A 288358-nucleotide genomic window follows, 5' to 3' on the forward strand; every position below is an offset into this window, starting at 1 on the left:
GTTCAGGAGGTAGTGTCCACTGGGCTAGTTCACCCCCATCATACTGAAGTGCTGTTTAGTGAATAACCTCTAGTTTCATAAGAATGGCCATGACTTAGAAAGTGTCTGTGGTCAAGGAGAGTGTCTTTCAGTGGGCAATACTTGATTAGTCCTCTGTGTGTAGACTCATCCAGGGAAGAGATAATTGCTGACTTTTCAGCTTTAATTTTATAAATTAACTTTTTATGTTTGCCGGATAGGTAAAGGTAAAGGTAAAGGCCATCCCGTTGATCATCGATTTGCTTGAGCGGGCCCAAGTCACGTCTCCATTGAAGACTTTGTTGTTACTGTGTTTGGCATACGAATACTCTCGGTAGCTTGCCGGGCTCTCCGGAGGGGCGGAGGAATCAAACTCGGGTCGGCCATGTTGGCCGCATGTAAGGCGAACACCCTACCGCTGTGCTATCGCTCCAGCTCCAATATTAACTGATTTTTATTTTTGAGGCGATATGCTTCTCTTTTTCCCCATTTTCTTTCTTTCTTTTTGTTTTTTGTTTTTTATACAACCCAGCCAGTGATTCTCAGGGGATATTCCTCCCTTTGCTCTCAGGAATCACTTCTAGTAGTGCTTGGTCAGCTGTATGCAAGGCAAGTGCCCTACCTGCTGTAACTATTACTCTGGCCCTAGTGTATCCTAAATCCACATCACAGATGAGTGGTGTATGAGTGGTTTGAATGAATGACTAAAAATATAGAATAGATTAACAACCTCATTAATTAAAGATCATTACTGAATAGTGGTGAGGATGACCACAAAAATAGATATTTGAAAAGATGGATGAGTATGCCATGAGAAATAAGATAGTCTGATAAATCATTCATTAAACCTTCTAGTTTTTCCTCAGTTGCCAAATCAAATTTTCAAAGAAAATTTATTTGATTTTAAAGTGACATATTAATTGTTGGCCCCAAATCATCCTGACTGGTGAAGAGCATGAGCTCTCCTTGGTGACATGTGTACTACCCAGAGTACAATACCAGCAAGGTCAGTGTGTGTGATATGGCCAACTAGCCACTGTCTTCTGTCCCAAAGTGGCTTCTTCAGGTCCTGGGCTTTTTCACTCAGTCTCCTGAGGATTTGAACTCTGGGCTGAGACAGTCGGTGGTCCTGATTTCTCATTAGGGTCATAGGATCCAGGCTGTGAATGAACATGAGTAGAAACCCACTGGGCTGGGCTCTAAGGAATACTAGAGTTCAGAATCCTAACTACAATATGCAGAATATGTCACCTGTTTACAGTGGAGTCTGGCTTATGGTCTCTAGGAAGAGCTGGAGTTGCTCTAGAGGATATCAAGCAGGTGGGGTCCAGGTGTCTCTGGTTTCAGGACCCCATTAAACTCTCTGTGTACTTGTTCTTGCATGTGTGCTTGTGTGTGTGTGTGTGTGTGTGTGTGTGTGCATGCGCGCGCACGCACACACACACACACACACATACACACACACATTCCATCCTGCCTGCTTGCCTTCCACACCCTCACATCCTCCAGGGCATCCCCACAGGACTGACTGAAACCAATGGCTTCAACCTGACGTTCAGATGAAACAGGAGGACAGATGGGAAAGTTTGTTGAAAGAGGATCATTGGCAGTGACAGGCAAAGGAGGTGGCCTTTCCTCGATGCTGAGGGAGTTAGGGGAGAAGGAGAAGAAGGCATTGTGCTGCATGGAGGAAGAAGCAAGTTCAGATTCAATGTAGGTGAACATTTTCAAGAAGTGGCGCTGGGCACTGACCTCCTTCCAGGTAGAAGCAAGTCGGGGAGGTCAAGAGTCAGGAAGGAGAATTCAATAAATAAATTTAAAAATACACAAAAGGTGGGGCTGGAGTGATAGCACAGCAGGTAAGGCATTTGTCTTGCACGCAGCTGACCTGGGTTCGATTCAATCATACCCAGGTCAGCCAGCATATCCCATATGTTCCCCCGAGCATTGCCAGGAGTAATACCTGAGTGCATGAGGCCAGGAGTAATCCCTGAGAGTCGCTGGGTGTGACCCAGAAAGAAAAAAAAAATACACAACAGGGAGAGGGGTGTAAAATGAAGCCTGCTCTGGGGGGAAAAATAAATCCTTGTTTCCTATTTATTTCAAACTCTTTGGTTCTGACCTACAGCTCAGACTTTTGGAAGATGAAATCAGTCTAACTAAGTGGTTGCTTTCCTTACCTGCCTGCTGCGTCATTCCTGAGGGGAAATAAGGACAAGACCAACCCCAGTTCAGACAAGAAGCTGGAAGAAGGGAAAATACAGGAATAAAAATTGTGTAGAAATTACTCACCGAATTTTAGACCAGACACACCGGTCAAAAGCCATGAAGCATGAGATCAGAGCAGTGCAGAAGAGGATTGCTGGAGCAAAGAGGCCCCCTTGGCTTCTTAAACTCCTAGAAGGAACAGAGCTGTCTTACAATTTCTCCAGCTCATACATGCTGTCCGCCTTCACGCTGATCCAGGGGACCCCTGTCGGGGGCGTCAGTTTTCCTGATGGTCAAAGTGTACACTAAACTTGGTTGCAACGACCTCACACAGTGACAGGGAATCAAGTATAATCTCATAGTCTTACATGAAAAAGAAACTGAAAACTGCATAAAGCCACTCTGTACCCAAAATTTCTCCAGTCTGTTGTCACTGCCAATTACTGAAGCCAGTATGGAGACGGGATTGCTCTGTAATTCTCCTGTGGATATATTTAGGTCACTCTTGCTTTGTAACTCTCCCTGGGACTTTGGAATACAGTATCCTACTAATTTTAAACATGCATAGCCCCAGCTGACAAACAAGTTGTGTTCCAAAAGTAGATTTGCAAGTTGTTTCCTTGGCTCTCAGAATTCAGTTTCACACAAAAGCCTTGAGAAAACAAATACAATGGTACTAGAAGAGCCAAACTAGCAGAAAACAATACTGTAACGATGTGGAAATAAAGCCAAATGAACAAACAAACAAAAAATTTTATATTAAAGTCGACCAAGTCATAGCATTTTCGCTAGCTTAAGTCCAGGTACTTTGAAAAGAGAATGCTGCTGTTTCTCCCATCTTGAAGCCTTGCTCTAGACGTAAAACAAGCATAAGGGGAGGAATATGGAAAATGACGATGGACTCTGGCAAGTGAGAATCATGCGCCCATAGTTCTCTAGGACTTCCAGAAGCCAGCATACTCCACCTTCTCTGTCCACTGGCCACTCCCAGGTTTTTCCTATTTCTCCATCTGCCTCCTCCAGCTCCCATCAGATGAAAGTTGCATACAGAGTAAAGGTACGTGGAAAGGAAGGGTTGACATTTCTTTTTTTTTAACTTTATTTAAAAAATTTCTTTTTGTCATTTCTGCTTCTAAGTTTACTAAAACCATTAAACCACTGAAAAGGAAAGTGCTACGTTCTCCATTGTTAGTCAGCCTCGTGTGAAATGGTTAGGTGAGTTTTGTCTGCACCAGGTCTGGACTGAGAGAACAAATGGGTCTATTCTAATTTGTTTCTTTGTGGAGGTAGGGGAGTGGGGTAGAGGCAGGTGTGAAGAGCATTCCCAGCTACTTCCAGCAATTCTTGGGAGAATACGTGGTGGCAAAGATGAATTGGGGGCACCTGAATGCAGAGTGTTCCTGTCTTTTGAGGAGGATCCATTCTACACACCAGTCTCCATGTCTAGCATGAGGTTCCCCATTAAGGACTGCGGACCACATAATCAGAATAAGCTACATATATGTGAAGCCCCCAAACAATAATGTAAGCCTCCATTCAAAACTGTTGAGACTTTCAAACCAGTGACAGCAGCGCTTTCAGAGAAACATGGGGCATTGGTGCATGGACCCTGCACAGAGCTCTCTCTCTCTCTCTCTCTCCCCCTTTCCCTACAATCAGTGGTACTCAGGGCTTACTCCTGGCTCTGCGTTCAGGGGTCACTCTGGGCTATGCTCAGGAGACCATATGGTGGTCGGCCGAGAAGAAAGCAAGTGCTCTTCCCTCTCTACAATGTCTCTAGCCCCATGATCACATACTCTTGGAGTCAACATGAGCATGAGCGTGGTACTAACATCCTTCACCCTCCTGGGTCATGTCCCAACCATGTCCAGATTTCCCAAGTGACCTCTTTCCACTGATTGGATTGTGCAAAGAACCTTTTAGAAGATTCTGACCCCCAAATACTGCCTTTGACACCGAAGCCCAAAATCAGTTGCGCTAAACTGAGAGTGCTCTCATTCAGGCAATGTTTATGGTCAACCGCTCATTAAGACCCTATATAAAACTTCCCCCGTTGATTCGAAAATAGGAATAGGTATATTCTTTGACCAAGTCAGCAAGCTCATGGCTGCAGGGGTCACTCCAGATCCTTCCTCTTTCAACATCTGCTTTACGCATGAATCTTCACACCACTTCAGCATGCAAGCTGCATGACTGCTGCTTCTGGCCTTAGGATCTGTAGCCAACATTAAATCCCAGCATGATACTTAATTTTATCTCCGCTTGGGTCATGGGGAGCCTAGATATTTAATCAGCTTATTCTGGGTTTGTTTGTGGGGGTGTTTTTGGATGAGACTAATATTTGAATCAGCAGGCTAAGTAAAGCAAATGACTCTCCCCAGTGAAAGGGTGGGATTAGAGGGATCATCATATCAATTGAAAGCCTGAAAATAGCAAAAAAAATGACCCTCCCCTGACTAAGGAAAAATATACCTCCTGTCTGACTGCCTTGAACCAGGGCATCAGCTCTCTCCTGCTTTTGGACTCACTTTGAAACATTGACTCTTCTGGGTCTATAGCTTGCTTTCGGACAGGAATTTATAGCTTTGTCTCTCATAGGTTCAGCTTGCTGACTACAGCTCTTGAGACTTCTCAGCCCATCACTTATAATAATAACCTGGCATACCTATTTATTTAGCTTTATAAAATAAATGTCTATTGTTATGTGTCACTAGAATATTCTATTAGATTTATGTCTTGGGCATTTATTAAAAAGTATAGTAGGGTGAATAGTCCTAAGGACAATGAGCAGTGTAAACCCTTTCCAGTCAAAGGCCACCAAAGCCGCGCCTGTAGTTGACCCAGTTTCATTTATTACCCAAGGAGAATATATATTTTGTCTCAGTAAGAGGTTGTTAACAAGAATTTGAGCTTTGGAGTGATTGGGGGGAATCCCAGAGAGAAGGAACTTGCCCTGGGTTTCATAAAAGGCTGGAGGCCAAAAGACAATTCTGCCATTGGGTATCCCAACACTACTTGTCAGTAAAGAGGATTAACTAGAGCATGGACATAACTAAAGAAGCAGTAGTCACTCATATTAGCCAAAAGAGGGAAGTGTTTGGAATTTTGTGGGTGGCACAGCGACTTTATTTTTATCTGTCCTTAGATAAAATTATAAAGTGAACTTGTTTTGCCTCACTTTATGATGGTCTGATCTAATGGTGATATTATGTGAAATTGTTTATTTCCCCTACCCCATGTTTTTAGTCATTTTAATTCCCTTATTATCCCCTCTCCCTGCCACTCCCTACCCCTGATCTGCTTCTCCACTCAGAAGAGAGTCAGAAACATAAGCAGTATGCTGGATGGGCTGGGTCTCCCTGTGTCAACTGAAGGGGCATTGGGACCTTCTGAGAGGGATGGTTACAACATACTTTACCTTGTCTCTTATTATTGTCACTATCTGAAATCTTTCTACACCATGTTAACCAAATGAAACCAAGTGCCATATTGAGTGCTTTAAAAATATTTATCAATCTAATACATACAATAATGTAGGAGGTAAGTTTAATATATGTTTTCCTTCATTGTACAAAAAAGCAGCAATAACAAAAAAATGACACTTCAAAAGAAATACCATTGACAATCCCCCCCACACACACACACACACAAACTCACATGCAGACTGAAAAGTCTCTCCTATACTTGATTATGTGGCATGATGTTGCATCTCTATATTATGGCAAAGTCCTAGTCTGTATGTCATTTTCAGAGTAAATTATTGCTTAACCTTGGAGAAAAGTCCTATATTGTTTCCTATTGCCTAGAAGATCTAAGTCTAAATTGCTACAACTAAACCAAATTCAATCTGATCCACTCCTAACTGAGCTCTCTGGCATGCTTTCACTGACCCCCAAATTCACATATGTGGTACTTCCTCAAGCTGCACGATTTCCCTATTTCAGTCTCTATTCATTTCAGCTCCATGTTTTTTTTCTCAGCTCATATCTGATTTCCCTGTGCTTGTCTTCCTGACAAATATCCCATACCATTTCATATTGCTTATGTATATTTTTATAGCAGGGAGGGCATTTGCCTTGCACGCAGCCAACCCAAGTTTGATTTCTCCACCCCTCTTGGAGAGCCCAGCAAGCTACCGAGAATATTCTGCCCACATGGCAAAGCCTGGCAAGCTACCTGTGTTGTATTCGATATGCCACAAATAGTAACAAGTCTCACAATGAAGACGTTACTGGTTCCTGCTCAAGCAAATCGTTGAACAACGGAAGGACAGTGCTACAGTGCTACAGTGCTATCCCTATTCCAGTGAGACCTATGGCAAATAGATTATAACATGCACGTGTTAGTTTCACCCATACATATTTCTGTGTAATGTGACTTGACTTTGCCCCTTCTGTGTACACGGACAATCTATGATAGTCTATGTCTGTGAAGTCTATGTTTCACTCCTTGAAATTGAGTTTGAATCTAAATATGAATTTTAAAAAAGAGTTTTGTCTCTTTGGCCATTGGCACACTAGAAGACTCTGCGACCGTTATTTAAGAATTTTGGAGGAGCCATTAAGTTTTGCAAAACAAGGAGCCTCCAGCCGACCAATCTAAGATGATTTTTCCTAGAACAACCCTGCCAAGTGCCAGGTGTTAATGAAGATATACAAGGCCATCCCAGATAATTCATGGAGCTATGAACAAAATAGAAAATTTTTTATATTCCAGTACATTTAGGGTGGTTTTTCATAACTACCTGATATCAGAATCTAAACTCCATCAGGTGCTGAGTGTGACTTGTTGATCAAATTGATACTGGGGTCTGAGTGCTTGGGTCTGAAGGACCTAGTCTTCATAGAGGAGGTACACTTGGGATTACATGAGAGCATTTGCCTGAGTCTTAAAATCTGAATTAAATTTACTGGGTTTTTTAATTGTTCATGTCACTTACATGAATCTGTGAATAGATCAGGAAATTCTCTTCTTTTACAGAACAACTTATTTATGCACTGGTTTAGCCAACAGTAGTACGGTCCTGCTGGTTTTCCATTGAGATGGAACCTTGCATTCAGACAGGTAGCGAGTGAAGAGCCGAGCCAGTGTATTGATGAGTACTGACGGCAGGTTCTTCAGGTGTTCAGGTCTGACCTTGTCTGGGCCGGGTGCTGTTTGCTTCTTTACTGACGAAATGGCGTGTCGGATTTCGGAAGGGAGAACGTTGGGAGCGACATACCCATCCTGTGGAATTTGGTATGTCGGCAAGTGGACATGGCTATCGAAGAGATTTGAGTAGAAGTCATGGATAATCTTCTCCATTGCCGTTCTGGAGGATGTGATGGATCCATCAGGACGTCGGAGGGCAGTCATCTTGGTCTTATAGTTGGCGAAGGACAGGCGGGCGTTACGAATACTTTTCCCGGCTTCTGCCGCATCTACCAGTACTTCTGCTCTTCTCTCTTTGAGGTCTTCCTTGATCGCATCTCTGCACTGCTTTGCAAGCTCGGACGTTAGCTTGCGGTTGCCTGAGGCATGCGCCAAACCACGCTGGCGAATTAGCTCAAGAGTTTTCGAAGATAGGCGACTTTTTGTGGCTATCTCTCTCTTGGCGTTCCTCGCACATTCATGGAGGTGCTGAACCAGTCGATCGTATTCCTCGTCAATGTTGTCAACAATGGCATCTTCCCATGTTGCCGCAATAGTACCAAAGAGTTCCCAGTTGGTGGTCGTTCTGGGAGTTCTCTTTTTGAACTTTGCAGCCCTTTCTCCCCGCTCTGTGAAGTAGAATTTTGCACGAAGGAGACGGTGGTCCGATCCCGTTCGAAATTTTGGGACAACAGCGACATCAGTCAGGCAAAACCGTCGATTGAATATGATGTGGTCTATTTCGTTGTGGAATCGTCCACCGGGAGACTCCCATGTCCATCGTTTAGATTCTGCCTTCTGGAACTGTGAGTTACCATGAATGGTCTTGGTCGACATGATGAACTCAGACAGTCTCTCACCCTGTTCGTTCCATTCTAGGCCATGGGTTCCGATGTGAAGTTCTTCAGCTGATCTTCTCGGTCCTATCTTGGCATTAAAATCACCCACAATGATCTTGTAGAAGGTGTGGTCTTCTTTATAGAATTTCTCTAGCTCCATGTAGAACTTCTCGATTTCTCTTTCATCATAATGAGATGTTGGTGCGTAGACAACGAAGATAGAAACTGCAGGCAGTGAGCCACATCTATTCAAATGTAAACGTCCGATTCGGGTTGTTAGGCATTCGAATGAATCAATGCTCTTGGCCAAGTTTGTGTTGATAAGGACACCGACGCCTCCAACACCTCTTTTATCGCATGTTCCGAGGAACAATTCTTCTCCAGTGTCGAAAACGGCATGGTGAGATTCGTGTCTTCTTGTCTCGGTCAGACCAATGATGTCGTACTTGATCATTCGCGCTTGTACCATCAGGTCCTCGATGGATGCATCTGATGCTAGCGTACGTGCATTGAAAGTACAGACGATCATTTTTGTCTTCCTTCGTTGTGGCAGCCTAGGTCGGCCTTGAGATTTTGTCGGCCTCTCCTTTCTCATCCTTCTCAGTGCTGCCATGTCGGTGAAGCCTTCAGGGTCAGGTGAATGAGACCAGTTGTAGTTACTGGTTTTGGCATATCGAATACACAGCGGATAGCTTGCCAGGCTCTTCCGTGCGGGCGGAATACTCTCGGTAGCTTGCCAGTCTTTCCGAGAGGTATAGAGGCTTTTGGGGTGACCTCTAATCACCCTTGTAGGTGTTACCATATTTGAACCCTATCAAATATGGTACGACAATTCCAGAAGATGGGTATTTAGTGTCTTATGATGGTCGCGCGGCCGCAAGCGGCCGCGCGGGTCCGGAAAGCGTCCTGGAGTGTGGCGACGGCTGGGTAGTGGAAGTAGTGTCGAGAGTGGAAGTCTGCCAGTGGGGTATTTATCTGGGTAGGGTGGGTCTCCTGTGCACAATTCGATCCCTGGGTGGTTGATGGAAGCAGACAGGGCAGGGTAGGGTGGGGCTCCTGATTAGAATCCCTTTGTCACCTGTGGTGGTGGTGGGAGCAAGCAGAGAAGCTCTGTCCCTGGGTCCGCCGAGCCTGGAGTCCAAGGTCTCAGAGAGTTCCGCTTACCTTGTTCTGTGGGTCTTCAGTTGTGCGTGGGTCTCGGCCGGAGCTGCCGCGCGGGTCCGGAAAGCGTCCTGGAGTGTGGCGACGGCTGGGTAGTGGAAGTAGTGTCGAGAGTGGAAGTCTGCCAGTGGGGTATTTATCTGGGTAGGGTGGGTCTCCTGTGCACAATTCGATCCCTGGGTGGTTGATGGAAGCAGACAGGGCAGGGTAGGGTGGGGCTCCTGATTAGAATCCCTTTGTCACCTGTGGTGGTGGTGGGAGCAAGCAGAGAAGCTCTGTCCCTGGGTCCGCCGAGCCTGGAGTCCAAGGTCTCAGAGAGTTCCGCTTACCTTGTTCTGTGGGTCTTCAGTTGTGCGTGGGTCTCGGCCGGAGCTGCCGCGCGGGTCCGGAAAGCGTCCTGGAGTGTGGCGACGGCTGGGTAGTGGAAGTAGTGTCTACTACTGTTCAAGAAGGGAGACATCCATGACATTGGCAACTATCGCCCGATCTGCCTATTGTCTGTCATCTACAAGTTGTTCACTCGAGTCATCCTGAATAGGATTGGCAGAACACTAGATGAAGGACAACCATGTGAGCAAGCAGGGTTCCGCAAAGGATTCAGCACCATCGACCATATCCACACGATAACCAAACTCATTGAGGTTTCTCGGGAGTTCAAGATGCCGCTCTGCTTAACGTTCATTGATTTAAAGAAGGCCTTTGATTCTGTTGAGACGGAAGCGGTCATTGAAGCCCTAGCCAATCAGGGCATTCAAGCCCAATACATCAGGATCCTCCGTGAGCTGTATTGCGGATTCACTACCAGGATCTCGCCATTCTACAAAGAAGTGATCGTTGATGTCAAGAGAGGGGTGCGGCAGGGTGATACCATTTCACCAAAACTCTTCAGTGCCACCCTCGAGAACATCATGCGACGACTGGAATGGGAAGGAATGGGAGTGAAGATAGATGGTCGGCAACTACACCACCTCCGCTTTGCTGATGACATTGTTTTAATAACACCAAACATCAGCCAAGCGGCACAAATGCTGGCCGACTTTGACCGTGAGTGTGGAAAGGTAGGACTCCAGCTGAATCTTACGAAGACAATGTTTATGAGAAACAGCCTTGTTCCTGACGCCCCATTCGCTCTCAATGGAACGACCATCTCCGAATGCAACAGCTATGTGTACCTAGGTCGAGAGGTCAACATGACAAATGACCTGGCACCCGAGCTGCGCAGGAGGAAGAGAGCGGCTTGGAACGCCTTCAAGAACGTCGAAGAAATAGCTATTTTAGAGGACGAAGAACCTCCGGCTCCGGGCACATCTCTTTGATTCCACTGTTCTTCCTGCATTAACATATGCCTCAGAGACCTGGGCCCTACGCAAACAAGATGAGAACGCCATTCAGGTCTCCCAAAGAAGAATAGAAAGAGCTATGCTTGGAATATCACGTTTCACTCAAATGAGAGAACGAATCCGGAGTTCTGACATCCGTCGACGATCAAGGATCAGGGACGCTGTCTCATTTGCCAAGGTGTCGAAAATCAGATGGGCTGGTCACGTCATGAGATTTAAAGACGACCGTTGGACTAGAGCTGTTACTGATTGGATTCCACGGGATGTCAAGAGACCGCGTGGCCGCCCACCTACCAGATGGTCAGACTTCTTTGTCAAGGTCATGAACGATCGGTTTGAGGCCCTCCATGTTCCCGGAGCGAAGAGATGCCATTGGGCTACACTAGCACGCGACAGGGACAAATGGAGACGTTACTGGCGCCCGCTCGAGCAAATCGACGACTAACGGGAAGTTAAGTGACTTAAGTGATTAAGTGGTTTAGCCAACAAGTGGTAAATTCAGCAGATAAAAGTGGCTGGAAACTACCCTTTCCATTACTGAACATTTACTAAACATTTACTATGTGCCTAGTACTGGTGTGCAAGGGATTAAGGAGTAAGGTAATGAAAAACCCTGATCTCAGTTCTCAAAGGACTTGATGTCTAGAGAAAGAACAAGCTTCAGAATACAAGTTTGATTAGCTCCTGGCTTACATTCATCAAGAGAAAGTTTGGCTAGAGGGATCTTTGGTGCCAAGATACATGTTCTAAGTTTCATTCCCCTGAACAAACAATGCATCATTATTTATTCTCATCCACTTATAGAAATATATAGGTAATTTTTTTGAGGCTGTATATTTTCATTCTTAACCATATTGAACTTTTCTTTTTTTTTTTCTTCTTTTTTTCTTTTTGGGTCACACCCGGCAATGCACAGGGGTTACTCCTGGCTCTTCACTCAGGAATTACTCCTGGTGATGCTCAGGATACCATGTGGGATGCTGGGAATTGAACCTGGATCGGCCATGTGCAAGACAGACACCCTACTCGTTGTGCTATCGTTCCAGCCCCCCATATTGAACTTTTTTTTTTTAACACAACAAGACTAACAGTCTCTTTGAAGGTGGGGGGAGGGGGTGGGGGGAGGTTAAATCATACCAGGCTGTACTTAGGCACTACTCCCAGCTCTGTACTCAGGGTTGCTCCCAGCAGTGGTTTAAGGGGCCATGCATGCTTGGGATTGAATACAGGCCTCACTCATTCGTAGTAGCACTCAGCCCTTTGATTTATGGCACTAGCCCCCAAACTTCCTCATGTTATAATCCTCATCTAATTCCTTCACAGGCAACAAAACTGTGAAGCCAGGCCCGGATGCCACATACTCCAATGTCAAAAACTCCTAAGTGTACAGCTGAAGAACAAATCAGTTCTCAAACAAATGTGAGGCTGGGGAGATGGATTGAAGGACTGGAGTATATACTTTGCTTGCTGGAGGAGGTTCAATTCTGGACCCTCTTTATCCTCCAGCGCTGCTGGAAGTGGCTCCCAATCAACATACTGAAAGGGCCCCAAGCACTGCCCAACCCCCAGAAACTCCACCCCCCCCCCTTCCTTGCCAAATAAAAAGAAAGCAATGATGTCCTCCATCACTTCAGGGACATCCTGCTCATTGTAGGACCTTATAGCATGGTGGCTCTCTGGATGGATTATTGTAATATAGTCACTGATCACTAGGTATTCAGTGCTTATAATGTGCTAATACCTTTAAACACTTTATCCCTTTTGATCTGTTCAGCAGCCCAGGGAGAGAGGAAGAGCTATTCTTTCTTCTTCTTTTTTTAGATAAGAAAAGCCCTCAGGAGTTAAGTAACCTGTCCAAGGTCACAGAGATAATAAATAGCAAACCTGAAACTTGAACACAAATGTTTTCGTTTTTCTTTTTCCGAAAGGTGACACCACTTTAGACGGAGCCTGACAATAGCAACTTAAGAATATTGTTTGGTCTCCTTGCTTGGCCTTTCACTTCAGGACTTATAGCCAGGCAGCGTTTTGGATAATAGCTGGTCATAGTCTATTCTAGCACTTTGAGGACAGAAGTGCTTTGTCCACATCCTTTTATTTCTTGTTTGGCTTAAAACAAAATAAACAGGGGAGAAACTGACCTGTTTCCTGCAGGCAGCTTCTCAGGAGAACCTTCCAGAAATGGCAGCTTGCACTTGGCTCACATTAGTCAAACTCCAGGCTGCAAGTGACTAGTGAGGAGAATCCTAGAGATTTGCTGACTTCCCTGACCCAGTGCCTGGCAGCAGTAACACTGCTTGTGTGGTAAGGAGACAGAGAAGAATTCAACTGCCAGTCTGATAACCAACTTTTACTATTTAAAGTTAGAGGGAAAAAAACATTTTAATGAAGAGAAAACCCTGGAGATATCTCTCCCAGCCTAGACTGCCCCCCTGCCCCTGTGCCCCTTATCTTTCTCCTCTCTTTCTTGAGTTATTTTTCTCCCCTTCCATGCAGCCTAATGAATCCTTCTTTCTCTTCGCACCTCCCCCTTCACTCCTTTGCTTCTGGTAGGTCCAACCTAAAGTAATTTCCTTGTATTTCAGATCAGTTTTCCTGTGTTGCCATGGCAATGCACAGCTGCTAAGGAATTCCAGCAGTCACTTCTCCCCTATAATTTTAACAGGAAATCTGCATTGTACGGCTTGTCCTTCCCTACTTGCCAGTTGAACAAAGTGGTACCCCCAGATGTTCTAAAGTCTTAACACGTTTTTTGTGTTGTTGTCTTGTTTTTTGTTTGTGGGTCACACCCGGCAGTGCTTAGGGGTAACTCCTGACTCAGTGCTCAGGAATCACTCCTGGAACCATATGGGATGCCAGGGATTGAACGTGGGTCAAGTGCATGCAAGGCAAGCGCTGTACTTACTGTAGTATCTCCCTGGTCCCTTGACATGTTTCTAAGCATCTCTCTCTTATACTGTTTTGTACATGTGAATATTTTTAGATATGTCATTCCAAATAGATGAGTACAATTTTATTCATGAAATATTTCTGACTTAATGAAAATTGCCAAGCTGACTTTGTACTTCCATAGAAGTCTTGACACAAGTTTAAGCGTGAATACTGAACAGGAAAGTGGCTCAGGTGGGACCGTTGGTATCTGAGAAGGAAGGCTGGAGCAAACCCAAGCCAACCCATCCCTAACAGGTTAGGGACAAGCTAAGGTGAAAACTGCAGCCACAAAAAAAAAAACACTCAGAACTCTGCATCCCTTCCAAGCTCTTGCTGAGCAGGTCACAAATCTGGCACAGAGAAAAGACCATGCCCTTTGAAATCAGGCAGAATAGAGTGTTATTCGCCATCTGTTGTTGACCTAGCTTTGCTGGATAAGCTTGGACAGCTTCCTTACTCTTTCTGAACTTCAGGACTCTATCTTTCAAAGTTCTGGGAGAAAGAAATATGCTAATGCATTGATAGAGCTTAAAGTAGTTTTAGCACACTCAACAAGAAGTAGCTATCTTTGTTACAGTAGTATAAAGATGACAGAAAAATAAACTCGAAGACAGGTCAGTTGAAATTACTTACTCTAAACTTCAAAGAAAATAAAAAAATATTAAAGAAAATAAAATAAAAACTAAATTAACAAACCAAAAAGTACAGTGACTCAACAAACAATATACAATACAGAATTGTGTGTTTTCAAAAGGCAGGCAGTGCTCTTTCTTGCCGCCTGCGTTTGGTAGTCTCAGGCCACTTTCCCCACCCCGGGTAGGCCATTGGCGATAGGTGACAAAGGAAGGAACGAGGGCCAGCCTGGTAGGCATCAATTGTAGTTTATTACAATCTCCACTCCCCTTCTGTTTCTCTCTCTCGAGCCTGAGCCCCCTTTTCATTCTCCTTCTTGCTCCCCTCTCACTCTCCTTCTGGCCTCTGGATCTGACTCTGCCCCCTCCAATCTTACAGTCCTAGTTTATATAGCAATCACGTAGGGTGGTGACACAAAGGTGGGTTGAACTTAACAAATCACCAAAGAGGGGTAAAACCACTCCTTCAAGAGATTGTCAAGGATAAAAATCTCATCTAAAGAGATTACTCCAGGGGGAAAGGGTGTTGTCCCGCTCGCCTGCTCCTCTCTGGAAAGAAAGATGACGGCCGCACGGGAGCCTTGTGGACAGCAGGTTTGAGCAGGGGGCGGGGGGCAGCAGGGGCCTCATGGGAAGGGGGGCATTCTGGGCCGTCCTTCACGCCCGACCGAGGTCACCAGCTGCCCCCCACGAGCGGCTCTCCGGCACGGCCACGACTCCAGAGCACAGAAACCAATCTCTTAACTATCTAACTTTTAATAGAAATACTTCCAGGGTTAATAAGTGAAACAGCAGAAATCCAAAACCGCGCGGCCGCTATTGCGGCCGTGCGACATCATTTTATTCTTAAACCAAGCTGTAGAAAGCTAATCATTTCACAACACTGTTTCAGCATATCTGATTGGGGGGGGGGTCGTAAACTCTAAACAATAATTGTGTATCTTCTGTCGAAACAATGTATCTAGTCAAAGTAGATAGCGTATTAACTAGAACTCATCTGCCTCACAGGAATTGGGAGGGGTGGGAGGTGGGGTTCTATTGGGGTTCACGGTTAAAAATAAGTACTGGTAAAGGGAAATGTGTTTGATACTTACATGACTGAGACCTAAACCCGAAAGCTCTGTAACTTTTCCCACAGTGATTCAATAAAGAAATAAACAAAAAAAAATAAATAAAGAGATTACTCCAGATTACTAGGAGATCTGCTCAAGGGTGGGATCCCAACAAGGGTGTGTTCTTTCCTCAGCTAGTAAGTAATCCACTTAAATAGTTGTAGTAAATCTACTTCTAATATTTCTTGCAATGTCATTCTGTATGAGCACAGTAAGAGATAGAAACTTACAGTTTGGTTCTTTCTGAGGACATCTCACTATATATTCCAGACTGCAGTCCTCAGGCCAGTTTAGTCTTCCTAACCCCAGCAGGGTCCTAGTCTCATCGTTACTTTTGGACCATGGCAGCATTTGTCCATGGTCATGCCCTCAACTTATAGTTGAGTATCGTTGCGCTTTGGCCTGGCTCATTTTGATTCCAGGGTAGCTCACAACTTGGCCTCGGTCCATTCAGTCCCTAGTCGGGACCCTACTTTTGGGGTGCTAGGAACTAAAGGGAACTGAGTTGAGAAAGCAGATGCCCAGGAGTAAATATTATTCGTAGTCAATTAACTCCCAAGTTACAAAGCATGCTGTCTTCCTGTGTCCATACGGAAAGGACATTGCTTTAAGGTAAACAATGTAAAAGATGGAGAAAAGCAATATTTAACTTACAATTCAAGTTCAATGTTCTAAAAGGATCTGATTTTACAAAATCTGATTAGGGGAAAAGATGATTAACTGACTGGGGAGGAGTGCACAGAGAAGAGTTTACAGATAAACAGAGGAATGGGAATGACTGGAGAGCACTGTGATGGTGTAACCCGATAAACTTAAGCTCCCTGTGGCAAGGGAAAAGGACAAACCAATGTTATCCTACACAGAATAATATGCAATAATATCTAAATAGGAAATAGAAAAAGATAAGGTAAGAGATATGCCATTTCATATGAGTGAGAATTTTATATATAAATGGAATGGAGACATTTATATATAAACGAATGGAGTCGTTACTGGCACCCGCTCGAGCAAATCGATGAGCAACAAGATGACAAGTGATATAAGTGATATATATGTGTGTGTATATATATATATGTACATACATATATATATATATATATAGAGAGAGAGAGAGATCAGAAAAAGTCAGTGTTGATGGAGATGCAGTGAAAAAGAAATCTTTTATTCATTGCTGGTGGGTCATATCATCTAGTTCAGTAGCAGTTAGGGAAAAACAGTAAGGAGCTTTTTCAGAATGATCTCTCTCCTATCATCAAATATAAAGAAATGTAGTACGGAAATAACAAGTTTCTAAAGACCACAGAACTGGAGAACTGGACTTCAGAAGGAGGCTTAACATAGTAGAGACCCAGGAAGAGAAAGTAGAATAGCACCATCGTGGAGGGAAATGGACACTGATAGAGGATGTGGTGCTAGAATGTTTCATGCAGGAAAACCTACCATTAACAGTATTGTAAACCATGGCACCTAAAATAAGTAAATATTTAAAAATAAAAATAAATATTTTATCTCCTTTTTTAAGTTGATCACTTGATCACTTGACTTCCCATTAATCGTCGATTTGCTTGAGCGGGCGCCAGTAACGTCTCCATTTGTCCCTGTCATGTGCTAGTGTAGCCCAATGGTGTTTGTTCGTTCTAGGAACACGAAGAGTCTCAAACCAATCGTTCATGATCTTGATGAAGAAATCTGATCATCTAGTAGATGGGCGGTCACGCGGTCTTTTGACATCTCATGGAATCCATTAATTTTTAAGTTGAAAATAATTAAAATTAGAACTCTCATATGACCCAGAAATTCTACTCTTTGGCATCGAGCCCAAGAACACAAAAACATTTATTCAGAAAAAAAAATACTCCTGTGTTCATTATTATGTTATTTATAATAGCTAGGGTACAGAAACAACCCCCAAAGTCCAATGGCAGATGTCCAATGACAGATGACTAGATAAATAAGTTGTGCTATGCATAATCAATAGAATATTACTAAGCTATGAGGAAACATTTTTATTTTGCCTTTTGCTATAACTTGGATGGAACTGGAGAGTATCATGTTAAGGGAAAGAAGTCAGAGAAAGAATACTGGATCATTCACTTATATGTGGTATGTAAAGAGACAAAGGGACAGACAATGCCCAATGAGAAGAAACCGTTGGACTTTGTAGAACTGAGCTTACCACGTGGTGGAGGAGGGGTCTTGGGGAGCAGGGAAGAAAGAGGTGGGCTAGTAGTGTCATAAGGACTGTGGTGGAGGAGCAGTAAATTTGTATACAAAAAATATAAACATTTATACCATTGTAATCATGTTACCACAACTTTTTTTTTTACGATCAAGCTATTAAATGTAAAATAAATGGTACAATCATAATATTACTATTTTGCAACCTCTGGTGATACAATGGCTGATACAATGGCTTTAAGCATGATTGTCAGTAGCTGCCCAAACAAATAATATATAAAAAGCCAGTGGATCTGTGCTGGAGAAGTAGTAAAGGGTTTAGGTGCTTGCCTTGCATGCTATCCTCAGTTACCACTGCAGGATAGTACCACAAACACTGTTGATTGTGGTCCAATCACCTCCCCCACACCAAATTAAAGCCACTGGGGGAACCATTATGAATTAATTATTGTTTTTTTTATGAATTTTTAAAATGTACACATGAGGTTTTTAGATCAAAGCCAGATTTCGTTTTAATACTCACTGCAAAATCAACAGCCAAACAAATATTGTAGATGTGAGAGCAGATGGGAAAATACCCTACCCAGATTCAATTTCACTCAGCAGGTGAGATACAGAGAACTATGGATTTCCTTTGTTTACACACACACATACACACACACACACACACACACACAAACACACACCTCTGCCTTTTGAAAAGATCCTTACACTAAGCCTTTGGTATGAAAATAAATCACAGAAAGGATAGATAAACCCACAGTCTCCAGTTTTAAAGTTCTTCAAAGCCTGGACCTCTTGCTCTCAGATTTAAGGCATTTCTTTGGAATGCTCTCAACCATGTGATCAGTCATAAATTGCCTTATCACAAAAAAAAAAGTGCCTAGGTCCAGAAAGATAGTACAGCAGGTAGAGAACTTGCAGACAGTCAACCCGGGTTCAATGCCTGGCATCCCATATGGTCCCCAAGCACCACTGGGAGTAACTCCTGAGTAGAGAGTCAGGAGTAATCTCTGAGCATTGCCGGGTGTGTTCCCCCCCCCCCTTAGCCCCCCATCTAAAGAAAAATCAGTTCTCAGATAAAAAAACAAATTTCTGTAAAATTTGCTAACAAAGTTCTAATTGTTAGATTATGATAAATCTCCAAATCTCATTAATCTTACATCATACATACACACAAAACTACCCAGTTAACTAGATATGATATGTTTTGGGTTGTGATTGTAATGGTATTCACAGTACCATCTCAGAATACTTCTACCAAATAATTAACATGATTCTAATCGGACTTCTAGACCCAACAAACACTTTATAAGAAATGAGCTGACTTCATCACAATCACAATCACAACCATCCTGTTATTCGTCGATTGCCTTGAGCAGGCCCCAGTAACGTCTCTTCGTCCTAGCCCTGAGATTTTTTTTTTTTAAAGTGCCACATTCAAGGCTCTTTCAGAGTTAGGAGAATGAGACCCTTCTTTATTACTGGTATTTGGCATATTGGGTACGCCACGGGGAGTTTGCCAGACTCTGCCGTGTGGGCAGGTTACATTCAGTAGCCTGCCGGTTTGTCTAAAGTAGGAATGAGATGATAAGATGTCTCTGTGCTGTTCTCTTCCGGGAGCTGGGTTTTATAGTCTCTGAATCTTGGCGGCTGATGGGATTACACGGCGCCAGGGGGCCAGTTGGTGGGTGTGACCCCCGCCTACTGGAATTTGGAGGATCTGGGTGGAGGATGCTCAGCCCCGATACGAGTAGGCTTGGAGATCTCGGCCCTGGAACCCACGTGGCTTTGTCCCTGTGCCAGTACCTTCATGTGTGCGGAGAGTGGTCTCAGCATGGTGGTGGCTGGTCCTGGAAGTCTTCAGCTGCCGGAGCCCTGGTTGGGGCAGGGAGGAAAACTCAACCTGCTCTCCTCCAAGGGGCCCTGGTGAGGACAGCCAGGCGCGGGGGCAGGAGACTCTGCGCTGTTCTCTTCCGGGAGCTGACTTCATAACCTGGTAAATTATACAGGATAAGTGATTTGGTTTCTAAATCACTTTAGTAAAGCAAAAAGGAGGAAAAATTTAGAAATGAAAAGACTTAAAAGGCTTGTCAACTAGTTGTAGATATCATTTGTTTGAATTCAAACATAAATAGTAGGGAGAAGAAATATTTATAATCAGAATTTGAACATTGACTGAATATTGGAGGATATTAGTGAAATATCATTAATCTTGTTAATTTTATCTTGTCATACACACACCCCTTGTTAATTTTAAAAAGATAATGATATATGGGGTGGGTTTCTGTTTATTTTTGTTTTGGTGCTCAAAGCTTACTCCTGACTCTGAGCTCTGAGCTCAGAGGTCATTCTTCAGGCACCAGGTGGTGCCTGAGATAGAGCCGAGGTCAGTTGGGAGCAAGGCAAACACCCAGCCTGCTGTAATATCTGGCCCCTACTGCTACACTATTTTTATTAAAGTTCTCTGCATGCTGAAAGTAAGTAAAGGAACAAACATGATAACCTCTCAGTATCTATATTGCAAACCATAAAGCCCAAAAGAAGAGAGAGAGAGACAGAGACAGAGACAGAGACAGAGACAGAGACAGGGACAAAGAGAGAGACAGAGAGATACAGAGACAGAGTGAGAGAGAGAGAGAGAGAGAGAAGGAAAGTGTCTGCTCTAAAGACAGGCTAGGGGTGTGGGGGTGGGGGAAACGTACATGGGGCGTTGGAACATTGTATGACTGAAACCCAATCATTAACAGCTTTGAAAATGTGTATCTCATGGTGAATCAATTTAATAAATAAATAAGTAAATGATAAATAAAATAAACTTCTCCTAGGTGTATATTTGGAAATATTTATGGATGAAATAATGTCAAAACTGAGACTTGTTTGGGGGTATGGTGCCGCCAGCAGGTCAATTTGTACCTGTGAGGTGAGTGCATCAGCAGCCTGATGGCGCCTTCAGACTTCCAGATACCCCAAAATTGCTGCTGTGCCTTTGGACAGACCTCAACAACTTGGTGCAAAGTTTACCAAGAAAGTAAAGGCCAAAAGTTAGGTATGTGGGAAACACACCCACAAAACACCTCCCGCTCAGCTATATAATTGGAGGCGTGGCCTCTCTGGCTCCTGATCGAATGGCTTAACAGCCATGATCCCAGGGACTCAGAAACAAATTTCAAAACCCAGTGGCTTTTGGCAGAAATGCATCTGGACCCCGCAGTAGGTTACTGTTGCCGGGCCACCCCAGGGGTGAAAGGATGTTGTCCCTCCACCTGCTTCCCCCTGGCGGCTCAGTGGCCATCATCCTCCAGAGGCCACTGGACAGTCAGGTTTGGGCCCACAGTAAGGAAACTTCTTGGGCCTCACGGGATGGGGGTGGAGCCGGTTCTGACCTCCCCGTCCCAGCGAGACCCCAAGACATCGCCCACAAACGGCCTCTCTGGCTTCTGATCAAGCTGCTTAACAGCCATGATCCCAGAGACTCAGGAGCAAATTTCAGAACCCAGCAGGTTTTGGCAGAAATCCCTTCAGATTTAAGTGTTAAAATTTCGAAATTTCAAAATCACGCGGACACTACTGCTGCCATACAACATCATATGTTACTCATAGCCAGCAACAGAAAACAAATTGTCTACTGTTGCCTTTTCAGCAGATCTGAGTGTTGGGGTAAAATCTCAAATAATAATGGTGGATCTGTTGTCAAAATATTGAATGTGATCAAAGTAGAGAGTAATGTGGAAATCACCTGTCCCACAGGTAGGGGGAGGGTGTGGGGTGGGGGTATACTGGGGCTGTTGGGGGTGGAGAATGGTGAAGGTACGGGTATTTCATTGACCAAGACTTAGACCCAAAAGCTTTGTAACTGCTCTCATGGTGATTCAATAAATAAAATTATCTCCTGTCACTGTCCTCCCATTGTTCATCGATTTGCTTGAGCGGGCTCAGTAATGTCTCCATTGGAGACTTTGTTGTTACTGTGTTTGGCATATCAAATACACCACGGGTAGCTTGCCAGGCTCTGCCATGTGGACGATACACTCTCGGTAGCTTGCCGGGCTCTGGAGAGGGGCGGAGGAATAGAACTCGGGTTGGCCATGTTGGCTGCATGCAAGGCAAACGCCCTACCTCTGTGCTATTGCTCCAGTCCAAATAAAATTATAAAAAATGAAAAAAAAAAAGTAAGGTGGAGTCCATGTACAATTCAATCAGCTAATCAGTGACTGAATAAATAGCAGTACTCCTACATAAAAAACAAAACAAAACAAAACTGAGACTTGTTTTAAAATAATGGGTGGGAATTCAAAGGAATTAAGGAGGTAGAAAAGAAAGAATGAATATTGGTAATAAGTTGATAATGGCTGAAAATCTTGAAGTTTTTAATACTCTTCTTTCCATTTTTATTATGAGGAGGATTTTTATAATATAAATGTTTTTGAACCTTTTCATTTTCAGTCAACTTCCTAGAGAATAGAACCTTGTATCCTCTTTCTATATTAATTTTCCTCTTGTAGCCGTAATAAACGATCACACACTGGAGAGCTAAAAACAACAGACATGTATTATTTCACAGTTCTGGGGCTCCAGGATCAAAGTGTTGGAATACTTGTTTCTAAAGTCCATTCAGGAAGTGTTGGGAACCAGACTCCAGAATTCTGGAGTCCTGAAATGGAGTGCTGCCCCTGAACAGATCTCCCCAGAATTTTCCCTGAAGGAAGCACTTTACTTCTTGTTCAACTAAACCCATGTTTATATTTCTGCTTACTAAACCTGTTTATATCTCTATTTGACCAACACTCTCAGATATGTAAAAGTCTAATCCACTAAAGTATGTTTGTAGTTCTGATATTTTTCAGTTCAAATCAATAAATACTGTAAACTAAGGATAGTCAGGGCCCGCTCTCCACAAGGCTGTTAACCCCTTGTCCCTGTGCTTTTTCTCTCTCATTTCTGTCTCTTTTCTTAATCCTCTCTGTGCCACTGCTTCAGGCCTGTTCACCCAGGGCTGGTCTCTCCTTGGCAGGATGTATTTCAGGCCTCTCCTTGACTTGTAGATGGCGTTCCTTGGTGTCTTTATGTCTTCCCCAGTTAGGGTTGATATTCAAGTCTTTCTTTCCTTTTGTTGATTTTTGGACCACACCCACCTGGCTGTGCTCAGGGCTTTCTGGACTTTCTCTTGGCTCTGTACTCAGGAATCACGCCTGGTGGGGGTGAGGGGTTTATATGGGATGCCAGGAATCAAACTCTCCTGGTCAGCAAGTATCACTCTGGCCTGCCCTATAAATCTCTCTGTCTCTCTCTCTCTCTCTTTTTTTTTTTTTTTTTAATTTTTGTGTCACACCTGGCGATGCACAGGGGTTACTCCTGGCTCTGCGCTCAAGAGTTACTCCTGGTGGTGCTCAGGGTGAACATATGGGATCCTGGGAATCAAACCGGCAAGGCAAACACCCTACCCTACCCGCTGTGCTATCTCTCCAGCCCAAAAGTCTCTCTTTTCTTATAATGATAGCATTTATATTGGATCCGCCCCTCTCGGAGAGCCCGGCAAGCTACCGAGAGTATTCGATATGCCAGACACAGTAACAACAAAGTCTCCAATGGAGACGTTACTGGGCCCGCTCGAGCAAATCGACGATCAACGGGAGGGCCTTTACCTTACCTTATATTGGATCACAGCCCACCCTAATTGTCTCATTTAAGTGATTTCCTCTGCTCTCCTATCTCCTGTGGGCGCATTCTGAGGTACTGGAAGTTAGACTTCAGTTCCATGAATTCTGTCCAGAACACTAACGTGATGCAAGCACTTAGTACAATACCTGAAACTGTCTAGACAACTGTTTACTCAATGAATCCATGGCCTTTAGAGACTGCAGTTGGGTGGCAAGACTCTACTGCCTTCATCCTTTACTCTCTGTAGTATTTTCTCCTTGCTGTAGTTTTATTTGATGGAGCTTCTTTCCATTTAGCCTGTAGGTCAGAGCTCTGGCTGTGGGGGAGAAGTTGGTAGGAAACAGTGCAGGGCAGGAAATCATAGAGTTGTGTTTCATGGTCACTGCAGGTATGCCTGGCCGTCACACTCTCTGATTTTTAGGAGTGTGATTTTAGTAAGAATCAAAGCCATCAGAGAAGACTGATGCATCGCCTCAGGAAGGGTCCAGTGAGGCCTGGCGTGAGGAAACTCCTGCCTTCCTCTCTGTGATTTCTCCATCCACAAAGACCTACTGAACCTCACACTGATGAATACAAAGAACACATTCTGTGAGTGGTGAGTGGGAGATACAAGTTATTGTTCATAGACAGGCATTTTCCTGAAACGCTTAAAGTCAATAAGACCTTTTAAAAACAGCTTTACACATTAATAACTACAATGAATCAAGAACATATCTGTAAATTTTTAAAAGTCAAATAAAATCCTTTTGGTATTTAGCACTTTTAGCTACTTCACTCTAGAATCACTTGTCACTTTGATTTTTGCTTGTGATAGAACAGAATAAGAGAAAATTAACCAATTCAAAGTTATTGAGTATGTGAGCTTGTAAAATGATGTTTTTAGTTCTTGGGGCTGGAGCTATAGTACAACAGGTAGGGTGTTTGCTACCTGTTGTAGGCAGACCCAGGTTTGATTCCCAGCATCCCATATGGTCCCCGGAGCACTGCCAGGAGTAATTCCTAAATGCAGAGCCAGGAGTAACCCCTGAGCACTGCCGGGTATGACCCAAAAAGCAACAAAATAAAATAAAACTATGTTTTAAGTTTTTTGGGGGCCTGAGCAATAGTGCAGCGGGTAGGGAGTTTGCCTTGCATACAGTAGATCTGAGTTATAATCTCTGGCATCCCATATAGTCCTCTGTACTCCTCTCTGAGTACAGAGCCAGGAATAACCCCTGAGCATTGCTGGATGTGATCCAAAAAAGAAAAAAAAGAAGAGAAAAAAAGAACTGCTTTAAGTTTTAAAATTAGGCAATTACAGTAATGTTAAAGCATATAGGATAAATGCTATTTTTCCAAGCCATTTCTTTTTTTCTTTTCCTTTGAAATTTGATTGATAGCATACCAGCAGGGCATTTGCCTTGCACACGGCCAGCCTGGCCAAGCCGGGTTTGATTCCTCCACCCCGCCCGGAGAGCCCGGCAAGCTACCAAGAGTATCTCACCCGCACGGCAAAGCCCGTCAAGCTACCCATGGCATATTCAATATGCCAAACACAGTAACAACAAGTCTCACGATGGAGATGTTACTGGGCCCGCTCAAGCAAATCGATGAACAATGGGAGAACAGTGCTACAGTGCTTGAAATTTGTGACTTAAATTTTTAAAAGACATTTAAACTTTGGGGGCCAGAGTGATGATAATACAGCAAGTAGGGACTTGCCTTGCACACAGCCAGCACAGCTTCAGTGTCCAGCATCCCATAGACTGGGTACCCTGAGCCTGGCGGAGTGATTCCTAAACACAGAGCCAGGAGAAAGCCCTGAGGACTGCCAGGTGTGACCCTCCCAAACAAACAAATATAAATAGATATTTTTAAAAGCCATTTAGGAGTTCAACTTTATTTGTGGTTAATTGTAGGATGACACTGTTTTGTCCTTCCTGCATAGCCTCAGGTAGTTTAGGTTTATTGGGTTGCTCCCATCACAGTGCTCCCATTCCTCTGTGTTTATTTGTAACTTTCTTTGTGCTCTGTTGACTTGTAATTATTGTTTTTCTCTTCTCCCTGAGTCCTTTGCATAGTTTATTCAGAGCAATGTCCTTTTTGTATGGACACAAGAAAACATGCTTTTGTAATGTGACTCTCAGTAATAATTCCTTCCTCTGCATCTGTACTCTCACCTAAGCCTCAGGTGCCCTTTCTTCCTAGCGCCCCCAAAAGCAGGGTCCCAATGAGGGACTGGATGGAACCAGGGCAAGCTCTAAGTTATGTGCTACCCTGGCATCGAGATGGGCCTGGCTAAAGCGCCATAATGCTTAACTATAAGTTAAGAGCCTGGTCATGAACAAGTACAGTCATGATCCAAAAGTCACTTGATCACTTGACTTCCCGTTAATCGGCGATTTGCTCGAGCAGGCACCAGTAACGTCTCCATTTCTCCTTGTCGCGTGCTAGTGTAGCCCAATGGCGTCTGTTTTTACTAGGAACACGAAGAGCTTCAAACTGATCGTTCATGATCTTGATGAAGAAGTATGACCATCTGGTAGGTGGGCAGGCCACGCGGTCTTTTGACATCTGGTGGAATCCAGTCTACCGGTAACGGCTCTAGTCCAGCGGTCGTCTCTAAATCTCATTATGTGACCAGCCCATCTGATTTTTGACACTTTGGCAAACGAGACAGCGTCCCCGATTCTTGACCGTTTACGGAGGTGGTCAGAACTCTGGATTCTTTCTCTCATTTGAGTGAAACATGATACTCCAAGCATAGCTCTTTCAATTCCTCTTTGGGAAACCCGAATAGCGTTCTCATCCTGTTTTTGTAGGGCCCAGGTCTCTGAGGCCTATGTTAATGCAGGAAGAACAGTGGAATCAAAGAGATGTGCCTGGAGCTGGAGGTTCTTCGTCCTCTTAGCTATTTCTTTGACGCTCTTGAAGGCGTTCCAAGCCGCTCTCTTCCTCCTGTGCAGCTCGGGTGCCAGGTCATTTGTCATGTTGACCTCTCGACCTAGGTACACATAACTGTTGCATTCAGAGATGGTTGTTCCATTTAGAGCGAATGGAGCATCAGGAACAAGGCTGTTTCTCATAAACATTGTCTTTGTAAGATTCAGCTGGAGTCCGACCTTTCCACACTCATGGTTGAAGTCGGCCAGCATTTGTGCCGCTTGGCTGATGTTTGGTGTTATTAAAGCAATGTCATCAGCAAAGCAGAGGTGGTGTAGTTGCCGACCATCTATCTTTACTCCCATTTCTTCCCATTCCAGTCGTCGCATGATGTTCTCGAGGGTGGCACTGAAGAGTTCCAGTGAAATGGTATCACTCTGCCGAACCCCTCTCTTGACATCGATGATTACTTTGTAGAATGGTGAGATCCTGGTAGTGAATCCTTAATACAGCTCACGGAGGATCCTGATGTATTGAGTTTGAATGCCCTGATTGGCTAGGACTTCAATGACCGCTCCCATCTCAACAGAATCAAAGGCCTTCTTTAAATCAATGAATGCTCGCATGGTTGTCCTTCATCTAGTGGTCTGCCACTCCTATTCAGGATGACTTGCGTGAGCAACTTGTAGATGACAGACAACAGGTAGATAAGGCGATAGTTGCCAATGTCGTGGATGTCTCCCTTCTTGTACAGTAGTACAGTCCTGCTGGTTTTGCATTGGGACAGAACCTTGCATTCAGACAGGTAGCATGTGAAGAGCCAAGCCAGCGTATTGATGAGTACTGACGGTAGGTTCTTCAGGTGTTTAGGTCTGACCTTGTCTGGGCTGGGTGCTGTTCACTTCTTTACCCACAAAATGACGTGTCGGATTTCGGAAGGGAGAACATTGGGAACGACATATCCATCCTGTGGAATTTGGTATATGGGCAAGTGGACGTGGCTATTAAAGAGATCTGAGTAGATTCATTGATAATCTTCTCCATTGCCCTTCTGGAAGATGTGATAGATCCATCAGGATGTCGGAGGGCAGTCATCTTAGTCTTGTAGTTGGCGAAGGACAGGCGGGCGTTATGAATGTTTCTCCCGGCTTCTGCCGCATCTACCAGTACTTCTGCTCTTCTCTCTTTGAGGTCTTCCTTGATCGCATCTCTGCACTGCTTTGCGAGCTTGGACGTTTGCTTGCGGTTGCCTGAGGCATGCACCAAACCACGTTGGCGAATAAGCTCAAGAGTTTTCGAAGACAGGCGGGGTTTTTTTTTTTTTTTGTGGCTATCTCTCTCTTGGTGTTCCTCGCACAATCATGGAGGAATTAAACCAGTCGATCGTATTCCTTGTCAATGTTGTCAACAACGGCATCTTCCCATGTTGCCGCAATCATGCCGAAGAGCTCCCAGTTGGTGGTCGTTCTGGGAGTTCTCTTCTTAAACTTTGCAGCCCTTTCTTCCCACTCTGTGAAGTAGAATTTTGCACGAAGGAGACGGTGGTCCTATCCCGTTTGGAATTTTGGGACAACAGCGACATCGGTCAGGCAAAACCGTCGATTGAATATGATGTGGTCTATTTCGTTGTTGAATCGTCCACCGGGAGACTCCCATGTCCAACATTTAGATTTGGCCTTCTGGAACTATGAGTTACCATGATCATCTTGGTCGACATGATGAATTCAGAGAGTCGAAAGCGGCGTGATGAGTTTGATCCAAAAGTAATAACTAGATTTGGACCCTGCTAGGGTTACATATGTAGCACTGTCCTCCCATTGTTCATCGATTTGCTCGAGCGGGCACCAGTAATGTCTCCATTGTGAGACATGTTACTGTTTTTGGCATATCAAATACATCATGGGTAGCTTGCCAGGCTTTGCAGTGCAGATGAGATACTCTCGGTAGCTTGCCAGGCTCTCCGAGAGGGGCAGAGGAATCGAACACGGGTTGGCCGAGGGCAAGGCAAATGCCCTAACCAGTGTGCTATGGCTCCAGCCCCCTGCTAGGGTTAGGAATGATTAATCTTGCTTGAGTAGTAGTCTGAGTCTGTGGCAAGACATTCCCAGGAGAGCTGCCCTACAAGCCTCAATGTTATCTCTTACTGTGTCTATACAAAAATAGCTAGTATTGATATGTCATGGTTATTGGACTGAGGAAAAGAGAAAAACACCTTAAGGGGTATTTTGCCCTTGGGCAGTCAGGAAGGGCTTTGAGAATATCCTAGGTGGTGTTCCCTTTGAACTTGGTGGGCCCTCAGGAAGGGCTTTCTTATGTTGATTTGGCTACCTGACTGGGGGCAGTGTCAGCCTGGAGAAATAAGGGAGTTTGAGACAAGAGAGCTGGAGAAAGGAGAGAGAAAGCAAGGCAGCATGATGGGCTGCAGAGAGGCTAGCAACTGGGAAAGAGAGAGAATAATGTAGAAGAATACAAAAACTAGCACGTGGAGAGAGAGTGAGAGAGAGAGAGAAAGAGAGAGAGAGAGAGCGCACCGAGGCTGCGAGCTGGCTCAGAGAGATGATCCGGAGAGACAGAAGGAGACAGGAATGAGGAGCAGTGTGAGACCAGAATAGGAGGCTCAGAGAGACTGGGGCAGGCACGTGGGGAGAGGCAGAGGAGAGACAGGAGTGAAGGAAGAGAGGATTGGAATAAACTGCAACGAAGACCAACCAGCCTGGCTCTTGCGTCTTCCTTCATCTGCCCTTGGCCAACAGATGTCCTGATCCAGGCCACACACAGCGGCTCAAGAGCACCGAATGCGGGGGGGTGAGACAGAGCCGTCCAGAGAGCCCGCAAACACACAACCTTCAACGTGCATAGTTTTTACAGTTAATTACAAAAGTAATTCGCGTTCATGAAAAAAAAAATTGAAAACACACAAAAAAAAAATAAAGAAAAAAATTAATCCTACCCTCAAAGTGGTCCACCATTAACCTTTCTCTGCACATTTTCTCTCATTTGTTAAATGCTTATTAAGGTAATGTGATTATTCTCTATATAGCACTTACTTCCAATTTAGCATCATATCAACTCTTTCCTTAAGTCTTTAGAATTCCTTTCACATTCTTGATTTCATTTGCTTTTTCACTAATCTGTTTGTTCTATTCAAAGAGTGCAAATTTTTGTGTGTGCAGGCTGGTGTTGAACTTTGACATGTATATACACCTGATAAACACCTTTAAAATTTATCTGTAAAACATTTTCTGCACATAGGAAGACTTTGACCCTGACTGACAAGTGACTTGAAACAGTGACTGACAAGTGCTTGAAACAATTGCATCCACACTGATTTGAGGATTTTTAAGTCAGGCAGCTCTCCACTGCCTGCTGCACTGCTGTGTACAGGACTTGGTGAGGTCATCTAAGATATAAACCTAGAAGCATATGCATGCATGAAGTGAATGTTTCGTTTCAAAGAGCAGGCTCTATTAAACAGCTGAGACTATTTATTAGTTTGTTTTTAATGTATTGAATCACAGTGAGATAAATTGAGTTACAAAGTTGTTCATGATTGGGTATCAGTCACACAATCTTCCAAGACATATCCCTTCACCAGTACATTTCTCTCTCTCTCTCTCTCTCTCTCTCTCTCTCTCTCTCTCTCTCTCTCTCTCGTTCTAACTCTTGCTCTCACTCTCACTCTTCCTTTGGGCTTTATGATTTGCAATACAGGTACTAAAAGGTTATGGTGTATATCCCTTTACCTACTTTCAACTTTCAGTTCTTGTGAGACAATTCTTGTATCCTTGGGCCTTGAGTGACAGTAAGCACAGCATGGGTGAAATCCAGGAGGGAAAAGCATAGTACAGCAGAACGCCACCTTTGATCTCCAACCACCCAAGTTAACTTTGAAATGAATTGTACAGCTCGTGTGCATAGGACACATTCTGGAACTCAGGCAAGTTATACTACTTCACCTGAATAAACAAAGAGTCATAACATTCCTTCCTCATTTCCCCTTCCTCAAAAGCTGAGTCCCTTTTTAAAGGGGATGCTTATGTTTCTGAATTCACATTTTCTCTGCCAAAAGAATGATTTAATATTATTTTGTTATCCCTGGGAGAAGAAGTAACATTCTCAGACACTTTGAAAGAAATCATGTGCTCTCCAGGAAGACACAAAGTTAGGAAGTGTTCAATTGTGAGGAAATACATCTAGATAAATTCTGACTGACTCACTATGTTGTTACTAGAAGGAAAAGGTTAACTCTGTGGTTAACTAGTAGAGAATAGAGAGAACATGAATAAGCAGTGTAGTGATAACAAAATATAACTGAATGAGAATCTATAACACCTTCTTTTAAATGTTTTTGTTTGTTTAGGGTCACACCAACGCTCAGGGGTTATTCCTGGCTCTATACTCAGGAATCATTCATGACAGTGTTTGGAGGACCCTATGGGATGCTGGGGATGGAACCCAGATAGGCCATGTGCTAGGCAAACATCTACCCACTGTACTACTGCCAGCCCCCCTAACACACCTTTTTGTGAAACCTATGTTATTATTATTTTTTTTTACAGCACCATAGTTTGAACCAAGAGTCTCACATATGTAAGTGCTCACCACTGAACTTAGTCTCCGATTCCTATAACACTTCCTTGAGAAAAAACAAAGGATAAAGGGTGGATGGATGTGAGCGGGGGGGGGGGGGGGGGAGTTAATAAATTATTAGAAGAAGACCGAAGGTCTGAAGAATCTAAATGGTGGTATTGCTATTTCCTGTAAGCTGTTCATGGGACTTTGCGAGAGGGAAATGATGTTGTACTAGATCAGACAAGGATGTGTGTCATTCTGATCTTTAATACACAGGACCAGAATGAGAAGTTCCGAAATAGGAAATGATTCTTTCTAGAATCACAGACGGGGAAGAACAGACTTGCTCAGAAACCAACTAAGCTAGAATTTTTGTTTGGTTGATTTTATGGTGCTGTGGATTGAACCCAGTGCCTCATACATACGGCATGTACTCTACCACTGAGCCACATCTTCATCCTGCTCAGGATTATTTTTAAGATACACTACATCAGGGTTTTATTTCTAATAAAAACATAAATACATATATAAAAATATGAATTCAAATATGATTCATAAGTCTCTCATGAAGAATAAATCTTAATACCAGAAAAATAAATAAGGTACTTTTATGAATGTGACAAAAGTTCTACCAGCATCTTCCAGGTTATGGGATTTCTGTTGTTGGCTTAGGTGTTGTAGTTGTTGTGGTGACAGATTAAAATCATGGCCTCACACACACAAAGCACGTGTTATACTCCTGAGCCACATTCTAGCTCCCTGTCAGGTTTTTATTTGTTTTTTGTTTTGGTGACACATCTGGCTGTGCTCAGGGATTACTCTTGGCTCAGTGTTCAGAAATCACTCCTGACAGTGCTCAGAGGGATATATGGGGCCCCAAGGATTGAACAAAGGTCAGCTATGTGAAGGCAATCCTCCTAACCACTATTCTATCTCTTCAGATCCTCCCATACGTGTTCTTTTTTATTAAAATACAAAATATAAAGGAGGATGAGGCGGGAGTGAGGGTTGGGGAAAGATATGGCATGGAAACAAGAAATAGAGGACAGGAGGATTCCTGTGATTTTTATGAGGACTGTAGCTGAGAAAATTCTGATAGCCTTTTGTTACCCATGATCAAGAAGACAAATTCACAGTTTAAGCAAATAAAACTCATATGATAAACTTCAAAAGTAGAATATTATTGAAGAGCTTACTTTATTTATTTATTTTTGGTTTTTGGGTCACACCCATCGATGCACAGGGGCTACTCCTGGCTCATGCACTCAGGAATTACTCCTGGCAGTACTTGGGGGACCATATGGGTTGCTGGGAATTGAACCCAGGTCGGCCGCATGCAAGGCAAACACCCTACCCACTGTGCTATGGCTCCAGCCCCTGAAGAGCTTACTTTAATTCAAAAGAGATATATATTTAAGTCAAAAGATATATATATATGTGCGTATATATATATATATATACTGGTAACTTAGCAAGAAAATGATCAGGAACCTTATGAGATGAATAGATATTTATCAATCACAAGTAATGAGCTAGCAATTATTCTAGATGTTCCAATTTAAGGAGCTTATAATCTACAGTCTCTTCTTATTATTTTTAACCATTTTTTTATTGATTGAGATATTGTAATTTGCAATATTGTTAATTGTAGGATAACACTGTTCTGTCCTTCCTGCATAGTCTCAGGAATAGTTGATAGTTGATAGTTTATTGATAGTTTATTGGACTGAGGAAAAGAGGAAAACAATATTTACAAGTCAACAGAGCACAAAGAAAGAAGTTACAAATAAACACAGAAAAATGGGAGCACTGTGATGAGAGCAACCCAATAAACCTAAACTACCTGAGGCTATGCAGTAAGAACAGAACAGTGTTATATTACAGTTAATGATTGTTCATCATGTACATAATTCTAACACCACATTCAGCACCAATGTCTCTTACTCCCTCCCCCAGCCACAACATCCCTCCCTTGCAAATATCCCGCCTTCACACACACACACACACACACACACACACACACACACACACACATACACACTCAATTTTGTGGATCAGTTCTCTGATTGTGTTGCCATTGGACTTTTAGTGCTACTTTGCTGTGTATCTTTAATGAGAGAGATCATTCTATATCTATTCATTTCCTTCTGTATTGCTCAGCATGATATCCTCTAATTTCATTAATCTTGAAGCAATTTGCATGATTTTAGTTTTTTTCTTAGAGCCAGGAGCGATAGCACAGCGGTAGGGCGTTCGCCTTACAAGCGGCCAACATGGCCGACCCGAGTTCGATTCCTCCACCCCTCTTGGAGAGCCCGGCAAGCTACCGAGAGTATTCGATATGCCAGACACAGTAACAACAAAGTCTCCAATGGAGACGTTACTGGGCCCGCTCGAGCAAATCGACGATCAATGGGAGGGCCGTTACCTTACCTTTACCTTAGAGCCACATAATATTCCATTGTATGTGTGTATAAATAGATATACACAATAAATGTACTATATATACTTTTGTGTATATATATCTATTCATCCATAATTGGGTATTAGTGTTGTTTCCATCACTTGATCACTTGACATCCCATTACTCATTGATTTGCTCGAGTGGGCGCCAGTAATGTCTCATTTGTCCCTGTTGTGTGCTAGTGTAGCCCAATGACATCTGCTCGCTCCAGGATCACGAAGAGCCTCAAATCACTCGTTCAGGGTCTTTATGAAGAAGTCTGACCATCTCATAGGCGGGTGGTCATGCGATCTTTTGATGTCCCATGGAATCCAGTCAGTAATGGCTCTAGTCCAGCGGTCATCTCCAAATCTCACTACATGTCCAGCCCATCTGATTTTCAATGCCTTGGCAAATGAGACAGCGTCCCTGATTCTCGATCATCGACAGAGGTTGGGACTTCAGATTCCTTCTCTCACTTAAGTGAAGGATGATACTCCAAACATAGCTTTTTCAATTCCTCTTTGGGAGACCCGAATAGTGTTTTCATCCTGTTTTCGTAGGGCCCAGGTCTCTGAGGCATATGTTAATGCAGGAAGAACTGTGGAATCAAAGAGATGTGCTCAGAGCCGGAGGTTCTTCGTCCTCTTAGCTATTTCTTTGATGCTCTTGAAGGCGTTCCAGCTACTCTTGAAGACGTTCCAAGCCTCCTGCGCAACTCATGTGCCAGGTCATTCATCATGTTGAGTTCTCGACCTAGGTACACATAACTGCTACACTCGGAGATGTTCATTCAGTTGAGAGCGAATGGAACATCGGGAACGAGTCTGTTTCTCATAAACATTGTCTTCATGAGATTCAGCTGCAGTCTGACATTTCCACACTCACGGTCAAAGTCGGCCAGCATTTGTGCCACTTGGCTGATGTTTGGTGTTACTAGAACGATGTCATCAGCAAAGCGGAGGTGGTGCAGTTGCTGACTGTCTATCTTCATTCCCATTCCTTCCTATTCCAGTCGTCCATGACGTTCTCGAGGGTGGCACTGAAGAGTTTCGGTGAAATGATATCGCCCTACCGAACCCCTCTCTTGACATGGATGATCACTTCTTTGTAGAATGGTGAGATCCTGGTAGTGAATCCATAATACAGCCACAGAGAATCCTGATGTATTGAGTTTGAATGCCCTGTTTGGCTAGGGCTTCAATAACTGCTTCAGTCTCAATAGAATCAAAGGCCTTCTTTAAATCAATGAACGTTAGACAGAGTGGCATCTTGAACTCCCGAGAAACCTCAATGGGCTTGTTTATCGTGTGGACATGGTCGATCATGCTGAATCCTTTGTGGAACCCAGCTTGCTCTCATGGTTGTCCTTCATCTAAGTGTTCTGCCAATCCTATGCAGGATGACTCGAGTGAACAGCTTGTAGACAATGGACAACAGGCAGATGGGGCGATAGTTGCCAATGTCATGGATGTCTCCCTTCTTGTACAGTAGAATGGTCCTGCTGTTTTTCCATTGGGACGGAACCTTGCATTCAGACAGGTAGTGTGTGAAGACCCGAGCTGGTGTATTGATGAGTACCGACAGCAGATTCTTCAGGTGTTCGGGTCTGACCTTGTCTGGGCCGGGTGCTGTTCGCTTCTTTACCCACGAAATGGTGTGTTGGATTTCAGAAGGGAGAATGTTGGGAACAGCATATCCATCCTGCGGAATTTGGTGTGTGGGCAGGTGGATGTGGCTATCGAAGAGATCCAAGTAGAAGTAATGGATAATCTTCTCCATTGTGCTTCTGGAAGATGTGATAGATCCATCAGCATGTTGGAGGGCAGTCATCTTGTAGTTGGCGAAGGACAGGCGGGCGTTGCGAATGCTTTTCCCAGCTTCTGCCGCATCTGCTCTTCTCTCTTTAAGGTCTTCCTTTATTGCTTCTCTGCACTGCCTTGTGAGCTCAGACATTTGCTTGTGGTTGCCTGAGGCTCGTGCCCAGCCACATTAGCGAATGAACTTGAGAGTTTTTGAAGACAAGCGTCTTTTTGTGGCTTTCTCTCCCTCAGCATTCCTCGCACAATCATGGAAGTGCTGAACCAGTCGACAGTATTCTTCATCAATGTTGTCAACGACAGCATCTTCCCATGTTGCCGCAATAGTGCCAAAGAACTCCCAGTTGGTGGTAGTTTTGGGAGTATTCTTCTTAAACTTTGCAGCCCTTTCTCCCCGCTCTGTGAAGTAGAATTTTGCATGAAGGAGACAGTGATTCGATCCCGTTTGGAATTTTGTGACAACAGTGACATTGGCCAGGCAAAACCGTCAATTGAATATGATGTGGGCAATTTCATTGTAGAACTGTCCACCGGGAGACTCTTATGTCCAACATTTAGATTCAGCCTTCTGGAACTGTGAGTTACCATGGATGGTCTTGGTCGACATGATGAACTCAGACAGTTTCTCACTCTGTTCCATTCTAGGCCATGGGTCCCGATGTGGAGTTCTTCGGCTGATCTTCTCGATCCAATCTTGGCATTAAAATCACTGACAATGATCTTGTAGAAGATGTGGTCTTCTTTATAGAACTTTTCCAGCTCCATGTAGAACTTCTCAATTTCTTCTTCATCATAATTGGATGTTGGTGCATAGACAACGAAGATAGAAACTGCTGGCAGTGAGCCACATCTATTCAAGTGTAATCGTCCAATTCGAGTTGTTAGGCATTTGAGTGAATCAATGCTCATGGCCAAGTTCGTGTTGACAAGGACATGGACAGCTCTGATGCCTCTTTTGTCACATGTTCCGAGGAACAGTTCTTCTCCAGTGTCAAAAATGACATGATGTGATTGATGCCTTCTCGTCTCAGTCAGACCAATGATGTCGTATTTAATCTTCTGCACTTGCACCATTAGGTCCTCAATGGATGCTTCCAATGCCAGCGCACATGCATTGAAAGTATAGACAGTCATTTAGTCCTTCTTTGTTTTGGCAGCCTAGTTTGGCCCTGAGATTTATCAGCTTCTCCTTTCTCATCCTTCTTAATGCTGCTATATTGGAAGTTCTTTCAGGGTCAGGGGAATGAGACCCATTGTATTTACTGTTTTTGACATATCGAATACACCATGGATAGCTTGCCAGACTCTGCCGTGCGAGCAGGATACTTTTGGTAGCTTACTTACCTCTACTACCCAGCCACTGCCATGCTTCAGGCCGCTTTCCAAACTGCACGGCCACTTCGCAGCTGCGCGACACATCATAAGACACTTAATACCCATTTTTCATTATTATCGCACCATATTTGGTGGGGTTCAAATATAGTTTAAACCATGGGAATGGTTTCCATATCTTGGCTATTATATAATAGGTGCTGTGATGAGCATAGGTGTGCAAATATCCTTTCTTTGAGTTTTTGGGAATAGATGTCAAGTGGTACACTGGGTCATATGGGAGCTCTACTCCTATTTTTTTTGAGAGATCTTCACATTGCTTTTCATAGAAGTTAAACTGGACTGCATTTCCACCAACAGTGAATGAGAGTTCCTTCCTCACCACAACCCCACCAACACTATTTCCAGACTTTTTGATATGTGCCATTCAAAGTGAGATGATATCTCAATGTTGTTTTGACTTACATTTCCCTCAGGATGAGTGATGAGGAGCAGTTTCTCATATGCCTCTTGGCTACCCATATGTCTTATTTGGGCAAGTGTTCATCTCCTCTTCCCATTTTTGGATGGATTCATTGGATTTTTATAATCTATAATCTAAAATTGTATTTCCAGCTTAGCACTGTAGCACTGTTCTCCCATTGTTCATCAATTTGCTTGAGCAGGCACCAGTAACATCTCACAACAAATTGTGAGACTTGTTGTTACTGTTTTTGGCATATCGAATACACCACGGGTAGCATGCCAGACTTTGCCATGATTAATGTTGTATAAATAATTTCAAATATACTATTGAGCAACAATAGCAAGAATGTTATTTTCTAAAGCACTGAGCGTTATTCAGTCTTTTTTTTAAAACACTACCCACTGGGTCTTTTCTGCACCCAACCTGGTTCACCACTTATCAATGGTCCCTGGAGCCCAGCCAGGAGTGGCCCCTGAACACAGAGCTAGAAGTAAGTCACGACACTACTGGGTGTGGCCCCAAAACCAAAAATAAAAAAATTAAAACTCACCCACTAAATATGAGACAGGAGTAGAATCAAGAATATCATCCCTAAGGTTTGAAAGGTATGTGGAATGGTATGCGGAAGAATAGAGCCTGAAAGAAGATTGTTTTTCCTCCTTAAGTAACACTATTTACATACCCCAAAGCATAACAGTCACAAATAGACAGCTCCATTAATGTTTACAAATGAAACACCACTTCACATAACCAGCTACAAGATCAAAACAACTACCAGCATCTAAGAAGCCTTGTGATTCCTTCCTATCAATACACACTCTGAATTCCACCTTAGCGAGTTCCTGACTTCTGACATTCTGCCTTTTGCCAAAATCAGCACACTTTTTTTTCTTTATTTTCTTCTTTTATTTTCTTCTTCTTCTTTTTTATTTTTGGGTCATACCTGGCAGTGCTCAGGTATGCACTCAGAAATTACTCCTGGCAGTGCTAGGGAGACCATCTGCGATGCCAGAAATGCAAGGCACCCTACCTTTATACTATTGGTCCTGTCCCAGAGTACACTTTCTTAAAAGCACTTGGCTTATGTACAAACCGCACATATTGAGAGTGTCAAATTAAGCACCACCAGTCAAAATACTGAACTTTTGTTTTCCCTAAACTTTTTTCTCCTATCCTTTTATAATCATCCTCCTCTGACCCCTTGTCCCAAGGTGATCGCAGCTGTTATCTATTTATATGTTAGTCTTCATGCTCTAGAATTTTACACAAAAGGAATCATACAATTAAAGGCATGGCACACTGGGTTTTCCCTTGATCAGAGCACTATTTATATGATTTGATGTACAAGGATTCACTTCACTGTATTGATGAGTAGCATCTTACAGTATGGATAGAGTACAATTTGCTTATCCGTTTGCTTGCTAACAGGCATTTACCTTGGTAATATGCTTTAGTTATTATAATTAAAGTTGATATGAACATCCACAGTTAAAGTTTTGTATAAATATAACTATAAACTTCCATTTCTCTGGAGCATATGAGTAGAACCTCTCAGTAATATGGTAGGTATGTGTTTAATATTTTATTTTGCTTAATTGTTTTCACTTTGTTTTGGTTTGGGGCCAATACCAGTGGTACATAGGGCTTAATCCTGGCTATATGATCAGGGTTTACTCTTGCTGAGTTCAGAGGACCATAATGGGTGATTGTGATCAAACCCAGGTCAATTACATGCAAGGCTAGCACCTTAACCATTGTTTGACTTTTTAAAGATAATCTCTTCCAACTCTCTTCCAAAAGGATATTAGAATTTATACCCTCAACAGTAATGTGTGCTCTAGGGGTAAAGGCAGCTCAGATAGAGAAGGGAGCACCAAATAAAGGTGTTGGGAAGATCCACCCAGGATGGGAGATGCATGTTGAAAGTAGACTATAGACTGAACATGATTGCCACTCAATTCCTCTTTTGCAGACCACAGCACCCAAAAGGAGAGAGAGAACAAAAGGGAGTGCCCTGCCACAGATGCAGGGTGGGACAGGGGGGTTGGGGGGGGTGGGAGGGATTCTGGGATAAGTGGTAGTGGAGAATGGGCACTGGTGGAGGGATGGGTATTCGATCATTGTATAACTGAAACCCAAGCACAGAAATTTGTAAGTCTACAACTGTACCTCATGGTGTTTCACTGATAAAAATTTAAAAACAAGACAAAACAAAACAAAACAAAACAGTAATATGTGACTGGTCAGTAATACAACATCCTCACTGTTACTAGTCATTTTCAGTCTTTCTGAAGTCTTAGTCATTCTAATGGCTTTGTGGTGGAATCACATTGTGGGTTTGACTTCCATTTTCTACCTTCCTAGTGATGTTAAACATCAATTTTTATGCTTCTTGACCATGTTCAGATATTTATCTGTGATGCAAAGATCAACAAAATAGATTCAAATAAATGTTCAGAGCCAAGATAAGGGAGAGTGGAATATAGATTCAGTATTGATAGATAATAAGGACATTGGAGAATATCTAAGGTTTATTTTGCCTTACAACTCTAAGTAAAAGCAAAAATTCTTCAGCTAACTGGAGGAAAAGCAAATGTACAAATAGATGAAATAGCAGCTCTTTAAATGAACTGGGGAGAGAGGAAAAACTTAGTGGTCTGCTAATAACTATTCCCATTTCCTTTCTTTAGAACCCCTATCAAATTTTAGCTAGACACTTTGGGACCTGTCTCCTTATTTGGCCAGGACTCAGGGGTTACTGGGATTCAGGACTTTCCTTGTATACACTGGACAGGATCTGGGTAAAGGGATGACTAAGTCACCCTAGAGAGATCCTTATTTGTCCACATGAAAATGATTATTTCCCTTTCATGTTATGGAGCTATGACTAAATAAATAAAAGCAAAATGTCATATTAACTTTCTGAGATATTTAAATTAAAGAAAAAAGCTTCTCTTGTTCTTCCTTCCTGTTTGCCTTCTCACTAGACAAAAGAAGAAGTGAGAGCAGGACCAGACAGTCATCACACATTGTGAGACAGAAGCTGCCTCCTAAGAATGCCAGTGTGCTGAGACTGAAGAGATGGAAGACCAGAGAGATAATACAGTGCCTAGGGTGCTTGCCTTGCACACAGCCAACAATAGTTAGATCCACAGCATTATACATGTCCCCTGAGCCCTGACAGGAGTGATTCCTGAGTGCAACAGAGTCAGGAGTAAGCCTGAGCACCTCTGAGTGTGCCCCCCAACCCGAAAAGAAGAGCCTGAGGAGAGAGTACAGCAGGTAAGGCACTTTGCTTGCACATAGCTGGCCCAGGTTCCATCCCCAGCAATACATATAGTACCCTGAGCCATGTCAGGAGTGATCCCTAAGAAGTAGAAGTAAGACTTGAGTGTAGCTAGGTGGAGCCCAGGAAAAACAAAAACAAACAAACAAAAATGTTATAGGAGGGGCCAGGGAGATAGTCAAGTGGTAGGGTAAATGCCTTATGTATAAGAGGCTCCCGAATTGGATCCTTAGGATTGTCTCCCACTTCAACCCTCTCCCCATCCAGCACCAAACCATCGGGATACAATGCAGATGCGGGATGGGGGTTGGGGGGTAAGGTATTTTTGTTTCTTGCCAAACATGTCTTGAATCCCAACTATCATGTATGATCCCTGAGCACTGCCCAGGGTCAATCCTGAGCAGAGTCAAAAATAGACCCTGAGCACCACTGGCACAGCCCCCAAACCGAAAACTAAGCCAAAGAAAAAGCCAAAACAACTAAGGTTGTTGAAATATTTTCATTTGTCTAAGAATTTAATCTTTGACCTACAAAAGAGAATAGCACAGCGGTAGGGCGTTTGCCTTGCATGCAGCCAACATGGTTGACCCGAGTTCGATTCCTCTGCCCCTCTCAGAGAGCCCAGAAAGCTACCGAGAGTATCTCGCCTGCACAGCAGAGCCTGGCAAGCTCCCCGTGACGTATTCGATATGCCAAACACAGTAACAACAAAGTCTCCAATGGAGACGTTACTGGGCCCGCTCGAGCAAAACAATGATCAACGGGAGGGCCTTTTTTACTTTTACAAAAGAGAAAATTAAGGTCTATGTACCCTAATATATAAGAAGAGTTTGGTGTCAATTCTGGGTATTTTTTTGTGGGGTTCACTTGACTTCCTGTTAATCATTGATATGCTCAAGCGGGTGCCAGTAACGTCTCCATTTGTCCCTGTCACATGCTAGTGTAGCTCAATGATGTCTGTTCATTCTAGGAACACAAAGAGCCTCAAACCGATCATTCAGGATCTTGATAAAGAAGTCTGACCATCTGATAGGTGGGCTGCCACATGGTATTTTGACGTCCCGTGGAATCCAGTCGGTAACAGCTCTACTCCAGTGGTCGTCTCTAAATCTCATTACGTGCCCAGCCCATCTGATTTTTGACACTTTGGCAAATGAGACAGCGTCCCTGATTCTTGATCGTCAACGGAGGTGGTCAGAACTCTGGATTCTTTCTCTCATTTGAGTGAAACATGATACTCCAAGCATAGCTCTTTCAATTCCTCTTTGGGAGACCAATAGCGTTCTCATCCTGTTTGCATAGGTTCCAGGTCTCTCAGGCGTATGTTAATACAGGAAGAACAGTGGAATCAAAGAGATGTGCCCAGAGCCGGAGGTTCTTCGTCCTCTTAGCTATTTCTTCAATACTCTTGAAGGCATTCCAAGCAGCTCTCTTCCTCCTGCGCAACTCAGGTGCCAGGTCATTCATCATGCTGACTTCTCGACCTAGGTACACATAACTGTTGCATTAGGAGATGGTTGTTCTGTTGAGAGCGAGTGGAGCATCAGGAATGAGGCTGTTTCTCATAAACATTGTCTTTGTGAGATTCAGCTGGAGTCCTACCTTTCCACACTCACGGTCGAAGTCAGCCAGCATTTGTGCTGCTTGGCTAATGTTTGGTGTTATTAGAACGATGTTATCAGCAAAGCGGAGGTGGTGCAGTTGCCGGCCATCTATCTTCACTCCCATTCCTTCCCATTCCAGTCATCGCATGATGTTCTCGAAGGTGGCACTGAAGAGCTTCGGTGAAATGGTATCACCCTGCCGAACCCCTCTCTTGACATAGATGATCACTTCTTTGTAGAATGGTGAGATCCTGGTAGTGAATCTGTAATACAGCTCACGGAGGATCCTGATGTATTGAGTTTGAATGCCCTGATTGGCTAGGGCTTCAATGACCACTTTCGTCTCAACAGAATCAAAGGCCTTCTTTAAATTAATGAACGTTAGACAGAGTGGCATCTTGAACTCCTGAGAAACCTCAATGAGCTTGGTTATTGTGTGAATATGATTGATGATGCTAAATCCTTTGTGGAACCTGGCTTGCTCACATGGTTGTCCTTCATCTAGTGTTCTGCCAATCCTATTCAGGATGACTCGAGTGAACAACTTGTAGATGACAGACAACAGGTAGATAAGGCGATAGTTGCCAATGTCGTGGATGTCTCCCTTCTTGTACAGTAGTACAGTCCTGCTGGTTTTCCATTGGGACGGAACCTTGTATTCAGACAGGTAGCGTGTGAAGAGCCAAGCCAGCGTATTGATGAGTACCGACGGCAGGTTCTTCAGGTGTTCAGGTCTGACCTTGTCTGGGCCGGGTGCTGTTAGTTTCTTTACTGACAAAATGGCGTGTCGGATTTCAGAAGGGAGAACATTGGGAACGACATATCCAACCTGTGGAATTTGGTATGTTGGCAGGTGGACATGGCTATTGAAGAGATCTGAGTAGAAGTCATGGATAATCTTCTCCATTGCCCTTCTGGAAGATGTAATAGATCATCAGGACGTTGGAGGGCAGTCATCTTGGTCTTGTAGTTGGTGAAGGACAGGCGGGTGTTACGAATGCTTTTCCCGGCTTCTGCCACATCTACCAGCACTTCTGCTCTTCTCTCTTTGAGGTCTTCCTTGATCGCATCTCTGCACTGCTTTGCGAGCTTGGACATTTGCTTGTGGTTGCCTGAGGCATGCACCAAATCACGTTAGTGAATAAGCTCAAGAGTTTTCGAAGACAGGCATTTTTTTGTGGCTATCTCTCTCTTGGTGTTCCTCGCACAATCATGGAGGTGCTGAACCAGTCTATCATATTCCTTGTCAGTGTTGTCAACAATGGCATCTTCCCATGTTGCCGCAGTAGTGCCAAAGAGCTCCCAGTTGGTGGTCGTTCTGGGAGTTCTCTTCTTAAACTTTGCAGCCCTTTCTCCCTGCTCTGTGAAGTAGAATTTTGCATGAAGGAGACGGTGGTCCTATCCCGTTTGGAATTTTTGGGACAACAGCGACATCAGTCAGGCAAAACCATTGATTGAATATGATGTGGTCTATTTTGTTGTGGAACTGTCAACTGGGAGACTCCTATGTCCGCTGGGGGACTCCCATGTACCATGTGGGGTTCACACCCAGAAATATTCATGGGTTATCCCTGACTCTGCAGTCCTGATTGTGCTGGGGGACCATATGGGATGCTGGGGATTCAACCTGGGTTGGCCATGTGCAAGGCAAATGTCCTACCCACTGTGGTATTACCATTAGTATTACTCTGGCCCAATCCTGGGTTATTTTTTAGGGTGAACTTATAAAGAGATGTCAGTGACTTAATGAAAAAGGCAACTGAGATTTCTAGGCATGAAAATAGAGGTACCCAAACTCACGTCTGGTTCAACTTGTCTTGGTTCCCTTTTCTCAAATGAGTTGCTCTACTGGTAGGTCAGCAAAATGTGTACTTTCCACAGGGCTGTTAGCAAGAACATACATGACTTCCTCACAGGGTTGTTTGGGCATGAGTACACTAAGCAGATTAATACTTGATTGAACAGTCATACCCAGAAGGCATTGAGTAATGAGTCAACATTTGCTTGGAAGGAAATTTCCAAAGGTAAGCTTTGTTCTAGCTTTTTATCTGTGATTTGGGTGAATGGATAGTATTAATCAATGAAAGTATTTATCAAATTGACAACAGATAATGGGGAAAAGTAAATACTGATGGAGTCAGAACCAGGTCTAAATGTGCTTGCTGTCTATAATGGCAGGATAAACCTAAAAATGGACTGTTAAGTATGTGCTCATGCACTCAGATTTTTTAAAACTACCCAATAAAATAAGAAATGGGGGATATATGAATTAGCACAGCCATGTACTGCATAATGACTCCTTGGTCAATAAGAGACCACACATGTAATTGGTCCCTTGGCCCTTAAGGCTTAGTGACAGCATAGTCATCCTCAAGCCGTAGAATTTTAGGCTGGCAGCAGCCTCATATATCTAGTATTTACCACATCTTTTGACAGCATCTTTTCTTCTTCAATCTTGATTTAATATATTTTGTTTATCATGACCCTTAGCGATGGTGATTGCTCACCAGCCAGTCATGTCCCCTCCCATCACAGCTCGGATCTTGAAGAACAGGAAGAAAGTGACAAAGCTGTTTAAGGAGTTGCTTCATTGAAAGCAGCGAGACTTATAAACATTCTAAGAAGGCTTTGCATGTGAATGACCTGGGTTCCATCCCTGTAGTGCCTTGTCCTCCAAGGTCATTGTTCAACTCAGTAGCAACTGAGCTTAGTAGGGTGTGATCCCCAAACTAAAAAAAAAGAATCATTTTCAGGCCAGGGATATGACTCAGTGGAAGAGCACTTGTTTTCTATGTGTGAGCCTCTGTGTTTGATCCCTAATACCACACACACACACCAAACACCTTCGTTTGCCATTATGTAATGTGAGAGTGAGTATTGGCTTTGCGCTCAGGAAGCACTCCTGGCAGGGCTCAGGGAAACATGCGGTGCTGGAAATCAAACCTGGGTGGACTATGTGCAAGGCAAGTGCCCTACCCACCACACTCCCACTCTGGCCCCAGGGCGGTGAGTCTTTGTGTGCTGATGTAAAGGCAGATAAAAGTTTTTGGAAAACTCTAAATATGCTGATTGTGAAAGAAAATTGATTGCCCGAGCAAATCTTTAAATGCTTGAAACCTCTATATTTTGGAAACAGAAGCCCAAAAAGATTCTTTTTTTACCCTCAGAAGAAAACAAATCAATGCCAGGTTTCAAGGCTGATAAGGACAGGATAGCACTCTTGTTTGTGGGCAATGTTGCAGGCTACAAATGAAAACCCTTTGTGATCTGACACAAAGGGAACCCTAATACCTTCAGAATACCAATAAGCACACACTGCCAGTGTATTATAAAGCAGGAAGAGGTCATGGATGATTCAGCTTCTCTTCCAAGAGGCCCTCTTGAGCCACTTTGCCAGCAAAATAGAGAAGTACTGTTTGGAAAAGAATATGTCTTTCAAGCTTATTGTTGATAATGCTCTCAGAGATTCTTCTTTTATCAGTAATTTCCATTCCAGTATCAAAGTGCTATTTCTTCCTCCAGACTCCACCTCTTGATTCAACCAATAGAGCAAGAAATAATCACTTATGAGAGCTATCAGCTGGACGGGGGTGGAGGGATCTCTGTCCAGACTATTGTTACTACCTGAGGAAAACGCTAAGGAGATACTTGTGCAATTCTGGATCATTCACAATGTCTATCTGTGACTATATCAAGACATCAAGATCACAAACCTTGCCTGGGCATGGGGTGATGTCACCAAGGAGTGGATGGATGACATCTGGAAGAAAATACTCAGAAGATTTGTCCAAGACTTCAAAGGATTTTCCAAGGATATAGAGGTTGAAAAAAATCAACAAGGCTGTGCTTGGGAAGGCACACAGCTTAAACCTGGGTGTGGAGGACAATACATGGAGGAGTTTCAGGAGGTGGCCCCTGGGGACTAACTGACTAATGAGGAGTTGTTGGAACTGGCACAGGGACACCCCAGTGAAGAAAAGAGAAAACTGCAGGGAAAGTAAAGCTATGATGAAGGATTTAACAGAAACTTTTACAAACCTCAATAAAAAGGTAAAGGTAAAGGCCCTCCCGTTGATCATCGATTTGCTCGAGCGGGCCCAGTAACGTCTCCATTGGAGACTTTGTTGTTACTGTGTCTGGCATATCGAATACTCTCGGTAGCTTGCCGGGCTCTCCGAGAGGGGCGGAGGAATCGAACTCGGGTCGGCCATAGTTGGCCGCTTGTAAGGCGAACGCCCTACCCGCTGTGCTATCGCTCCTCAATAAACTCTGAAAAAGTTTGGAAACTTTTTCAAGGTCCAAAGGTTGTCATTAAGAGAAATGGTCATGGTACATGTTGTACAAGCAACTATGTTTTCTCTGATGTGATGAGAAAAGGAAACGCTCAGCAGAACACATTGGTCATATTTCTGAACACCTCCTCAAGAAGCACATCAGGTAGGCTCTTCGGAAATTATTCTAGAGGAAAGAATTGTTACGTTCTGCCACCATAGCTACATGCAAATTACTGTGTCAGAGACCCTTTGATGAGAAAATTTGGGGAGGTGGAAGACTGTGAGATTCAGAATCCACACCAGAGGCTAATTCGTGTGCTTGTGCTTTTTTTTTCTACAAAAATATGTGTGTTTTTCTTCCTTCTGGATAGGGCCCACACCCAGCAGAGTTTGGGGGACTTAGGGCACCCTTGGTAATGCTCAGCCCGGATGTGCAGGCCTGATGGTTTTATGAATGCTCAGCCTGGCACTAAAGGACTGCTCAGCCTCAGTAGACCCCAGGGCTACACCTAGCGGTGCTCAGGGCCATGGGGCTAGGGATTAAAATTGGTCTCACACATATCAGGCATGTGTTCTACCACTTGAGGTAGGTCCCTAGATCCTGTCCTTCACTTTTTATTTTATTTGTTTATTTATTTATTTATTGCTTTTTGGGTAACACCCAGCGATACTCAGGGGTTATTCTTGACTTTGCACTCAGGCATTACTCCTGGTGGTGCTCAGGGATGCCGGGAGTTGAACCCAGGCCAGCCGCTTGTAAGGCAAATGCCTACCTGCTGTACTATTGCTCCGGCCCCTGTCCTCCACTTTTTAACAAAAAGTTTTAAAAGTAAATAGCTAAAATTTTTTTTATTAAAAATTTTTTTATAGTGAGACATCATGAGGTACAGTTGCAGACTTACACATTTTTGTGCTTGGGTTTCAATTATACAATGATCAAATACCCATCCCTCCACCAGTGCCCATTTCCTACCACCACGGATCCCAGTATCCCTCCCAACCCCCATAGCCCCCATCCCACCCTGTCTCTGTGGCAGGGCATTCCCCTCTGTTCTCTCTCTCCTTTTGGGTGTTGTGGTTTGCAAAAGAAACATTGAGTGGCAATCATGTTTGGTCTATAGTCTACTTTCAGCATGCTTCTCCCATCCTGGGAGGATCCTGCCAACACCTTTATTTGGTGTTCCCCTCTTTATCTGAGCTCCCTTTTCCCCTAGTATGTGTGGTTGACTAGTCATGGAGTAAAATTCCTGGTACTAATCTCCGCCATTCTTGGGTGTTAGTTTCCTATTTTGTTACTTTATGTTCCCCAGATGAATGCAATCTTTCTATGTCTATCCCTTTTTTTCTGAGTCCTTTCTCTTAACATGATACTTTCCATGTAGTACCACTTGTATGTAAATTTTGTGACTTCATCTTTTCTAAAAGCTACATAGTACTCCTTTGTGTAGATGTACCAAAGTTTCTTTAACCAGTCATCTGTTCTCGGGCACTCAGGTTTTTTCCAGATTCTGGCTATTGTAAAGAGTGCTGCAATAAATAGGCAATTGCAGATGTCACTTCGACTATATATTTTTTCCTCCCTGGGATATATTCCCAGGAGTGGTATTGCTGGATCAAATGGGAGCTCAATTTTTAATTTTTTGAGAATCATCCATACTGTTTTCCAAAAGGGCTGAACCAGTCGGCATTCTCACCAACAGTGAAGGAGTGTCCCTTTCTCACCACATCCGCGCCAGCACCGGTTGCTTTTGTTCTTGTGGATATGGGCCTGTCTCTGTGGTGTGAAGTGATATCTCATTGTGGTTTTGATCTGCATCTCCCTGATGATTAATGATGTGGAACATTTTCTCATGTACCTTTTAGCCATTCGGATTTCTTCTTTGTGAAAGTTTCTATTCATTTCATCTCCCCATTTTTTGATGGGGTTGAATGCTTTCTTTTTGTGGAGTTGAACCAGTACTTTGTATATCCTTGAAATTAACCCCTTATCAGATGTGTAGTTGGCGAATATCCTTTCCCATTCTGTAGACTGTCTTTGTATTTTGGTCACTGTTTCTTTTGAGGTGCAGAAGCTTCTTAGTTTAAGATAGTCCCATTTGTATATCTCTGTTTTCACTTGCTTGGCCAGCGGTGTGACATCTTTGAAGACACTATTAGCTTCTATGTCATGCAGGGTTTTGCCAACTTTTTCCTCAATGTACCTTATAGATTTTGGTCTGATGTTGAGGTCTTTAATCCACTTAGATCTTACTTTTGTACATGGAGTTAGGCAGAGATCTGAGCCCATTTTTTTGCATGTAGCCGTCCAGTTTTGCCAGCATAATTTGTTAAAGAGGCTTTCCCTGCTCCACTTCACTTTTCTTGCCCCCTCATCAAAGATTAGATGCTCATATAATAGCTAAATTTTTTTAATAAAATAAAGAAGAAAGCACTTAAGAACAAGGATAGAAAAAATATTTTTAAACAGGTGTACAATATGTATTTGAAGCTAAGAATTATTACAAAAGTCAAAAAACTTTTAAAATTTAAAGGTTTTGAGATAGGAGAGATTATCAGTGGGTAGAGTGCTTGCTTTGCATGTAGTCAGCCTGTCTCAATCCCCCACATATATCTCCCTGAGCCTCATCAGTAATGATCCCTGAGCACAGAGCCAGGTATTGGTACAGAACCCAGGAGTGATCCCTGAGCACAGAGCCAGACGTTGGCACAGAGTGCCATCAGATGTGCCCTCAAGATAAAAACAAAAATATCAAAAGCATATAAAGCAATAAAGAAAGATAAAATTAATTCATGATTGAGGAAATAAATATATTTTATATATCTAACATCACTCATGTGCTCTGTTTGAAAGGCTACCAAGTGCTTGGTCTTGTCTTGGATCTTCATTCACTCAGTCACTGAGTCACTCATTCATAACCACCTCACTCAGAGAAACTCCCAGTCCTGCATTCCCTGTTCTTGGTAAGTACCTTAAGTAGTGAGTTACCATTTTTTTGGTCATTTATATCCTATTTTTACTGTACCTTTTCTAGGTATGCTGATACACATAAACATCATCATAACCATTGCCTCTAGTATTTGGCAAAGTGTGATGCTGTATGTATATAGGTGGGCAGCCTAGAGGAATGTATTAATCTCTCTATCGTATGTGTGCAGTGTGCTTATGTCATCTAGGTCTGTGCAATTATACTCTATGACATTTGCATGGAGACAAAAATCACCTAATGACACAGTTCTCAGAACAGAAAGATACCTGTCATTAAGCAATGCATGAAAGCATCAGGTTTGGAGAAGAATTTAGTGTTTTAGATGATGGCTCAGAGTGAATCAGCAGGACAGAAGCAGCAATTCTGGTTGACTTCAGGCACTGTATCACACTGAGTGACAGTGTCCGCCATTAAGGAGCATGGTTCTATCAGCCATGTTCAACATGGCACCTTTCATGCCATGATGTGAAAAAGAATAATTCAGCTAGAAGGAGTCTACAAGAAGCCTGAAACTGACCTCAGATGTTGGGGAACTCTCCTATAGCACTTCAGCCAGAGATGCTCCCTCCCTCAGCTTCTTGAATGTCCTGCTTCTCTCTTTTATCTAACAATCTGTCTATTCCTGACCTTCAGCTTCGTATCTTATCCTTGTTCCCTTTTTGGTTCTTCCTGCTGGGGGGGAACTTCTTGTTATATAGAAAAAAGTACATACAATGAAATATTTTGCAACAACATGGAATAAAGTACTGAGCCAACATGCTAAACATGAAAAATATTGAACTTCACACAATAAAGCTAATTTGATTATATTTAAAAAAATGGGCTAAGAGAAAAATGGCCAGTGATACAAATGGACACTCCATTGAAGGAATCCACTAGTAAGAATATTCATAAGAGATAATCTACAGAGGCAGAAATTAGTTTAGCAATTTCCAGTGGTGGGAGGAGAGGAAATGGAAAAGGACAGCTAATGGGTATGGAGATTCTTTGTGTGTGATAACAACATTCTGGAAATGACAGTGCTGGTTATATGCACAAATCTCTGACCTAAAATGTACTGAATTTTGTTCACGTTGTGAGACTGATGTGCTACTTACTGCACTAACAAGGGATGTTATAGTCTGTGCATTATAAAGGGGTGAACATTTTTGTATATTAATTAGATCATGATGATCTTGTTATATGATTTAAGGTAAGAGTCATGGAGGAGAATGAGAATAGCCGATTTATGTGTAATCAGAGTTCTAGAGGAAAAGGTAAAACAGGAGAAAGTCATATCAGAAGAGATAATCACTAAATATTTTCCAGGACTGATAAATGATACCAGTTGTCAAAAGCAGAACAAATTCTAAGAAGAGTTGATAAAAGAGATAAATCCACACCTAGAAATTAGAACCAATCCACAGATACATCAAATCTTTTAAAAGTGTCCTGGTGGAATACACTCAGCAACAAAAAAGGAGAAAATAGTAACACATTTAACAGCCTAAATAGATTTCAAGATTCCATTTTATGCCAAACAGTCACTGCATTAGTGTCACAGCAAAATATTATAGAGCAGTTGACTCAAATGACAGAAATGTGTTTTTCTAGCAATTTGGAATTTAGAAGTCTCATATTAAGGTCCATCAAGATTGATTACTTGTCAGGCTTATCCTTGCATCTTGCACCTGGCTGCCTTGTCTCCTCACTGATTCCTTGCATGGGACAGAAAGAGTGAGCGCAAGAGGGAAATTCCCAGTCATCTCTTCTTAGGAGGACAATAATCCCATCAGATTAGGACCAATCACTGTTACTTCACTTGAATTTAATCCTTGACTAAGGGCCCTATCTGCATATACAGTCCATTGGCCTTTATGCTTTATTTTAATTTTTAAACTTTGTTGCAGGGATTGGGGTGACACAGTGTTTGGAGACTACTCTTGGCTCAGTGCTCAGAGGAAGTTCTTGATCCTCAGGGTAGAAAGGAGAGCCTGTTATGCCAGATTGAACTAGGGATGGCTGCAGTGCAAGGCAAATGCCTTAACCCTGTAATCTCCAGCTCAGTATTTCAGGTTGGGATAATGAGAGGATTTGTCTGCATGAAAATAATTTCATTTATAGAAAATTTTCCAAAATTGAAAAAAAAAAAGGTGTATATGGAGAACAAAATAGTGGCTGCCAGAAGTTAGGGATGGCAGGGGACATGGGTATGGCCATAAGGAAAAATATCTGTCACAATGAAATAGTTTTGAGTCTTAAAACTAGTGGTGCTTATAGAAACCTACAAACTCCTTGTGGCATAGGACTATGCATGCACCTTGTGGCAATAATTTCTTGGTTTTGATGTTCTACAGTTATGTTAGAGGTAGCTGTTGGGGAAACAAAAGGTAGGGTTTAAAAAGGCCTCCCTGGGAACCCAAGAGATAGTGCATGGGATAAGGCCTTTGTTTACATTGCATTAGACTCTGCTCAAGGTATTGCATTTTGTACTCCAAACACTAACCGCCAAGAGTGATCCCTGAGCACAGAGCCAGGAGTAATCCTTGAGCTCCATGGAGTGTGGCCCCTTAAAACAAAACACATCAGACCAATCCCCAAACAAACAGAAGAACAAGCAAACAAATGAAAAACCCACAAGAGAAAAGATGGGTATTAATGATCAGACAGTTTCCTCTAATCTGAAACTCTTATTTTATCTCGTTTTCCCATGTGATGTTCAAACTGTTTCTTTCTCTCCAGGCTAGAAGATTCACACCCCCACCCTCCCACCGCCACCATTCAGCCATGTATCAGAAGGAAAACTCTTGAGTTCTTTCTGACTTAACATCTCATCTTTGAAGTGAGTAGTCAGGCACGCATACCTAAGAGTGTGATTTATATTAGTGTCAGCATGTAGGTGTATATACACATGCACTGCTAAGACTCCAACCCTCTCTGATTTGAGATTTGTCTTCCAGTCCTTTGTCTGAGAAGATACATAGGGAAAACTCCCAGGGAGAAATTTTAATGTCCTATCTCATCTAATTTAGTCAACAATAGTTAGTTGTCTGAGTCATAGCAGATATGCAGAGAGAGATAAATATTGCAGGATCTTTAGTTTATGGCAACGCCTTTTGAAGGTGGGGTGACTTTGAACTGCTTGGCAAGAGCTGTTCTTTTGCAATAGAGAGCCTCACATTTTTATGATCAAGTTCTATTAAAAAAAAAAAAACCTCAATTTCCTAAAGGCTCTCTGGGACTGGGAGTGGCAGAGCCAGCCTTACCTGCTCCCAGAGACTCAAAGGGTGGAATATGAGAGTTCCATTTTAAACCAGTATCTTCAGAAAATCCTGAATTATGCTAAAGATTTAAAAAATCATATTTCAGATTTTAGTATGTGCCCATGTTTCTATATATCAGTTTCTCTTAAAATCATCCTTGATTATTTATTTCTCTCTCTCTTCTTTTTTTTTTTTTTTTTTTTTTGCTTTTTGGGTCACACCCGGACTGGAGCAATAGCACAGCGGGTAGGACGTTTGCCTTGCAAGCGGCCAGCATGGCCAACCTGAGTTCGATTCTTCCGCCCCTTTCGGAGAGCCTGGCAAGCTACCAAGGGTATCTTGCCCGCACGGCAAAGCCTGGCAAGCTACCCGTGACGTATTCGATATGCCAAACACAGTAACAATTGTCACAATGGAGATGTTACTGGGCCCGCTCGAGTGAATCGATGAACAATGGGAGGACAGTGACCAGTGACCATGGGTCACAACCCAGAGACGCTCAGGGGTCACTCCTGGCTCTGCACTAAGGAATTACTCCTGACGGTGCTTGGGAGACCATATGAGATGCCAGGGATCGAACCCAGGTCTGCCACGTGCAAGGCAAACGCCCTACCCGCTGTGCTATTACTCCAGCCCCTTATTTTTCTCTTTATTTGTTGTTCACATATTTGGTTATGGCGCCTGAGCAATTCATTATATGCCTGAGCAGGTTCACACACTTATGCGGTATTTGGCACACTTGGCTTGCATGCTTACTGGGGATTTCACATTATATTTTAATTTGATTGGAGGGGGGAATCTCATCACATCTATGGTGCTTGGGAGCTACTCCCTGTTCTGTACTTGTGGGTTAATCCCAGTGGTGCTTTTGGATCCATGTTATGTCAAGGAACTTATCGGGGTTGACCACATGCAAGACAAGCACCTTAACCCCATACTTTCTCTCTGACCGGAACTAGGATGACTCAGGTGCTTTTCACATTTTTGTTGTATTTGTAGTGGAGGTGATGGAATCCAGAATCAGACAAGCAAGGCAAGTGTTCTATGATTGTGCTATACCCCTGGCCCTGGTTAGACACTTTGACTGTGGTATTCAATCTTAGTTGCAGTGTATCAGGGATTACATACTTCGATGTGGTGTTAGAGATCATAAATGGCAGAACCACCAAGGCTGCACATAAAATGTGGGGTGGTTCAAGGGATCAAATTTCCTGGCTCATGTTTCCAATATAGGTGCACCACCAATGAACCATATCCCTTTTTTTCCTTGAGTTCCTTGCATCTTGACTTTTATGAGAAATACAGAGATGGTAGGAACATGTGGAAATGGTAGTCTCACTTCATTCATTACTTTTTTGATGACCAATTTGGGTCTTTATAATCATGTCATTTATTCTCATCCGCTTTGGAGTGAGTTCATGTGAATTCACTTATAATGATGGGAGAGGTCTGGCATCACAGTATCAGAGATCAAGGAGTGTATCCACAGACAAGTACAAAAGTGACCTAAACCAAATGAAGCATAATGAATAGGCTGATTATATCTTGACTTTTAAAACATTCATACTGGAGCTACGCACATTTAGTAAAGGGTTTCATTTTCTTTTCTGTAAATCCAACTATATTTTGGATTTTGTATATGACAGTTTGTATGCAACCAGAGCATTCAAAGTGCTTTTTGTTGGGATTTTTTTTTTTAACCAACTCATATACGAAGCATAAAAGTCACTGGCCAGGGAGATTTCTCAATAGGCGTCTTGGGAGTGATTCCCAGCATTAGGTGATACTCTGAGTATCACTGGAAGCCACTCCAGGTACAGAGCCAGGTGTAGCTCCTGAGCACTGATGAATGTGGCCCAAAACTAGAAAAGCAAAATAGAGTTTTTGAGTATAGTTATAAAAATAGAAGGCAACTGTTATTATTTGAGTTGTCACTGTCACTGTCACTGTCCTCCCATTGTTCATCAATTTGCTTCAGCGGGCCCAGTAACATTGTGAGACTTGTTGTTACTGTGTTTGGCATATCGAATATGTCACAGGTAGCTTGCCAGGCTTTGCTGAGCAGGCGAGATACTTTCAGTAGCTTGCTGGGCTCTCCGAGAGGGGCGGAGGAATTGAACTACGGTGGGCAGGGTCGGCCGTGTGCAAGGCAAAATGCCCTACCCATTGTGCTATTGCTCCAGCCCATTATTTGAATTATGAGATGGAAAGAAAAGGGCATGAAGGTGTAATATAGGCTGTATGTTACAATGTACGTATCCTCATTTTTTATGATGTAGTCTTGTGAGGTTTTCTCAAAATATAATGGTCAAGAAAGTGCTTTCTGCTTACAAGCGAGTTGGAGCCCTGGTGCCACTGGAGGCACCTGGTGTGACCTGGATAGCTTTTGATGCCGTAATTTCCAGCTAGGGAAGCCTCACAACTACAAGGGTGCAACAGTGCTGAGTACTAGTGCAAGCACCATGTTTAAAGGAGAGCAACCATGACCCAGCACACAGCTTGCCCAAGTGCGCAAGTTCCATAGCTTGATGAGTGACACAACTAAATGTGCAAGCACCACAACCATGCATGTTTGAAACCTCCACAGTAACAATAACAGAGGGAAGGGTGGGGTGGGGAGTAACTTCTTTAAAAAGCACTTTCTCAAAGCAATTTAAAGTTACTAGTCAGCGGAACTACTTTGTTGATGTGTATTTGTAATGCAACTACATTACAAACATTGAGATGCGGAGGTAGACAGAGTTAAGGAGCCCACTCTATCTTTGATAAGTGGGAATCAATAAGCACTTGTGCATGTTAACTTGAATAATTGTTGCTAATGCTTTGCTTTAGTTCTGTGATGGATTGTACACGTATTCTTTTTGTCATATGACTTCTGTCATGCCTCCTGGTAGAGTATACATTGTGTCTGGAAATTCATGATTATTCCATTGACTTTGTGCTTATCCATGTGAATTAGTTTGTTTTGGTTTTTCCTGAGCTGAACCTGACAGTTCTCAGGGACTATTCCTGTCTCTGTGCTCAGGGGTCACTCCTGGGAGTGTGTGGGAATATACAGTGCCTGGAGTTATTCATGTGAATTATTTTGAACAATGAACTGTGGGCAGTAGTGACAATAGCTAGATCTGAAGTATTGTGTGTTTTGTTTGCTTATATGCAGCTATGACTTTGCCTTGGGACTAGCACACCCCCAAATAATGGCTGTTCTTTATCCTATGTTCCAAACTCAGAGGTCACATAAAACCAAGCTTCATTAAGTACAGCATAGAGTACATTGCAGCATAAATTAACAAATGCTGTCTATAGTTGGTGAATCAAGAATTGGAACTGTAAGTATATTAGAGTTTGGGGCATTACCTACAAAGGAGAGCCAAGGTCAAACAGAATCAGTTAAATGTTATTATTGGGGGGATATTATTGAGGGAGATTTTAAACTTTTGTTTCACAACCTCTTGTTCTATTTAAACTACTATGATATGCATCTATCACTGTTTTTTTTAAGGTAGAAATGTTTCCAGCATTGCTGTAGTGTCTTGGAACCATTCTCAGCAATGTTTTGTCAGGCAGTGTAGGCTAATGGTTCAGTTATTGGACCCAGAAATGCAGCATGCTCAGGATAACTGCGCTAGGGGCTGCCAAGGCTATATCTAGCAATGTTCTGGAGGTCATGCAGTACCAGGGATCAAATTCAGGGCCTGGGGCATTAAAGGCATGCATTCTATCTCCTTGAGCTATCTCCCTGGCCCCTGCTTGTGTAACTTTTAGATGAAAATGCACAAATTCCTGTGTATGGTATCTAGGAGGTGATATGAGCCTTAAATACATACAAAGTTATATTAGCAATATTGACAAAGCCACTCATTTGTGCTGAAAAAAAAATATGATAGTTGTTGAACTTATAAGAATTCAAAAAACAAATAACCAGACCAACTAGACTGAAACAATAATAGAAGGTTCAGAAAACTTTGTTAAAGCAGACACCTTAGGGACAAGATAAAGGAATGTAGACAAGGAAGAAAATAGTAGAACACATGTGGAGTGGAGGAGTGGGGATGGAGCAATAAGATTGGTGCTGTGACTGGAGCAGAGAATTCTTTTTTTTTAATAATTTATTTCTTTATTGAATCACTGTGGGAAAAGTTACAGAGCTTTCGGGTTTAGGTCTCAGTCATGTAAATATCAAAAACATTTCCCTTTACCAATACTTATTTTTAACCGTGAACCCCAATAGAACCCCACCTCCCACCCCTCCCAATTCCTGTGAGGCAGTTGAGTTCTAGTTAATACTCTGTCTACTTTGACTAGATACATTGTTTCGATAGAAGATGCACAACTATTGTATAGAATTTATGACCCCCCCCCCAATCAGACATGCTGAAACAGTGTTGTGAAATGATTTGCTTTCTACAGCTGGGTTTAAGAATAAAATGATGTCTGCTATTTTACTTTTTAACCCTGGAAGTATTTCTATTAAAAGTTAGATAGTTAAGAGATTGGTTTCTGTGCTCTGGAGTCGTGGCTGTGCTGGAGAGCCGCTCGTGGGGGGCATGGAGCAGAGAATTCTTAAGCTGTGCTTTGTATACCTGGGATAGGTGGGATTGGGAGAAGGACTTGGAATGCTGATTAATGTATGTGGACAGAAAGTGGCTTCCTGAACTAGGTGATTCAGAATCCAATCCATCAGGGCTGTAGAGGATGGAATGCACTGAACAGAGACAGAATCCTTAGGGCTGGTAGAAACTATTTTAAGGGCCATTTGGGTGTGTGGTCTGGCACATGTCAAGCTATTGCTATTAGGCGTGTCTTTTCACTTACCGCATCCTTTGGTCCTAAATTTACGGAAGGAATACCTGGTTCCCTTGTTAGAAATACATAGATCATTATTTAGTAGAATGATTCCTGCCCTGTGATACTGGGGTAAAAAAGAAGACAAGAAAATGTATTTGACAAACCCCTGAAAGTCACTCTTGCTTGAACCCCCGCCCCCCAGTGCTACTTAATGCATTTTTCATGGAGTCTTCCTAAATGCCATCTAATAATGTCACAGAGTTATACGTATTCGCAGTTAAAATTGTTGGTCATGTTAGTCCACATTTCCTCTTTTGAACCCCTTTTCTCTTGCATTTCTCTTCAAGTTTATGCTATTTGACTTACTTTGAAGTAACAACTTCCCAAATCAATTTTAACAGAATTTTCCTCTGACTCCTATTTTTTTCTCTTTTTTTCCCCTTTGAAAATAGAAATACTTATTGGGAAGTCAAAGGGAACAGGAACTCCCCAACCCAGGAGAAATTTAGTATAGGACTAAGTACTTGCTTTTCTTAAAAACAAAAGACAAAACCAACAAACCTATCATTTTTCCCTTTTAAGTAAAGAGCAATTAGTTTTTACTTATTTTAAAATGCATCAATTACTTGTCTGACTTTTATTTTAAGTTCCATTTCTGCCCAATATAATTGGCTGTGTTTCCAGATGGTGTATCCTGAGCCCTAACAGTGCAAGACCTGTTCTACTTGCATTAGTTGAGGCTGGTCCTTTTGTCTCAAAACCTGCTGATTTTAGACTCCACGGAGTCTCTGACCATATTTCCCCATTTTTTTATATGATGAATATTATGGCCCACTTAATTTTCTAGAGTATCTATGCAGTCTCAGAGAAAGAGTCAGGGTTTTCGGTCCATTCCAACTCACTGGTTAGCATAAACAAAAGCAACCTGCCCTTTGTTCTTTGATAGGAATAGTCATTTATAGGAATAGTCTACAGTTTACTGTAATTTATATGGAAACATGTTATTCTTAACTCTGTTTCCAGACCCAGATGGAGTAGTGTTATACTTCCTACTAAGAATAGGATAAATTCTGGTCATTGTATGTAAAACAAACATGAGAAGACTGGAAGGTGGGGAGAGGGTAGTGACTATGGACCTTGAGATCTGACTGGACATGAGAAATGAACAGGGCAATAAGCAATGAGTGTCTTGAATGGGTTTTGCTTGTTTGTTTGTTTCCTTCCCACCCACCCCACCAACCTGTACCCCACCTGTGCCCCGCTCCTCTCCCTCCTATCTTGAATTGAGTGTTGTAGAGACTAAAGACCTGAGAAATAATATGGGAATGTGTGTGAGTATGTGTCTATGTGTGTACTCCAAGAAGTTTTCTTCTCTTTAGCCAATGAGCCAGCCAGCAAAGAAGAACTGTAGATAACTTTTATATGGTGACTGCCCTATTCTAGTATAGCACTGCATAAAAAAAGAGGACCTCATCCCTGTCTCAGACAGCAAAAGCTGGATAGAGAGCTTAGATTTCTGCACCTGTGGTAATAAGGCCCACCTCATGAATCCCGCAATCCCTTCTGGAGTAGTATCACTGAGGACAAGTAGAAAACCAGGACCTTCTTCGTGACCCAGTTAATAGAATGATTAGAACAGAGAAAAAGGACCCAACTATAAGTAAATAAGCAAAGGCAAAGTTTAAAAAAAAAGTAACCATATGTACTCTGAAAAACCAAATGGGCCATAATATTTATCATATGCTAAAAAAGTCTGTTCACATTTTTATCCCATGTTTTGGGATACAAAATTATAAAAATGAATAATACATAGTGACTTCAGGGTAAGGTTAGAGATAGTGGGGTGGCAGAAGGGTGTGACTATAAAGTCATAGGATAAGGGTGACATTTTTGGTAACTGAAGAGTTCGGTAACTTGATTATGCTGGTAGTTATAGGAATCAACACACAATACAATAGCACAGAACTATACACTTATCAATGTCCACTTCCTGTTTTGGTATACTATAGATATGCTTATAGTTTTTTTTTAATGAGTTATTGCTATAAAATGTAACCACTGAGGGAAACTAGGTGAAGACCATAAGCAAGCTCACTGCATAATTTTTACAGCTACCTTAGAATCTTTAATTTTTTTTCAAAATAAGTTCAAAAGTTATTTTCCAGTTTGGATTTTTCTGTTTATTGTCATAATCTATAAACAAGGGATTAAGAAATCATAATATGATAGCATTTACTTGTTCTGTCTAGTGACCACTTATTTCATGTGATCTGACTCCTATGTGGGCTTGCCTTTGACAGCCTTTCAGTGCCACCCTGTTCTTCCCCATTCTGTCAGGAGGTCTGACATACAATTACTCTATGTAATAGATCCCCTCTCGCTTCCTCTTTGCCAAGTGGTCAATTCTTCTTGGGCAGCCACTGTGATTTAGGTGATCTCCCATACCTCTCATTACAATGAATCCAAGCTAAGTGCCACTTTCTTGTTTTTTAGGTAGCCGGGAAGAAACACTGTAGTCTTTATTCACAAGTATTTTTATATTAACATTATACAAATAGCAGTTTAAAAATGGTCTTATAGAAACAATGCTCTGAGTTACTTATTCCCTTGGAGGAGTAGATGTCCCTTTGATATACTTAGGAGCTGTGGTGTGGAAATAGAAAGGCAAGAAACTATTTCTTGTGGGACAGTCCACTCTCTCAACTAATGACTCTTCTAGAGATTAAGTTCTTTTGTGGTAAGACCATAGAAATCATGGAAAATCCATAAAATTGTGAAAAAGTTATAAATCATACCATTGGTTATCCTGCAGGTACTGTTCCCTCCCAAGGGTACACATCTGGAGAAAGTCAGTGAGTTCAGGATATTGAGACAATGGAAGGCAAGAATAATCCTGATGTCAGTGTCCTTATGTTGAATACCCAATCAGTCCCTTACCCTCTTCTTTATTAGGCATCCAATTCTTTGCTGCTTTTAAACATGCTTACATTTTCCTACTTTCACACTTGATCACTTGACTTCCTGTTAATCATCGATTTGCTCGAGTGGGAGCCAGTAACGTCTCCATTTGTCCTTGTCACGTGCTAGTGTAGCCCAATGGTGTCTGTTTGTACTAGGAACACGAAGAGCCTCAAACCGATCATTCATGATCTTGATGAAGAAGTCTGACCATCTGGTAGGTGGGAGGCCACGTGGTCTTTTGATGTCCAGTGGAATTCAGTCGGCTATAGTCCAGCGGTCGTCTCCAAAATTCATTACGTGTCCAGCCCATCTGATTTTTGACGCCTTGGCAAACAAAACAGCGTCCCCTAATTCTTAATTGTCCATGGAAGTCAGAACTCTGGATTCTTTCTCTCATTTGAGTGAAACTTGATACTCCAAGCATAGCTCTTTCAATTCCTCTTTGGGAGACCCTGTTGGTCTCTGAGGCGTATGTTAATTCAGGAAGAACAATAGAATCAAAGAGATATACCTGGAGCCGGAGGTTCTTCATCCTCTTAGCTATTTCTTCAATGCTCTTGAAGGCGTTCCAAGCCGCTCTCTTCATCCTGTGCAACTCAGGTGCCAGGTCATTCATCATGTTGACTTCTCGACCTAGGTACACATAACTGTTGCATTTGGAGATGGTCATTCCGTTGAGAGCGAATGGAGCATCAGGAACGAGGCTGTTTCTCATAAACATTGTCTTTGTGAGATTCAGCTGGAGTCCGACCTTTCCACACTCACGGTCAAAGTCGGCCAGCATTTGTGCTGCTTGGCTAATGTTTGGTGTTATTACAACGATGTCATCAGCAAAGTGGAGGTGGTGTAGATGTCGACCATCTATCTTCACTCCCATTCCTTCCCATTCCAGTCGTCGCATGATGTTCTCGAGGGTGGCACTGAAGAGTTTCGGTGAAATGGTATCACCCTGCTGAACCCCTCTCTTGACATCGATGTTTACTTCTTTGTAGAATGGTGAGATCCTGGTAGTGAATCTGCAATACAGCTCACGGAGGATCCTGATGTATTGGGCTTGAATGCCCTGATTGGCTAGGGCTTCAATGGCCACTTCCGTCTCAACAGAATCAAAGGCCTTCTTTAAATCAATGAACACTAGACAGAGCGGCATCTTGAACTCCTGAGAAACCTTAATGAGCTTGGTTATCATGTGGATATGGTCCATAGTGCTGAATCCTTTTCCGAACCCAGCTTGCTCGCATGATTGTCCTTCATCTAGTGTTCTGCCAATCCTATTCAGGATGACTCGAGTGAACAACTTGTAGATGACAGACAATAGGCAGATTGGGCGATAGTTGCCAATGTCATGGATGTCTCCCTTCTTGTACAGTAGTACAGTCCTGCTGGTTTTCCATTGGGATGGAATCTTGCATTCAGACAGGTAGCGTGTGAAGAGCCGAGCCAGTGTAATGATGAGTTTTGACGGCAGGTGTTCAGGTCTGACCTTGTCTGGGCTGGGTGCTATTTGTTTCTTTACCGACGAAATGACGTGTCAGATTTCAGAAGAGAGAACATTGGGAATGACATATCCATTCTGTGGAATTTGGTATGTGGGCAGGTGGACATGGCTATCGAAGAGATCTGAATAGAAGTCACGGATAATCTTCTCCATTGCCCTTCTGGAAGATGTGATAGATCATCAGGACGTTGGAGGGCAGTCATTTTGGTCTTGTAGTTGGTGAAGGACAGGCGGGCATTACGAATGTTTTTCCTGGCTTCTCCCGCATCTACCAGCACTTCTGCTCTTCTCTCTTTGAGGTCTTCCTTGATCGCATCTCTGCATTGCTTTGTGAGCTCGGACTTCACTTGCAGTTGCCTGAGGCATGCACCAAACCACGTTGGCAAATAAGCTCAGGAGTTTTCAAAATCAGCGTTTCTTTGTGGCTATCTCTCTCTTGGCATTCCTTGCACAATCATGGAGGTGCTGAACCAGTCGATCATATTCCTCGTCAACATTGTCAGCAATGGCATCTTCCTATGTTGCAGCAATAGTGCCAAAGAGCTCCCAGTTGGTGGTCGTTCTGGGAGTTCTCTTTTTAAACTTTGCAGCCCTTTCTCCCCCCATCTGTGAAGTAGAATTTTGCACGAAGGAGACAGTGGTCCGATCCCGTTTGGAATTTTGGGACAATAGTGAGGTCAGGCAAAACCGTCGATTGAATATGATGTGGTCTATTTCGTTGTGGAACCGTCCACTGGGAGACTCTCATGTTCAACGTTCAGATTCAGACTTCTGGAACTGTGAGTTACCATGGATGGTCTTGGTCGACATGATGAACTCAGACAGTATATTCAATATGCCAAAAACCAGTAATTTCCTACTTTATTTCTAGTTATTATAGTAGGCAAATATTCCTTCCTTCCTAAACTTAGGAACAAGTGAGCAGGAAAGAAAGAAAGGAATACAGAGACTGGAGTGATAGTACAGCAGGTAGGGCATTTGCCTTGCACATGGCCAACCTTGGGTTCAATTCCCAGTATCCCAGATGGTCCCCCAAGCACCACCAAGAGTAATTCCTGAGTGTAGAGCCAGGAGTACCCTCTGAGCATTGCTGAATGTGACACAAAAAGCTAAAAGGAAAAAAAAAAAGGAATACATGTTCAAGAGAGAACAGTATCTTGAAAAAGCAAGCAAGCAAGCAAGCAATGAGACAGGGAGAACACAGGCTTAAAGGAGCAACCCGGTAAAGATAAGTGTCTGAATGAATAGGAATGCACAGGTCAGGGGTGTGAAAGAGTAAATGGTTATAAAATCAGTTGCTGGAAGTGCATTTTGCTACACTGTGCATTGCAAAAGCATGTAGTTATTTGATTAAAAAAAGTACTTTTTTGGGGGAGGTTGGGGTTATACCTATGCCTAGCTGTGCTTAGGAGTGTCTCCTCATGATACTTGAGGGACCATGTATTGCTTGGGGGAGCAATAAATATGTTTTTATGGCAGAGAATTTATTGCAACTATATAAGGTACTCAGGGCTACTAGATTTCACCCTCAAATGTTTTATTGAGGTAAAATTTGTATGCCATAAAATTCACTAGTTTGTGCCGGACCGATAGTACAGCGGTAGGGTGTTTGCCTCGCATACGGCCGACTTGGATTCAATCCCTGACATTCCATATGGGTTCCCCAAGCACTGCCAGGAGTGATTCCTAAGTGCAGAGCCAAGAGTAACCCCTGAGTATTGCCAGGTGTGATCCCAAAAAGCAAAAACAAAAACAAAAAAGCATAAAATAAAATTCTCTAGTTAAAAGAACACAATTTAGCGATCTGTCAGTTCTATGAAGTTGTGTGTCCACTAACGTAATCCAATTTTAGAGCATTTCCATCATGCCAGAGAAATCTCTTGATGGAATCTCTTGTGCAGTTATTCTCCTCCAGCATGGATTAGCTCTGTATGTTTGTCTTTTGTTTTAGTTGTTTCATATGTATGCTGTCATACATGTTCTTTTGCATCTGACTCCTTTCACTGGGGCTGGTGATTTTGAGGCTATGTTGAATCTTCTATGAACATTTTGTTGTTACTGCTAAACAGCAGTTCCACTGGATGCATGAAGGCCACATTTTGATCATCAGTTGCTAGTCATCTGGATAGTTTCAGCTTCTCCCATACTATGAACAATATGAATTTTTATGTACAACTTGCTATTTGGACAAGTTTTCATTTTTCTAGACTACATGCTCAGATTTTCTTGGTTCCTATGGTACTTTTCTGTATAACTTTTTAAGAAACTAGTGATTATTTTTCAAAGTCGCTGTACCATTTCCCACTCTCACTAGCATTGTATGTGATGTCTTCGTCTCCTAACCAAACTTTGTTATTGTTTTGCTTTTTTGGTGTGTGTCTGTGTGGGGGGTGATGTGATGGGGGTGGAAAATGGTGCTCAGGGATTCCCTGGAGGTCATTCCACCTGGGTAGGCAGGCCTGAAGGTTGGTAATTTACCAGAGATGCTAAACTGGTGCTTGGTAAAGGTGCGGGGCACCAAGACTACAGTAGGTGTTGCTCAGAGGATCATGTGGTTCCAGCAATTGAACTGGTGGTGATGAAAGGGACCTGTCTCTTTAAAATCAAAGCCAGTCTAGCAGGGATGAAACTAGAATTTGTAGTTCTGATTTGCATTTCCCAAGTGACTAATGAGGAGCTGCAGAGATAGTACAGTGGGTAGGGCATTTGCCTTGCATGTGGCCAACCTGGGTTCGATCCCCAGCATCCCATATGGTCCCTCCAGCACAGCTAAGAGTAATTCCTGAGTGCAGAGCCAGGAGCATTGCTGCCCCCCCCCAAACAAAAACAAAAACAAAAACAAAAACAAAAAAACCCCAAACCAAGTGACTAATGAATTGTGCATCTTTTCTACTAACATTGACTATTTTTTAAAGTATCTATTCATCTCTTTGCTCTTTTTAAACTGCATTTTAGCTGGGAACTGGTGGAAAGGGTTGAAGTGTAGGAGCCTTGGATTTGACCCCAGCAGTGCAGGGTCCAGTAGCAAGGTGGGAGTAGCTTCCGAGCATCCCTGGTTGTTGTGAACCATAATATCAGATTTTAATCCTATGTTGATGAGTTGTAGGGTTTTCATTATATCCTGAGTACACGTTCTTTAGTGGATATAAGATCTGCAAATACATTTACCCCAACTGCATTTAACAGCTTATTGTTTAAAAAAACTAAGTTGTGATACTTTCACGTTGCTTCAAGAGTTATAAATACCCTTTACAAAAGCAACGTCTAAATTTCAGTTTGCAATGCTTGGGTAATGTAGGTAAGTCCAAAGTTGATTAGTAAAATTCGAGGAAATTCTGGATAACACTTTTTGCTTGTAGCCTTTTGGTTCCTTTCGTGAACTTCTATAGAATATCCGTTTGTTTTTTGGGTAACAGCCAGCTGTGATCAGGACTTACTCCTGGCTCTGCGCTCAGGGATCATTCCTGGAGGGGCTTGGGGGTGATGGAATCTGGGTGGGCCGCGTGCAAGGCAAGCGCCTACCTGCTGTACTACTATTGCTCCCGCCCCTCCGACACTATTTTTTTTTTTTTTTAAGACACACGGTTACGCGGTGTTACAAACACGAGTCTCTTTAGCATCCGGGGTCTCGGCTGGCAGTCAAGTCAGACACATGTGGAATGATTTAAGTAAAAAATTAGAAAAGAGGACGGCTGGGTGTCGCTGGCGGGGGGACACTGCCGGGGTTGGGTGTTCCCCGGCCCGAGGGACCGTTGGTACCGGAATCAGGCCCAGGGGCGAGTGTCTCCCTGAGGGCAGCGCGGGAGTTCCCCTCTGGGCGCGCAGCGCAGGGGCCGGCTTCCCCCGCCTCAACAGTCCCAGCTCTCGAGGGGCCTGGGCGTTCGGTCCCCGAGGCCCCCCGCGCGTCTTCCGGCGGTGCGGGCCGGTGGGCTCCGCTCTCAGCGCGCACCCGGGGGCCCTAGGATCGCCCGCATCCCGGCCGTCGGGCGCGGGGGGCTCCGCCGGGCGGGACAAAGCGCTCCAGCAGCTCGGGGGCCCAGTCCGGGTTCCGATCCGCGGGACCGCCCGGCTCAGCTCGGTGAGGCCCCTTTTCCTTGTCCCTCGCAGCCCGCGGAGATCCTCGACGTGAAACGGCCCGAGCTGCGGCGACGGCGCCGCCGCCTCTTTGTCCGTCGTGGGCTTGAGCTTGAAGCCTCCTCCCGCCGCCGCCGCCGCCGCCGCCGCCGCCGCGGGGGCCCGACCGGACCGTGCGCGCCCGGGGCGGCGGGGAGCGGGAGGCGCGGCGAGGCCGCCGCCGGGGCTGCGGCGCGGCGGGGAGGTGGGCTCGGCGCCGCGGCGGGGGGCGGCGCATCCGGGTGAGCGCGCGGCGCCCCCGCCTCCCCCGCGCAGCCGCACGGCCGCCGCAGCCGCCGCCGCCGAGCACGCCGCGCGCTCCGAGCCCCGCGCCCGAGCGGCCTGCGCTGGCGGCCCTGCGGCTCCGGCCCGCCGCGCGGAGGCGGCCCCCACGGCGAGCGGCAGCAGCGGCGGCGGCATGCGGGGCCGCCCGGAGTAGCACGCCGAGCCCCCGAGGCCGGGCGCGGAGGCGGGGGCGGGCGCGGCGGAGGCGGGGCCCGCGCCGGGCCCGCCCGCCCGCCCGCCGGGGGAGCCGCCGGCAGTGGCCGAGGAGGCGGCGCGGCGGACGGCGGCCCCTGAGTAGCGCCCGCGCTGCGGCCCGCGGGACCGCGCCGCCACCGCCGGGGCCGGCGCCGACGAGCGCCCGCCCGCCCGCCCGCCGGCCGCCTCCGCCCGCCGCGCGCGCCGCTAGGTGAGTCTCCGCGCGCCCCCGGGCCGCGGCCGCTCGCGCGGGGCCGGAGCCGACCGAGGAGGCCCGGCCGGCGGCGGCCGCCCCTCGGCTCCCTTTGTGGCCGGCGCTGGCCGGGGCCGGGGCGCGGGCGCGCCGGGCGCGGGATCCGGGTCGTGGATTCCGGGGTTGCTGGGCACGCGGCGTCTCGGGGTTTGGCAACTGCGGCGAGCTGTGAGTTTCCGTCCTAGTTTGACATTGAGTTAGGACCGTTTTTTTTTCTTACTCTCTCCCCCCTCCCCTCCCCTCCTCGCCCCTGGAAGACGGAAGTTTGTTTTATTGACCAAAAATTTTCAGCTAAATATGGCTCCTGGGTTCTGCCCGGCGGGGTGGTACTCGGAGCTGCGGTGCCAGGCTGACCCCCGCGGGGCCGGCGCGCCGAGGGAGGGTGGGACAGGCGGGCAGCCCCCTCCCGGGGCCGATCGGGCCGCTTCCCACCCCGCTGCCCGTGGGCCAAGAGCACCCACCGGGTGAGCCAGGACCGGTCGGGAAGTAGCGGGCTTTAAGGGAATGTGGCAGCCCTTCCTGGAAGAATGAATGAATGAAATGGCACTTACTCATCCGTGGGCAATGCGATGCCCGTTTCAACATTTGCCAGGAACGGCGGTGGTTTGCACAGTCACTGCCGCCCTTACCTGGACAGCCTTGCTAAGAAGTGAGGGGTCTCCTTCTCTTCCAAACTTATGACCTTGGCCTCATTCTCTGAGCCACTTCCACATACATGCTTTGCCTTTTCTGGCAAGGGTGGACAGTAGGCAGAGCCGACTTTGGGATTGTCAACTGTTTGTGGAGAGCAGAGAATGTCACCTTAATCATCCCTTTATGCTAAGTACTTCATTTAAAGTACCTCCAGCTGAGAAGGACTAGAGGCAGGGGGTCCTGTCTTTATTTAGCTGTTGATATATACATCTTTCTAAGCCACAGAGCTAAGCGGCAGATCCGGGGTTCAAATTTAGAACTTATTGGGCCAGAATTTCCCACATCTGGGGATAGACGTGAAATGTCCGTTCTGGCAGCTACTGGACACATGTGGCTATGTAAAATTAATTTAAAACAGTTTGCCCTTGAGTTGCACGGGTCTTATTTCAGATGTTCGATTCCTGGCGACCAGTGGCTGAGGAACAGCACTTACCTAGACCATGGATTCATTCATTTATTTAATACTTAAACGTTTACCGACTGCCACGTCCCAGCCCACAACTGAATGAGTATCTGCTTTAAAAAGATCTCCAGGTGGTTTGTGTGCACATAGGCCTTATTGAAACACCAGTGATAACTGTGTTTAACGAATATTTTACTGGAGTGTTTGGTTGGCTTTTTAAGAAAGCCTTGTAAAACTGAAAAGTAGGCTATAAAACTCTTGGGAGCGCTCACTGTTGATGCATGTATGTGTGAAAGGTCTGGTTTCTCCGGTAGAGTATAAGCTTTATGAGAGCAGAACATGTCTTCCCTTTGCACCATATATCTCCAGCATTGTCACAGTGCCAGGTCAAGCAATAGGCATGTAACATGTGCTTGTTGAAGGTATGAATGAGCCTGCCAGAAGTCAAACTGGTGGTTAGTATCAAGCAGTTACCTACAGGGCAATTCTGACAGGGCAATTCAGACCACACCGGGTGAAACCCTGGAACCAGAGTCAAAATGAAAGCAGACCCCTGTGTAACTTTCATCTCTAAACCCTCACCTGACTCACTTCTAGTTCATTAGCATGCTCTATCTTGATGTTTTTTTGGAGGGGCATTGGGGAGTGTTTCCGAGCTATATGTGACCAGCTGGGCAGACAGTGCAAATGCTAGAACTCACAGATAGCTGAGCAACTTTGACCCAGCAGTGTTGCAGGTGTGTCTTTAGCTTTTTTATTGACATAAAGTAATGTTAATAAACTTAAGCATTTATTAGTGCCATATATGTGTTTAAATTCCACTTTATTTTGGATATTAGTAGTTTTCCCATTTAATAGGTTTTGTTTGTTCTGTCTTCTTAGACTTTATTAGATTCTCAGTCTTTTTTTTTTTCTAATTCATTACTTCCTGGGATACTGTCTCTGCTATTTCTGAAGGACGGCTTTCCGTAGAACAGGTCACCCAATTCTAGTAAAAAAGACTCTCATAGTCAGGAAAGTAACAGACAGCAGTAACCCTATTTAGGTTATTTGTTTGTTTATGTAATATACACATCTTTTATGCTTATGTAACAACATACAGCTTCAGTACTTTGTTTTTAGTAACAGATTTTTTTGGATGCAGTTCTTAATTGATTGAGATTCAGAAGAGTGTTACAACATAGCAATTGTGATTCACTGTTTTAACATACACTGAGCTTTTTTTTTTTTTTTAAATGATGGGCTAAAAGCTGGACTAAGGTGGAGGATCCAGGATAAAAGAGAGATTAGCTAAAAGTGGCAGTAGATCAGGGAGGAACCAAGCAAATGGGGTGACTGATAATGAAGAAGAATAGGGCAGCTGCATAGAACTAGACTGAATACTACTGTCAGCCTGTTTATTCAGTTACTGTTGAATGCCTGTGTGTGCCAGACCTAGGGCTGGATACTATGTATCCAGGTGGGATGAGATGGTAGAAATAGACAATATTAAATATGCAGGTAATTGCTTAATAATTACAACTTGATTTGAGTGCTATTAAAACGAAGTTGCTGGCGAGATGGGGTGTGTGGAGCTCCTGTTTGGATGGGTGGTGAGGAGGGCTTCTTGAACCTTCCATAGGTTGCCTTTCCTAGTCCGCCTGTTATTTTACTATACGCACATACACACTTAAGCACTCTGCCTATTTCTAGCTTAGTTGTCTGATTTCTTCTGAGATAGCCCCTCTCCACCTCCCACTTTAGAAAGTGCTGCTCTTGTTCAAGGATTTGCTCAGATCCTCTCTTTTTTAAAGTTTCTCATTGTTGATTTATGCTTTGGTCTGTCTCTCTACTTGAGTATATGATGTTTACAGACTATGTATCTGTGGTTTCACTTAGTCCTGTACAAAATCATCATCAATCCAGTGTTATTGGGGTTGATACATTAACACATTTTTTTCAAAAATTGATTGCGAGTCAGCGATTTACAATGCTATTAATGATGGTTTCTCATACATGTAATTCCAGTACCACACCTATCACCAATTCAGGATAGATCCATTCTGTAGTGTTGAGGTGATTAGAATTGCACTTGAAAGTCCATTATTTGAAAATTAAATCTTTAGTGACGTAATTATAGATACACCGCTATTTAGGAAGATTTCATGTACCCTTCAACCGTTGCTTCCAGTAGTCTCGTCTCATAAAACTACAATATCAGACACATACTATTGTATTGAATTTTGATGAAGTCAAAATATGAAATATTTCCATCACTGGTTTTTGTCATGTAGTCACACCCATTCCCCCTACCCATCTTCCCTTCTTCCTGAATCCCTGCCAGTCACTAAGACTGTTATTTTCTATAATTTTATTATTCTAAGAATTTTTTTATTTAAGGGTCTTGCTTTGGCAATGCATCTACTAAGAATTTTAATTCAGAAAAGGAAGTCTCTTGGAATTGAAATTTTTTCATTCAGTATGATTCTCTGGAGAGTCATCCAGATTGCTGTATCAGTAGTTTATTCCTTTTTATTACCAAATGGTATTATGTTTTATTCAATATATATTTTTATTTACTTTTGGCCCATGATTTTAGAAGAATATTGTTAGTTTCTAGTTGGAGGTTTTCCTGTTTTGTTTTTGATCTCAAGTTTGATTTTGTGATTTAGACCTTAGAAACTTGTTGAGGTCTCATTTGGTTCAAAATACAGTGTTTCTTGGCATATGTTTAGTGAGTACTGTCATAGACTGTATTTTGTACTGTGACTGTGTAGTGTTCTGTGGATGTTATATTCTGTTGACTGGTGATATGGTTGAGTTCTGTGTTCTTTCTTTCTGGATATTCTGTCAATATTTAGATAATTGGTATCTTCAATTGTATTTATGTTTTTGTCTGTTTCCTTTTAGTTTGGTTAAGTTGATGGCAAGCTTTATACTTTGGGATGAGGGAACCTCACCAACAGTGCTCTGGATCTCTGGTTCTGTGCTCAGGAGTCTCTTCTGGCAGTGCTGGGAGTCGTACCCAGGACTTCCGCTTGCAAAACATTTTCTTAACCCTTTGAGCCATGTCTTGAACCCCTTAGCTTTGTGTGTTTTGCTTATCTCTGAATACACCTTTAAGGTTACTGTGTGTGTGTGTGTGTGTGTGTGTGTGTGTGTGTTTTGTGACCTGACCCTTTTCACTTTATAGTAGGCCCTCAAAAAATGGCCTAGTGTTTAATAGAAATGTCATGTAATGTTTCAATGTTTGTTGAGTTTTTTTTATCATAATGAAATAACTTTGAACATCATGACAGTATTGAGGTCCTCCTTTGTGTCTTGTAGTTTTCTTTGCTCTGAAATCAACTTTATCTGATAGAAATATTGATACTATTTTTTCTTTTAATAGGGTTCTTTCAGTTGTTTAGATAATACTTTTTCCCCCATCCTTTTACTTTCACTTTGTTATACAGTGGGTCTTGTTTACTTCAAAGATACTTTGTTATAACACAGATAAGAAAAGAAAGATTAATTCTCAGCAAGGACAGTGTCCTGTTGGAGCTTGCATTAGCTTCACATGTTGACGTGGGTTTGCTTGAGTACTCCAGTTTCATCCCACATTCCAGAACATGCTGTTTGGCTTAACTGGTGTGTCCAAATTGTCCCATGTGAGTCCCAGTGAGGATGCTTGTGAATGTGCTCTGAGATGTAAGGGCTTCCTTCTGTTCAAAATTGGTTCCTGCACTAGGGTAGGTTGGTTGGAAAATAAATGATTACCAATTATTATTATTTGATGCTAGAAGTGCTTGAGATTATTAGGGATTTGGTAAATTTTTGTGTGTCAGAGTAGAAGCATCCTAAAGAAACCAATTTGCCTATGGTAAAATTGGTTTCTGTATACCTAGTTTTATTTGTTTGTAATGTCTGTGTTCATAGTGTACATGAAATAAGCTTCTTGCAGATAGTATATAGATAGTTGGGTTATATGAGTTTTTATTTTGATTTATAAAGCTTTTTATAATACTTTGGTCAGTGTTCTCTCTCTAGGGTGATTTTTTTTTTTCTTTTTGGGTCACACCCGGTGATGCACAGGGGTTACTCCTACCTAGCTCTGCATTCAGGAGTTACTCCTGGCGGTGCTCAGGGGACCATATGGGATGCTGGGAATCGAACCCGGGTCGGCCGCGTGCAAGGCAAAAGCCCTACCCGCTGTGCTATCTCCCCAGCCCCTAGGGTGATTTTTAAAAAACATTTCAAAGAAATATTTTTATGTTTTTGCTGTTGGAGCCATACCTGGCAGTGTTCAGGACTTACTCCTGGTTCTGTGCTTAGGGAATCACTCCTAATGGGCTTGGGGGAGCATATGGGGTGCTGGAGATCGAACCCAGGTGGTTGCCTACATGGTTCCCAGCGTCATATTTGTATATATATACGTCGTTCTTTTTTTTGGGGGGGGGCTTTTCAGGTCACTGGCAATGCACACAGGTTACTCCTGGCTTTGGACTGAGGAATTACTCCTGACAGTGCTCAGGGAACCCTGGGGGGTGCTGGGGACTGAATCTGGGTTGGCGGCATTGAAGGCAAATGCCCTACCCACTGTACTATAGGTCTGGCCCCATGCCTTTCTGTCTTTTCATTGAAGCACTTAGAATATTTACAGTTAGTGTAATTATTGTTGTAGTAAGGTTTAAGATTGCCATTTTTTTGTTTTTGGCCCCTTTCTATTGTTTTTACACCTTAGCTTCTTGTGGAAGTCCATTTTGATTTATTAATATTTAGTATATTTTTTGTATAGTTTCAATCAAAACCTTTGTATTGACTAATTTAAGTCTGGGGTAAGGAACCTTTTTTTAATCCCCCTGCTGAAGGTCATTTGGATATTCATAACTTCATTCATATGCCATACATACAGGGAGATGGACCTCAGATAGTGGTTGAGAAGCACACGTCTGACATGTACCAGAGTCAGACACAGGATTTCACAGGGCTTAAATGACTCGTGGGCCACATGTTTTCCACCCCTGCTGTGTTTTGTATTTTGTGATACATATATAACTTAGAGTCTGTTGGTGCCACTACCTGTTCAGATATAAACCTCCCATTAAATCTCTTCATCCGTCCCCATTTTAATACAGTTGTGGTTTTTTCCTTTATATAGTGTTTCAGGTTGTAGCTTTGCTTTCATAGTCAAACATAAATGAGAGAACTGGAGGAAAGAGACTTATTCTGGTTTTGCTCACTGTGCCCTCTCATGATGTCTTAAAATACTATTTTTTATTGTAACAACTTCTTCTGCCATTTGTTAGGATAGGTCTGCTCAATGACAAGTTCTTAGTTTTCCTATATTTGCAAATGTTGTGATTTCCTTTTTTGCTCCTGAAGGATGTTTACTTTGGGTATATATAGGAATCTGTGATGAACTTTTTTTCAGCACTGGGGAAAAAAGAATTTTCTGATGCCCATGGGTTCTGATGAGAAATTTATTGCCAAGCAGATTTTTTTTCTGTAGCTAGAATGACACTTTGTTTCTCATTGTTTCTTGAATATTTTTGTCTTACCTTTTTAGAAGTTCTAATCTGAAAGAATATCTTTTTTTTAAAAAATTTTAATAGTGAAACACCATGAGGTACAGTTGTAGACTTACAAATTTTTATGCTTGGATTTCAGTTATACAATGATCGAGTATCCATCCCTCCACCAGTGCCCATTTTCCACCACCATTGATCCCAGTATCCCTCCCACCCCCCAACCCCCCACCCCACCCTGCCTCTGTGGCAGGGTATTCCCTTTTGTTCTCTCTCTCCTTTTGGGTGCTGTGGTTTGCATTGAGTGGCAATCATGTTTGGTCTGTAGTCTACTTTCTGCATGCATCTCCCATCCTGGGAGGATCCTCCCAACACCTTTCTTTGGTGCTCCCTTCTCTCTCTGAGCTACCTTTTGCCCTAGCATGTGCAGCTGGCCTCCAAGCCATGGAGTGAACCTCCCGATACTTATCTCTGCTATTCTTGGGTTTTAGTCTCCTATTTTGTTACTTTATGTTCCCCAGATGATGCAATCTTTCGATATCTGTCCCTCTCTTTCTGACTCATTTAGATTAGCATGATACTTCTCATGTAGTACCACTTGTATGTAAATTTCATGACTTAATCTTTTCTAACAGCTACCTAGTACTCCCTTGTGTAGATGTACCAAAGTTTCTTTAACCAGTCATCTGTTCTTGGGCACTCAGGTTTCTGAAAGACATATCTTGCTGTGAATTATTTTGGGTTATCTTTTTAGTTTTGCTTCCGAAGCTGCCAGCTTATATATCTTACTGTGTTTGGGAAGTCTTCACTATTATTTCACTCTTTCCTTTTATTTTAAGACTTTCTACTTGATTCTTTTTTGTGGGGGTGGTGACTAGGCCAGAGAAGCAAGGGACTGGAGCAGCACTCAGGCCAGGGTCCCCTCTTGGCAATTCTTGTGTGGTAGAATTGAAACAAGATTTCCAGTGAAACCAGGTATACAGAAACCAGTTTTACTACAGGCAAATTAGTTTCTTCAGGCTCTTTTCTACTCAAACACACAAAAAAATTTACTAAATCTCTAAAGACCCCAAACTCAGTTAAAATTGGTGCTGGTCTTCTAATTCCTGTAGGTCAGTGGGAGGCCTGTGGATGTAAGTTGCTGGGTCCTCCAGGACTGTACCTGGCCATGTTCTGGGCACTGTATGGTGCTGGAAATTGAATTGGGGTTGGCCACATTATATACCCATTTCTGTGTTCCTGCTTACTTGAATCTTTCGTTATGGTCTCTGAGGGCTGGAGAGATTGAGTGGGTAGGTGATTACCTTTCATGCAGAGACCCTGTTTATCACACATAATGTCCCGTGTTAACTGCCAAGTATGGCCCATAGACAAAAACAAAAACAAAAACAAAATCTTTCAGGGCTGGAGCGATAGCACAGTGGGTAGGGCGTTTTCCTTGCACGCAACCAACCCTGGTTCGATTCCCAGCATCCCCTGTGGTCCCCTAGCACCTCCAGGAGTAGTTCCTGAGTGCAAAGTCAGGCGTGACCCCTGTGCATCGCTGGGTGTGACCCCCCCCCCAAAAAAAAAGATCTTTCATTATGGTCTCATAGGTCACTAAGACTTTTGATTTTTCTTTACTTCCCTTTCCTCAATTGTCCAGTTTGGGTAATTTCTCATGCTCCAACTTCTCATTTTTCTCCTCTGACCTTTATATTTTTCTGTTGATCTCAACTATTTTATTTCTGCCAGGTTATTTAGCGCTAAAGTTTTCATTTTTAAGAAATATATGTCTCTGCTGAGATGAAGAAATTAAAGAAAAACTTCGGCTGATGCGTAAATCTCACTTGAGATTATTTTTAAAAATTAAAATGAATTACCAATATATTTTTTTCATTTGTCTATTTTTGGGTCACACCTGGTGGTATTCAAGGCTTACTCCTGGCTCTTCTATCAGGGATAACTTCTGGTAGCGCTCAGGGGACCATAAGCAGTGCAAGGGATTGAACTTAGGTTGGCTGTGTGCCATACCTTACCTGCTGTACCATATCTTTGGCCATTCAACAATACTTTTAAGTTGAACCAATTCTGTCACGACTGCCTTATAATTATTCTTAGACAATTCTGGTATTTTTCATTTTGGTGTTGGTATTTCTTGATACCTTTTGCGATTTGAGTTCATTGTGGCTCTTAGTATGAGCCATGTTTTTTGATGAAAATCTGGGCATTTTCATTATGCTTTGAAATTATGATCTTGTTTTAGCTGACTCTTTGGTTGTCATTCCAGCAGTTGGTGATGTTTTGTTATTGCAGGAGGAATTAGAAGCCCAGCTTCTTTATTTGCTCTCTCTTGATCAGAGACTGGGTTGGAGTGATAGCACAGTGGTAGGGCATTTGCCTTGCATGCAGCTGGCCTGGCCGACCTAGGTTCGAGTCATCTTCCCCTCTCGGAGAGCCTGGCAAGCTATCAAGAGTATCTCGCCCGCACGGCAAAGCCCGGCAAGCTACCCGTACTCAATATGCCAAACACAGTAACAAGTGTCACAATGGAGACGTTATTGGGCCCGCTTGAGCAAATCATTGAACAACGGGGTGACAGTGATCAGAGACTAGAGTGCTCTAGAGTGCTTTCTTACTGCTGGCGGGAGTAGAGGTCTAGCTGGGTCAGGAAGATAGTGAAGAGCTTGCCTTGAGAATAACATATAAATGAAACTCTGGGCCACCTACTTGCCAGCTCAGTACCTCCCTACTCCACCCTACACCTCGGTGTGAGGTGTCTTTTTATAGCCTGGTCATTTGTGAAATCCAGGCACCTAATGTTTGCTGGCTTGTCTGGAACCACAGTTTTTCGTGGTGTTTGGAATAGACTTTCTTTTCCTCAGTTTTTGTGGCTTGTGGGCCAGAGATGTGGCTTGGGGGTAAAGCAGATACCCTGCATGCCTGAGAGCTGAGTTTGCTCGCCAGCCAGGGCTGTGGGGCAGTGGGAGGAGGTGTGGAGTTTTATGGCTTCCTAGGAGATCCTCTTTCTGATACTTGCGCCAGAAAGAGCAGACTTTTGTTGAGGCTTTTTGGTTTTGTTTCTGCCAACATTTCTCAGTTGCTGGCTTCTTCAGCTATAGGTCTGGCATAATTTAGGTAAAAATAAATCTCATGTATTATTCCTTTGACTTTGAGGTGTCTGGTATGCTGTCTTCTCTCCATACGTTAAATTTTGTTTTATTTGTATAGTCTACAATATTTTTATGTACTTGATGGGGCTATGGGAAAGTATATCTACTCCATTTTGACAACAGTAGATGTCCCTGAATGACTGGTTTTTAACATTTCTCCTTTTCATGGTTTGATATTTTCTAAAATTTGTGAAAAGAAAAATGAATTAAGTTTGCAACACATAACTTTTAAATTTCTGTCAAATTGCTTCAAGCTTTCTAAATGTTTTGGGAGAAGGGTTTGGGCTACACCTGGCAGTGCTCAAGGTTTACTCTTGTCAGTGCTCAGGGGACCATGTGTGGTCTCAGGGATCCAAAGGGGAATCAACTAATTGCAAGACAAGCCCCTTTTCTTCTGTACTATCTCTCCAGCCCTAAATTCTGCTCATAATAAGACTACAGGATTAATTTTAATTATCTTAAATGTCTTTGTGCAAGGGAAGTATTAGGACCATTGTAGTGAGGAAAGGCCTGAGAAGTGTGTGTGTGTGTGTGTGTGTGTGTGTGTGTGTGTGTGTATGTGTGTTTGTGTTTTGCTGGAGATCAAATCAAATCAATGACCTCATACATGCAAAGCAGGTGCTCCATCAACTTAGGGTTATACTAAATCTAAACAACTTTGTAATTGGGTATGAAAAATGGTGACAAAACGGTCTCTGATGTTACTTTTGGGTGTGCTAGGAGAAAGCGGAGGAAGAAAGGAGAGACTGAGAGTCTGAACATGGTTGGAAATCCTTTTGACAAGCATCCTTCATGGCATTGCAGGGTGTGGGTTATAGACACTCCTGGAGCGAAAGGAACTATGTGGCAAAACTTTTGACTGGGAATGTCCATGAGTAAAGAAACGAGGGGGTAACGTTGGCAACTTTTCAGTTGGTGTTTTTACTATTGTGACCTTTTACTTCAGAACTTGGATTGTTTGTAGACTGTTGACTACTGGAGATGTGATTACAGAACTCAAAATGGTAGGGCACATACCTTGCATATGTGAGATCCTGGGTTTGATTCCTGGCACTACAAATAAAACAACCAAGGAAAACAAAACACAATCATGAATATTTCTCAGTGTTCTTACGTGAATGCATCTAATGTTTACAACAACCCTCAAAAGCAAGTATTTTTATTTGCCCCTATTTGTCCCTATGAAGAAATGTGGCATGGTGAAGGTAAATGGTGAAATCTGCCTCTGTACCTGTTCTGTGCCTTTAGTGTGACAGGTTCTTCTAGAGTTTTGTCTTTTTGGCTTTTGGGTCACACCTAGGGGTTATTCCGGACTCTGCACTCAGGAATTACTCCTGGCCGTGCTCAGGGAACAACATGGGATGCTGGGAATTGAACGCAGGGCACCTGTGTGAAGGCAAATACCCTATCTGCTGTGCTGCTGCTCAACCCTTAGTTTTGTCTTAATCAGTAAACTACACCACTTTGGTAGAAGATCGTAGGCAAGGTTGGTACAGGATTTGAACACCACTCAGGAGAGTATGAATGTTATTTGGAAGAAAGTAAGCATTCATTAAAGAATTTTGATGAGTCTGATTCACATGATCAGAACTAGACTTTTATGTACATGGTGGTGCACGTTGCAATGCTCAGGGCTTAATCCTGGCTCTGCATTTAGGAATTACTCCCAACAGGACTCTGGAGACCATATGGAGTGCTGGGGATCAAACCTGTATTGGCCACGTGCAAGACAAAGTGGAGAATGTTTTAAAAGGCCTAAGGTAGCAAACAAAGCAATGTATTATTTCAGCTGAGTATGTCAGGTGTAGAGGTTGAATCAGATATTCTTCTTAATGGATAAAGGAAAGAATGAAGTCAGTTACTTGTCCTTTAAGTGAATGCCACCATTAATAGCAATTTTTTAAAAAAAGTCTAAACCAGGGTGACTTTGGTGATAGTTAATGAGTCTAGAGACATATCAAACTGTAGGTGTCAGAAAAGGACTCTGGATATGGTTAACTTCTAACATCATCCTTGAGGAGCTTGATCTTAGGAGAGGTCAGTCTGAAGGTACAAAATAGCATCATTAGCATTGAGATGATAAAAATAGGGAATGGGAGAGAGGGCTGAGCAATTTGAGGTTGAGGCTCAGAATTGGGACCTTAGAGGAAGAGTTCTTTCTATCTTAATTGAGCAAGTATATATTGACAATCTGCTGTATCTCAGATACTGTGAATACAAAATGCACATAACAACATGGTTCCTGTCCTTATTGACCACACAACCTAACAGAGCAGACGAAAATAGAGATAATTAGTTAAATGACATTCTGACTGGAATCCAGAGGTCAGAAAGTGGGGACAAAAGGATTTCAGGTAAAAAGAATGTTGTGTGCAGAGGCCAGGGAGCCGAAGAGAACTCAGTCCTCTTTAAGTAACTGCAAGATCAGTGTGGCTGAAAGTGTGGAGGGTAAATGGGGCGAGATGGCCGCAGAAAAGTCAGGAGGCGACAGATGCTACAGTAGAAAACTCAGCAGGCGAGAGATGCTACCGGACCTGAATTCTCAGTGTTGAAAGGTGTTGAATGGGAGAGTGCTGTTTCAGATTTTATATACATCACCCCACTGTACTGTAGGAAATGGATGTGATTTTGGTGAGAAGATAGGATGGGTTAAAGGAGGCCTGGATTAAAAAGTTGGTATTGTTTCTGTGTAACATCAGAATTGGTGTTCATAAGGCAGCTGCTCATGCCTTTTTTTTTAGAGCTTCTTTCTAGTCCTAGAATATCCTGTGTCATGTCGTTGCCAGTCTGTCCCGCTTTTATATATAAGAGTTCCTTATGCAGGGTTAGGGACCTTCTCTTATTGTGCTCATAAACATCAGAGCTGGCAGCTAAGAAGTGGTCAATAAATGTTGAATCATCTGTGAGTTTATCTCCATTATCGCCTGTGGTCAGGATTTTAGACTGAGTCTCTTTTCCTGCTTTTTTCTCTTTGGATTTGGAGGCCACACTTGGCTGTATCTTAATTAGGGTCTGTTCCTAACTCTGTGCAGGGTTTGCAAAGTGCAAAGCAAGCGATCTAAGCCTTCTATCATTGGCCTCATCTGAAAAAAAATTTTTTTGGATGGGGGCGGGGCACACTTGGCCGTGCTTAGGTTTTACTCCTGGCTCTGTACCCAGGGATTACTCCTGGCGGTACTTATGGGACTGTATGGGGTGCCAGGGGTTGAATCTCTGTTAACTGTGTGCAAGGTAAATGGTTTTCCCGTTGAACTATCTTTGTGGCCCCATCGGAGAGAAACTCTTAAGATATGAGGTGGTGTTGTAAGGGGAGGATAATATGGAATGTTTGAGGCCTCTATGACATTTAGCGTTGATTTCAGAGACCTCACTGTTGCAGGATCTCTGTGATCTCCTCAACAGAGTAAGCAAAGGGTCAAGTCCGGAAAGCCAAGGGAGGAGAGCATCCGAGGAGTGTGGGGCTCTGATGCCAACAGGCAGGAGTATGAAAAAGGCTCCTCTCTTCCTTGCTTTCTCTGCCCTATGTAGTTTCAGCAGAGTGGGGGGTGAGGAGTGCATGGCCATGATAAGTGTCAGTGGCCATTCCTTGAAGTATGGTGGAGAAGAGAACGAACATCGGAGGAGTTGCACCAATGACCTTTCAGTACAGGAAAGAGCAAAGCCTGTTATTTGCCAAAGTAGTGGGGTATGGCCCATGAGAACAAGGGATATAGGTGTAGAGCGATAGCACAGCAGTAGGGCGTTTGCCTTGCACGCAGCCAATATGGCCGACCCCAGTTCGATTCCTCCGCCCCTCTCGGAGAGCCCGGCAAGCTACCGAGAGTGTCTCGCCCGCATGGCAGAGCCTGGCAAGCTCCCTATGACGTATTCGATATGCCAGACACAGTAACAACAAAGTCTCCAATGAAGACGTTACTGGGCCCGCTCGAGCAAATCGACGATCAACGGGAGGGCCTTTACCTTACCTTTAGTATAGAGGTATAGCATAGATGCAGAGTCACTATAGAGGCGACGTTGTCAAGGAAGGGGACCCTGGTACTTTGGAAATGTCAAATGTCCTATTCATAGGGGTCAAACTGTAATTGGCAAATAGGATTTTCGTAATATGGTCATAGATTTTTTTTTCCTTTTTAAGTGAAATATCTTGATTTTTAAAAATTCTCAAGGAGCGATAGCACAGCGGGTAGGGCGTTCGCCTTACACGCGGCCAACATGGCCAACCCGAGTTCGATTCCTCCGCCCCTCTTGGAGAGCCCGGCAAGCTACCGAGAGTATTCGGTATGCCAGACACAGTAACAACAAAGTCTCCAATGGAGACGTTACTGGGCCCGCTCGAGCAAATCGACGATCAACGGGAGGGGCCTCAAGGAAAAAAATTTTTTTTTCCCAGTGTGGAAGAATAGGACAAAAATCCTCATTTCTGGACACAATTTGGCCTGACCGTTACCTTGGAAGTAAAGGGCTTTTTGGTGGGTGTGAAGAGAGGAGTATTTGTGGGATAAGACTTTCTAAATGATAGAAAAGTATATAACTAAGTGTACAAGTAGAGAGCATTATTTTTCTTGAAAAGGAGGGAAGGTCTGTAAAGAGGAACAGGAGAAATTTACTACCTTTCTGGTCCCAACCTGAGTTTTTTCCCCTAACATTATTTTCAAGTGGAGGTTATAGATATTTTTGTGGTGGTTGGAGCTCATAGATATTCTTGGTGCTTGGAGTTCATAGATACATCACTGGGTGCCAGGGATTGAACTCAGGCCTCCCTCATGTTCATTTGGCCTGTTGAAGTTTCTGAAGTGCCTCAAATGTATGTGTGTGTGTGTGTGTGTGTGTGTGTGTGTGTGTGTGTATGTATAAAGGAATATGCTAACTGAATTAGAGGGAAAATACTTAATGTTATTTACTTGTGGACATTTTTAAAAAGTTTAAATTTGGGGTGCATTTTGAGAAATGTAAGAAAGTAGGGAATTGTATTTTAGAAAGAGGGTACTATAGAGAGCATAGAAACAGTTTAGGGAGAATTTAGGAGGAAGTGGCACATGTAGTAGATTATGTCAAAAGAGAGAGGGACATGAAATCATTAGCTTGGGTTTATCTAAACCCTGAACTGGAAAATCTTTTCTCCAGAGAGTCAAAATGGGTGTAGAAAATAACAACTGGATTCAAATTGGGTGGTAAGTTGGAAATAGATGTAAAAGCATAGATGGGGGTTTAGTGATGTAAATCAGGGTAGTACAAATAGAATACCTGGGGGAAAAATTGCTGAGGATTTCAAATTTGAGGGGAGGTAGCTCAAAGGTTCAGAGCACATGCCTTACATTCATGAGACCATCACTGCATGACCTCCCACTTACCTCTGGGGAGGGCCCCACCTGCCTCCCACTCAAAACAGAACAGAACAAACCAAAACCGGAACCAAATCAGCCTTGCTTATATCAAATTACAAGTCAATAACCTAACATTGTTCGCTCTTTGTTAAATGCATATATATTTTGGGGAGACCAGGTGTGGTGATAGGGGTTTCCTGGAAGTGTTCAGGCGTCTCAAGAACCACTCCTGGTTTAGTGTTTGAACTCAGCTTTAGGGAGCTGCTAGGGCCAGCCCAGCAGGTGCTGGGGCCCACTAGGGCAGTTTTAGTGCTGGTATTGCTCAGGGGCCGTGTGTTACTAGGGTTAAAACTCATGCCTCACATGAGCCACTGACAGCTGAGCACTCTCTCCAGTACACCTCAGAATAATTCTGCCCTTAAATACTATTGTGCAATAATAGTTGGATTGTGAACTTGAATTTCCCATATGCTGAAGTGTGCTGAACTAAAGAAAAAAGATTTCGCCAGAGATGAAAAGATCCCCTGTTCTCTCTGAGTCCTTGCATTGCCCCAGTGAATCTAAGGTCATGCTCTTTAGTACACATCTTGTTGATTAGAGATCTCATTAAAAATACCCAAGAATTTTACCAAGCAGAAACTTTGAGCCATAAATAGATGCGTCTGTTTCTCCGATGCCACTTACTCCTCACTGTGCTTTTTCCATCATGGGCAGTCATTCACACAACATTCTGAAACAAAATCTTAGCCCATTGCTAATCACAATTTAGTCTTCTCTCTGTGCTTCCTAAGACATCTTTTCAAGACTTACCTGCTTTTTTTTTTAAGCAAGGAATGCTTCAATAAATTTGTGTGTTATTCTTGCACCGGGGCTATGCTAATCTCTGCATCGTTCCAATTTTAGTATATGTGCTGCTGAAGCGAGCGCTTACTTGCATTTCTTAAGCTCCGGCTGCCCCAATTCCAGTTGAGTTGCAGCACAGTGCTAGAATTAAGCCGGGAAGCATGTATTGGAAACCAAGGCATCTGGGGGTGGAAGAGGTGGTCAGAAAATAGAATCACAGGCATGATTTTTTTTTTTTGTATCATAGGTATCTTACTTGTATGTCAGACAACTAGAATTTTGTGTTTTGCTCAGTACAGTTTATACTTTTTCTGATCTCGGCCGTTTGCATGTTGTTTCTTTAATTGTCATAGTAAGCTTTTGTGATCTTACACTAAGAGTCAGAATCAGATGCAAATCCAGGTAGTCTGGTGCTGCTTTTCCTTGATGGTATTTAAAACATTAACATGAACTAATTAAGAATTTTTAAAAGAATTTGGGTTTTATTTAGAGTATTTGTGCATATACATATGTGCATATATGTAGATATAGATATAGATTTTTTTTTGGGGGGGTCACACCTGGCGATCAAGAATTATTCCTAGTTCTTCACTCAGGAATTAACTCCTGGCAGTGCTTGGGGACCAACGGGATGCTGGGGAGTGAACCCAGGTCAGCTGCATGTAAGGCAGATGCCCTACCTGCTGTATTATTACTCCGGCCCCGTTGGTGCATATTTTAAATCAGTGCCACATATCTTTACCTCCTCCTCCCTACCCAGTCACACCTGTGCACACACATACTATGATATGATTTATTCAAGAGTCAGAGAACTTAGCTTTCCTTCCAAGAATTTGGGGCCATAATTTAGGAATCACTGACTGTCCTTGTTCTGACCTGTGATTCTCGCCCTTCCATGACCCTCCCCCAGGCATGACCCTCTCTGAATGGGAAGTAGACTCTGAGTAGTCCCATCATGATAGCAGCACCCTCTTTGAGAGTGATTGATTTAGAAATAGGTATGTTAGGATTTTCATAGCCATAGGATCTCCTTTAGCTGTGCATTTATAATTTGTTTCACTTTGACTATTCAAAAATCAGTGGTTTTTGTTTTGTTGTTTTGGGGGTGTGTGTGGCGGTGTGGTGGTGGGGGAGAGTGTGGGAGGGGACTGCCTCCAAGCAGTGCTCTGGAGACCCAGGGATCCACTCATGGTGATACTTGGCTAACCAGACTAGTTGGTTCAGTGCTTGGGCATGGTGATGAAATGCTGCCCAGCCCAGCACTAGCTACACCAAGTATTGCTGAGGGGTGCTGCAGTGCCGGGGATTGAATTCAGGACTTTAAGACTATAAGGCATGCTTTTCCACCCTTTGAAATATCTTCTTGGTTCATTTTGTTTCATTTGTTTTAGTATCTTCGTATTGTTTCTCTTGTGTTCCTCTACTCCTTCCTAGTCCCCTCTGTTACACACAAATACATACTCTGTAGCATGTGTATATAGTCATGTTTTCGTATCACTGATTTTCAGTGTTTTGCCATCTTAAAAGAGTAGCTTTTAAGTGCTTACATTTGTTTTTCTTAGGAAGAGACTTTTCCAGCTAATTCAGTTTCTTGTCCTTTCAAGATTTCAGTTGTCCACATCTTTATTTAATACTCATGTTTTTGTCATCAAAAAGAGTTGAAAACAACTCTAGAACGGTGATCAAACAGTACGACTGTGTTTATATTAATAATTGTACAATGGACTGATGGTTCTCCACAAGGGCTCAAGGATACTGTGTTGCATAGCTCTGTGGGCAAGGATTACCTGGGCCATCTCAGAGGTCCTCTGGGCTCACACCTGCTGGTGCTTAAGGAACAATGTGGTCCTAGGGATCATTCTGTGGGTCATTGGACGTAGGGTCAACTGCATGCAAAGCATGTGCTTTAATCCTGTACTACCTCTGGCCCCTAGGAAAAAGTAAGATTTTCTTCTGGACATTTTTTATGTACCAGTCTTTGTTCATTGACTAACTTAATAATGGTGCTTTATTTAATCATATCCTCCTTTTTTATGATTATTATTTGTGCATTTGCCTCTTAAAAATTGGTCTTTGATTATTAATGTTAGAGCTTTAGAGACTACAAAATAGGCTTAGATGGGATTGTGTGCAAAAAACTTAAGTCATTTAAAGTGCTGTCAACTTATGCAGAATAAATTGGATAAAATGAGATTTTACAAAACAGTTGTTCCTGCAGCCCATTTCATGAGAAATTGCTAGTTTTCAGACTTATTTGAAATGTGTTCCTTTTGATTATTTGACATTGTTCCCATTGAACCTCTTCTCTGTGTGCTGTCACATTATGTATTAAATTATGTGAAGTAATGCTGCATGGATTATTTCATTTAGAACAGTTATGAACTCTGACTTTTGATTCTTGACTACCTTCACATTATATGTTAGGACCAATCAATATTTTCTTGTAAGATAATACTTTTTGTTTATTTTGGGGGTCATACCCCGCAGTGCTCAGGGTTTACTTCCAGCTCTACCTACACCCAGAGATCACTCCTGGCAGGTCTGGGGGGTGAAGGAGTGGACCATATATGGTGTCGGGGATCAAATGCAGGTTGTCTTGTGTGCAAGGCAAACACCCTACCTGTTGTATTAATTAACTCTCCATCCAAAGAGAATTATTTTTTAAAATGAAACTTGGAAATGTAGATCAGAAGCATTTGGAAGAGAGCAGTGATTATTTTTTATTTTGATTATAATTAGATTGCTTTTTTCTTAATAGTAATCCCTTTAAATCACTGCTTTGAAGACCACAACACCCAAAAGGAGAGAGAGAACACAGGGGATTGCCCTGCCACAGAGGCAGGGTGAGATGGGAGGGATGGGGGTGGGAGGGATACTATCCATGATGGTGGAAAATGGGCACTGGTGGAGGGATGGGTATTTGATCATTGTATAATCGAAACCCAAGCACAAAAAATTGTAAATCTACAACTGTACCTCATGGTGTTTCACTAAAAATAAAAAAAAATCACTGCTTTGAAAATATAGATTGTAATGACAACCCAAATTATACTTCACATATTTTTTTTTTTATGTAAGTAAAGCAAAGGGCTAGAGAGGTAGTATAGGGGTTAAGGTACTGGCTTTGCATGCAATCTACCCCAATTCGATTTCTTTTTCTTTTTTTTGGGGGGGGGGGTCACACCGGCAATGCATGGGGTTACTCCTGGCACTGCACTCAGGAATCAGGAATCACTCCTGGCAGTGCTCAGGGGACCATACGGGATGCTGGAAATCAAACTCGAGTCGGCTGCGTGCAAGGCAAACGACCTACCTGCTGTGCTATTACTCCAGCCCCTCAGTTCGATTTCTTGAACTGTATGGTCCACTGATCACTGGTAGGAGTGATATGAATTATCTTTAAGGTATTTTTGGTTATTTTCAATAGAGATAAAACCTAAATTTTTGTAGCAGAATCCTGTGTAAAATAGTAACATTGGATTTGTTGTTAAAATGAATCCTTAAAAATACGAAATAACACTAGTAAGTCTTAAAAAAGAAAAAAATGATTTTGGAAATCATTCTGACTTTATGAAATTGAGATTATTTCAGTTTTATGCTTTAAGGTCATCATTGGGTTTGGAACCATGGAGATACACTTTCACAGAATCACAGTAGTAGAAGTTCAAGGGATAGAACTAGTTCTGTGATTTGTGAGTTCATTGCAAAGTAAAAAACATGGTGTCCTTATTAATAGCTAAGAATTTCAAGACTGAAATAGAGTATTAAACAAATGTGAAACGTATTCCACGCACTCTAGGTTAAAAACCCCTGAAGTCTGCCGTGCTGGCAGTATGGGCCATTCATTTTATAATAAAGGATGTGTAAAATTTTCAGTCAGGTAGTTGCTGATAAATTAGGACTCTGTAGCAGAACTAAAATTTCAGCATTATAGTTTTAATGTTTTAACTCTATTGTACCTTCAAATTCGTAGACTTTTTTACACACTATAATTGAACTTACTATCAATTCTTCATAGTGGTAATAAAAATAATGGCAGAGGTAGTTTAAATAATCCCAAAGAATTTCATCTTGAATTATTTCCTAGTTCTCCATCCAACAAATTAATTTATTTTTCTTCAATCTTTGTCACAGTCTCTGTTCTACTACAAAATTTATTGACCTAGATTTAAATTTATTATTCCTATAAATTCATTGAGAGCTTTAGTGGCTTTTAAAGGACAGATAGATGAACAAGGAGACGCAGAGGCTCTTTCTGATTTGTAGTGCAGATACTAAGCTCTGTAGAGCTGAGAATGATGCCTCTGTAAGAGTGGCAGACACTTTGAAGAATTGGCTGGTTGCATGCTATTTGGAAGGTACTGCATATGCCCTACCATTAAAAGTGTGTGTGTGTGTGTGTGTGTGTGTGTGTGTGTGTGTGTGTGTGTGTTTTAACAAATTACATTGTTTTTGTTTTTTTGGTCACACCTGGTTGTGCTCAGGGCATATTCCTGGAAGGGCTCTGGGGACCATATGCAGTGCTGGGATTGAAACCAGATCTGCTATGTGCAAGACCTTATCTGCTGTTCAACCTTTCTGGCTCCTTGAAACTAATTTTAATATGATGAAATGAGAATAAAGAAGCAGAAAGTGACTTTGTATTAATATACAAATGGTTTTGACCTTTTTTTTTTTTGCTTTTTGGGTCTCACCCAACAATGCACAGGGGTTACTTCTAGCTGTGCACTCCGGTGCTCAGGGGATCATATGGGATGCTGCTAATCGAACCCGGGTCAGCTGTGTGCAAAGCAAACACCCTACCCGCTGTGCTATCTCTCCAGCTCCCAAATGGTTTTGATCTTTTTTTTTTCCTGCTTTTTGGGTCACACCTGGCGATGCAAAGGGGTTCCTCCTGGCTCTGCACTCAGGAGTTACTCCTGGCGGTGCTCAGGGGACCATATGGGATGCTGGGAATCGGACCCAGGTCGGCCGCGTGCAAGGCAAACGCCCTACCCGCTGTGCTATCTCTCCAGCCTCCCAAATGGTTTTGATCTTGAAGATCTCTTAAGATATTTCCTAAAAGCGTTTTGAGGAGACCTGTGTGTGTGTGTGGGGGGGAGGGACCCTGAATTGTGATTTTCATATCTATTGTAGGTAGATGGTTTTCAGCTTTAAATAGCAAGAGAACGTTTAAAATTTTTTCAAGCACCTTGTATAGAAGAGGTATGGTTGGAATTACTTGGGTTAAAGTACCTCAGAATTAAGAATTGAGGGGGGGAAAAGAGGAGATCCCTGCTCTTCTCTCTTTTTCAGTTAAACTGATGTAGTAATTGATACCTTCAATTAAATACCAGACAATCAATAAACTAATTGATACCTTCAAGGTGGCTATTGTGTATGAGAGGGAGGCAGATGAACATTTTGAGAATTTGCAACCCTGTACTGTGAAATAGCTTTCTGCATTTTATTTAATGACGTTTTAATATAGAATAGCTCACTATAATAGAACATTGAAATACAAGAATTAATATTTTAGTGAGGCTTTTCCTTTAAACACATGATCATTGGTTTTGCTTTCATTTAATATAAAAAAGGGATTTAATTGCAACTAGAGACCTTATTTCTAAGGTTTACTTCTCCCATTTAAAGAAAGAAAATATTGAAATTTGCAGCAGCTTTATAGAAATATTTGTCATTAAACATCATCTGACTGAGGTTTTTAAAAGACTTATCTTTGCACATTTGAGAATGTGTAAAATAGAATTCTGTCAAGGCTACATACATAAGCAGTCAGAATCAAGGGGGTGGAGGAAGTGTAATTCTTTGCCAAGTGTAGTAGGACTTTGTGTAGTCTGAAGAGTCGAGGAGAGTGGCAGCCGGTCTAGGGCTTAGACAGTACTCTAGCATCGTTACCACCAGCCCATTGTAGATGTTGTTGTGTTAGAATGTTATTTGTCTACTTCAGAAAAATTCTCAGGATGGTTTGTTTTGTTAATACTCTGAAGTGTGTGTGTGAGTGTCTGAGCCCTCCCACATCAGGCAGTGCTTAGACCTTACTCCTGGCTTTGTGCTCAAGGATCACTCCTGGTGATGCTCTGGGAACCATACCAATGTCCGCTTCATGGAAGACATTGCCTTAACCTCTGTAGTGTCCCTCCAACCCTACATTGAACTGTTTGTTGTTGGATTTTTTTTTTTTGGTCTTGAAAAAAAGGATCACAAGTTTCTTAAAAAGCTGCTAATTTTGCAAGTAAATTCTCTGTAAGTTTTGTAGGTTTTATCCTCCAGGAGTTTCTATTTTACAACATGAAAGCACCATGCTGAAACATGAGTTCATTATTATCTTGATTATTATGTTTGGGAAAAAGCATTAATTATGTACATGTATCGCGCCGGCGATAGCACAGCGGGTAGGGCGTCTGCCTTGCACGCAGCCAACATGGCCGACCCGAGTTCGATTCCTCCGCCCCTCTCGGAGAGCCCGGCAAGATAGTGAGAGTATTCGATATGCCAGACACAGTAACAACAAAGTCTCCAATGGAGACGTTACTGGGCCCGCTCGAGCAAATCGATGATCAACGGGAGGGCCTTTACTTTACTATGTACATGTAAATATATTGTGTGCATTTCCATATAGCGTATTTTTATAGCATATGAACTTGTTTTATTGTGTGCATTTTAAAAGAAGGGAAAATTGAGAGACAGAGGGAAAGCATTGAAAATAATTACAGGGCTGAAAAATGTCTTGAATTTGTAGGTGTAATTTAATAGCTCAACTTCATACTTGATTCTTATGAAAAGAAGAAAACTATTAATCTATTTATAACCAGAGTTATAAGTAGGGCATATCTTCATAAAATATAGAATGAGATATAATTAGATAAATTGCTTCTTAGTTAGGTTTAACATCCAAAAGAACTAATAGTAATATGAATTAATTATAATTATCTTTAGAAATTTGAAAGCTAAGCCTTCTTTACCATTTGCCTATTTTGATTTTGTAATACATCAATTAACATTTTTTGTTTTTATTTTTTGAATAGATATAATTTCCTAAGCAACATCTCAAATTACTAATATTGAAGGGTGTTGCTTTTTATTTGATGTGGAAGTAATCACTTGGTATTAACATGTCTGTAATCTGTTTTCTGTTGTACTTCATCGCAATTAAAAGGAAAACTCATAGTTTCTTATAATTTCATATTTAATAAAAACTAGTGCTATGTGTACATAAGTACTTTTTATTTATTGAGATTTAGTTCGGGCTGGAACGATAGCACAGCAGGTAGGGACGTCTGCCTTGCATGCAACCAGCATGGCCGACCCGAGTTCAATTCCTCCGCCCCTCTCGGAGAGCCTGGCAAGCTACCCGTGACGTATTCAATATGCCGAACACAGTAACAATGGTCACAATGGAGACGTTATTGGGCCCGCTCGAGCAAATTGATGAACAACGGGAGGACAGTGACTGTGAGATTTAGTTTACATTTAGCATTAATTTCCAGTACTGTCACAGCAGGTCTCATTAACATCCATTCTCACACAAAGAATTATACCTTTACTTTTTTTATGATCATATCCACTGGTACTCAGGACTTAATCTTGCCTCTGTGCTCAGGGATCAATCCTCGTGGGGTCCCAGGACGATATGGGATCCCAAGTGATTGAACTTGAGTCAGCCGCATGCAAGGCAAATGCATTGCAACCCACCTTACTGTTGCTCTGGCCCCACCTTTGTTAGTCTTTGTGATAAAGCTTTTAAGATCCCCTGACACGGCAACTTTCAAATATATATTATTAACTAAATAGTCATTAGACTATAATTACATCTCGAGCCTGATGTAATTATTTTATATTACAAATACTTATTTTATAACTGAAGATTATAACCTTTTAACTACCTTTATGCATTTTACTCATTCCCCATTTCTTGTCTGGTAAACCACCAATTTGTTCTCTTTGAGTTTTTTTTTTTTTTTTTAAATTCCACATCTAAGTAAGTTCAAACAGTTATTATCTTCCCTGACTTTCTTCCCTTATTGAAAGCATACTGCTCTCAAGATCCATTTATGTTTTCAGAAATGGCAATATTGCCTTTTTTAAAATTTAAAAAAATTTTGATTTTTGGCTTCTTTTAGGTCATACCAGACAATGCTCAGTGTTACTCCTGGCTCTGTTACTCTCCTCTCTGTTTTTCTTTTTAAATTAATTAAAAAAATTTTTTTTAGTGTTTCAATTTTTTTAGATGTATACCTTGCAGTGAAATTGTTCTATCATATGGTAGTTTTATTTTTAATCTTTGGGCAATACTTAATGTTTCAGTAATAGCTACCTTAAGATTGCAACTATTATCACCATCTTAATTCTTTGCTTTTCTTACCTATTCCTTCCATTCTTCTTACTGCCTTGTATATAATTCTGTCTGCTGATGTTTATTTTTTGCTATCTGCACCACTGTTTGCCCACAGAGTCTTTGACTACTAATCTTTGCTTAGTTTAATGATACATGCCAAGTGCTTAGAACAGAGTTTGACACTTACTTGTTAATGAATGCTACCTTTGACTTTTAGAAATAGATTTATTTTAAATGCGTAGTTGAGTTGACATGCAAGTAAGGTAATACCTCAAAGGTCAGAAGCATGAAATCTTGAATCTAAGAGGGAAGGCTTTTAATGATGCTCACTGCTCTGCTAAGAGTATAGATAACTGTTGATCCTTGTAAGCTATAGATTTTCAGAGGTAACCATGGAATACTATATAGAGGCCTGGATCAATCAAGGTGAGAAGATTAACAGACTTTGTTTAAAGCTAAAAATTTTCTGCAAGGGATTAATAAGTAATGTTGGGAAAAAAAATAATGAGAACCTTTTGGGACCAGACAGATAGTGCATTGGGTAAGGTGTTTGCCTTGCATGCATGACTGGCCCATATTCGATCTGGTACTGCATATGACTCCCTGAGACCACCAGGAGCAAGCTGGGGTAGCCCCAAACCAAAAAACAAACAAAAAATAATCACATTCTCAGATTGTAGGGGTTGCAGGAGAACAGTGAAGTGGGTAGAGTTAGGGATAAGGAGAGTTTTCTGTCTCTGCTTATCTTTTATACAAAGGTAAAATCGTCTCCCTGATAAACTGTAACTGCAGCAGGTTCACTCTCATTGGATTTGAGGCTTGAGCGCATAGTACCTGAATGGTGCAAAAAACACCCAAGCCAAGAATTTACTGAAAAGTGGTTTCAGGTGTTAGGTCTGGGAGCCAACACCAATATTCTTTGGAGGAGTATAGTACCAGATATCAGATAACTGACCCAAGTTAATTTTCTAGGAATATGAGCTCACAACTGAAAAAAAATTAGTAACACTTCAAATAAGCCACAATCACTTAATCAGCAGAACTAGGCATTGAGAAACTGCAGACATTCCACTTGTCAAATATAGAATATGGAGTAAATTTTGAATATATTAAGAGTATAAAAATATATCTAAGAAGCAAGGGGCAATGAAAAATAATCGGGCAAATTAAAACCAGCAATGTATAAAGAAATATTATATAAAGAAATATTGAACAAAGGATTTACTCTAAGAAGAATAACTAGGTTCTGAATTAGAAAATCTATTCGTGTAATTATCCACATGAATTATTTAAAGTTAAATGTCTCATTTTAAAAGCTAAAGAAAATATATTTATTAAAACTCACTACTTTATTAATGTACTCATACTAGACTTAAGGATAGGATAGAAATTTTATAACCTGAAGTTATGTATTAAAAAAAATACAGTGTTCATCATATTGCTAGGAAACCTTAAAGCAATCTTTTAAAAACCAGCAATAAACTAAGCATATCTTCTGTTACCTCATCTATCCAGTACAGCCCCAGAGCATTGACTCAGTCAGTAAAATAAGAAAATTTACAAGACTGTAGGGAATGAGCAGAATTGGCTCCTTAGAGGCTCTATGAATATATTCATAGAAAATTCAAGAGTCTGCAGATAATCTTTTAGGGTTTATATTAGTCAGCAAGTGTCAAAATCCAAGGTAAAATCGGTTCTGTTACTATAGAAGTAGCCACTCAAAATAGAAAATATAAAAATATTTCATAATTGTTTATAGATTATTACAATACCTGGAAATGAATACAAAAATAAGATATTTAAGATCTTTATATGAAAGGTATGTAAAATGTATTAAAAGACTTAAGTGAGACCTAAATAAATGTGGGGATCTATGGTGATCCATGAGGAAGACTGTCCTGTAAACTTATCAGTAAGCCAGTCACATAAACTCATTGTTATTTCTTTTTAAAACCCTTCTGGGCATGATTTTATTTTTGTGTAATCTGAGAAGTTGATTTCAATATATGTTTTTTTTTGGAAAGTGAAGGGTCGAGAGTAGTCAGGATATTTCTGGAATGTTTGTCCTACCAGATCTTAAGACCTAATGTAAGGCTTGGGAGATAGCTCAAAGGCATTCCTTCCCTAGGGTGTCCTATGTTAGATTCCTGGCATTGCCTGATCCCCTCAGCACCACCAAGAGGATTCTGGAGCACTGATCCAAGAGAAGCCTGTGAGCACCACTAATTGTAGCCCCAAAATAAAAACAACATAAGTTTATTATTTTTGTTTTGTTTTTCAGCCATACCCAATGTGTTGGATGCTACATACCTGTACTTGGGTATACCTTCCCTAGCTTTGATGAAAACCAAGCATTGTCAGGGATTGAACTTGGGCTTCCACAGTATAAAGCATGTGCTCCTGTCCCTTTGAGCTATCTCACTTGCCCAACATATTTTTTTTTCTTTTTTGGGTCACACCCAGCAATGCACAGGGGTCACTCCTGGTTCTGCACTCAGGAATTACTCCTGGCAGTGCTGAGGGACCATATGGGATGCTGGAAATCGAACCTTGAACCTGGGTTGTCCATGTGCAAGGCAAATGTCCTACCCACTGTACTATTGCTCCAGCCCTCAACATAAAATTTTATTAGTTGAGTCAATAGAGTGATTGGGCAAGGATAGACCAATAGGTAATGGAAGAAAATTGAGGCAAAACCCAGAACTGTATCTCCATGGAAATCTTATCTATGCAGAGCTACTTTTACAAAATCAAATGAGGAAATGGAACACCCTGCAAAGAAACACACTGCAAATGATGTTGGCATTGTTCTTTAACCACATAAGGGAAAAAAAAGTATATTGAGCCTCAAACATCATATAAAAAGCAGTTCTAGATGCATTAAAAACAGCTGTGAAAGGTGAAAGTTAAAACTTAAAGACTTCAGAATAGAGGGGGTGAGGCCAAGATAGTGGAGAAGTGAGCTTTTTGATATTATACGGGCTTCCCTCAAGTGGAAACCACACCAAAACACAGATCCAGAAGCCCTGTAGAGGAAGTGCATGGGAATACCCAGCAGCTAGCAACAGGAGGAACATGGAGCAGACAGCCCAGGCACTGTTGTTGCCCGGAGAGGCGCCAGACAGTACAGGACTGCACATGACTTGACTATAGTTCAATCTTCAGAGCACCGGTATTTGTGGCCCCCCGAACCCAGGCAGGAACAGCAACAGCGAAGCAGAACATTGCCCAGGGAAAGGAAATACCAGCCTTAAAAACAGTACCCTTACAAAACCTGACCAAGAGGCAAAACTTAAGCCAGGTAAGGTAGCCATGGCTGGCAGTTACGGAAGGCATACATCTGTGGCTACACAGAATAGTCATGGAAGAAATGTGCTGTCTTTCTAAGCCAACGGGCACAAAAGCCTCTCCCTCTCCTCCATTGCATTTCAGTGCAGGCCTTATCTCAGAGTCAGAAGGAGATTTTTTAAAAATTTAAAAAACGAATTTTTTTTTTGTATTGAATCATCTTGAGATACACTGTTACAAAGTTGTTCATGATTGGGTTTTTAGTCACACAATGTTCGAACACCCATTCCTTCACCAGTGTACATTTCCAACCGCCGATTATCACCTCTCCCTCAACTCTCCTTTACAGCCGGCATCTCTCTCTCTCTCCCCCTCTCTCTCTCTCTCTCTCTCTCTCTCTCTCTCTCTCTCTCTCCCCTCTCCCTCTCCTCCCCCCGCCCCCAGCATTATGCTTTGCAATACAGGATTCAAGGCCCTGAAAGATCATGCATGCCCTGTAATCCTTTACCTACTTTCAGCATTCAGTTCTTGTCCAGAGCAATCATTTCTAGCTATTATTGTCACAGTAGTCCCTTCTTTATCATAACTGCCCCCTGCCCCCCACACACTGTGGCAAGCTTCCAACTGTGGACCAGTGAAGGATTTTTTTGCAGAGTCTAATGACAGCAGGTTCTTTGTAGGCTTCTGCCCCTACTTAGAATCTGTTACAATGGCAGCCATGGTGGGACACTGGTAAATATGAAAGTGGGGAGGGACCACTGAACTCTGTCCTAATGGACATAGCTGATTCACTACATTTGTGACTATGAATGCCTAGCAACAGTTTAGAGCAGCACAAGCTTGATGCTATATAGTCTCTGTGTCAAATTAGCAACTGCAAACCCTTGATTGCCACCTTGTCTTCTACAAACTGGACACTTGGCCCTAAGCCCTCATAGCTCACCAGACACAGTGAAGAAGTGGAGGAACTCACCTATACTATGGACAAAGGCAGAAGCCCAGGAATGTCTCCAAACATACAAGAGCCTGATAACCTTCCTATAAAGACTTCAAAATGTAGTGATGGAAAGGAAATTGATAAGGAAATAAGAAGAGAACTCCTATAAGGAACAAGAAAATGTGAGAAAACTTCAATTAAATTTACCAAACTGAAGAACATAGGTGAACTAAAAAAATGCATAATAGGTGGGCTCAGGAACAGAATGATAGGGCCTAGGAATGAATTACTGAGCTTGAGAACAAGATATGACACCATCAACAAAGAACAGAAGGAATAGAAAAGATCTAAGAAAAATGATGAAAATATGAGCAGTCAGTGGGATAGATTCAAGAGGAGTAATTTGCAGACGTTCTGGAAGAGGAAAGAATAGGAAAGAATTACAACTTGAAATATAGCTAACAGCTTTCCCAATCTGAGGATCAGACCTTTGCTCAGTTCCAAGAAGCCTAGACAGTTCCAAACAAAATAAACCCAAGTAGAAGAACACTAAGACATATAATTAAAATGGCAAAGCCAAAGGTAGAGATAAAAATCCCAAAGAATAGTGAGATTAGAGAAGAATAGTACTTATGGGGGAATTCCTTATAAAACTCAAAGAAGATCTATCAGCCCTACAGGCCAGAGAAGAATGGATGACAAGCCAACATGTCGAATGAAATATTCAAATAAGAATACATTAACCAGGTTATCACTCAAATGTGTATACAGAGCTTTTCTGATAAACAACAGCTAAAATAGCTCATGGACACTAAACCAGCCCGGCAAGAAGCGCTGAATGGTTTTCTATAAAAGGTAAAGAAATCCTTCTTGGAGGAAGTAAGATAATAAAAACAAAATGTGGGAATGGAGGAGAGTAATAAAAGAACCTTGTATAATGAGCTAGAGGCTCACCTGCTTTGAACTTAAGAGGGAGTATAGACTCAATTTCAGAGGCAAACTACATCCTAATCTCAAGACAAATAGAGGCAAAAGGAACTTGACCCCTGGCTAAAAGGCAGCTATCAAAGTAAGAAGAGAATTAGGGCCAAAGAATCATTTACAATCACCCAGAATCCATATAAAAAGATGAGAAATTCCTTTATTTCAATAATTTCACTAAACCTTAATGGTCTGAATTCACAAGTCAAAAGGCAGAGAATTCCAGATGGAGCAGATTACAAAAGACATACCTCAACTGTCGTCATAAACGCAGACTCAAAGTGAAGAAGGGCTAGAAAGCAATCACATGGGCTGGGATGGCATTCTTATAGAAAGCAAAATAGACTTCAAATTTTAAAAGTTAGATAAGACAGAGATGGACATTATATAACTGTGTTTTCAAAAGTCCGGCGGTGCTCTTATCTCTCTCGCCGCCTGCATTTGGTGGTCTCATGCTGCTTCCCCCACCCCAGGGAGGTCAATGGTGATGAGCAGGCAAAGGAAGGAACGAGGGACAGGCTGGTCAATACCAATTGTAGTTTATTCCAATCTTCACTCCCCTTCTGCTTCTCTCCTCTCTCTCTTTTCATTTTTTATAATTTTATTTATTGAATCACCCTGAGAGCAGTTACAAAGCTTTTGGGTCTAAGTCTCGGTCATACAATGAAACACCCGTACCTTCACCAGTGCCCATTCTCTACCCCCAACAACCTCAGTATGCCCTCATCCTACACCCTCCCCCTACTTGTGGGGCAGATGAATTCCACATTACTCTCTCTCTACTTTGATCACATTCAATATTTTGACACCAGAGCCACCATTATTATTTGAGAGTTTACCTCAACACTCAGATCTGCTGAAAAGGCAACAAACAGTAGACAATTTGTTTTCTATTGCTGGTTATGAATAATATATGATGTCGCGTGGCTGCAGTAGAGGCCGCACAATTTTGAAATTCTGAAATTTTAACACAAATCTTGAGGGATTTCTGTCAAAACCTGCTGGGTTCTGAGATTTGCTCCTGAGTCTCTGGGATCATGGCCGTTAAGCAGCTTGATCAGGAGCCAGAGAGGCCATTCGTGGGCAATGACTTGGGGTCTCATTGGAGTGGGGAGGACAGGTCCGGCTCCAACCCCATCCCGTGAGGCCCAACATGTCTCGTCACTGCGGGTCCAAGCCTGACTGTCCAGTCTGGAGGATGGCGGCCACTGAGCCACCAAGGAGGAGCAGGCAGAGGGACAGCACCCTTTCCCCCCTGGGGTGGCCCGGCGACAGTAACCTACTGCGGGGTCAGGACACATTTCTGCCATGCTTCTCTCTCTTAAGCCTGAGCCCCTCCCACTTCTGATTCTGCCCTCTGGAGCCCGAGTCCCCTCTGAGCTTACAGTCTTAATTTATATAGCAGCCACATAAGGGTGGTGACACAAAGGTAGGTTGAACATTAACAAAAAGAGGTAAGACCACTCCTCCAGGATAAAATCTCATCTAAAGAGATTACTCCAGATTACTAGGAGATCTGTTCAAGGGTGGGATCCCAACAAGGGTGTGTTCTTTTCTCAGCTGGTAATCCACTTAAAAAGTTGTAGTAAATCTACTTCTTATATTTCTAGCAGTTTCATTCTATATGAGTACAGTAAGAGATACAAACGTAACAGTTTGGTTCTTCCTGAGGACATCTCACTATATTCTGCAGTCCTTCAGGCCAGGTTAGTCTTTCTAGCCCCAGCAGGGTCCTAGTCTCATCATTACTTACTTTTGGATCATGACAGCATTTGTCCATGATCATGCCCACAACTTATAGTTGAGTATTGTGGCACTTTGGCCTGGCCCATTTCGATGCCAGGGTGGCTCACAGCTTGCCCTGGGTCCATTCAGTCCCTAGTCGGGACTCTACTTTTGGGGTGCTAGGAACTAAAGGGAACTGAGTCGAGAAAGCAGATGCCCAGGAGTAAATATTATTTGGAGTCATTCAACTCCCAAATTACAAAGCATAATATTAACTGTCTTCCTGTGTCCATACAGAAAGGACTTTGCTTTAGGGTAAACTATTCAAAAGACATAAGGAGAGGAGAAAGGCAATATTAACTTATAATACAAGTTCAGTCTCCTAGAATGATCTGACCTTAAAAATTAACAGAATCTGATTAGAAGAATAAGCTGATTAACTGTTTGGGGAAGAGAGCATAGAGAAGTAGTTACAAATAAACGAAAGAATGGGAGTGACTCCTGAGCACTGGGATAGCTGTGACCCCGATAAACCTAAGCTACCTGAGGAAGGACAAAACAGTGTTGTCCTGCATATAACCAAGGGGTCAATACGTAAAGAAGATTTAACCCAATATATCTGCACCAGAGAAGTATCAAAGTATATGTATCAACTATTAAAAAGCCTGAAGAATTACTAATTACTAATTGGAGGAAATTTTAACACCTTCAGTCTTCATCCATAGAGAAGATAACCAACCAACCAACAACCAAACAAACAAACAAAAGAAGTAGGAAAGCATTGGTTTTAGTAAACATGTTCAGGGCTCTCAAAAGCAGAGTACAGCTTCTTCACAGTTCACATGGGATATTCCTCAGAATAGAACACATACTGGGAAACAAAACAAGTATCAATGTCACCACACTGTCCACACTGTCCTCCTGTTGTTCATCGATTTTGCTCGAGCGGGCCCAGTAACATCTCCATTTTGAGACTTGTTGTCACTGTATTTGGCATATTGAATAAGTCACGGGGAGCTTGCCAGGCTTTGCCGTGCGGACGAGATACTCTCAGTAGCTTGCCGGGCTCTCCGAGAGGGGCGGAGGAATTGAACCTTGCACGGCAGGGTTGGCTGCATGTAAGGCAAATGCCCTACCGCTGTGCTATCGCTCCAGCCTATCAATATCACCAAAACATAAAATAATATCAAGTGTTTTTTTTTCCTTTTTGGGTCACACCCAGCAATACACAGGGATCACTCCTGGCTCTGCACTCCGGAATTACTCCTGGCGGTGCTCGGGAGACCATATGGAATGTTGGGAATCAATCTGGGTCGGCCACGTGCACGCCCTACCCGTTGTGCTATTGCTCTAGCTCCTCAAGTGTCTTTTAAGACCACATTACTGTGATGTTATAAGCAAACCACAAATAGAAAGTTGGGAAAAACTCAAATACTTGGAGGTGGAAACAACATTACTGAGCGATCAGTGAGTGAAAGAGGAAATCAAAGAAGAAATAACAAGACTTTTTTGGAAACTAACGAGAATGAAGATGAACTATCAGAACACATGGGAAATAAAAAGCTGTTTTAAGAGGGAAGTTCATAGCTGTTCAGACGTTTATCAGAAAACAGGTCAAACAAAGAACCTAACATCACGTCTAAAAAAAACTAGAAAAAGAACAAAGAAATATAAGGAGGGGGAAATAATAAAAAAATTAGAGTGAAAACAATAACTAAACTTATAAGCTGTCACTGTCACTGTCCTCCCATTGTTCATTGATTTTCTCCAGTGGGCCCAGTATCGTCTCCATTGTGAGACTTGTTACTGTATTTGGCATATCGAATACGTCATGGGGAGCTTGCCAGGCTTTGCCGTGTGGGCAAGAGAATCTCGGTAGCTTGTCAGGCCCTCCGAAAGGGGCAGAGGAATTGAACCGGGTCTGAAATTAAATGGTATTGGGGAGAAAACTAGCTAAATTGCGGGGCTAGGGAATCCACAGAAGATGATATACTAAATTGCTGACTGGTTTGTGGAGAAAATGGTGTTTTACAGTATGCGGTACCTGTGATGAACCTCTGCTGTATGATTTATGACTGATGAATCTATTTCTACTATGCTAATAAATGAACAAAAGTTTGCTTTTTTTTCACATGAGTTAAATACATGATGGAAATAAAATTAGTATTTCAGATTATTTTCTTGGGCCAAAATCTAAATTTTACCCCCATCTCAAATTTCTGGTTTAAATGATCTGTTTAATGCATTTAAAAACTTTTCAGATGTCAAAAAGTCACTAATGTTATCTAGTAGTATCAGTTAAATGGTTCTTAAAGGAACCTTCCTAGTTGCGATTTTAGACAACTTAACATTTTTTCTGAGAATACTTTGTTCTTTGATGATGTGTTTCTTCCCTTTTCCCCAGCTGATCTGTTGTAGAGGATGAAAAAGAATGGCACCAAACTCTGGGAAATGTATTGAGAAAAGTAGGAAAAAGAATGACAACAGAATTTTCCATTTACTCTTGCTAATTGTTTTTTGTCTTTCTCACCCCACTAGCCCAGAGCTAAGACATGTTATGGTCTAATTTATTATCCAAACTGGCAGTGACTCTGTGGTGGCAATAGTATAGTAACTGTATTCTCAGAGTATGGTTAGCTAGTTTCTAGTGATTTATTATCCACTCTGCTTGACCACCTCATAAAATACACAGATTACCTTTGAATTTTGACTTTTGGCCAGCAGTCGTCTATGGTAACATTTGGTAATCTATTTAAAATTTAAATGAAATATTTTAAAAATCCTGTATAAATGTATAGTAGCTATGGATTGGAGCATGCACAAACCCATTTTTTTGCTGTCTTTATTTAAGGTTTTTTTTATTATTATTATTTTTTTTTTTGCTTTTTGGGTCACACCCAGCAATGCTCAGGGGTTACTCCTGGCTTTGAAATCAGGAATTACTCCTGGCGGTGCTTGGGGGACCATATGGGATGCCGAGGATCGAACCCAGGTCGACCGCGTGCAAGGCAAACACCCTACCGGCTGTGCTATCGCTCTGATCCCTGCTGTCTTTATTTTAACATTCACCCCTTCTGCACCCATTAGCATTTAGGTTTGATTGCATCTTAAGGAACCATGAGCCCTCACCCCTCAGTTCCCCACAAAGGTATACTTTAAAGAATTGCTTTGGATTTTGTCCTCTCAGGATATGGCTGTTAATATGATTAAGGACCTACTCCTTTTATCTTTCTGTTTTGTAATCCTTAGTTTATGGTTTTCTTTCGCAAAGTCATTTTATGGTTGTGAATTCTGGTTCTTCTAGCCTATCTTTTGTGTTTATATTCATGATCATCGTGGTGGTCGATTGCCTCGAGCAGGCACCAGTAACGTCTCCTTCGTCCTAGCCCTGAGATTTTAAAAAGTGCCATATTCAAGGTTCTTTGAGGGTTAGGAGAATGAGACCCATCATTGTTACTGGTATTTGGCATATTGGGTACACCATGGGGAGTTTGCCAGACTCTGCCGTGTGAGCAGGTTACATTCGGTAGCCTGCCAGGATGTCCAAAGTAAGAATGAGATAATAAGATGTTGCGCGGCCGTAAATGCGGCTGCGTGCTTCCGGGAGCTGCTGCGTTTTATAGTTTCTGGATCTTGGCCATTGATGGGATTACGTGGTGCCAGAGGGCCAATTGGTGGGTGTGACCCCTGCCTACTGGAAGATGGAGGATCTGGGTGGAGGATGCTCAGCCCTGATCTGAACAGGCTTGGAGATCTCAGCCTCGGGACCCGCATGCCTTTGTTCCTCTGCCGGTACCTTCATGCTTGTGGAGAGTGGTCTCAGCATGATTGTGGCTGGTTCTGGAGGTCTTCGGCTGCCGAAGCTCTGCTTGGGGCGGGGAGGGAACCTCAACCTGCTCCCCTCCAAGGGGCCCCAGCGAGGACAGCCAGGTGCCGGGGTAGCAGACTCTGCGCTGTTCTCTTCCGGGACCTGGGTTTTATAGTCTCTGGGTCTTGGCCGTTGATGGAATTACACGACACCAGGGAGTCAGTTGGTGGGTGTGACCCCTGCCTACTGGAAGAGTCTTGCTAAGAGAGGCAAGCTAAGAATATGCAAATTGACACCCATAATATAGCAGTTTGATTCATAAGAAGAAAGTAGATAATTGAAAGTAGATAAAGGTGAAGATTAATAGTTATTATAATCTGTTCACAATTTAGGTCTTTTTCATCCTGGCTCTGCACTCAGGAATTACTCCTGGTGGTGCTCGGGGGACCATATGGAAAGCTGGGAATCCAACCTGGGTTGGCTGCGTGCAAGGCAAACGCCCTAACTGCTGTGCTATCGCTATGCTCCAGCCCCTGCATCCATATTTTAATAGTTTTGTTTGTTTAGGATTTTTTGCTTTGTTTTGTTTTGGGGCCATACATAATTAGTGGTACTCAAGACTTAGTTCTGTGCTCAGGGGACCATATTGGATGCCAAGGATTGAACCCAAGTCTGCTGCATGTAAGGCAAGTGCCTTACCTGCTGAAATATTTATCTTACCCCCTAGTTCGATGAACAATGGGAGGACAGTTCATACAGTGCTTACCCCCTAGTTTAATATGTTACATAACTATGTATAAGGGAGACAGGCTTATATATCTGACATACTGTTTTATTTCCCAGCGATTAGTTTTTCTTTTATTGGTGCACACATTTCTTGCTTGGTTATAACTGCAAAAATAACATCTCTTTTGTATATTTTTCTCTTGTTGGACATTTAGGTTTACCTTTGCTCTTCTCTCCTTGAACATGTGTGCAAGAATGTACTTAAAAGTAAAATTTCAGAGTAATAGGATAGAGTTTCCTCAGCTTTGCTAGATAATTGCCAGATTGAGGTCCAAAATGCCTGTGTTAGATTACATTTGGAACAAAATCGTACGGAGGGCCTGTTTCTTAATTTCTTACTAACATTTACATTTTGCCAATCTGATCATTTTTTTCCAAGAATACTACTGAAGTAAAAGCATATTTTTATATGTTCATTGACTTTTATAATTAACCAATCCATACTATTTGGAAAAGTCAGTTTTTAAATGCTGATGGCTAGTATTGCATTATTTCAGTTGACGTTTTTTCCTAGTTGTTGGCTTATTACATAACCTTATTTGTAATACCTTTGGTTGTCTTTAAATTTTTGCTTTAGTAAAAATGACATTTTTAATTGTGCTTTTTGAGTATTATTTATGAAATTCTTTCCAGGAACAGGGAACTAGCTCCCTGGCTAAAATGCCTCCTTTGCAAGAGTGTGGCCATGCTTCTTGTGGTCCCTAGCACCTCTAGTGATCTCTGGCCAAACTGCAGGCCAGGTGTGTGCAGGCACCCCCAGCTAAAGGCTGTGAGCCCTGGAGAGCACCACCACTGATTTTAGGAAAGGTGTGAACAGTACCCTGTAGTCCCCCCATCAAGCGCATGTGTGAGCATCACTGAACATTAACTGGTGGAGTGCAGCCTCTGCTGGGCACTGTTCCTGAGCATGTATGCAGTGTGCTGAGGGTGCCAGCCATGAGTAAGGGTATGTGAGACCCCATAACATCAACAGGGGAAAGGGACAGAGACCAAAAAAGATTTTAAAGAAAAAAACATATTTGCTCTTAAAGTTTTCTTAATTACACCTCCCAAATGTGGAATCCTTTTGTGTGTGTGTGGTGGGAATTTACATTTTTCATTTGGATATTTATTAAATGTTCCACTCCATTGATTGGAAATGCTACTGCTGGTTTTCTAATATGAGGTTTGCATATTTGTGAGGATCTTACTGTGGAGTCCTTACCTGTTCTAGGGAGATCAAACCCAGGGCTTCATACATGCTAAGAATGTGGTCTGTCATTGAGCCACATCCATGACCCCTGTTTCATTGTTTTCTTTTTAAAAAATCAGCCTATTTATTGAACACTGTAACTTACAGTAACTTAATCACTGTAGCTTGGTGGGTCACTGTGGTTAGAACACTATGGTAGTTCCTTTACATTACATTGTGGCTTAAAATTACATTGAGGCTCTTGAGTTTGCTCTTTTAAATGGTTTGAGGATTGCTTTTAATGTAAATTAAAGCTATACTAATATTCTTACTAGAATTTTACTAAGTGTATATATAGAGAGGATTTGCTATAATTAACATTCCTTATGGGAGCATGGTCTTCCAATTTTTCATAATCTTTCTAAGCAATTTTCTAGTTATTGTTGGAAAAAAGGACTGCAATTGAATTTTGTGGGTTGATATTGTATCCAAAATCAAGCTAAAATTTCTATTTATTTTTCATTGGTTTCCCCCATTTTTTCTTCTTGTTTTGCTGATCTAAATAGAATTTTTAAGTACTTTTTTTTTTTAAAAGTACATTGTTGCTAGGAAGAAGTGGTAGAAAGCATGTTGACCTTTTTCATAATGTTTTTTGTTTCTTTGTTTTTGTTTTTAGTTTTGGGGTCACATCCAGTGGTGCTCAGGACTTACTTCTGACTGCTTAGGGATAATCCTGGCAGTGCTTAGGAGACTGGTGTGGTGGCTGGATCAGTCACATGCAAAGCAAGCACTAGAACCCTTTATACTATGTTTTTAAAATTTTTTTAATTGAATTAACAATGACATAACAAAATTGTTCATGATTTTTAGTCATAGAATGTTCCAAATCTGTCTCTTCAACAGTGCATATTTCCCACCACCAGTATCCCCAGTTTCCCTCCTATACTCCTTACCCCTCGCCACCCACGGCAGCCTGCCTCTGTGACAAACGCGTTTCTAGAGAGAAACCGTCTCTGTCTCTCCCCTCTGTACCGCCACTCTCTCCTCACTCCGCCACTGGATAGACTAAACTGCAAGCTGTCTCCCCTGCATTGTGCAATAGCTTGCATCTTACTCAATTTTTCCAGCCACTAGCTTTTGCTTTTCTTTGTGGCTTCTGGAAACTCTCTTGAAGGAAGGTATTTGGTAGTGTAGGGCTTATCCAAGAATCAGAGTTTATATATCAATCTGGGCGTTCTGTCTTTTGTAGACTCTTGCTCCTCTATTATATTTGCTCAGCAAGCTTCAGTCTTAATCCTTTAATTGGCTTTTTGCCAATATGATTATGAATTCATTCAATCGACAAGATTGAAACTTCCTTGAATTCAGTTACTCTTCACTATTTAAGCTGATATTTGCCCTCTGGCAGGCAGCTCCATCACTCAGTATAGATGTCCTCTTTCAAGTATTTGATGTCCTAGTTTCTGTCCTTTGGTTGCTTAACTACTTTCAATAGTTTTTTAAAAAGAAAGTCAGCCAGAGTTTATCATTGTTGATTTGTGAGAGGGTTAGTCCAGTGTAAGGTATTAGACATTTTTGTGTATGTGTGTATGTCTCCTCTGCTTTGTCTCTCTCTCTCTTCTCTCTTTTGAAACGGTTGTTACTCCTGGCGGTGCTCAGGGGACCATATGGGATGCTGGGAATCGAGCCCGGGTTGGCTGCATGCAAGGCAAACGCCCTACACGCTGTGCTATCTCTCCAGCCCCAATTAGGGTTCACTCTTGGCTTTGTTCATTCACTAGGTTTGGACTAATGTAGTATATGTATGTATATATAAAATATACACATAGATATACACATATATAGAAATAGATATATACACATATATCTGTTTGTGTATATATGTATATATCTATTTCTATATATATCTACTCCTACTCTAAAAATCCCCTTGTTCCCTGACCATTTATTCCACCTTTTGCAATCATTGACCTTTTTTTTTCTTCTATTTTTTGAGGCAGGAGGTTTGAGGAAATCCACTTGACTGTGCTCAGGTCTTACCTTATCTCTGTACTTGGGGATCAATCCTGGTGGGTATAGGGGGAACATGTGTGGTGCCAGTGATTGAATCCTGGTCAGCTGCATGCAAGGCAAGTGCCTTACCCACTGTACTGTCTCTCTGCTCTCCCTCCATCCTTTAAAAAAATTTGTTCTGTGGTTTTGCTTTTTCTAGAATGTCATTTAGTAGGGCATCCTATGTGTGTACCCCTTTCATTGGCTTTTTACTAGTAATAAGCATTTAATGTTTCGCAAACTCTTTTTGATTTCCTGATAGCTCATTTCTTTTTAACACTGAATAATAAATATTCACTATCTGAATAGGCTATAGTTTATCACCTCACCCACTGATGGACATACTAGTGCCTGCAGCTTTTGGCAATAAATATTTGTGTGCCTGTTTTTATGAGGACAGGTGTTTTTAGCTTCCTTGGGTAAATACCACTGAGTGTTATTGCTGGTGGTATGTGAAAATATATTTAGTTTTGTAAGAAACTGCCAGACTGTCTTCCAAAGTATTGGAGATGTGGCTCTGTTCTAAAGCCCATGACTCATATTGATGAAGCCCTAAGCTCAGTCAGAGCTCTGGAAAAACAAGCGGGCAAGCAAACAGAAACCCCAAAGAGCTAACATTTTATATTCCCACCAGCAATGTTTGATAGTAACTTTTTGGTGTCCTCAGTGAGATGTGTAGTATCTTATTGTTTTAATTTGTATTTCCCTAAGGATTTATTGTAGATGATGTAAAATGTCTCTATATATGCTTGTCATCTGCATATCTTTGGTGAAATTGCTTTCACTTTAACTTCTTTTCATCTTTATGTTCTTCTTATGTCTCATAAGTAGCATATAGTTTTGTTTTAAACAAGCCAATCTGACAGCTTAACGAAATACATTTTATTCATTTTAATTCCTTCTATATTTGGATTCATTTCTACCATTTCATATTGTGCCGTCTATATTTGTGAGGTTCATAGATTGTTGAATGTTTTATTGCTTTTTCCAACTTTAGTTTTTGTTACATATTCTATTTTGTTTAATTTGTTATGACCTTTAAATTTTCAAGTATCCTTGATCCTTAAACTAAAATTTGATGCCAGCGAGGTAATGCAATGGGCTGGAATGCATGCGTCACATTCAGGAGGTCCAGATTCAGTCTCTGGCACCACACCTTTCCCCAGGCATTGCATGGAGCAGCTCCAAGCAGCAGGCCCCCAAATCAAATACCACCATGTTGATCCTCCAATAAAAAACAAACTCATTTCATCACTCTTATCCCTTCTTATTTGGCATTGTTTTTCTATTTTTATAATCAAATAAATTGGATGCTTCTCTCTCTCTCTCTCTCTCTCTCTCTCTCTCTCTCTCTCTCTCTCTCTCTCTCTTTGTGGGTTGGGGGTGTGGGCCACACCTAGGCATACTCAGGGTTTATTCCTGGCTCTGTGTTCAGGCATCCCTCCTAGCAGTGTTCAGGGAACCATATGGGGTCTGATGAATTGAATCTGAGTCTGCCACTTGCAAGGCAAGCAAGCACCCTACCTGCTGTACTATCACTCCTATTCCTGTGTCAGGTTCTTTTATCAAGTGCTTGACACTACAACCAATGATGTAGTAATACTGTCAAATAAAATTTAAGACTTTGTGCATATGAAACTATAATTTGTTAATATAATTAATCAACTAATATCATGGTATCACGGTCCTCCCATTGTTCATCGATTTGCTCGAGCGGGCCCAGTAACGTCTCTGTCATGAGACTTGTTGTTACCGTGTTTGGCATATCGAATACGTCATGGGGAGCTTGCCAGGCTCTGCCGTGCGGGCGAGATACTCTCGGTAGCTTGCTGGGCTCTCCGAGAGGGGCAGAGAAATCGAAAAATCGAACTCGGGTCGGCCATGTTGGCCGCTTGTAAGGCAAACGCCCTACCACTGTGCTATCGCTCTAGCCCATCAACTAATATATTTGCTATAAATTAGTATTTGGTACCCCAGATAAAGCAAAGCATTAGGAAAGGATAACAAATGGTATTGAAGGGCTGGGGATGTAGCTTTTTGGTACATCCTTGTATGTGTGAAACCCCAAAAAAAAAGATGATGGATGAAAAAGCTTTCTAAGAGCTTAGGATATTGAGTAGAATGAAACTGTATATAGGTAGTTAGTTAGCATACTATAGTTACTAAATTAACAAATGATATCATTGAAATTAAGCCAGACTGTTCGATTTGGGGGTTGAGAGATAAGACTACTTGCAGGGAGCTGGGAGTAAAGACTACTGGTATAGAAGGTGAAAAGGGGAAGCAGAGAAGTGATACGAAGGAAACCAGGCAATTTTATGTAATTAAAGGTTAAGGTGCAAAAATGTGTAACAAAACTTTGTAAACCTTGGGGGCTTCATGTCCAGAATAATGTAACATGGACCCCTGACCTTGAGAACATTTCAGCTGAAACATTTACATCCCCAGAACTGCTCCTTAGAATCCCTGGGTTTTTCCCATTCTTGATAGTCAAAATATAGTCCCCAGTTTTTGAGTTAAAGGAAAAAAGAAACCCTGAAACTCTGACACAATATTTTGGTATAATGATTTGGCATTTATATTAGAGATAAAAGTAGAAACATGGGAATGAATTAATGAGTTCCCCTGACCATTGCCCTCAAAGCCCTTAGTTTGTGATGATACAGGATCCTCCTATTCTGAAGTTACCCCATTAAGCCATTTCTCCCAGCTTTTCTCTTTGCTGCCTGCAGACATTTTCATTTTCTTACTTTGTCTCACACTATTTTGTTGACTTGAAATAAATTTTTGTCTTTTCCAAACTCAAGTTCTCAGACATTCTACACCCCAGTTTCCTTTGTTTACCATAGTGCCTTAATAATTTTGGCCCTTTCGCATAGAGAAGAAAACATTTTGTAAATTGTGACGTGCTACACAAACTTACCTTATTCTTACCCACTGAATTGCATACCACTTGAATAAAGGTCTAAGCCTTTTTCGTCTATTTATCTACAATTCTTTGGCTATCAGGCTATACATGTTGGTGTTCAGGGTTCACTTCCAATGGTACTTAGGACACCGTTTAATGCCAGGAATTGAGCCTGGCCTTCTGCATGCAAAGCATGTATTAAAATCCATTGAACTACCTTTCTCGTCCCCATTTTATATATATTTTTTAATGTTATCAAAGGACTTAACACAATACCTTACACATACCTAACATTTAGTAATATTTGGGTAAGTTTTAGGGTATATGATCCTGTGATAGGTTAAATAATGTTATGTCTGAGATGGATATGCTGTACACCGAGTGCTATTCAGTAGGTGTTAAATTTATCCTGAAATTCTCTGTGCAGTCTCCTATAACAGTAGACTTTTCATTTGGATTCTACCAGTGATTCACATCTTCATTTTTACCTTTGTGTGACACATGCCTGTCTAAATCAGTAACTGTTGGTTGTGGAATGGTGTATTGTGGTCATTTTGGCTGTACTTATTGAATACCCAGTTAAACAATGACTTTGCCATTTCTATGTAACAGGAAATCCAGACATAGGAGATTTTATGGTTGGTCTCTTCAGTAACTGCATATATACTTTGTCATTTTCAGCATCCTCTTGACCTCATGATGGCTGTAGTATTTCTAACAATGTTATATAAGTAGTATTCAAAGGCAGAGAGTAGTTTCTCCTTCATATATTGGAAGGAACATAACTCCTTAAGTGCATCCAATACATTCCCCCGGGTCCTAAAGTTATGATTTGGTTACTTGCAGGCCGGGAGATAACGCAAAGGCTAGAGCACACTCTTTGCATATAGAAGGACTGACTCCATCCTGAGCACCATATGATTACCTCAATCCTGCCTGGAGCAACCTCCAAACACAGAACAAGCAATAGCCCTCAGTACTAAATGAAGACTAAATGAAGAATAGTTTAGAAGTAAAAAGATTCTTCCTATATAGTGTTTGATCTACTGAATATAGGCATGACCTCAAAACCAAGTCAAACCAAACAAAAAAATAGACTTGGTCACTTGGACTAGTAAGAGTAATAGAAAGATGATGGATAACTTGGAATCCGCAATAATAGGTATTCTAGGAAAGAAAGATCACCTGATTTCATATAGGGGTCAAGTGCAATTAAAAACATGTGAAGTGGAAGTGTAGATAAGGAACAAACTATCTTTGCCACAGGTAATCTGTGTCTTTTACTTTCACTTTTGAAAAAGAAAGTGACCCAGGGGACATAATTGTACAGCGGGTAGGGTGTTTGTCAGGCCTGGGTTCAATCCTGGCACCCATGTCATTTTCTGATTCCTGGGTGCACAGCCTTGAGTAAACCCTGAGGAGAGACCCAAAATCTAAAAGAAAGTGAAAGTATCCCAACTGATTTAGGAGATGGATACTTTTATAGAATTTTCACTGAGTTTGCTGTTGATTCTCAGTAAATGAACTTTTATTCATTTACTAGGACTGACTCATTCATGTAACAGATATTACCTGAAGATATTATTGTCAGCATTGATTGGCTATTTGGCTTACAGTAAAATGGAATAGGTTGACTAAGTGGGGGAAGGTAGTTATTCTGTAATAAACTGATTTTAGGAAATTTATTTTTTAACAGGAGATGTGGGACATATGGATTTGGGATATGAATTCATTTGAAAAACCACTCTGGGGTAAGTTGATAGTTAATGACTTGAGGGTTCCCCTTCTCTTACATTACAGTGTGACCATACAGTTCAATTTATTTCAGACTTAATAAAATGGCTTTTGCTAAAATTGCATTTTAGTAATTTGAGAAATGTAACCATCAAACTTAATTTCATACTAATTAGCACATTCATTTCTCATTGAGGAGGACAGATTGAAGACTAAATGAAGAATAGGTTTAGAAGTAAAAAGATTCTTCCTATATAGTGTTTGATCTACTGAATATAGCCAGTAGTCCTGTCAACTTGGCAGTAACTTACAGAGCTGGTGTTCAAGATCTGGGCATCAGAATTTGCCTCTGAGCTTCTTTTTGTCGCACTTCAAAAATGGTCACTTGAATTCCGCATCGATATGCGTATGAAAGGTTCTGGATTTCTTGCTTGATCTAAAAAAAATTGTTTCTAGAAATATTCTTTAGTGTTTACTGAGTTTGTGGTATGATATGAGTATGTTGTGCCTTCTCATTTAATCTGGTGTAATGGGCCTATAGTTAGGTACATATTTCTCACTTAGAGAAATAAAGACTTGGCTTTATGTAAATAAAGTGTCACTGCTAAGATTATGTTACTGATGAGTGCTAAAATTGAAGTTTGAATTTAATTTTAATTTCAACATTTGATGAGATAGGCCATCATTTCTGTTTTAATATACTGGTGGTGTTGGAGGATCTAAGATCATCCCCCAGGTTCAGGGATGGTTTGAAGAAGGACTTACACAATTCGGAGTTAAAGGCTAAAATTTATTAACAAAAGGATACAAAAACAGCATATCAAAGGGAAAGTATATTGGATGAAGTCTGGAATTGTCAGTAATAATCTTCCAAAAGCCTTTTAGTAGTCACATGGGAGGTTGTTAAATTTTTCACTAGAATTGTGACAAAGTTGATATTTTAGTATAGTCTGGTGGGGAAACAAACAAGTGCTACAATTTTTATTTTTGGGCAATTTCAGAGATGTCCCCTGTCCAAAACTTATCAAAATTATAGGCTGTGATAAACAGAAACTATATTGTTTGCATAGTTAGGCACATTGAGCCGCACTTAGAATTGACAGTAAATTTTATGTCTTGTAGAGAACCAGTCAAGCTACACTGACATTCACTTAAGGAGATTGTGATTTTGAACACTTCTGGAAAATAGTCAGTCTAATAGTAGACTAAATCATTGAATACTATGTGATTTGGGACTCCATGTCTATATACTAGTTTAATTTGTTAGAGGACTCATAACAGATCAACTTAATATACTCATGGCTAGGGTTTACAGCAAAGCATAGGAGTGCAGGAACAGCAGGGAAAAGATAGACCCAAAGGAATGCTTGGGAGATCAGGCATTTAAGACTATCCTCAGTTGTCTAACACAGACACAGTTCCTCTCTGTGAATGGTAGCCATCTTCACTATGTCTTTGGCCAAGGAAGCACATGAATATTGTAATCCAGGGTTTTTATAGGAAGCTGTCATGTAGACACATTCCTGCCATGTCCTGGTAATGGAAACTTAGGACCTAAACCAGATACCAGGTGCACATCATAAATCTTGAAGATTATTTTAAACGTTACTGACAGTCTGGTGTATATCTTGACCCACTGCTTCTAACACCCTTCATCAGTGACTGTGTACATTCCAGTTTAATTCTCAGAGCTTGGCTAGGGGTCACTGCCATGCCTCCTTCCAGGCATACCCCAGAGAGTGGCAAGTACTGAATGAAAAAGAGCCGCGGTGTTAACTTTTCCCAGCATCTTGCTTTAAACAGTGTTGCATTTGCTGAATGTAATGCTAAGTAAATTTTTTAGAATGTAATGTTCTAAATTTAGAAAAAATAATAAAAATAGCTGAAGAATTTAACTTATCTGAGTGAAAATACATGAATTCTTTTTCTTTAGGGATTTTGTCATAGTTACACCTGGATTTCTCATTTTTGTCCACAATTTGTGTTAAAAAATAATGTAGAAATAAGAACTTAACATTTCAATCATGATTGTAGATAGAAAATTAATTTCATTGTACAATGGTCTGTTTTGTAAGAGACTTATATTTTATTTTGGGTGAGCATCGGCGGGGTGCGGGGGTCCCTCTCAAGCAGTGCTCAGGAGGTTGGGGGCCCCTTCCAGTGATTCTCAGCTACCTGGGCCTGAAGTTCAGTGCAAGCACCCAAAGGTGTGTGGCTGCTCAGACTGTTCAGGGCTACATTCAGTAGCACCATACTCACTGATGCACAGGGAACCACTGGGTGCCAGAGATGGCTCCAGGTTTGCCACATGCAGGGCATGCACCTTCACCACTGTACTGTTCGTCCAGCCTGGCTTTGAAACAAAATAGGGTCTCTGAGATAGCGGTTTTGCAGAAAAATATAATCCAGAGTCTTTTTTGGGGGGGGTTGGAGGGGGAATCATACCTGGCGATGCACAGAGGTTACTCCTGGCTCATGCACTCAGAAATTACTCCTGGTGGTGCTTGGGGGACCATATGGGATGCTGGGAATCGAACCCCGGCCGGCCATGTGCAATGCAAATGCCCTGCCTGCTGTGCTATCGCTCCAGCCCCTATCCAGAGTCTTTTTAATTGCCTGAATACAAGTTTTGAAACCAGCTTCCTATTTTACTTGTTGCTATTTGAAACCTCCTTTATGTTATGAACAAAAGAAAAATGTAAACAGGAAAAATCCTTTGCTTCGAAATGAGAAATTATGAATAACTAGTAGGTTTCATTGTTACAGAGATTACACAGACCCTTTAGTGAAATAGTATATAGTATAAATATTCCAAGGCAAATAGGGAGTATATAACATTTTCTTATTTTACCTTGGAATATTTTTTATTTTTATATTTTGGTTTGGGGGCCACCCTGGTGATACCCAGAGGTAACTCCTGGCTCTATACTCAGGAATTACTTTATAACAAACTTGGACAGCAGGAAGTCAGTAAAAGACTTTAAGTAAAGGAAAGACAAAAACAAAACAACTATAAAAAAAATTTACTTTCAAGAAAACCTTGTTGCAGAAATATTTATCAACCATTTTATGCTACCTTCTGATAAAACTGCTAGAAAATTCCCCATCTGGTTGTCTTTTTCCTGCCAGATTTCCTGAGTTCATGTTTTCTTCTGTAGTGTGACTGGGATGTTTCCTAGAGTGGAGTTTAACAGTATGATAAGAGCTTTCATGGTGTGGATCATTGCTTTCATGCATGTACCATCTATAATATCCCACATGGTATCAACAACATAGTCAAGAATTATCAGTTAGGGAGTATAGAGTAAAGGTTGCACTGATGTACTGACTTTTTTTTTTTTAAATAAAAGGAAGAGCAGTAGACCATAAAGTTAGATGTTTTGATTTTCTTTGCTTTTTGTTTGTCTTTAGGCCGTTCCAGGTGGTGCTCAGGGCTTACTCCTGACTCTGCTCAGGGATCATTCCTAGCTGGGCTCAAGGGACCATATTCAGTACTTGGGATCAAACAGGGATTAAACCCAGTTGGCTGCATGCAGGACAAGAGCCTTACCCACTATGGTATCTCTCTAGCCTTTTCATTTAATAATGATGACATTTTGCAAAACATCTTGAAATTTTTAGACCTCGATTGTATTTCTTCTTACACCAATTTCTTTATATATATATGTATATAATATTTATGATTTTTAGAATTTCTTTTTTTAGAATTGTTTTGGTTTGATATGTAAGCACATTTCTTTTGAAGTAGAGTATCATTTTAAGTAATTAAATGGTTATCTCTACTTAAGGAACGGTCAAAAGTGGGTTAAAAATAGCCAGAGCACTTGTTAAAATATAGTGAAAGGGCCAGGGAGGTAGCTGAGAGGATTGGAGCATGTGCTATACATACAGGGGCTCTAAGTTTTATCCCCTGCACCATGTGCTCCCACGAGTTCTGGAGCCCCCAAGTACCACCTGGGTAGTCACACCTACATAGCTTTACCAAGATTTGCTGGGGGTGGCCGTTGGATCCATTGGGCATGACTTGGTAGTTTCCCCCTGCCACCCCCGCCCCCATGTGTGAAAGGCATGACTGACTTTACCATACATCAAGGAATTATAAAGCTGTAATAAGAAAGTAGGGTTGTATAGGGACCAGTGGATGAGAACCATAAAACCCCAGAATCTTGGTTTATGGCAGAGTTAGAATTGGACATCTTTAGGGGAAAAGATGAACAGCCCGTTCAAATATCTGGAACGGTTGGTTACCCACAGGGAATAAGACATGACACTCTGCTTATCTGAAAGATAAAACTTTGAAAATGTTTACACATGGGCTAGAGAGAGTACAGTGGTAAGGCACATGCCTGGCATGCAGCCACTTTAGTTCAATCCCCAGCACCACCAATATGGCACCCTGAGCCCTATGAGGAGTAAACCCAGAGCTCAGATGGGTGTAGCCAAAAAAAAGTTTGTATACATTAAAGCATTTTGATCATTTCAAAATAAAGAATAATTTCCTAAGAGTTGATAAATCTAAGTAAGAGTACTCTTATTAAGTTTTAAACTGGGATAACATACAGTACATGTAAAATTATACACAAGATTATAATCCATCCTGCATAAATAGCTTCACAAACTAATAGGAAAATGACAAAATAACCCACCTAATATAGATAGTGGACTTTACTGCATTAAAGCCTTTACATCAAGGAGAAAAACACATAATGACAAGCAATGTCAGAGCTAGTGGGGACATGCAAACCAAACATTTAGAGTTAAAATGAACTTAATTTTTAATTTAAAATAAACAAGCGGACATTAAGATACTACATATCCATCAGATTGTAAAAAAAATAGTATATCAATAAATGTTGTTACAGAACTCATTTTGCTTTCTGTTTTGCTTCAGTCAGCTGTGAAAATAAATTAGTCATTTTAAAACCTAATACATATCCAGGGACTGGAGTGATAGCACAGCAGGTAGGGCGTTTGCCTTGCACGCGACCGACCCGGGTTCGATTCCCAGCATCCCATATGGTCCCCTGAGGACCGCCAGGAGTAATTCCTGTGCATCTCCGGGTGTGACCCAAAAAGCAAAAAAAAAAGAATGTGGGATAGAACCCCAAAAAATTCTGAATGAGAATATGCTAATGACCTTTATTTTCACTTTTTTAGATTATTTTTTATTTAGTGAATGAACTTTCTGAATGCTAAATAACTAGACAACTTAAAGACAGTGGCAGAATATTGACCTGGACATAGGAAGTAGAGACTACAGAATTGAAACCTAAGGACTATACATATTAGTAATAGATTGCTCTTTTGTTTGACAACTGTGGCTTAGGTTATTATCTTTATACAGTGTACTTTTTTCTTTTATTTTTTTGTTTTTTTTAGTGTTTTAGCCACACCTGGTTTTGTTCAGGGCATCTGGCTTTGTGCTTAGGAATCACTCCTGGTGGTGTTTGGGGGACCATCTGCAGTGCTGGGGGCAAACTGGGTTGGCCACATGCAAGGCAAGTGCCTTGACAGCTCTGTCTCTGACACTCATAATTTACTTTTGTTACTGGTATAAGGTAGGATATAATTTATTTATTTTTTAACCACATGGAAAGCCATTTGCCCCTGTACCCATTTGACCTTTAAATGGGTAGTTATAGGTAGACCTCTTTTCTACCTGTAAGTGGGTTTGTTTCTGGATACCACATGGTTTTAAGTACTTTAGATAAATAATTGTAGATGGGTTTTTGTTTTTGTTTTTTTGCTTTTTGGGTCACATCCGGCAGTGGTCAGGGGTTACTCCTGGCGGTGCTCAGGGGACTATATGGGATGCCAGGGATCGAGCCCAGGTTGGCAGTGTGCAAGGCAAAAGCCATACCTATCTCTCCGGCCCTGTTGGGGTTGGGTTTTTTTTTTTTTTTTTTGGTGGGGGTTAGCTGGGGAAGGTTCACACTCAGCTATGCTCAGGGATCACTCGTGGGGCTCAGGAGACCATGTGGGTGCTGGGGATTGAACTCAGGAAGGACATAAGCGAGGCAACCTAAGTCTTACCCACTGACCATCTCTCTGGCCCCCATTATTTGTGTTTCTTTGAGAATTATATTTTTCCCTACTTTTAACATGGTGTATCTTGTTAGTCATGTATTCTTTTTATGTTCTTCAATAAGCTTGATCATTTTCTCCATATCTTGTACCACCTATATAATTAAACTTATTCATGAATATCTTAAGATTTTTTAGCTATTTTGAATATGGTTAATATTACTTTATATACTCTGTTACTGTATATAGGAGTATATATGATGTTGTATGTCCGTTTTATATCCAGCAACCTGAATTAAATCATGAATTAGTTCTCATGGTTTAGCTATAGGCTGTTTTGGAATCATCTGTCTGTGTAGAAATCATGCTATCTGCACATTTCACTGTCACTGTCCTTCCGTTGTTCATCGATTTGCTCGAGCAGGCCCAGTAACGTCTCCATTGGAGACTTTGTTGTTACTGTGTTTGGCATATCGAATACATCACGGGTAGCTTGCCAGGCTCTGCCGTGCAGGCAAGATACTCTCGGTAGCTTGCCGGGCTCTCTGAGAGGGGCGGAGGAATCAAACTTGGGTCAGCCATGTTGGCTGTGTGCAAAGCAAACGCCCTACCGCTGTGCTGTCGCTCCAGCCCATCTGCACGATAATTTTTTTTTTTTTTTTTTTGCTTTTTGGGATTCGACATATCGAATACCAGACACAGTAACAACAAAAGTCTCCAATGGAGATGTTACTGGGCCCGCTCGAGCAAATCGATGATCAACGGGAGGGCCTTTACCTTTTACCTTACCTTTTTGGGATTACTCCTGGCTCATGCATTGAGGAATTACTCCTGACGGTGCCATATGGATTCTGGGAATCGAACCCGGGTTGGCCGTGTGCAAGGCAAATGCCCTACTAGCGGTGCTATTGCTCCAGTCCTGTATGATAATTTTGTTCCTTTTTTTGAGTCCTTTTTCTTTTTCTTGTTTTATTGCTTACTCAGCACAGTGTCAAACTGACATCAGAATCCTTAGCTCACCTTATTTATAATGTAACAGAAATGTACCAGAAGTTCCAGAATTGGGCTAGAGAAATAGTGCAAAAGCTGAAAACTTGTTTCGCGCGCAGAGTCCTGGGTTCAGTCTTTGGCACCACTCCCCACCCCACTCCAGCACCCGCAGATACAGTCATTGTTCCCCCATGCCAACCCACTGCAGTTTCATTGCTAAATATGTTTACGATAGATGAAAAGATTTCCTTTCTAGTTCAAGTGTGCTGTTGAAGTTCTCTATTGACTTGTAACAATTTACTATAAAACTTAACGGCTTTACCATGGTGGTGGAAAATGGGCACTGGTGGAGGGATGGGTATCTGATCATTGTATAATTGAAACCAAAGCACAAAAAATTGTAAATCTACAACTTTAAAAAAAATAAAATAAAGGGGGAAAAAAAAACTTAACGGCTTTAAACAATTAACATTTATAATTTTATTTTCTCTTTGGATATAGAATGCAGGCCCAGTGTAGCAAAGTGGTATTCACTCAGCATCTTTTTGATGTGGCAGTTCACAGTGTCCGATGCACTGGGAAGTCATCTGAAGACGTGACTGAGAGCTGCCTCTAACAAGCTTCACTTAGATGCCTGGCAAGATATACTGAAGGCTTGGTCCTCCCTGTGTAGACCCCTCAGTAGGGAGGATTGAGTATCCAGTCTCTCCTCAGAGGGTATAATCTGAGAGAGCTAGGATGGAAGCTGTAGTGTGTTGTTTTATGACTAGTCTTTCCCTCCCTATCCCTCTAGTTTTTTGATAAGAGGTATAAACCAAAAAAAGTTTATAAGTTACACACCTACAGTATACATAGGAAAGACTTAGTAAAACAGTAATTTATCCATGTGGTAATATGTGACTGTGAGATCCCTCCTTAAGCTCAAATTTTTGTATATAGCAGCTGAAGTTAATGCCTCTTCCTGTTTGCTTTGGGTTGGCAGTAAGCGAGGTCCCCACAATCAGACTAGTGTTGAGGGACTCATCCTGGCTCTGTGTTCTGGATTCATCCTAGAGATGTGTAGGGAGCATTTGAGATGCAGGGGAATCAAATCAGGGTCAGCTCTATGCCAGGCAGGTACTATACCACTGTACTATCTCTCCAGCTGTTAATATCATTTCTTGAAGACAATTGAGGGATCTCATCCCTCATACTCATTATCTCCACAACCCAAATTCTTCTCATCTTGCTCTTCCTTCCATCCAAAGATAGGTTTTCTCTTAATATTACATTTCAGTGACTCACATTATTCTGCATCCAGATATTAATTCTTTCCCTTTTTAATATATTCTTAAAACTCAGTAAGTTTGTCCCAAATCTAAGTACCTCTTAGATTTACTGTCTGTATTTCATTTCCAACTTCATCTCACAGCCTAGTTCTCTTTCGTCTATTCACAGTGATTTCTCAGTGTTGGCTTCTTCCTGCTATAGAACATGCTATTCACCGCTGAAGCACTTGTTTTTCTCTTAAGTTTATATCTTACTCAGGGGTATCTTTTTGATAAAGTCAGATCTGTTGTAGGATTCTATAGTCTTATGTACCTCCCTTCAAAAATCAGTTATTAATTGAAATCCCTTGTTTATGTGACTAATGCCGCCTTTCCTGGACTAACTTTTAACTTCACAAGAGTAGGAAGTGCGTATAGTTGTGTTTCTCTCTCTCTCTCTCTCTCTCTCTCTCTCTCTCTCTCTCTCTCTCTCTGCTTCTCTCTCTTTGCTTTTTGGGTCACACCTGGCTATGCACGGGATGCACAGAGGTTATTCCTGGCTCTGCACTCAGGAATTACTCCTGAAGGTGCTCGGGGGGCCATAAGGGACACTGGGAATCGAACCTGAGTCGGTCACATGCAAGGCAGACTTCCTACATGCTGTGCTATCACTCCAGCTCCTTGTTTCTCTTTTCCCTTTCTTATTTTTGATATTTTTCCTGAATATAAATGTATATTGAGTGAGCTAGTGAATTAATACCATTGGTTATAGTTATTGTAGAATATAGCAAATGGCATATGTAATTACTAAATAAAATAACCTAGGTTCTCCTTACAGGGCTAAAGGAAAACTTTCTTCTAAAAAGTTTTTAGGGGTTTGGGGACAGAAATTCCAACTACAAACAAAATAAGGATCCTGTATATTGTGCCTTTTCCTGGTCAGCTAACTGAACACCAGGTCTAATTGCTTAAGAGCACTGTTCTTGGGAGAGGGAGATTTGCTCGATTTGCTCGAGCGGGCCCAGTAACGTCTCCATTGGAGACTTTGTTGTTACTGTGTTTGGCATATCGAATACTCTCGGTAGCTTGCCGGGCTCTCCGAGAGGGGCGGAGGAATCGAACTCGGGTTGGCCTTGTTGGCCGCTTGTAAGGCGAACGCCTTACCCGCTGTGCTATCGCTCCAGCCCAGGAGAGGGAGATACATACCATTATATACACCACAGTCTAAAGCTTTAGATCCAAGAGAACGAAACTCATTTTCATCTTTTGATGTTCAGCAGTAGTTGAGAGTGTTCCCTTGGGCTTGGAATTTCTGGAAATCCTTGGATAGAAGTATGAGGGGTTAAAAGAAAACTATGATTTCGAAGATAAGTATGACAGCATCTCTGTTCTCATTGTGTAGTCAAACAGTGTTGGTTTGAGGAAAGAAAGGATGTAGCGAAGAGATCAAAGAATCCATAGAGATGGCAGAAACAACAGTTTACAAGTACACTTAATATTTTGGGATGTCCTTTCCGGTTACTGTCTAGCAGCCTCGTGAAGTGGGCAAGTACTATTTTATATTTTTCTTCTGCTATTCCCTTTTTTGGTGTCTGTTGCAGTGACTGGGAAGACGTAACACATTTAGTCGCAGGACCTTCACGTTTGCTGACGATTATTACATTCTTCAGTTATGATGCACAAATACACCTGGCTGTGCACCAATGACTGCTTTATGTGACGCTGGGGTCCCAGAGAGCTTCCAGGGGCCTGCAAGTGGGCGCCAGGGAGACCAAACACCCTGGGCCTGTTTGTGTGTGTGTGTGTGTGTGTGTGTGTGTATACATGTTGTAGAGTATACACGTGTACTTTACAACAATATGTATGTTGTAAAGTATATGTATATGTATATACTTTACAACAATTTTTTTTACATCTGATTTATAAGCTTATTCTTTTTTTGGGTCATACCCAGAGATGCTCAGGGTTACTCCTGGCTCTGCACTCAGGAATTACTCCTGGCAGTGCTTCGGGGACCATATGGGATACTGGGAATCGAACTCGGGTCGGCCGCGTGCAAGGCAAACGCCCTACCCACTGTGCTATCGCTCCAACCCCTATAAGTTTATTCAGCATAGTAGAATTGTATGTGTATATTAATTTTACAATAACTGGGCTCAGAATTTTTTTAATCAATTTTTTTCTCTCTTTTTCTAGGTTATAAACACAATTTCTGATGAAACCAGATTGGAATAATTTTCATGATCTTTGTAAATTTATATATATATATTTTAAAATTTTGCATTTGACTTAAAGTGCCATGAGAAAATTTGCATATTGCAAGGTGGTCCTAGCCACCTCCTTGATTTGGGTACTCTTGGATATGTTCCTGCTGCTCTACTTCAGTGAATGCAACAAATGTGATGAAAAAAAAGAGCAAGGTCTTCCTGCTGGGGATGGTGAGTAATATTTATAATACACCTATTTTGTCACTCTTTTACTAACTTACTTAGAATGTTTTCACTGTTTGAATGATAATCCCTGTTTTTTATATATGATTATTAATATTTATATCAATCCCCTGGTGGGTTCTTGCAGCAGTTTTCGTATTGGGGCTGGGGAATGGGTTGGGAGGGGAGGCAAGAACGCTGAAAAGGATGGAGCACGTGGCTTTCATGTGCAAGGACCTGAGTTGAATCCCTGGCACTGAGGAGTGGTTCCAGCCCACAGTTCCACACTCACACCCTCCTCTTTCCCACACTGCTGGGGAGGTCTCCATATAAAAAAATGTATTAAAATACAAATTTTTGTTTTATTGTCAAATTTAGTTTCCTGCAAGTTATCAGGTGATATAGGAATTCTCTGAGTTTGAGTTTTTAAATTTGTACAGAAAATTCATACCCTAATGCAGAGAGGAGTGTTGAAATTGCGTTATCAGATCTCAGAAGAGATTACTTTTGCTTTCTCACTTCTAAGAATTGTATGGGGAAAAGTCATTGTAGAGAGTTATAATCCAGGGATCTTAAAGTAATAGGGAGCTCCAGCTAGCATTTTTTGGAAATGGCTTTTGAAAAAAAATCAGGGGATAGAAAGAGGGGCTGCACTGAAAACAAAATGCTATAATATCTGGATACAGAAAGGAAATCCAGAAATGAAGGACCAAGATTGGAACTTCTATTATTTTTTGATAGCAGACATGTAGAAAAATGTTTTGAACTCTTGGTGTTTCAACCAACAAACAAACTTTGTTTTTAAACATAATGAAAATAACTTTACATCATGAATCAATAATTCCACTTTTCTGGGTTCTGAAAGCTTTGTGATTAATAAAAGGATACCTGGTTATACAGTTTTCTGGTTTTTAGGAATTACATGTGAATTTGAGGAATTACATGTGAACTCAGTATGTTTTATTGGGTAAATAGCTGTACTTTTATAACAGTATTTAGTTGCCCAAAATTTATAATCCACAAATTGTTTTGGTGTCTATGCTTGTTTACTATTATTTTTGAAAATGGGATTGTAAATGACAAATTTATTGTCAAGCAGGGCTGGAGCGATAGCACAGCGGTAGGGCGTTTGCCTTGCATGCAGCCAACATGGCCGACCTGAGTTCAATTCCTCCGCCCCTCTTGGAGAGCCCGGCACGCTAACGAGAGTATCTCGCCCACACAGCAGAGCCTGGCAAGCTCCCCATGACGTATTTGATATGCCAAACACAGTAACAACAAAGTCTCCAATGGAGACGTTACTGGGCCCGCTCGAGCAAATCAATGATCAACGGGAGGACCTTTACCTTTACCTTTACTTATTCTCAAGAAATTTTTCTAGGGGTTGAGTGATAGCACAGCAGGTAGGACGTTTGCCTTGCATGGGGCTGACCTTGGTTCGATTCCCAGCATCCCGTATAGTCCCCCAAGCACTGCCAGGAGTAATTCCTAAACGCATGAGCCGGGAATAACCCCTGAGCATTATCGGGTGTGACCCAAAAAGCCAAAAAAAAAAAAAAAAGAAGAAAAGAAATTTTTCTAAAAGAATAGGCCAATTGATGATGTTGGACTCAAGTAATACATTGACTCCTTACCTTAAGTTTTCCACTTTCTCTATAAATTTTATTATTATTATTTTTGCTCAGGGGTTACTCCTGAGTTTGCACGCAGGAATTACTCCTGGCAGCACTCACGGGACCATATGGGATGCTGGAAATTGAACCCGGGTCGGCAGCGTGCAAGGCAAATGCCTTACTCGCTGTACTATTGCTCCAGCCCCCTCTATAAATTTTAATTGAATGACTTTGAATAAAAATATTCTCTGCTGATTTTCCTGATTTACTCTATGGCCCTGCTGTTTAATAATTATAAATAATTATAAAATTATTACCTCCATAACTGTTAGAGTTGTATCTCCATGTCTACAGAACCATTCCCATTATTATTCAAATTCTTGTCTAACGTTTAGAGATGTTAAAAAATGAAAATATATTTTGGAATAGGCAAAATTTAGTGCATAAAGTCAGCAAAGATGATAATTGTGTGATAAAATCATATGGGAAAAATAAATTTTAGACATCATTACATCATTAGTAATTTTCTTCAAGAGGGTTTCATATAGCTTTTACCTTTTTATTTTACTTCCATGATAGATACAAATTTCAAATTTGTAAGACTAATTAAAGTACATTTGTGGGGGCTGGAGCAATAGCACAGCAGGTAGAGCGTTTGCCTTGCACGCAGCCAACCCTGGTTTGATACCCAGCATCCCATATGGTCCCCTGAGCCCCGCCAGAGGTAACTCCTGAGTGTAGAGCCAGGAGTAACTCCTGTGCATTGCTGGGTGTGACTCAAAAAGCAAAAAAAAAAAAAATTAATTAATAAAGTACATTTGTGTACTTTTGTGTACTACATTATTAAAGTACATTTGTGTACCACACAAAGTATGTTGTGTGTTTTATGTATTTTGATCTTAGTTGTCAGCATTAAGAATAAGCGTGTAGTTTTCTTAGTAAATTTTTAAAAACGTAGGTAAAGGTAAAGGTAAAGGCCCTCCCGTTGATCATCGATTTGCTTGAGCGGGCCCAGTAACGTCTCCATTGGAGATTTTGTTGTTACTGTGTTTGGCATATCAAATACGTCACGGGGAGCTTGCCAGGCTCTGCCTTGCGGGCGAGATACTCTCGGCAGCTTGCTGGGCTCTCCGAGAGGGGCAGAGGAATTGAACTCGGGTCGGCCATGTTGGCTGCGTGCAAGGCAAACGCCCCACCGCTGTGCTGGAGCTATAGCACAGGGCTGGAGCGATAACACAGCAGTAGGGCGTTTGCCTTGCACGCAGCCAACATGGCCCACCCGGATTCGATTCCTCCTTCTCAAAGATAATTAATAGTTCGTTTCACTCTTAACGCTGTTATAATTCAAAGTTAAGAGTATTATAGTAGAGTTCATAGGTCATGTTGTAGTTATATAATTCTACCCCCCACCCTGCCCCCTATTGTTGCTGAGATGGCTGGAGAGTTGTCGTGCTTTCCAAAAGAGAGAGAGAGAGAGCAAGAGCGAGAGCGCCAGAGAGCAGAAAAGCACCTGCCATAGAGGCAGGTGGTGGGTGATAGAAGGGAACCTGATCCTGGAAAATGTACACTGGTGGAAGGATGGGTGTTGGAATACTGTATAAATGAAATCTAATCATGGACAGCTTAGGAAGGGTCTATCACAGTGATTCAATAAAAAAGTGGAAAAAAAAGGATTTTTTGTTTTCTGGTTTAATAGTATCTTATAAGCAATCAAATTTATACCTAGTAGTATTTCTAGTAAAAATTTATTCACTTCTCCTTCGTGTTTTCTACCACCTTTCCAAAGTTCAAACATAAAAGTAGAGAAAATTAAAATGAATCTCTCATAAACCCATGATCTGGCTTCAACAATTGTAAACTTAAGACTAGTCTTGTAATGTGGATATCTTCCCACTTCCTCCTTTTTTGGTTATCATTGATGAAGAAATTGGGAGGAGAAAAGGCACCAAAACAAGAACACATGTGATACATTGGAGTGAAATAGTGAGTTGCTGTTTAAAAGATACTCAGGTGGGTAAGAGGTGTAGTGTCTGGGAGGTTGGTCGAGAAAGTTAGATTCAATTCCATCTCACTTCCATCTGAAAAAATTGGAGTCTTGGAGACCGTGGGATGTACTGAAGACTGCTCTTTAGTGAGGCTAACGTGGTAATAGTATCTGAGATGGCAGCACGCTGGTGGAACAGTATTTAGGTGAGTTAGTAGGTTTTCCATCAGGACTGAGATCTGGAAGGGCTGTACAGTGGAAAAGGATGGGCTAAGAAATGTCTCTCGTTGCTTAGGCTACAGTTAAAACTCAGCTGTTACCATACAGAATCATAAATCACTTATTATACAGTTAATATAACTTTCCTTCTTGTTCTTAGTACTAGAACGTATACAAAAACCTCATGAAGGTCCTGGAGAAATGGGGAAACCAGTTGTCATTCCTAAGGAGGATCAAGAAAAGATGAAAGAGATGTTTAAAATCAATCAGTTCAATTTAATGGCAAGTGAGATGATTGCACTCAACAGATCTTTACCAGACGTTAGATTAGAAGGGTAAGTACCTTTGACTGTTGCTGATAGTTATTTTTTCTAATTTATAAACTTTTGCCCATTATAATATATTCTCTATAAAACTGTGCAGTTCAATGAATTTTACTCAAGTTTTATAGTCAAGAGACAGAAAGTACAAAGAATTGGCTTGATGTACAACTACATTGCTGGTGTTCCCTAGTCCCTATATCTAGATTTCCTCACACCCACTATTCCCCACTATTTTCCACTCGGGAAACTCATTTCTCTAGGCTGACTCTCAGAATCCATTATTACTGTCTGTGTTTAACCCTTACTATGTTTCTTTATACTCCCAAGTATGAGACATCATTTGGAATTTGTCTTACTCCCTTTGACTCAATTCGCTCAGCATGAAATCCTCCAGTTCCTTCTAAATAACAACAAATTAAGGGATTTTATCTTTTTAAGGGGGCTGGAACAATAGCACAGCGGTAGGGCGTTTGCCTTGCACGCAGCCAACATGGCCAACTCGAGTTCGATTCTTCCGCCCCTCTCGGAGAGCACGGCAAGCTACCGAGAGTATCTCGCCTGCACGGCAGAGCCTGGCAAGCTACCCGTGATGTACTCGATATGCCAAACACAGTAATAACAAGTCTCATGATGGAGACGTTACTGGGCCCGCTCGAGCAAATCGATGAACAACGGGAGGACCGTGATCTTTTTAAGGGCAGAATAGTATTCTTCTCTCTCTCCTTTTTCTCTCTCTTTCTTTGTGTGTGTGTGTGTGTGTGTGTGTGTGTGTGTGTGTGTGTGTAAAGTGTAGTGTGTGTAGAGAGAAAGAGCATACAACTTCCTTATTCACTAATCTGTTCTTAGGTACTTGGGTTATTTCTATATCTTTGCTATTGTGAATAGTGCTGCATTGAACATTGGAATGCAAATATCTTTTCAAACTAATGTACCATTTCCCTTGGGGTAGCTGCCAAGAAGTGGAATCTCTGGGTTATTTGGAAGCCAATTCTTTTTTTTTTTTTAATTTTATTGAATCATCATGAGATCGAACTCGGGTCGGCCATGTTGGCCGCTTGTAAGGCGAACGCCCTACCCGCTGTGCTATCGGCTGGAGCGATAGCACAGCGGGTAGGGCGTTCGCCTTACAAGCGGCCAACATGGCCGACCCGAGTTCGATTCCTCTGCCCCTCTCGGAGAGCCCGGCAAGCTACCGAGAGTATTCGATATGCCAAACACAGTAACAACAAAGTCTCCAATGGAGACGTTACTGGGCCCGCTCGAGCAAATCGACGATCAACGGGAGGGCCTTTACCTTTACCTTATCATGAGATAGTTGTAAGCTTTAATGTTTGGGTTACAATTATACAATGATCAAACACCCATCCCTCCACCAGTGCTCATTCTCCACCACCAATATTCCTGGTATACCCCCCCTTTCCCACCCTCCCTCTGTCTCCATAGCAGACATGATTCCCCGTAATCTCTCTCTACTTTTGTACATTATGGTTTGCAATACAGACCCTGAGAGGTTATCATGTTTGGTCCTTTATCTACTTTCTGCACGCATCTCCCATCCCGACTGATTCCTACAGCCATCTTTTTCTTAGTGATCCCTTCTCTATTCCATCTGCCTTCTCCCCTTTGCTCATGAAGCAGGCTTCCAGCTATGCAGCGGTCTATCTGTCCTGTGTATCTACTGTCTTTAGGTGTCAGCCTCCTGCTATGTTGTTTCATACTCCACAAATGAGGCAGTCCTTCTATGTCTGTCCCTCTCTTTCTGACTCATTTCGCTTAGTATGATACTCTCCATGTTTATCCATTTATCACGACTTCATCTCTCCTGACAGCTGCATAGTATTCCATTGTGTAGATGTACCAAAGTTTCTTGAACCAGTCATCTGTTCTAGGGCATTTGGGTTGTTTCCAGATTTTGGCTATTGTGAACAGTGCTGCAATGAACATATAGGTACAGATGTCATTTCTACTGTGTTTTTTTTGCATCCTCGGGATATATTCCTAGAAGTGGTATTGTGGGGTCATATGGACACTCAATTTCTAGTTTTTGAACAACTGTCCATATTGTTTTCCAGAAAGGCTGGACTAGTGGGCATTCCCACCAACAGTGAAAGAATGTCTCTTTTTCCCCATATCCACACCAGCACTGGTTGCTTTTGTTCTTTTGATTGTGTACCAGTCTCTGTGGTGTGAGATGATATCTCATTGTTGTTTTGATTTGCATCTCCCTGATGACTAGCGATGTGGAGCATTTTTTTATATGCCTTTTGGCCATTTGTATTTCTTTTTTGAGGAAACGTCTGTTTATTTCTTCTCCCCATTTTTTGATGGGGTTGGAGGTTTTTTTCTTGTACAATTCTACTAGTGTCCTGTATATCCTGGATATTAATCTCTTGTCAGATGGGTATTGGGTAAATATTCTTTCCGATTCTGTAGACTCTTTCTGCATTTTGGTCACTGTTTCTTTTGAAGTGCAGAAGCTTCTTAGTTTGATGTAGTCTCATTTGTTTATGTTTGTGGAAGCCAATTCTTAATTTTTTGAGCAATCTTTGTATGGTTTGGTTAGAGCTTTGAACTAGAGACAACGTTCCACCAACGGTGAATGAGGATTCCTTTTCCCCACAGCCTAACTGCACTGTCTCATATTTTTTGACGTATGCCATTCTTACAAATGTAAATTCTTACATATGCCTGATAAGCGATGAATGAACTTTCTTATATACCTATTGGCCCACTCTATGTTTTTGAGGAAGTTTTAGTTCACTTCCTCTCCCCATTTCTTGAATGAGGTTTTTGTTGTTAAGTTTGTGAGTGCTTTATAAATTTTGAATATTGGCCTTTTGTATAGTAAAAGTGGATATTTTCTCCTACTCATTGGAATGTCTTAGTTTTAGGGTTTTTTTTAATTTTTGCAATGCAGAAGCTTCTTTGGTTTTGTACCCTTTTATTTTTGCTTCTATATTCCTAGCCAGTGGTATTGAGACATTTAAGAGGCCTCTGAAGTCTGTATGTTAGAGAATCCTGCCTATATTTTCCCCGATGTAATAAATCCAAGTCCAATATCTGGTCTTTGATTCATTTTGAATTGACTTTTGGGTGTTATGTTTGACATTGGTATGAGGTAGCGATCAGGTTCATTTATTTAGTCTTTGACTAACCAGTTTTCCCAGCACCATTTATATTTGGGCTGGAGGTGGGGCAGGGAGGAAGAGTGTTGGGCCATCCCCAGCCGTACTTCAGGGGTGTTCCTGGCTCCATGTTCAGGAGTGGGACCTAGGTGATGCTCAAGGGATCATATATAGTGCCTGGGATCAGTGAGGGTCAGCCCAATGCAAGGCAAGTACCTGACCTCTGATACTATCTCTCCAGTTCCCTAGCACCATTTATTGACGCTCTCCTGCTCTCCTTGTTCCAGCTCCTTTGTCAAAGATTAGCTATTCATGTGTCCAAGAGTTCTTCTCTGGGGTCACTTAACACCTGGTTGCCTTGCACAGGAGATTGCATATTTTCATTGTGGCCCCAGTAATCATACATGCCAGGATCACAATTGATGGAGTGGTACCAGGGGTGTATCTCACAGCATCATTTCTCCAAGGCCGTGCTCTGACACTGAGCCATCCTTGGGCCTCCTTAGCTGACTACATTTTGTAAACAAAATTATGTCTTTCATTCCATTCTCTTTTCTCCCAGATAAGTTCCTATAAATTGTTTTAAGAAATCGATGGAAGTTGCATATGAACATTGCTTATAACTTTTAGTTTGTTTGGGCACTTTTAATAGCTTTGAATCTGCTAAGTAGAATTGGTTCTAAGGCTATATCTGTATTTGTATTATGGATAAACAAAGTATTTTTACCAATACCAAAACAATATGTTTGGTACTTTTATTTCCTTATCATTTGGTTTTCACCTGTTCCATGAATTTTAGAAATGTAGGGAACTCCTAGAAATCCAGAAAAAAGGCGCTTGTGTTTTGAAGTTTAGTTTCTCTAGAGGCAGTAAATCTGTCAGCTGACTCGAGAGAGATTTTAAAAATTGGGTACAAAGAGGCGAGAGCAGAGTACAGAAGTTAGGACCCTTGTCTTGTTCATAACTGACCAGTGTTAGACCCAGAACTCCATGTGGTCTCCCCAAACCTGCCAGAAGTGATCCCTGAGTACTGTCAGGAGTGTCCAACCCCTCCATCCGAAATAAATTAAAAAATAATTCAAAAAATTTTCTAAAGGAACCTCAAGGATAATAGTTTGGTATTTTTCAAGGCAGAGAGATATATATGGATTATAATATAATGAGAAAATGTAATGAGATATAAAATAACTGCAAAGTTAATTATCTACAAAATTTAAATATCTAAAAAATTGAAGAACAAAACACTTTCTTTGGACAGTTACAAAGCATGGTCAAGTTTCAGGTTTTAATATTAAAAATATTTAAAAATATTAAAGCACCATTATTTACATAGTTTCATAGTTGAGATTCAGAGGTACTGTGTTCCAACACCAGCATGCCACTGTTTTTGACTTCCCTCCACCTGTGTCTCAAGTTTTGTTCCCACCCCCCAGCCTGCCTCCTTGACAGGCACTTCTTTTTTAAATATTAATTTTTTAATTATATTGAATCACATGAGAAAGATCATTACAGAGCTGTTCATGATTGGGTTTCAGCCATACAATGTTCCAACATCCATCCCTCCACCAGTGTAATTTCCCAGCACCAATGTCCCCAATTTCCCTCCCACTCCCCCCAAAACCATTTCCCACCCCAGCCTGCCTCTGTGATAGACACCTCTCTTCTCTCTCTCTCTCTCTCTCTCTCTCTCTCTCTCTCTCTCTCTCTCTCTCTCTCTCTATTTTAGGCATTATTGTTTGTAGTACAGATGCTAAAAGGTTATTGTATATATCTCTTTACCTACTTTTAGTGCTCAGTTCTTGTTCAGAGTGATCATTTCCAACTAATATTGTCATAATTGACCCTCCTCTATCTTAACTACCCTCTACCCCCCCATACCCTTGTGGTAATATCTAACCATTGTTCAGTCCTCTTGGCCTGTTTTTCCTGGCCTTTCCCTTCCCTGGCCATATTTTTTTATGCCCCACAAATGAATGCAGACTTTCTATATCTGTTCTTCTTCTGACTCATTTCTCTCTCCAAGTCCATCCATTTATAGTCAAATTTCATGACCTCATTTTTCCTAACAGCTGTGTGATATTACATTGTGTAGATGTATCATAGTTTCTTTATTCGTTCGTCTGTTCTTGGGCACTCAGGTTGTTTCCACATTTTGACTTTTGTGAGTAGTGCTGCAATGAACATAGAAGTGCAGATGGTGTTTCTGCTGTGTACTTCTGGACCCCAGGGTATATTCTCGGAAGTGATATTGGACAGGCACATTCTTATGTTTAGTTGTTATAGTTTGGATCTCATGCTTTCCAAGTTGTTGGCTCTGTAGTTTAGATATATACATATGCCGCACCTGTATGCTACTGATAATACCCCAGGCTCCTGACCCCTGTTACCTACTGTCCATTTCTTTTCCCACCTTGATTTCTTTTCTTCTTTGTCTACATTTCTATAATCTAGGGTCAAGGATAATCTTTTTATCCCTCTTTAGTATCTTGCATTGCCTCCTCCTGTTATTCTATATACCACAGATAATTGAGATCATCCTAGCCCTGAGATTTTAAGAAGTGCCACAGTCGAGGCTCTTTCAAGGTCAGGAGAATGAGACCCATCATTGTTACTGGTTTTTGGCATATTGAATACGCTGTGGGGAATTTGCCAGACTCTGCCATGAGGGCAGAATACTTTTGGTAGCCTGCCAGGTTCGCCAGAGTAAGAACTAGATAATAAGATGTCATGTGGCCGCGCGTTTCCGGGAGCTGGGTTTTATAGTCTCTGGGTCTTGGCCATTGATGAGATTACACGGCGCCGGGAGCAGTTGGTGGGTGTAACGCCTACATACTGGAAGATGGGGATCTGGGTAGAGGAGGCCCCAGTCCCAATCCGAGCAGGCTTGGAGATCTATTCCCTGGGTCCTGCACACCTGGGTTCCTCCGCCAGTTTCTTCATGCGTGAGGCTTGTCCAAACGTGTGGAGAGTGGTCTTAAGCATGGCTGTGGCTGGAATTGGAGGGCTTCAGCTGCCGGGGCTCTGCTTGGGGTGGGGAGGGAAACTCAACCCACCCTCCTCCAAGGGGCCCCGGTGACTAATCAAGTACAAGATGCTTTGTCTCATCTCTAGTGATAAAACACACATGCACACAACACCATGGTGAAATAGTATTATATTCTCACACAGCTATGGAAGTGAGTGTAGATTGGTACTCTCACATAGAAAAACATGTCACTGTAACTGTCACTGTCCTCCCGTTGTTCATCGATTTGCTTGAGTGGGCCCAGTAAGACTTTGTGAGACTTGTCGTTACTGTGTTTGGCATATCGAATATGTCACGGGCAGCCGGCGTGATGGTACCTTGTTGGGCTCTCCAAGAGGGGCAGAGGAATTGGACCCAGCTCGGCCGGGCGTGTGCAAGGCAAACGCCCTACTGCTGTGCTATCACTCCAGCCCCCAGAAAAACATGTAGCCACTAAAATAACATCATGATCTAGCAGGTCGGCCCTAGATATATCTTATTTCTAGGTCACATGGCAATGCTTGGGTTATTCCTGGCGCTACATTCTGGTGGTACTCGGGGGACCCTATGGGATGCCAGGGGTCGAACACAGGTCGGCTGTGTGCAAGGCAAATGCCCCCCTTTACTGTACTATCGCTCTTGCCCCCATGTTCCTAGATATATCGTAACAGAAAAGCATGCATCAGGAGACATAGACGAAGGTATTTATAACAATACTATGTGTATTGGCTCTCATCTGAAAAGTGTAAAATGTGATATATTCATCCAAGCATATACTTGACAGCAGTGGGAGTGAGAAAAAATTACATACCTTGACATGGATGAATGTCATCACCAATATTTATACTGAGCAAAATAGCCACATAAGAATATAAATAAATAAAGCTGTTTCTGGGAAGACCAAAACTGGGCACAAATCAAACTTTAATGTTAAGGGTTATGATTGCTATTAATCACCTTTGTGGAAGAAAGAAAAAGTAACAGCAAGAGACATTTATGAGATTTGCTGACTTATGTATGTTCTGTTTCTTCACCCGAGTCATGATTACTTGGGCGTTTGCTATGTGAGAAGTCATTCGACTCCAAATTTATGTTTTGGGCACTGTGTCATATAGTTCATAATAAAATCAACTGTAAAAATGGGAAAAACAAGTGGGAGGTGATGCAGCAGAGACAGCAAGTGTAGCATTGCTTTTGAGGTGTAATTTTTTTTTTTTTGAGAGAAATGGGGATATTAGCTGAATTCGCTGGGAAGATTATTGCATTCAAGGAAGACACTTTTTAAAATGTCCTTTTGTGGGAGAAGTGAAAGGACCACGTCCAGAGGTGCTCAGGCTGACTTACAGGCTAAACTCTCCAGTGCTTAGGTCCGGTGGTGCTGGGATATCTCTTTTTTTAAAGATAGAATATGGTACAGTGTGTATGTTGATAGGGATAATCACATAAGGAAAATTAGAAATTATTCTAGCAATATTTTTGACCTTGAATCAGTGAGAAGGAATATAGGTATTTTTAAAAAGTAACAGATAAAATAGAAATTTTATAGTTGAGTAAAGCATAGTGATTATGATCACAGATGCATATGGGAGGATAAATGTATTGATAGGAATATGAAAATTCTCATCTGATGGCTTTTATTTTTTTTTCAGTGAAATTGCAAAGAAGTTTAATGGCAGTGAGTAGGTACTGGAAATCTGTGGCAATGTGAAATATGTTGAAGGAGTTGACAAGGAAGTGCTGTATGTAATACTGGATATTGCTGAAAGCCTACTTGGGGCTTATGGTTATAAATTAAATTTGGGACCATCCAGTATGTTGGTATGTTTTCTTTAGCTGTAGTCAGCAGCTCTAGCATAGATACAAAATCAGAGGAAAGTTGGGTTTTGCCAGTTGAGAATGATAGAGGAATAGACAATATAAAGCAGTGAATATGATAAAAAAAAAAAAGCCATAGATCAGGGTGCTGGCCTCGTAAGCTCTTTTTCAGATTTGCGTGGCCTTTGGTTCAGTCTTCAGCATCCAAAATACACACATAACATAGCTGTGGACTTAAGCAGAGTAAAGGAATGGGAAAACGTAACAAGAAAAAGTAAATGTAGAAAAGAAGGTTAAAGGATGGTAGGGTTGGGACTGGAGAGTCCAGTGCAGGAAGCTGAAAAGCAGGGATTATTGGAGCAACTGAGTTTAAATTACAAACCAGAATTGTGGGGAGAGGGTCGGATTGGGGAATGGTAAACAGAGACCAGGATGCTGAAAATGAAAGTTATCAGTAATGACATGGTCTAGAGGATAGCATGAAAGTGAGTAGGTAAGCCTGGGAAAGAACAGATCTATTGGGGAGAGTAGAGTAAAACAAAGATCTTTGAGGCCAGGTTAGTGATACTTTGGCTACTAGGATAATAAAGTGATCACAAATGGTATGACAAGACTAGTGATGGATTCCCCCTTCAAGCCCCCACCCCACCCCAATCCCACTTTCTGGCCGTGCGCAAGAGACTATAAGGGATGCTGGGGATTGGTTCCAAGTTGACCAAATACAAGGCATGCACCTTACCAGCTGTACTATCTCCACTGCTTCTGGTGATGGTCATGATAGGAAGGTGATATGAGATTGCTAATTGTTACAGCAGGGATTTTGATAACACCTTATTTAAAGGACCCTAGGCCACAAAGGGAGAAGGAATAAGCAATGAATCGGTAATGAAAGGAAAGATATTTACTCCCGCTTCTACACTAGTGGGACATAGGAGATGGAAGAAAAAAGTGACTTCCCCTTGAAAGATACTCAGGAAGCAGCAGTGTCTTGATTTTAATTAGTGATGACTATTCAGAAAAACAATTGTGTGTATAATAGAAATTTTCTAATGACATAACAATGAATTTCAGAGAGATTGGTTTTACATTTAAGTGTATCCTGCTAGTATTCTGCGTAGTATTTCCGTCTATTAATTTGTAAATAGTTTGTTACTTATATTTGACTTGTAATTAATCTAGGTGACTTGAAAGCATATTGAAATTTTTTCATGTGCATTTCTTGTTGACTTTTGATTTTCTCATTTTTTATCATTCATTTCTAGGTTAGCTTCATCATAGTTAAAGAATACTTGTAAATGAGCATAATCCATTAGAGATGTGTTTTTTTTTATGTGTTTTTTTTTTTTTTGAGGGACACAGCCAGTGGTATTGGGTGTTGCTTAGGATGCTATGTTGTGCCAAGAAGCAAACCTGGGGCTCTTGCACTCCAGTCCTTCGAGCTATCTTTTTAAGTTTACCTCTGCATAATGATTATGTATTTTGGGGGGTCATGGAGGCTCCAAGTCCTGCTCAGGAGAAGTTCCTTCCATCAGTTTTCAGCCAGTAGGCCCTGCAGCAGTGTTTGGGGGCCAAACTAAATGATGTGGGGGACTGTAAAAAAATCTTTGAGGGGGGCCAGGGGGGCCCCAATGGCTCTCCCCCTGGCTGCCCACATTTGGGGTGGGCCCGGGCCGCTCACCCACCCTGGGTGGCCTGGGCCATGGGCAGACTGTGGATGAAATGAGGGCCAAGTGGGTTGATTGATCAGTTGCTGTTTATTCCATTCTCCCCACGCGCCTGCCCCAGTCTCTCTAAAAGGTAAAGGTAAAGGCCCTCCCGTTGATCATCGATTTGCTCGAGCGGGCCCAGTAACGTCTCCGTTGGAGACTTCGTTGTTACTGTGTCTGGCATATCGAATACGTCACGGGGAGCTTGCCAGGCTCTGCTATGCGGGTGAGATACTCACGGCAAGCTCTCCGAGAGGGGCGGAGGAATTGAACTCGGGTCGGCCATGTTTGCTGCGTGCAAGGCAAATGCCCTACCGCTGTGCTATCGCAGTAGATCTCTCTAAGTCTCCCATTCTAGTCTCACACTGCCTCTCATTCCCGTCTCCTCCTGTCTCTCCCGTTCATCTTTCCATGCTCCATCTCGCAGCCTGGGCTTTCTCTCTCCATGTGCTTGCTCCTGTATTCCTCTACATTCTTCCCTCTGTCCCCCTTGCTGTTCTCTCTGCAGTCCATCTTGCCGCCCTGTGCTCTCTCCTCTCTAGCTCTCTCTCCTCTCCATCTCCCCTGCACTCTGGGCTGACACTGCACCCAGTCAGGTAGCAAAATCAACATAAAAAAGCCCTTCCTGATTGCCCCAGGCAAAATACCTCCTAAGATGTTTTTCTCCGTTCCTCATTCCAATAACTATCAAACATCTTAATACTAGTTATTTTTGTATGGACACAGTAAGAGATAGCATTGAGGCTTGTAGGGCAGCTCTCCTGGGAACATCTTTCCACAGACTCAAACTACATTGCTCAGGCCAGATTAATCATTCTTAACCCTAGCAGGGTCCTCTTAACTTATAGTTAAGCATTATGGCACCTTGGCCAGGCCCATCTTGATGCCAGGGTAGCACATAGCTTACTGCTTGCCCTGGTTCCATCCAGTCCCTCGTCGGGACCCTGCTTTTGGGGGCGCTAAAGGAAGTAAAGGCCGCTGAGGCTTAGGTTGAGAGAACAGATGTCCAGTAGGAAAATATCACCGAGAATCACATTACAAAAGCATGTCTTTTTGTGTCCATACAAAAAGGACATTGCTCTGAATAAACTATGCAAAGGATTAGGGAGAAGAGAAAAACATTATTTACAAGTCAACAGAGCACAAAGAAGTTACAAATAAACACAGAGGAATGGGAGCACTGTGATAGGAGCAACCCAATATACCTAAACTACCTGAGGCTGTGCAGGATGGACAAAACAGTGTTATCCTACAGGGGACCATGTTTTGCCAAGGATCAAACCAGACTGAGCCACATAAAAGGCACCTGTACTCTTCTCCAGCTGTAGTTATTTATTGGCAGTGCCGGAAATTTAACTCAGGGTTTTATATGTGCTAGGTCTTATGTGCTACCACTTGGACTCATCTCCCTGGCTCCATGAATTTTATATTTTTGATTTCTTCCATTAGCCTTTGCTTTTAAATAGGTGAACTTGATATATCTTTGTTTATTTTATCTTTATATATTTATATGTTTTAGGTAGAAGTCTATGAAATAATTCATTTTGATTTACTAATAAAAAATGATTGTTCATAAAGTGCTACCGAATCTTGTTTTTCTTTTTTGTCTTCTTTTTATGCTTTGCTAATTGATCTTTTTAGTTGACACAACTTTTGGTGTTCATGTTTTTCATTCTCTTGGTTTGAAACTATATTTTTAAAATTCCTTTAGTAGTAAGTTCTGGGGACATTGTATTTGTCAATTGTGCAGATATGTATTTATAGTTTTATTTTTTCCTCTATCCCTTTTTAGATTTTCTCATAATGATTTAAAAAGACAAAACTTTTAATAATGACAAAGCCCATATCTGTCCTGCTGTTTACTTTCTCTGTAATTTTAACAAATTGCTTGACCTTTCTGGACTCTAGAATTCTTACCTACAGTAGACAATAAGGAAAATAGCAAGGTTGTTGTAAGAATTTGTAGGGCTGTAGAGAGCATAGAGTGTAGAAAAAGAGCTTGATTGAGGGTGTAAGCTTTAAATCCAAGGCAGGTCTCAGGAAATCTAATTCCCAACCTTGCTTTTCCATCCCCACTCTCTTACTAGTCACTATTGGGTTTATGAAATTCATTTAATATGAATGAAATGATTTAATTCATTAACGATGTCAGCTATATATTTAATTACCTCACTCTGAACAAACTCCTTTTTGGAAACCAGAAAGCTTTGCTTTGTCTAAATCACGGACTTAACTGGTGGTGCGTTTGGCAGCCTCCACATTATCTTGTGCTTGCCAAAAACTGCTTGGAGGGTGTAAAGAGCATACTTAACTGAAAGAAACTGGAGAATAAAAATGACCTTGTTGTACTTTCAGGAAGGGTTAAATAGAGACATTGAGATAGCATAGGAGGTAAAGCATTTGCCTTGAATATGGCCAGCCCTGGTTTGAATTTCCGACATCACACATGGTTCCCTGAGCACTGGCAGGAGTCAGGAATAGCTTCTGCACAGCATGTGATGCCCACACCCTGCCACCCATAAATCCTCCAAAACTAAAAAAGGGTTAAGTAGAAGTTGTCAATGGGAGATGTGTGCTGAAAGTAGATAAAGAACCAAACATGATGGCCTCTCATTATCTGTATTGCAAACCACAATGCCCATAAATAGAGAAAGAGGGAAACTGTCTGCAGGGGGAGGGGTGGAACTGGGTTGCGGGGTAGGGATACTGGGTTTACTGGTGGTGGAAAATATACACTGGTAGAGGGATGGGTGTTCAATCGTTGTATGACTGAAACTCAAACATGGAAGCTTTGTAAGTGTAGCTCACAGTGATTCGATTTAAAAAAAAAAGTTACCAGTGTATACCTTTGGTGATGTATGATATTAGAGCAGAAAGCTTAAGATATTCAGTCACATACAGCAATTCCATCCTATTTTAGTCTTAGATACTCAAAAGTTAATAATAATACAGTGTATACTATTATTAATAAAGTCCTCATTACTATATGCATTTTATTTAAGCGGTTAAGAAAAAAAGTGCTCCTGTGCCCAATTTACAGTTAGTCAGTGACCCATGTGAAGTACGTCGATGGTAACACATATAATTTCAATCATTGTGCTTTATCAGTCAATTGCAGTTATAACTTTGATGACCTTGTCTGAATGAGAGTACAATAAGAAGAAATTTTGTAACTTTGCCAAACATCTTAAATACTGACTTGTCAGCAGTAAATAGTAGTGACAGGATAAATGTAGTGGATGACCAAAAAAAAAAAATGAAAACCATAGCTCAAAGGAAAATGAAGGAAAACATTGGATTGTATGTTCCTCATGATTTGGAATTAGGCTTCTTTTCTCTAAGTCTCGATTCCTTCATCTGTAAAATAAGAAGAATAATACCTCTGTTTTAGAGCGGTAGCACAGCGGTAGGGCATTCGCCTTGCATGCAGCCGACCTGGGTTCGATTCCTCTGCCCCTCCAGGAGGGCCCGGCTAGCTACCGAGAGTATCTCGCCCGCACGGCAAAGCCTGGCAAGCTACCTGTGACATATTCGATATGCCAAACACAGTAACAACAAGTCTCACAATGGAGACGTTACTGGGCCCGCTTCAGCAAATCGATGAACAACGGGAGGACAGTGCAGACAGTGCTATTAGAGTTGTCATAAGGATAATGTGGAATAAATTATATAAATTCTTAACACTGTTTTAAATTTGAGAGGATTAAAATAGAGTTGAGGTCAGGGGTTTTAGAAGTTGAAAGCTAATAGGAATCATAATTATCAACGAACTTCTAAAGTTTTACATCCCTTGTTGTGTGGGTTAATCTTCTGGTAAGCCAGTCGTATAGATACATTCCTAAGCAAATTTAATATCTATTTCCTGAAACATCTCTAAATCACTCAAGGTAGGTACTCATCCTAACTCTATATAATGAAATTTACACACTAGAGTTTACTCAGGTCTTCTGTTAAGTAGCCCTTGGACCTATGAATGAAACTAGTGAAAATACAGGTATATGGCTGGAGAGATAAGGGTACAGGCCTTTGCTTTTCTGCCTAACCTGGTTCAATCCCTGGCACCATATGTGGTTCTTTGAGCAATGTCTGGAATGACCCCTCAGCACCAATGGGTGTGGCACAAACAAAAAAGTACAGGTATGAAGTTACTTCAAATACATGAAAATGAATTTAAATGGAATCATATTACTAAATTTCAAAACTGAAAGTGTATATAAGTTGTAGGGAGAATAGTTAGGTAGTGTTACATGTGACACCAAAACATAGGGTTTCATAAAAGAAACAACTACTAAATTGAACTTCAAATTTTAAAACTTTCACACTGCTAAAAACACTGTTAAAAGAGTGAAATGACAGATTACAGATTTGAAGAAAATATTTACAATTCAGACAGCCAACAAAAGTTTTAAGTCTAGAATGTATGAAAGAGCTCTTGAACACAAAATTTAAAAAGATTAAATGCAATAAAATGTTGTTGGAAGACTTGACACTTCACCCAAGTTTCCATATGGTTGGCAGAAGAGTGCACAAAGACGTTAACCAACAGAGAAATGACAAAACCATAATAGATACTAATCTGCCTATTTAAAAATTAATATAAAAATTCCTGAGATTATCGAGTACTCACAAAAACACAGGAGCATTGGAAGCCTTATATATCTTGTGTAGTGCAAAACTATGTAGTCTTCTAGACATTTTGACAGCTTAAATATTATATTTACTCTGTAAGCTTTCAAGTCCATTCTTGGATATTAATCCTAGAGAAATAAAAACATGTTCACACAAAACACTGATACCAACCCTGTATGTTATTCAGAATGAATGCTTAAAATGTCACTAAACTGCAAACAAAAATTAATCTTTGAATGAAATCAAACACTATTCAAAAACTTTGATATAGTGAAACTTGGAGATGATGAATGAAAGAAACTAATCTCAACACATAATTTCATTTACACAGCTTTTCTGAAAAGACAAGAATACAGTAATGAACAGATAGATGCAAGTTACTAGGAATTGGGTGCAGGGAGAAAATTTTACTATAAAGAACACAAGGTGTCCTTTGGGAAGTGAAACTGTTCTTTTCCTGATTTAGATAATTATATAAATTTATATGCTAAAATATACATGTGGGATAAAACTTGTTATAACTATCTCTCCCCTCCCCAAGAAGTGTCATTTAAAAACATGACGTGTGTCAGGTGTTGGTCCATATGTGGAACAATTGAAACTCTTTGACACACTGCTGGTAAGTGTGTTATCATATCATAATTATATCACAATTATATCATATCCTCTCTGGAAAACTAATTTCTATTAAAGGCTGATTATTTGGGGGCTGGAGCGATAGTACAGCGGGTAGGGCGTTTGCTTTGCACGCGGCCGACCCAGGTTCGATTCCCAGCATCCCATATGGTCCCCCAAGCACCTCCAGGAGTAATTCCTGAGTACATGAGCCAGGAGTAACCCCTGTGCATCACCAGGTATAACCCAAAAACCAAAAAAAAAAAAGATTATTTTGGGGTTGGATTTTTTGGGGGGGCAGAGGGGTCACACCTGGCAATGCGCAGAGGTTCCTCCTGGCTCTACACTCAGGAATTACTCCTGGCAGTGCTATGGAACCTTACAGGGTGCCAGGGATCAAATCCAGGTCAGCTGCCTGCAAGACAAATGCCCTACCCATTGTACTGTCACTCTGGCCCAAAAAGCTGATTATTTTTATATATACCTTATTGCCCCAACAACACAGAAATGTGTATGTATGTATACAATGTATGAATATGTATGTATATATGAACACCAAATAGCAGGTACATAAATTATTATTGAACTCTCTTTATAATAGCCCAGACTGTAAAGTACTCTAATATCCATCAATAAAAGAATGGAATTAATTATGGTGTGTATATATGTAATGGAATACTTACAGCAATAAAAATGTTATTTTTTTATAATAGCACGGATGAGACACAAGCCTAATGTTGAATAAGAGAATCTAGGCATAAAGTATATGCTCTGTTATCAGTAAATCTCAGAGTGTGGTCCTGGGACGTTCTGGAGGTTCTTGAAATTCCCTGAAAGACTCTGTAAGATTAGAACCACTTTTGTAATCGTACTAAGATACTGTATGTCTTTTTGTTCATCTTCAGAAAGTTTATGTTGAACTTTTAGAAGCTCCGTGAGGGGCTGGAGATCAAGCTCAACAGAACCAGGCTCCTTTCCTGGCCCTGGTCTGGTTCCCCAAGCAGAGAGTCAGCAGTATCCACCAGCACTGCCACGTGCGGCCAAACACCCCACAACCACACTGTTATATGAATCTGGGGTCAGGCAGAAGATAGAAGTTAGACCATAACTTGAAAAGAGAAAGTTGCTTAATAGAAATAATCATTAGGCATAAAGGCATCCACTTAAGGGGGCTAAAGACATTTATAAAGGACATCCTAGGGAAGGAAGGACAGACCGTCCCAGGGAGCCTGGGATCAAAAACTGGGATCCCGGAGAGCATGAGATTGATTATAGCTCACTAGAGAGTGATTCAGAAGACTCCACAGCTTCTAGTGAACCTGGAGTCAGAGAACCTTGTGGTGGAATTAGATGAACAGGAAATCAAAATAATCTAGTTTAGTCTTTATTTCAAAATTTTTAATCTGTCCATACAATTTGAGAATTTTAGTTCTTTAATGTGTCATTCGAGAAATACATCTGGTTTGTCACTTCTCTTTACAAAGCCTGTTGTCCCAGAGGGTTTTGTCTTCTGTTAGCTTCTTAGCAAGTGCCCGTGACTCACAGCACTGTTTCCACTCTGCAGTTTGCATAATTTTCTGTTTCACCTTTAAGATTTTTGTTGTTTTGGTAAGTTGACATTTTTGTAGTTACCTGGGCTGTTTTTTCTTTCCTAATTTTATAGCAGTAAAATGAAGTAATTTGAAAGAAGAGCTACATGATGATTTTGTTACTATTAGAAATTTGTTCACTGTATCCCCTTCACCTACATACAAGCCGTTTCTGACTTCAGTGCCCTGTTCCAACAGTCTGTGAAGCAGGCATTCAGGATGCATCTCATTTTAGCAACATGGATTTGATCCCTGGCACCACCCAGCCTTTTGAGTATCATCAGATATGGCTGTGGACGCCCCAAAGCACCACCAAAGTGGCCCCACAGGACTGCATCCTTGAGCCTGAACACTGGCCCTGACTAGCAGGGTATTGCCGTGAGTGACTCGGGGGTCACCTGAGCACTGCTTTGGAGGTATCCCTCCCCTCCCCCAAATGTCTTGGCTTACCCACCTCTGATTTTCTTGAAACATAATAATCGACGATCTATATAAAAACTAGCCACCTTTAAAAAGAAAATTGGAGTGGAAACTGGATTTTTGTTTGGAATGCTAAGGATGCATTCCCTTTCTTCGTGTAGGCATTTAATCTTTTGATCCTTACCTTTTTTTGCCTTAAGAGTTTGTGGCGAAGGTGGTGGACTGTTTGATAACCTTCTGAGTGAACCTCAATGTAAACATAGGGTACGAAGGGAATGGGCAGTGATGTGAGAATGTGATACAGGCCTTTGGGCCAGTGGTAGTTTGATTACTGGTAGAAGGAGATGAAGATCATACTGGGGTGGTATTGGTATACATCTTCCTTTATATGTATTGGGAATGGTAAGGAGGTGGGAGGGCTGAAATGAGACTCAGCGAGCATACGTATTTCTCCCTTCCTCCTGAGAGAGACCGGGCAAATGGAACCCTTATAATGAGCTCTTCCATTTCTTGTTCTTTCAGTCCCTTTACCTTGTTAAATATTTTTCTTCCATTTCCTTTTCTGTCAGATGTCATTACCAGCTCAGTGTGGAAATTAAGTAAAGAAAGTTTTGTGGCAGCTTCAGAAGAGGGGCTCATGTCTTTCTCCTCTCCCATTGACAGGTGTAGTGATCTGTCAAGTAAGATTAAAGATCACATTCACAGCTTGGGTGAGAGTGGAAGAATAGTCGGAGGTAGAAGAGCAACTGTTGGAATTTAGGGATCTCTAAGAAAGTGCTGCATATGCACTCTTCAGCAGAATGTACATTCTGAGTGTACATACCTTCAGAGCTGGTTTCTTACTGCTGATTAGCTTAGTAAGCTGAGAGAAGAGACTATATTACCTAGCAAATTACTCGATACATACAATCCATAGGCTGATTTCCTAGACTTGTATTTAGGGTGTGTTTGATCTTTGATGATCGTTGCCCTTCTACATAGAGTCTTGACAAACAAAATGTACCTTGATACTTTAGTTAAAGAAATGAGGCAGCATCAAGGACTTGTTTAACAGGCTGTGGCCTCAGCCAAGCCTGCCCCTTGCATCTCACAGAATTATTAGTGTCTGGCAGATAAGTGATACCCTGTAAATATTCTCATTATGGAAGATCCATTTTTATTATATTTTATAAGAGAAAGCAAAGGTTTATTTTTGTTATTTAGGCCAGGGGATATTGTAGTTCAATTTAAATGCTATTTATTCCTCAGAATTGTTGAACAATGTAAGGCAATTAAGCTCATTAACAGTTCTCATAAATTAATTTAAACTTCTGTAGTATATTAGAGAATGTTTTATATTTATGTAACTCTCATCACTAATAAAATCTGTTACACATGTAACTTCTAATTATTTTATTGGGTATTGCAAATGAGGCTCAAAGCCACAAAGCCATAATTCTGGAGTCATTGTTTGGTGGTTTCTTTGTAAGTTAAATGGATAATTTAAACATATACAGGAGTGTTACAAACACTTCTTGAGTTAATTATCTAAAAGAATATAAGATGAAGACTATTACATTTTTCGTACACACTGAGAAGGGGAACTGCACTATTCAGTGCCTCATGGGGGAATGGTAGGATGAACTAGATTTTCCAACAAAACTAAGTTGTAGAGATACTAAACATTTTTAAATATAAAGATTCTCTTTGTTAATTCATTTCATTTTCTCGGGAGCAAAGCTTTAAGAGCTAGCAAAACTAGGCCCTTTACTATCTCTATAGCTTTGAGCCTCATTTGCAATACCCATCAATATATCAGTCAGTGTTTTTGTAAGACTTTCTAATGCCAGATTCCCAGGACATTTATATATTTCTTGGTCTGTTGAATTTTGTGTCATTTTTTTCTTGTTATTTTTGGAATTTTTAAAGACTCAATACCTAATATATTTTTATTTTCATTTTGTCTAATTGGGTTATTGGAATGTATTCAGTTTGGAGTTGATAGAGATTAACAAAAAATATGTATTGCTAATAGTTGCCTAATTTTAAAACTAAAACCAACATCTTTAAAATAATTTTAATCTAAACACTTAACTTTAAGTAGGTACTATTTATTGAACATAAAAACAACATAATTAGCCAAAACTTAAATCAATACAAAGTTCCCAAGAATCCCACGACCAGAAAATTTGGTTTATTGCCCATTTAATCAGGATTCATTGATTATGCTTTACAGTCACTTTTGATAAAGGCATTTGCTTTGTCTCTAGGTGTAAAACAAAGGTGTATCCAGATAATCTTCCTACAACAAGTGTGGTGATTGTTTTCCACAATGAGGCTTGGAGCACACTTCTGCGAACTGTCCATAGTGTCATTAATCGCTCACCAAGACACATGCTAGAAGAAATTGTTCTAGTAGATGATGCCAGTGAAAGAGGTAAACTTTATATTTTAATGCCAGAAATATGCTACACCTTTTGTCATTAACAGTTAAAAAGTGAGTTGCTACCATTTTTAACTTAATAATTTTATATAAATATATAATTTATAATAAGAATATAGCATTTGGACTCATGCAAAAACAATTTTGTGAAAATTTAAGCAGTACTTTTATTAGCACGTAATCTTATTTTTAAAAGAATGCTATCTAATGTAAACATTTGTATAGAAAAGTGCAAAACTCCACATAATTGGATATTAGTGAAAGCACTGTCCTCCCATTGTTCATTGATTTGCTCGAGTGTGCCCAGTAACATTGTGAGACTTGTTGTTACTGTGTTTGGCATATCGAATATGTCACGGGTACCTTGCCAGGCTCTGCTGTGCGGGTGAGATACTCTCGGTAGCTTGCTGGGCTCTCCGAGAAGGGCGGTGGAATCGAACCTGGGTCGGCCATGTGCAAGGCAAACACCCTACCGCTGTGTTATGGTTCCAGCCAATTAGTGAAAGGAAAAGGGAAATTTATTTCTGTGTATATTGAGAAATACCTTTTAACAAAATGAAGCCTTAGTTCTCTAAATTCTTCCTAGGCTCTTTCTTCCCCCTCCCTCAATCCCCTTCCCTCCTTTTGCCCCCCTCCCCCCATATGCTGTATTACTAAGTTTAGGAAGGTGAATAAAGGGATGAGGAAGAAACTTAAGATGATAATATTACTCAGATCATGAGATCAGAGTACATCTCCGCAATTATACTCGTTCAAATATTCTCCTAGGAATCTCAGAATGCTTTATTTCTCTTAGGATTTCCCGCTTCATAAAATATAATCATCTGAGAAAGGATATGATAGCCAGCATTTATTTTTAATTTTTCTTGGAGTTTCACACCACATGATGGTATAGAAAAGTCTCTGCTTAGTACATCAGTAGAGAAATGTATATGGAGTACAGCAGATAGGGCACTTGCCTTGCACGTAGCTGACCCTTTTTGACTTTTAGCTCCTGATAGGTCCCCTGAGTCCTGCCCAGAGTCATCCTTAACTGTAGAGTGAAGAAGAAACATGTGAAACTCAATGTAGTATTTCACCCTATATGGTCCCTCCGGGACCATGTAGAGCCAGGAGTAAGGCCTGAGCATCGCTGGTTGTGACCCAAAAACCAGAAATAGAAAATTAACTTTTTTTCCCTTGGCTCATCATCTTTTTGGTGTTTTGTTGTGTTTTTTGTTCTTTTGTTGCTGGTGGTGGTGCTCAAGTCTCTCTCTCTCTCTCTCTCTCTCTCTCTCTCTCTCACACACACACACCCAAAATCTCCAGATTTCTTGTTTAATCTCTCACTATATTTGCTGAGATGCATTAGTCATGCTTTATACCTTTGTTTTCCTGAGCCCACACTTAACATGTAAATTTAACCCTGATTAAATTAAACTATTTCTTAATTATTAGAGGTAATTTACATATAAATAGCAATTTAAACCTTAGGACTTTTCCAGATTATTAGAGTTCGAAAAAAATAAAGCCTGGGCCAGAGCAGTAGTACAGCTAGGAGGGTACTGGCCTTGCTGCCGACCTGGGTTAGATGCCCGGCATACCATATGGTCCCGAGCCCTGCCAGGAATGATTCCTGGGTGCAGAGCCAGGAATAAGCCCTGAGCATTGTCAGATGTGGCCTCAAAACCAAAAATAAAGATAAAGTCTTGCCTTCTCGACAACTTTATGACTTACCTCTATTTAAGGAAACAGTTTATAGCCATATAAAACATTCAAATAATTCTATAATCCATTGCCAAAATGAATGATAGATGTGGTATTTATTTTAAATGTTATATTCATAACATCTCATGGGTGATGGCTAAAAGTTAATTTCTCTTAAGAAAGTGAAGCAGTCACACAGTGCTTTTTATAATCTATTTTGCACTTGTGTTCATTTACTTATATTTAGTGTTTGCTAAATTAAATATCCCTCAGTGTTGGATAAAAATCTTTTTTTTTTTTTAAGAGAGTTGGTTTTCCTTATAGCCTTCCTTGGTTTCTGTGTTGAATGTGGAGACGTCTACATGGAATTGTAATTTTTGTAGAATGTGAATTAGACATTATGTGGTCACATAAAGCACGACAAAGCCACATAGACTAGTTATCTTGTTTTCTTGCTCACACAGAGCCTTCTTGATCACTCACCTGTATAAATCTGTTTAAGATAATATGTGGGCTGGTGCCCATCTACCTTCCTCTTCCCTGTGGGACTTTTCACCACTGAGTCAGGGTCTGCCTCTCCCTGTACTTCCTTCTCCCTGAAAGCCTCGGGTGTCTAGGTTATCTTTTTTCATATTTGAGCACCACTAGGTGTTGTGCTCTGTGGCGATAACTTCAGTTTGGCTTTCCAAACTAAGAATTATCTAATAAAATTTTCAGTGGGTTTAGAAATCAGAGAAAGCTCTTTGTTCCCCTTCTCTTTCCCCCTGTTCATGAGACATAGCAGAGGTAATGAGCATTTCTCACCTGGACTGTTGACACAGACTAGTCTTAACTAATCTCCCCACATGTGCTTACACCTTCCCATCTGTTCACTGTGGTGGTTCTAAACAGATCTGATTGTGTTACTTCCCTCAGACACCTGTGCATCCTGGCTTTTGCCTCAATCGCACCTAATCCTAAATCATCCCCTGCCCAACCCATTCCCATAGCCCAGTACAAATGTTTATTCAGAGCCAAGTTATATTTAAAGAGAAGACGTCTTCCTTGAGTTCCCAAGACCTGTAATATCCTTCTGAACTCATCTGGAACATTCTACACCATACAGTATTCACCTGAGTTTTTAACTATTTACTTGTCTATTTAGTAAAATTTTTTCTCTTCATTAGCTCCTCAAGGCCTTCAGTGCCTGTAAAAGGCCCACATTTAATGAATAATTTATTCAATCCTCCCTTTGATTTATGTATGTGAACATCCTAGTTAAGAGTGTATAACATGTTAATCTGTTCTCACCTGAGGGTTTCTGATTAATGTAATGCATTTCAGTATCACCGTTTATTAGAGAAGTCTGAAGAAGGTGATATAGTTATCCCTATTAATGAAGAAAACGAATGATTGTATACCCAGGGCTTGACCTCTTAACTGCCATGTGTATCAGATCTGTCAAAAACCTTACTATTATAGGCCTTCTGAAAAAAATAGTCTGAGTGAATCCATAGTGTCAGAAGTTATGTAATTGTTACCTCAGAGGATTATCTGTTATAATGGGGGTTCTTATTTAAGTAAGTTTTAAGAGTTAGTTTATTAGACCAAATTCCTTGTCTTCCCAACTGCTCTTTAGAGTTCTGGCTAGATTGCTCCAGTGTTGCTGTAGGCAGTAAATTTGTTCCTGCTAGATAGCCTCATACTTTCTGATGGGGACCTGCCTAAGGAACCATGTATAGACCAGTGGCTATAAAGATGTTTTTGTGAATGAGATGGATTTTCCCTGTTTCTAGATAACGTAGTAGCTTCTCATCAGTTAAGCTCTCCTCCACCATGATTTCATTTTTGTAAATTTAGACTGGAACAGATAGTTTCTAATCCCCACCCAGAACTAATTCCATAATTTTATATCAACTGTTAGAAAGCATTTATTTCTTAGACCTACTGCATAGAAGTTACAAACATATGAATTTTGTAAAATAGTGATTTTCTTGAACTATAACACCACAGAATTGATGCATTTGGTGGGTGGGCGGGGGTTCAAATTTAGGTTAGGTTCAAATTTGTGAGATAATTGTAATAGTAATCTCATAAGGTTTGGGAGGATTGAGACTTAAAAATATTTAAAGAGTCTAGCATTGTTCTAAACAAAACAAAATAACACCTATTCACAAAATGTTTTTTCCCCAACATTGGTCAAGGTTCTCTCTTTGTTCATCGAATTGCTCCAGCGGGCCCAGTAACATCTCCATTGTGAGACTTGTTACTGTGTTTGGCATATTGAATACCTCACGGTCACGGTAGCTTGCCAGGCTTTGCTGTGCAGGTGAAATACTCTCGGTAGCTTGCCGGGCTCTCCGAGAGGGGTGGAGGAATCGAACCCGGCTCGGCCATAACATTTGTAATGCCCTCGTATTTTTATTTCTTTGTGTTTGTTTTGTTTTGGGTGGCTGGAGCGATAACACCGTGGGTAGGGTGTTTGCCTTGCACGCAGCCGACCCAGTTTGATTCCTCTACTCTTCTTGGATAGCCCGGCAAGCTACCGAGAGTGTACCGCCCACACTGCTGAGCCTGGCAAGCTCCCCGTGGAGTATTCAATATGTCAGAAAGAGTAACAAGTCTCACAATGGAGACGTTACTGGGCCCGCTTGAGCAAATCAATGAACAACAGGAGGACAGTGCTGCAGTGCTACAGTTGTTTTGGGGCCACAGCTGTTGGTGCTCGGGTCACTTCTGAAGCTTGGGGGACCAGCTGGGTTGCCAAGGGATGGAGCCCAGGTCAGGTCAGCCATGTGAAAAGCAAAACCTGCTTTTCTGTCACTCCAGCCCCTACCCTTATCTTTTCTAGCCAAATCAAATTACGGATATCTTTTTGTGCACTTTGTTTTTGTTTTTGACCCACACCTGGCAATGCTCAGGGCTTACTCCTGGCTCTGTACGCAGGAATTACTCCTAGTGGTGCTCAGAGGACCATTTGGGATGCCAGGAATCGAACCCCGATCTACCATGTGCTAGGCAGATGCCCTACCTGATGTATCATTTATTTACTGCTCCAACTCAAGTTACAGATTTATAACCCTAAGAATTGGTACATAAAAGCACAGTAGTCATCAGGTAGGTCTTCAGATTATTTTTAGATGTAGTTTATCGTTTATTAAGCTTTTAAAAATATGAATGTCCTGTAATATTACCTTAAGTATGATTTTAATGATAATTTTTTATGTACAGTATAGTGGTACATATCAACTGTTGTTTTCCACAATTTTTCTGACCTGTTCCAACTCCAAAAACCATTTTCACTATTTGTCTTTCCCTCTCTCCTGGATAGGAAGTCAGTTAGATCACCACATTTAGTATAAAGGACAAGAGAGATAGTACAGTGGGTAAGGCACTTATTTGCACTAAGCCAACCTGGGTTTGATCCCAGGCACCACATATGACCCCCCTACCCCCCAGCCCAGGAGTAAGCCCTTAGCACCGTTAAGGTGTGACACAAAAACAAAACAAGGGACCAGATCTGTAGAACAGGTGATAGGATACTTGCCTTGCACACGATTGAGCTGGGTTTGATCTCTGATACCACATTTGTTCCCTGGAGCCCCACCAGGAGTGATCCCTGAGTGCAAAGGCAGGAGTAGTCCTGAATACCACCGAATGTGGCCCCCAAATAAGTATAATAGAAGTGAACAAAAAAAAAAATTAAAGATATATCTGTGGGAAAGGAAGATAGCATAGGGGTCGGAGAGCATGCTTTGCATGCACTAAACCCCACTTCATTTCCCTGCATTCATGCCTCCTACTTCCAACCCAGGACCACAGGGAATTGGTTGGTGGTACTGCAGAGCCCAAGCAGTTTCATATCCTTGAGCCCTAGCCTAACTCGTGTAGTCCAGTTAGACAAGTATCATCCAGCTGAAACCTATGGACTACTTGGTAGACTCCCCCTCCCTGCCCCCCTATATACCCTGATGTATCTGTGACACCTTCCCATTACTAGAATTCTTTAGGAAATGTAGTCACAAGTACACCCAGTAGCTCCACATAAATTTTTTCTTTCCCTCGATTATTCTTAACCTTGTCCTACAGGAACTGGTTGGGAAAACTTTTGACTATACCACTGTCAGTAGCTTGTTCAGGGTAAATTTCACTAACCTGAAGAACTTTCCTTTTGCTTTGAAGACACTGAGCTTTGGTCTACATTTTTCAAATCAATTATATTCTTTGCAGGCAGTCATTTTTCTTATTTCTATCAGAACTTTTCAGGAAATCTCCTGACTTCATACATATCTTCGTACTCTTATTTCTCCTTTTCCTCTTCAATTACCTATATTTCCCCCTATAAAACATTATATTTAGAACACCTTATCTATTGAGGATTTCTGTCTATTCTAGCAGACTCCATTTGCAGCTTCTTGATACAGTGTATAGGGTCAGCAACTTTGGTAGTTGTTAAAAATCCATTTCTGCCTTTTTAAGAAGTCCCACATGTTCTGAACTTAGAGCTGTTGCATATTCTGTTCTTTCTCCCTTCAGGGGTTTAAATTTAATGCTGATGGACATTCTTTCTGTTCTTGAATCTTAACACCATTAGAAAAAGAACTGATCCTTACATAGAGTTGCTTGAAAAACTGCTAAGATGCCTGTCCTTGACTGAGTCTAAGTCTCCCTCCTAATTTCATCTCCAGTTAAGTAGAAGCAACTCCTAAAAAACGCTCTCAGGAAATAAAAGGCTTCCTGTAGCAGAATAAGTTAGTAATGAGTTAGCAAGCTTCACTGAAAGTACTCATTAAATACATCTTGAATGAATACTGTAAAATAAAATAATTCCTGCATAGTAGCAGGTCATTTTTTTTATTTTGTTTTTCTTTTCCCTCCCACAGACTTTTTGAAAAGACCGCTAGAGAGCTATGTGAGAAAATTAAAAGTACCAGTTCATGTAATTCGAATGGAACAACGGTCTGGATTGATCCGAGCTAGATTAAAAGGAGCTGCTGTGTCTAAAGGCCAAGTGATCACCTTCTTAGATGCTCACTGTGAGTGTACAGTGGGATGGCTGGAACCTCTCTTAGCCAGGATCAAACATGACAGGTAATTGTCTTGGGCTGTAAATCTAGTTTAAATGCATTTGGCCTAAACTGTGTGGGAAGTTGTAAAGTACCATTTTAAAATAAAGGTAAAAATAATTTCTTCTTGGGGCTGGAGCAATAGTTCTGTGGAGTAAGGCGGTGCTTGCCTTACACAAAGCCAATCCAAGTTCAATCCCCAGAACCCTATATCATCCCCTGAGCAACAACAGGAGTGTCCCTGAGTGGAAAGCCAGGAATAAGGCCTGAGCACTGCTAATAATAGAAATAATAAGTTTCCTCTCAAACATTTTTTCAAGATCATGATAGGTCTAGGAATGTGGCTCAGTGGTAAAGCACTAGTCTTGCATGTGTGAGGCCCTGGGTTAGGTCTTCAGCACTATTCTACAAAAGTAATAATAAAATACTCACTGTCCACTGTCCTCCTGTTGTTCATTGATTTGCTCGAGCGGGCCCAGTAATGTCTCCATTGTGAGACTCATTGTTACTGTGTTTGGCATAATGAATACTTCACAGGTAGCTTGCCAGGCTTTGCCATGTGGGTGAGATACTCTCACTAACTTGCCAGGCTCTCCAAGAGGGGTGGAGGAATCGAACCCGGCTCAGCCAACCGGCGGGCCACTCACAAGGCAAACGCCCTACTGCTGTGCTATCGCTACAGCCTATAAAATATCCATGATACTCTGTATATGAAGACAGCCACATTTTCAAGTCTGGTTAGAATGTCTATAAACTGTGTTGTTAGTGAAAATGGATTAGGAAGCACATTGTTAGGATATATACTGACCCCACTTTTCGCTAAGTAGGAACAGAATAGATGGATAGTGAGTGAAATCAGAGAAGTTAAGCCCTTTGCTTGTCTCTGTTCTCTAAAATTAACACTGGAGTAGACAATTCATCTTATTTTTACCTACATTCTTATTGGGACTATAGTTCTCAACTTTTAGCACAGCAAGAAATAGAAAGGCTTGGGGAGACGTGCGTCGCATCCTCAAATGCTTGGTTGTATGCAGACAGACACTGTGGAGTGCATGACCCTGGTTGTAGTCTTTCTTGACACACATTTTTCAGAGATTCACTGCTGCCTTGTGACTCAGTTCTTATATATATTGGAGAAAACCTAACTTTAGTCTCCTTGACCTGTATTATTTGAATTTTTGTCACTGGAATTTGATCTAGAGGCTCTCTGTGTCAATAATAAGGCTTAGATTTTAGCAAGAAAAAACTGACGAACCACATGGAGCATGGCAAGAGCCCTTGCATCTGTTCCTTAGCAGATGATGGCCCTACATCTCTTTTCCTTTTCAATTAGAGTAATAAGATATTTCCTAAAGATATAACTTTAGAAAAGAGACTGTAACCTGAAGAAGGACTAGGAGGTCTCTATAATATAAAAGTATTTAGGAAATATTTTTTGAAAAAATAAAACATATCCTTTATGAAACAGGAGCATAGAGAGGAAATGATGGGAGATGTAAGAAACAGCAAAGAGGAATTAGCTGAAGAAACAACCAGAGATATTTCCAATTTGGATGATATGCTAGATTAAACATGAATAACTGTCAGCTGAAGAAGCTGGATAAAATAAGACGTTTTTTAATGCTTTACTGAGTTGGCAATGAAGAAATTTCACATCTCAAAATTAAATCAGAACAAGTGAGCTGCCCAAACATTTAAAGCCAGAAGGATGGACCATGTGCTTTGCACATGGGAGCCACAGGATCAGATTCCAGTACATGCTTCCCTTAGACTACCATGTATGTCCCAGAAACCAAAGAAAAAAGGAATATCTTTATTTCAAAGGATGGTACAAATATATATGTATAATGTAGACTTGAATAGGTGTAACAGAAATATCATTTATGATAACAGTGGAAATTATAAACCAAATTTATATGTAATAAAAGATACATGATATAGAATGCTAACTGACATTTACTAGAATGTAATATATTGGAGAGAAGGATGTATAGAATAGAAAAGTGCATATAGAAATACCGGTTATTCAGACATTGAACTGTAAATTCAGTATGTTTCCAATTCAGATATAAACATGGAATTTTCTTAGAGAAGAGAACTTGACTCTTACATTAATCTGAAAATGCAGTTTTTTTAAAAAAAAATCATCTTAAGCGGGACTGGAGTGAAAATACAGCGGGTAGGGTGCTTGCTTTTCATGCAGCTAACCTGGGTTTGATCCCCAGCATCTTGTGTGGTCCACAATTCCTGAGCACAGAGCCAGGAGTAATCCCTGAACATTGGTGGGTATGGCCCAAAAAAAGCAAAACAAATCACTAAGATACTTCTGAAGGAAAATAGGTACAGTAGAACATGTCTTTTGTGCCAGATACTAAGACTCACTTTAATTGGCAATGGTGTATTAATGAAGGTATTCACAACTAAGACATACAAAACAATAGTGTCTAGACACCATCCCAGAGTTTATATGGAAACAGAGGCAACACTAAAAATTCCAGTGGGGGAAGGGATAGATCTTCAAATAGTGCTGAGTAAACTGGTGATCACGGAAACATAAATGAAGTTAAATCTTAATGCACATTCTTTTTTTTTTCTTTTTCTTTTTTCTTTATTTATTTATTGAATCACCGTGGGAAAGGTTACAAAGCTTTCAGGTTTAGGTCTCAGTCATGCAAATATCAAACACATTTCCCTTTACCAATACTTATTTTTTACCATGAAGAACCCCAATAAAACCCCAACCCCCACCCCTCCCAGTCCCTGTGGGGCAGATGAATTCTAGTTAACACTCTATCTGCTTTGATTAGATTCATTGTTTCAATAAAAGATTCACCACTATTATTCAGAGTTCCCCCCCCCCCCCCCAAATCAGACATGCTGAAAAAGCATTGTGAAGTGATTTGCTTTCTACAGCTGGGTTCAAGAATTAAATGTTGGTTTTGGATTTCTGCTATTTTACTTACTGACCCTGGAAGTATTTCTACTGAAAGTCAGATAGTTAAGAAATTGGTTTCTCTGCTCTGGAGTCGTGGCCATGCTGGAGAGCCGCTAGTGGGGGGCAACTGGTGGCCTCGGTAGGGCGTGAAGGGCGGACCGAAACGCCCCCCTTCCCATGAGGTTTTAGTCGCCCCCACTCCCCCGGCTCATACCTGCTGTCCACAAGGCTCCCATGCGGCCGCCATCTTTCTTTCCAGAGAGGAGAAGGCGACTGGGGCAACACCCTTTCCCCTCCGGACAGACATGCTGGCCTGGATTAACGCATAGTCCGTTCACTTTTCAGCTCCAAGCTGCCGGGCTCTGCATTAAGTCCTTGTGTTTCTGGGGCTGTGGCCGTGCTCCAAACTTAACTATGATTTTCAGAGAGAAACGTTGGGTGGTTTACTTCCCATGGTTCACTTTGTATATAGAGAGATGTCGCGCGACCGCATAAGCGGCCGCGCGGTTTTGAGAAAAAGTCCTAGTTCCCGCATACTCGAGCTGTGCTTGTAGAGGCTTCTGGTCACCGGGGTTCCATCTGGGGGAGGTGGGATGCGGTACCTACCCCATCTGGGACTTCCCAATGATCTCGGCTCTTTTTGGAACCTGTTTTTTTTTTTTTTCCTTCAGGATCTGTGGATCCCGCCCTCCATGTAGTCCTTCTCTTAGGCTGAATGCTGTAAAGATGGCGCTGGGGGGCGGGCTGTGGGCGTGACTTCCGGAATCTGAGGTTACCTGGGAGTTGTAGTCCCGGCAGATTTGAGGAAAAGTCCTAGTTCCCGCATACTCGAGCTGTGCTTGTAGAGGCTTCTGGTCACCGGGGTTCCATCTGGGGGAGGCTGGATGCAGTACCTACCCCATCTGGGACTTCCCGATGATCTCGGCTCTTTTTGGAACTGTTTTTTTTTTTTTTTTCCCCTTCGGGATCTGTGGATCCCGCCCTCCATGTAGTCCTTCTCTTCATGCACATTCTACCTAAAAATCATTTCTATAGGGAATAAAGGCCAAAATTATATAGAATAGCTTTATGATTTGGAGTAGGAAAAGATTTCTTTAATAACTATATCACCTGGGGGGCATTTGCCTTGCACACGGCCGACCCGGCTTCAATTCCCAGCATCCCATATGGTCCCCCGAGCACTGCCAGGAGTAATTCCTGAGGGCAAAGCCAGGAGTATCCCCTGAGTATTGCCAAATGTGACCCAAAAAGAAAAAAAAATCCCCTGGATGGGAAAGATAGCGTATTTTCTGAAATGTGACTGCCAAGGATGTAAATACAATGCCTTATAGTGGGCTGTGGTCATGTGACATTTTTCAGGTTTACCCCCCCAAAAAAAACCAATAGAAAAATATTTTAAATATATATAATTTTTCCAAAAATATAATTCATTAAGAATATTCTTTTTAATATGAAAATATAATTTTTTTCTCTAAGCACTTTTTTTGTTTTGGTGCCCAGGGCTTACTCCTGGTGCTATCCACTGGGATTACTCCGGGCGAGTTTAAGGGATCACATTGGGTACCATGTCTGCAAGGCTGGCATCCTACCCACTGTATTGTCTTTCTGGATTTACTTTATTTTTTATAGGGGCTACATTCTACAGCACCAACAGTGCTTAGGGACCCAAGACTACTTTGAGAAAATCAAGAGTCAGGAGGCGACTGGGGTCTTCCCCGGTTTTGCTGTGTTGGGGAGAATGGCCCCATCTAGACCACATCCTGTGGTACTTGAAAACCACTAAACTATATCTAGTGTTCTCAGGGGCGAGGCCATGCTGCAAATCAAACACAGGGCCTTGTATTTCTAGATTTGTGCTTTACCACTTGAGCTGTCTCCCCTGCCTAACAATAAAGTTTTTATATCTAAACATGCTGTTTAGCTAATATTACCATATGCAGAAATAAGAGGATATAGCATCCAAAGTTGTGAGCATTATTGAAAAGCTGTATTATGAAATACATCTGCATGTAACATTTTTAGAAAATAATAATAGTACAAAAAGTTCCTTGATTGAATTCAGCGATCTCACTCTAGAAGTTTTCTTCCAAGGCAAATTGGAATATTGTGTATATAAACTTGTTCATTTACAAAATAGAACACAAATGTCCAAGAGTTGTCTATTAAAACTATTACTTTAAGAGGATTAAATGTGTAGTCATTAAAAGTGCTGTTTTGCAAACTGTAGAAATAGTATAAATGTGACAAATGTGCGAAAGTAGAAATGAAAAGAGGTAGAGTAAATTATGTAGCTTGTTAGAATTTGGCAAGAACAGTCTCACCATTACCTTTAATATTACAGATTATATTTTCATTTAAAAAATGCCAGGTAACAGTTGTTTTGTGGTTATGTTAGGACTCAAATGGGAAAGTGAAATGATTCTTCCAATTTTATTTAACAATTGCAGGAGAACGGTTGTATGTCCTATCATTGATGTGATCAGTGACGATACTTTTGAGTACATGGCAGGCTCTGATATGACCTATGGTGGCTTCAACTGGAAGCTCAATTTTCGCTGGTATCCTGTTCCCCAAAGAGAAATGGACAGAAGGAAAGGTGATCGGACACTTCCTGTGAGGTAAATTAGATTGCCAACATTTTCCATATCACTGGCAGGGGATTGTGAAACTTTGGAAATCAAACTAAAAAGGATTATAAGGTATTTTAAGAGACATGAAGCATTTGAAGTTAAAAGCCAAACTTTAACCTGTGTATTTTAAAGAGGAATTTTGTTCTGTTCAGTAACCATAAATGTTCATGTATATAAATGAGGAATTAAGGTTGTGTGTGTGTGCATACATACCCACATGCACATATATTTATGTATATATATATACACACATATATGCAAAATTTTACAAACCATTTTTAACTTTAAAGATAATATTTAACTTAAACTGCCCCTTAATTAGTTCTTCTATATCAATATGTGAAAATATTACCTAAAATAGGGTCTTTGCATCAAATATAAGATAAATTCAGACATGTACCATCTGGATGATAATTGCTGGCTTCTTGTGAGGATACAGAAACTTGTTTGAAATGTTTCCAAAAAAAAAAAAAAAAGACCAGAAGTGACAAAAGCATAAAAAGGATTTTCATCAGTACATTTTTCCCTTCTGTTTTATAGTCACAGATTTTTTTCAGAAAGGGATGAAATCTGCATGCTATTCACAATGTTAAATTGAAATTATCGCAGATTTTTATTCTAGTTGCTTACACCTGCTGCATCTGTAGTATTTGAGAACTTCAAACGCACACTTTCTTTTTAGCATCTCAGATTTTTTTCCTCTAGATTCAAGTTCAGGTCTGGCAGGTGTTCCGCTAATTCTGTACCCTTCCCCTCTAGCCGGCCAGAGCCCTTTCCTAGCCTAGGGGTTTTCCACCGTCGTGCTGATAATTCAATTTACTGTCATAATTCAAGGTCCTTAAATATTTTATAGTCAGATAACTTTGTAAAACTATGGTTTTCTGATATGGGAGTGGGCAGAGGGATGCAAAAGTTCAAAAGGAAGATTTAGCACACGATTCTAAGATTTGAAATATCCCAAATCCAGACCAAGAGAACCCTGGGTGTCAGAAAAACAGCACAGTATTTAAGGCATTTGCCTTACGCCTAACTATTCCTGGTTTGATTCCTAATGTATATGGTACCCTGAGCACAGAGCCAAGAGTAAGCTGTCCACAGCTGGGTGCAGACACAAAACCCCAAAAAAAAAGCAAGAACTTTGGGGGTTGGCCTATTCTTTCTTATGCCTAAGACTAAATTTTTTTTTCTCTTCTAAAATCAAAATGATTCTTAACTTTTTTGTAAAGCAACTATTTCTATTAGAAAGCCACGTACTGCTGTCCTCACAAGGGCTGGAGATTAGTATATTTAATATCACACAAATAACCAGGTCGCCCTAGAATATTGTCTCCAAAGTGTACTCGTTCCCTAAACTTACCTGATCTTAGTAGTTTTCTGTTTCTTTCTCCATACTCATTGTTTATGGAAACAAATGATTAACTGATTTTCATTTACTTATGTTCTCATTCATTGTAATTTTTCTGCTTAGGTCTACCAGTTTCGACCACTCTGCATACATGGGCTATGTTTTGATCTTTGATCTCTGGGTTTTTAGTATTTGTCACCATGCCAGAAGCCTCGCATTTTAGAGTTACTAATATGTATCTAGATGGTTAATATATGGTTGCTAGGATCAATCAAGTGGGAACACATTACCAGGTGGGAAGGATTATGAAATATAACTTTGTTTTAAGGAGTTTGAGTGGGAAGCACAGTCAGGATCTGATGTCCAAGAAAGATACAAAAATAGGAAGAACCCTTAGGCAGAAAAGGATTTCAGGACAGAAGTGACAGTGTAGATATAGCTTGTCAAAATGATGGTATAGGTGTATGTCTGAAGAACAGATAACAGTGTAAAAACAAAGAAAGCCCTGGGGGACTGCATAAGTTTCTAAGTGCAAGAATAAGCACTTGTTTTATAATCATAAATGGTCATAAAACTATACGTATAAATAGAAACTGAATTTAAATTTTAATTATAATTAACCACATAGTATTATGATTGAATTTCAGAACACCTACAATGGCAGGAGGCCTTTTTTCAATAGACAGAGATTATTTTCAGGAAATTGGAACATATGATGCTGGAATGGATATTTGGGGAGGAGAAAACCTAGAAATTTCTTTTAGGGTAAGTTCCCTTTGTAAAAAAGTAGTCTGTTTAAACTCAAATATAGAAATTCTTTCCTTATTTATGTTACCTCTAAATTTTAAAACAATTTTAAATAAATTTGAATTTAGTTGGAGTTTAATGGGACTAAAACACCTTTAGTCCACAAAAGAAATTGATTATACTATGAAAGGTTCATTGTAAATTGTTTAAAATAAATGATTCCAGGGGCTTGAGCTATAGTACAGCCAGTAGGGCACTTGCCTTCCTGTGGCCCACCCATGCTTAATCCCTAGCACCCCATATGGTCCCTCGAACTTGCCAGGAATAAGCCCTAAGAACCACTGGATATGGCCCCAGAATTTAAAACACATGATTTTACTGTTTTAAGAGTCATAAAACTTATACCGATTCCCTAGTTATGTCTGTTTGCTGTTACTTTCTAGAAATATTTAAAGTTTTTAAATTAATTTTTAAAATAGATAGTACATATACAGCTTTAGTGTTTGTCTCTCGTCATTTTATTTTATGCAATAGACTTTGTGTTCTTGGTGTGAAAATTATTCTTTCACATAAGACCTAATCACTTCTTATTGGAGAGGCTTGGACTCAAGAGCAGTGTTTCTCAGACTTTTTTTTCTGACCATGGTCCCCTTCTGACCTTGCTGTTTTCCTATGGCCCCTTCCCCCACCATACCAGTTGGCCCCTTAATCTTGTGTTATGGCCTCCCTGTTTACATGATTTTCACATATTGATCCCCTTGCGACATCCTGGGGACTCACAGGAAGCCTTAAAACCACCAATTTTAAAATGCTGCTCTAGGAACTAGAGAGATAGTACAGTGGTAAGGGCACTTGACTTGCATGCTGCAGCCAGGGTTCAATCCCCCACACCTCCATATGGTCCCCTAAGCACCACTGGGTGGTGGGGGAAAAAAAAGCGCTGCTTTAATGCAGCTTATAGAGCTTTCTAGCTGTATCATCTTAAAATCCTAGGAAATTATTACACATTAAACACTTTACAGAATCAAGATTTTTTAATATTTGCTTTAATTGGAAATATTACTAGATGTTTAGCTGTGGAAAATTTTATTTTTAAAGGATAACTTCAGTTAATATAAAGAAGTTATAACTTACAACACCTTGTTTTCCCATTCTCAAAAATACAATAGAGAGCAATGCTATTACCGTCCTCCCGAATAATGTATGAAAGATCTTGTTTAGATCCCTAGGTTCTCCTATGTGACCAGTGTGGAGTAGAGGGAACAGAGAGGAGGATTCTGTCGAAATATTATGGTCAAAGTTATTTGGTCAAATTATAACTGGTCATTCTGACCATGAACACATCAGTAAATAAGACACCAAATTATATATTATTTGATGGGAATTTATCAAATATCAGACTATGATTCTTTTATGAATCATGGACTATAGTTTGGAAACTACTGCTTTGGACCTCATGTCTTTCACATATTTAGTTAGCTTTTATAAGTTTTTTTTTTTTTAATTTATGCTTCAATTTCTGGTTTGAGTACAACAAAAAAGTTAGAGAAAGGGTCATTCCTGAGGAATTTCTGTCATTGTGACCGTCCCACAGCAAGAGCCCCATTGTATGCCCTTCATCCTGGGAAATTCTAACTGTGAAACTGAGTAATGTGAAGTCTTCTTTTGAAATGTTAAGTGCCTAAGCTTGCTGTTATTTTCAGATTTGGCAGTGTGGGGGAACTCTGGAGATTGTTACCTGCTCGCATGTTGGACATGTGTTTCGGAAGGCAACACCTTACACGTTTCCAGGGGGCACTGGGCAGATCATTAATAAAAATAACAGACGACTTGCAGAAGTGTGGATGGATGAATTCAAGAATTTCTTCTACATAATTTCTCCAGGTTAACATTATTTTGCATTAAAAATATAAGACTTAACTATTATGCCTGATTATGATGCCTTCTGAGGATAGGTAAGAAGGGGTAGAAAAGAAGCGTTGAGTGGAAGTGAAAACATCTCATAGGTTATATAGAGTAAATGAAATCACACACAGTATAGGAAGTATTTAGCAGAATGCCTGATTTATTATTAGCAATAATAAAAAATTTTTCCAGGTCAGTATTACAACACTCAGATGTTATCCATGTATTGTTTTTAACATAAATGCCACATTAAACATTTAAGTATCAAATATCTAAAGGTCTGCAAAACCTTATAGTATAGTTCATGGGATTTTTCTCTAGGAACTTTTTTCTGCTATTAGAGTTTTGTGAGAATATCTGCCTGACATCCTGACTGTTTGTGTTCTCATTTTTTAATTACCACAAAACTATCAAGTGTCCAGGTGCAATTCAGGTAGTTGCATGAGAACCTCACAATAAACAGTTTTTGATTTTGCCTTAGCATATATTAAAAGTTTTGGGAGGCTGGAAAGTCCAGGGGGTAAGATGCTTGCCTGCAGCCGACTCAGGTTTGATCCCTGCCAACCCCATATAATCTCCTGAGCACAGCCAGGTGTGGTCCAAGACCAGAAACAATAAAAATAAAAGTTTTCCGATTCATATATTTCATTCTAAAAGTTTTCTTTGAAAAAAACGGTACGCTTTTATGTTTCTAGTTCGGGAAATATCCTTCATGGTATATCACTCATAATTACACATCTCCAACATGGTACAATTTTCCCCTCTTGTTAGATGCAGTATATAAATAGAATGTGTTACCTAGTAGAACATTAATAATTCAGATTCAATTATTTTCCCAGGTGTTACTAAGGTGGAGTATGGAGATATAGCATCACGAGTTGGTCTAAGACACAAACTCCAATGCAAACCATTCTCTTGGTACCTAGAGAATATTTATCCTGATTCTCAGATTCCACGTCACTATTTCTCTTTGGGAGAGGTAAGAAAAGTGTATTCTCTGTTTCCACGAGTTTTTACTTATCAGAAGTAATAGAGATTACACTTCTAGGAAAGGAGTATCTACGCATGAAAATTCATAAACTTAAGTATGGTTATGAATCGTTAATTGACAGATTATCTTATAACCTTGTTCATTTTTTGTTATGATTTATTCAAGTAAAAATGCTCTTCCTCTAATCTTCTGAATTAGTCTGAATCATAGATCAAGGGACATCAAGGTAAAGTTATGAACTGATAAGAACACTTTAAAAAAATTTACAAAAAATTGAATTTTTTGCAAACATTCATTTTTCTTCAGGAGTTCTAATCTCAGTTTGGGTTGAGAAGCTGGAAGAAATGTTGGCAGTCATGTTTGTTTCTGATATAACTATTTATTACTCTTCGAATTCAGCAACAACTCTGGAAACCTGAAATAGTTTGTTTACTAATATTTATTAGACATGCTTTGTGGGTCCCTGTGTGGGGGTCTCATGAGGGAGAGTTTTATCTTAATCAGGATGGTCACAGGAACTATTGTGCTCTGTCCTCCATATTCCTAGAATATCAAATCCGTGTATTCTGTCACCCTGCCAAAGCATGAACTTTAAGTGTAGGATCACTTTTTATTGTTGTATCATCTGAAGACTAGAGCTCTGAGGTCAAGGTATTGACACTCCTCTAGCATCAGGTGGTTTGCTGGCAGTCTTTAGTGTGCCTAATGTCTTGTTTCTTCAGTCGACCATTGGTTGGAGTAGGCGATGGGGGCTTGGGGAGAGAACAGATAGATCACAGAGCAGAGAGCGGTAAGTTAGAGTGAAACCATTCAATCTAGTTGTGTTTTTCTTAGCAGTTCTAATTGTTCCAGCCTCAGTCAGGAAAGGTCCAGGGTGAGTAATGTGGCACGAGAAGACTTAGGAGCAGCTGCTTATATAACTTCCCCTTAGAATGCTTATTTTTTCCTTTGAACTGACCCAATTTTAGACAACACCTAGGCATTGTTAACTGGACCAGAATACAGGCATGTTACAAAGAGCCACTTGTTTAACCCACAGTAGATGATTGCCAAAGCAAACTTGCCATTTTCCTACCTCTGCCAGCTGGCTTTCTGTATAAGAAACAGATTTTACCCTGTTATTTGCCCTTACTGAGGAAATCTTTCAATAGGGAAACCTGTTTAATCTGGTTATTTCCTAAACATTTGATTATAAAACACCTCTTTTAAGTGGCATATGTATCAACATCTGACCAGATACTGTTGCTCAAATCATGGTTTAGAAGTCCCTGTCATAGAGATTATGAACCTGCATATCCCTATGCCCTGAGCTCACTTTGATCACTTTAGTTGCTATTTATAAGATAGAACTTTTTCTATATATGATTCCCGTGATAGTTTTGGTTGATTTGTCAGGTTCTGTTTATAGATGAGTTAAATCAGTCATTTAAAAAAAAAAAAACCTGTAACAAGGTTAGTCCACTAACCCCCTCCCTTGATAAATATTTAAAAGTTCTTTAGAACATCCACTATTCTAGAAAGTATAGACCAAACGTGGGCACCTCTGTCCCTTGTAGAGTGCCCAGGATGTCAAGACTTGGTTTCATAGCACTGTGCTCATTGTTTCCCATTGTTGACAAGTGGCCCTTCACAAGCAGTAAAAAACTTTCATCTTCCTTAGCATCTAGTCCGGCATATTCAGTGTGACAGCCACTAACTAGATAGAGCATAAGATTAAATAAATTTCAGTTCCGGGACCATAATAGTCACATTTAAAGTACTCAGCAGCAAGGGTGATTTTCTTGCATGCAGCCAACTTGGGTTCAACCCCCAGCACCATGTATGGTTAGCCCAAACCGTTTCCATTACTACAAAGTTCTAATGTATAATGCTGGAGACGTTCAAAAAAATCACTCACATGGGAGGAGATTCATCTATCTTGTCATTGCACATATTTTTCCCTGCTAGTTCTAAATGAAATGACTATCCTGCCAAACAGTGATTTAAAAACTCATGACTATGAGTAGAGTACACTTTGCAATAGAATTTGATACAGTCATCCTTACTCTCAGATCAGAGACCATCCATCCTAAAACAACTCCTAAAGATATACTATATCAAGTCCACAAATTGTTAGTAGTTATCTTCCTGCAAAGTCAAGGAATATAACTTTTTCCGTATCAGATTAGCCCTTTAGTTTAAGGGTTTCTGATGATTTTCAAGCAAGAGGACATTTTGTATGTCTTTAAAGGATAGTCATCAAGATATAGCTTGGAATTGAAAGTATCCTCTAAAGAGTGGGAGAACATGGGAGGTAGCTCATACTCCCTTACTTGTCAGAGGATATCAGTTTATTTTTTTGAGTTCTGATTCATTTTAGACATCCAACAAAGAAGTCACATTTAACTACAGCCATCTTATATTAATCTTAAATTATTTCATGTATTTTTTCTTTTTCTTGAAACATGCCCACATTTTATGTCATTCTGTTGTTTTTTTTTTTTTTTCTGCTTTTTGAGTCACACCCGGCAATGCACAGGAGTTACTACTCCTGGTTCATGCACTCAGGAATTACTCCTGGTGGTGCTCGGGGGACCATATGGGATGCTGGGAATCGAACCTAGGTTGGCTGCGTGCAAGGCAAACGTGCAAGGCTGCTGTGCTATTGCTCCAGCCCCATTCTCTGTTTTCTAAAGTTTTTTTCAATGAATTCTTAAAAGTGAATAACTAACTCTATTTAGTATGGGTAAGAACTCAACTATGAATAACTTTGTAAATCATAGTTTTCAGTTTAAAAAAAATAGGGAGAGAAAAAAAAAAACTCTAGTTCTTATTTGCCTCCCAGTGTAAACATTGGGAGCCAGTAGGTCATCACTTCCTCTGCCTTTTACTAGAAACTAGTACTGGTTACATAGTGTTAATGCTTTATGGAATTATAATCGTGAAACTAGAAAATATATTTGTTCAAGTCTTCTCTACATACTTCAAAGTTTAACTCCCACTTAACAAACATTAACTGCTCTTCGAGGGATAGCACAGGGGTAGGGCGTTTGCCTTGCGCTCGGCCGACGTTGATGAGCCAGGTCCAATTTCCCTGCCCCTCTCGGAGAGCCCAGCAAGCTACCGAGTGTTGTCCCCCGCACAGCAAAGCCTGGCAAGGTACCCGTGACGTATTTGACATGCCAAGCACAGTAACAACAAGTCTCACAATGGAGACGTTACTGGGCCCGCTCGAGCAAATTCATGAACAATGGGAGGACAGTGCTACAAGGACAGAATTGTTGAGCTGTCAAGGTTGTTCAAAGGCCTGGGATGCATGCCAGAACCCCAGTTTCTATCCCTCGCATCACACTGATTCCAAAGTCAGGGGTAGCCCCAACATTGCTTTGATACATCCCTAAACCGAAAAAGCAAACAAAAAAGGACAAAATTGTTTGTTTTCCAGATTCATCCCCAGGTCATCTTTGTTTTTCATGTTCTCAAGAATTCACCTTAACACAGGTCATTCACATGTGATTGTTCAAAGAGAAGTATTCCCTGAAAAGCAAATTATCTGACCATTCAGTGGGCAGAAGTACAAACATGTCCCCCCACATACACACACACGAGCTATAAAGTAACACATTTATTGAGGCAAACTTCCTTGCTGCCTTCCTGCAAAAGATCCATCTTTGCCTTGAATGTAATGGAATCACTTCATTTCACCTTTGCGTTTTGGAAGAGTGTTGTCAGACACTAGTAGAAGCCCACAACCCTCTCACCTGGGCCTTATTGACCACTTACCATGGATTACATGGTAAAATAATTGCTGGATTAACATGACATGCTCGACCTAGTGTAGGAAGGACCCCAAATTTCCATCTTAAATAACTGTACAAGTTGTATGATTTTAAAACAGAGAATATCAAAAGAAGGGGGGTTCTAGGGGAATGAGGTAAGAATTACTAATTGTTTGGATAAGAATTGTAATGGTCAGGTGGAGTGTCAAATGCATATTAAAATGTTGGAAAATCTTGTTTACATGAACTGAGTTTCATATTTTGATGAACTCGCCTTATGTAAGTAACTAGTGATAAGGTGACAGTGCAGATTACTGCTATTTCTGAAGCAACTTTGTTCTGAACTAACTTAACCTCAGCATAGAGCCAACATAGTATCTCTCAATTACTCTTAGGAAATTTATGCGAAAAAAATGGTTTGAGTCATTTAGATTTAAACCTGAAGGTCTCAGCTTAAGTCCCAGATCTTTGTCCTGACTTCTTAGGAACACATCTGGAATCACTAGTGCCTTATTAAAATATTGGCATAATTGTAATTTAACAAACATAGACTATTATCCTCAGGTTTGCCTAATGATATCATCCAGAGGTCTAGATTTAGGACTTCAATCACCCTTTTTTTAATTTGCGGTGCTAGAGACTGAACCCAGGACCTCCATGTGGGGTATATCTTTTACCACTGAGTACATCCCTTCTAGTTACCACATGCTTTTATTTTTGTGGAGGGGAGCTAGCTAAGCACTGTTCTGGAGGTCACTCCGGGGATTATTCAGCCAGCCAAGCAGAACTGTTGAGTGTTTGGGCCTGAAGATGTGTTATTGCTTAGGCCATGTGGTCCTGGAGGCCGCACTGGCTGGTGCTCAGTGCCAGGGTTTAAACCAGGTAAAGTATGTGCCCCAGACCTCTTTGTTATGCCCCCCTTCTCTTACTATATGCTTGTTTAGGGATCACACAGTGTTTGGGATCGGACCTGGGTCAGTTACATGTAAGGCAAGTACTTCTCTGACCCTCCTTTTAATTACCATATACTTTCTTTTTTTTGCTTTTTGGGTCACACCTGGTGATGCACAGGGGTTACTTCTGGTTCTGCACTCAGGAATCACCCCTGGCGGTGCTCAGGGGACCATATGGGATGCTGGGTATCGAACTCGGGTCGGCCGCGTGCAAGGCAAATGCCCTACCTGCTAGGCTGTTGCTCCAGCCCTTAATTACCATATACTTTTAAACTGTAATGCTTCAGAGAAAAAAATTAAGATGAATTGAATAAAATATACCAATTTATGTAATTTTTTTATGTAATCTATTGACTGATACAACTCTTTGATTAGAAAAGAAGATCTCAATTCTCCTTAAAAAAAAAAAAGTCATCTGTGTAATTTTCAGGATAATGGTCCTTACCTTACTTGTTAACAGTATCCACGAGGAGTTACTAAATTGCTTTGTTAGGCAAAGTAGAGTTTATTGAACTAAATGCAAATCCTAGAGTGATGTGGAAAAATGAAAAATACATATAATACGAAAGTTATCTTTTCCTAAAATACAAAAATGACATGCATAAATGTAATATCAGAGATTTTAGGTAACTAGTGATTTCACCCACCCACTTCAGTTCATACCTCTTATGTCAGGAATTCAGGGTTCTTTTATAGTAGTGGAAAGTTTAGATTGATTTTAATGTATATGTATATTAGGATGTCTAGCTAATTTCTCTAATTCTTGGTATTTTTCACTATTGATTATCCCATAGATACGGAATGTGGAAACGAATCAGTGTCTGGATAACATGGCTAGAAAAGAAAATGAAAAAGTTGGAATTTTTAACTGTCATGGAATGGGAGGTAATCAGGTGAGTATTTTAATAAAACCTCATACAGGATAATTTTCAGATTTGTTTTAATCTTCTGCTAGCTCATAATATCATTTAGAAAATATTTTTTTTTTGGTAAAGGTAAAGGCCCTCCCGTTGATCGTCGATTTGCTCGAGCGGGCCCAGTAACGTCTCCATTGGAGACTTTGTTGTTACTGTGTCTGGCATATCGAATACTCTCGGTAGCTTGCCGGGCTCTCCGAGAGGGGCGGAGGAATCGAACTCGGGTCGGCCATGTTGGCCGCGTGTAAGGCGAACGCCCTACCCACTGTGCTATTTTTTGCCTTTAATGAGAAAATAAAGACCTTTAGGATAAGAACCTTCAATCTAATGATCAGATTTAAGTGGAGTCACTTATAAAAGGTTCCTTGTTAGAAACTGCTTGCATTATTGTACATGATATTTATTTTGCCCTTTGGAGTCAACCCTTGGCTTAGATAACAACTCTCAACAATATATTCAGTGTAAATAGAAAACTCAAGGTCATTTTTCCTTTTCTCTGTACAAAATTGGTATCCTGTCTGAATTATTCTATTACAGTAATGAAGTCTAAAAAGTTTGTATCTTTACATACTTACTGCTAGTATGTATTGACCATATAAAAAGTTCATTTCTTTCATTAAGATTTTTATATGTATACATAAAATATGTATAGGGCTTCAGAGAGATAGGCGCCTTAAGCAGAAGCAGGTTTGGCCCAAAAGCAAAACAAAAGATTAATATGTGTACATTTTTTTCTTTTCAGGTTTTCTCTTATACTGCCAACAAAGAAATTAGAACTGATGACCTTTGCTTAGATGTCTCCAAACTTAATGGCCCAGTCACAATGCTCAAATGCCACCATTTAAAAGGCAACCAACTTTGGGAATATGACCCAGTGGTACGTTATTTCGTGGAGGAATAATACTGTTTGTCACTGGATATATTTACATAATTAAAAGAAAGGTTTTATTTTTGGAGTAGGCTTTTATGGTTACAGAATTAAATATTTAGGCAAAATTGAGCTGTAATGAAATTATCCTGTTCATACTAACATTGGCATTTCCTGGTTTTCTTCTGCTTACATGCACAAATTCTGTTCATGTTAGAATGTTAAAAAGACATCTATCTACGATACTATTAATACTGACTTCTCGTGGACAGTTCCAGCACCAGCATACCTGTCTCCATCTCCCAACTCAGTTATGTGGATCAGTTCCAGCCATTGTGTTGCCTGTGTATCTTTGAAGTTCCCTGTTTGAGAGAGATTATATCAAAAACACTGTTAACCACTGTGTTACTTGATGGTGGGTGTATGGTTGATAGTTATGTTTCTGGCTATTCAGCCCTGGCCCAACATTTGGCAAAAATAACTCCTAGAAGCAAATCCAGGAGCAAACATCCACACGTTTTTCTTTAACTTTCCTAAAACATTCCTTATTGCTAGAGAGAGATTTTTTAACTCCCAGTTGGCCTTAGACACACTTCTACTGTTAATTTCTTCTCTTTGCTTTCTTTTTGTCCCTTTGACACCCTACTTTGTCTTACTCCTCTTAAATGGAGTGGTCCAATGTGATTACTTTGACTTTTTTCTCCCTATCTGATGCCACATACAAACGCTGCTTTACTTTAATCATTAACCTGCTGTTCCCTGAATATATCTTTTCCATGTCACATTTTAGATTCTCTAGCTCTCTCTGCCTAATAAACCCTCATTCTAATTGTCACTCCCATAGTGCTGTGGTCCTTTTGGAGTTACTTATCCACTAGCAGACTGTTAGATGCCAGTGGACAAAGATCAGTGTTTTATAATTCTGGGTAGCCTTCACAATATCAGGATTAGTAAGCATGGCCATTGGAAATGGCTCTATATTCTGTACCATGGTTTTCTGTAGTATTTGCAGCTTCCATTTTTGGTGTCAGCTGCTCTAAGCACTGTAGGGTATATAGCTTCTCTGATATCAGAGAGTAAATGCCAGTGGACCTAGGCTGGAGCAGTAATACAGTGGGCAGAACACTTGCCTTGCACACATTAGTATAGGTCATTGTGTATGTAGTTACTACTTCTCATCTGTCTCGTCCTTTTGAAATGGGTTCCTATTTCAAAAGACATGTAGCATCATCTAGACTCTAAAAAGAGGAAGGTATATTGCCATATCAGCAATTTGTTAAGAATTTCTTTATAAATGTTATGATTTTGAATCTTTAAAAGGACCTATGTATCTCAGGGACTTGTGGTTTTAGAATCACAGAATTAATTTGAAGAACCTTATCACACAGGAAAGAACCTTATCATGCAGAATTAATTTGAAGAACCTTATCACACGGGCTGGAGCGATAGCACAGCAGTAGGGCGTTTGCCTTATAAGCGGCTAACATGGCCGACCCGAGTTCGATTCCTCCGCCCCTCTCGGAGAGCCCGGCAAGCTATCGAGAGTATCTCGCCCGCACGGCAGAGCCTGGCAAGCTACCCATGACGTATTCGATATGCCAAACACAGTAACAACAAGTCTCATGATGGAGACGTTACTGGGCCCGCTCGAGCAAATCGATGAACAACGGGAGGACCATGCTTATCACACAGGAAATAAAGCAGTTTTGAAACAGCTTTTTGAAAATGGGCTAAGGATCCTAAATTAGCAAACACTAATCCGAGGTATATACACACATACACACACACGTATAAAGTCAAATTTTTCTGTGTTCTGAGCTTATGTCAGAACTGGGAATTAGAATTTAGATCATCTTACTCCAAGTCCAGACTAACCCACAGTCTCCTGCTGCCTCTTTGCCTCCCACATAGCTCTTGAGACTACTTGATTTAGACAACTTTTCTCCATTGTCTTTTAACAAATTTATATTGCAAACAAAAATCCTGAATTGGTTTCCATTTTATGGTAATACACTTTCTCTCTCACTTTCAGAAATTAACCCTGCAGCATGTGAACAGTAACCAGTGCCTGGATAAAGCCACCGAAGAGGACAGCCAGGTGCCCAGCATCAGAGACTGCAGTGGAAGCCGGTCCCAGCAGTGGCTTCTTCGAAATGTCACACTTCCAGAAATATTCTGAGACCAAATTTACAAAAGGAGGGGAAAAATAAGGAGTGACTGGGCTACCTCAGCAAACATCTCTGCCACATTCTTAAATAGCAAAAAAAAAAAAAAAAAAAAAAGGAAAAGTGCTTTTCCTCCTCCTCTGCAGGATGTAAGGTTTATCAGCCATTAAAACTTAGACTCCTCTCGCTTTTTACTAGCTGTGAACCAGCCTTCCTGTCCAAGGACGTGAAACTCTGTAGTAGCGAGACTGTGTACGCTGATGTTTACAAGATTGAAGAGTCTTTCATCAAGAATCATTGTAAAGAATATTCAGACAAACAACAGATGAAATGTGTTTTCCAGAAAACTATACCTTTTATGGTTTACTTGCACATCAGTAACTTCTGCTGATTGTGCTGTCATAATGAAGAGATTTCCAAGAGGTTTTTTTTTTTTTTGATTTGAACTGGTAGCCGGTATATTAAAGCATTGATAAAAAGATGAATGAAAAAAAAAAAACTGGAACCAGATCCAGAATCATGGAGACAACATTTTTACAATTAAAAAAAAAAACTATATTAAACAGGGTTTAAAGGAAATTAAAACAGAACTATGAGAAGTACAATTTGTTATAGTATAGTATCAAATTTCTATATAGATTTTATACCTCAGTGGGGAAAATAACTGATTCCAATGAAATTCATTTTGTTTTCATCTGTGATAGTCATGGATGCTCTTTTCCCTTAGGGTGCTGAAACTGAGCTGGTAAAATAGCTCTTTGAACGTAGTTTTAATTTCTTTTTACAATTTTTTTAATTTGGTGTGTGGGCTGTTGGAATTGTAATTTTTAAATGCCTTCCAAAAGTGGAGATTTAAAATACTGTCTGGTTTCACTGAACACATTAGATCTCTCCGTCTCTTGGGTCAGCTGGCTTATAGATATACACACACACCACCCACAAATTTCTTACTAGATTTTCGACTGATGATGCTTAGTACCCCGGACTCATACTACTGTACTACCAATTTGTTTTCAGAGCAATAAATCTCGGTTCTTTGATTACGATTCTACTCACAAAAGGCCTACAGAAGTGATTGTTTGGGCATTTAGAGATATATTTGATGCTTTTTTGTTTTTTTAAAGAACCTTTTTTCACCTCATTCTCAGATAGGCTTCACTGTCAAGAGCATATTTAGATTAGGATTCTTGAATTGTACTGTTCATCTGTTTTGTTTTTTTTTTTAAGAAATAAAATTTGACTGAAAATGTTTAATTGGCATTTTTATGAGTTAGCCAAAGAAGTGCAGCTGTTATTCCAATATTAGTAGTCCTGCATTTCTTTCCTAAATTCTGTTTAGGTTAAAATTTCTTTTTTTTTTACTGATTTTTTAGAACCATAAAATAATCTGAGCATCAATTAAAAGTTGAGTATCAATGCTTAATCCTATAGGAAGACCATCTCGTGGTACTTTTCCTGAAAAGTAAAGCAATCCATTGGCCAAAGTGCATATATTTCCTTCCTAGTTGTAAGGGTATATTTAATAATATTCTTTTCTTTGATCATCTCTCATGGAAAGACTCACTGCAGGCAGTGTTATTTCTTTGCCTATGAAATGTTTGTGATGGTTGCTCACTAATGATACTTGCCGAGATGAGTGTACAGGACGTTTCTCATAGACCATTCAAGGTAATGAATATCAGAATATTAAGCACATATGGATGCTTTGGGGTCAGGCTGAGTAGAATGCATAATTTTGTCCACAGAAAATTTAAAATGAAGCAGGTGCCGGGTGGAATTTTTTTCTACTCCATGAGCTATGTTAATTCTTTCTTCAGTAGGCCTAATGCTTGAATAAACCAGATGTCTAATCAATAAATTATTTTCATGCCCAGAATTTCAGGGTTTTGTACTCTAGCATAGTTTGGTCTTATTCCTTACTGTAAGAAAACTTAACAGCAATGTTACTTAAGGTTTGTTTTGTCTAAGTGGGGAATGCGAGTGATTTAATTCATGGGTACTTTTAGAACCTAATAGATAATCCCATTGCCTTTATTTTTCTAATTAAAGAATTCCTAAATACTTTGAAAATATAAAATATTCCTAAATAGTTGTGCCTTACATTGGTTTTATTTGAAGTTAAACTGTTCATTATAGCTGATCCCTGTTCATCATAGCTCTCTGTGGAAACAGAAAAATCAAGAGATGGAAGATGACATTATTATTTGGTCAGTGAAGAATGCATGAATGTGACAACTAAGGATAATTAAATGTTACAGATCTATTCAGTCCATCCAGTCCCAGTTCATTATACCTTCTGTTCTAATTGGCAGTCTTGAAAAATAGTACGTTGCTTACCAGTCTGCAAATGAAAGCATGTAGGCCATGTCCTCATTTCCCTTTTCTACATTCAGCTGCAAAACAAAGGTTCCTCTGTCAGGTTTTGTTGTGCTCTTCAACTTATCTCCAAAGTTAGATGGTCTTCAAAAAAGAAAGACAATCTGAAGGCAATGTCACGTGAGAGATGATATATGGAGTGACTCACTTTATACTCTGGAAAATCTGAGGTGTGTGTGCATGCCCTCAAGAAACGCTTCAGTTTCTTGAGTTTATGTAGGGGTGGGGAGGGGCTGTTCATTCCTGGAGGTATTCAAGGGAGCTATGCTGCCAGAGATGGAATCCAGGGCCCCCACTCGAACCCTTTGAGCCATTTCCCCAGCCCTACTGTGTTTTGTGATAAATTCTACTCAATAATTTTGCAGAATTGTTGGTAAAGCTCAGTTGTATTGTCTACAGTAGTTTAGAATTTTAAATATTAAAAAAAAATCATTCTCCATACCAAGTCATACAAGAAAGTTAGCAAAACGTGCAAACAAGAACATATTTGCAACACTTCAACTTTGAAAATGATAAAGCGTTATGGAAATTATAGAACACTGCAATACATACATATGTTTATGGATTGAAAGATTAAATGATGTTAAGATTTCAGTTTCTCAGAAACTAAAACCCATGAAACTTGATAGAAATTGTCAGTGTACAAATATAGCAGTTGGAAGTTTTAGAATAGTTCAGTGGGGGAAATTTTGTAAAACCTAAGAGTATTCAATTTTATGATTTGCTTTAAGTCTACAGTAATTAAGAGGGAATATTTCAGTAGACTAAGACAAATCATTGGATAAAAGAGATGAGAAACAGACCCATTCATATATATGGTCACTGGTTTTTCAGTAAAAATGAAAAACCGGCCAGAGCAGTAGGACAGCATGTAGGGCATTTGCCTTGCACATGACTGACTGAGTTCTATCCCCAGCACCCCATGTGGTCCCCCACGTCGTCTAGGAATGATCCCTGAGAACAGCGTGTGTAGTCCAAAAGTTTAAAAATAAATGAAAATTCTGTGCAATAAGGGAAAGAAAGTTTTTTTGGGGTGGGTTGAAGTAATCAGCTGCTTTTAGTAGAAAACACTGTCCTCCCATTGTTTGTCGATTTGCTTGAGTGGGCCCAGTAACGTCTCCATTTTGAGACTTGTTACTGTGTTTGGCATTGAATTCGTGATGGGTAGCTTGCCAGGCTTTGCCGTGTGGGTGAGATACTCTCGGTAGCTTGCCGGGCTCTCTGAGAGGGGCGGAGGAATCAAACCCGGCTCGGCCGGGCTGACTGCACACAAGGCAAACACCCTACCACTGTGCTATCGCTCCAGCCCTTTAGTAGGGTGGGGGGGGGGGGGGGAACCTGAACATTGATGGCTTCACATAATGTGCAGTTTTCTTTCAATAGAAAATGAAATTTTTATTGTTACTGGGATAGGCAAAAATATCTTAATACACAAAAGTCATTAGTCGTAAGAGAAGAACCACTTCTCTGTGGCCAGAGAGTGTAGGAGCTAAAGCACTTAGCATGGCATGTGACCATATTGGCCACCACCATGGTTCGAATCCCAGGAGGGCATAGTAATGTTCCCGAATACTGCCAAGGGTCACTCCCGAGCAAAATCAGGAATAACTCCCTGAGTTCAGCCTGCGTGGCCCAAATAAATAGACTGATGATTAAATAAATGCAGAGATAAATTAGCAATTATTTTAAAAAGGAAAGATGAATTTTACCAAACTTATAATTGTTTGGTTTTGGGGAGGTTGTGGTGGGGATTGGGCCACACCTGGCAGTGCTCAGGCCTTACTCCTGGCTCTGTGCACAGGACTCCTTTCGGGATTGGGGGACTATATGGGATGCTAGGGATAGAACCCGGTCGGCTGTATGCAAGCAAGCGTCTTGCTGTACTTTCTCTCCAGCTTCTCATCAAAAAGAATACTACAGTAAGACTGGGCAAGTCATGACCTACAAGAAAGTATTTGCAATACCTACAGATGACAAATGAATCATCTTTTTTTAAAAAAAAAAAAAGTCATTGCAAAAGAAATACCAAAATGTGACAAATACATACTTCACTGGAACTAGCTAAATGCACAGTCCAGGCATTTACAGTTGCACTTACTAAATTATGAAGTAACAGTCAAGAGGAAATGAGTCACCAGTGTGAATTAACAGAAAAGTTCTTTGGGCCCGAGAGAGAGTACAACTGCAAGGCACTTGCCTTGCACTTGGTTCACTGGGCTTAATCCCTGGCACTCCATATGATTCCCCAAGTCCCACCAGGAATGACTTTTTTGAGCACAGAAACAGGAGTAAGACCTGTGCACTGACAAATGTGGCCCCCACATAAAAATCTGGCAAAATAAGAATAAGTTTGCATCAGACATTGAGTGACCTAAATTTTTGTTTAGTAAAACAAAATATTATTTAGTAAATTTATTTACTAAATAAACACTTTGTAAAAGCTACTGTAATAAAACAATAGCATAGCATAGATATTGGCATAGTATAGATATAAATTGAAAGAGTTTGAATCTGCCAAAAAATCCCAGAGCTGAAAACTAGTAGCATTTCGGGGCTGGAGACTGCATAGCTTGCCTTGCACGTGGCCGACCCATGTTCAATCCTTGGCACCCCATATGGATGCCTTAGCACTGTTAGAAGTAAGCCCTGAGCAACGCCAGGTGTGGCCACAAAACAAGTCTCTATGAGTAGAGTTGCCCCACAAGAAACTCGATCAAGTAAGCAAATCTGAAGACAGGTCATGTTAAAATAAGCCAAGGGCAAAAGGCTAAAAGATTTATGGTATGCTATCAGATGGACCTATAATAGAACATGGAAACCTCAGAAGTAAAGTTACTTTTGAAAAGTAACTTTAAAAATGTTAAAAGTTAAAATGCACAAAACTGAGAAGATGAACATACAGATTAGTGATTAAACTTCCTCCAGCTGAATAAATCCAAAGAAAAATACGCCAAGACAGTTAAAGAATTTCAGATCATCTTAATTGCCCATGAACCATTGTACAGTATGATGGTACTCTTACACAGTCTGTGTGTAATCGGCTGTAACGCCTATATATTTTTTCATATGCTCTCAGAGTCATGAAAATGTACCTGGTGATGCATATCTCAAGACAGATCCCCATCATTAGTAGGACTATAATAAAATTCTTAGGTTGACCTCAGGATCTTGAAAGCAGCTTTCATCATTACATATACAAAGGAGCTTCCATAAGATTTTCAGCAAATTTCTCAACAGAAATTCTGAAGGTCAGAAAGGAATAATGAATAATAACTTTAAAGTTGTGTGTGTGGCAGGGAGGGAACCTCAACCAAGAATATTGTTCTTCAAACATGAGATATCAAGGTCTTTAAGTTAAAAAGTAAAAGAAGTTTTTCAAATTGATGGAGGAGTGAACAGCAATGTAAGATTCTGTAATAAAGGTAAAATATATGACCAAGCAGCAATCTCAACTACTATAATTTTATCCATGTTACCTAAGTGAAAGAACATCTGAAATTACTATATTAATATCTTAGGTCAGAAAGATAGTGCCAGGGATAAGGTGTCTGCTTTGCATGCAGCCGATCAGGGCAACATGTAATCCCTGGCATTACATTCTATCCCCTAAGCACAGAACCAGGAATAAGCACTAAGCACCACTAGGTGTGACCTAAAAAACATTAAAAAAAAAATCTAATTGGTGTCAACAATGAAGTGGGTGGAGTGATGCGCAGGGTTAGTTTTTGTATGCAACTGCAGTTACCAGGTTAAGAACAGAACTTTAAGCCATTTCATTGCCACAATGAAGAAACTATAGGATACACAGAGGGAAATGAAATAGGAATAAAAACATGACAAAAATCAATGGGAAAAATATCAAAAAATAACAAAGAGGGTAGGAGAAGAGAGACAAAAAAAGGCTTGTAAGACAAAACAATTAGAAAAAAATGATAATACTAAATACAGTTAGCTAATTTCACTATAAAAACAATAACTTTACATCAAAACATTTAGGGTTTTGAAATATATAAGCTACATTTTAAGAATTTTCTTTAAAAACTCTTGGTTAGAGAGTGAGGAGAGCAGGTAGGTACTCGGCTTGCAACTGGTCTACCTGAGTTCAGTCCCCAACACCACATATAGTTCTCTGGGTCCCTCCAAAAGTAAGCCCTGAACTCAGCCACCAACACCCCCGTCCCCAAGATACACAAATTCTAAAAGGGTGCTAAAAGATATGCAAGGGCCAGGAGATAGAATAGCAGTGAGGGTTTATTCCTGCACCACGTGGTCCCCTGAGTATTATTAGGTATAACCCTGGTGGCCTTCTGAGCATGGCTGGGTGTGGACCTCGGAGCTCCCAGCACCTCCACAGTGGCCCAGGGAATTCCTGGCACCAGAGGGTATCTAACGCTTTGGGCTTTGCACTTCAAACTGAAAGGGGAGTGAATAGCAACGTGAGATTCTGTAATAAAGGTAAAATACATGACTAAACATAGTAACCTCTGTTACTCTAGTTTTATGCATGTTACTTAAATGGAAAAACATCTGAAATTACTAAGTACCTATAGTAAGACCTTGGGTCAGAGAGACAGTACCAGGCATAAGGTGCTTGCCTGGCATGCAGCCAATCAGGGTTGGCATCACATATTCCCTGATGGTACAGTTGACCAAGAATTGCCTGTGGGGCTGCTGGATTTCCTAAAGAGATGCCCTTCCTAAAAAGGATTCTATAAAAATGGTCGCCAAAAAGGAACAGGAGTGACTACCAGACAAAATTTACATCAAACTGTTACAAAATACAAAGGAAGACATACAATGATAAAAAGGTTAATTCTCCAAGAAGACATATCAGCTATTTATGCAACATATGTTGGATCTAAATATGAGGCCAGCTTTGGTTGCAAAGGGAGAAGTAGACAGCAACATACTGCAATAACTTCAATTCCCCACATTGTGTAATGATGGAACCAGAGTTCAAGCAAATGAAAGAAACAGCCCTAGAGACCAGCTAGACCAGACAGAGGGAACACCTCTCAGTAAACAGGAGTGGGACGGACAGTCCCATTCTTGCATGCACACGGCATACTCAGGACAAAACATGTTGGGGCCAGGGCTTCTTAAACTTCTAAACTTGCAATGCCTCTTCACCCAAGAAATTCAGAAAAGTGAGCACTCCCAGAAACATCTTGGGTTCATTACTGGTTGGTTTTGAAATTTCGGTTGTTGCATATACAGAAACATTTTGCTGTTGCTCAATTTTTTTTTTTTTACTATTCCACAATGTAAGAAGCTAGGTGTTAAACCACCAAATAAGTCTTTTTAAAAATTTCAAGATTGGGGTAGAAGAGAGAGTACAATGGGTAAGGTGATTCTTGCCTTTCATGTGGCTGACCATAGTTTGATTCTCAGCACTATAAAAGCAAAATAAAGATCTCGATATTAGACTAGAATCCAGAAACTACAAGGAAAAACATAGTTATACTGAAATAATACTGAGTTCAGGGACCTCTTCAGTGACTACCATTGGCTAAGAAACAGAAGCAAAAGAGTGGGGCTATATCAAATTAAGAAGCTTCTTCATTGGCAAAGTAATGATGGTCAGGGGCCAGAGTGATAGTACAGCAAGTACAGCAAGTAGGGCATTTGCCTTATACGTGGCCATCCAGGGTTGGATACCCAGCATCCCAGATGGTTCCCTGAGCCCACCATAAGTGATCCCTGATCACTACCAGGTGTGGTCCCAAAACAAAAAGAAATGATCAGATTAAAATGTAAAATATAGAGGGATGGGTACTTGATCATTGTATAACTGAAACCCAAGCACAAATATTTGTAAGTCTTAACTGTACTTCATGGTGTTTCACTAATAAAAATAAATAAATAGTAAAACCTTTAAAAAATGTAAAATATATATTAGTTTTTTTTGTTTTAATTTAAAATTTTTTAATTTTAGTTTTTAAAAATTATGACCAGAATAAAAATTAAAATAAACGTGTGGTAAAAAGCTATATACCATGTCAGTCATCTGACAAATGACTGGTATCCCAGAATTATAAAGAACTCACAAAACTTAACCAAAAAAACACAAAAAAATTCCTTTATAAAATGGGGAAAGGAGATGAACAAGAAACTGCCTCCAAAAAAGATATACTGATTTCAGTAGATATATGAAAAAGAGCTTTTCATAACTTCACAGGGAAATAATCAAAACTGCAGCAGCCAGCAAGAACCATAAAATAAAGTCATAGCACCACCTACTGGCAAAAAAGGAGAAAGGCAGCAAATTTGCTACAATACTGAGGTAGGTTAGAGAAATACTTTTTTTTTTTTTTAAGAAATACTTTTTTTTTTTTTAATGGCATGTATAGAAAGGCCTGAGGTATAGTACAGTGGGCAAGGTGCTTGCTTCTCATGTGGTCAACCAGGGTTCAATCCCTAGAACCACATATGGTCTCCAGAGCAAGGCCGGGAGTGATCCCTGAGTGCAGAAGCAGGTATAAGCCCTGAGCACATCTGGGTGTGGCCCCAAAACTAAAATAAATGTCAGATACATAGAGAACTATACCACCAGAAATATGAGCTATGTACCAATGAGAGACCTACATGATATGATACCTGGCTGGAGAGACAGTCCAAGAGCAAGATGTGGAAGCCCCAAGTTTGACCCCTGACATCAGAGCACTCCTCCACACCAAAGACAATCATCACAAAGAAATCACTTCACTTAATCACTTAACTTCCCGTTAGTCGTCGATTTGCTCGAGCGGGCGCCAGTAACGTCTCCATTTGTCCCTGTCGCGTGCTAGTGTAGCCCAATGGCATCTCTTCGCTCCGGGAACATGGAGGGCCTCAAACCGATCGTTCATGACCTTGACAAAGAAGTCTGACCATCTGGTAGGTGGGCGGCCACGCGGTCTCTTGACATCCCGTGGAATCCAATCAGTAACAGCTCTAGTCCAACGGTCGTCTTTAAATCTCATTACGTGACCAGCCCATCTGATTTTCGACACCTTGGCAAATGAGACAGCGTCCCTGATCCTTGATCGTCGACGGATGTCAGAACTCCGGATTCGTTCTCTCATTTGAGTGAAACGTGATATTCCAAGCATAGCTCTTTCTATTCTTCTTTGGGAGACCTGAATGGCGTTCTCATCTTGTTTGCGTAGGGCCCAGGTCTCTGAGGCATATGTTAATGCAGGAAGAACAGTGGAATCAAAGAGATGTGCCCGGAGCCGGAGGTTCTTCGTCCTCTTAGCTATTTCTTCGACGTTCTTGAAGGCGTTCCAAGCCGCTCTCTTCCTCCTGCGCAGCTCGGGTGCCAGGTCATTTGTCATGTTGACCTCTCGACCTAGGTACACATAGCTGTTGCATTCGGAGATGGTCGTTCCATTGAGAGCGAATGGGGCGTCAGGAACAAGGCTGTTTCTCATAAACATTGTCTTCGTAAGATTCAGCTGTAGTCCTACCTTTCCACACTCACGGTCAAAGTCGGCCAGCATTTGTGCCGCTTGGCTGATGTTTGGTGTTATTAAAACAATGTCATCAGCAAAGCGGAGGTGGTGTAGTTGCCGACCATCTATCTTCACTCCCATTCCTTCCCATTCCAGTCATCGCATGATGTTCTCGAGGGTGGCACTGAAGAGTTTCGGTGAAATGGTATCACCCTGCCGCACCCCTCTCTTGACATCAACGATCACTTCTTTGTAGAATGGTGAGATCCTGGTAGTGAATCCGCAATACAGCTCACGGAGGATCCTGATGTATTGGGCTTGAATGCCCTGATTGGCTAGGGCTTCAATGACCGCTTCCGTCTCAACAGAATCAAAGGCCTTCTTTAAATCAATGAACGTTAAGCAGAGCGGCATCTTGAACTCCCGAGAAACCTCAATGAGTTTGGTTATCGTGTGGATATGGTCGATGGTGCTGAATCCTTTGCGGAACCCTGCTTGCTCACATGGTTGTCCTTCATCTAGTGTTCTGCCAATCCTATTCAGGATGACTCGAGTGAACAACTTGTAGATGACAGACAATAGGCAGATCGGGCGATAGTTGCCAATGTCATGGATGTCTCCCTTCTTGAACAGTAGTACGGTCCTGCTGGTTTTCCATTGAGATGGAACCTTGCATTCAGACAGGTAGCGAGTGAAGAGCCGAGCCAGTGTATTGATGAGTACTGACGGCAGGTTCTTCAGGTGTTCAGGTCTGACCTTGTCTGGGCCGGGTGCTGTTTGCTTCTTTACTGACGAAATGGCGTGTCGGATTTCGGAAGGGAGAACGTTGGGAACGACATACCCATCCTGTGGAATTTGGTATGTCGGCAAGTGGACATGGCTATCAAAGAGATTTGAGTAGAAGTCATGGATAATCTTCTCCATTGCCGTTCTGGAGGATGTGATGGATCCATCAGGACGTCGGAGGGCAGTCATCTTGGTCTTATAGTTGGCGAAGGACAGGCGGGCGTTACGAATACTTTTCCCGGCTTCTGCCGCATCTACCAGTACTTCTGCTCTTCTCTCTTTGAGGTCTTCCTTGATCGCATCTCTGCACTGCTTTGCAAGCTCGGACGTTAGCTTGCGGTTGCCTGAGGCATGCGCCAAACCACGCTGGCGAATTAGCTCAAGAGTTTTCGAAGATAGGCGACTTTTTGTGGCTATCTCTCTCTTGGCGTTCCTCGCACATTCATGGAGGTGCTGAACCAGTCGATCGTATTCCTCGTCAATGTTGTCAACAATGGCATCTTCCCATGTTGCCGCAATAGTACCAAAGAGTTCCCAGTTGGTGGTCGTTCTGGGAGTTCTCTTTTTGAACTTTGCAGCCCTTTCTCCCCACTCTGTGAAGTAGAATTTTGCACGAAGGAGACGGTGGTCCGATCCCGTTCGAAATTTTGGGACAACAGCGACATCAGTCAGGCAAAACCGTCGATTGAATATGATGTGGTCTATTTCGTTGTGGAATCGTCCACCGGGAGACTCCCACTACTGTGGACACTACTTCCACTACCCAGCCGTCGCCACACTCCAGGACGCTTTCCGGACCCGCGCGGCAGCTCCGGCCGAGACCCACGCACAACTGAAGACCCACAGAACAAGGTAAGCGGAACTCTCTGAGACCTTGGACTCCAGGCTCGGCGGACCCAGGGACAGAGCTTCTCTGCTTGCTCCCACCACCACAGGTGACAAAGGGATTCTAATTAGGAGCCCCACCCTACCCTGCCCTGTCTGCTTCCATCAACCACCCAGGGATCGAATTGTGCACAGGAGACCCACCCTACCCAGATAAATATCCCACTGGCAGACTTCCACTCTCGACACTACTTCCACTACCCAGCCGTCGCCACACTCCAGGACGCTTTCCGGACCCGCGCGGCCGCAAGCGGCCGCGCGACACATCATAAGACACTAAATACCCGTCTTCTGGAATTGTCGTACCATATTTGATAGGGTTCAAATATGGTAACACCTAGAAGGGTGATTAGAGGTCACCCCAAAAGCCTCTATACCTCTCGGAAAGACTGGCAAGCTACCGAGAGTACTCCGCCCGCACGGAAGAGCCTGGCAAGCTATCCGCTGTGTATTCGATATGCCAAAACCAGTAACTACAACTGGTCTCATTCACCTGACCCTGAAGGCTACACCGACATGGCAGCACTGAGAAGGATGAGAAAGGAGAGGCCGACAAAATCTCAAGGCCGACCTAGGCTGCCACAACGAAGGAAGACAAAAATGATCGTCTGTACTTTCAATGCACGTACGCTAGCATCAGATGCATCCATCGAGGACCTGATGATACAAGCGCGAATGATCAAGTACGACATCATTGGTCTGACCGAGACAAGAAGACACGAATCTCACCATGCCGTTTTCGACACTGGAGAAGAATTGTTCCTCGGAACATGCGATAAAAGAGGTGTTGGAGGCGTTGGTGTCCTTGTCAACACAAACTTGGCCAAGAGCATTGATTCATTTGAATGCCTAACAACCCGAATCGGACGTTTACATTTGAATAGATGTGGCTCACTGCCTGCAGTTTCTATCTTCGTTGTCTACGCACCAACATCTCATTATGATGAAAGAGAAATCGAGAAGTTCTACATGGAGCTAGAGAAGTTCTATAAAGAAGACCACACCTTCTACAAGATCATTGTGGGTGATTTTAATGCCAAGATAGGACCGAGAAGATCAGCTGAAGAACTTCACATCGGAACCCATGGCCTAGAATGGAACGAACAGGGCGAGAGACTGTCTGAGTTCATCATGTCAACCAAGACCATTCATGGTAACTCACAGTTCCAGAAGGCAGAATCACAAAGAAATAATGACAAATATTTAGAAACAAAAATACATGCAAGATAAAAATAGCTATTATAAATAGATACACAAAAGCTCAGAGAAGCAATTCAGTGGGTTCAATAACAAAAGAAATGAGCAGGATGAAATGATCAGAGCTATAATAGATGAGAAACTAATAGGAATTTAAGATGTGAAGAACTCAAAAATTAAAAGTGCTACAGAAAGCTGGAAATAAGATAGACCTGATGGAAGAAAGAACCAATGAGAAAAACATGGAAACAATTAGGTGGGGAAGAAATAAATAAGATATATTTACTTTTGATTTTTTTTTTTGGTTTGGGGGGGGGAGTCACACCAGCGATGCTCAAGGGTTACTACTGGCCTTGCACTCAGGAATTACTCTTGGTGGTACTCAGGGGACCATATGGGATGCTAGGGATCAAACCGTAGTTGGTCACGTGCAAGGCAAATGCCCTACTCTCACTGTACTATCCTTCCACCCCATAAAATATTTTTAAATGAAGGAATTTTACAAGAGCTATCCAATTACATTAGGAAAAGCAAAATAAAGAAAATAGGTATCCCGAAAGGTGAAGAGAAGAAGGGAAGAGAGAGCTTACTACAAGGGGGGAAAAAAAACACAGCTAAGTACTTACCAAACCTTGAAAAGGAGCTGAATAAACAAGTTAATGAAGCTAACAGAACACCAAGTTGCCTAAATGCAAAGAGATCTACACCAAGACATGTAGTAATGACACTATCAAAAATTTAACGGGGTGGGGCAGAGCAATAGCATAGCAGGTCAGGCGTTTGCCTACACACAGTCAACTTGGGCTCTATCCCCAGAACTTCGTATGGTCCCCTGAGCCCTGCCCGAAGTGATCCCTGAGTACAGAGCCAGAATTAAGCCCTGAGCACCACTAGGTGTGGCCTCCAAAAGAAAAGAAATTCAAGACAAATAATATTAAAAGTATTGGGCAGAGGAGGGAAGCAGATAACATTTATAGTCCCACGAGGCTGTCATTAGACCTCTCAAACTTCTCAGGCTGGAAAGAGTGTCATGAATCAAAATGCTCAAAGAAATGAAGAAGAAATACAGACTTTACAAAACAAAAATAAAAATAAAATGAAGGAGTTCAACACTAGATCTCCATTATGATAAATGTTGAAGGGAATGCTTTGATAGAAATAAGAGGACAGCACACACATACACACACACACACACACACACACACACACCAAACAAGATGATAAATACATAGAATCAAAAATTAAAAGATAAAATGGAAGTAGCAAACCCTCATATAGCAATACTTACAGTAATGTGATGATTTCACCAATTAAAAGGTAATAGAGAGATGTAAGCACTAACCCAAATAATATACTACCTAGAAGTCTCCCTTAAGCTATAAAAAACAAACTTAAAGTGAAGGAGCAGAAAATGGTATTATAAGAATTTTCAAAAGCAGTACTCATTTGCTTTCTATAAGATAAAATATATTTACAGCCCAAAATAATGTAACAAGATGAAGATGAACATAGCATAATGATAAAGTGATCAATATATCAAGAAGATATAACATATATACATACATATGTATATACACACATACATATGTATATATATGCAGCCAACAAATAAGCACCAAGGTATGTAAAGGAGGTATTAGCAGATTTTACGGGAGGCAATAAAAGGGACAGTTTGTCAATTTGTCTTTTAATTGGTGCATTCAATTTATATTTAATATGATTTTTATATGTTACAATCAGAACCTGCCATTTTATTTTTTATTTTGTTCCCTCTGATTTTTTTCACTTTGATTTTCCTTACCTTCCTGTATATTTTACTTCGGTATCTTTGAAATTTTTGTTTTTGGAGTAAGTTAACCTCAACAAAATTGATAGAGGTACAGAGAGTTACAATATACCCCTACAAACATACATGCACTTCAGCTTCCCTTTCCAGCACGCAGTATTTGTTCCCAAGGATGAAACTACATTAATTAAGCAGTCACCCATAGACTATGGTATAGTTTCCTCTTGTTGTATACTCCATGGGTTTGGACAAATGCAGTAATATTCTCCCATCATTTTAACACCCATTCACTGTATTTTCATTGTTCTAAAAAAAACTGTGCACTTCTATGTATCCCTCCCAGGGGAACTATGGATTTGGAAGAGGTAAATAGCAAGGAGCATGATTACTGGACTGCACAGTGCAGTAAGACTTTAGTTTTAGTTTAGTTTTTCAAAAACAAAAACAAAAAACCTGTCAAACCAAACTGTCTCTTCTAGGCACCACTTGTCATTCCCACCAGCAATTATAAGAGTTCCTATTGTAACATATTGTCACCAGCACGTTCCAAATTTTAGCCACTCTACTGTAGTGGTATCTCATTGGTATTTTAACTGGCATTTCCATACTGACAGGATGTGAAATAGCTATAAGCTATACAGATGCTTTTTCAACTTCTGTGAGGTCTTTGATAGTCTTTGGTTCACTTTAGCCAGAGACTCAGAAAGTGAGAAAGAAAGACAGAAGAAAGTGTGCCATAGAGGCAGGTTTGGGGGTTGGGGGAGAGAGGGAGGCTGGAAGGAGGGAAACTGGGGACATTCGCTGTGGGAAATGAGCACCCCTGAAGGAACGGGTGTTGAAACATTGTACAGCTGAAACCCAACCATGAACAACTTTGTCATTGTTTGTCTCCTGGTAATTCAATTTAAAAAATTAAAAATAGATTCAAAAAAGGAAAGGAATTTTGGGCAAGGCTAGAATTTCATGTTTTATTTATTATTGCATCCGCCAGTTCTAGAAGAGAGACAGAGATGTAATAAATTCTGGGTAGACATTTATGGAATAGATGAATCAATAAAGTCACCTATATCTTGCTTTGAAAAGAGACTCCGAAAGTCCTTCAATAAAGAGGTTAGCTTCACTTCCTCCAGAAATAGATTACTTTTCACAAATCATTAGGATTACATCTTCAGTTACTTGTTTCCTTAATGGCAGAGTTAATTGCTTCCACTCATTAGCCCTGTCCTATGTAAGAGCTAAACAGTGACTTTCCAGAGGACATAGAATAGTGGGATGTGGAGGTCAAAGCAGTATCTTTCTGCATAATGCTTTTGAACTGGCACAAGGAATAAAACCCAGGACACACAGACATTTGTACACAGTAAACGCCAAGACACTGGGTCCTAGAGATACTCATTTGTTCTTAAGGGTTGAAGACATTTTCAAGGAGACTCTTCCAGGAGCAGAGAGGGAAACAGCTGTTTCTATATGGTCTGGTGTCCTTGGGCTTCACCAATTGCTCGGTTTCTTGAACCCCCACACTATTCAAAATTAAGACACTGTCAATCATAACTTCCTTCAGCACCACATTCTTTGTCATTTCCTTCCAAGACTCAGGTGACACAAATATATGATTTATGGTGATAATCCACTCAGGTAATTTTTCTTTTGTTCTTTTTAACAATCTTATATGTTTGTTTACTTTTTGTATGAAATTATAGCGTATCATAGTCTGTGTTTTATATTTAATGTTATATCATTGGAATGTATGTTTATAATAATCATAATTACAGTTGTTATTTGCCTAGAACACACACCCCGCATCATACTTGAATAACAAAATCTCAGCATTAGAAACACACTTGCCCATTCAGGCTACTGGATCACCAATAAACACTTTTATCCATCCTCTGCCCTGGCGCCTTTACTTCATTTCTGAAGACCATGCCAGAGTGATTCCATACAAGCATCTTAACATCTCAAAGCCAGAAGTAAGGAACAGGACCAACAGACAACTGCTCCACCGGGCATTTCAACATCTCTACCCAGAACCTTCAGGAGATTTTGGCTCATGCTGCCTTTCACTACAAACCTGAATTCCCTTCATGACATCACCCACTAACCCAGTGGTCAGAATCCTGTTGACACGGTGACTGGACTGATCCCAGGAGTAAGGGACCAGATTCTGTCCTTAGAGGTGAAAGGATGAGAACATCAGTTTCTCTTGCAACTGTGAAAGAGAAAAATATTCATTACCTGGGAGGCCTTTCGGGACGCCCATGGTCCATGCATGAGGACACAGGCAAAGACAGATGCAAGGTCGGCCAGGTGAAAGAGGTAAGAAACCCAAAGGCAGGAAACAAAGTGTGGCGGACCAGCAAAGGCTCCGCTGGAAACTCACGGAGTAGAGCCTGCACGTTCCGCGCTGGGAACCTTTCCCACCTGAGCGGACAGTCTCTTCTCTGCGGCAGCAGCTGGTCTGCAGAGGAAAGCAAACACCCTTTACTCCTGGAACCAAAGGCAGGAATACTAGCAAGGACCAACAGTGCACTGGGCCAACCACTTGGCTCACCCACCTGAAATGCTGCAAGAAATAGCTAGAAATTTTGTAGGTTTTCTTTCTCCCCCCCCCCCCTTTTTAAGGGGTAGTGAGGATGCTAAATTCTGGGCAGAGAGCTGGGGCTCACCTGTACCACACACAGAGGTGCTGAGGAAGTGGGCCAGGGTGCTGGGGATGGAACTCAGTGGGCGTCCCCACCTCTGAGCTATGGCCCACCCCTGGGCGGGTAGGAGGGGTGGGGGAAGGGGATATAGCAGACCTATACTCACATCACCTCTCACATGGGCCCACCCCCACCCCGCCCCACCAACAATAACAGAAACCACACAGGAGTCACAGACAGCACTCACATGCCCGACAATCCTCCTCCAGGCAGGCGACTGGGATTCCTCCAGTTCACCCCAGTAGCTGTTCCTCCAGCTCCCAAGCGTAGTCACCTCCTCTGAGGAGTCCCCGAGGGCCAGGAGAGGACTGGCAGTGGATCATGGAGCTATTCACGCAGGAAGGTAACAGGAGCCCAGAGGAGTGAGCCCTCCTGGTACCTTATGGATTTGGGGAGAGAGGGAGGCCGGGGTGCCCTGCGAGATACAGCTCATGGATGAGCAGAGACCCGGCCGAGGCACGGCTAGTTCCCAAGCCGTCTCCGACCCAAGACCCGCTAGGGAGCAGATCTCGCAGGATCCGAGATCCAGGGCGGGGATGGAAAACACCTGGGCGTCCAGGTGCCGCGGGCCGGGAGGCGGCAACGTGCTCACCAGCAGCTAAACGCGTTCGTGTGCATCCTCGTGCTCCCACGCGGTGCTCCCGCGCCCTGCTCTGGCTCACCGCGGGGCTGCCGCGGGCCTGTGCCCCCGGCACTGGGCAAGGGCAGAGCCAGGGCAGCTACAGGGAAAGCCGGTGGCACAAACTGGACCACTCGAGCAGACCAGGAGTGAGTCGGAGCCTCCCGCGCCTAACAGGTGCGGTGACTCGGGCTTCTGGAGCTAGTCCGGAACGTGGGGACCCCCGGCCCGTGCCTGCCCAGCACGCTCATCTTTTCCACTTCAAACACTGAGAGGTTCAGGGACCGCAGAGATGGCAGAGAGGGGTCGGGCATTTGCCTTGCCACTGGCTGGCCCTGCTTCAATCCTGACTCTCCAGGAGTGAGTGACCCCTGACTGAGCACTTGCACGTGTTACTCTAAAAGCCCCAAACCATGAGTCTGGTTTGTTTTTTGTAATTGAATCACTGTGATAGACCCTTACAAAGTTGCGCATGATTAGGTTTCAGTCGTACAGTGTTCCAACACCCATCCCTCCACCAGTGTACATTTCCCAGTACCTGTGTCCTGAGGTTTCCTCCCATTTCCCCCCACCCCCCACCTCAGCCTGCCTCTATGGCAGGCGTTTTTCTTTATTTTCTTTTTGAATCACACCCAGGGATGCACAGGAGTTACTCCTGGCTTTTGCACTCAGGAATTACTCCTGGCGGTGCTCGGGAAACCATATGGGATGCGGGAATTGAACCCAGGTGGGCTGTGTGCAAGGCAAATGCCCGACCCCATGTACTATCCCTCCAGTCCCGGGCAATTGCTTTTTAATATTTCTCTCTCTGTGTCATTCTCTCTCCTTCTCCCTTTCTCCCTTTCTCTCTCCTTTTATCTTTGTTCCCCTCTCTCCCTACCTCTCTCCCTCTCTCTCTCTCTTCCCCTGTTTCCCTCCTTCTCTGTTTTTCTCCCCCCCCCCTCCTTCCCTCCCTCCCTCTTTTTTGGGCACTGTGAAAACCCCATATGTTAAAGTTTATTCCTCTTCTGTCTTCTCCCCAATTATTAGTCTATTCAATAAGGTTTTGTTTCCACCACTGTAATTTTTCTGTCTTCTTAAAAAGTTTTTATTTGATTTTTTTATTTCTTTGCAAAGACTTTGTTTACTTTTATAGTCTTTCCCTTTGTTGCTTTTATATTCTTTTGAGTATTTTTTTCTTTTGCACATATTCAGATCTGCACGTTAGAGGTCTTGTTTTATTTTTGTAACTCCTGTTTGTTGTTGTTCTGGAGCTACACCGGCTGTTCTCAGTGCTTACTCCTGGCTCTGCACTCAGCGATCACTACTGGGCGCTGAGAGGGGACTACTGGTTGCTTAGGGGACTACATGGGGTGTTGGAGGGTTGAAAGCAGGTCAGCCTTGCATACAAGGCAAGTGCCCTGCCCATTGTACTATTACTCCAGTCCTGAGCAAATTTTCTTTTTATTTAAAGAACTGTGTTTCAAGGACTTAATGCAGAGCGCGGCAGCTTGCAGCAGAAAAGTGAATGGACTTTGCATTAATCCACGGCACCATGCCTCTAGAGCCACAGAAACCAATCTCATAATTATCTTGCTCTCGGCAGAAATACTTCCAGGCTTAATAAGTAAAATATCAGAAATCCAAAATTGCATGGACACAACATCATTTGGTTCCAGCTGTAGAAAACAAATTATTTTGCAATGCCTTTTCAGCAGGTCTGATTTTGGGGTGTAAACTCTAAACAATAATGGTGCATCTTTTGTCAAAACAATCAATCTAATCAAAGTAGATAGAGTGCTAATTAGAATTCTTCTGCCTCACAGGCATTGGGAGGGGTTGGAGGGGGGTATATTGGGGTTCTTGGTGGCGAAAAATAAGTACTGGTGAAGGAAAATGTGTTTGATCATTGCATGACCGAGACTTAAACCTGAAAGCTTTCTACTTTTTCCCACAGTGATTCAATAAATTTAAAAAATGCCATAAAAAATAAAGAACTGCGTTTACAAAGTTATTGATAGTCAAGTTTTAGAGATATAATATTTCATCCTGAGCACTTTTTTGCAGTTCCCAAACCTGGGTTCCATTTGTATTGCTCTCTGTTATCTTCCTTTATTACCCAAGTTTTGACAGGTGAGACTCTTCAGATATGGTGAATTATTATGAAACTGGGCCTGAGTTTCATTTTTCTCTTTAACATGCTTCCTTTCTCTTCCATTCTCTCTTTAACAGAGAGACTTTGTGCAGCAGGGGGAGGTACCTGCTGCGGGCAGGTGGGACAGAAGTTCCTCAGCTTCTATTGACTCCAGAGCAGGGAAGAGCATATGAGTAGGAGCTTTGGGATTTCACATGAATTCTAGAACATAGCCTGCTGGAAGCAGGGTGGACCCTTGCCTCATTCTGCCAAAAGTCCAAGCTGTCTATTCATTCAGTGTTTACTTGTCTGAAGGGGAGGGATTGGGTCTCAAGTTTTTCTGAGATGTTTAGCTAAGTAAGACAACTATGTTTATTTTAATATTTTCTGTCCTCTTGGGCTAGAGCAAAAGCACAGCGGGTAGGGCATTTGCTTTGCATGTGGCCGACCCGGGTCCTATTCCTCCATCCCTCTCAGAGAGCCCAGCAAGCTACCAAGAGTATCCTGCCCGCACGGCAGAGCCTGACAAACTCTCCGAAGCATATACGGTATGCCAAAAACAGTAACAACAATTCTCACTATGGAGACATTACTGCTGCCCGCTTGAGCAAATCGATAAACAACAGGACAACAGTGCTACAGTGCTGTTCTATTAGACTGGCTTTCTTTTGATCTTTTCCTGGTGGGGAAGGGAACAGAGTTTTCTTGACTTTTTGGGGGGCAGGGGTGGAGGGAGAATTTTTACCCTTTGGCATCTTCAGGTTGCAGATTTATCCCTATCACTCCCAATCCCAGTGTAGAAGACAACTCAAAAACCGAAGACCAAGGGCAGGCTCGCTCTTCAAGCCCATGTTCTTCTTTGAACACCTATCTCACTTACTTGTCTATGGCTCTTTTTTCCACTCTGAGAAGCCTCGGTTCTCTCTTGAACTCATATTGCCTCTCTGTCTCTCCCGTCATATCTAAGTAAGTTTCATTCAATAAAAACTATCTTGCTTCACTAGAAGGAAGAAAGAAAGAAAGAAAGAAAGAAAGAAAGAAAGAAAGAAAGAAAGAAAGAAAAAGAGAGACACTTTTTACCCTTCACCTTCTCTCCAAGGACAAACCCAAAGGCTTTAAAACCTTTTTTAAAAGGTATAAAACATGTTCTGTATCACTAATAATCGGGAAAGCTGATTTTTAGTGATACAGATGACAAATGACAATAAGATATAATCTCACACCTTGACGATGACAATAAGATATAATCTCACACCAAAAAACTGGACAACATCAAAAAGAGCAACATCAGTGTTAGTGTTGATGGAGGTCGGGAGAGAGACCCACATTCATTGCTGGTAGGAAGGCTGACTGTCCAGCCTTTTGGAAAAACACTATGGATATTCCTCAAACAACTAGGAAAGATATTTGCACCCCTATGTTCATTGCAGCACTATTCACAATAACCAAACTCTGGGAACAATCCAAGTGTCCAAGAACAGATGAGCGGACAAAGAAGCTATGGTACATGTACACAATGGAATAATACTCCACCACAAGAAATGGTAAAGTCATGCAATTTGCTGCTACATGGATGGATCTAGAGAGTATCATGTTGAGTGAAGTTAGTCATATGGAGATGGACAATCTAGATCTCTCTCATATGTAGAATATAAACATAGCAGGGGGAAAGTGCCTAAAGGCAGTAATAACAGAGAGCTTGAGAGTTGCACTTTAGCAGGAAGCTGGCCACGGGAGTTGGTGGGGGGGAGGGCGATGCTGATTGGGAGAGTAGGTCAGGGAAGGAAACACTATGACAATGGAGGGTAAAAGTGCCTACCATAGCAGCAGGGAACTTGGGGACATTGGTGGAGGGAAGTGGACACTGGTGAAGGGATTGGTTTTGGAACATTGTACACCTGAAACACAATCATAAGAAATTTTATAAATTTGTAATTCACAGTGATTCAAAACTTTTTTTTTTTTGCTTTTTCGGCCACACCCAGCGATGCTCAGGGGTTACTCCTAGCTCTGCACTTAGGAATCACTCCTAGAGATATGCAGGGGACCATATGGGATGCTGGGAATCGAACCCGGGTTGGCTGCCTGCAAGGTAAATGCCTACCTGCTGTGCTATCACTTCAGCCCCTTGAAACATTTTTTTAAAAGACAAAATACCTCTCTCCCTACATTCCACTCCCCCCGCCACCCCATTTCTTACCTACCTTCTCTACATGGACGCTGGCAACCAACCCAAAGGTTTTAAAACCAATGATCTGTCCCTGAAGGACAATACAAGTGGAAGGCACTTGCCTACAAATCTCCGTAGAGACCCAGGGTTGAGTGTCTTGCACTATCCACAGTCCTGGGGCACCACCAGTGCTCACTCCTGAGCAATGCCAGAGGTGGCACCCAAAATTAAAAATTAAAAAACCAATACCGAATGTAACCTGCCCACATGGCAGAGTCTGGTAAACTCCCCGTGGTGTACCTAATATGCCAAATACCAGTAACAATGATGGGTCTCATTCTCCTAACCCTGAATGAGCCTTGAATGTGGCACTTTTTAAAATCTCAGGGCTAGGACGAAGGAGACATTACTGGTGCCTGCTCGAGGCAATCAACTAACAACAGGATGATTGTGATTGTGATTGTGAAAAAACCAATACTCTAAACTTCCCTGCCCTCCCTGGGGATGCACAGTTTAGGTCTACCCAGTGGTTGTGGACTGGATCTTGGCCACTTTTGCAAGAAAGGCTTTGCTGATTCTATTCCAGTCAGGATATTTCTTGGTCAGATGATGAAGAGTCTCTGATAACGAGCTGAAGAAAACTTGTGACCACATCCAGGAGGTCCGAAGGGTACCGGCTAGAAGAAATCCGAATATAAATACCCCAAGACACATCCTGATCAAAATGACCAAAACCTTAGACAGAGACAAAATTCTGAAAGCAGCAAGATCGAAGAAAGAAATCTCTTACAAAGGAGCATCCTTAAAATTCACAGCTGATTTTTCTGATGAAACCCTCAGGGCCCGAAAACAGTGGTGGGACATAGTGAAAAAACTCAATGAAATAAATGCTTCTCCAAAAATACTTTACCCAGCAAGACTCTCATTCATAATAGAAGGAACAACACACAGTTTCACAGACAAACAACAGCTGAGGAACTTCATAGACTCAAAATTATGGTTACAAGTACAACTAAATGGGCTACTTTAAGGCAAGACAGGCCTCTCAAATACACCAAATTTCAACAGAACAATGGGACAAAATCCCATAACAATAATCTCTCTCAATGTCAATGGGCTAAACGCACCAATTAAAAGACATAGAGTGGCAGGATGGATTAGAAAATTGAACCCAACATTCTGCTGCCTGCAAGAAACACATCTCAATAGTCAAAGCAAACACAGACTCAGAGTCAAAGGCTGGAAAACAATCCTACAGGCAAACAGCTCCCAGAAAAAAGCTGGGGTAGCCATCCTAATATCAGACCACATCAATTTCAGAGTGAAGAAGGTCATAAGAGACAGTGAAGGCCATTTCCTATTGATCAAAGGATCTGTACAACAGGAAGAACTTACAATAATAAATGTATATGCACCTAATGAGAGACCAGCAAAGTACTTAAAACAACTACTCATAGATTTGGAAAAAGACATCGATAGCAACACAATACTAGTGGGAGACTTCAACACCGCTTTGTCACCTCTTGATAGATCAACCAGACTCAAGCTTAGCAAGGACATACTTCATCTGAGGGAAACAATGGAAGAAAGGGACTTAGTAGATATATACAGGACACTTCATCCACAAAAAGCTGAATACACATTCTTCTCAAGCATACATGGAACGTTCTCCAAGATAGACCACATGCTGAGCCACAAAACATGCCTCCATAAAATTAAGAAGATAGAGATTATATCAACAATCTTCTCAGACCATAATGCGCTGAAATTAGAAGTAAATCACACACAAAAACAGAAAACTAAATCAAACTCCTGGAAATTAAACAGTGCGCTATTAAACAACGAGTGGCTTAGACAGGAAATTAAAGAGGAAATCAAAAGATTCCTAGAAACGAATGAAAATGAGGACACGAGTTACCAAAACTTATGGGACACAGCAAAAGCGGTCTTAAGAGGAAAGTTTATAGCTCTACAAGCATTCCTCAGAAAGGAGGAGCGAGCCCACATAAATAAACTAACCTCACAGCTTAAGAACTTGGAGAAGGACCAACAAAAGGAGCACAACCCTAACAGGAGGAAGGAAATAATAAAACTCAGAGCAGAGATTAACGAGATGGAAACCCAAAAAACAATCCGAAAGATCAATGAAACCAAGAGCTGGTTCTTTGAGAAAATTAACAAGATCGATAAGCCCCTAGCAAAACTCACAAAGAAAGGGAGAGAGAAAACCCTAATAAACCGAATCAGAAATGAAAAGGGGGTCATTACAACAGAAACTACAGAAATTCAAAGGATCCTCAGGGAATACTTTGAAAAGCTTTATGCCACGGAATATCAAAACCTCGAGGAAATGGATAAATTCCTAGACTCCTTCAGACTCCCAAGGCTGAACCAAGAAGATCTGGAATACCTGAACAGACCTATCACCATCAAGGAAATTGAAATGGTAATAAAAAGTCTCCCCAAGCACAAAAGCCCTGGCCCGGATGGATTCACCAGTGAATTCTTCCAAATCTTTAAAGAAGACTTACTCCCAATCCTCTTTAAGCTTTTCCATGAAATTGAAATATCAAATACACTTCCGAACAGTTTCTATGAAGCAAATATCACACTGATACCAAAAGCAGACAGAGATAACACAAAGAAAGAGAACTACAGGCCGATATCCCTGATGAACACAGATGCAAAGATCCTCAAGAAACTACTAGCAAATAGAATCCAACTACTCATCAAAAAGATCATACACCATGACCAAGTAGGATTCATCCCAGGGATGCAAGGATGGTTTAACATTCGGAAATCAATCAACATAATCCATCATATCAACAAAAGAAAAGATAAAAAGCATCTGATCATATCAATAGATGCAGAGAAAGCATTTGACAAGATCCAGCACCCCTTTATGATGAAAACCCTAGCCAAAATGGGTATAGAGGGGACTTTCCTCAGCATAGTTAAAGCCATCTACCACAAGCCTACAGCAAGCATCATCCTCAATGGGGAAAAACTGAGAGCCTTCCCTCTAAGATCAGGGACGAGACAAGGATGCCCACTCTCTCCACTGCTGTTCAGTATGGTACTGGAAGTACTTGCAATAGCAATTAGGCAAGAAAAAGATATTAAGGGCATTCAGGTAGGAAAGGAAGAAATCAAGCTCTCACTATTCGCAGATGATATAATACTATACTTAGAGAACCCAATAACCTCCACCAAAAAACTCCTAGAAACAATAGACTTGTATAGTAAAGTTGCAGGCTATAAAATCAATACCCAAAAGTCCATGGCTTTCCTATACGCAAACAGTGAGAGAGAGGAAAGCTATATGAAAAAATCAATCCCATTCACAATTGTGCCCCAGAAAATCAAGTACCTAGGAATCAGCTTAACTAAGGAAGTAAAGGACCTGTACAAAGAAAACTACAAAACGCTACTTCAGGAAATAAAAGAGGACATGAGGAAATGGAAAGACATCCCCTGCTCATGGGTCGGGAGACTTAACATTGTCAAAATGGCAATACTACCAAAAGCACTGTATAAATTCAATGCAATTCCTATAAGGATACCCATGACATTCTTCAAAGAAATGGAGCAAACACTCCTGAAATTTATATGGAACAATAAGCCCCCACGAATAGCTAAAGCAATTCTTGGGAAAAAGAAAATGGGAGGAATCAACCTCCCTAACTTCAAACTTTACTACAAAGCGGTAATAATCAAAACAGCATGGTACTGGAACAAAGGCAGAACTGCAGACCAATGGAACAGAGTTGAATACACTGACATCTCCCCTCAATCATATGATCATCTAATCTTTGATAAAGGTGCAAGAAATGTGAAGTGGAGTAAGGAAAGCCTCTTTAACAAATTGTGCTGGCATCACTGGATGACTACATGCAAAAAAATGGGCTCAGAACTCTGCCTAACACTATGTACAAAGGTAAGATCAAAATGGATTAAAGACCTCAACGTCAGACCAGAAACCGTAAGGTACATTGAAGACAAAGTTGGCAAAACCCTCCATGACATTGAGGCTAATGGTATTTTCAAAGATGACACGCCACTGGCTGAGCAAGTGAAAACAGAGATAGATAAATGGGACTATCTTAAACTAAGAAGCTTCTGTACCTCCAAAGAAACAGTGACCAAAATACAAAGACAGTCTACAGAATGGGAAAGAATATTCACCGAATACACATCTGACAAGGGGTTGATATCAAGGATATACAAAATACTGGTTGAACTCCACAAGAAGAAAACATCCAACCCCATCCAAAAATGGGGCAATGAAATGAACAGAAACTTTCTCAAAGAAGAAATCCGAATGGCAAAAAAGCACATGAGAAAATGCTCTACATCATTAATCATCAGGGAGATGCAGATCAAAACCACAATGAGATACCATCTCACACCTCAGAGACTGGCCCACATTCAAAAGAACAAAAGCAACCTTTGCTGGTGCGGATGTGGCGAGAAAGGGACACTCCTTCACTGTTGGTGGGAATGCCAACTGGTTCAGCCCTTTTGGAAAACAGTATGGACGTTCCTCAAAAAATTAGAAATTGAGTTCCCATTTGACCCAGCAATACCACTCCTGGGAATATATCCCAGAGAGGCAAAAATGTGTAGCCAAAGTGACATCTGCACTTGTTTGTTCATTGCAACACTCTTTACAGTAGCCAGAAACTGGAAGAGACCTGAGTGCCCAAGAACAGATGACTGGTTAAAGAAACTTTGGTACATCTACACAATGGAGTACTATGTAGCTCTTAGAAAAGATGAAGTCATGAACTTTACATACAAGTGGTACAATATGGAAAGTATCATGCTAAGCGAAATGAGTCAGAAAGAGAGGGATAGACATAGAAAGATTGCATTCATCTGGGGGATATAAAATAACAAAATATGAGATTAATACCCAAGAATAGCTGAGATCAACACCAGAAGGATTACTCCATAGTCTAGAGGCCAGCTGGGTATTCTAGGGGAAAGGACAGTCCAGATAGAAAAGGGAACACCAAATGGAGGGTGTTTGGAGGATCCTCCCAGGAGGGGAGATGCAGGTTGAAAGTAGACTGGACTGAACATGTTTGCCACTCAATGCCTCTTTTGCTGATCACAACACCCAAACGGAGAGAGAGAATAAAAGGGAATGCCCTGCCACAGTGGCGGGGGGGGGGGGGGGGTGGAGGGGATGGGGGATGGGGAGGGAGGGATATTATCCTGGCGGTGGAAAATGGGCACTGGTGGAGGGATGGGTATTTGATCATGGTATGACCGAAATCCAAGCACAAAAATTTGTAAATCTACAACTGTACCTCATGGTGTTTCACTAATAATTAAAAAAAAAGAGTCTCTGATAACCTCTGTTGTACACTGGTTGGTTTATACATGTTGTCACTTATGTATAGAGGGTCTTCACTTTTTGGTGTGCATTGTTTTTTTTATGCTACCATCACAAGGTAACTGAGATGATGGTGCCTTAAAGTGACTCCAGTGATGTGTGCTGAAAGTAGATAAAGAACCAAATGTGATAGCCTCTCAGTATCTATATTTCAAACCATAATGCCCCAAAGTAGAGAGAGAGTATGGAGGAAATTGTCTGCCATAGAGGCAAGGGGAGGATTGGGATGGAAGTACGGGGGGCGGGGGATACTGGGGACATTGGTGGTGGAGAATGTGCACTGGTGGAGAGATGGGTGTTCAATTTTTGTATGACTGAAACTCAGACATGAGAGCTTTGTAACTGTATCTCATGGTGATTCAATAAATAAATAAATAAACAAATAAATAAATAAATACAGTGACTCCAGTGTATTGTCCTGTGTCTCCATAGTGCAGACGTCTGCCACGGGCTAATGCTGAATAGCTAGCTGGGCTAACGTGCTCCTGCCTAGAGTCCAGTGGAGCATCTGCTGCACGCTTGTCCAGTTTTGTCGTCAAAGCAGTAGCTGGTCAAGATCTCACTTCTCATGCCTCTAAAGTTACTGTCACTGTCACTGTCACTGTCCTCCCGTAGTTCATCAATTTGCTCGAGCAGGCCGAGTAACGTCTCCATTGTGAGACTTCTTGTTACTTTGCTTAGCATATGGAATATGTCACGGGAAGTTATTAGTGATTATAATAGGTCCAACCATATTATCCAAAACAATGCCCCCATCTACTTGCCCCCACCCCCATCCACCCTTCTTGTGCAATGGTCATGCACTAGGATGTGGTGCTCAGAAGCAAACTACAGTACCCTGAGGATTCCAGGGCAGTGCTAGGGAGCAAACTCAGCTTTCAAGGCAAGGCCAGCACTCCAGCACTGAGCCACATCCCCAGTCTCCTCAGCTCCTTATTAGTGTCAGCTAGTCAGCAACCTTAATTCTATCTGCCGTAACCTTCGCTCCAATAGACTCATGGGTGCTTAGAATCAAGATGGGACTCTCGTTGATAGATTGTTATTTTGCTTACCACACCTGCCCATTCAGTCTCGGTGGGTGTCAGCTCTGGACTCCTAATAAGAGTCACCAAACTCAAGAGAAGGGACCACTATGACAATGATAGTTGGAAATGATCACTCTGGACAAGAACTGAGTGCTGAAAGAAGGTAAAGGAAAGATTATTCCTGATAATCTGATAATCTTTCAGTTCCTATATTGCAAACCACAATGCCTGAGAGAGAGAGAGAGAGAGAGAGAGAGAGAGAGAGAGAGAGAGAGAGAGTAGAAAAGTGTCTACCATAAATGCAGGCTGGGGTTGGAGTGGGATGGTTGCAAATGTACACTGGTGAAGGGTTGGGGTTGAAACATTGTATGACTGAAACTCAACCATGAACAACATAGTAACTTAGAATCACAGTGATTAGATTTTTAAAAAAATTAAAATAAAAATAATCACAAATTCTCTAGCCCAGGAGTCTGGTAAGTGGGTCTCAGGACCGCCATTTTCCATCCAAGAGGCAAGCTAGCGATCTCGGAAGCTGGAGTGTGTTGAGTCGCTGCTGTTTCCTGGAGCTGGGTGGGGCTGCAAGGTCAGATGCCTAAAGCAGAAATCTTTCCAGCCAGAGCCGCCCCTGTGGGTTGGAATCCCCTTCTGCACCAGAAAAATAAGACCACATGCAAATCTGCCTTGAGAGAGAATGTGGAGCCCCTTCACCTGCTTGCAAAAACTAGGTCAGGGCTGGGTGTGCCAGCTGGAGTGCAGCCTGCACCGAGGCGTGAAGGCAGCCAGTTGAGGCCATCCTTGAATATATCATTTCGTTTTTGTGTGTGGCTCTTTGTTCTTTTAAAATATTTTTTTATTTCCTTCCTTCCTTCCTTTCTTTCTTTCTTTCTTTCTTTCTTTCTTTCTTTCTTTCTTTCTTTTTGGGTCATACTCAGTGATGCACAGGGTTACTCCTGGCTCTGTGCTCAGGAATTACTCCTGGTGGTGCTCAGGGGACCATATGGGATGCTGGGGAATTGAACCCAGGTCGGCTGCATGCGAGACAAACGCCCTGCCTGCTGTGCTATTACTCCAGCTCCCTATTTTTTATTTTCTAAAGCATGCATTTTATTTTATCTTTTATTGTATTGCCGTGAGATATACAAAGTTGTTCGTGATTGGCTTTCAGTCGTACAATGTTCCAACACTGGACATTTCCTTTAGTTCCTTTATTTTCATATTATCTGAGTTGACTGTTGTCTTCCCATTCAGTCTGAGATGAATAACTCCAAAGAGGAAGTTTTAAGCTGAAGAGACACAAGACTTGTTGAATCTTAGTTTCATTCTCAACCTACAGTGATCCTTGGTGGATTGTCCGGCAGAGGGTGCTATTTGGCCAGGAAAGGCCTCTGAGTCGTGCCGCAGCCCGTAAATCCTTAACCAGACCTGAATTTTCTCTCTCTTATTGAAACTGCATTGTTAGACCTCCAGGGGTGGTTTAGGGAGGAAAGAGTGAAAGAGAGATTCAAATTTACACATTCCACTAACATTTCTCCTGTACATGAGGCCATCCTGAATGTTGGAGGCCTCTTTGACACTAGGAGTTTGGACACATAAATTCTTTTTTCTTTTTCAATTTTTGTTAGTGAAACACCATGAGGTACAGTTGTAGACTTACAACTTTTTGTGCTTGGGTTTCAGTTATACAATGATTCAGTACCCATCCCTCCACCCATTCTCCGTCATTTGCATTTTTTAAAAATTTTTGTTAGTGAAACACCATGAGGTACAGTTGTAGATTTACAAATTTTTGTGCTTGGGTTTCATTGTATAATGGTCAAACACCTATCCCTCCACCATTATCCACCACCACAGTTTCCAGTATCCCTCCCACCCCCATTTCCCCCGTCCCACCCTGCTTCTGTGGCAGGGTATTCCCTTTTGTTCTCTCTCTCCTTTTGGGTGTTGTGAGGACACATAAATTCTTGACTCATAAGGCTGAGAGGCCCTGCATCCATGCCACTGGGGCTCAGCCCCACCAACTACTAAAAAAACAACACACCAAAAATATCACATTGGCACTTCTGTGATGGAAATTAACAATGGTAGGAGTTACAGGAATGATACAACAAAGTGACTCAAAGTGAGTGCACCCTTAGGAGCACTCATGAGCAGTAAAATTCACCTAATACTGCTGCATTCAGGAGTCTTTATTTTTCCTTGTGGGAACATGACCAAAGACCTAGCATGTTCACAAGTCAGGGATAAGAGCAGTCTGTCAGCAGAAATGACATCTGCACTTCTATGTTCATTGCAGCATTGTTCACAATAGCCAGAATCTGGAAGCAACTTGAGTACCCAAGAACAAATGACTAGATAAAGAAACTATGGAACTACATCTACACAATGGAATACTATGCAACTCTTCATTAAAATGAAGTCATGAAATTCACTTATAAATGTATGCACATGGAGAGTATCGTGCTGAGTGAAGTGAATCGGAAGGGGATGGACTGACAGAATGATTGCACTCATTTGTGCAATATTTTAAAAATATTATGAGACTAATACCCAAGGATAGTAGAAACAAGGGCCAGGACAATTGGTCCATAATTGGAAGCCTGCCTTAAGGGCTAGGTTAGAGATCATCTGGGATAGAAAAAGGACTATAATGACAATGTTGGTTGGGAGGGAATGCTCTGGATGGGACATGTGTGCTGAAAGTGGGTAAAGGATAGCCTCTCAGGTCTGTATTGCAAACCATAGTGCCCAGAAGGGGAGGGGGGGAGAGAGAGAGAGACAGAGAGAGAGAGAGACAGAGAGAGACAGAGAGACAGAGAGACAGAGACAAAGAGAGAAGTAAAGTGCTTGCCATAGAGGCAGGCTGAAGGAGAGAGAGGGTGTGGGAATGGCAGGGGAGATACTGGGGACATTGGTCGTGGGAAATATACACCGGTGGAGAAATAGGTGTTGGAGCATTGTATGACTGAAACCCAATCATTAATAGCTTTGTAACTTTATCTCATGGTGATTTAAATAATAATAATGATTTATGTTAAGACCAACTTAAAAAAAAAAAAGAGCAGTGTGAGTCTCTCACACCAGAAAGTCCCTGGCCAGGAGCTAAGGGAACTCTGGGCAGTGGGGCTGGCCCATACCTCAACTCAGACTCTTCCTCCCAGTTGGTCCAAGGTGGGCCCAAGGGCTTCTTTCTTCCCCGACATAGGCCACTACATTCCAGCCCCCAGTCCTCGGGGTCCACTCCCCCCCCCCCCACCACATCCACAAACAGCACAGCTGAGAAAGAGGCTAGGTCAAAGAGGCCAGTGTTTCCCAGTTGGATGCGTGTGCAAGAAGCACAAGGAAAAGTCTGTCCCAGCCCTGAGAAATGGAGTCAGAGAGAGAGAGAGAGAGAGAGAGAGAGAGAGAGAGAGAGAATGAGCTCAAAGGGCCGGAGCTTTGCAAGCTAGAGGCCTGGGTTTGAACCTAACATGTGGAGAGCACAGCCCTGAGTGACCCCTGAGCACTGAGCCTGGAGCAGCCCTGATTATTGTCAGGTATGGCCCAAACATCACTCCCATAGCCCAAAGGAAAGACAGATTTGAATAACCCAAACTCAGTAGAAAACGGAGGTATGAGAAATAGAGGGATCAAATAGTAAATAATTATAATAATAGCTATATATAATTGTTTTTTACTGCTATATATAACTATTCCAGCATGGCCATGTATGGCTCCGGAGGTCCTCAGCTGTTGGGGCTCTGCTCGGGGTAGGGGAGGTGGAGAGAAACTCAACCCTCCCCACTCCAAGGGGCCCCGGTGAGGACAGCCAGGCGTGGGGGCAGGAGACTCTGTGCCACTCTCCACACATCCAGACGGGCCTCATGCATGAAAGAACTGACAGAGGAACCCAGGCATGTGGGTCCTGGGGCTGAGGTCTCCAAGCCTACTCGGATTAGGACTGGGCCTTCTCCACCCAGACCCCCATCTTCCAGTAGGTAGACGTCACACCCACCAGATGCTGCCAGCGCCAGGTTGGTCCCATCAACGGCCAAGACGCAGAGACTATAAAACCCAGGTCCCGGAGGAGAAAAGCGCAGAGTTTCCTGCCCCTGTGCCTGGCTGTCCTCACCGGGGCCCCTTGGAGGGGGGAGGGTTGAGTTTCTCTCCCCCCTCCCCGCCCCAAGCAGAGCCCCAGCAGCTGAGGACCTCTGGAGCCAGCCACGGCCATGCTGAGACTACTCTCCACACGTCCGGACGGGCCTCATGCATAAAAAAACTAGCAGAGGAACCCAGGCATGCGGGGCCCGGGGCTGAGGTCTCCAAGCCTACTCGGATTGGGACTGGGTCTTCTCCACCCAGACCCCCATCTTCCAGTAGGTAGGCGTCACACCCACCAGCTGCCGCCAGCACCAGGTTGGTCCCATCAATGGCCAAGACGCAGAGACTATAAAACTCAACTCCCGGAAGCACGCGGCTGCATTTGCGGCCGTGCGACATCTTATCTTATTTTTCTTTTGGAGAACCTGGCAGGCTACCAAAAATATCCTGCCCGCACAGCAGAGTCTGGCAAACTTCCCGTGTCATACTCAATATGCCAAATACCAGTAACAATGATGGGTCTCATTCTCCTAATCCTGAAAGAGCATTGAAATGGCTCTTTTAAAATCTCAGGGCTAGGAAGAAGGAGACGTTACTGTTGTCTGCTCGAGGAAATCGACGAACAACAGGATGATCGTGGTCGTGATATAACTATTATTATTTTTTATTTTATATATAAATAAATAATATCAGAATCTTAAAATAAACAAAGTCAGAATAGTTACATTAAAATCAAAGTAACTTTTGTTTTCTTTTTGTTTGGGGGCCACACCCAGTGTAGCTCAGGGTTTGCTCCAGTCTCTGCACGCAGAAATCATTCCTGGAGGGGCTCTAGGGGTCATATGTAGTGCCAGGGATTAAACCCGAGTCAGCCACGTGCAAGGCAAGTGTCCTACCTGCTATATTATCACTCCAATCCTAATATCAAAGTAACTTTAAAATAAAGAAAATCAACACTTTAGAGAGACAATATATATTGATAGAATTAATTCACCAGGAAGGCAGAACAATTCTAAATGCATAAGCACCTGAGAATAGTGCTTCAGAATTGAAGAAGCAACATTTGTTGGAGCATAAAAGGAGTAAATATATCCACAATTATCCTTGGAAACTGCAGCACTCCTCTCTACGTGATATATAGAAATAGTAGACCAAAAATCAGCAAGAATAGAACCCAACAACACCATAAACTAACTTGAATTAATTGACATTTATAGAACATGCCACACAGCAACTGCACATTTTTTTCTAGTGCACATGGAACATTTACCAAGATAGACCCTATTGTGAGTCATAAGTCAAACCTTAACAAATTTCAAAAGGATTGAGATCACACAAACTAAGCTGTCTGGCCATAATGAGATCAAACTATAAATCAATAACAGAAGGATCATTGAACTATATCCAAACACTAGGAAAGAAACATACTTTTAAAAACAAACTCTGGGGGGTATGGTGCCACCAGTGGGTAAAACTGTATCTGTAAGGCGAGTGCATCAGCAGCCTGATGGTGCCTTCAGACTTCCAAATACCCCAAAATTGCTGCTGTGCTTTTGACCAGACCCCAAAAACTTGGGGCAAAGTTTACCAAGAACATAAACATCCAAAAGTTAGGTATGTGGGAGACACAAACACAAACCACCTCTGGCTCAGCTATATAATTGGAGGCATGGCCTCTGTGGTTCCTGATCAGACCGTCCAATGGCCATGATCCCAGAGACTCAGAAACAAATCTTGGAACCCAGCAGCTTTTGGCAGAAATGCATCTGGTCCCTGCAGTAGGTTACCGGCGATGGGTCACCCCAGGTGGAAATAGGTTTCGTGCCTCGGCCTGTTCCCCCTGGCGGCCTAGTGGCCGCCATCCTCCAGAGGCCACTGGACAGTCAGGTTTGGGCCTGCAGTGATGAGACATGTGGGGCCTCACGGGATAGGGGTGGAGCCCGCCCTTTCCTCCCCGTCCCAACGAGACCCCGAGTCACTGCTCACGAATGGCATTCGGACCCTGCAGTGGGTTACTGTTGCCAGGCCACCCCCAGGGGGGAAAGGATGCTGTCCTCCACCTGCTCCCTCTTGGTGGTTCGGTGGCTGCCATCTTCCAGAGGCCACTGGACAATCAGGTTTGGGCCCACAGTGACGAGACATGTGGGGCCTCACGGGATGGGGGTGGAGCCGGCCCTTTCCTCCCCACCCCAGCAAGACCCCGAGTTGCTGCCCATGAACAGCCTCTCTGGCTCCTGATCAAGCTGCTTAACAGCCATGATCCCAGAGACTCAGGAACAAATCTCAGAACCCAGCAGGTTTTGCAGAAATCCCTCCAGATTTAATTGTTAAAATTTCAAAATCGGGCGGCCATTACTGCAGCTGTACGACATCATATGTTATTCATAACAGCAATAGAAAACAAATTGTCTACTGTTGCCTTTTCGGGAGGTCTGAGTGTTGGGGTAAAATCCCAAATAATAATGGTGGGTTTCAAAATATTAAATGTAATCAAAGTTAAAAAAATAAAAAATAAAAACAAACTCTGGGCTGGAGCAATAGTATAGTGGATAAGGTGCTTTCCTTGCATGGCGCCAATCTGGGTTTGATCCCTTGGGAGATCCAATGTGGTTCCCCAAGCATGGTCAGGAGTGATTTCTGAATGCAGAGCCAGGAGTAGCTCCTAAGCATCACCATGTATGCCCCCCAAACAACAACAACAACAACAACAACAAAATAAAATAATAAAAAAATGAACTCACTGGGCTGAGGAGATGGTTCAAAGAGTTCCCCAGGAGTGCTGATGTATCCCTGGTTGTCCCAGGAGAACTGAGCACTGCCTTGCAGACCAGAGCACAGTGGGACCATGCTGGGACCTGCCCTGGGCCCTGGGCACCATGAGGGAGGTCACCTCTCCAAAAGAACCATTTTTAAAATTAGAAAGAATTCAAGGGACAATAGAAGTAATATTTAAGGAACCAGAGAGATATAGTACAGTGGATATGATACTTGCCTTGCACACAACCAATCCAGTTCAACCCCTGGTACCATGCATGGTCCCCCAAGCACCAATAGGGGTGATGCCTGAGCACAGAGCCAGAGGAAGTAAGCCCTGAGAATACCCATATGGCCCCAACCTCCTCCCTGTATATTTTTGGGTAAAACTGACAATACAAAATGTCAAAATGTATAGTATATAGCTAAATTGGAAGCGAATTTTCCACACTAAATGCTATGTACAAAACAAGAAATCCTAAAACAACCATTGAAACACACTATAAGAAAGTGGGGTGTGGTAAAACAAAATTAATCCCTTGGAAGTATGGAGGAAGGAAATCCTAAGAGCAGCGAGACTGAAAAGAGAACAAAGGGAATCAATAAAACCAAAAGATGGTTATTTGAGAGGCCAATAAAACTGATAAACCTTTAATCAGACTGACAGGCAGAAAAAGAAAAAGGATAGAAAAGCTAAAACAGGAATGAAAAATAACTCAAACTATAACCCCCACAGTCACTAAAACAATAATAGAATTCTTATGCAAGTAAATTTGATGAACTTCTGGAAATAGACTAGCTCTTCGGAAGCCACAGACCCTCAAAACTCACTCAGTGAGAAAGCTCGCCTTGATATCTAATTCTGTTATTTTTCATGTATGGTTTGAAAAAGGGCCTTTTGCATGTGAATAGCCAACTGTTGGAAAAACTATTCTTTCTTCATTAAGTTGTCTTGGCACCCCTGTTGAAAATCCATTGACCATACACACACATTTATTTGTGGACTCTCACCTCTTTTACTTCTTTGGCACATATGTCTATTCCTATATCAGTGTATGTATGTGTGTGCATGTGTGTGTATATGTGTATGTGCATATGTGTGCATATGTACGTATGCGTGTTTGTACATATGCATGAGTGTGCATGTATGTGTTTGTACAGTTCCAGTTCTCAACAGGTGAAGCGTAAGTCTTCTAACGAGCCTCTCCCCAGCCCCTACACTTTCTAGCAACGATAGTTTTGTAGTAAATTTGAGATGGGGAAGCATGTTTGATTTTTTTTTCAAGTTTCTTTTGGCTATTCTGTCTCTAATATTCCATTTGAATTTTAAGAACAGTTGGTCCCTGTCGGTGAAATCACTGGCGAGGCGGTGCTGGGCTGGGTGAATCAGCAGCACACACACACACACACACACACACACACACGCACACACGCACACACGCACACACTCACACACCCGTGCGCGCATGTGCACGTGCCCCGGTTTCCATGGACAGCCCCTCCACCTGGCACTGTGTGCCCCTTACAATTAAAACAAAAAAGCTCTTGGGACTCTGACAACAGAATGGAGGTGACCAAGTAGGGGGTGGGTGTGGAGGGGGGAGGATGAGAGTGAGATAAAGATAATGGTGAACAGTCTTTGGCCCTTTGGTGCAGTTCTGGAGTATGGTAACTACAGTAACACTATCCTAAACTGTCCTTTGTATTTATTTTTGTTTTGGGGTCCCACCCAGGAGCCACTGCTGGTGGCTCTCTCCCCAGCCCTGATAAATCATGATAACTCAACAATAAAATAATTTTTCTTTGACCAAAGGTAATACCCAGAGTCTGCACATACACCCATAACATACCCGCATGCAATTTCGAAGACCGCCCACACTATTAACATCTGTCCTCGTGGCTGGGCCTGCCCCAGGAGCGTGGACAGGACATGAGCACTGCTCTCCCTGACAGAGCCTGCCTTGGACAAGGGGCTTCTCCGATTGTCCTGGGGTCCCTAGGAGTCCTGCAAGTCCACAGCCCAGGTTGGGTATATGACTCGGGGCTAGAGGACCTCCCTTGCACATGTGACTCCCTGGCTTCCACTGTCAGCACTGCAAATAAAACAACAGGAGCCAGGAAATCAAGAGCACAGGACCCCTTGCTTACTCCAAGAGTGGGGCGCCAGTCTTGGTGGGGATGGGGGCCCTACAGATGGCTTCAGTCAGCACCACACCTGGCTCCATTCCTAGCCCAGCTCTGCCCAACTACCTGGTGTTCAGGGCGCCCCGAACCCCCACCCCACACCTGTTGGGCTGGGGGAGCTGCATGTGATGTTCATGGCCCCTCTCCCAGCCACTGTGTGGAGTCAGGGTGGCCCCTTCTCCTCCACAGGGCTGGCGGAGAGCACCTGGCACAGGATGGGGCTCCATGAAGGCACCTCCCCTCTACCCGCCTCCCCCATGACACACACAGTTCTTTTTGTGTGGAGCCAGAGACTTGGGGTCACTGGCAGCTACTCCTCTGCCAGGCGCTGGGCTCCCCTCCTCTCCAGATTGCATGAGTCGGGACCCCACCGCTCCACAGCACTGCTCTCCAGAGCACAAGGTCAATTCTGGTTCCTCTTGAAGGGCCCCAGGAAATTCCAAAGGGGCCACAGGGGAAAACTGTGTAAATGGGGGGAGGGGATATCACATGAGAGTAGGGAGCCAACATGTAAGGTCAGGAGGGGTCCTGTTCTGGAAAAGGCTAAGAAACAATGCTCAGGTGTCCGGGTCACAAGCCCAGGTGGAAACCCCATCTCCATACCCTAGAACCCTAGAACATACCCGGGCTGTTGTGCTCTTGGACCACCCCAGGGCCCAAGGGTCCAAGGGCTGATTCTGCCCAGAGGAAGTTCTGGATTCCCCAATGTCTCCCCACCCTCAGGCACGCACCAGCTGCACTCCGACAACTATGCAGAGGTAGTGCTCCCCAAGTTAAGAGAATAACAGCCCCATGATGAGCAGAGGCAGCTGAAAAGAGATGAAGGCATTTTGAAGATGCATCGCTGTGAGTCGGTTTTATGGCACATTTGCATTTAAATAGATTCTTTAACTCTTTTTCTGAACTTCACAATAATATAGTCTTAAAGTGCTGACTAATAGGGTAGTGTGTGCTTAATTTCCACTTTGATTTTAACACTGATACATTGTCTTATCTTAGCCATTTCGGCTCCAATGACACTTGCAAATGCATGTTTTAAATGAGGGTTTTTGTTCACTTTGTTTAAGCATCAGACAGTTCCCAAGGCCCACAGTAAAGGTGCTTGTATCCCAGACTGACCCCCTCCCAACTCCTCTCAAAAGTGGGCGGGTCCCCCACCACCTCCCTCCTCCGACAAGCCCCCCACCCCCAGTCTGGGGATTGGCATGGGACCTATAAGGACAAGTCTCATGACCCTGGTGGCAGAACCAGCACCGGAACCACATGGAGCCCTTCTCAGAAGCTGATATCAAATTCCAGGAATTCCACAAGCCAGTCCTTCCGCTGTCATTATTAAAAATTGAATTATGTAAACTCACAAGTCAACATATGATATTAAAGAATGAAGGCTCAGCACGTGTGACTCTAGGTCTGTTCCCATCTGCACCTCTGAAGCCACCTGCTGGAACACCCGGGCCCTGGGGACTGCTGGGTCACCCGGGTCGCTGGGAAAGGGCCCTGGTTGGGGACATTTACACACCAGCCACTTCTGTTCCGAGAGCCATCCCTGACCTCCCTGAGGACAAGTGGCACACAGAGCCCCGAGTGACCAGCTTCTCCCTGCCTGGCACGTGGTCCTGGGTCGGGTGGCCCGGGAGGGCGCGTGTCCTCCCCCAGGCCCGCGCTCAGCTTGACCCTGTGCGTGCCATCCCTGCAGTTCCCTGAGCTGCCCAGGGGCTTCTCCAATTGCTTGGGCACCCCACTCCCAGGCACTGAAAATACACCCCCAAGGACCCTCTATTCCAGGGGATTGTTCAGCCCCGCCACCTCTCTGGGAAGAGGCCCGCAGGGCTCCTGAGCCCCTTCCAGCCGGCCCACTGCTCTCTTGCCTCCCGGAGGGGTCTCTTGACTTCTCAATCTCCAGCACCTTTGCTCCTGACATATCCCTCTTCTGCCCTCTCCTGAGGACATGCTGACTGGTGCCTGCTGCAACCACCAGAAGTCCATCTCAGGCCTTCCCCCCAACACCCCCCAGTCTAGCCGCCACTCCCTGGGCTATGGTGTGGTGGGGAGAGTAAAGTTTCTTTCCTTGTGGGGCAGTTGGTTAAGCAGAGAACTGACTCAGTTGGCAGCAAGCACAAACAGAGCATTGCCAGACCCAGAGTTTCACCCCTGGAGGAATCCATCTCCCCTCCCGACCTGCATTGCGCTACAGGGGGTGGTCCCCCAAGCTCTAGCCCACCCAGCTGGGTGTGGACACTACTTTTTTTTTTAAGGAAACGTTGATTTGACTATTCTAGTCACTCTTTATTTGACTATTGACTCTTCAGGAAAAAAGCATCCTCAGACAAACTGATTCACAGAAATAGTCCCGATCCATTCTGAACACGCAGCCCCAGGGGGGCCTCCTTTCCTCTGCGGTGCTAGGCACCCTTCCCTTTCTAACCCCCATCCTTCTGTTCCCGGAGCCCCACAGAGACCTGAGGGACACAGACCAGCTGGCCTGTTCCGGGCTGCAGATTTGTGGGAAGCCCCAGGGCTCTCCTGCCCACACCCTGTGTGGGGCCTACAGGCCAAAGAGGGAATGGGGGAGTCCTCCTTCTTAGAGGGGGGATGCCGTGGGACAGAGGGTGAGCTGGCTGCAGGTTTTCTGCGATCTGGGGAGGCACTGTGGGTGCAGGCAAACATGCAGCATAAGATGTTGGCTGGCTGAGCCTTCAAGGGTGGGAAAATGAAACATGCAGATATTCTGGAAGGCTTTCTGGGCTGAGGCTGCAGGAGAAACAGCCTGCCCCAGCGTCAGGGTTCCTGGCAGCTGGCTGCTGTGACTTGGTGGAGGCACGGGCAGGGTCAGAGACCCACCTCTGTGGCCCCATTTCCCCCTCCTGTGTCTCTCCTGACCCTGATGCCTGGGCAGCCCTTTGCCTCTGTCCCCAGCCTCCCTAGGAGTTAACTCCCTGTGCTCTGCCCCTTCCAGGTGATATTGCACCCCTGCCCTCCTCCTCCTACAGAGCCACCTCCTTCATGTCTCTCTTGGACATCCTGTAGCTTCTCATACCCGTGTCCGATCTGAACTATGGCTTCTCCCCTCAAACCCATTCTCTCGTTTCCCCCATCTCCATCTTCCCAGCCATAGGCTGGGCGCTGCCTGGCTGCAGGAGAAACAGCCTGCCCCAATCTTCAGGGATCCTGGCAGATGCAGTTCATCATCACACCTGGCCAGCTTCAGCTGTGACCATAACCTTTTCCACCACTCCCCACGGCCCTGGTCTTTGACCTCATGGCCAGCCTCCAGCTGCACCTTTGCCTTCTACTCCTCGTGGTTTATTCTCTTGACAGCAGCCATGGTGATTTTTCTGAAAATGTCAATCAGATCATATCAAATCATGCTTTAAACCTTCCAATAACTTCCCATCACTCCAGAATTAAAGGTGCAGTGCCTCATCATGGTCTGTGGGCCCTTGCCCAGTCCCTTCCCAAGGCCCACTTAGTCATAGGCTTCCTCAAAGCCTCTCCTGACCTGGGGCTGATCTTTTCCAGATCCCTTTCTTCAGAGAACTTTGTGGACACCTTCCAGATCCCTCCCTGTCTCTCTCCAGGGAGACCTCTTCCCTCCACCCCCACTCATCAGCCACCATCACCACCTGGTCTTCTTCATGGAACTTGGCACTTGGTTTACTTCTCATTCATTCCTATGTTGATCCAAATGCACTGTCTAGGAACTGTCCTAGGTGCTGAAGACAGCCTCGCCCAAAGGAGACTTGCTCTCAGCGGCAGCCAAACCCACTCCACAGGACTGACGCTATGCCCCTTGTCCTGTAGGCTTGACAGAAAGAAAAGGTACCATAAACATTTGTTAAAAGAATCTGTGAAACACCCAAGAATAGCCTAGATAAGTACCAGGAGGTTTACTCCATGGCATGGAGGCCAGCCGCACACACTAGGGGAAAAGGCAGTTCAGATAGAAAAGGGAGCACCAAATAAAGGGTGTTGGGAGGATCCATCCAGGATGGTAGATGCATGCTGAAAGTAGACTATAGACCGAACATGATTGCCACTCAATGCCTCTTTTGCAAACCACAGCACCCAAAAGAAGAGAGAGAACAAAAGAGAATGCCCTGCCACAGAGGCAGGGTGGGATAGGGGTGGGTGGGAGGGATACTGGGATCAGTGGTGGTGGAGAATGGGCACTGGTGGAGGGATGGGTATTCGATCATTGTATAACTGAAACCCAAGCACAAAAATTCGTAAGTATACAACTGTACCTCATAGTGTTTCACTAATAAAAATTTAAAAAAAAATCTGTGAGCCCATTAATGGATTTGTGTAGGAAGTGGGCTTGAACTGATTTGACAGAGTCCTAGTTATAGTCTCATAGAAATGGAATATTTGCAAATTAAATACACCAAGCAGAATAGACCAGGAGGCATTCTGAAGCCCAAAGTAAATTCCCTTTTAAAAAAAACACACAAAAAAAAAAACCACCCCAAGAATCCTTTTGTAATGGAAATGATCCATCACTTCCTCCCAGCTCTTTGTTGTTCTTGATCAGGAGCTGTTCTTAGGTTCATGAACCCTTTACAATTACATGCAAAGTATGTGTGTGTGTGTCTATGTGTGTATGCAATTTCTGTGCACTTTACTGAAGCTTTAATATCTCCCATTAGATTCTTGAAGGGCTCCATTACTCCAAAAAGGTCAGAAAACATGGCCTTGGCCTTTGTCTATTTTTCAGAACTGTTTTGATGGGCCCTTTCCTGGTGAATCAATTGCACTAATAATTTTTATTTATTTGTGGGTCTTTATTAGCCACAAACTTCTATCTATCCTTCTTCAAATGAATTCCCAATGCCAGACACTTGGTAAAAATCCTCACAGATAAAGCAAAAAACTTCTATTATGAAGATGGAAAAACATTTTTTTCACTGCACTTCAAAGAACAGTTGCTGAAAGCCACAAGTCATGAAAATATGAAAAGCTAGATAAGTTGCTCAAAAGCAGGAGAGCCCTTGGAAATTTCCTGGTAAAGAAAAAAAGGGGGAGGAAAGACTGTGTTTTAAGTTGCCACTGGGTCTCAGAGAGAACTTCAAGTCACAGATGAAGGATTTCTTCCCTCAAAATTAACATTGCAGAGGGAATTTTTAGAAGTCAGCCCTTTCAGCAACATCCCTTAGAAACACCCCCGCCTCCACCACCAACCTCCAGCTTTCTGCTTCTATGGTCAAATCCCACCCCACATTTTCATTTTGCCAATAGCCCATTGCCAAGGAGTTGGGGTCCTCTTGGCCCTGAGTAGCCCACTGCCCCAACTTCTCAGTGGAGATTTTTCCATCTCTTCCACAAGTCAAAGGAAAGTCTCCTCCAAATCCAAATCGGTCCCACCTGTCTTCATTTGCCCCAGAACACCTTATTGCCCCCATAACAAGCTGCCAAGCCTCGATTTCATTGGCAGTAGCAGCTCCCTGCAGAGGGAGCATGGGAGAAGGGGGAGGGCGGGTAGCAGGTACCTCAGCTGCTCGGGGGGAAGCCTCCGTGTTGTGTCATCCACAACACAGGTATGGCTCTCTTCAAAGACTTTCTTTCTGGTCCCCAGATTTGGGGACAGGCTGCCCTGACATATTCCTGGTGGGACCCCATTGCCGGTCTGGATAAGCTGAGGAATTTTTGCAAGTTCAAAAAAGGTTATACTTTAAGACTTCTTGTTTTGTTTTTCTTTTCCTTCTACTGGGAATTTTCAAACATATGTGAAATAGAACTGTAGAATGATAAGCCTTGATAAATCTTCCACCAACCTTCCACAATGTTAGCTGCACCGTGCTAGCTCTTCTATCCCCGAGAGGATTATTTTGAAGCAAATTTCAAAATTCAAAGCATCTTACCTCTAAATATTCCTATACATAACACTGGAAGAATGAAATCTTTTGTGTAAACAATAACTGCCCAGTGATCGCATTGAAAAAATTTAATGATAACTTCTGTACATCATCAAATATGAAGTCTCACATTATTCCTTATTGCTTCATAAGTGGTTTCATTTTTGTGGTGTATTTAAATAAGGATCTAAGTAGGGGCCACACTTTGCTATTGGCTGATGACGCTCTTAAGAACCTTTTAGTATGCAATTCCCTTTCTGGTTTGTTCTTTTTCTTGTTATATGTGGAAGAATCTACTCCAGGGCCAGAGACAGCACAGTGGTTGGCTTCATGTAGAGATTTGCATGTGGGAAGCCCAGGTTTTGACCCTAGGTTCTGGCCCTAGCATGTGTGTTTCTCTGAGCACCATCAGTATCCCCCAGAGAACCAAAATACTACCAAAAGTACATTTTAGTTTTTCTAATTTTCTTCATTTCCTGCCAATGCCCTTGCTGCCTGTTTACTGCTCTTTCTTTAGGAGAGAGTTTGGTTTTGACATGGACCACCAACCCTGGCTGCCTGAACTGTGGTGGGGGTTGGAGGCTGGGGCAGGGCCCAGGGGCCTTAGACCCCCAGGAGCACACATTCAGATTTTCTCTACTGAAATGAGAGAGCCAGACATTGCAGAGAACTCTGGGTGTCTGGAACAAGGTTCAGGAAGGACTTAGGACTCTGTCTCAGCTTGAGTTAAGGTATTTGAAAGAGGGAGCCAGAACATATGTTTTTCTGGGCTGGGCACTATCTGGAGCAATCACAGTGATCCCAAACATCAGCTGGAAGTTGGTGGGAATGAAGTGGAGCTAATAGTGTCATTTTCACAGGAGCCTCACAGTGTCTTGTCAAACACTTGTCCTGGGAAACTCCACCCTCAGTACCGAGTATCAGAGTCAGCTCCCTGCTCTTGATGGCTGCATTTTTCCTTCTTTGGTCCCCTCTTCCCTGTGCTTTCTGCCTCCTGATGCCTTGGGCATGAGTCTTCCAGGCACTGGACTCTCAGTGCTCAGGGCTCAGCTGTCCCTGGTCGGTATGGTTGCCACATCTTTGCTCATTCTTGTTTGTGAATCCTTAACCTACTCTCCACATTTGGGGCATACGCTTTTATGTTTTTTAGGATATTTTTGGGGTGGAGCTTGGGGGCTATGCCTAACAGTGCTCAGGGGATGCTTCTGGCTCTATGCTCAGAGATCACTCCTGGTCAGGCCAGGGAACTATATGTGGGTGCTGAGGATCTAACCTGGGTCAGCCACATGCAAGGCAAGTGCCCTACCTACTGTGCCATCATTCCAAGCCCTGAATATGTTTTTCTTGTTGTCCCTGTAATTTGGGAGAGAGCCATAGCATGTGCCTACACCCCCTCCCCAACACACACACGCCCTATCATGTCCAGCTGAAGTCCTATCAGGGTCCCTTTGGGTCCCTCTTGCCACAGAATCGTTGTCCGACAGGTGGGACACCCACCAGACCTTAATGAGAGGCTCCTGTGCTGTGTCTAACAAACCTCTCCCTGGTAAACTTGGGCGATGAAGGGGGCCCGCACACAGACCCCAGGCTGATACTACGATCCAGAAGGTTCCAATTCCATTACTTGGTGAGAACTGCATTTGTTTTTTGCAGGCACCCCAATTTATCATCCGATTCTGCCTCCAGGGCTGTGTCATGGGGGGGGGGCGGGCGTCTCATGGATTCATCTGTTTTCCAAAGCGGATTTCCAATGGCTGAGTAACTTTGTTTCTTCCTATCTAGAGCAGTGAAATATTTGCTGCTTAGAAACTGTCCGGGCAGCCGGCCGACACTTTAATAAGAGCCATGCTTCTCGGCTCTGAGAGCTGGTATTTTTAATTAACTCACTGGACAGCTACTTGTCTCCTCCTTTAAGGATAAATTATTAAAGGCCACAGGGAAAATGTCCATTTAAATGCAGTGACATGCTTCTACCATTTGTCTCAGCAACTTGGCTTTGCTCAATTGTACTCCATGGAGAAATAATGACAATATTACAAAAGAATCATCGCTAGGATGGTATCCTAAGGAGGCTGGAATATTCCGCTGCGGTCAGTAGTCTTAACTGCACACTCTCTCTAACATGTTATAGGAGGAGTAAACTTCCTAGTGCTATGGCCCGTGACGCGAGTACATTCGGGATGCAAAGTCAAATTTTTGCACCGGCAAATCCTCCAATGTTTTCATGAGTTGGTGACAGACTTGTCAGAGGAAAGGAGGAGAGAGCCGGTTCTAGTTCCAGTTCTGGTGCTTTTGACAGGCCTTGCCTCCTCTCTTTGTCATCCACATTTGCCAAATATGTGTAGGACAGGATTCATCACTGCAGAACTGTCTTAGAGGCAACCCTTGTCCTCATCCAAGGACACAGCGTGAACAGCCCTGTCAACCTGTCTGACTAGATGCCACCCCTGCGTGTCCACAGTGGGTGCACCTTATTTCCTAGAGTTGCTGGTTAGTCAGCAAGGAAGGACGGTCAGAGGGGCTGATTGTCATACAGAGTTGGCAGTGATATGCCTCGGTTCATTTATTTTATTTCTCTTGTTTTATTGGGCCTTACCTGGTGGTGCTCAGGGCTTGCTCCTGGCTTTATATTCAGGGTTCACTTATGGCAGAGCTTGAGGGACCATATATGTTGCCAGGAATCAAACCTGGACTGGCCGCATACAAGGCAAGGGCCTTATTCATGGTACTAGCGCTCCAGTCCCTCAGCTTAAACTTGGATCTGATGCTGCACAGGTCCCCTTCTCCAGGAAACCTTCCCTGACCTCCACTGTGGCACATGTATCATACCTGATGTATGTATCTGGAAAGTAGGTGTCTACACTTCAGAGCCTCCACTGCTGACTCTAGCCCTGCTCAGTCCTCGTGCTCATACTTGTGTGGGCCTGGGAGGAAAACCCTGTGAGAGGAGCCATCTGTAACTGATACAATTAAAACCTGAAGTGTGGGGTTTGGATTTAAAAAGATAAGAAACAAAGTCACTGTATCACTGTCATCCAGATGTTTGTCCATTTACTCGAGCAGGCGCCAGTAATATCTCTATTCCTTCCAGCCCTGAGATTTTAGCAGCCTCTTCTTACTCGTCTTTTTCCAATGATTGGAGGCTCTTTCAGGGTCAGGGGAATGAGGCCTGTTGTCGTTACTGTTTTGGGCATATCAAATACGCCACAGGGAGCTTGCCAGGCTCTGCCCGTGTAGGCGGGATACTCTTGGTAGCTTGCCGCGCTCTCTGAGAGGCATATATATATGATTTGTTGCCTACTGTCTGAACTCCATCAAACATGGTGTGGTAATTATGGAAAATGAGTAGGAAGTGTCTTATTATGTGTCCGAAAAACAGCTTGGAACATGGCAGCGGTTGGGTAGTGGAGGTCGGCTGTCGGGGCTGGACCCCTTGGGGAGGGGAGGGCTCTTACCCGCCCCACTCTGGGGTGCCCTGAGTGAAAACAGCCTGGTGCGGAGTTCCAAGAAAACAAAATCACAAATGCAATAAAACCTACATAATTGTATCTCTCTCTAGTTCCCTAATACAAATCCTTCCAAAATGAAACAAACAAACAAGACCTAAAGTCAGCAGCACTGGGCTGAGACTAAGCTTTTGGTTTTTTCTTTTTGAGGTGTAAAGATTTGAACCACACCAAGCAGTGCCCAGGGATTATTCTTGGCTTTGTACTCAGGAATCATTCCTGACAGTGCTCGGAGGACAACATGCAGTCCCAATCCAGAGATGTGTATGTGTAAGGCAATTGCCCTAACCCCGGTACTATCTCATGGGGTGCTCCAAAAAGTATGTTTTTAACTAGGTAGCTTTGAAGATTAAGAAGAGCTTGGGTCAATGAGCACAGAGGGCATAGGTGGAGTACTGGCTAGCAGCCTGCACTGCACTCTGTTCTGTGCAATTCTCACTCCTGCATCTCCCTACAACTCAAGGAGGCAGTATTGATGTCCGCATCATACCCATTTACAGATGTGAACACTAAGGCATAGACTACCCACTCTCTTTCCCAAGATCACACAACTGAGGAGTGGCAATGTTAGGGGAGGCATCCCGACAATCTGGATGCTGGGAGAATCTCTCTTAAAACCGTGCTTGCTGTCTCTGAAAGGTGCCCTTCCTGTCAGTATGAGGTGTGTGTTGTGGGTTGAGTTCTTTTCCCTAAGAAAGATCTGCTGCGACCTTAACACTTGGTATCTGCTTGTTCTCATTTGAGTGGTTTTTGCTTCCCCCCGCCCCCACTACCAGTATCCGCACGTGACTCCATTGACTAGGAACGCTCCCCGTGCACCAGAGTTCAAATCATCTGAGACTTACAGGTCCTCTGCGCTCACACCACGCACTGCCGCAGGTGATGAAAGCGGACCCTGTAAATGAAAATTCCATTCTACTCTAAAAGAAATTCTTTCCTATTAAGAAAAATTGATTAGCTCCTGGCTCCACTGTTACCTTTGAAATATTGCTTGTTTCCTCCCCTGCCCCCCACCTCCCTCTCCCTGCACCCGGAGACACCATGATTTCTTGGCTGGAAGGTGAAATGGTGAAATCAAGGACTGGCACTCGACACTTCAAACTGATCAAGGAGCAAGAAGACCTGGTGGGTGGTGGACTCAGTGGCATGTCCCCTGGGGGCAGAGGGTGGGGGGATGGGGTTCACAGAGGCCTCTGAGGTCTTTAGGGACAATTTAAGTTGGCACATGTCAGACAGCTCAGCAAGAAACCCCTTCCCTGACAAAGAGGCATTGAGCAGATAAAGGCTAGAAATCTCTGCAGCCACGGAAGACCAGCCATGTCTGAAAGCAGGAAGGCAGAGTCCAGAACTCACAGCAGGAGGGCAGTTTTAGAAAAGGTTGGAGAGACACCAAGTACCATTTCACAGAGGTTAATGCAGAGTTGAGGGATAACAGATGGCTTGAGTTTTATTTCCATTTTATTTTGTTTTACATTCTTATTTGTGCTTTCCATGTGTTCTGCAACAAACACCTATGACTTCTGGAATTAGAAGACTTATTTTTAAAAAATGTGAATGTTGGGAGGGAGGGAAAAGAGGGCTTCTCTTGCAAGATGCCATGAAGTGATGGCATAAAAGTCACCACATAAAAGATCACTATTGAAAAGCAAGCCATCAACCTAAAAGTTTCACAATGAGACAATATTGTATAACTGATAACAAGTGTTGAAACCTTGGAGAGTAAAGAAATCTGTCAGCACCTCCAATGTTATAAATGACAGTGAAAGACTGGAGAGACAGTACAGCAGGGAGAGCACTTACCTTGCATGTGGCTGAATCCAGTTCAATTTTCGGCACCACCAGGAGTGACCCCAGAGCACAGAACCAGGGGTAATCTCTGAGCACTGCTGGGCATTACTCAAAAATCACAACAACAACAACAACAATAATAACAACAACAAAAGCCACACAGTGGCCACACTCCTGATTCACAGCTCTCACACTTGCCCTGTCCTCCATCCTGATGCTTTCCCCAGGTATCAGAGTGGCTTCCTCCTCACTTTTTTGTGGGTCTCTGTCTCAGTGTTTATCAGGCCATCTTGCAAAGAAAAATGCCCCAACTCTTATCACCGGTGTGTCTCGTGTCTTCCTCCCCATGAGAACTTCATCTCCCTAATTGGTAATTAAGGCTATATCTCTGGGGTCTGGAATAATACATACAACAGGTTTGCATCAAGAATCTGTGGAATTACAACACCCTAAAGGAAAGAGATAACAAAAGGAAATGCCCTGCCACAAAGGTTGAGCAGGGTGGGGGGAATGAGGTGTGGGGTGGGAGGGCTACTGGGATCATTGGTGGTGGAGAATGTGCACTGGTGGAGGGATGGGTACTCGATCATTGTATAACTGAAACCCAAGCACCAAAGTTTGTAAGTCTACAACTGTACCTCATGATGTTTCATAATAATAATTTAAAAAATATATACAAAGGCCAGGAGGACTGGTCCTTAATAGGAAGCTTGCCACAATGTGAGGCGGGTGGTTAGGACAGAGAAGGGACCACTATGATAATGACTGTGGAAAGTGATCACTGGAGAAGAAATGGGTACAAAAAGGAGGTAAGGTGATACACAAGTTATCCTTTTGGTAACAATATGCAAACAAGAGTGCCTAAAGCTTAGAAAACCAAAAAGTGTCTGCAAGGCTAGGGGGCATAAGGGAAACTGGGGACATTTGTGGAGGGTAGAAGACACTGGTGACAGGATGGGTGCTTGAACACTGTAAGACTGAAACCCAATCATGAAAAATTTGTATCTCATGGTGATGCAAATAAAAATATGTTTAAATACAAAAAAAGAATCTGTGGAATGAATGAAAGCAGGAGTGAGTGAAGTTGGTTGAATGCTTCAGCAGGTGGAACATGTGATATTTTCTGGCATCAGAATAGGAGACCCAGGTTTCTCTCTCCTCATGGGACCTCGAGGATCACAAATATGCTAGACTGTCAAAACAAAGCAATAATCTGAGCCCCAAACTCCACTATAGTTAGTCTTTGGTGAGTTCATCCAATATATGAGACAGGGTTTAGTACTAAGATATATAAAATATAGACAGTGACCCTAAATGCCTATTCCCATTGTATGAAGCCATGATGGAGGCCAGGGATGAAGCTCTGTGTAGACCACTTGCTGTGTATTTGTGAGGCTATAGGCTAGATTTCTAATGCCACAAAAGAAAAAAAAAACATACTGCCCATTCCAACCAAAAACAAGCTTGTGTAGGATAAGCCAGGGATATCTAATCTTGTCCAAAAATAGTAAACTCTCAAAAACTATAAGAAAATGACCCAAAATAAGAGTTGGTGCGAGGGAGGCAGAGAGATACTACAGCTAGCAAAGAGCTTGCCATGCATTTGGCTGACTGAGGCTGATCTATATGGTCATGAGCTTACCAGGAGTGATCTCTGAGCACAGAGTCAGGAGTCAGCTCTGAGTACCACTGGATGTGATCCCAAAACAAACAAACAAACAAAAAACCCCAAAAAACCCTACAGCCCACTAGAATTGGCTCCCATTCCTCAAAACTGGAGCTATTTTGAATAATGAAAACAATATTTTGAAACATCGATTAAAATTTTATTCATTTATATTTATACTAAAAAATCTAAAATGAAACAAAAATTAATAGATCAACTTTGGGAGTTTGCTATTCACAAGATAAAAGAAAAAAATTGAATATTTATCCTACTTTCCTCTACAACTATCTTTCACAGTAACAAAATAAAGAAGGAATGTTTCTTTCTATAGAAAACCATTCAAGTTAATAAATGAAGAAGAAATGAGCTAATTAGAAAAATCACCATTTTACAAATCCCCAGTGAAAACTGGACCAAGGCATCAATAATTAATAGCTGCTAACCGTTCAGTAAAAGTCAATTAAGGATATTATAATGGATGGAACAGGGTAAAAAAACTAAACCTACGAATCAATGTGAGTTTTTCAGTGAAAGGAGAGGCAACAAGACTTATGTGAAGCAATAGGAGCTTCATAGCCTCACTGAGGAAGGAGTGAAAACAAAATGCCCCTAAACCCGATCTATTTTCTTTCTCTCCTTTTTATTTTTTATTTTATTTATTTATTTATTTATTTTTGATGCTGGAGCTCAAATCTTGGGCCTCACACATGCAAGTCAAATCAAGTGCTCTACCTCGCTGAATTTCATGACCAGTCCATAAAGCAACATCAAATACTTTTACCAGTTAGAATTAGGAAATAATTTTACATAATATTTAGGTGTTCAGGGAATCAAACTCAGGGCCTCGCATTTTCTAGGCAAGTGCTCCACTTCAGAGTTACAGCCCTGGCATCCCACTCAAATGTCACCAAGTATTAGAGTTGATTACTCCCAGGAGGAGGAATTATAAAGGACAGAAGAACAGGTTAGCAGTTCCTGCAAGCAGTAAGCTAAATGCAGAAACGTGAAAACTTCTACAGGACAAGTGAGTCAGTTTTTTCAACAAACATATGGTTTTTCTTTACAAAAAGAGAAGACAACTATTAGATCAAGTGAGACTTAAGTCATCAAACCCAATGTGTTGTGTGACTTATTTGCATCTAGCTTTGAACAAATTCACTACAAAAAATATATTTTTTCTGATATTATTTGTAAAAACACATATAAGTCATGTATCAGAAAATATTCAAAATGTACTTAAAGTGATATGGTGGTTAGAGTTTTTACATCAGTATTTTTGCAGGCACATGGCAAGTATTTGCATATAGGATGATGTGATATCTGGGCTGAAAGCTAATACAGGGGTTTAGGTGCTTGTCTTGCATCCAGTCAACCTTAGTTCAAATATCCAGCACCAACCAAATACAGTTTCCTGAGCACTGCCAGGATCTCTTCTAAGTACAGATTCAAGAATACTCCAGGTCCACCACCAAGCCCTCATCCCAATTACGTGGTATCTGGAAGTCGCTTTAAAACACCACAGTAAGGGCCTAGGGATCTCGCCCAGTGTCAGAGATCATGTCTTGCATTTGTGAGTGCCTGGCTTTGATCCCTGGCACTGAAAAATAGAAAAGAAAAAGTCTAGCCAAAAGCATGAGGGAGAACAATGAGCTAAGAATGCTGAAGTGTGTGTGTGTGTGTGTGTGTGTGTGTGTGTGTGAAGGGTATAACTGTACCCCTACAGTTATATACACATGAAGCTCCTTGTCCATCTGGGAGAGAGAACTGGTTTCCTTTTTTAAACTTTCTACTTGACTATAGGTTAATCGTTTTACAAAATGTAATAAAATAATTATTTGATGAATAATTTAAAACAAAGTATACAAAATTTAAAGTCTAAATTTTTCATTGGATTTGATAGATGAAAATTACATATTTTTGTTTTGTTTTTGGTATGGGGCCAGTAGCGCTCAGAGGTTTCTCCTGGATCTGTGGTCAAAGATCACTCCTAGCCAGCCCAGGGACTGTGTAGGGTGCCCCGAGTCGGCTACATGCAAGGCAAACTCTCTACCACTGTACTATCGCTCTGGCCCCCCAAAATTATATTTAAATAAATATAATAAACATAGTAAAATGAAAGACATTTAAAAACATGCTTTTTTCACAGAATGTGTGTTTATAACTTTTCTTATTTTACAATTGAAACTTATCAGAGACTTAAGAATAAGATAGTGATCCCCAAAATTAAAAGTCTCTGCACATGGTTTGAACAAAAACATGACAATCAAGATTTAATGTTTCTTTATTTTAATGTGCCAGGCCTATTTCTTGCAAGTTTACTTGTCTAACTTAGTTTGGGTTGATGACAGCACAACCCAGAGGGAATAATCTAAATTCTTCCATGCTCTGCTGCTGTCATGGCATCTCTTACTGAGAAATCAGTCTCTCAAAGGTGTGCTGATTTGAATAGCAGAAGAAATTATATATTAACTTTAGCAAGTTCAGAACATTCATTTTTAGCTTTATCCAAATGAAGAAAATAATAACTGTGATTTTCAAAATTCACCTTCAATCCTTGATCAGTATTTGGTACCATCGATTTTTTTTCTCTAAAGCTGCATTCTACTTAAATTAGCCTTATCTTTTGAAGAGAGAAATAGACTTCAGAGTCAGAGATTTGCATTGTACAAACTAATAAGAAAGTCCCTCTATGTTTGCTGTTGTCTTCTGAGTTTACTGCTCGTGGGTTATGGAGACCAAAGATGCATGGACTAGAGATAAAGTTACTGTGCAGGCAGGCAGGTAGGAAAGAGCTACCATGGTAATGAGATCTTGGAAAGTAATAAAACCACCCAGTCCTAAGACTGCCAGGGCCCACCTGTGGACACGGAATGAAGGCCTGATAAGATCCTACCTGGTGCCACTTCAGACCCATAGGCTTCTGAGAGAGTCCTGCAGGAACAAAGGCCAGGAAAGGAATATCGAAGAACATCAAATGCCCACAACCTACCCCTCGGCAACCACCCTAGCAATAGACTCCTATCTAGGTAGAAAGCCCCTTGAGGGGCAGGTTGGGGGAAAATCTATAAAAGCCATTTGAACAAAGGAAGCGTGCCCATGTGTTGCGCCACTTCTGGGAGCTGGGTTTTATAAAACCCAGCTCCTGGAAGAGAACAGCACAGAATCTCCTGCTCCCGCACCTGGCTGTCCTCGCCGGAGCCCCTTGGAGGGGGCAGGTTGAGTTTCCCTCCCCGCCCCGAAAAGAGCTCCGGCAGCTGAAGACCTCCAGAACCAGCCACCACCATGCCGAGACTACTCTCCACACACATGAAGGTACCGGCAGAGGAACAAAGGCATGTGGGTCCCGGGGCTGAGATCTTCAAGCCTGCTCGGATCGGGGCTGAGCATCCTCTACCCAGATCCTCGATCTTCCAGTAGGCAGGGGTCACACCCACCAACTGCCCCCCAGCGCCGTGTAATCCCATCAACGGCCAAGACCCAGAGACTCTAAAACCCAGCTCCCTGAAGCACATGGCCACGAATGCTTATTATCTCATTCTTACTTTGGACATCCTGGCAGGCTACCGAATGTAACCTGCCCACACGGCAAAGTCTGGCAAACTCCCATGGCGTATCCAATATGCCAAATACCAGTAACAATGATGGATCTCATTCTCCTAACCCTGAAAGAGCCTTGAATATGGCACTTTTTAAAAAAATCTCAGGGCTAGGACGAAGGAGATGTTACTGGGGCCTGCTTGAGGCAATCGACGAACAACAGGATGATGATCGTGTTGCGCCACACTCATGTGGTACATGAGCACATGTGTGACCCGCATCTCCCCTCTTGAGATGTGCACCTTCAGACCTTCCTACTTTAACACTAGGATGTGTACTGGGGCTCTCCCTGCACTGTGGAGAAACACACATTCTTTCTTGAGCTGTTAACTGCGTCTCTCTCTCTCTCTCTCTCTCTCTCTCTCTCTCTCTCTTGCTCTCTCTCACTCTCTCTCCCCACCACATCCCTTTTCCTCAAAACATCCAAATAAAACCTGTTATACATCTCTGCTTGTCTCCTCCTGAAATTGTTTTGTGAAATGCAAAGGCTAAGGACCCAAAATTCCTGGATAAGGTCTAGAATGAGCTCTCTTTTCCTGCAAGGAGCAAGACTCACAGACAACAGACTCATTTATTTATTTATTTATTTATTTATTTTAATTGAGTCACCATGAGATACACAGTAACAAATCTGTTCATGATTGGGTTTCAGTCATACAATTATCCAACACTCATCCTTCTACCAGTGTCCATTTCCCACCACCAATGACCTCAGTTTTCCTGCCACCATCCCCCCCCAGCCTGCCTCTATGGCTCTATCTCTATGGCTCTATGGCAAGTACTTTCCCTCTGTCTGTCTGTCTGTCTGTCTCTCTCTCTCTCTCTCCTTCTAAGCTATAGTCTGCAACACAGATACTGAGAAGTTATCATGTTTGTTCATGTACCTACTTTCACCATGCAGTTCTTATCCAGAGTGATGATTTCCAACTATCCTTGTCATAATGGTCCCTTCTCTATTCCAAATGCCTTCTCTCCCAGCACTTTAGGCAAGCTTCCAAGTGTGGTTTAATCCTCCTTGTCCTTGTTTCTACTGTCCTTGGGTATTAGTTTCATATTATGTTTTTTTGTATTCCACAAATGAGTGCAATCATTCTATGTCTGACCTTCTCCTTCCTATTCACTTCACTCAGCATGATTCTCTCCATGTCCATCCATTTATAAGTGAATTTCATGACTTTTTTTTCCTAACTGCTGCATAGTATTCAATTGATAGATGTACCATAGTTTTTTAAACCAGTCATCTGTTCTCAGGCACGTGGGTTGTTTCCAGATTCTGGCTATGGTGAACAGTGTTGTAATAAACATAGACATGCAGATGGCATTTCTGCAGTGTGTTTTTGGGCCCTGGGGGTGTATTCCCAGAAGTGGTATTTCAGGGTCGTATGGAAGCTCAATTTCTAGTTTGTTGAGGAATACCCATATTGTAGAGTCTCCTGCCCCCCGCGGCTGGCTGTCCTCACCGGAGACCCTTGGAGGGGAGCGGGTTGAGTCTCCCTCCCCGCCCCGACCAGGGCTCTGACAGCCAAAGACCTCCAGAACCAGCCACCACCACCATGCTGAGACCACTCTCCACATGCATGAAGGTACCGGCAGAGGAACAAAAACATGCGGGTCCCGGGGCTAAGATCTCCAAGACTGCTCGGATCGAGACTGAGCATCCTCCACCCACATCCTCCATATTCCATTAGGCAGGGGTCACACCCACCAACTGGCCCCCTGGTGCCGTGTAATCCCATCAACGGCCAAGACCCAGAGACTATAAAACCCAGCTCTCAGAAGCGCTCAGCCACATTTACTGCTGCACGACACCTTATTATCTCATTCTTACTTTGGACATCCTGGCAGGCTACCGAATGTAACCTGTCCACACGGCAGAGTCTGGCAAACTCCCTGTGGCATACCCAATATACCAAATACCAGTAACAATGACCAGTAGTCATTCTCCTAACCCTGAAAGAGCCTTTAATATGGCAATTTTTAAAAGCCCCAAAAGTCTCAAGGCTAGGATATAGGAGACGTTACTGGGGCCTGCTCGAGGCAATCGACGAACAACAGGATGGTCGTGATTGTGACCCATATTGTTCTCCAGAGAGTCTGGACCAGTTGGCATTCCCACCACAGTGAAGAAGAGTCCCTGTCTCTTCACATCCTGCCAGCACTGGATGCTCTTGTTCCTTTGGCTGTGCTCCAGTCTCTGTGGTATGAGATGATATCACATTGTTGTTTTGATTTGCATCTCCCTGATGATTAGCAATGTAGAGCACTCTTTCATGTGTCTTCTGGCCATTTTTATTCCTTCTTTGAGGAAGTTTCTGTCCATTTCTTCTACCCATTTTTTGATGGGTCACAGCAGACTCTTACCAGTCCTATTTTCCCCCATCCATTCCCGGATAGCAGATGTAGATAGAGAGAAAGCAGCAGATCCCCTTCTCGAGGTGCAGGTTCTCTCTTCCCAATTCACACAAGTCACCCGGGGACCCCACTAGCATCAGTACCATACTGCCTCTACTCTTACGTGTGCACTTGTTTTCTAATACCATGGACCAAGGCACAATTTAGTGGCTTAAAACAGTACACGTTATAAAGTCTGTTTTAGGAATCCGCTTGGACTTGGCCGTGTCCTCTGTTCAGTGTCTGCAAAGCTACAGTCAAGTATCAGCTGCATCTCTTCCCATCCAGAGGCTCAGTGGGGGAAGAGTGTGCTTCCAAGATCACTCGTGGTCCTGGCTATTCAGTTCTAGGCAGTTGTAGAACTGGCAAATGCTCCTCTTTGCTGCTCTCCTCAAGGCTGCAAGGTTCTGGGCTGAGCCTCTATTTCCAGTTTCTTGTAAAGCACTCACATTTACAAGAAACTAGGTCATGCCCACTCAGGCAATTCTCTTTTAAGGTCATATGACTAAGAACCTAAACTACACTTGCGAAATCCCTTCATTTTTGCCATGTAATGAAGCCCAATCATTAGCAGAACATTAAAGACTGGAGATCATAAGTATTCTGTCTACAGAACAAAATTCACATTTTCCTTAAAAACAATAATGTGTTATGGGAGAGACAGTACAGACAGTTAAGGCAGTTTCTTTGCACAGGGCTGAGCCATGTTTGATCCCTGCACCACGTGTGGTCCCCTGAAGCAGGCCCTCCGAATCCTTCCATCCTTGAAGCACAAGCACATCCTCAAACAAAAGGCCCCAGAGAATTTCTTCACTGTCTTTCCTTTAAGTGTGATATGTAAGGGTTAAATTGCAAGGTTTTTCTCTGCTTATTTATCTTGATATATTGTTAAGCTACAAAGCATAGGTAACCAGAGAGGAAGCCAGAGGCCTGTCCTCCGAGAGACCCATACTGGGGACCAGGCAAAGATGTATAGGTCATAAATCAAGGTTATGACTAACAAACTGAGGAACCAGGTCAATTTGGTTGCCAAGAAATAGAGGACGGAACCATATAAATAGGAACTATTTATACTGTTAGTTTATGTCCACATGAAACATAAAACAGAAACATCTACCCCAAAGATTCCCAGCAACATGGAATCTCTAAGTTTCGTGTTGTGCCCTTGCTCCCTCAAAGTACCTCAAGGTACCTCAAAGCATGTCACAAAGCAGCCAGTCGAGGAACTCCATTTTTTTGCTCTTCCCCTCTTTGTCTTCCAGCTGTATTATGTTGCCAGGAATCTTCCTCTATGAGGCTCTCCATACCGCTGCTCTGGGCCACAATTTCAGGTGATTGCTTAATTGCAGTCCACTGATGCTAATTAAATCTCCTCCCTTTTTCTCCTAAAGATGGTTTCAGTGTGATTGATTAAGTGGACTCCATCCATTACAGTACAAGAAATGCAGGAAACATGGGCAGCAAAGTTGGAAGAAAAGGTGAATGACAGATGCAGTGTGCTCAGGGCCCGCTTTCTCCTGTCCAGAAGTTTCTACTCAATAACTGTGATACCCTGCCTGGGCTGGAAGAGCTGACCAGAGACTTGGGTCACGTGGTTGTCTTTCAGGTAAAATTCCGATTCCCAGGGTGCCTCCCCTTCATGCTTCCCACTTCCCTCAGACCCTGCATCCTGACTGCCAGCCTCCTTCTCCCACACATATAGCTTTAAGGACAGTAAGTGTCCATGAGCTATTTCCACAGCAGACCTGTCACCTCAACCAGACTGGAAAGGCTCTAAACTAGATGACCCCAACGGTCTGTCTGCTCTAACTTAATTTAGCCGTGAGTTAGTCACTTGCCTCTGAGAACCGCAGCCCCAACAGTGCTCAGGGACAGGCTCAGAAAAACTGTGCTCTCTCAGGGGCTGGAGAAACACTACAGGAGCTAAGACACTGGCATGTGGCCACTGCTGCCAATTCTCAGTACTGCATATGTCCCCCGAACACTGCCAAGGGTCACTCCTGAGCAAAGAGTCAATAATAGAGCCAGAGTTTGGCCAGGTATGGCCCAAACCCCTTAAGAATGTATTCTCTCAAGATGACACTCACTACATCTCCTTTATGCTTAGATTTAGTCATTTTGAAACTGTCAGGTTGTTGAATATCATTACAATGAAAAGTCTCATCAGATGTCATCAAGTATCCTCTGGGCAATTTAATCAACAATATAGGTTGCTTTATAGCCAGTGATTCTCACTTTCCTTTAGAATTGAATTATGGTAACATATTGTATTTTAAAAATGAAACTGTCTTTAAAATAAAAATAAGACAGAGTAGGCTTTGCAGAAGTAGCCGGACAATAGTACTGCAGAAACCTTCTCATCAGGTTCCTGCTAGGGTGTCAGACATTAGGAGGCCAGGAAAATGCATGGTCTTTGATGTCACTGTAAAATTTTTATGAGATCAAATGATTCACACTAAAGGGCATGATGAGGCAGAGGGATGATTTGCCTCTGGGGAAACTGTGCTCCCACAGACTAGGGGTCAATGGCTTGAGTGCTATTAGTGAGGTTCCCAATTAAAGCCTTTGTCCTTATCTTGTCAACATTTTTAGTAATAACTTTGATGATCATTCCATTTTATGAACAAAGAAAAAGAGCTGTGAAGAAGAGATAAAGAATAGCCAAAAGAGTTAAGGTTTAGAATATACTTGGGGTCAGGGATCTTATATTCACACACACACACACACACACACACACACACACACACACAAAGATTAATTTGCACAGGGCAAAAGTCAGGCTTTACCTAGACATCCCCCAAGCCACTTTCATATCAGGAGTATGAGAAGAGATTAAAAAAATCTGCAAAACAAAAAGATGGCTGTTCATAGTCATAGGGTCCAATTTCAGCTAAGAGTCTGATGGGGAGCTAAAAAGATGAGTTTAACCTGAGTTTAGGGGCTAAGAGAGATGAGTATGGTGTTTGTCTTGCATACAACTGATTCACATTCAATGCCTCGCACTCCATATAGTCCCCTGAGCATAGCCAGGAGTGATCACTGAGTGCAGAACTAAAAGTACCCCCTGAGCATCTCCAGGAGTGACTCCAAAATCAAACAAAACAAAAAACAACCTGAGTTTTTTTCTTTGCAGAGAGCAGATGTCGAGACTGCACTGCCCTCCCCATACATCTCATCATGCCCATCTCCCTGCCCCTCCTGTCTGGCCTGGAGAGTCATTTATTCACCAAAACACGCAGAATTCACTCCATACCCCAACAGCCCAACCCTCAACAACTCATCACTGCTTAACAAGTCATGGCAAAACCGTGGCGTAATAATCAAGTTCTCATGTCTTGGCTAGTTCAGACATCTCCTCTCTACTCTCTTGCATGATTTAGTTTAGATGATTTTAGCCTGAGTTTAGGGGCTGAGAGAGAGTGAGTAGGGTGTATGATTCAGTCAAATTTGACATCTTTCATTTCCTGGACATATAATATATTCTAGTTACACAGAGAGAGAGAGAGAGAGAGAGAGAGAGTTTTAGCTATACCTGCTGAAAGTTCCAATCCGCCCCCACTCCCAATTTCTCACCCATAAAATTTGTTCTTCTGACTGCACTAATTTGTGGAGTATAAAACAACATAACATAAGGCTGATACCTAAGGATAGTAGATACATGGGACAGGAAGATTGCTCCATAGCTGGAAGCCTGCCTCATGAGCAAAGGGGAGAAAGAAGGCAGATGGAATAGAGAAAGAAAGAAGAAAATGATGGCTTGAGGAACTGGTCGGGATGGGAGATGTATGCTGAAAGTAGATAAAGTACCAAACATGATAACCTCTCAGGGTCTGTATTGCAAACTATAACGCCCCAAAGTAGAGAGAGAGTATGGGGAATATTGTCTGCCATGCAGGCAGGGGGAAGGGGAGAAAGGGAGGGGGGATATGCCGGGGATATTGGTGGTGGGGAATGTGCACTGGTGGAGGGATGGGCGTTTGATCATTACGTGATTGTAACCCAAACATGAAAGCTTGTAACTATCTCATGGTGATTCAATAAAATTTTTTAAAAATTGTTCTTCTGTTAAGGATTTTTAAAAACTCTGATTTGTGAGACTTGGGGCTTCTGGGTAGAGTTCTGGTGCCCATCTGGTGCCTAAGGGTCCCAGAAATGCAGCCCTCATGCTTTTCCTCTCTCCTCTCGGGAGTTCACACTGAGGAATCTGAGTCAAGAACAAAGTAGAATGAGAATCAAGTGCTTCGATTAAGTCGGAAACAATGCCCTTGTTCTATTTTTACAAAGTAAAACCCATTAGCAAATTTGGAAATTGGAGTTGTTGGCTGTGGCTGGAAATCAAAATGGGATTTACTCTTCCCATTTTTATCTCCAGGGCAGAGAGAAACAGAAGTGAGGGTGGTACGCAGGAGGGGCTGAGTTTACTGACCAGAGTAAACACTAAAAGTAAATCTAAACAATACTTGTCACTAAGACTCAAGTGTTGCTTTAAGGCAGAGTAGGAAGGTGGAGAGAGCATCACAAAATTGTGATTATTAAGGCTTAGTAAAACTTATCAGGAGTGTTCAATGACTCTACCCATCCAGGTGCTTGCCTCTTGGTGAAAGAGCGTAATGGGCAGAAAGAGAAGCGTAGAATTGTTGTAGTCTCAACTGCTAACTTCTGGAGGCGAAGACCATTGCATTATAAAATCTATTATGCTTTACCTATTTACAATATCCAATTCATACCATAATCTTAACATTTTGATACACAATAGTGGTATATAGAACTGGATTTGTGGTTTCTATTTTGACTAGTATTGACAGGTTTGCATCAGCCCAGGTTATCATATCTGGAATGGGAAGAAACTTGAAAATGTATTATATGAGCAACAGCAAAAGGATTTGGGTCATTTCTAGAGGTGAGAGGGACTTTTTTCTTCATTACAGAAACAGGACGGAACAAGGACTAATGATCGCAGGACTCTATAGGGACATGGCTTAAGACTCTAATGGAAGGAAGATGCTTCCGACAGTCCGGCCATCAAAGAGAAGAACTTTGAGAGGCTTCCTGAATGGAGAGCAAGACAAAGGGGGATTTTGGCAGTGGGTCAAAAATTAGATTCAAGAGCTTCCAAAGCTGAGTCTATGAAAGTGAACTTCATGTGGGATTTGAGAAAGATAAGGGAATGATTTAGCCAAACATTTTAAAACCAGATTTACATTCTTAAAATCTCATCTAAAGGGGAAAGAAAAAAACAACATGAAATCCCATTTCTTTCCTCTTTATCCACCCTGCAGATAATGTATTTCAAAGACTCTCAACCCCAGTGTTTAATTATGTTGTATTATCATTGGGTCTTTAGAGTCAAATATAATCAGTCTCTGGGAATATTGGGTTTTTGCACCATTATGTCCTGAAATAATTTATATCCAGGCTTAAATAGATTAAAATAAACATTATTCTTTTCCTCTGAAAGTTCAAGGTTATGTATTACTTTGAAGTTGGTAACTAGTTGTATTTATAAGGACATTGCTGACATTTGAACTGGGGGGAAAAAAAGGTTGCACCAAGTTGGACTGCGGGCTTGAGTTAAAAGGTCAAATTTTACTTACATTTTCATTTTTTACAATAAAAAATTTCTCGAAAAATTAACAAACCTGAAATAAGGGCAAATGACAGCCCATATATGTTTAAATAAATGAACTAATAAAAGCTAGAATCTGAAGCCCAAGAGAAAGCCAAGCTATTTGTAATTTTACAACCGGGTGAATGCTATTTTAATTAATATGATGAACTTGTGAATTTAGTCAATTTAATTATAGAAGAAATAACTGAATTTTGCTTATTGCATACTTGGTGTGATAAAAATTTTCTGGAGAAGAATCATCCATGAAAGATAATTAAACATTTTTCTGAATGCTTCAGTGACATTTGGTGACAGAAAAGAACCATTGTATTTTGTGCAATATTGAGTTCTACTTCTTTATCACATGTTGGACTTGGTTTGACCAGTAGCAGCTGTTATAATCCAACAGCTACTGCTACAACTCAACAGAATGAAGTGAATTACAGAAATATTGCTTATTAGCTTTAGGCTTGTTTTTATTAGCCTTTTGCTATCACTTTATTTTAGACTCCCAGCTCATTCATAATGACTTCTCTGTCATAAAAATGTCAATAGTTCATTTATTCATTTGTCATACCAGTTAAGGTTTATGCCATAAATCTATTCTGTCAGATTGGAAAGAGAGTGTGCACTCACCATTACAGAATCAAGGACTAATACCAAATTCACTTTTTCTAAAAGTTTATTTCTTGCTTTCAACATGGAAGATATCATCCTGGTCCAGTGGTACAGGGTAAACAAGACAGACAAATCCCGAGGTTCTTGGCTGTGTAACTCAGTGTTTGACAGTGGCAATATCGAGATGAAGAAGACGTCAAAAAAGAATACTGCAGGGAGGGTTGTAATGGCATAACAGAGGAGGTACAAATTAGCTGATTAGAAAGTAACAACAACATTAAGGTTTTGTATGTGTCTGTATGTGTATGGTATGTGTGTGATGTGGAGTGTACGTCTGCCGTGCATGGTGTGTGTGGTGTGTGAAATGTGTGTGGGTATCTATGGTGTTGTGTGTGGGGTCTATGGTATATGTGTAGTGTGTGTGTCTTTGGTGGTGTGTGTGTGTGTCTTTGGTAGTGTGTGTATATGATGGTGTGTGGTGTGTGTGATATACATTTTTGTGTCATGTGTGTTATGTGGTGTGTATTTGAGCTACTCCCAGCTATAGAGGTCTCTCAGTTGTGCTCAAGGGACCATGAAGTGCTGGGAATTGAACTGGGGTCACCAGCATGTGGAGATGCTAAACACAGTCTGTTGAGCTACGTCTCCTGCCTGAGGTTTTTTTTTTTTGAGAGACCCCTTGACTTAGGGGATTTTCAATGAGTCTAAATTGAGAGTAATATGATACACATGGGCTGGAGCAATAGCACAGCGGGTAGGGTGGTTGCCTTGCATGCAGCCAACATGGCCGACCTGAGTTCGATTCCTCCACCCCTCTCGGAGAGCCCTGCAAGCTACTGAGAGTATCTCGCCCACACGGCAAAGCCTAGCAAGCTACCTGTTATGTATTTGATATGCCAAACACAGTAACAAGAAGTCTCACAATGGAGATGTTACTGGGTCCGCTCGAGAAAATCGATGAACAACGGGAAGACAGTGACAGTGACAATGACGATACACATAGATCCCTTTTTATTTTAATATGCAAAATAATTTAGTGTGTCAACTTGACTGGGCTGTGAAATTCCCAGATATTTATTTTTAAATTATTTCAGTGGAATGGAGAGATAGTATAGAGGTTTTGGTGTTTGCCTTGCATGTGGCCAACCTCAGTTTGATTCCCAGACTTTGTGACTGAAAACTCTGGGTTCAATGGAACTGGGAACAGGTATCTTCTGCCCATGTACCCCTGCTTCTAGCAACCTAAGCAGTCATGCCCATAAGCCACCTCAAGCTGGCACCAGATAATTTTGTCATTGGCCACGATCCAGAGTCGCATTGTCCTTCTCTCCCAGAAGGGAGCATAACATGACACATGCCATAACCATGCCACCCAACCCCATGTCAGGCTGTTTCATTTGGGGTGCCCCAAGTGGGGCAGCTGAGATCCCTCCCTGCCACAAGGGACCCAGCCCCGGCAGCCAAAAATCTCCAGAATACAGCTGCCACCATGTTCATGGCTGCTCTCCATAGGCTAAGACCAAGCCTCACTCAGAAATGAATGTATTTCTGGACAATTCATAGCTCACACCACCCATACTCCAAGAGTAACGCACCACATTTGATGGGGTTTAAAGTAGGAGGCAACCAATCTTAGAAGGAAATATTTTTTACACACACACACACATATATATATGTATATATATATATATATATATATATATATATATATATAGGCTGGAGCGATATTACAGCAGGTAGGGTGTTTGCCTTGCATGTGACCAACACTGGTTCAATTCCTCTGCCCCTCTTGGAGAGTCTGGCAAGCTACCAAGAGTATCTCACCCTATGGCAAAGCCTGGCAAGCTATCCATGACATATTCAATATGCCAAAAACAGTAACAACAAATGGAGGTGTTACTGGGCCCACTCGAGCAAATCAATGAACAATGAAAGGACAGTGACAGTGACAGTGATATAAGTATATATATATATATACTTATGCATATATGCTTATAAGCACACAAGGCTCAACCTTTAACAACATGTTAGTGATCTCCTATAGAAGGACTTAATTGCTTCTGGGTGAAATACAACAATCTTCATACTCTTTCCTCTAAGGAAACTTTTTTGGAGCATTTTCAGTGGTTTTTCATAACAAACAATAATTATTACAGTTCTGCTTTGGGGCAGGGTTTGTGGGTTCAGGATGGAAACATCTGAAATATGGTGGTGGGAAGGTGTAATGGTGGTGGGAATGGTGTTTGAATGTTAAATGTAATCAAATATTGTGAGCTACTTCATAAAATAAAATGTAGCACTGTCATCCCGTTGTTCATCGATTTGCTCGAGTGGGCACCAGTAATGTCTCCATTGTGAGACTTGTTGTTTCTGTTTTTGGCATTTCGAATACGCCATGGGTAGCTTGCCGGGCTCACTAAGAGTGATGGAGGAATCGAACCCAGGTCGGCCATGTGCATGGCAAACGCCCTACACGCTGTGCTATTGCTCCAGCCCATTAATTTGCTTAAGCGGGTCCAGTAATGTCTCCATTTTGAGACTTGTTGTTACTGTTTGGCATATTGAATACGTCACGGTTAGCTTGCCAGGCTTTGCCATGCAGGCGAGATACTCTCGGTAGCTTGCTGGGCTCTCCGAGAGGGGCGGAGGAATCAAACCCAGCTAGGCCGGGCTGGCTAAGCGCAAGGCAAACACCCTACAGTTGTGCTATTGCTCCAGCCCCTCCAGCCCATAAAATAAAATAATAAATTAATTTTAAAAAGAAAAAAATTGATCCCCAGAACCATATATGGTCCATGAGCATTACCAGGAGTGTCACCTGAGCAAGAATCTGGAAGTGGCCCTTGTGTATTGCCTGTTGTGTATCTACTCCCCCACCCCCCCACACACCCCCCCACACACAACCCCCACTGAGAAAATAAAATTGTTCTGGGTGTGTCACAGAAATGGAGGATATTAACCTTTGAATCGGAGACCAAGTACAGCTCAGTACTCACCCCCAAAGTGGGGAGCTCATCCAATCTGACCAAGGCCTGAGAAGAACAAAAAGGCTTATTTGAACAAGGACACGATCTGTCACTGCATTCAGACTTAAACTGGAAGTGACACCTGCTTCAGATTCTCTTGCTTCAGACAGAGACTAGAATGTCACAGAGTCCACAGTCACACGATCCAATTCCATATATATATGTGTGTGCATATATGTATAGAGAGATATGCTTTATATAAATGCCTGTGTCAAGATATATTTTATGGTGTTTATTATATTTTGTAGCACTGTCCTCTCGTTGTTCATCGATTTGCTCCAGCAGGCACCAGTAACATCCCATTGTGAGACTTGTTGTTACTGTTTATTTATTTATTTTTTTGCATATCAAATATGTCACGGGTAGCTTGCCAGACTTTGCTATGCGGGCGGGATACTCTCCGTAGCTTGCTGGGCTCTCCAAGAGGGGCGGAGGAATTGAACCCGGCTCCGCCGGGCCAGCTGCGCAGAAGGCAAACGCCCTACTGCTGTACTATCGCTCCAGCTCATATTACATATTATTCCATATAATATTATTTTCTATATAGAGATACTCTAGGGAATTGGATATATATGTATGTGTGTACATATATATACATATATGTATATATGTATATTGGTTTTGTTTCTTAGGACAAAATTAATTATAAGCATCCTTTGAGCACTGAACTAGAAATCACCCCTGAGCACTGCCAGGTGAGACCCCAGAATACACACAACACACACACACACACACACACACACACATACACACACACATTTTGTCCTTCCATTGACCTAAAGCCTGCCTAGGCATTAGGTGGATATGATGGCCACTTATGTCTTCTCAGGTAAGTTCTAAAGCAGTTTATTCCAAGACTCCAGAGCATCCCATGACTTCTACCTTCAGAAATCTGTGCAAGAGAGCACTCAGAAAGTCTCTAGGACTGTGATCCTAAAAATGGGTGATCAAGCCACCCACCAGAACCACTCTGAGTCCTGCAGGGACCGGGGATCCCGGCCCCCTCAAATGTTCCTGGGGGGAGTAGCTGGTCTTGAGGGACCCCTATAGTTAGAGCACAGTCCAGTGAGCACTCTTGTCAGGGAATTTCATCATTGCCTGTTTCAGAGAGTTCTAGCAATATGTTTTCTAAATGCTCCATTATTTCCTTTCGTGTGGCCTTTCAGAAGACCTGATTTGAGTTGCTGCCATTTCCCATCCATCAGCTGCTGCAGCCCCCGCGCCAACAGACACTGGCACTCTCTGGCTGCCAGGCGCAGTTTTGCGCAAAAGAAATGAGTTCCCCTCCTCCTTTGCAACCCTCATTCTAGGCTTTTACTGTTTAACTTTTCAAAATCCAAAACGAATCAAATCCGTGTGAGGGGAAAATCTCCCAGCTGTGTCAGGATTGGGGTTGTGAGAAAAATAGCAGAGGGGCTGGAGATATAGTAGAGAGAGGACAGTGTTTCCCTTGCATGCAGCTGACCTGGGTTCAATTCCCAGCACTGCATGTGGTCCCCAAAGTACTGCCTTAGAGATCTCTGAATGCAAGACAGTAGTAAGCCTTGAGAACCATTGGGTATGGCCCCCCAAAAAACATAACGAAAGAAAAAAAGAATGGCAAAGGAAATTCTTGTTTGATCAAATGTACTGTTGTCAAAATTTCCTAAAGTGGGCACTAACCACTCCCCTGAGGTGCTGGGAAGATACGGGGGTGGGGTGGGGAAGGTGGGTTGGTGACACACAAGTAACGCAGATGGGTAGGGCTCAGAGATAGTGCAATGGTTGCACCCAACCTGGGTTTTATTTGATTTCTGGTGCCACATGGTTCCTCGAGTTTTACTGGGTGCAGCCCAAGAGGCCCCTGAAGCTGGCAGAGGGGCCCAGGTAGCCCCGACCCTGGGGCTAGAGGATTCAAGCAGTGCCACATCCTTGAGCCTTTGCACTGAACCTCCATCACCAAGCAACCAGTTTGGTGGGCAAGAAATACTGGACCCTATGAGCATTGCTGAAGATGCCCCCCTGCCCATCCCTACACACACACACACACACACACACACACACACACACACACACACACAAAGTGGATTTCTGAGTGGTTGCTAGATGACTGTTTTCTGAAAAAAAGGGCAGCAGGCCTTATAGTTTGGGAATCTTGGGTCTGGATGCAACCGGAACAAAACGGTGCCCCTTAAAATAGCAGACTGGTTCCAGGTAGGGTACAGTGCTGAGGGTGAGAATGGGGTGACATCACCTCAGGTGGTTGGAGGAGAGGCTCAGTGTGATGAAGTCTGTGGCTCCCTCCACTTGCATCAATGCTTCTGGAACACTGATCCTCCTCTGAATGGAAGAAAAGGCCATTTGTGGAGTGCGATGTTTAGACCTTATAGTCCAATTATCCCAGACAAATAGATCAGTGCCTTGGCAGGACTTCTACCCAAATGCCCATCCCCTGAGAAGTGGATAAACAATGTGTGATGTGTCCCTGAACTGCGATGTGACTCAGCTCATCTGAAAGGCCGCAGAAAAGAGCTGTTGAGCTGGCAGGCATCAGGCTACATGGGAGAAATCATGACAGACAGTGGGCATGAGAGATGCTGAGTGTCTGCTCCTGTGTCATTGGGAGGCCACTTTCGGCATCTGTCTCAGGCTTCGGTCTCACAAACGAGTTTTATGGTCTGAGTGAAGTCTCAAACTTCTCCACAAAAGTTATTCAAAATGACTAAAACTTTCAAGGCAAAATTTGAAACAGCAACAAAAAAATAGACCTCCTAGGAAACACAATCTATAAGCTCCTTCACATGGGTCATGATGAAATTTTTTTTGAGTCACCTTTTTAAAAGCAAAGGCAACAAAATAAAAAATAAGCAAATGGGGTTGTGTCCAACTAACGGTTTCTGCTGGGACAGGGAGATGCTTAAAGGGCTGGGCATTTGCCTTGTGCTCAGTCCTTGGCACCATGGAGCCTGTGCGCGGGGGTCCCCAACACTCAGGCAGGCCCAAGCACTGGCATCAGGCCCATACAGCCTGGCAGGCTTCATCGGGAGGAGTCCCTGTGCCCCCCAGCACTGCATGGGAATCTTTCCTCCTACCCAAACAGACACCACACACACACACACACACACACACACACACACACACACACACAAAGAACTTGCATAGCAAAGAAAATCATCAAGAAAAGGAAAAGGCAAATGACTAAATGGGGATAAAATTTACTATTTATTTTGGTTTACAAACATACCCAGTAGTATTCAGGGCTTACTCCCGGCTCTGTGCTCAGGGATCACTCCTGGCAGTTCTCAAGGACTATATGCAGTGCCAGAGATCAAACATAGATCAACTGTGTGTAAGAGAAGTATCCTATCCACTGTATTATCTGGCCCAGCAAATCATTTTTATGATGAGGGAGTCAATATCCAAAATATGTAAAGAACTCAGGCACTCCACTGCACTGTCCTCCCATTGTTCATCGATTTGCTTGAGTAGGCACTAGTAACGTCTCCTGTTTGGCATATCGAATACATCATGGGTAGCTTGCCAGGCTTTGCCGTGCGGGTGGAATACTCTCAGTAGCTTGCCGGGCTCTCCAAGAGGGGCGGAGGAATAGAACCTGGGTCAGCTGGGTGCAAGGCAAACGCCTTACCCGCTCTGCTATTGCTCTGGCCCAAAGAACTCATATAACTCAAAATAACAACAAAAATCAATACAATTAAATCACAGGCAGAAAGAGCTGAAGAGATAGTACAGTGGGTAGACACTTGCCTTGTATGTGATTGACCTGGGCTTGACCCTCAGCAAACTCTATGTGGTCCCCTGAGCCCCACCAGAAGTGAATCCTAAGAAAAGAGATAGGATTAAGCCCTTAGTACCATTGGATGTGGCTTAAAACAAACAAACAGCAACAACAACAATAACAAAATGGGCAGGTGATCTGAAGAGCATTTTTCCAAAAGTATAGAGTGTCAATAGGTACCTGAAAATTCCCAGCACAACTAATCATGAGAGAAATGCAAATCTAAACCACAATGATAAATGGATTACCTCACACAAGTAGGCATTATCATGAAGACAAGACAAAAGTGTTGGGGAGTTAGCACTTGTATACTGTTGGTAAGAATATAAATTTGTGCAGTACAGAGAAAACAGCATGGTGATTTTTCCCAAAAGCTAAAAATAAAACTACCATATAAACTACCAGTAACTCCATTTCTGGTAATTTATCCAAGGAAAATGAAAACACTAACTTGAAAAAATATGTGCATGTTATGTTCACTGCAGCATTTCAACATTCAAGATACAGAAACAACCTAAGTTATATCAGGGGGTTTAGAAATACAAAGACAATGACACCTTGCCATCTGTTACAATATGGATGGACATGGAGGATATTATACTGGTGAAACAAGTAGAAAGAGAAAGATAAATGTGATCCCAATTGCTATGTGGAATCTAAAAAATAAAAACAAAACCCACAAAAACAGTCATAAATGTGGGACAGAGGCAGAGCACCTGCCTTGCTTAGATTCAATCTCTGGCCCCACAGAAAAAGAGAAAAGAGAGAGAGAGAGAGAGAGTTCATATAGAGAGAGAACAGGTTGGTGATTTAATATGATAGGAGTAAGTAAAGTGGTAAAAGGTTAAAAGGTACAAATTTTAAATTACAAATAAAGTAACTCATGTGTATGTAATGTACATAGAGTGAACATAGTCAGTAAAACAATACTACAGATTTAAAAGTTGCTAAACTAAAAAACCACAAGGTCCTTATCACAGAAAAGAAACTTTCTCTGTTAACTAGACTTAGAGTGTGATTATTTTACAAAATAATTTAAATATTGTAAATACCATATCATAGAGCTGGAGCAATAGCACAGTGAGTAGGGCATTTGCCTTGCATGCAGCCAACCCGGGCCGACCCCGTTTCGATTCCTCTGCCCCTCTCTGAGAGCCCGGCAAGCTACCGAGAGTATCCCACCTGCACGGCAAAGCCTGGCAAGCTCCCCGTGACGTATTCGATATGCCAAAAACAGTAACAACAAGTCTCACAATGGAGACATTACTGGTGCCTGCTTGGGCAAATAGATGAACAACGGAGGACAGTGCTACAGTCCCACTGTATCATAAGTTGTAGACCTGAAACAATAATCAATAATAATTCAATTATTTTTTAAAAAGAATCAACTTGCTCTAAACCGGAACTTTCTCATCAGTAAAATTAGACAGCTGCCTCTTTCTGAGGAAAAAAGGAGTGATAGTTTATTACAGGCAAGTGTCCAGCATCCCTAAGATGTCCACCTTTGCTGGTCTCTTCCACGTTGCTTGGAGGATTTGCTACTTGACTTGCTTTGACTGGAGGTGTGTGAGCCAACATCTTCAAATAGATGGTAAAAACATAACTGTGTATTGACTTATCTAATAATACTACATGTGTCCACCACATAAAGTCTCCTGGAGAACCACGGCTAAGCTGTCCATCAGCCCAACCCTCAGCCATGGAAGAAAAGCCACTTTAGGCCATTTTATCCAGGCTGAGCTAGTGGGAGGCTGTAGCCTGGAAGAGATCCCAGGAACAGAAACTGGTAAGCTGAGTCTAAACTATTGACCCACATGTCAAAGACCACCAAAGCACACAGTCATCAAAGTTAACTTGCTGTAGCAAAGGAGCATGCGCATGAGAGGACTCAGGAGAGGAAGCTGGCTGGCGGAGTGGGCTGACTGTCAGATTTGGCATCCGCTGCCTGCTTCCATCAAGGCTGGAAAGAAGTGGGAGCCGATTTCTGATTGGATGCTACCAGAGAGTGGCGGCGACTTGGTGATTCTCTCAGGTGGTCATTTCTATCTGTGAGGCAGGAGAGTGAGAGAGGCACTGGGTGGTCAGTGGTAAATCTTAAGAGCTGCAAGAAGATATCTAATTACTTTCCCCCTTCCCTTCCCTCTGTTGATGTCCTGGTTAGGGGGTTGAAATCATTGTGGTACTCACACATTTTCTTTGCCAGAGATCATGCCAAAGGTCTGGGGTGCTCACAGAGTCACTGGAGGTGTTCCCACACCTGGCTGTAGTGTGACCAGAGTACATGTGTGCTGGAACCCCAGACTGCAGAACTCCAGGCTCCAGTTCTGAGAGAGGAATATGCTCAGCATGCACATCTGCATAGGGTCCAACTAGCAGCCTCGTGCTTTCAAAGCAGGTAATGGAGGCTCTGAACTCTCCCAGTCCCCAAATTTTGTTTGTTTTGATTTAAAGGACCACACCCAGCAATGCCAGGGATTACATTTGGCACTATGCTCAGGATTACATGGGGTGACCATATGAGGTGCCAGGGTTCAAGCCAAGGTTGACTTCCCACAAGGCAAGCATCCTACCCACTGTACTATCTCTCTGGCCCCTAGTTTTTTTGTCTTGTTTAAGCTCAGAGGGCGCGCGGCTACTCTCAGCCAGACAGACCGGTGGGTCAGTGAGAGCATCTGAGGGTGTGGGATGCTCAGGGCCTGCGGCTCTGGGCACCACCAGGGCCATTCCAGTCATGCTTGGAGGACTCCAAACCTACACCCAGTGATGTAGCAAGGACTATGTGAGGCTGGAGATTTAACAGATTTGAGCAAATGCTTTCTTTACCCTGTGCTGTCTCCCCAGTCCGAACCCCTATTTACTCTGAACTGTAGAATGTCCTTGTCTCTGAAGAGTTTCAGGCATGATCACAAAACAGTCTTGTCTCTATCTTATTTCAACGTAAAGAAAGGTCTTGTCTGCATATTGTTTATATGCTGTGAGAATTGTTTATGCTCATTCAGCAATGCTACAGCCATCTGCTGCCAACTGTTGGCTGCTGGGGTCACTTTTGACATTCTTACACGGAATCATGAACAAAAAATAAGGCTGTCTAGAGCCTTTACATTTGGGGGCATGTTATATAATGGATCAAATCCTGGTCTGATGCAGGGTAGACATGCACTTTACCACTGAGTCATCTCCCCAGCCCTGGGCCGGATTCTAATTCAGCAACAGAAAACTGATAGGAGCATGGAGTCCTTCTGGGATTATACCTGCAGAGAGTCTCAGCTTCATAGGATGTAGTGGAGGGAGTGAGCAGAACGCAGGGAATTGACAGGATCTGGGCCAGGACAGGTGGGGATGGGTCAGGACCTCAGAGACCTGAGGTAGCCACACACTTGCAGAAGGAGGCTGGCTGAAGCAGCCCCTCTTGAGCCTGGCTCAGCTGCTAGCAGAGGCCGCTCCCTAGGACTGGACATGAGGGACCGTGACACTCCATCTCGCCTTCCCAAGCTCTCCTCATCCAAGGTCCACTCCTGGCTTGAGTGGCAGCAGGGCCAAAGGCAGGCTCCCTAGGACTTCTTGGCTAACATTCTGACAGGCAGATGAAAGCCTTTGGCTGTGGAAGAATGGTTGGTTTTGTTCACAGAGTTTCTGTAGGTCTGGCCACAGTAAATGAATGATTGGAGAGCCTCTTTGACTTTTGGGAGGATATAGTTATCCTTGCTTGAGGCACAGGAATGACTGATCCAAGTCAAAGGGGCATGACTGGGGAATAATATTTCTTGGAGATCATCTCACCCCTTGAATGACCAATAGCCCGAGAGTGAACTGTTTTCGATCAGGTGCTTTTAGCTTAAATCACTGCCAGGCAGACCCTGATCATAAATCTCCTGAGAATAGGTCATGCTTCTTGTGGTGACTTCTTCTCTAGCCAAAACCTTCAGTGAAATTCAGGGAATAAAGGACTGTAAATCTCATTTTCCTCTCACAAGGACTCTATAGGCCGTTCCCTACTGACAGCTTAAAAATGGACTCAAATGTAACCAACTCCTAGGAGGTATTCTTTTATTCAACTACAAGAATCTGTTTTTCCATTCACCCTGAAAGCCAAAGTCAGTCACTTTATCACTCTGTCAAAGTCAGGTTCAAAAAGATCCGGATGGCTGAAAAGTAACCACTTATACTGACTTCACAGAAAAGAAGAGAGCAAACCCCAGTGGGAACACTGGGACATTTGTCTTGGTTCAATAGGTTCTTGAAGGAAAATGAGAAGCACTTGCTTCCGTTGAGAGTATTGAATTGTAATTTATATGAAAATTTATTATTCCAATCACAGGGGACTTTTGAATTTCAATGGACCCTTCCCTCCTTCCTACTCTCTCAAACCAGCCGAAAACCAGATATTGGCTCATTGCAGAGTCAGTGTATAAACTCAACTCCTATAAGCTGGAGCAGTCAGTCCTGACCATACAGAGTGTCAGACGATGTCAGTGAGAAGGTAGGACTGCAAGCCAGACTTTGAAGTCACAATCATTCAGTGATGCATGACCCTTAATGAAAAACTCACTGGCCAGATTCCTGACCATGTCCATCTCTGATTTTGTGGGTTCGATTTCTGATTCCTTGTTTGTAGAGAGTGCTTTTCCCATGTCACAGGACTGTTGTGATAGGGAAGGGATACATATTAAACTTTCTTTGGAAACTATAAAATAACAAACATATTCTCTGTGAGGTTTTATAAATTGCTATTCTGCCACATTGCACTGTAATTCTATCACAGTAGTATAAATGGTAGCAGCTAACACACATCCTCCCCACAAGTAACAAGAATAACTAGTGAGCAAGGATACAAGCCATTCTGACTCACCCATATATCCACTGTGACATGACTCTCTCAGAAAAATAGCCACAGGATATGTTTGTTGAATATAAAGTCGGAATATTGAGTGACTAAATAAATGGCTGGGTCAGTGGATAGGACACATGGAGGCAGGGAGGGCCAAGTTGGTATGCAACAATATGTGCATTCAAGTTATCACAATATTAAAATACTTACATGTTGGTCAGTGAAGAGTCCTAAGATCCACGAGTATCATCCTGGTTGTCTTGGATATTCCTTCTCGGTCCTTCACACAATCCCAAGAGAAGGGTCTTAATGTCACATAGCATTCTGTGTGACAGGCTATCGAAGTGGGTCACTGACGGTTCCCCACTCAATTGTGAAATATTTTTAATATCCTCTGGCTTGGGTGGGTGACCAATTAACCAGCCTATTAAACGATTAGTGTAGGCTATTCACCCAAGACCCATGAGTGATATTTAAATTTGTGCTCAGTAGTTCCTAGATTCTAGGATAAAACCCTTGTGTCATGCCTGTAGTCCTTCAAGGATTTCATTTTTGTTGCTAATTTTTTTAATCACCATCCAAGATTTCTAGTGATTTACCACATGGCAGGTAGAATGTTTCCCTGAATTAGTTACCTATTTATTCACTTTCATACTGACATAATGACATAAGTTTCTTATTAGATTAACTCCATTCCCCAATAAAACCCCTCATTACCAGCAGTTTTACTTAAATATAATTGACATATGACTTTGTGTACATTTAATGTATTAGAGCTCAATGATTTGACCCATGTTACTGTGTCACTGTGTCACTATCCTCCCGTTGTTTATCAATTTGCTCGAGCAGGCCCAGTAACATCTCCATTGTGAGACTTGTTGTTTACAGTATTTGGCATATTTAATACATCACAGGTAGCTTGCCAGGCTTTGCCATGTGGGCAAGATACTCTCGGTAGCTTGCTGGGCTCTCCAAGAAGGGCGGAGGAATCGAACCCAGGTTGGCCTGGTTGGCCGTGTGCAAGGCAAATGCCCTAGTGCTGTGCTATCATTCCAGCCACTTTGACCCATGTATATCTGCAAAATGATTGCCATTGTAAGGTTAGTTAGCTTACTAAAGAGCCTTTTGCATGTGGGGTGTGAACATTAAGTTCTCTTCTCCGATCAGCTTTTAATTGTGCAACACAGTCATGTTCACTAGAGTCACCGACCTGCATTTGAGACCCCAGAATATGTTCTGCTTTAAACTGGATGTTTGTGCGTTTTGACCAACATCTCCCTCCTCACCTCTTTCTCCTCTCCCCTTTCCCTTACCCGTCTGGGTAACCACCATTCTGTCTCTAGGAAACTCACTTTCAAATAGCATAGGGTTGGGGACTTTCTATTTCAAGTGCTTTATTACTCACTTTCTAATTTTGTGGTTTGGAGTGGCAGTGCCTCCTGTGAGTCTCATAACCAAAGCGCACATGTGTCCTGCATTTGACCCCAAGAAGAACTTGGGACACTTTTATTTGACCCTGAAAGTCTCTCTCTCTTTTTTTTTTTTTAGGTCACACCAGATGATGCTCAGGGGTTACTCCTGGCTCGTGCACTCAGGAATTACTCCTGGCAGTGCTCAGGGGACTGTGTGGAATGCTGGGAATCGAACTCAGTTTGGCCGTGTGCAAGGCAAATGCCCTACCCACTGTACTATTGCTCTAGCCCTGACCCTGCAAGTCTTTAGGATAATTGTACATCATCAACATTGCAAGTAAAGTGCCTTCGCTATCATGTTTGAAAAGAGAAGTGCCCCTGTCATGGGCTCCATGACTCCATGTCCCAGTCATGTGGCTAATGCCTTGTCACGTGGGTTTTAGCTCTTTATTCCCTTCAGCTCCTCCACTGCTCCCTACCACTGCTTTCTAACAACGGGAGTGCCACCAACCACAACTTAGCCGGGCTTGATCCCCTCCCCACCTTCCCTCAGTTTCCTGCAACAATCATACCTGAGCCTGCTGCCATTTATACTTCATTGGAAATGAAGGCTTCCCCGAACACACACACAAATACACACACACACATACACACACACACACACACACACAAACACACTCCGATAATTTCCAGAAACAAAGCAATGTGAAAATAGAAAGGGAATAAGTGTTTTCCTTATGTCTTCCCATTGTTGTATCTAGCACTGAGTCTTTGCCCATCCCTCTCTTTCCAGCTATGCCCAGGCTACAGATGGAGGGACCCGTTCTTGACCAAACAGTGGGGAGCTTTAGTGTGTGCGCTCTGGCCAGGGTCTTGAAATGCTACTTCAGGGCTGGAGCAATAGTACAGTGGGAAGGCATATGCCTTGCAAGTGGCCAACCTGGGTTCAATCCCTGTCATCCCATATGGTCTCCCAAGAACTGCCAGGATTAATTCCTGAGTTCAGAGGAGCCAGGAGTAACCCCTGAGCATTGCTGGGTGTGACCCAAAAAGAAAAAAAACAAAAGAGCTACTTCCCTGCCTGTGGCCCAGATGGGAATTCTCAGAGAGAAGTCCCTCTCCCCATCTCAGAAACTCCTCAACCGAGGTTATGCCTGAAGATAGAATCTCAGGCTTGGGAGCAAGAAAGGGATTCGTCCAACCCAGTTTGTCGCACCCTGCTGCATACTGCTTCCTTTGGTTTTAGTTTTGGTTTGGGGGGACTAGATCCAGAGTTGCTCAGATACTCCTCCTGGCTCTCAGTGCCTGGGGATTACTCCTGGTAGAGCATGGAGTACCCTGTGGTACCGGAGATTGAATCTGGGCCCCTCCCATGGGCTAAAGCATGTGCTCCAACCCTTTGAGCTCTCTCCTTGCCCTACATGCTACTTTCTTAAAATCCAACAAATGATGCATCTCTATTATCTGGAAAAGTTTTGTAAAAGGGAAGTTACTCTAAGAAGTGTAATGGTTAGAATGGAAGACCCGAAGGAAGACTGTCACACAGCCTGAGCCAGGCAATGAAACGGATCCATGGCTTCTGCACTGTGAAAAGAGAAAGACATAGCAACTCATACTCTTCCACAGAGAGCATATTGAATGATACATTATAATTAGTTCCCGGTCCTCTGACACAAAGAATGAAAGAATTGGAATATTTCAATTCCCTCCATCAGAACATCAAGGAAGAAGTATTGCAGTAATATCAGAACAGCCACCTTCAAAAAAGCACCTGCCAAATTTTAAGTGGAGAATTTCTTCTGATATTTTTCTCCATTCCTCGACCACTAGAGAACTGGCTGAATTTCCCCCTCCAAGTACATCATTCGTGTATGTGGGGTGTGTGTGTGTGTGTGTGTGTGTGTGTGTGTGGCGGGGGGGTGGGTGTATGAGAGAGAGAGAGAGAAATAACTATAATGTCAACTGGTAACATATCAAGAGAAAGAAATATAACATAGAGGAAAGGAGGCTTCAGTGTTTGCCAAATATATCAGCCAGTGGGTCTCCAGGGTTACAGGATTGATTTGCATCAAACTCCTGCTCTTGGTCCCAACCACCACAAGGCTAGAAGATGCTATTACACCAAGTCCTTATTGCAGCTTCGGGCCTGTGCCTGTTTCCCAGCAGCATTCTCCCATAGCTTCAGCCCACAGCCTGGACTCCAGCCCTGCATCTGTGTTTGCTGCCACAGCTCCGGCCTAGCGAACTTCCTGGAGTTTCACCAGGAAGACCTTGTGGCTTTCTGATGCTTAGAACTGAGCTGTCTGCCACTGTCCTCCCAGGGAAGGGGAAGGAGTAGAAAAGTTTGCATGATGGTCTCTGGAAGGTCTCTTGGCTGCAGCTTAGGGCTTCCCTCACTCACAGATAACTCCCATAACGAGTCAGCGCAGGGTGGAGGTGGGTGACACTCAGCTTTACTCAGGGCAAATCCTGACTCTGGCATCAGGAATCACTCCTGGCAGTGCTGGGGGAGCAGCAGTAGTGCTGGTGATCAAATCTAGGTTGGGCACACACAAAGCAAGCACCCCTCCAGCCCCCACACGCTGATGTTCCAAGTAAAAGGAACTGGCCCGTCCTCTTCAGCATGGTCAGGAAGAACAGGGGAGTGGACAGGGTGACGTGGTTCCAAGTTGGTATCTGTCCAGGAAAACAGAAATTCCACCTAATCTTTGAGGAGAGGGATTTAATAATGGGAACTGGTCCAGGGACAAGAGCACAGAGAAATCCCACAGGGGCCATGGAGAGATTCGCCTCAGCAAGATGCTGCAGGACAGGGTGGGAGCAGAGGCTGGTGTCCACACCAAGTACTCCTGTGGGTGCAGACATGGGCAGGAGACCCTGTGTGAGCTGGGCCAGAGGGAGAGGCAGGCTGGCTACAAAGCTTTGGCTGAGAGGGATGAAGTAGGGGTCAGATCCTGAGGATTTTTCCTTCCTTCCCTCCTTGTAGCTTTCCAGCAGCCTCCCCAGACCAGCCTCCAGGACAAAGGAGTCTGGAAATGCAGGTCCTGTCAAGGAGACACAGCAGGCAGGCAGACCTGAGCCATACAGCTTCCTGTCTTTGGAAGGCAGAAAGGTGAAGACCAAATTTTGGTGCCATCATATATCCCAGCAAGGACCTTCTGGTGCCTTCACACACTCCAAAAGAGAAGCAAGAATCGACTCAGAGAAGGGAGAGGGAATGATAGAAAATCCAGAATGGCTTCAGGGGATCCAGGCCAGAAAGACAGCATAGTGGGTAAGGCGTTTGCCTTGCATGCATCCCACCCAGATTAAATCCCTGGCAGATTAGAGAGAAGGGCAGATGCAGTCTTAGCTGGAAGAGCAAAGCTGCCACTGAAGATCATGGACAGACATCATGTCCACCTTCTCAGCATTCTCTTCTGGAAAACAGAATTGCTAAATCCTACCTGGCAGAGCTATTAGACTCAGGTAACTGCAGGAGATGGATACCTTGATGAGGCAATTAGCTCAGAACCTGGCTACCAGGAGCATCCCCCACCCTACACACACACACACACACACACACACACACACACACACACACACTTCCCCATAATGGCAGACTGGGTCTGTAAAAGGGAGAATTGGCCCTCAGCCTTGGGCAGGAGCTCCCACCCCCGTCAGGAACCTGGGAAGTCCCAGTTTCATGCTGGACCAAGGAGAAAAGGCAGCAAAGAATAGCGTCTCTCCAATCTTGCCTGCCCACCTTTGTGGGTAGTGAAGGAGCTCACGGAGCCCATTATGGTAGCAAATTGCCTTCCTAGCCCGTGGCTACTTAGTCCTAATAAAACAAACCACGATGTGTCAAGATAGCCCTGGAAGTCAAGAGAGCCAAAGAATGTAATTCTGCTGGAAAAATTTATAGCCTTCAGATGCCCATGAAAGCCCCGATGTACAGCTTGTACTGAGACAGTGGAAAATGGAAGATGAAAGCCTGGCTGAGATGGGGGGCCAGGGAGACCAGTGCTATTTCCATCAGCATGGATGGAAGAGCGGGTCAAGGTGCCGGAGTCCAGGGAAAATGGGCCTCAAAGGGCAGCCAAGTAACAGGGAGATATTCTGGACCAGGGAGAACTTACGGCAATGGGCCAAGGATGCACCATCAAAGGGCGTGTGGGAGCAGCACGCAGAGGCCAAAGGCAGTTGGCAGACCCATTGAGAGGAGCCTGGAAGGTAGACAGGCTGCCTCCCACAGCACCTACAGGGCAGCGATGGGTTGCCCAGTGGGCACCCAAGGCAGCCAGCACAATGCACAATTTCAGTTAAGCTTCCCCAAGACATGAATCACTCCTCACAAAACTTGGTCAGCCATGCCTTAAGGACAGAGTCTTCCTGAGGGGGGTTAACATGGCCCCTCCCTCTGCCCCTCAGTCAGGGCAGTCATACTCGCTCTTCAGTTCTGTCCAGCTGATGACCAGCTCTGGTAATGAATTTATGAAAATTTATAAAATTTGTGAAAGAAACACAGTGCTTGGGACCAGGGGAAGAGCACAGCGGGTCAAGCTGAGATCGAGGTAGGAGTGAAGTTTGGTATGGGAGAGGCGGAGGAGAATCCAAGAACATGGGTGTCAGTCACAGACAGCACGGTGTCAGAAAGTGGGGACATTTCTATGAGTGGAAGCCTCAATAGATCTTATTCAGGGAAAGACAGTGTAGAAAACATATACAGCTGCAGTGAATAGTAAAGAGAACCAATTGCTCACCTCAGCCAGGAGAAAGGAATATTAGGCATTCTATAGGGCTCATCTCATTGTTGTCTCTGCCAACTCAAATTTACAAAGTGGCCTTGTTTGGTCTTGACTCGCCAGCATCTCAGAGTGACCATGCCTGCTGGTGCTGTCCTATGGGAGGACCCGCACAGAGAATACAGAAGGCCTTGCCGGAAGCCCACGCCAGCTTCTATCAAGTTTCCTCGCCAGGTGAGGCCAGTTCCCAGATCTCAGGAGCTGCTTTCTTTCTCGCTACAAATAGATTATAACTCAGGGGATAAAATAAGAACTGGGGACTGGAGAGATTGTGGGTACAGTGGGTACAGCTGGAGAGAGTACAGTGGGTATGGTGCTTGCTTGGCATGTGACCAACCTGGGTTCAATCAACTATGTTGCATATGGTCCCCCAAGTCTCACAAGCAGTGATTCCTGAGCACAAAACCAGAAGACATGAGTACCACCAACAAATAACAGTGACAAATTGGGAATCTACACAAACATAGTAATTAAAACTGGAATTATGAGAAATGGTATTTTAAGAATTAACATAGTATATTTTAGAGCAGAGTGAAGTCAAATAGAAATTGCAAAATTCTTATATGTTTCTCTCATCTTTCCCACACGTTCCCCTTTTAATGATATCTTGCAGTCATGTGGCATATTGTTTACAATCTATGAGTTGATATTAACAAATTATATTAGTGTTAGTATTTTGGATCATACTCAGCAGTGCTCGGGGGTCACTTCCGGTGGTGCTCAGTGGACCATGCAGTGCTGGGGACCAAACCTAAGGCTCCAGCTTGCAAAGCCTGTGCTCTAGCCCTTTAAAACTATCTTCATGGCCCCAGCACATTATTACCAATGCAAGCCCATAGTTTACATTAGGGCTCACCTTTTAAACTTTTTTGTCAACTCAGGACCTCACACAAAGTGATGAACTACTTCCCAACCCAGGGCTCACACTTCATGTTGTACATTTCTGTGTGCTATAGATAAATGTCTACTATATCCTGCATCCACCTTTAGAGAATCACATTTGTTTTAGATTTTGGTTTTGGAGTCATACCTGGCAGTACTGATGGCTTTCTTCTGGCTCTGCACTCAGGGATCACTCCTACCAGGCTTGGAGGACCATATGTGATGGTGGGAAGCCAACCTGTATCACCGCATGCAAGGCAAATGCCCTACCTACTCATTGTACTATTGCTCCAATCCAGAATAATTTCATTGTTCTAAAAATCCTCCGTGACTCACATCTTCATCCCTTCCTCTGAACCCTGGTGACCAGTGATCTTTTTATTCTCCTAATTTTTTCTTTTAAAAAAAATCACATAGCTGTGATTCTACAGCACATAGTAGGATCTTTTCACATCGGCATTTTTCACTTGTAATATGTGCTTCAGATTCTCCATGTCTTTTTAGGTTGAATAGCTTATTTTTAAATACCCAAATAATACTTGATTGCATGGATGTACTAATAGGTAAGGTAAGGTAAAGGCCCTCCCATTGTTCATCGATTTGCTCGAGCGGGCCCAGTAACATCTCCATTGGAGATTTTGTTGTTACTGTTTTTGGCATATCGAATACATCACGGGTGGCTTGCCAGGCTCTGCTGTGCGGGCGAGATACTCTCGGTAGCTTGCTGGGCTCTCCGAGAGGGGTGGAGGAATCGAACTCGGGTTGGCCATGTTGGCTGCGTGCAAGGCAAACGCCCTACCGCTATGCTATCGCTCCAGCCAGGATGTACTAATATATTCAATCATATATGATACTAATATTCAATCATATACATATTAATATATTCAATCATATACAAAATAATTTTGGCTGCTCCCAATTTTGGGTAATCATAAATAAAACTGTGGTAAATGTGTATATTTAGGTATTTGTGTAGATATAAATGTTCAAATCATTTGGGTAAGTACCAAGGAATATAACTGTTGGATTGTGCAGTCTAGGTTTGCTCTGAAGACACTGCCAAACTGGGTTTCCAAAGCGACTATATCATTTTGTATTTCAATTAGCAATGAAAGAGACATAATAACTGAATTATTGTGATATTCTGTATTATATCTTGGAGTAAAACAGTATAGGATAACAAAAAAAAACCCATATAGGATTAAGCAAAATGTAAGGAGATCCAAATAAAGTATGGAAATTAATCAACAATTAGCTATAAATGTTGATTTATTCATTGTGACAAATGTGGTGACAAAAAATAGTCTAAGAGGATAATAAGAAAATTTCGCTACACAGTATTCTGCAATCTGTGTACTCTCTTTGTATCTTTGAGGGGAAATGATAGGAAGATTCATTAAAGGAAAATACAATTTCTCCAGAGAAATACTGAATTGAAAGAGCCCTTTGAATTCTCAGTTCAATAAATGAAGAAGAAGGGGAAAAGATTCAAGCCAAGGTGTTTGATTAAGAAATTATTGAGTGAAAGTAATAAAAAGGGAGCTCTTAAAATCCTACAGAAAGGAGGGTTACAGACTCTATGCTAGCCAGACTGTGTCTGGAATGGCCCTACGTCCTGTCCCTTCCTGTGGCCCAGAAGAGGGGCTGACACCACCAATAGGGCATGGAGAGAGACAGTTGGTCAGAGGCCAAAGTCCCAGGAGCCCCCCTCCCATGGGCCAGCTGGCTGCCACGAGTCTAGTGTCTGCTGTCTCTAAGCCCTGTGTTCAGCAATACCAGTCCTGGTGGAAGGAGTGGTGTCCTGTGGAAATGTTAATGGAAACATTGTTCTGACACTTGTTGAATAAAGGGAAACTTCATTCAAGACCATAGTAACATGGGAGAGAGACTGGGCTCAGTTCTGAAGACAGCAAAGACAGGGAAGCAACAGGGAGAAGGGCCCCTAAATGGAAGATTACAAAGAGGAGAGAGACAGTACAGCTGCCGGGACCTTGATGTGTCCCTACTAAATAGGACTCTCACTGGAGCGAGCCCAAGGCCTTAGATATAAAACTTGCAAGGGATGAGGATCTTCATGGCAAAGAGAAGGATTCTCATGACAGATTTGGCAGGATTCCTGCTGCAAGTGGGGTGAGAGAAGACCAAGGTGAAGGTCTAGCAGAAGAAGGGGCTCGCCAGACTGTAATTACAGTTTGGTCAAAGAGTCTTTGTCAGAAGAACTGGTCAAACTTGTGGGCAAGAAGGCTCAGCAGACAGAACATTCTGGTTTCTGCGGCAGGCGGACAAAACCAACAGCAAGGAAAAGCTCCTGGAGGAGGACAGGCCCACAGAGGAGATGAGGGTCCTGGCACTGTGGAGAGAAAATGGAGGGAGAAAAAAAGCAAGTGTCTCTCTCCCTTTCTGATAAGACAGATTGACAAATGGAAAATAAACTTAATAACACATGTGATTCATGTGTACACAGAAGATACCCAGCTAAACTGAGTAAAACTCCTTGAACTGGCCCAGGTCTTCTTAAAAATTATCATCTGCTGAAGGACAAAGGAAGATGCTTAATGGATGGGAAAGACAATTGTGGGAGGTTATAAGGAAAAACACAGTAACAAAGCCGTTGTAATTCAGATTTAAGCCAGAAATACTAATAAGAGTTTCTTGTGATTTAGACCCAACTCTTTTTCTGGTACAGAAAAAGGGTGGGGGGTGGAGGGGCCTTAGAAACAGAAATCTAGTATAAATAGGCTAAATATAATATTTCTATATTTATATGCTAAATATTCTCTTGCAAAAAATAAATTTGACTTTCTTGTATCTTCTGTATTTGTTTTTCCCCCTGAAAAAATAATCATCTCAAAGTAATTCTTACGCATGAAACATATTTTGGGGTGACCATATTCTGGGACACATAACTGTAAAGGCACGAATTAAATGAAAGCAAAAACTTGCAGGCTCCTTGTACTCATAGGAGCCAATGGACAGTCACTGCTCTAGAGAAACCGCCAGCCAGACTGTCAGACGCTGGTACAGGTGACATTGATGGTGGTTTCTGTGTGATGGTTAAAGCGGGTTTCCCTGCCCTGTGGCCAGCAGCCAGGTCTGTGCCTACTTCTGCCAGCCCACCTGGGCATTCTTCCTTTCAATGAGAGATACTTGGTTTCCATTACTAAGCAACAGGTAGAACCAAGCATCAGTCAGCCAGTTAGTACTCTAAAGATGTCACTCCAGGCCGATGGGAGCATTCTGTCAGCAGCAGAATGAAAAACACCATCAGCCTCGAGTGCTGGGGTGCTGTCTGGGGCCCCAGGGGTCGGGTCGGACTCCGCTGGGGAGCACTCTATTTGCATATCTCACACGTTCTTGATTTAGAAACATATTAGATTCAAATATGCAAACAAGCCTGTGGCAGGGACTGAGTAGGTGTGAACAGCCCTGTGGCTCAGCTTAGCATCAATTAACATTTCAAAAGGTGTCAGGTAGCTAGAAGACCTTTTTTTAATTGCTGCTAATCAGAGGCTCTAGGGGCACCTAGGAATGCTCAGTGGGTGTGAATTTTATGTAAGAAGAAAGGTGTTCGCAGGAAAAGGGGGTGGGGTGTCACCTGGGGTTCAGGTGAGGCTTCAGCCCACGGTACTAAAAGCACTTAATTTAGAGGACCGGTGTGGAAATAAACAGACTTCCAGAGTGAGAGCAGGCTGGGCCTTTCATTCGGAGTTTGCTGGGGCAGAGGGAGTCAGCCAGCCTCCGGCGCTGACTTCTGGCAGAGACTCAAAGCCAGGCTGCGGAGAGGGTCAGCCCCAGCATGTTGGGAGGGAAAGCCTCTGGCGGCTTCTAATTAGAACCCCTTGGCACAGAAGCTGGAGCCCTGCTCCCTTGAGTGGGGCGTCCGGTGGCATTGATTTGGGGAGCTTATTTCGCTTTATCTGATTTGTCTTGAGTTGGGGATGTGATATTGTCACAGTGAAAGTGGAGAAGGAGGGAAGGTGCACCAGGTTAGACACTGTTGATTATTTTCAATCACGCTTACAGCAAAGAAAGGGGTTGAGCAATCAGCAAAGAAAGGGGTTAAGGGATGAAGATTGAAAGACTTAAAAAGGGAACAGAGTAAAGTGATCCAGCAAAAGTGGTCTAAAAATGTTGCCCAGCTTAAGTCCTCACTTCAAAGGCCTGGCTGGCCGGCCGGGACCCTCCTTGCTAAGATAAGCAGCTGTGCCTATAAGGCTCCAGAGACCCCCATCATTGCTCTGTTCTGCTCCACTGTTCCTAGAACTGGCCCAAGACGCTCTCCCTTAGCAATTTGGTCCAGCAAGATGCTCGTCCTATGCCTCTGCATCCCAAATTTCTAGAATTGACCCTGCTACTCCCTTCCCGGGAGAGGCTGAAATCATCTTATGCACATTATCCTATATGAGTGGCTCAGAACTTTTCACAGTTGGTCCAAATTATTATCTCTATTTCTTATCCTTTTTTATGTGTTTAGCTTACAATATTTTAATATATGATTTACTTCCTCCTAAAAATTGAGTCCATGTCATCTTATTGCCCCCCATTCCAGAAGTAACTATTTGCTGTTTATTGAAAGCAGGAGTTTCCAGCCTAAAGCAGCCCCCCAAAATGCTATAAAAAGCATCCCCTAAAAATGCCAGCCAGACCTCTTTCTCTGTCAGTGGAAACAGTATGCTATACCCCATCAATAAACTTGCTTTGCTCCTACTCAAAGCATCTCACTCTTGGTAAAGTCTTTCACCACCCACGGCTCAGAGTCAGTGGGGTCTGGGTTGAACAGCTCCGAACCCTTCGCGACCCTCACCTGGGCAGAACAGGCAGCAGTTCTCACCTACACGCATGCAGCCTAAGAGTAAAGAAAAACAAAAGGGACTGAGAGAGGCTCTACCAGGCAAGAGGGAAGACATAGAGCAGCAGCGACAGACCAGTGGGTACTGAGAGCACTGGGCATTGGGGGACACTGGACCCCTGGAAGTGAGGGCAACCCCTGCAAGAAACCAGTGTTAGGCCTGGACATCAAATATCAGGGGACTCTGAAAGCCTTGAGGTGAATAGTTATAATGTCACAAATGCCTGGAATGCTGTATGCTAGTTCTGCTATGGGCTGGAGTGATAGCACAGCAGTAGGGCGTTTGCCTCGCACGCAGCCAACATGGCCGACCCAAGTTCGATTCCTCCTCCCCTCTCAGAGAGCCCGGCAAGCTACTGAGAGTATCTCGCCCGCACAAGCTTCTCGTGACGTATTCGATATGCCAAACACAGTAACAACAAAGTCTCCAATGGAGACGTTACTGGGTCTGCTCGAGCAAATCGATGATCAACGGGAGGACCTTTACTTTTTTTACTTTACTATGTGGTGTCAAGGACCCACCAGGAGTTAGCTAGTTTCACTGGAATAATATTTTTGAAGTAGGAGAGGGCATCCTAGTCACTCTGAGTGTGGACTCCTCTGGCTAACTGCTGCAGGGGTGGGGTGTGGGGGGTCTGTTCCTTTGTTTGTAACACCTCTTACCAGTGGCATATTTATCATAACAATGAAGAGGCAGAGAACACTATTTGGTTCGGGATAAAAGTCCTACAAATCTGGAGCCCAAATGGCAACTAGTCTACAAATACCTATTATTACTTCCGAAACAGCCCTCTGGGGAATTCTGGTCTCTGCAGGAAACTGGGCCCCAGAGGCACTTTCCCTGCTGCCAGCTGCCAACTGCTGTCAGGCGGGCCCTGTGCCACCTTATAGTCCGAGGATCTGGACATGCACCGCCAGCATCGCCCTGCTCCAGCATGTCCAGACTCAGGATTTCAAAGACTTTGTTCAGGAGCCTCTTACTTGAAGGGCACTCGGGGCAGGAAGGCAGCTGCCTGCAGAGTCAACGCCAAGCAGGACTCTTTACGGACGGCTCAGGGCCAGGGCTCAGCAGCCCAGATCCTGAAGGCTGAGCCTCTTTGCAGAAACCACTCACCTGGCCAAGAGGGAGAAGGAGCTGGAGGAAGGTCCATCTGTGTAAGGCAGATCAAGCAACAGAAGAAACGGGAAAGGTCAGACAGCCAGAATAATGCCTCTCCTCACAGTTCACGATGTAAGAATAGAATCAGCTCAGTTGTCTCAGTGCCGAGTGGCAAATGGAAGGACAGTTGCTGACAGCAGCTGGTCACACTGTCCAGAGGAAGACTGCCCCCACCGACCTCCACTCCTGCCTTACTCTGACAGCTTCTCTTGGACTTGGATTTTGCTAAGTTGGACGGAAGTACCTTTTACCTTTAACCTCTGCTCTTCCTTCCCAGGACCTAGTCCAGGGATAGAAGGGAAATGTGATCTCAGTGAGAACCCTTGAGACCCGGCCCCCATGCCTGTCTGTCTGATCCTTCCTCCCCCCTGAAGGATACTTGTCCCTTGAGACGATGTGAAAAGAATTTTGAATTTAAGGTTAGGAGCTAATCTGGGTGTTAGGTGACCCAAAAGCAACACTCTTGTTAATTCCGGAACTTCCCAATGTCAGGAATATTGTTCCCTATCTGAGTTGGGTCCTACTCCCATTCTTTCTTCTTCCATTTTTATCAAAATACATTAGAAGCCAGGACTCAAAGACAGCTGCAAATCTTGCCTCTGAAAGGCAAGACTTATGAAACCCACACATTATGTGGTTGTGGTGTCTGGATATTCAAATGTCAAAAAGTGAGTTTGTACACTTGACCAGAGGCCTCAGAATTCACTTGCTTTACTGGTCTTTGGGATCAAGACCATAGAAAGGGCTACACACACTATTTCTGCCACTTTTCCCAGGGGCAAGGGGTTGTCCCCTATCTCTTTCAAAAGAAATTCTGGCTTAAAATACATTTAATCCAGTGATTTTTTTTCAACTGCTCGTCTGCCAGTGGATGGTGGTTTACAGAAGTTTCCTGCTGGTTTGCAAAAAAGTTACTGCCTCTTAATATCCGCTTTGCCTGGAAAATGCAGCAAAATAAAGACAGAACTGCTTGGCAAACCAAAAAAAGAAAAGAAACTTCGTTAGGCAATATGATAAGTAATATTTAAACCTTTGTTTCACAGTCCTTGGCAGTGAACTAGCACGATGGCCCTTACGTGCAATGTATTGAAACTGAGGTAATGTGTTTATCAACTCCTCCTCATCTGCATTCATTACAGTAACCTCACAGACAGAGCAGCCACTGCATTGGGGTGGGATGTGTGTGGAAGGATATTACTTAACCAGATGAAAAGTCAGAAAATCCAAATAAAGGAAGCTAGTAATAAGTCATGGCTTCCACTGACTTATTTAGTTGCTTTTCTAATACAGATAACAGAAAAACCTTCCTCATTGAAGAAGACTGAATAAAGGTTTGCATCTTGAAGTGAATAATCTTGCCATCTTAGATTTCACTTGGCTATCTGGTGTCCTCAAGTTGCTCAAAGAACAGAGTTGACTTTCAGAGGACGCCATCAGAGTGTTGATCTGGCCCTCTATACTGAAGAACCAGTCATACCAGGGAGAAAACAACACTAGGTGGGTCTGATTCTATACTTTGTTTCCCGAGGTAGAGTGAAGTTGAAGACTTTAGGGAAAAACTGCTTTGTGGCCTTGACTTATCTAGGTGCACCTCTAATTCAAAGATTGTGCTCCTGATGAACACAGTTGGCACTTAGAGAGCAGCATCTTGAAGAACCCCTGGCCATTGCTGCAAACAGAATTGAACATCATCCAGGAATTTATAGCAAAGATAAAGGATGTCGCCCACCCTCCACTCACTGTATAGCCTCACTAGAAAGAAGCTTCCCACTGAACTAAAATCTGCAATGAATGACATGATGAAAACAGTTTATGAATTCACAGTCAAGCTATGAACAGCAGATTGTTCAGAGCACTGTGTGAGAGAATGGTCTGGCAACACCCACAGCTTTGTGCAGAAGGGAGGCAGGTGTCGAGAACAAGGGTCTTGTCACTTGTCGGATTGAGGGAAGAAGTCAAGGAATTTCTGTGAGAGGGAAACTCTGCTCCAGAGAAGCCTTTGTTGGATCAGAGCTGGATGATCAAGCATGCATGTTGTCTGGTGGACATATGTAGCCTTCTCAACAAACTGAGTACTGCTCTTCACAAGTATCTTTACACTGAGAAATAAGATGGATGCATTCAAAAAAGAGCTGGCCCTTTGGATTAATCCTGTATCAGAGGAAGATATAAAAATGCTTCCAACCTTCACAAGAATATTTTTATTGCTGGTGATAGCAATCAGAGTGTTATGCTCAATATACTATGTCAACATTTAAGGGCATTAACTCAAAATACTAATCATCACTACCCAGGAAATAAAAATCTTCGAAGAGCTTAACTTTGGACTAACCATCGCTTCAAGGAAGATGTCAGTCCATGTGTATTTAATTCCCACAAAAAAGAAAACCTGATGTGATTCTCTGCTGGTGTCACTCTGAAAGGCAAACATTCAAAGTGATCCTTGTCTCATTTCAAGATGTCAGGAAAAAGAACAGTCATCCATCGGGTACATTGTTGGTCACACTTCCAAATACCTACTTTTCAGGTAGGAAACTTTTCAGCCCTGTTATTGATGGCACAAGTGGATGTGCATGCGACTCTGGCTTCTCTCTCTCTCTCTCTCTCCCTATATATATACATATGTGTGTGTGTGTCTGCCTCTGTGTCTCTTTCTCTGTCTCTGTCTCTCTCTTTCCCCGCCAACCTCCACTGCAGGAATCACGTGTTCCAGCAAAGCAAATGCAGCTGACCTTGCACTAATATTAAAAAAAAATAAAAAGAAAACTCAAGTTCCATTATTAGAATTTTTGCTTACTGCTGGGTTTCTGGTTGCATTTAAAATGATTATAGAATTTTCATTTTATAATCTTAAATTTCAAAACAAACACACAAAATACCATTCTAAATAATGACTTTTATTTCTGCCTTCGTTTGCAGAATATTTCTCCTCTTTTTCACTAGGCCACAGGTCTCAGAAGGTTGAAAACCGAAGGCTGAAGTTACCTACAGGAGACTCAGCCCAGGATTCAAATCCACTGCCCGCCCTCCTCGGGAAGACAAGCCTTTGGCTTCTCCCGGGTATCATCTGCACCACACCTGGGGGACAGCTGTGATCTCATGGGCCCCACAGACGTCCAGAAGTACCACACCTCCAGCCTCTTGGCCCTGCACTTCCATAGCAGTGGACACAAGTGACCATGACGATGCCTGCCACCTTCTATGCTGACTACCAGAATGTGGAACTGCAGGTTCCGAGCTGGGAGACGAATCTGCCTTGGTCCTCACCCTCCTGGTGATGTTCAGCTGGGCTCTCTGCTACCAAGGCTCACGGTGGCTGAGGGGAACTTTTTTACAACAGCATGGCAGCTGCCGAGCTGGCCTCCTGGCTTGCAGACCTCACTGCACGGTTTGGGCGGCCCTGAGCCCAGTACTCCTGCCGACCTTCATGACCCTCAGTGCCTACCTCACCCTGGGCCCACATGGAATGCTAGAAGGCTGCCATGAGCCTAGACTCAGAACTGGCAGATCCTTGCCACTAACCTGGGCAAGTTGCCTGGGTGGCAGGCACCAGAGATTCCAGCCTTGGACTCTATTCTCCAGCCCTGCCCATCCCTCTGCCCCCGTCTGCTCTCCCCCTAACAGCACGGCCTGCACACTTCCTCAGCTCTTCAGGGAGGGCAGAGCTCACCCCTCTGTTCATTCCCAAGGAAACACAGAACCCAAATTTCAGTTACGAAATTTGAGTCTTTGGGGCTTAGTCACCGCCCCCCTCCCCAAAGAAGATTGAAAACCATTGAATGAATCCCAGTGATCGTCCCTCACATTGTGAGAAACCTTCCCCCAAGTTCCAACTACTTGTTTGGTTTTTAATTAAGACATTTTGAATAAAAGAAATAACATATTGAATTACATTTTATTTTTATAACTGTCTAATAGTGTTTTATGCATTCTTTTCTGTGCCACATATCCACCAGTTTCAGGAGCCTCCTCTCCATTATCATAAGGGGCCCTCCACACCGTTCCTCCACAGTTCTATCGAACTTATCACGGGGTTGCTTCCACTGGGGATTGTCGAAGCCTTTGCTCTGTTTCTTTATATTCCACAAATGAGCAGAGCATCTGGAGTTTGTCTTGTTTTTTCTGACTCAGTTCATACACCATGACACCCTTCAGTTCCAGTCAAGCTGAAGCAAGCCTCTAGAGTTTTCCCCTAAGTAGTATTTTTCATTGTATATACACCCAACAGAATTTTATAATCCACTCATCTGTTGTTGGTCACTTGGGTTGATTCCACACCTTGGATTTTGTAAATAATGTTACACTGAACATAGGTGCTTAAGTGTCTTTTCGGTGTTCCTAAGGTACATACATGTGCAGAAGTGGAGTTGCAGGGTCAAATAAAATCTCTATATTAATTTTCGTTTGGAGTCTACACCCAATAATGCTCAGGGGTTACTCCTAGGATTGCTCCTGGTGGAGCTTGGGGGACCATATGGATGCTGGAGATCAAACCCGAGTCAGCCACAAATGCCCTACCCGCTATACTATTGCTCTGACTTCAAATATTCTTTTTTGAGAAGTCTTCAAACCATTTTCCAAGAGGCTGAACCAGGCAACAGTCCCGATAGCAGTGAAGGAGAGTTCTTTTTCTGCCACATCACTGCCAGCAATTAGTGTTTCTGAACTTTTTAATATAGACCTTTCTTGCTGCTGGGGGTGATACCACATTGTTATTTTAATTTGCATTTCCCCGATAATCAGTACCAGTGTTTTTCAACAAGCAGGCATAATTTCTAAACAAAGAGAGAAAATTAACCAGTACTTTGCAAAATCATATGTACTTTTCTTCTTTGCAGACACTCAGTCCATGTCTTAGGAAAGGATGTGTCAATCACTGCATAGCTTCTTTGGGAAAAGAGAGCTTTTCTCCATCTTGTCAGCTGCCCAGGAGAAAAACCAAACAGGTGAATTTGCACTGAGATTTGCCAAACTTTCTATTAGTCCCATGCAATGCTATCTTGGACTGTTTGCCTCCCAAAAACAGAGTGAACAGTTAAATGCATCCTTGTGAAGAAAGGAATTCTCTTTTCCTGCAGGCAGGGAATGAATATTGACTGAGAACAGAGGTGCCTTCTTGGTTCTTATATTGGTTTGGAGGTGAGAAGAGAGAAATCCAAGAATGAAAAACCCTGTGATTGCACTTTAAGAGTGACGTTTTGATCTTAACAAAGCAAGAATCTGCTCAACAAATGAAAAGCAGTGGAATGGGAACAGGTGTGAGTACATTTCTCAGCATCCCGGGGATGCCACGTCACCCTTGCCCAGGAGCCCCCAGAGTGGCCTTTACCTCACCCCACCAGCTTCAGCCAGCCAGCTAAGGAGCTTTGTCAGAGTCACACGCAGACCATATGGTCATGGTTTATCTTGGTTTGCACCACAGATGGCTAATCTAGGGAAGGACCTTTAGGGACCCATCTTGGAATCAGTTCTGGAGCCCAGCCTGTAAAAAGTTGTCCCTGTATCTGAGAAGCATTTCTTGAGTTACTCAGGACCCTGTGGGCCCATGGGCCCTGCTGATGGGATCAGTGACTCAGACAGATGTGGTTAGGATCCGATGTTGCTGCCAGAGGCGAGGATGGCCACTGGAGACTCGGACTCAGAGCACTCACTATCCCGCAACTCTGAGAAAATCAAACTCCGCAGGGGAGAATGGAGGTCCTGTGTTGAGCTCAGATGCAAGCAGAGTCCTTGGGAGGGAAAAGCCAAAGATGAACTTTCTTCTACACTTTGATTAGTATCTTGGTCTACACAGTCTATTGGGACTAAGAGAAACTTAAGAAATGGGCTAGGGATTGTTTCCCTGAGCTTCTGGTATTCCACTCAATGCCTCTTTTGCAAACCACAACACCCAAAAGGAGAGAGAGAACAGAGGGGAATGCCCTGCCACAGAGGCAGAGTGGGATGGGGGGTATGGGGGTGGGAAGGATACTGGGATCCGTGGTGGTGGGAAATGGGCATTGGTGGAGGTATGGGTATTTGATCATTGTATAATTGAAGTCTGCCACTACTTCCACTACCCAGCCGTCGCCACACTCCAGGACGCTTTCCGGACACGGCCGCGCGACACATCACAAAACACTAAATACCCATCTTCTGGAATTGTTGTACCATATTTGATAGCGTTCAAATATGGTAACACCTACAAGGGGGATTAGAGGTCACCCCAAAAGCCTCTATCCCTCTCGGAAAGACTGGCAAGCTACCGAGAGTATTCCGCACGCACGGAAGAGCCTGGCAAGCTATCCACTGTGTATTCGATATGCCAAAACCAGTAACTACAACTGGTCTCATTCACCTGACCTTGAAGGCTTCACCGACATGGCAGCACTGAGAAGGATGAGAAAGGAGAGGCCGACAAAATCTCAAGGCCGACCTAGGCTGCCACAACGAAGGAAGACAAAAATGATCGTCTGTACTTTCAATGCACGTATGCTAGCATCAGATGCATCCATCGAGGACCTGATGGTACAAGCGCGAATGATCAAGTACGACATCACTGGTCTGACCAAGACAAGAAGGCACGAATCTCACCATGCCGTTTTCGACACTGGAGAAGAACTGTTCCTCAGAACATGCGATAAAAGAGGTGTTGGAGGCGTCGGTGTCCTTGTCAACACAAACTTGGCCAAGAGCATTGATTCATTCGAATGCCTAACAACCCGAATCGGACGTTTACATTTGAATAGATGTTGCTCACTGCCTGCAGTTTCTATCCTCATTGTCTACGCACCAACATTTTATTATGATGAAAGAGAAATCGAGAAGTTCTACATGGAGCTAGAGAAGTTCTATAAAGAAGACCACACCTTCTACAAGATCATTGTGGGTGATTTTAATGCCAAGATAGGACCGAGAAGATCAGCTGAAGAACTTCACATCGGGACCCATGGCCTAGAATGGAACGAACAGGGTGAGAGACTGTCTGAGTTCATCATGTCGACCAAGACCATTCATGGTAACTCACAGTTCCAGAAGGCAGAATCTAAACGATGGACATGGGAGTCTCCCGGTGGACAATTCCACAACGAAATAGACCACATCATATTCAATCGACGGTTTTGCCTGACTGATGTCGCTGTTGTCCCAAAATTTCGAACGGGATCGGACCACCGTCTCCTTCGTGCAAAATTCTACTTCACAGAGCAGGGAGAAAGGGCTGCAAAGTTCAAAAAGAGAACTCCCAGAATGACCACCAACTGGGAACTCTTTGGTACTATTGTGGCAACATGGGAAGTTGCCATTGTTGACAACATTGACGAGGAATACGATCGACTGGTTCAGCACCTCCATGAATGTGCGAGGAACGCCAAGAGAGAGATAGCCACAAAAAGTCGCCTATCTTCGAAAAATCTTGAGCTAATTCGCCAGCGTGGTTTGGCGCATGCCTCAGGCAACCGCAAGCTAACGTCCGAGCTTGCAAAGCAGTGCAGAGATGCGATCAAGGAAGACCTCAAAGAGAGAAGAGCAGAAGTACTGGTAGATGTGGCAGAAGCCGGGAAAAGTATTCGTAAGGCCCACCTGTCCTTCGCCAACTATAAGACCAAGATGACTGCCCTCCGACGTCCTGATGGATCCATCACATCCTCCAGAACAGCAATGGAAAAGATTATCCATGACTTCTACTCAAATCTCTTCGATAGCCATGTCCACTTGCCGACATACCAAATTCCACAGGATGGGTATGTCGTTCCCAACGTTCTCCCTTCTGAAATCCGACACGCCATTTCATCGGTAAAGAAACAAACAGCACCTGGCCCAGACAAGGTCAGACCTGAACACCTGAAGAACCTGCCGTCAGTACTCATCAATACACTGGCTCAGCTCTTCACTCGCTACCTGTCTGAATGCAAAGTTCCGTCCCAATGGAAAACCAGCAGGACCGTACTACTGTTCAAGAAGGGAGACATCCATGACATTGGCAACTATCGCCCGATCTGCCTATTGTCTGTCATCTACAAGTTGTTCACTCGAGTCATCCTAAATAGGATTGGCAGAACACTAGATGAAGGACAACCATGCGAGCAAGCAGGGTTCCGCAAAGGATTCAGCACCATCAACCATATCCACACGATAACCAAGCTCATTGAGGTTTCTCGGGAGTTCAAGATGCCGCTCTGCTTAACGTTCATTGATTTAAAGAAGGCCTTTGATTCTGTTGAGACGGAAGCGGTCATTGAAGCCCTAGCCAATCAGGGCATTCAAGCCCAATACATCAGGATCCTCCGTGAGCTGTATTGCGGATTCACTACCAGGATCTCACCATTCTACAAAGAAGTGATCGTTGATGTCAAGAGAGGGGTGTGGCAGGGTGATACCATTTCACCGAAACTCTTCAGTGCCACCCTTGAGAACATCATGCGACGACTGGAATGGGAAGGAATGGGAGTGAAGATAGATGGTCGGCAACTACACCACCTCCGCTTTGCTGATGACATTGTTTTAATAACACCAAACATCAGCCAAGAGGCACAAATGCTGGCCGACTTTGACCGTGAGTGTGGAAAGGTAGGACTACAGCTGAATCTTACGAAGACAATGTTTATGAGAAACAGTCTCGTTCCTGACGCCCCATTCGCTCTCAATGGAACGACCATCTCCGAATGCAACAGCTATGTGTACCTAGGTCAAGAGGTCAACATGACAAATGACCTGGCACCCGAGCTGCGCAGGAGGAAGAGAGCGGCTTGGAACGCCTTCAAGAACGTCGAAGAAATAGCTAAGAGGATGAAGAACCTCCGGCTCCGGGCACATCTCTTTGATTCCACTGTTCTTCCTGCATTAACATATGCCTCAGAGACCTGGGCCCTACGCAAACAAGATGAGAACGCTATTCAGGTCTCCCAAAGAAGAATAGAAAGAGCTATGCTTGGAATATCACGTTTCACTCAAATGAGAGAACGAATCCAGAGTTCTGACATCCGTCGACGATCAAGGATCAGGGATGCTGTCTCATTTGCCAAGGTGTCGAAAATCAGATGGGCTGGTCACATAATGAGATTTAAAGATGACCGTTGGACTAGAGCTGTTACTGATTGGATTCCACGGGATGTCAAGAGACCGCGTGGCCGCCCACCTACCAGATGGTCAGACTTCTTCGTCAAGATCATGAACGATTGGTTTGAGGCCCTTCATGTTCCCAGAGCGAACAGATGCCATTGGGCTACACTAGCACGCGACAGGGACAAATGGAGACGTTACTGGCACCCGCTCGAGCAAATCGACGACTAACGGGAAGTTAAGTGATTAAGTGAAGTGAAGTATAATTGAAACCCAAGCACAAAATTTGTAAGTTTACAACTGTACCTCATGGTGTCTCACTAATAAAAAAAAATGGGCTAGGGACTGAGGATATAGCTCAGTGGTAGAGCACCTTGCCTGGCATATGTGAGGCCTGACTTTGATCCCTAAGCCTAAAAAAAATAGTTTATCCTAATCTCACAGATGAGGACTCTGGAGTCAGAAAGTCTCTGACCTGCAGTATAGTGACTTTCCCAGCTGAAAGAAGTGTCCTCATTGGATATACATTGTATGTGGACAAGTTTAGCCATGTTAAGAGATAGGTAAGAGCAGAGGATAAAGGTGTCTGAGCTCTGACAGTTAAATGCTGTGAAAGACTTACGATCTACTTAGCCCTGTCTCCTCATCTGAAAATGGAAAAAGCGTCACGCAGCAAATTTTCCATAATCAGCAGTTGGAAAGTGAGTTCCCTCCTCAAGATGTCCAGACAGGGCTCTTCAAGACATCCAGGACAGGCCTTCCCTAGACAGGGCACTTTGGCATGTGAGTTATTCTTGTTCAGGTCAATCAAGGCCCTGTAGGCTCAAGGACACTAATCATTCCCTTAACTACATAGAAAAAAGAAAATTGGAGATATTAGCACTGTCACTGTCACTGTCCTCCCGTTGTTCATCCGTTTGCTCAAGCAGGCCCAGTAACATCTCCATTGTGAGACTTTATTGTTACTGTGTTTGGCATATCGAATACGTCATGGGTAGCTTGCCAGGTTTTGCCATGCAGGCGAGATACTCTTGGTAGCTTGCCGGGCTCTCCAAGAGGGGTGGAGGAATCGAACTCAGGTCGGCCATGTGCAAGGCAAACGCTCTACCCGCTGTGCTATCTCATAATTTTTTATTAGACATAATGTTTCTATCATAAATCTCCATGGCAGGTGAAACATCAAATTATAGAGAAGCTGCTCATTATCATCCTGGAAGAGCCTCTTCTCTCTCCCTTAAGGCCCAGGTCCATATCCCATCCGTGGTTCAAGATATACACCCTTATTTGGACCATTTAATTCATTTTTAACTTCTTTTAAATTGAGGTTCCATGATTTACAATACTGTAATGATGTTTCTCAAGCACATAATTCTACCACCATACTGCTCAACAGTATATCCACCTCCCTTACCCAAGCATCCCGTTGTTCCTCCCTTTCAACCTACCCCAATCCTGCTCACTCAGTTGTGTGGATCAGTTCTCCCATTGTGTTGCCTTGGTTCTTTGTTTCTCCCTTGCTGAGGTTGCTTAAGTCGCACCTATGAGAGAGATCACCCTGTATCCCTTTTGCTTCTGACTGACTTCACTCAGCATGACATTTTCTGATTCCATCCAGGTCACATTTATTTTAGAATCTACATCCACGTAGGTTCTAATATCATCGGATTTGTGCTTTTCTGCTACTGTTCTGTCTGGTATCAATTGGCATGATGTTTATCAGACTCAGAGGAACATGAGACAAATTTACTCTTCACACATACATGATATTTGTCTTTTGTGTTTAGCACTTTCTGACACTCTTCATGTAAATAAATGGATATAAATTTATATACTTAAATTAGGCTTCTATTAAAGAGGTTAAATAATTCTTTTTCTTTCTTTTTTTTTCTTTTTGGATCACACCTGGCTCTAAACTCAGGAATTACTCCTGGAGGTGCTCAGGGGACCATATGAGATGCTAGGAATTGAATCCGGGTCAGTCACGTGCAAGGCAAACGCTCTCCCCGCTGTACTATTGCTCCAGCCCCAAGAGGTTAAATAATTACACAAGCTATTTAACTTCTGTTTCCTCATCTGAAACTGGAGAAAAAAGCCATTAATGTTATTACAGATATATATACTTACATATGCACACAATATATACACATATGTACAAATATTTGCAAATTTTGTTTTGGGGCCACAGCCGGCTGTGCTCAGGGCTTACTCTTGGTTCTCCTCTCAGGGATCACTCCTGGCAGTCTCAGGGAACAATAAGAGATGCTGGGGATAGAATCTGGGCCAACCACATGCAAGAAAAACACTCTCCCCACTCTACTCTGGCCCCAATATACACAGTTTTAAAAGGTACATATCGTGGCAGGGATAAAGAAAATATGACCTGAAAAAAGAGTCTTTGAAAAATTCTGCAGGTTTTAGCTGAATGCAAATCCACAAAGAGCTAAGATGAGACCAAGCTGCTGAACAAGCTAATGGCACTACAGGCCCCTCTGGAATTATCAGGAGGGGAAACAGCCTCAGTGGTTTTTGAGACAATCAGACCATGTATAGACTATTGTTTGCAGCTGCAAGAGAGGGGCTGTCACCAGGGTGACATCCGGGATGCTGGGGAATTTGGAACCTTGTCCTATAAGGAAAACAGAGACAATAGGGACTTCTCTGTGAAGACAACACCTGCAACCAGGATGGGATTTGCTGTGGGTGCAAAAGAATGAGGATGAGAATGATTCCAAGAGATTTAAGTGAAAGGTTAAATAATTCCCATATTTTATATTCACAAACAGTGATGGGATGTCTTGCATGCAACATAGATCATATAGAGTTATGTATTTATACGTAAAAATTTGTGTGTTTCCAAATTATCAGAGGTAAATCTTCAGCGTAAATTTCTAAGAGTGCCACTAGTAAATTTCTAAGAGTGCCACTCTCTGGGTAAGCCAGAGAGCTAATACAGTGGACAGGGCATTTGCCTTGCATGTAACTGACCTAGGTTTGATCCCCAGCATACCACATGGTTCCCCAAGCGCCACTAAAAGTGATTCCTGAGGGGCTGGAGCGATAGCACAGTGGGAAGGGAGTTTGCCTTGCACGTGGCTGACCTGGGTTTGATCCCCGGCATCCCATATGGTCCCCCAAGCACCGCCAGGAGTAATTCCTGAGTGCATGAGCCAAGAGGAACTCCTGAACATTGCTGGGTGTGACCCAAAAAGCAAAAAAAAAAAGAGTGATTCCTGAGTGCAGATCCAGAAATAACCCCTGAGCAGCACCAGGTGTGACCCAAAAAAGCCAAAACAAAACTAGCATAAAACAAACAAGGATAAACTTACATGCAGTTTTGTAAGAGATTTCAAAATTCTCCATGAGTATTTGCATTCACATGTGCAATTTATGAGTGTTTGTTTACCTTCAACTTTACACGCAGCTTATTGTCATATTTTAGAATTTTTGCCAGTCTTCTGTTTTTAGTTTTGACTTGCATTGCTCTATAAGTGATTTTGAACACTTTTTGTGTATGCGAATTGTCTGTTTATAACACTCATCCAATTTTCTATTGAGTTCTTTGGCTACTTTAACTCAATTAGCTCTTTGTCTATAAAGTGTATTGTAAATATGTTGTTCCACTCTGTAATTTGTTGTTTAATTCTGAATATGCGTCTTGTATTTACCATGCAGTTTTTTTAAATGAGCTGAGCAATCTTTTATTACATCTGTATTTTGAGTGATTAAAAATCCTTTCCCTATATACAGGTTGTAGAAAAATTCATATTTTTTTCAAGTAAACATATGGTTCTATTTTTATCTTTATGTCCCTGATCTTTTTGTAGCTTAATCTCATTCAAAAAAGGTTCATTGAATACAGTATTTCTGAAGTTCTTGCCTGACAATGACTATAGTCTTCATACAGCTTGGCTGGATATAAAAGGAACAGCTTGGCTGGATATAAAATTTGAGGTCATATTTTCTTAAGTTTTTTGTAAATTCCCTCAAATTTATCCTTGCTTATGTTATTCTTGTGAAGTCTGAAGCTAGTCTTACTCTTTTGTGTTTGTAAAGCCATGTGGCCTTTTTCCCAGAGACCCTGAGCATTAATTTTTGAATCTTTGAAGTCTTACTGAGTTCACAAAAAAATTTCTGAAAACTGACTATTCTGAATAAATTTGACAAGGAACCCAGTGGAACCAATACATATTCAGAACATTTTCACACAAAAGTATTTTCTTGGATTATAGTATTTTTTGTCAAATTTTTATTTTTGGGGGGCTGGAGCGATAGCACAGTGGATAGGGCATTTGCCTTGCACACGGCTGACCCGGGTTCGATTCCCAGCATCCCATATGGTCCCCTGAGCACCACCAGGAGTAATTCCTGAGTGCAGAGCCAGGAGTAACCCCTGTGAATCACCAGGTGTGACCCAAAAAGAAAAAAATATATATATTTTTTCATTTGGGGGCCACACCCTGCAATGTTCAGGACTTACTCCTGGCTCAGGGGACCAGATGTGGTGAGAGGGATCAAACCCAGGTGAGGTATGTGCAAGGCAAGTGTCTTACCTACTGTCCTATCTTTCCAGCCTTTGGGCTATAGTTTTAAACATGAGTTCTGTTTTCATTTCTACATCAGGGATTCTGTGTTGGGTTTATTTTGCCTGTGTTATATTTAACCACTTTCCTAACCTCCTTCATATCCCAGTCTCTTATTTTCCTATTCTTAGTTGTCTCTGCCTTTCTTCAATGTTCCATAGTATTAAATATTCCTGAGAATCTATCCTACCCCTCACAGGTTGGAAATTAGTCTTTGTTTCTGCAGCAGGTTTGGAGATAGAGCTCTGCAGTCTGAGTGCACCTGGGTCTCATTCCTGCCACCACATGGTCCCACCAGCACTGCTGGGAGTAACCCCCAAACAAACAAAAGCCACACATTCCTGTAGGGATTTCATGGTCTTCTATCATTTCCTTCTAGAATCTATTTAACTTTTGTTTCATCTTTTTCTGAGTTTTGCCCATTTTCATTTGTCTTTTTAAAGTAAAAGTAGTTTTCCATATCAAAAGTCTGGTTGAGGATAATAATTCAGTTTGAAGTATTGTTTCCGTTTGCTTTTGCTTTATAGTTGGTTTCGAAGATAATTTAAATTAAAATGCTTTGACTCTTACTTTGTGTCCTAATAAAAGCTTTATATGGATGAATGCATTCATATATTATTGTCTCTTTGTGTGTGTGTGTGTGTGAGAGAGAGAGAGAGAGAGAGAGAGAGAGAGAGAGAGAGAGAGAGAGAGAGAGAGAGAGAGAGAAAGATTTCTATATCAAGAGCACCCTCTCCTGTTAGTGCAGTGAACTGCAGTTCCTTTAGTGGATTACTTTTTTGTGATGGATGGGATAGACTTTTCTTTCTTTCTTCTTTTTTTTTGGGGGGGGGAGAGATGGGGAATGAGGGAGTGAGTACACATCCAACAGTGCTCAGGGGTTGCTCCTGGTTCTGTGCTCAGGTGGTGGTCCTGGTGGTGCTGTGATCAAAATGGGATTGGGTCAGCCACATGCTTTTTCTGCCTCATCATTCAGTTTACAAAGAACACCGCCTCCTTCTTCCCCAGGGTTTCAGAAGCTGCTGTTTCAAACTCCACAAACTTCTGAGTTCCTCCCTACTGTCAGTGCTTTGATTTAGCAGAACCATTCTCTGTACTTAGGAGGGAATTTTTCTTCCCGAGGGGTGATTTCTGCCCGAGCTTAGACTCTCCTGTTTTTCCACATAATTCTTCCAAGTGTCCCTACCTCCACCCCTCCACAAGCTTGATAGATAGTTCTGCTGGGATACAGTGCTTATTATTTGACTAACCCGTTATTTCAAGTCTGTCAAGTTTTTCTGTCTTTTAGCTATCCTCAAGACATATATTTTATTTATTTATGTGGCATTCTTGCCTATCTGTTTTTTTGGGGGGGAAGCTATATGAAGCAATTCAGATTTATTCAGCTTCGCTTTCCTTGGAATATCTGACATTCTCTATATCATCTTTTATGTCTTTGAACATTGGGTCTGGTTATTTTAAAACCCATTTTCCATAGCTCTTGTGGCTCTCTTTCTGTCTCTTGTTCCTATGGGGGGAGGGGGGCAGGAGGTATGAAGTGGGGGTTAGACCACACCCAAAAGTGCTCAGGAGTTACTCTAGGCTCTGCAATAGGAATTACTCCTGGTAGTCCTTGGGAGACCACATGAAGGGTGCCAGGGATTGAACCTGGGTTTGCGATGTGCCATGCAAGTGTTCTATCAGCTATATTATCTCTCCAGCCCTACTCCTCTTACATGTGATCATGCAGTTCCTTGCTCCTTGGCATACCTCCCCTGGGACAGGGGGAATATGGTCACCTTCCCAGCACGCAGGGGCTACTCTCTATTTCAAGCACCAGAGATAGTATATAAAAATCAGAGATCATTTGAGGCTAGAGGTCGACACCTTTCCCCAAAGGCTAACTTTTGCTTCTGGTAGTCTAGCTAGAGGTCCTCAGTCTCAGACCACCTTTAGCTAATGATGCAGAGAACTTGAAATGGCTTTGATTCATATGCTAACTGGCTTGGTTCATTCTCACTCTTCGGACACCACCCACATCAAAGCCTTAGAGTTTAGTATGTCGCTTCTCTGGTTGAATGTGAGCCCCAATTTTTACCCCTCAGGTCAGCAGGTCTAATGAGTTCCAGGTTCTCAGTGTCAACAGTCACAGAATTAGCCAATTTTTCATTTAAACCACCCAGGCTTGCCTCTCTAGCATCTCCTTCCCTGCCAGATCTCAGCGCTGTGACTTCTCATTGTCTTGGCAGTTGTGATTCTTCCAAAGACATTAACACACACACACACACACACACACACACACACACACACAAATCCCTAATTTGCGCAGTCCTTCTACTTCATTCACAATGAAGGGGGGTAGGGCAAAATGAACCTACTTTGCCAAAGCTAGACCACTTTCCATGTTCTAATATTTCCCCTGTTCCTTCAAATATCAATGTAGGGCAATTTTTGTTAATTTATTTCTCCTGCCTGCTCACCCTTCCCTTCTAAGTAAATGTAGGACATCGAGAAATCAAGACACCATTCCCAGATGACTCTGAACGCTGCCCTAATCTATGCAGGTCCCATTCAGAACTGCAAAAGAAAAATAGAAGATTGTATTACTTTTTTAGGGCTAGTATAACAAATGACCACAAATCAGACGTTTTAAAATCACAGATGGATATTTTCTGAAATCTCTGAAGGTAAGAAGCCTTCATACACAGGATAGGAAGAGAGAGCACATTACACCATCCAGCCCACGTGGCCAAGAACCCTGGGACTCCAACACACCCTTTGGGACCCCGTCCCCATGTCCCTTCCCCCGCCAATTAAGAGAAGTTCAAGATCAAGTTTCCAGCAGGGCATGGACTCTGAAAATCAAGGGAATGAGGGGAGAAGGACAGGAATTCCTGCCCCCCCTTATCTAGTCCAGTTTCCGGTGACTCCTGGCACCTGGGCTACGGCCACTTCATGACAATCTCCATCTTTTCCTTCACAGGATCTATTTCCCTGTACCATGTCTGTGTTCCAACTTCTCTCTCCTTTCTCTTAGGGGGACACTAGTCATTGGATTTAAAGTCCACTCTAGATTCAGAATATCTCAAGATTCTTAACTTATTTACATTTACGAAGAGCCCATTTTCAGGGTCACATTCATGGTTTCCAGGAGTTGGGACTCGTAAATAGCTGGGGGCGGGCACAATTCAACACACTACACTGATCACTCACTATCCACCATGTATATGAATCAGTTCCTTTCTCACACAACAAAGCAATGAATAGGAGCCATTGCTTCCCCCACCCTTTGGGGGGGGGGGTGAGATGCTTTAGTCGTTACCCAGTGGTGTTCAGATTTTTCCCTGGCTCTCTGCTCAAGGATCACTCCTGGCAGTGTTCAAGGAAGTAATTCTCTAGCCCCAGAAACTCTTATTTTACTCATTATAAGTCATGAAACTGAAGACAAGTTTCCAAATGATCTGCTCAAGATTTCACACTCAGACTGACTCCAGAGTTATCACCTTAAAACTTGATAATGTACCAAGCCTTATACACATCAGATCTCATGGACTTGCTATCTACAAAAGAGAAAGGAGGGTCTAGCTAGGGCTCACCCAGGAAGCCATGGATAAGAGTATATAAAAGAGAAGTCGGGACCAGAGAGATAACACAGCCTTGCATGCAGTCAACCCCATATGATCCCTTGAGCACTGCCAAGAAATTTCTAGTATAGAACCAGGAGTTATCCCTAAGCATCTATGTACCCATAAATTGAAAAAAAAGTTTTGGCCCCAAAACTTAAAAAATAAAAAAAGAAAAGAAAGAAGTTGAAACTAGACTCTAGGTATTGCCCCCAGCCCCTCCGACATATTTTCCCTTCCAGGACCCTTCTAAGGTAAGTGTTCTACTCCTGGGGTCCACCCATCTTAGTTAGACTTTCTCTTATTGCAAACATCAGAGACCTAAGCAATTCTGGTCTATTTATGAGGCTGCTCCTCTTTGGAGCAGTTGGCAGCTGGGGAAAGAGGGAATGGAAGGGAAATGTGAGAGCAAATCCTGCCGAGCAGTCAGGTGTCTGGAGAACTGGTGAGGTCCTGGCAGCTGAGGAACTGATTGTCCTTTGGTGCTTCCTCTTGGACCCACAGTCTCTGTCTCTCTTCTTTTTCTGCTTTCAGGACCAGCCACCTCCCCCTGCTCTCTTCCTAGAACTCCCTCTTTGACTCGCACACTGCAGCTTGCCTTGGCTTTGCCGCCCACTGTAGCTTACTTCCCTATTCCGTATCTTTCTTGGTTCGAATTATGGGAGCACAGAGTCTAGTGGTCCAGTTTTTAACCTGCACTGCAGCCTACCCAGAGTTAGAGTTGCCTGCAAACTGTCATCCTTAAGCCATGTGCCCTCCCAGCCTGGTCCATCACAGGCAGGAGGAGGGACATGGGTGGAGAGGTAGCTGAGTCTAGAGGACAGTGAACCAGGTACCTTCTGGGCACAAGCTGCCACAGTCATCCAGAAGAAGTAAAAGTTCACCCGGAAATATTCATCCCCCAATGTACATGGACTGCATTTACCCTTGGAGAGGTCCCTAAAGTGAAGTGTGATTTGGGTGAGCACTAAACTGCTCTTTGTCTTTAGGAAGCTGACTCCCAAAGTCAGGATTGCTAACTCAAATCCACCTATGACTCAGCTTGGTTTTGGCACAAAAGCTAGTTTTCTGTTTGCAAGGAGCTGATATTACTTTTCTGTGACTACTGTAACAAATTATCACAAGTTTCCTGGCTAAAATAACACAGATGGGTTCTTTGACAGTTCTCTGAGTTACAAGTCTAAAAGGGTTCTCTCTGGGTCAAATCACAGTCAACTGGGTTGTTCTTTTTAATCCTGTTTTGGGGATTAAAAGCACAGTGGGGAGTGCTCAGGGTTTACTCCTGGTCCTGTGCTCAGGGATCCCTCCTGGCATACGTGGTGCCAGAGATAGAATGAGAGTTAGCCATGTGTAAGTCAAGCACCTTAACCCCTGTACTACTACTCCAGTGTCTCAGCAGAACTAGTTTTTATTGGGGATTCTAGAAGGAGAATCTACTTCCTGGCCCTTTCCCACTTCCAGAAGTCAGCCACAGTCCTTGGCTCATGCCCCCTTTCTTTCATCTCCGGAGTTAGCAATAGCAAGTCAAACACTTCTTTAATCATACCCTCCAACCTTTCCTTCTGCAATCTACTTTTAAGACCCCTGTGATTATATTAGACCCATGGAGACCATTTATAATAGTCTCCCAAATTTTAGGTCAATTAATCATCAACCTTAGTTCCATCCACTTAATCCTCTCCTGTCATATACTATAACATACTCATAGATTTCTGAGACGGGGACACACACATCCTTGGGGAGCCATTGTCCTGCTAACACAAAGGTCAACGAACATTTAATGAGGTCCTGCTATAGATAAGGAACTGTGCCTTGAAGAAAGGAATATTGAGTGGCAGGACCCTGGACCTCCAAACAATACATAAGCACATAAGCATATTTGCTGAGACACACAACACACACGCACGCGTTTCTGTCACACACACAGTAATCCAAGGGCTGTGGATTCAAGATACACATTTCCCAGTGCACAGAGCAGAGTTAAGGCAGTTTTAAGAAGACTTTTTAACCTGGATTCGATATTCTAGAATTTGGTCACTTATCAGAAAGCAACTTCCGTCAAGTCATTTTTTTATCCCCAGTGCCTCGGATCAAGGCTAAGCACTCACATATGTAATACATGTGCTCTCCTCAGCCATATCCCCAGCCTCTCTAGCAAGCGATTTTAATGGCAATAAAGCAAAATAAAGGGCAGCGATGTAAGGTTTTAATGGAAGCAAAGGTGCGACCAGAGAGATAGATAGGAAGTAAGTCATGTTTATGTGGCCATGGTTATATTTCCAGCATCACATATGGTCCCCCAGGCCCCACTAGGAGTGACTCTTGAGTTCAGAGCCAAGGGTAAATCCTGAGCACCACTGGGTATGGCTCTCAAAACCAAAATGAAAAAGAAAAGGAGGCAAATAAAATCAATCTCTGATGAGTGCCACTTACATTCCAGAAAGTTCCCTTAGAGTAAAATCTAGTTGGGGGGCTGGAGAGATAGTATAGTGGGTAGGTACAGTGGGATAGTACAGTGCCTAACATGCAGCCAACCTGGGCCAATCCCAGCACCCTATAGAGTCCCCTGGGACTGGCTGAAAGTGATCCCTTTAGTGCAGAGCCAGGAATTAGGTCTGAGCACAGCCAGTGTGGGCGCAATGATTGGAACTCCCCAGAGCCCCAGAAAAAGGGGGTGAGGGGTGGCTCTGTTTGCAAACAAACAAAAAACAAAAGAGAGAAGAAAGAAAAATAAAACACAAATTCAGGAGCCAGAGTGATAGTCCAGCAGGCAGAGCGGTCACCCAGCACACAGATAATCTGGTTTTGATCCCCAGCACCAAATACAGTCCCCAAGTCCCACCAGAACTGACCCTTGAGCATAGAGCGAGGAGTAAGCCCTGAGTGCTCTGAGGTGTAGCCAAAAGGGGAAAAAAAAAACAAAGCCTCATTGCTCCAATCATTTTCTCCTTTGGACCTTCCCAAGATTGTGGTCCCACAACATGTCTAACCTGGAATGTGGGAATGCTAGCAGACAAGAGTCTGGGTCCTGAATGAGGCAGGAGAGAGTACAGCTACTGGACATCACAGGTGACAGGTATCTCTCAGCATATCAGTACACCTAATGCCACCATCCTGGCTTGCAATGAACCTGGGTGACTGTGCAGACTTGGCAGTGGACAAATGACAACTTCACAGAGTCACTGGAGAGGACTTCAAGAACTATTCACAGGGGCTAGAGTGATAGCACAGAGGGTAGGGCATTTGCCTTGCACGTGGCCGACCCGGGGTTCAATTCCCACCACCCCATATGGTCCCCCGCCAGGGGTAATTCCTGAGTACAGAGCCAGGAGTAACCCCTAAGCATCGCCGGATGTAACCCCAAAACAAACAAAAAAAAGGCAAGTAGGGTCAAGTGCACAGAGACCACCCGCAAACATGGATGAAAATCTTTAAATGCCAATCAGTCCCAAAGGGGCAAAGAGGAACCCCCCAGAGCTAGAGGAAAAGGAGGCCTCTGCTTGAGGGGGTACTGTGGGGATTGGACTGCCAGACTGAGCACAGGGTGGGCAGTAAATGCCCCTGAGAGTCCTTTGCTGGGGCTGCCGGTTTGATCAGAAACTAGAGAACATCCCATAGATGTCCAGCACTTCTCACCGTGGGGTCACTCCCATTTCCAGTACTACTAGAAAGAATTGGATTTGATGGAGCACTTGGCAGAGATGGCAGCCCTCTGATCGCAAGGTGAACGAAGCTTTGAGAGAGGACAGGGAAAGAAAGACAACAGAAAGTCTGAAAAGCAGGGCTGGAGATGAGAGAGGTTCAAAGAGAGGGGGCAGCGGCAGCGGGCTGTGAGGCTGACCCACAGGCAGAGCTCTGGGCCTTTGTTTAAAACTCGGTGCGTTGAGCTGTTTCTCCACCTTGAGTACTTTCAACAGCCCCACATCTGTCGTTATTTTGGATGTGCTCGTGGAACCATCCGTGCTGCTCCTGGGCCCATTCTCGGTTCTATTAAAGCACTTTTTAATTGCTACATTTTCTGAGGCGGAGAAAGCCTAATCTGAATGCAGTTTTAAAACCAACAGCAATCAGCAGAGATCCATCAATTAGCATTCGGCATTAAGCAATGCAGAACATTTTCCAAAGCTCCCAGGGCCTCTCTACACCTGAACATTCTACAAGGTTCATTCTCTCCTGTTTGAATAATATTTGGAGCTCTTGACTCATAGTCTTGACTGACAGATAGTTTTCCTCAGCTGCCAACAGAAAAACCAATTTTCTGCCATAAGTCTTTTCTAATTCAAACAGTACAGTTCCAACAAAGCTCTTTACTCTGGTACACATATTTTTTTAAAAGGGAAAAAAAATCTGCTTCCAACCACTAATTATAATTTATTATAACAATACTTCTCAGAAAGCAGGGTTCTTGCTATAATTAACTGCTGAGGAGTAGGATGGAGCAACTGTTTATTTAGTTTCAATCTACTTGTTCAGAATTTGTCACCCCTTGAAACTTAACTCATAATCAGATCTAAATTCGCAACATTATGGAAGCACTGTCAACTTGGCAATGAATATTTCTTAGTAATTTTCTCTCTTTTTTGCTAAAAGAATTTTCTTTAGGTTATGCCATTTTGTCTAATTGAGAGGAAAAGATTCCATCATCGAATGTGAGCATCTGAATACTTGTAAAGATTGGAGCATGACAGTCAGGCATCACACACAGCTTTCAGCTTTCAAATGTGGGCCTCTTCTGCTAGGTGCCAAGGGCTTGGAAATGGGGAGCTTTTCTGGCCAGGCTTCAGTCAAGTGTCATAACAAAGAGAACTCTTTCATTCTACCCCAATTTCCCTGCAAGGAGGCTTGTGCTGATCCTCAGTTTGCTGATCCTCAAAGCTGGGCTTGGAGATGACAGGTACCCTAACGAATGAGGGGCATCTAAACATATTGCAGCTGTTCTTGCTGTAATTCTTAGCTAGGTGCGGGAGTGGAGGAGGTGAGAGAGGGAAGAATTGTTACAGAGACCTGATGCCTGCATTCCTGGGGGGAACTGGCTGAAAATGATCCCACAGAGAATAACACTCTAGAGACAGGGCAGAAACTATGAGATCCTCCACCTTTCACACACAATCACCAGAACAAAATGGCCTTAAATTGAATTGACTGGGATGAAGATATCATCCTTCAGCCACTTCCTTATCTGGCACTTCTGACTTGTTGGGCACCACAGAGGGTTGGAGATTTTCTTCTTTACAACGAAGTCAGAGAGTTGGCTTCTGACCTTCCCTGGTATAAATTCATGAGACTATTTATAAAGTTCAGGGAGTTTATGGCCCAATGGTCTATTTCGCCAACAGTCATTGGATTGTCATTGCAGGCCACTCTGAAACTTGTCTTAAAGAGCATGAATCTGGTGACATGGCACAATATTAGCATGGCAGGACACAAATGTTTTTGCCACGTTTCATTTTTGCACTAGGGAAATAGTTTGCTATTTGTGATGATTAAAAGCACTGTGGTAAATGGTTAATTTAGAAGGCTTGGGCTGCTCAAACCCAGGCTTTCCCAGGAGGTTCACATGAGCCCTGGAACCTGTTCTTAGATGGTCTTTGCAGTACTCTAAGGAGAGGGTCTTTACACCAGCTAGTTCCTGCTACATGGCTATTCATCAAGGTGGAACTCTCTGGACTCAACATGAGTTATGGTGAATAGCTATTGGTGTATGGCTGAGCCCCTGTAGCAGCCCAACCTCTGTAATGTGGAGTCTGAGTAGCTGTGACCAGTCATATTGGCATTGCCCTCCTATATGTGCAGTGGACACAATACATCAGGGAGCTTCCTGTGGGATGCATTCCCTGGTCAATAACAGCTCAAATTGCTAGGAGGATGAAGCCCTGTACACGTGACTCACTGGGCAAGGATAACTTGCCTGCGCTGTCTTTTCTTAATTTGTCCCCCTTTGCCTGTTTGCTGATTGTCATATTCATATTTTTAATGTAGTCAATAGCAACTGTGAGAATAAATGCATTTCTGAGTCATATGAGTCTTATAATGAATTGCTGGACAAAATGGATATTCTTAAGAACCTCAGTGCAATCATAAAAGTAAAAATTATTTATCATACTACTTCTAAATATTAGGAAATAGATACTAGAAGCTTTTTTTCTTAGTGCACAAACATTTCTGATAATGGAAAACAAATCATATTGTAGCTTCACCCAATATATATATACAATGGTCATGTTTTCTTCTGCTATTAGAGATATATTATTTGCATAGCATTCTGCTGTATAAAAGTTGTAATGTATTTGTATCTGAAATGTATTTAATCTACTTACAGACATTTATGTGGTTTCTCTTTTTGGATTTTGTGAATATGGCAAAAAACTATTGATAAAGGACACATATTGTATAAATCTCAGGGCATTTTTCTGTCTCATTTTAAAAGCCCATTTAAAAAGTCACATCTTATATGACTCCATTTATGCAATTCTCAAAATAGCAGAATTATAGAGGTAGGAAAAAATCATTGGTTTCCAAAGAAAAGAAATGTGGGTGTGTAGGTGAGAGATAGTATTAAGGGGAAGCACAAGAGAGTTCCTTGGGAAAGAGACAGTTTTCTATCTGATTATGTAGTTATATGTGGTAAAATTGTACATAATTAATCACATCCCTTTTTGAAAATTGGTGAAATCTAAATAAATATTGATGCCAATCTTCTGACAAGAACTAGTCTCCATTTTAGTAGTATCTCATCATTGGAAAAAAGATTTTCTGTACTAATTTTGCAAAATCCTGTGAATCTATAGCTATTTTAAACACAAAAGAGTTCTTTTTTTCACAGGATTCACTTTATCCTGAATTTTGTTTTATATGAGTACATTTATATCACTGTATCACTGTCATCCCATTGATCATTGAATTACTCGAGCGGGTGCCAGTAATGTCTCTATTCTTCCCAGCCCTGAGATTTTTGGCAGCCTCTTCTTACTTGTCTTTTCCCAACAATTGGAGGCTCTTTCAAGGTCAGGGGAATGAGAACTATTGTCGTTACTGTATTTGGCATATCAAATATGTCACGGGGAGCTTGCCAGGCTCTGCTCGTGTGGGCGGGATACTCCTGGTAGCTTTCAGGGCTCCCTGAGAGGCATAAATGGGTAGGAAGTGTCTTATAAAGTGGAAAGCGGCCTGAAGTGTGGCAATGGTTGGGCAGTGGAGGTCAGCTGCCAGCGCTGGGTGGGATGGGGAGGGCTCTCACTGCCCCCCCCCCCCCAGCCTGGTGCAGAGTCTGGTGGCATGGTTCTGGGAGCCTCCTTTTATACTCTCGTCTGGGAGGAGCATCCGTGAGCTGTGGAGGGTGGCCGATGAGGAGATTATCTGGTGCCAGCAGGGTGTGGCTTATGGGTGTGATGCCTGAGTCACCGGAAACTGGGGGAAGAAGGCAGAGGATCTCTGTTCTGGGTCCGTTGAGTCCAGAGTCCAAGGCCACAGAGTTCCGCATTATCTGGGTTCCATGGGACTTCATTCTTGCGTGAGGCTTGGTCTGAGCGTCTGGAAAGTGGCCTGGAGTGTGGCAGTGGAGGTCAGCTGCCGGGGCTGGGTCCCTTGGGGTGAGGAGGGCTCTCACCCGCCTCACAGCCTGGCATGGAGTCCCATTTGTATAAATGGAGTATATAAATTAGTACAATACGTCATTGCATCATTACATGATAATACAGTAATAAATAACATCATCTATTATTGACAAATCATATCAACTACTATTGCATACCAAATACATAATTTTTATTATGTCTATCTAACTTTAACCTTGTAATAAATTATCGATATCAAGTTTTTTATTGACTTTTAGTACCTTCTGATTAAGATTTTTTAATTGAATACTTAATCACTTAATCACTTAACTTCCCGTTAGTCGTCGATTTGCTCGAGTGGACGCCAGTAACGTCTCCATTTGTCCCTGTCGCGTGCTAGTGTAGCCCAATGGCATCTGTTCACTCTGGGAACATGAAGAGCCTCAAACCGATCATTCATGATCTTGATGAAGAGGTCTGACCATCTGGTAGGTGGGCGGCCACGCAGTCTTTTGACATCCCGTGGAATCCAGTCGGTAACAGCTCTAGTCCAGCGGTCGTCTTTAAATCTCATTACGTGACCAGCCCATCTGATTTTTGACACCTTGGCAAACGAGACAGCGTCCCTGATTCTTGATCATCGACAGATGTCGGAACTCCGGATTCTTTCTCTCATTTGAGTGAAACATGATATTCCAAGCATAGCTCTTTCAATTCTTCTTTGGGAGACCTGAATAGCGTTCTCATCCTGTTTGCGTAGGGCCCAGGTCTCTGAGGCATATGTTAATACAGGAAGAACAGTGGAATCAAAGAGATGTGCCCGGAGCCGGAGGTTCTTCGTCCTCTTAGCTATTTCTTCGACGTTCTTGAAGGCATTCCAAGCCGCTCTCTTCCTCCTGAGCAGCTCGGGTGCCAGGTCATTTGTCATGTTGACTTCTCGACCTAGGTACACATAGCTATTGCATTCGGAGATGGTCGTTCCGTTGAGAGCGAATGGGGCATCAGGAACGAGGCTGTTTCTCATGAACATTGTCTTTGTAAGATTCAGCTGTAGTCCTACCTTTCCACACTCACGGTCAAAGTCGGCCAGCATTTGTGCCACTTGGCTGATGTTTGGTGCTATTAAAACAACGTCATCAGCAAAGCGGAGGTGGTGTAGTTGCCGACCATCTATCTTCACTCCCATTCCTTCCCATTCCAGTCGTCGCATGATGTTCTCAAGGGTGGCACTGAAGAGTTTCGGTGAAATGGTATCACCCTGCCAAACCCCTCTCTCGACATCAATGATTACTTCTTTGTAGAATGGTGAGATCCTGGTAGTGAATCCACAATACAGCTCACGGAGGATCTTGATGTATTGGGCTTGAGTGCCCTGATTGGCTAGGGCTTCAATGATCTCTTCCGTCTACCTCCACTACCTCCACTACCCAGCCACCGCCACACCCCAGGACGCTTTCCGCTTTCCGGACCCTTTCCGCTTTCCGGCCGATTTGCGGCCGCGCAACACATCATAAGACACTAAATACCCATCTTCCGGAATTATTGTACCATATTTGATAGGGTTCAAATATGATAACACCTATGAGGGCAATTAGAGGTCGACCCAAAAGCCTCCATCCCTCTCGGAAAGACTGGCAAGCTACCGAGAGTATTCCGCCCGCATGGAAGAGCCTGGCAAGCTATCCATTGTGTATTCGATATGCCAAAACCAGTAACTACAACTGGTCTCCTCCACCTGACCCTGAAGGCTTCACCGACATGTAATTGAATACAGTGAAATGCAAATTTAATAAAGTTGATGACTGGATTTCAGTCATATAACGTTCCAACACCCATCCAATCACCAACATACTTTTCCCACCACCAATGGTCCCAGTTTCCCTTCCACCTCCAGCCTCTCTGCCCAGCTCCCACCTGCCTCTATGACAGGCACTTTTTATCTGTTGTTGTTGTTGTTGTGTGTGTGTGTATGTCTCTCTCTCCTTTTGGGCCTTATGGTTTGTAATACAAATAATGAAAGGCTATCAAGTACATCCCTTTACCTACTTTCAACACTCAGTTCCTTAGGTCCAAAATTATTATTTCCAACTATTATTGTCATGTTGGTCCCTGCTCTATCCTAACTGCCCTTCATCCACTCCCCCCTATACAAACACACACACACTCTTGTGGCAAGATTGCAACCATTGACCAGTCCTCCTGGCCTGTTTACCTTGGCCTTGGATATTAGTCTCATAATATATATGTGTGTTTGTGTGTCTATATATGTGTGTGTGTTTGCACATATATCCCATAAATAAATGTAGTATTCTATACCTGTCCACCTGTCCCTATACTTCTGATTCATTTCAACTCAGCATAATACTCTCCACGTCCATCCATTTATAAGCAAATTTCTCACCAACAATGAAGGAGAGTCCCTTTCTTCCAGCATCCCCGCCAGCACTGGTTGTTCTTGTTTTTTGGATGTGAGCCAGTCTATTGTATAAGAAGATATCTCATTTTTTCATTTGCATCTTCCTAATGATTAGTGATGTAGAGAATTTTTCATGTGTTTTTGCCATTTGAATTTATTCTTTGAGGAAGTTTCATTTCCTCTCCCCATTTTTTTATGGGGTGGATGTGTTTTTCTTGTAAGATTCTACAAGTGTCTTATATAACTTTGATATTAACCCTTTATCAAATGGGTATTGGGTAAATAACTTTTCCCATTCCATGAGTTATTTTTGTATCTTATATACCATTTCTTTTGAGGTGCAGAAGCTTCTTAGTTTCATGTAGTCCCATGTTTATTTTTGCTTGGTCAGTGGTGTTTCATCTTTGAAGATGTCTTAAACTTCAATGTCATGGAGGTTTTTGCCTATGTTTTCTTTCATATACCTTATAGATTCAGGTCTAATATTAAGATATTTAATACATTTTGATCTGACTTTTGTGCATGTCGGTTTGAAAGACGTCTGAGTTCATTTTTTCACATGTTGCCGTCCACTTTCCCCAGCACCACTTGTTGAAGAGGCTTCCTTTGCTCCGCTTCATACTTCTTGCTCCCCTATCAAAGATTAAATGATCACATATTTGAGGATTTATGTCAAGATATTTAACTTTATTCCATTGGTCTTCAGGACTGTTTTTGTTCCAATATCATGCTTTTTAAAATTTTTATAAAGTAGCTCACAATATTTGATTACATTTAATGTTCAAACACCAATCCCATCACCATTACACCTTCCCATCACCATATTTCGGATGTTTCCATCCCGAACCCAAATTCCTGCACCAAAGCAGAACTGAAATAATATATTTTGTATTGTTTGTTATGAAAAAACGCTGAAAATGCTACCAAAAGTATCCTTAGAGGAAAGAGTGTGAAAATTGTATTTCACCCTTCTATAAGTTGGTTAAAATTTTTTTTCTCTTTAAGATTGGTTGCCTCCTACTTTGAACCCCATCAAATGTGGTGCGGTACCCTTGGAGTATGGGTAGGGTGTGTCTTACAAGGTGTCACTCATGAGTGATGATCAACCCAAGCATGAGAGTGGCTCTGAGCATGGCGGCGGTTGAGTTCTTGAGGTTTTTGGCTGCAGTTTCTGGGACCCTTGGGGCAGGGAGGGATCTCACCCACTCCTCTCTGGGGTACCCTGAGTGAAACAGCTTAGCATGGGGTCTGGTAGCAATATAATACTGTTTTAATTACTACTGTTTTGTAGTACAGTTTAAAGCTGGGTAAGGTGAAGCCTCCCAAGGATGCTGTGCTTATTCATGGAGTTTATTGTCCCCTGGCAAGCTACCCATTATATTCCATATGCCAAACACAGTAACAAGTCTCACAATCTTATTGGGCACGCTCAAGCAAATTGATGAACAACGGGAAGACAGTGCTACAGTGCTATAAATTTCAGAAGTGTTTGAAATATTTCTTTGAAAAAAAAAGTCATGGGTATCCTTTTAGGGACCGCTTTGAATCTATAATGCTTTGAGGAATACTGCCATCTTGACAATGCTAATTCTCCCAAACCATGAGCAGGGGATGCATCTCCATTTCCTTGTATCCTCCTTTTATTTCTTGGTGTAGTGTTTTGTAGTTTTCTTTATACAGGTTCTTTACCTCCTTATTTGAGCTAATTCCAAGGTACTTGATTTTCTATTTTCTGAAGAACAATTGTGAATGGGATATATATATGTATGTATGTGTATATATATAGTTATATATATATATATATATATATATATATATATATATATCAGGGATATTGGCATTGGCCTGTAGTTCTCTTTTTTACTGGTGTCAAGTTTTTGGAATCAGGGTGATATTTGCCTCTTAGAAACTAGGAATGTTTCTATTTCTTCACTTTTCTGGAAAAGTCTGAAGAGAATTGGCAGTAGGTCATCTTTAAATTTTGGAAGAATTCATTAGTGAACCCATCTGGGCCATGGCTTTTGTTTTTGGGAAGACTTTTGATTACCATTTCAATTTCTTCAATAGTGATAAGTCTGTTCAGGTATTTCATTTTATTTTTTTATTTTTTAAAGTTGTTCACAATAATTAATTTTACATTTAATACTCCAACATCAATCTCACCACTATTACACCTTTCCACCATCATATTTTCCATCAATGTTTCCACCAAAAAATCAGAACCTAAATAATTATTTTGCATTGCTTGTTATGAATAATTAGCTAAAAATGATCCAAAAAAGTTTCCTTAGAGGAAATTGTGTGAAGATTGTTGTACCTCACCCTGGAACCATTAAGCCCAAGAGATTACTAACATGTTGTTAAAGGCTGAGCCTTGTGTGTGTGTGTGTGTATACATGTGTGTGGGGGGGGCGCTGGAGCGATAGCACAGCGGTAGGGCGTTTACCTTGCACACAGCCAACATGGCCGACCCAAGTTCGATTCCTCCGTCTCTCTCGGAGAGCCCGGCAAGCTACCAAGAGTATCTTGCCCACACAGCAGAGCCTGGCAAGCTACCCATGATGTATTCAATATGCCAAACACAGTAACAACAAAGTCTCCAATGGAGACGTTACTGGGCCCACTGGAACAAATAGATGAACAACGGGAGGACAGTGACAGTAACAGTGACAGTGACAGTGTGTGTGTGTGTGTCACTGTCCTCCCGTTGTTCATCGATTTGCTTGAGTGGGCGCAGTAACATTGTAAGACTTGTTACTGTGTTTGGCATATCAAATACTTCACGGGTAGTTTGCCAGGCTCTCCAAGAGGGGCTGAGGAATTCAACTCGGGTTGGCCATGTTGGCTGCATGCAAGGCAAACGCCCTACCCGCTGTGCTATTGCTCCAGCCCATATATACGTATATATGTATACACACACACACACACACACACACACACATATATATATATATATATATATATATATATATATATATATACCTCCCTGAGATTGGTCGCTACTTTACACCCCATCAAATGATTAAATGTGGTGTGCTAATCTTGGTACATCTAGAGTATGAGATGTCTCATTCACAACCATGTGCCCCAGGAATTCTAAAATTTTAAATAGAGCAGATTCACTCATGGATGAGGTTCGTCCATTAGTGAGCTTATATGAGACCAGAGGCAGTTTATGAGTATGACTGCCTGTGACTGTGACTGTGAGCATTACTGGAAATACAGGGAGGTGGTGGAAGGTCGTCCATTCCCAACTACATGGGAGCCTAGAGATTTCAGTCACAAGTCTCGTATACCTGGGTTTTTCTGCAGATTCACTCATGGATGAGTCTTGTCCAAATCTGTGAAGATTGGCTGTGAGCATGGTGGAGATTGAGTTCTGGAGATTTTCAACTGCCAGGGCTCTGTTGGGGTGGGGAGGGGAACTCACTTGCTCCCCTCCTGGTTGCCCCAGATGAAACAGCCTAGCACAGGGCCTGGAGGCATCTCTGTGGCATGTTGTTCTATGTGGCTCTCTTCCGAAGCATTATTTGTGAGTCTCTAGATCACGTTGTTCAGGTATTTCAGATCTTCTTGATAACCTTGGGAGGTTATAGAAATCCAGGAATTTATCCATTTGTTTTAGGTTCTCTTATCTCATGGCATATAGATTCTCAAAGTAATCTCTGATGATATTTTTGAATTTCTGTGGTTTCTGTTGTGATGTCCCCCCTTTCGTTCTGATTTGGTTTTATCAGGGTTCTCTCTCTCTTCCTTTGTGAGTCCTGCTAGTGGCTTAGCAATCATATTTATTTTTTCAAAGAACTAGCTCTTGGTTTCATTGATCTTCTGAATTGTTTTTTGGGATTTCATCTCATTAATTTCTGCTATGAGTTTTAATATTTCTTTCCTTCTTGGTTTGGGCTCCTTCTGTTGGTCATTTTCTAAGACCTTCAGCTGTGAAGCCAAATTATTTATGTGCACCCTTTTTTCCTTCCTGATGAATGCTTGCAGAGCTATA

The 288358-nt window shown here is 42.4% G+C and overlaps 1 protein-coding gene and 1 non-coding gene across 5 annotated transcripts; one reads left to right on the forward strand and one right to left on the reverse strand.

Annotated features, from left to right (window-relative positions):
• Positions 1 to 66059: 66059 nt before the first annotated feature.
• Positions 66060 to 172005, forward strand: GALNT1 (polypeptide N-acetylgalactosaminyltransferase 1). Of its 4 annotated transcripts, none has more exons than XM_056138090.1 (13): positions 66060 to 66149; positions 109780 to 109834; positions 120275 to 120516; positions 124484 to 124658; positions 143799 to 143965; positions 150520 to 150727; positions 156085 to 156255; positions 158260 to 158377; positions 160063 to 160243; positions 161104 to 161243; positions 166761 to 166859; positions 167626 to 167760; positions 169784 to 172005. In XM_056138090.1, exons 3-13 carry the CDS (start codon positions 120378 to 120380, stop codon positions 169928 to 169930), a joined length of 1680 nt encoding a protein of 559 aa, XP_055994065.1. In that variant the 5' UTR covers positions 66060 to 66149; positions 109780 to 109834; positions 120275 to 120377; the 3' UTR covers positions 169931 to 172005. The 4 variants fall into 4 exon arrangements, with proteins under 4 accessions (XP_055994065.1, XP_055994067.1, XP_055994068.1 ...); XM_056138091.1 differs by lacking the exon at positions 66060 to 66149 and adding an exon at positions 66338 to 66359; XM_056138092.1 differs by lacking the exon at positions 109780 to 109834 and having other exon boundaries at positions 66121 to 66149.
• Positions 82072 to 82176, reverse strand: LOC130045568 (U6 spliceosomal RNA). The gene has a single exon (XR_008795558.1). It is a non-coding gene; the product is annotated as a U6 spliceosomal RNA (small nuclear RNA).
• Positions 172006 to 288358: the final 116353 nt, after the last annotated feature.

This window comes from Sorex fumeus, unplaced genomic scaffold (assembly GCF_029834395.1).
Source record: "Sorex fumeus unplaced genomic scaffold, SorFum_2.1 ptg000128l, whole genome shotgun sequence".
Taxonomy (NCBI): Eukaryota; Metazoa; Chordata; class Mammalia; order Eulipotyphla; family Soricidae; genus Sorex; species Sorex fumeus.

Excerpts from the sequence above, each read along its gene's own strand:
- GALNT1 (XM_056138090.1), top strand. The coding sequence starts at position 120,378 with ATGAGAAAATTTGCATATTGCAAGGTGGTCCTAGCCACCTCCTTGATT. Across the intron at positions 143,966-150,519 it reads AGATGATGCCAGTGAAAGAG|ACTTTTTGAAAAGACCGCTA; the intron begins GTAAACTTTATA and ends TCCCTCCCACAG. Across the intron at positions 160,244-161,103 it reads CTTCTACATAATTTCTCCAG|GTGTTACTAAGGTGGAGTAT; the intron begins GTTAACATTATT and ends TTATTTTCCCAG.